The sequence below is a fragment of the Myotis yumanensis genome, unplaced genomic scaffold, assembly GCF_028538775.1.
Source record: "Myotis yumanensis isolate MYYU_CA2020_CCGP unplaced genomic scaffold, mMyoYum1.0.hap1 SCAF_4, whole genome shotgun sequence".
In the NCBI taxonomy this organism is placed as follows: domain Eukaryota; kingdom Metazoa; phylum Chordata; class Mammalia; order Chiroptera; family Vespertilionidae; genus Myotis; species Myotis yumanensis.
This window is the reverse complement of record NW_027223755.1, coordinates 39,441,111-39,687,915: the sequence shown is the minus strand read 5'-3', so window position 1 is coordinate 39,687,915 and position 246,805 is coordinate 39,441,111. Positions and strand designations below refer to the sequence as shown.

General features: G+C 41.8%; 2 protein-coding genes, 1 long non-coding RNA gene and 3 pseudogenes across 5 annotated transcripts; 2 read left to right on the top strand and 4 right to left on the bottom strand.

Moving 5' to 3' along the window:
* The first annotated feature begins 12,790 nt into the window (after window positions 1–12,790).
* ANKRD31 (ankyrin repeat domain 31) lies at window positions 12,791–152,405 on the top strand. The gene is made up of 26 exons (XM_070412195.1): window positions 12,791–12,894; window positions 19,437–19,510; window positions 23,858–23,967; window positions 30,229–30,269; window positions 35,614–35,619; window positions 36,113–36,183; window positions 40,569–40,612; window positions 44,951–45,598; window positions 52,947–53,215; window positions 58,397–58,506; window positions 62,974–63,129; window positions 77,136–77,278; window positions 85,082–85,226; window positions 87,886–87,938; window positions 88,881–90,387; window positions 90,889–91,029; window positions 103,040–103,177; window positions 103,996–104,138; window positions 108,550–108,712; window positions 110,610–110,725; window positions 115,399–115,486; window positions 117,671–117,767; window positions 124,080–125,076; window positions 129,148–129,288; window positions 138,223–138,325; window positions 152,260–152,405. Exons 1-26 carry the CDS (start codon window positions 12,791–12,793, stop codon window positions 152,403–152,405), a joined length of 5,754 nt encoding a protein of 1,917 aa, XP_070268296.1.
* LOC139008095 (RWD domain-containing protein 4 pseudogene) lies at window positions 83,422–83,991 on the bottom strand (annotated as a pseudogene).
* LOC139008094 (large ribosomal subunit protein uL23 pseudogene) lies at window positions 92,395–92,918 on the bottom strand (annotated as a pseudogene).
* LOC139008093 (small ribosomal subunit protein uS10-like) lies at window positions 135,589–135,958 on the bottom strand (annotated as a pseudogene).
* LOC139008679 (uncharacterized) lies at window positions 149,884–169,713 on the bottom strand. The gene is made up of 3 exons (XR_011471181.1): window positions 169,484–169,713; window positions 163,834–163,901; window positions 149,884–150,455 (listed from the first exon to the last, which is right to left on the bottom strand). It is a non-coding gene; the product is annotated as an uncharacterized lncRNA (long non-coding RNA).
* Window positions 167,799–195,070, top strand: GCNT4 (glucosaminyl (N-acetyl) transferase 4). 3 transcript variants are annotated; one of them, XM_070412198.1, is made up of 2 exons: window positions 167,799–167,856; window positions 192,418–195,070. In XM_070412198.1, exon 2 carries the CDS (start codon window positions 192,419–192,421, stop codon window positions 193,760–193,762), a length of 1,344 nt encoding a protein of 447 aa, XP_070268299.1. In that variant the 5' UTR covers window positions 167,799–167,856; window position 192,418; the 3' UTR covers window positions 193,763–195,070. The 3 variants fall into 3 exon arrangements, with proteins under 3 accessions (XP_070268299.1, XP_070268297.1, XP_070268298.1); XM_070412196.1 differs by lacking the exon at window positions 167,799–167,856 and adding an exon at window positions 169,861–170,019; XM_070412197.1 differs by lacking the exon at window positions 167,799–167,856 and adding an exon at window positions 170,968–171,010.
* Window positions 195,071–246,805: the final 51,735 nt, after the last annotated feature.

The following is a 246,805-nucleotide window of genomic DNA, read 5'->3' as shown; positions in this document are numbered from 1 at the left end:
ATATTGCAATCTTTGGTTAGTCCACCTCAGTCTTCTTCACTGTGAAAATGCCTTTCACTGTAATCAATTCAACATATATTTATTTATCATCTGTTCTGTGAAGAGATGTAAGGTTCATAAAGGTTTCAGGTCTGTTGCTATTATCTCAGCGTCAACTATGGTGCATTTCACATAATGGGCATTCCAAAAGGATCTGGTCAAGAGATATGAGTAAAGGTCTCATACTGAAGCAGTGGAGTATAGTAGAACCAGCATAAGCTTTAGATCTGAGTTCAAATCCTAGTTTTTTCAATTATTATCTATGTGATCTACAGCAAGTTGCTTAACCATTTTTTTAAAAGGAGATAATATCTATTTTTACAAGGATTATGAGAATTTAGCAGGATAATGGTTTATTAAAACTCCCACTGTGGCCCTGGCTGGTGTTGCACAAAGGTTAGAGTGCCGGTCCACCCACCAAAGGGTCATGGGTTCAATTCCCAGGCAAGGGCACGTACCTGAGTTTGCAGGTTCAATCTCCTGCCCTGGTTGGGTCTCATTTGGAAGACAGTCAACAAATGTGTTTCTCTCACATCAATGTTTCTCTCTCTCTCTCTCTCTCTCTCTCTCTCTCTCTCTCTTCCTCCCCTCCCCTCCCCCCCCCCTCCTTCCATCTCTCCCTTCCACCCTCTTTAAAAAGCAATGGGGAAAAAAACCAAAAAACTCCCACCATGTGAATAGGTAGTATTTTCTAGGGTCTGTGTTTCAAAATACATACAAGGCTTTAAACACTGAATGGGTTACAATTCCTGTTCTTAATAAATTTTCACAAATCACAGAATACCATGGAAATTTTTGGGTATTCACAGTAGGGAGAGATAAAGTGTGTTTGAGGGAATCAGGAAAGGAGGTGGCATATGAAATGGTCCTTAAAGGATAGTTAAGATTTCAACAGTTAAAATGCATAGTCATCTCTATATTCAACAAAGAATCATATGTAGGGAGGTAAAAAGGTACTGAGTGTGACTGAAAAAGGTACTGAGTGTGACTTGGCTGTAATGTAGGGATGGCACAGGGACGTAGTGAGAGATATGCAAGAAATGTGGGGTAGGGCAGTATTGGTGGTGTCAGGTTCTTTCACCCAGTAGTCTATGGGTAACTCTTGATGCTTTGGAGGCAGGCCTATGGAATACGTAATAGGATTGGAGGGTGGAAGCACCAGGTGTGGAGAGACCAGTTCGGAGAGGCTATTGCACTACTTCAGATAAGAGATAATAAAGGCTTGTACCAAAGGGAGGGCAGAGGAAATGCAGAGAAGACACTGGAGAGGCACATTTCAGAGAACTGCCCACACTGGCAGGGGACGGTGCAGTTGGAGGTGGGGGGGACAATGGAGGGACGATATCGATAGTATGCACCCAAACCGTGGATCAAACCCACCACCACTGGGTATGTGCCCTGCCAGGGAATGGAAACAGAAACCTTCTGATGTACAGGATGACACTCCAACCAACTGAGCCACACTGGCCAGGGCTGGTTTTATGTTCTTAAAACAACTTCTGTATGGTTTCCAAAGTGTATTTCAAAAGAATCTTTATTGCACTTAACTAATAATTTGTATTTAATAATAAATCACAAAATTTGTCCTGGACAGGACATAGAGGCGTGAGGGATGGGATCAATGGAATCTATGTGCCTTCTTGTGGGTTTACCCTCGGAGCAAAGAAATACAATTTTAAGAGCCTCTTTTAAAGTAATGAATGACCCACACTGCAACCTTAATTCCCATTGCACTTAGCATTTACTGTGTAAACCTGTTAGACCTCCCCTCTTCACTCTTCCTTCTTTTTGCTGTCATGGGTCTTGCTTTAAGATAGGGAATTACAACAACAACAATAATAAAGCTCGTTCTATGTACCAGCTCTTTTCTAAGTGCTTTATTTATATTTGCTTCTTTAATTCTCATAACAGTTCTATGAGGAAAGCATTAGTAGCATCTGTGTTTTACGAATGATGAAGCTACATAATAGGAGAAATTAAGTAACCTGCCTAAATTCCCATAGCTTAGAAGTGGCAGGGTGGGAATATGAATGCTGAAATCTGGCTTCTAAGCACATGCTCTAAAACACTCCACTTACTGTCTTTTCTATTAGCATAATATGCACTGCTTGATATTACCACATATTATGATTTTTTAAGCTCCTAATGCTCCATTGTAACAGACTTTCATAATATCAAGATTCACAGTTCCCAGCTGTGTTCAAATTTGTATCTTCCAGTGTTAGGCAATCTTCCTTCTTGTCTTGCACAATCTTTCTACTTTTTTAAAATTATTTTTACTAATAGCCCTGTGCATGAATCCGTGGCCAGTAGCTCTCTGCGGGGCCTGGCTGCTCCATGTCCACTGTCCAGAGGCTCTCCGAAGCCCAGAGGCCCATCCACAACTGGGCGCGGAAGGCTTGTTTTGTCCCCAGGGCGACGACGCAAATGTTCCCCCCCACCTCCCGCAGATCTGTGCCTACTGCCCAGAGGCCCTCTGCTTGCCTCATCGACATGGCGACAAAGCAAGCATTCCACCAGGCCGCTCACACTGCTCACTCTCAGTGGCCGCCCCCCTGGGGACTGGGGGACTCCAGTGGGGCTGAGAGGACTGGGCGTCGCCATCTTTTGTGATGGAGTGATGGTTAATTTGCATATTATCATTTTATTAGATAGGATTATTAATGACTTTAGAATGAGAGGAAGGGAGAGGGAGGAGAAAGAATAAAACATCGATGTGAGAGAGAAACATCGATCTGTTGCCTCCTGTACATGCCCCGACCAGGGATTGAACCCACAAACGGAGTATGTGCCATGACTGGGAATCAAACCTGTGACCCTTCGGTGCACAGGAGGATGCTCCAAACAACTGAGCTACACCAACAGAGCTCTATTTTTATTTTAATCTCAAGGATAATTTGTTTAGTACATTTTAAGTGATTAATTGGTCACTGGCTTTTGGCACATACTGTGATTATCAATCCCTGGTCAAGAAATATTCACTGAGGACCTACTCTATGCTAGGCAAAGGGCTAGGCATTAAGGTACAGAGCTGCATAAGAAAATTTACATGAATAGATCCTTTCCAGATAACATGGTAAATGTTCTGAGTGAGGGTCCAATGAAAAAAAAAAGGGCATGGAGTTTGGAGTGTGGTGTGTTTTGAACAAGGGGAGGAAGTGCTTTGAAAGAAGGCTATTCCAGCCAGTAGACCCAAGACTGTGAGCATGAGAATGAAGGTAACATAGATACTGGAGCAGAAAAATTAATTGGGCAAAAATCTTAAAGTACTGTAAAATATGAGAGATCTAAAAGTGAGGAACTCATGAGCAGGTTGGCAGGAGATCTCAAGTTTCTACTGGTGACATCTCACATGGGCTAAAAGTCTTCTTCACTAGTCCTCTTCATTTTGCACCTTACTTCACTACTTTACTTAAAACTTCTGCTTCTTCTTCATCCTAAAACTTTCTACACTGAAATAAGTAGCTGGAGTCTCTCTTAAAATTGGGAGCAAAGGTCTCTCCAGGAGACAGTACACACATGAAAGATTTCTTTTGTCCACTGAGACTGCTTTCAATGTTTAACCGTGTGTTTGTTTACTTCTTTACAGTTCCCCATTCCTCTCTTGAGGCCTTTCCCCGGCTTTGTAGAATCATTTGGGGAGTAGGTATGAGCTGTATTGGAATACTTTTTTTTTCTTTTAAAGGAATTTACTCTCCTTGGGGGAGGGAGAGGGGTAGAGGAAGATGCCCACACAACATAGAAACAGCCTATCTAGGAATTCTTGGCTAAGGTGACTGGTTCACAAAGGAGTCAGTGAAAGACCAAGAAAGGAGGTAAAGAAGAAAAAATTCTGACCCAAGTATGAGTACTACTTTTTTTCCTTCAATAACAAACCTTCTCCTGGTCTCAGTTGATAAGAGTGAAGTGAACCATTTTTTAAAAATGTTTTTATTGATTTTAGAGAGAGAGAGAGAGATAGAAACATCGAACAGCTGCCTTCTGCCTGCCCTCTACTGGTGACTGAACCGGAAACCCAGACACGTGCTCTGACAATAGAACCCATGACCTCCTGGTTCATAGGTCGACACTCAACCTTTGAGCCATGCTGGCCAGGTGGCCATCAACATTTTTAAGCTAGTAAGTGTTAGGTCCTCGAAGGAGGAACACATGAGGCCAGACTGGTGAGGGATTATGAATTTATTTGATCATCTGCACACCAGGTGGCTGAGCCTGGATGGCTGCAGCACCCAGTGACGGGAATCAGTGGCTTTTACTGGTAAAGGACTTTTGGCCGGCTTTTTGTTCTGGGCGGAGACTTCTTTATGTGTACCCAGATGGGAGATAATGGAATGTGGTCACCGAAAGTGAAATGTGGTCAAAGGGAATGTCCATAGTGAAATGACCTGAAAAGCCAGTTCCCGGGGAAGGAGTAGCAATTCAATTGCTTGGTCAAACCTAAGTACTCTAGCTTACACATGGGAAATGATCAACATATATTTGTTGATGATTCTAAAAATAGTGAAACCATGACTTATAAATACTGTTAGGTAAGAACTTGTCTAATCAAGTGAAATCAACAAACATTTCTTGAAAAAGTATTTCAAAGAAAGGACAAGAAAGCTAATGGGCAGTTAAATAGGAATTCAAGAAGCTGTACAGGTGGAGTTACAAATGTTTCTGATATCTAAAAATCTCATCTTTGTCAGACAGAAGAGGCATATTATTTGTGGAAGTTAGGGACTTTAAAATCAGTATAAAAAAGAAACTCCATCTGGATAGCAAGACTTTTTTTATTTTTAATCACGTGGAAGGAAAATTGTCAGAGTAAAAAATATTCTTAAAATCTCTTTATATGTCATAAAAATAGTGTGCATATTTTGTTTTAATATTGGTAGAAATTATTATGCCCACCACGTTTAAGACCTTGGACTATTGGAAGAACCTGTCAATAGACAGTTAAGCATTCCAAACTTTCTGCCCATAAGATCTAACTATTAAATCCTAAAAGGAATGAGAATTAGGTAGCGAATGCTAATGTGTTCCTGTTTGCCTACATGTTGCTCTAATCCAGCGATTTTCTCTCTTTTTTTCTTTTAATCTTTATTGTTGAAAGTACACATATGTCCCCTTTTCCACCCATTGACCCGCTCCAGCCTGTCCCTGCCCCCCATCCCAGGCCTTCACCGCCCTATTGTCTGTGTCCATGGGTTATGCATATATGCATACAAGTTCTTTGGTTGATCACCTCCCACCCACCCACCCACCCCACCCTCTGAGATTCCACACTCTGTTCCATGCTTCCATGTCTCTGGATTCACTCCATTCATCAGTTTATTTTGTTCATTAGATTCCACATATGAGTGACATCATGTGATACTTGAGGATAATAAAGGCCTGTAGCAAAGGGAGGGCAGAGGAAACTTAATCCAGCGATGTTCAACCAATGTGCTGCAAGAGGCACAATGGTGTGCCTCAAGAATTTTTAGAACATGTAATACCCAACTATTTAGTCAGAGGCACCTGAGCTCTTTTCCCTTAGATCAGTGGTTCTCAACCTTCCTAATGCCGTGACCCTTTAATACAGTTCCTCATGTTGTGGTGACCCCCAACTATAAAATTATTTTCATTGCTACTTCGTAACTGTAATTTTGCTACTGTTATGAATCGTAATGTAAATATCTGATATGCAGGATGTATTTTCATTGTTACAAATTGAACATAATTAAAGCATAGTGATTAATCACAAAAACAATATGTAATTATATATGTGTTTTCCGATGGTCTTAGGCGACCCCTGTGAAAGGGTTGTTCGACCCCCAAAGGGGTTGCAACACACAGGTTGAGAACTGCTGCCTTAGATTGTCAAATAAAAAAATGACAACAGCCAACACAATAGCTGTGAATGAATAAAAATCATACCTTTTTTTTTTTTTTTGTCGGACCAGCAAAAAATATATTTTTTGGTGTGCTGCAGAATTTTAGTAATTCATTTATGTGTGCCATGAGACGAAAAGGGTTGAAAATTGCTGCTCTAATCTATGTCACTGTTACTCCTCTCTTTGCTATTATAGTAGAGATGTGCTTCTTGTTATGACTATTAGCCCATTATTTGTGATATATTTTGCAAGTATTGTGTTCCAGTTTGTCTTTTGATTTTGCTTCTGGTGATTTTTGCTACATAAAGTTTTTGTAAAAAATGTAGTCTTTTATTACATTTGGATTTTGAATTATAGTTCAAAAGCCTTCCCCGCACCCAGGTTATAAAGGAATTCATCGGTGTTTTAGTACTTTTTTTGGTTTTGTTCTTTACATTAAGATCTCTGATTCCTTTGGATTCTATTTTTGGGTCTAGAGCAGCCGTGGGCAAACTACGGCCTGCGGGCCGGATCCGGCCCGTTTGAAATGAATAAAACTAAAAAAAAAAAAAAGACCGTACCCTTTTATGTAATGATGTTTACTTTGAATTTATATTAGTTCACACAAACACTCCATCCATGCTTTTATTCCGGCCCTCCGGTCCAGTTTAAGAACCCATTGTGGCCCTCGAGTCAAAAAGTTTGCCCACCCCTGGTCTAGAGTGAGGTATAGATCCAATTTAATCTTCTGACCAATGACTGTATTCTCTGCAACCACACATCTATAAGCTCTCCCTTAGGATGAGTCACTAAGTGAATCACATTAGTTTTTTTGTTTGGTTCCAAAGGATAGTGTTTTCTGAAAATGTATATAGATTCTGAGGGTGTAACTTATCTGGAGCTCTAGTGCCTCATATAAAGAATATTGCACTTACAAAGTACTTTTCTAATTGGCCAGACCTACTTAAGCAAGGATTGTGGAAATTTTAAATAAGGTGAAAGATATGGTTTCCATGATTAAGGATTTCAACTTGTGGAAGTACATGTGGAGTGATTAGAAAACAATTGAAGGCAGCATAACTACTAGACTTTCCATTTTGTGTTACTCCCTACATACAAGGAAGTATTTCTCTGCACTAGGGCAATCAATCTATGAAGGAGTTGCTTTTGAATTATTCATTTCATTTTTTTATTTTTATTAACATTTATTGGGATGACATTGGTTAATAAGATTATATAGGTTTCAAGTGTTCATTTTTATGATACATTTCAACTACAAGTAATGGAGAATTTAACTTACAAAGGCTTAAACATTTTTTTCCCCTCTTATATCAAGACAAGAAATCTGGAGGTAGGCGGTTACTAGCTTTGGTCCAACAGCACAACAGTGATAGGTATACCACCTCTATGGAATAGAAAAAGAAAATGAAAGAGGGGGATAAGGACACATACTAATACCTTAATCAATAAAGAAATTTAAAAGAAAAAGAAAATAGTTGAAAAAAATGAAAGAAAAATAATCATGATATTGTCTGATTCAGTTGCTAAACCTTATATATAAAGAACTCTTCAGATCCTAGGCACAAAATCATAAGAGAAAAAATATGTTTATCTCTGATTTTTCTATAGCAGCATTTAACACCAAAAGACAATGGAGTTGTATCTACAAGCTCTGAGAAAATGTATGACCCAAGAATATTATACTCAGCCAGGTTGAACTCAATTTTAAATGCTGCTAGCAGAAATTCTTAAACATGAAAATACTTAAGGAATATAACACTCATGAGCCATTTTTAAAAAATTTATAGATGGGTAAATCCAGCTAACAAAAAGATGATTTGGAATAGTGTTAAAAGGACAAAAGGGAGTCTAATGTTAGAAAGAAATGGAGGAATGTACACATTTTTGGAAGGAAAATGTATGTGATCCAAATCTCTGGAAAACCAGGCAAGTTATCCTTCAAGTATAAAGGCATATTAAAGATAAAGAAACTCAATGGGTACAATACCTATGAATGTTCTTGAAAATGTTACTTGTTGAAAAAATTCAGTGATTTAGGAAATGAATGAAAATCAAAAACTCAAGTATGGAGAAAATGTGGTGAAAAGACTGGCAAATTTATATCAATTTAAATATAAAACAAAAACTAAATTGACAGAAATTATTACAAAACTATGATTATATAACTATTATCGCATAACTACAAATATGTAAATGTATTTAACTATAAATATAACTTTTAAAAAAATAAATCTTTATTGTTCAGATTATTACAGTTGTTCCTCTTTCCACCCCCCCCCCCCCAATAGCTCCCGCCATCCGGTTCCCACCCCACCCCATGCCCTTACCCCCACACTGTCCTCCTCCATAGGTGTATGATTTTTGTCCAGTCTCTTTCCACATCCCCCACACCCCTTTTCCCTCGAGAATTGTCAGTCCACTCCTTTTCTATGCCCCTGATTCTATTATATTCACTAGTTTATTCTGTTCATCAGATTTTTTATTCACTTGATTTTTAGATTCACTTGTTGATAGATATGTATTTGTTGTCACTTTGTTGTTCATAATTTTTATCTTTACCTTTTTCTTCTTCTTCCTCTTCTTAAAGAATACCCTTCAGCATTTCATATAATACTGGTTTGGTGGTGATGAACTCCTTTAGCTTTTTCCTCTCTGTGAAGGTCTTTATCTGACCTTCAATTCTGAATGATAGCTTTGCTGGGTAAAGTAATCTTGGTTGTAGGTTCTTGCTATTCATCACTTTGAATATTTCTTGCCACTCCTTTCTGACCAGCATAGTTTCTGTTGAGAAATCAGCTGACAGTAGTATGGGTACTCCCTTGTAGGTAACTAACTGTTTTTCTCTTGCTGCTTTTAAGATTCTCTCTTTGTCTTTTGCCCTTGGCATTTTAATTATGATGTGTCTTGATGTGGTCCTCTTTGGATTCCTCTTGTTTGGGGTTCTCTGTGCTTCCTGGACTTATAAGTCGATTTCTTTCACCAGATAGGGGAAATTTTCTGTCATTATTTCTTCAAATAGGTTTTCAATATCTTGCTCTCTCTCTTCTTCTGGCACCCTCATAATTCAGATGTTGGTGTGCTTGGATTTGTCCCAGAGGCTCCTTACACTATCTTCATATTTTCGGATTCTTCTTTCTTTTTGCTTTTCCGTTTGGGTGTTTTTTGCTTCTTTGTATTTCAAATCTTTGATATGATTCTGGGATCCTCTAGTCTGCAGTTGGATCTCTGTATATTATTCTTTATTTCAGTCAGTGAATGCTTAATTTCTAATTGATCTTTTTTCATATCCTTGAGGGTCTCACTAAATTTCTCAGAGATTTCCAGAAGATTCTTGAGTAACCTTATAACCATGGTTTTGAACTCTATATCCAGTAGTTTGCTTTCCTCCATTTCTTTTGTTTGTGACATGTGTTTTTGTCTCCGAATTTTGGCTGCTTCTCTGTGTTGATAGAGTGGCTTTGTGTGCTAGGTGTCCTATAGGGCCCAGTGGCTTAGCCTCCCTAATAACATGAGGTGGACACTCTTGGTGCACCCCTTTGTGAGCTTTGTGCACAGTCTTGTTGTAGTTAAGCCTTGATTGTTGTAGGTATCACTAGGAGGAATTGACCTCCAGGCCAATTGGCTGTGAGGACCAGCTGTGTTTACATGGGAGAACTGCTGTGCTGGAGACACCCTTATGGGGCAGGACTTGCTTCAGTGGGGCTTTGGTGCTGAGTCTTCCCCTTGAGTGTGTTTCTTATGGATGTGAAGAGTTTTAATCCGGTATGGTCTCACTCTGACCCCTGGGTACACTGGCTCTTGGATATCCAAGGAGGTGCAAAGTCAGCCACTGCCTGAGGCCACCCAGCAGGAGCTACAGAGACATCTGCAGATTCCTTTTCTTTGTTTGGGGTTTGGAGGTGCCCAGATGAGGCCCAGCTGTGAAGCAATGCAGACTGCTGTCAAGCCTTTTGAAAGCTCTGGTGCTCTCTGACCTAGTTGCAGTTTGTTAGGTTTTAGGCGGTGAGTGCACAGGTCATTCATATGCAAAAGCTGCTGTGAACAGCTTGGATGGGGTTGTAAATTGGGTGGGGAGGGGGTCTCAGAGAATCACCAGGGCGAAGCAAACAGCAGTGGCTGCCAGTCAGCCCTGCATTGGAGAGGTCCCTGCATGTCCGTGTTTCGCCCCCCACCCCCTGCAGGAACAATGATCGCTGCGACCACTTCTGAGAGAAAGCTGCCCTCGTGTTCCTGCTTGATGCCAGACAGTCCAGTTTCTCCCCATATGAGTCTGGGTCCCCAGAGTCTTGCCCGGAACTGGAGTTCAGAGCAATCGGGAGCTTGTATCTCCCTCCGGATTGAAAAAGAGAACAGCGCACCCAGTTGCCAGCCTGTTTCGTGCATGCCTCTGTACCTCCACACTTCCACACCTCCACACCTCCTACCAGTCTCAAATGCGCTTTTCTCTTTCCTTCTTGTTGTAGAACTTCCATTCAGCCAGCCTTCCTGTGGTTCTGGATGATATCCATTTTGTCTTTTAGTTGTATTTTTGATGTGGTTGTGTGAGGCAGCAAGTATAGGTGTGTACCTATGCCGCCATCTTGGTTCCTCCTAAATAAAACTTTTGATAATGTAAAAATAATATAACTAAGAAATATTAGGTGATGGTTATAGAGTACAAAAAGAATATGTAATAAAAAATAAGACTGCTAATTTCTTTATCTTTCCTAGCAGTAAGTCAATCAACATTTGAATAGTCAGGTATTCTTTGACTATTGTGGAATTAAGATATAAATCACAAAAATAATGCCTCATACCTTGAAAATTAAATAATACACCGTCACATACCCTTGAGTCAAAGAAGAAATCACAAATTGAAAAATCTTTTGAGCTGAATGATAATAAAGATTCAACATACTCAAACTTGTGAAATATTATTCAAGTGGCATTTAGAGAGAAATCTGTGCTTTTAAGTGCATATATTAGAGATCAACTGAAGGACTTGTATGCATGCATATAAGCATAACCAATGGACACAAGACACTGGGGGGTGGGGGGCGTGAGGGCATGTGCCAGGGGGTAGGGGACGCTGGGGGAAGGTCAATGGGGGAAAAAAATAAAGGAGACATATATACTACTATCTGTAATACTTTAAACAATAAAATAAAATTAAAAAAATATTTTTAAAAAAGATGAAGGAAGTTGATAATCCCCTATTAAGATGGAAAAAAAGAGAACAAACACAAACTAACAATATTCAAAATAAAAAAGGAGGTCATTATTACATCGTGTTTATATTAAAAAGATATTGACATAATATTATAAACCATTTATGTCTCCCATTTAACATACTGCATTGTAATACTGGATTAACTTGTCTGTCACTGAACTCAGACTGAGACAAGGAGCTCAGACCAAGACAAGAAGTACTATCTGTACCTTCTCTGTTTAGTTCACATGAAGTGCTCAATAAATGCAGATTAATAACAGAGGAGAGGGAGCACCTATTACCCAGGATTGTAAACAAAGACTGCTTTCAATAGTTTTTATTACTCAACCAATAATTGATGGTTGGGTTACTTAAGACTTTTTTTTAGCTGTAAGTCTAAACAATAGCAATTTCAAAATCAAGATATTAAGGAAACACACACACCTATTTTTTTATTTAAGAGAAAGATAAAGTAACAAAATAAACAATATTATCCCAAAGCAATAGAGAGCTTTGAGCTAAATCCAATGTATCTTTCCTTTATTGTACACGGACCAATACTATATCTTCTTATGTAATTTTAAATTCCACCCAGGTTATTTCCTCATCTGTTAATTTTAAAAGAAAAATACAGGATTCTTTGGGGTTGCATATATTTCCCATAATGGACTTACAGTGTAAATTTTGGTTAACATTTTATAAACATCCATCAAGGCTGTACATGTTGGAGGGGACAGCTACAATGCATTCCAAAGAACCATAGAGGAACCATTTATAGTGCTGCAGAGTAGAAGTCAGGGGGGGCCATTTTCTATTAGATTTCCAAACAGTTTAAGAAAGCAACAGTGAGATTTGTATATGTGGTGGTGTTTTTGTTTTGTTGTAATATTTATGTGTTTTGGCAAAATCTTTTTAGGCAAGCTGGCAGGTGAACTGTTTCTTAATAACTTTACTGTTATGTAAAAGGAAACTTTAAAAAAATATCTTTTTTATTGATTTTAGAGAGAGAAAAGAAGGAAGAGGGAGAAACATCCATCAGTTGTCTCCCAGGGATCAAACCTGAAACCTGGGTATGTGGCCTGATCAGGAATCGGACTGGCAACCTTTCGGTGCATGTGAGGACGCCCAGAACGCCAGGCTGGGGCTGCTGGGTCCTGCAGGAGCTGACAGCTCGCTCCTCCGGGGTCTGGGTCGCACGAGCCTCAGGTGCCCTGCAGGTGATGCCACCCTGGACTCCCCCCCTGCCGATGGCATTAGCGAGCTCGGCCTGCGGGCTGCCTGCGGCGGCGCTGCTTTTCTGGCCTCACTGTCGCAACTTCAGCCCCCACACCGCCCAGCCAGCTAAGAGGACCGGAATCTAACCCGCAGGCGGCGCGGCAGCGGGCCACGCCCTACCCGGACGGGAAAGCCGGAGCTGGCGCGCGCCGGCGGCCACTTCCGGCCACGTGAGCGCGGGGGGGGGGGGCGGGGAGGGAGTAGAGCGCGTGCGACGCGCGGCTCCCCCTGCCGGCGGCGCGCGGCCCGACAGCCAAGCCGGACCGCCTTGCCACGACGACCCTCCTCAGCGCGCCGTGCAAGGCCAGGCTCCCGCCACGAATTTTGTTTTTAACTCGCAATGTAAAGAGACGCTCACAGAGCCTTCTTGTTGCGGGAAGGGGAGAACTGGATAGCGAGGATAAAAAAGGACTCCGAGTGCGAGGTGAAGATGGAGAAAGGCGCCCAGGCCCCAGACTGGGACAGCGATGAAACGGTGATAGACGGGTCGGTGACGGAGAGTGACCTGGAGGACGAGGAGCTGCCCTGGAGCAGGTGACCATCAGCCCCCGGTGCTGGGGCGGGTGGCCGCCCTGAGGCCCGCACCGGCGCCGGGTGGGCAGACATTACCAGACCCTCGTAGGTAGAAGCCTGTGAGGCCGCCAGGCCTGAGCTGAGAACCCGTAAATAAACAAGGCCACAACCCCCAACTTAAGACGAAAGGAGCTTTAGAGGAGCTGGCTTTATGGCATTAAAAAAATAAATAAAATAAAAATTAAAAAAGCCTTTACTCTTAGCCCGAGGCCGTAAGTCCTTTTAAACAGGCCCAAACGTAGTAGGTCTACACAGCTGCAGTGCGTTTTGCTTCCAGCAGCTTGTAGCTCGGGTCTAGGAGACGGTTAACATCATCTCTCGGGAGAAGAGTGTGTGATGGGAGAACCGGATACCCCCAAACTGGAAACCGGGAATTCTCTAAGAATCAAAGAAGGCAGCAGTGTAGTCCACCAACACCTTCTTGAACACACGTCGCTTTCAGTGCTAGATTCGGGGAAAGGAAAAGAGAGCTGGGGCCCCTGCCTTTGGAAGGACACGTGCACACAATCTCCCTGCAGTGTGGGCAGCCCCGGGTGGTTGAGGAGCTCGGAGAGTCTTTCATCGCAACCCAGGTGGCCGTCGGAGCTGGTTAGGGTTATTTCTGAGTCCAGGCTCGAGGACGGGGTAGGAGTTAGCCAGACGGAGAACAGGAGGTGTTCTAGGCCAGGGTGTGGCTGTGGGACATGGCATTGTGTTGTGTGTGTTGGAATGTACGGTTAGCGCTTACTGAAGTGCCGGATGCTGGGGTGGGGGGTGGTGGGCGGTGAGCCTGGTAGGGTGAGGTCGTCTAAGGCCTCAGATTTCCCTCATGTGTCCTTGTGAAATGTTAGGTGGAGGAGCAGCCTTTTCAGATTTTTGTTGACTCCAGCATGTCCTAGACCAGGGCCTTTTATTTCATTTATTTATTAATTTATTAATTTTTAAGACAGGGATGTCCACTTTCACCACTCCTTTTAAAAGATATATACTTTTATTGTTTTCGGAGAGGAAGAGAGAGAGAGAAACATCCATGATGAGACAATCGTTGATTGGCTGCCTCCTGCATCCCCCCCCCCCCCCCCCCCCCACTGGGCATTGAGCCGGAAACCTAGGCATGTGCCCTGACCAAGAGTCAAACCATGACCTCCTGGTTCATAGGTAGATGCTCAACCACTGAGCCACGCTGGCTGGGCTAGACTAGGGCTTTTAAAATTTTAATGCTCTTGTAAATCACTGTGGAATCCTGGTAAAATGTGGATTCTAATTCAGGAGTTATCTGGAGGGATCTGAGATTCTGCATTGCTAATAAGCTTCCAGATTAAAGTTCCTACTATTAGAGAAGGGATCACCTTTTATAAGAGCTTATCAAAGTAGTAACAGACTGGGATGATGAGAGCTCAACTAAGAAGAAACAATGGGAATGGAGGGAAAAGGGCAAATTTGAGAAATCTTTAGAGAGTAAATTTGGCAGGAGATGGTGGTTCATTAGAAGTGGAGGATGATACCCAGGTTTCTGGCTTGTTTATGTACTAGAGGCCTAGTGCACGAAATCATGCACTGGTGGGGTTCCCAGTGCCTGATGGCTGCTGGCCAGGGCCTTCCTCCCTTCCCCCAGCCAGCCCCGTCCCCTGGTCAAACTCCCAGAGAACTCCTGGTCCAGGGGACAATTTGCATACTATGCTTTTATTATATAGAATACACATACAGTAATATTCGCTCTTGTTGGTGTCCAGGAAACATTTTGACTAATCTTATAACAGCCACCACAATCAAGATCCACAACAGTTCCATCACTCCAGAAAAACTCCCTTTAGCTGCCCCTTTGTAGTTAAGCCCCTCTCCAATTTATTTATTTATATTTTAAAAAATATTTTTTATTGATTTTTCACAGAGAGGAAGGGAGAGGGATAGAGAGTTAGAAACATCAATGAGAGAGAAACATCGATCAGCTGCCTCCTGCACGCCCCCTACTGGGGATGTGCCCACAACCAAGGTACATGCCCTTGACCGGAATCGAATCCAGGACCCTCCAGTCTACAAGCCGACACTCTATCCACTGAGCCAAACCGGTTAGGGCAAGCCCCTCTCCAATTTAAATCACTATTCCTATATATGTAGTATATCATCTTTTTTGTATGTCTGCTTTCTTTCTTTCCTCCTCCCCTCATCTTTGGTTGTTAGCAGTTTGATTATGATGTGCCGAGGCATGATTTTGTGTTTTTTCCTGTTTTTGGTTCATTGATCTTGAATCTATAAATTTATGTCTTTCACCAGACTTGGGAAGTTTTCTGTTATAATTCATTCATATATATTTTTTTCTGTACCAATTTCTTCTTTTCTGGAACTTTAAATGACCATAAATGGTTTCCCAGCTGCCTGAAGCTTTATTAATTCTATGGTCTTTCCTCTGTGTGCATGCATACCTGGTGTATCCCTCTCTTCTAATTCGATTATTAGATACCAGTCATATTAGATTAGGGCCCCACCCTTATTGCCGGGGTCTAGCCTCAGCGGGCCAGGGGTTCCCAAAGGTGTGGATGGAGTCGGCGAAGAATGTTTTACGTGGGTCTTCCTGTGCCTGGCTGAGGCCACAGAGAAAGATCCCGAGGCAAGCTGAGCCTTTATTTTATAGTCAGAGGTAAACAAGGTAGTGGTTACCATAGTTACACTGTTCTTGTGAGTTTCACTTGTTTTTGTTCTTGCTGCACTTCCCTCAGCCCCTTAGCTTCCCAGATAAGATCTAGGGAGAGTCATAAGGTCAAGCCTAACTATGCTAAGAGGACTGTGCCCTCTAAGCTGGGACTTGTTTGTGACTTTGCCAACAGGTCAGTCCAAGGCTTAACCCTATAGCGGCTCCCACACCTTACAATCTCAATTGCCTTCTTTAAGGACTTGTTTCCAAATCTAGTCACATTGTGGGTTGATCTAAGTGGGTTCATGTCAAAAAACCCATGAGCCACTTTGAAGAAGCTATCACTAGCTAAAAATGGGACAGTTTGAACATTGAGAAGAACTATAACAGCAGTGGATTTAAATCAGTGAGTTTGTAATGGTCTTTAAAAACATATTTCAATATTATGAAAACTGATAAGGAAAGAGAAAGAAGCAGCCCTAGCTGGTTTGGATCAGTGGACAGAGTGTCAGCCTGTGGACTGAAGGGTCCTGGGTTCAATTTAGGTCAAGGGCGCATGCCCAGGTTGTGAGCTCCGTCCACAGTAGGGGGTGCAGGAGGCAGTTTTTGTTTCTATCTCTATCTCCCTCACCCTTTCTCTCTGAAATCAATAAAAAAAATTTTAAATAAAATACATAAAATAAAAAAGAAAGAAAGGAAGGAAGAAAGGAAGAAAGAAGCAGGCATTTATTTTGTCTTTCCTATGCAAACTGTAACTAAGTAACTTGGCTGAGTTAACATAGCTTGATGGAAAGTAATTGTATAGTTGATGAGTGAAAGTGTTTTTTAAAAAATATGTTTTTATTGACTTCAGAGAGAGAAAGGGAGAGGGAGAGAGAGACAGAAACATCAATGATGAGAGAGAATCATTCATCGGCTGCCTCTTACATGACCCCTGCATGTGTCCTGACTGGGAATCGAACCCTGACCTCCTGGTTCATGGGTTGATGCTCAACCACTGAACCACACCAGCTAGGCATGAGTGAAAGTTTTTAAAAATATGTATTTCAATTAGTAAATGAAGAAAGTAATAAAGTAGAGTATTGCCATTTTATATACTCCTAATAATTAATAGACCTAGGCAGGGTCATCAATGGTCACAAACATCACAAAATGAGTTACAACCATCATATTGAGCAAGTGGCATCTGTTGCCTATCACCAGAAGCAGAAATCCAGACACTTCTCCCCACTGTATCTTGGTATTAGAGTCACCGATGAAAACACAGTGCTGGAACAACACTTCACTCACATAGAGAAGAGACAGAGCAAGATTGGCTTCAATAGTGGGCACTGGTCCCCCATGGCCACTGGCATGCCCACACCCCTCTTGTGCCACAGAATGAGGAACTTCATCCTCTCCCCACAGAAGACATATATAGTGATGGGATTGGCCAGGTGCCATGTGACACACACTTAAACAAATCAAAGGAATGCACATTGAGTCTGAAACAAGGAAAGGTATTTTCACACAAGGTAATAGGTCCAGCACAGCCTGAGAGAACTCTTTGTCTCTTTGTAAGAAAGTGTTTCAAGCTCGAGGCCAAAAGGTAGTTGAAAGACTGCATGCACAAGACTGCCTTTCCCGACATATACTTCATTATCTTCTGTAGGAAGTACACATATGCTTCCCCAAATTGAACTTGAATTAGATCAAACCTCTAGGTCTAATAACCAGTTTACAGGAAATATACAAGATAGAGGAACATATTAAATAACATGCAGTCAGTAAATGCAAAATGTGGGAAACTCTTCAGTAAAAACAACCCAGTTTTTTCAACAAATAAATTGCAAAGGGGTGGGGGAGGTTGGGGGTAATATATAGATTTAAAAAGAGACTTACATAGCAACTAAATCTAATGTGTACCTTGTTTGGATCCTGATTTGGACAAAACAACTGTAAAAAGAGACACTTGGGGAAATGTAACTAAAATCTCTTTATTAGTTTTCCATTGCTGTATAACAACTTACTCCAAAACTTAGCATCTTAAAACAATAAACATTACTATCTTGTAGTTTTTGTGCTTCAGGAATCTGGGAGTTGCTTAACTAAATCATCCTACTCAGGGACTCCCAAGGCTGCATTCATCTCAAGGGTTCATGAGAAGGATCCGCTTTACACATGGTGGTTTTAAGAATTAGTTCCTCTCTGGCCTCAGTTCTTCTCTTACCTTCTTGCCACATAGGCTTCTCCACAGGGCATTTCACAACAAGGCGAACTGACTTCCATGAGCAGATAGAAGCAAGAGAGTAAGAGGAAGACAAGGTGGAAGCTAGTGAATTTTTGTAACCTAATCTCAGAAGTAACATCCCAACAAATTAATAGTGGTATAACTAAGAATGCTAGCAAGTTTAGGTATAAAAAAATGACAGTTACGGTTTCATTTTTTATGGCTGAGTAATATTCCATCTTATATCTGTACCACAACTTTTTTATCCACTCGTCTATTGATAGGTACTTGGTTTGCTTTCATATTTGGCTATTCCAAATAACACTGCAGTGAACATAGATAGGGATGCATATAATCTTTTGGGTTTCTTCTGATAAATCTCCAGAAGTGGAATTGGTGGGTCATAAAGTAGTTCCATTTTTAATTTTTTGAGGAAACTCCATACTGTTTTCCATAGTGGCTACCAATCTGCATTCCCACCAACAGTGCATGAGGGTTCCCTTTTCTCCACATCCTTGTCAACACTTATCACTTGTTGATGGTAGCCATTCTGACAGGTGTGAGGTGATATCTCATTTTGGTTTTAATTTTCATTTCTCTGATAGTGATGTTGAGCATCTTTTTATATGACTGTTGGCCATCTATATGTCCTCTTCAGAGAAGTGTCTACTTAGATCCTGTCCTAATTTTTTGTTAGTCCTCACCCGAGAATTTTTTTCCAATTGACATTTAGAGAGAGTGGAAGGGAGGGAGGGAGGGGGAAGATGAGAGAGAGAGAGAGAGAGAGAGAGAGAGAGAGAGAAACATCAGTATGAGAAAGACCGATTGGTTGCCTTCTGCATGTGACAATGCTGGTCAGGGATTGAACCTTCAACCCAGGTACGTGCCCTTGACTGGGAATCAAACCCTTGACCCTCTGGTGTGAGGGCCAACACTCTAATCACTTAGCCATACAGGCCAGGGTCTGTGCTCATTTTTTAAATTGGATTGTTTGTTGTTGCGACAGCCTGGATGGACCTAGAGGGGAGTATGCTCAGTGAAATAAGTCAGTCAGAGAAAGAAATACTATATAATTTCACTAATATGCGGAATCTAAAGAACAAAATAAACAAAACGGACTTATAGATGCAGATGGTTGCCAGAAGGGAGAAGGGGTTGGGGATTGGGTGAAAAAGGTGAAGGGATTAGGAAGAACAAATTGGCAGTTACAAAATAGTCACAGGTATGTAAAGGAAAGCATAGGGAATATAGTCAATAATATTGTATGGTGCCAGTTGGGAACTGGAAATATTGAGGGGAACACTTTGTAAAGTATATGATTGTCTAACGTCTAAGCTGTACACCCTAAACCAGTGTTTGGCAAACTGCGGCTCACGAGCCACATGCGGCTCTTTGGCCCCTTGAGTGTGGCTCTTTCTAAGCCTTAGGAGTACCCTAATTAAGTTAATAACAATGTACCTACCTATATAGTTTAAGTTTAAAAAATTTGGCTCTCAAAAGAAATTTCAATCGTTGTACTGTTGATATTTGGCTCTGTTGACTAATGAGTTTGCCGACCACTGCCCTAAACCAATACAAAATAAAATTGACAGTAAACTGTAGGAAAAAACCTGACAGTTAAATTGTTAGTCTTTGTTTAGGAAACATGATAACAGTCTGTACCTTCTTTTTGGTATTCGAAAGGTTGCTCTTTGATCAAGACACATCTCTTAGATCTGAGTTCAGTCTCCATCCTGATATAAGTGGAATATGCAAAGGTGAGAAATAATTCTTTTCACTAAGCAGTCCATTTAATTTCTCAGATGTTATTATTTCATTAATGTCTCCTTTTATATTTAGTCTTGTTCTTTAACTTTACACTGAGTTAGTTTCTTTGAGGCATCTGTAATAGACCCTGAGGTCTATTAAGGTCTGTTACTATGAGGACAGCAATGGGGATTATACTTCTGGAAGATGTTTACAACAGAGATATGGTAGTAGACTGAGATAGCTCTTCTCTGCCCCCCAACTCTATAGCTTAACCCTAGAAGCTGCAAAAGTAAATAATACTTTTTTCTTGTTAATCCTCTCCCAAGGATATTTTTCCCATTGATTTTTAGAGAGAGGAGGGAGGGGGAGAGAGATAGAGAAACATCAATGTGAGAGAGACACATTGACTGGTTGCCTCCTACACATACCCCAACAGGAGCTGAGGATCAAACCTGCAACCCGGGTACGTGCTCTTGACTGGGAATTGAACCTACGCCTCTGGTATACAGGCCAACACTCTAACTACTGAGCAACAACTGCCAGGGCAGTAAATAGTACTTTTTAATAACCAGTCTGATTCTTTCAGTCAAAATTAAGTTGCAGATATCCTTGGTATATATTTTTATTTATTTTCATTTTATTATTTTTTATTGAGGTATAAGTAACATATAACCTCATATTATTTTCAAGTGTAAAAAATAATGATTCAGTATCCTATATAATAAAACCCTTATATGCAAATAGACTGAATGGCAGAACGACCCGCAGAACAACCGGTCACTATGATGCACACTGACCACCAGTGGGCAGATGTTTAATGCAGGAGTTGCTCCTGCATTGAGCATCTGGCTCCCTTCCCCCCCCAGAGGGAGGTGACTGGCAGCAGCGATCAGGGGGTGAGGCTGGCCAGTGGGCGGCGCCAGGCTGCCAGCCAAGGTGGGTGCCAGCAGGCCCCCCCCCCGCCCCCCCCGCATTGCCGTGTCCGCTGGTTGCCCCACAGATGGCCCTGATCGCCAGCCAGGCCTAGGGACCATACCCTATATATTGGGAACAGTCTCTTAGATTTAAAAATTAAAACCTGGCAAGGCTACTTTAACACTGAAAAAACAGGATGATCCAGTGATGACATGCATGGACTCTGGCTTGCACGTTTTGTGGTCATCCCTGATTCTGACACTTACAACTGTGTGACAAAGCCAGTTACTTAACTTCTCTCTGCTTCAGTTTTTCCACCCGTAAGATAGGGAAAATGGTACTACTGCCTCAGAAGAATCATGTTATATACTACTTTTTATAATCAGGGCAAAAAAATGCAGCTGCCCATACAACAAACATCAAGATGCCTTGCACCTGTATGAAAAGTATGGTCACTGGTGCGTACAGTGTTCGGATTGCGAGAGGGATGTCTGACTGCTGGTTTAGACCCGACATCCCCTGAGGGGGTCCCGGATTGCAAGAGGATGCAGGTCAGGCTGAGGGACCCCCCTTCATGCACGGATTCATGTACTGGGCCTCTAGTTTCTCTATATTTTGAAATGATCACTACAGTTAAGTCTTGTTAACATAGTCTATTACATTAGTGCAGTTAACATTGTCACACAATAAGTGTAGTTATATATTTTTCAAAAGTGCCTGTCACCTGCCAATTCATACTTCCTGAGTCCACTTGTAGATCAATTTAAATGGTGTCTAGAAAAGCCTATCACTAATTGTTACTGTTTAAAAAGTTCAGTTCTGCAGTTGGTGTTTAAACGGTAGGTTATCTCCTTTTATTATTTCTTCTTGTGAGAATTTTCATTTTGGAGGATGTCTGGAAATGAGTATAGAAGAAAAATTTCCTAAACACCATGAAGATCTTTGTATAGTTTGCAATGTCTTTTCACTGTACATTACTTCACCTCATACCACAATGGCAAGTTACAGTTTCGTCTTGGAGTGGTTTTTCTTACTTGTAATTGGAAGGGACAGTGAGTAATATTGGTCTCCAGAATGTATTCTTTGATGTATAAAGTGCCAGCAGGAAAAAAGTTAGAGGTCTGCTTTAATATTCTATCCAAGTTTTTTCTTTTATTTCCTTTTCCAAATAGACTTTTATTATTTTTGCTAATTACTAAAAGTATAAAACATTTTAAAAATAAAAAATTATATTATGTAGAAAATTGAAGATCCTATCCCCTATTCTTTCCTACAGTTCCACTCCCAACAATTGCCAGCATTTAGTATTTGTATATCCTTCTAGACTTTTGTATGCCAACATAAATATCTCTTATCATAATTGCTATTGTACTACATGTTTCATATTTTGTTATATTTATCTACCTTAACCTTTTAAATTGCTACATATTATTTTGTATGAATGTACCCTTACTTAATAAATAGATGATATTTTTGATGTTTTTCAATACTATAACAAATATGAATATTCTAATGCTTACACCTTTGCCTACTTTTTAATTATTTATTTAGAATAAATAACTAGTTAAAATTAGATTAACTTTCAAATAATGTATTCTGATTTTAAAGGATCTGACATGTGTCAGATCTTGACATTATGGACCCCTAGAAAAATGGCTTTCCCCTCTAACCAACATAGGACATATTCAGTCTTTGCAAAACTAATAAATAAAAAGTATCTGATTATTTTAATTTTAAAGACTATTTAGGCATATATTAATATTGATCATTCATACTTTTTTTTGGTGTGAATTGCCTTATATATCTCCTAATCTTTATTATTGATTTATAAGAGCATTTTACATATTAAATATAACAAAAATTGTCATATGTATTGCAAATAGGTTTTCCCAGTTTCTTAGTTATGTTTTCATGTTATTCATGATATATTTTGTATTGTAGAAGTTTTAAGTTTTTATACAGTAAAAGTCGGTCTTTTTTTTTTTAACTTCTTTTTTTTTAATCCTCACCCGAGGATATTTTTCCATTGAATTTTAGAGAGAGTGGAAGAGAGTGAGGAAGAGAGAGAGAAATATCAATGTGAGAGAAACACATCAATTGGTTGTCTCCTGCATGCACCCCAACCAGGGCCCAGAGATGAGTCTGTAACCCAGGTATGTGCCCTTGACCGGAATGGAATCTGGGACTCTTTGGTCCACAGGCTGATGCTTTTATCCACTGAGCCAAACCGGCTAGGGCAGTCTCTTCTTCTTTTTTTTTTTTTTTTTTTAAGGTTTATTAGTTTTCAAATTTAGAAATAGTTTACCTATTTCAAGACTATAAAGTATTTTCTTCTCTCTTTATTTCCACTTATTATATTTACAGCTTTTACAAATAATCTCTTTGGAATATTTTGGCCTATGGGAAGGTAGTTCTATATTTATTTTTTTCTAAATGATTAACCAATTTTCCCAATATTATTTATTGAATAATTCTTCTTGGTGCCACTGTTTAAAATACCATATTGTTACATATTAAATTCCTAGATATATATGTCTGTTTCCCACTTTTTTTTTTGTTTTGTTTCATTGATCTTTTTGACTATTTCTACTTCTGTGCCATTATTACATTATTTTACCAGCCTTAGCTTTTAGTACATTTCTATATCTGGGCAGGAATATATCTTCCTACACAGAGTAGCTGGCTACAACATTCATCCTAAGCTTCTTGGATACAAACAGCAAGCTCAGTACCACTGTGAACTTCTAATCTACCCTCTTGCATCTTTGTTGGTGCGATTTCGGAGCTGGGTAGTTTTCGGGGATTCTGATGGAAAAAGTCCATATACTAGTAGTTACTTCTGAAGGAGCCCCTCCTTTTCTATGTTGAGTGACCAGCTGTTTACTACTATTTTCTATTTAATCTATTTTCATCTTCTAATCTATAGAGGGTATCTTCCCCCCACCCCCCACCCCCGCCTTTTTTTTTTTTTAAACCATTGCTGTTTTAGATTTTTAAAACCTAATCATTTCTTTGGATTCTTTTTAGGAATTGGGAAGGGAAGAAAGTTAAAATATGGGCTCAATTTGCCATCTTGAAACAGAAATTTGGACTTTTTTTGAATTATATACTAGCATGATGGGTTTTAAAAAGACCTAAAAATTTTTTTAAAAGGAAAGTATTCTTTCTAGTGGGATTTAAATCTATATAATTTTCTATTTATATCCTTTGCATCATTCATCCTGAAAAAAAGTAACTATCAAGTATTATTTTATTTACTGTAATGTGTATGTTTCTTCCTAATTAATAAGTTAAAAACCATAATTCATAAAAGTGACAATTAGGAAATTATAATTTACAAAATGACCTTTAATGACTTTTTTTTTACTATCTTTAAATCCTTGAGTCATTGTCAGAGCAATAAAACTGTTATGAATGACTATAATTATATTCCATTCTAGGCACATGCTCTCCTGAGATTCAACTTGGGTTGAAGCTCAGAGAGGATCCACAAAAGCAAATAAGTAAAAAGAAGACTATGCCTGTGCTTAATGAGGATGCAGTCTTACAGGTGTGTAAGCATATTGATTAAATACATACTTGTTAAAAATTGGAAATGCTACTTCAAAGAGTGACAAATTACTAATGATTAATTCTTTCTGTCTGTTATTTTGCTGCTTCTTTCTTTTATCAGTTCTTTTCTCCTTTCTTAGCTAATCATTCTGTTTCTCTGTTGCAAATTTATTGAAAGACAGTTGTTTTAGGAGGAGGTGTTAAAATATTTCCTTTTTCCTCTTTATTTTTCTCTTTCAGTAGAGATGTGGAAGTGGGAGGAACAGAATGTTCTAAGAGGTTAGAATTATATTAGAATATAATAATTAGAGTTTTCATCTCCATGATATGTCAGAGTCATCTTAAATTTGTGAAGAAGATACTAAGTCTGTGTGGTAGAATTTGAGGTATGGACCACTGAAAGGCTTTTCTGTTGTTCTGTGTGTGTGAATGCATGTGTGTGTACACACACTTATATACACACGTTTTTATTTGCTTTGTAATGTAATCACCTTGAGGTAAGGTAAGGGGTGATTTAGTTAGTACCTTGACCTTGGCATAAATAAATTAGCTAACCAGAGATACCTACAAAGTCTTAAGGAATGGAAGGGAAGATTTGACCATGAGGATCTATTTAATATTGTACCTAGGAAGGTGTCTCACTTGAATTATCTCTGATTAAAAGAAAATTTTAACATAAAATATTTTTTCTTGAAGCTGAAATGTCTATATTTAGTTTCTAATAATTTGCTTAAAATCATTTTGCAATTTCTGAGTTAAGGGAAAAACATTTTCCTCCTTAGTCTCAGTAATTGTGAAATGGGAAATAATAATTTTATCAGTTTATTTCAGAAGCATTTGCTATGAGAATATTGTACCAGGCTTTAGATTATACCTCAGAACAGTGATTTTGAAAGTTTGATTATCAGACTCATTTGGATAGCTTTTTAAAAATATAGACTCTTAACACCTGTACTTGAGTGGAACTTAGGAATCTCCATTTTTTAAAATATATATTTTATTGGTTTTTTACAGAGAGGAAGGGAGAGGGATAGAGAGTTAGAAACATCAGTCAGCTGCCTCCTGCACACCCCCTATTGAGGATGTGCCTGAAACCAAGGTACATGCCCTTGACCAGAATCGAACCCAGGACCCTTCAGTCCGCAGGCCAACGCTCTATCTACTGAGCCAAACCGGTTAGGGCAGGAATCTCCATTTTGAAAGACTCCCAGGTAATTTCTGATAATCAACCAGCTTGGAACAATTGCTTTACAGGACTTTAGGAGTTAATGATTATATCTTTGAAAGGTTGTACATCAGATAGTAAATCAGCCATCTGCTGTATGGGCTTGTTGTAAAATTAGAAGAAGAAGGATAAATGAAGTATTTGATATTTGTTCCTCTTTTTTTCACCTTCATGGGAATTCATTGGTAGTAAAATAGATACCTCCTTTAACTTTCCACTATCCCTCTTTTTTTTGCCTGCAGTAAAAGTTAGACCATATAACCAAAATGTTTAAACATCTGTAGTGAATTTTAATATTATTTTAAAAATTGATACATATTGTTCTCATTATTTTTATTTTTATTCTATGAAAATAAACCATTAGGGGAAGGGAAATATTCTTTCCCCACCTTAAAAAACAGACTCCAACACTTTCCCACAGTTATTCTTTCTTTATATTCCAACACTCAGAACCCTTGTGACATTAGCCAGTGGGGGCTTGTTGTGTGAACCATGGATGGAAATGCAAGTGGGCCTCAGCCAAGGAGACGGACAGACTTGGGTCTCTTTCCCTCAATCTTTACATTTGGTCAATTTGAAATAAAAAGTCACTCTAGGGCAGTGATTCTCAACCTTCCTAATGCCGAGACCCTTTAATACAGTTCCTCATGTTGTGGTGACCCCCAATTTCATTGTTACAAATTGAACATAATTAAAGCATAGTGATTAATCACAAAAACAATATGTAATTATATGTGTTTTCCGATGGTCTTATTAGGTGACCCTGTGAAAGGGTCGTTTAACCCCCAAAGGGGTCGCAACCCACAGGTTGAGAACCGCTGCTCTAGGGGGTGGGGGGAGAAAGAAAAGTCCACTGTGGCGGGGGGAGGGGAGAAGAAATTATATGAGAGAAATTGATTTTATCAAATAAAGAAATGGAGAGACCAGAAAAGATGCTTTCCCATAATTATTTTCTTTTTTTTGACTTATAAATAGCATATTTTTATTCATTAAATCATTTTTTTATTGCTTAAAGTATTACAAAGGGTATTACATATGTCTCCTTTTTTCCCCCCCGCCCTTGACAATCCCCTGGCCTCCCCTACCCCCCAGTGTCTTATGTCCATTGGTTATGCTTATATGCATGCATATAAGTCCTTCGGTTGAACTCTTACCCCTCTTCTGCCCCCCTACCCTCCCCAGCCTTCCCACTGCAGTTTGGCAGTCTGTTTGAGGCAGCTCTGCCTCTGTATCTATTTTTGTTCATAAGTTTATAATGGTCTTTATTATCCATGAGTGAGTGAGATCATGTGGTGTTTTTCCTTCATTGACTGGCTTATTTCACTTAGCATAATGCTCTCCAGTTCCATCCATGCCGTTGCAAATGGTAAGAGTTCCTTCTTTTTTACAGCAGCATAGTATTCCATCATGTAGATGTACCATAGTTGTTTAATCCATTCATCTACTGATGGGCACTTAGGCTGTTTCCAGATCTTAGCTATGGTGAATTGTGCTGCTATGAACATATGGGTGCATATATCCTTTCTCATTGGTGTTTCTGGTTTCTTGGGATATATTCCTAGAAGTGAGATCACAGGGTCAAATGGGAGTTCCATTTTTAGTTTTTTGAGGAAACTCCATACTGTCTTCCACAGTGGCTGCACCAGTCTGCATTCCCACCAGCAGTGCACGAGTGTTCCTTTTTCTCCACATCCTCTCCAGCACTTGTCGTTTGTGGATTTGTTGATGATAGCCATTCTGACAGGTGTGAGATGGTACCTCATTGTTGTTTTGATTTGCATCTCTCGGATGATTAGTGACTTTGAGCATGTTTTCATATGTCTCTTGGCTTTCTGAATGTCCTCTTTTGAAAGGTGTCTATTTAGATCCTTTGCCCATTTTTTGATTGGATTGTTTATCTTCCTTTTGTTAAGTTGTATGAGTTCCCTATAAATTTTGGAGATTAGGCCCTTATCAGATATGACATTGGCAAGTATGTTTTCCCACGCAGTGGGCTTTCTTGTTGTTTTGTTGATGGTTTCTTTTGCTGTGCAGAAGCTTTTTATTTTGATGAAGACCCATTTGTTCATTTTCTCTTTAGTTTCAAGTGCCCTAGGAGCTGTATCAGTGAAGAAATTGCTTCGGCATATGTCTGAGATTTTGTTGCCTTTAGATTCTTCTAGAATTTTTATGGTTTCCCGTTGTACATTTAAGTCCTTTATCCATTTTGAGTTTATTTTTGTGTATGGTGTAAGTTAGTGGTCTAGTTTCATTTTCTTGCATGTATCTGTCCAATTTTCCCAACACCATTTATTGAAGAGACTTCTTGACTCCATTGTATGTTCTTGCCTCCTTTGTCAAATATTAATTGAGCATATTGGTTTGGGCCGATTTCTGGGCTCTCTATTCTATTCCATTGATCTATATGTCTGTTCTTGTGCCAGTACCAGGCAGTTTTGAGAACAGTGGCTTTGTAATACAGCTTGATATCTGGTATTGAGATCCCACCTACTTTGTTCTTTCTCAGGATTACTGCAGCTATTCGAGGTCTTTTTTTATTCCAGATGAATTTTTGGAGAGTTCGTTCTAGATCTGTGAAATATGCCGTTGGTATTTTAATGGGAAGTGCGTTGAATTTATAGATTACTTTGGGTAGTATGGACATTTTGATGATGTTGATTCTAACCCATAATTATTTTCAAATAATAAAATATATTGCTTTATACCTTGAATTGATTTCTAAATAAATTCCAAAAAATTACTGTACATGGAAAATGTTTAGTATAGCAGTTTCTGAGAGGATGTTTTTGAATGATATTAACATTTAAATAATAGATTTTAGTAGAGTAGATTACCCTCCATAATGTAGGTGGCCCTCATCCAACCAGTTGAAGGTCTCAATAGAACAAAAAGACCAGCTGCCCTGAGCAAGACAGAATTTTCCAGCAGACAGCCTTTGGACTTCGTCTACATCATCAGTTTTCCTGAGTCTTGAGCCTCGTGACCCACACTGCAGATTGGACTTGCCAGTCCATGAAGCTAATTCCTTATGATACATCTCTTTCTATACATATGTACATATTCTATTGGTTTTGTTTCTCTGGAGAATGCTGATTAGTACAGGGGCATCACTGGTTTTATTATATTCCATTTTTGATCATATAGAAAATACTTGTTTAACAGGGAATAATGATTAATTCAATCTTACGGATATTACCTGTGGAACTCTTTATCTGAGCGGTGTGAATTCAGGTTGAATCTCACTTTCCTTCTCCATTCTGCAGCTTTCACCTTCCATCCTTACCCATATGTAAAGGTGAAATCAGTTTAAATCAGCGGTTCTCAACCTGTGGGTCTCGACCCCTTTGGGGGTCAAACGACCCTTTCACAGGGGTTGCCTAAGACCATCGGAAAACACATATATAATTACATATTGTTTTTGTGATTAATCACAGTGCTTTAATTATGTTCAATTTGTAACAATGAAAATACATCCTGCATATCAGATATTTACATTACGATTCATAACAGTAGCAAAATTACAGTTATGAAGTAGCAACGAAAATAATTTTATGATTGGGGGTCACCACAACATGAGGAACTGTATTAAAGGGTCGCAGCATTAGGAAGGTTGAGAACCACTGGTTTAAATGAACATTAATGAGAACCTTGAAGGAAATGAACAATCACAAGCTTGTTTGATGACCATGTAATAGAAGAAGGATCATGGTTGGCAAGGCCAGCACTCATAGAGAGATTTATATGTATATATAGTACCTGTTTTATTATATATGTAGCTGAAGCTGGTGTGTGTGTGTGTGTGTATCAGTATCAGTCTTTTTAAGCCCCAGTAGGGAGGTGACATTCTCTTTTTAAAATAATATATATTTTATTGATTTTTCAGAGAGGAAGGGAGAGGGATAGAGAGTGAGAAACATCGATGAGAGAGAAACATTGGTCAGCTGCCTCCTGCACACCCCCCGCTGGGGAAGTGCCCGCAACCAAGGTACATGCTCTTGACCGGAATCAAACCCAGGACCCCCCCAGTCTGTAGGCCGACACTCTATCCACTGAGCCAAACCAGCTAGGGCGCTATTCTCTCTTAATCAGAATTCTTACTCATTGCTTGTGGGAAATGTAGAATGGTTGCAGTCTCTGTGGAAAATGGTATAGTGATCCCACAAAATATTATACATAGGATCCAAAAATTCCACTTTTGCAATTATACCTAAAATAAGTGGATATAGAGACTCAGAAATATATTTGTTTACCCACATTCATAGAAACATTATTCACAATAGCCAAAAGGTGGAAGTAACCAAAGTGTCTACTAATAAATGAGTGGGTAAACAAAATATGGTACATACAATGGAATATTCTTCAGCCATGCTACAACATGGATAAACCTTGAAGACATTATACTAAGTGAAATAAACCACTCACAAGAGGACAAATATATGTAGTATTTCTTTTCTTTTTTTTTTAATCCTCATCGAGGATATTTTTCCATTATTTTTAGAGAGAGTGGAAGGGAGGGAGAGAGGCAGAGAGAAACATCGGACTGGTTGCTTCCCACACGTGCCCCCACTTGGGTCCAGGGATTGAGCCTACAACCGATGTACATGCCCTTGACCGGGAATTGAACCCATGACCCTTCAGCCCGCTGGCCAGCACTCTCTCCACTAGGCAAAACTGGTATTTTTTTATATGAGCTACTTAGAGTAGTCAAATTCATAGAGACAAAAAGTAAAAGGGTAGATACTGAGGGTTGGTGGGGTGGTGAATAGACAGTTAGTGTTTAATGGAGTTTTAGTAGGAGAGGATGAATAACTTCTGGAGATGGATGGTGGTGATGGTTGCACATCATTGTGAATATATATGTACCACAGAACTGTACATGGTTAAAATTGTAAATTTTATTTTATACGTATTTTACCACAATAAAAAAAGATGCTAAGAAAGAATAATATGAATCACCTTAAATGTTAAATTTTTAGTGTGTTGCATTGGGTTAGTATTCATCAGTTGGAAAACTACTGTATTTTTTTTCCCTAGCAACCTCAAGATGAAATGGAACAAAATCAAGCTCTGTTAGAGTAAGCATTCTAATTTTTGGCTTTATTATGTTATAGATACTTAGTCATTTTGTACATCAAAAATGTCTTCATTTCGTTTTAGAATTATGTTTTTGAATAATTGCCTCTTTAGCAGCATATATATATATATGTAATTTTACAAATACTCTCAAGTTTTATTTCTTTTTAAAATTTATTTTTTTTAAAGTATTCTTTTTAAAAAAATATGTTTTTATTGATTTTTAGAGAGAGAAGAAGGGAGAGGGATAGAGAGATAGAAACATTAATGATGAGAGAGGATCATTGATTGGCTGCGTCCTGCACGCCCCCTACTAGAGCCCGGACCTGCATCCTGGGCATGTGCCCTGACTGGGAATTGAACCAGTGACCTCTTGGTGCATGGGTCGATGCTCAACCACTGAACCACACTGTCTGGGCAGTAAGTTTTATTTCTTAAGAGAGGTTGAATCAGATTAAATGATTCTGTTTATTAATATTATTTTGAAAGGGAAGTTAAGGTGTAGCATGAAAGAAGAATTTGTAAAGTTTATTGAAATTAGACTTCATACAACTATTTACTTTAGGAGATTTTACCCTTTTAGTTCTTTTAAAACAATGATTCCCAAAGTATGGTCTGTGCACCATCTAGGAATCTTTGAGCCTCTTTCCAGAGAGTCTGTGAGGTCAAAATTATTTTCATAACAATACCAACACATTATTGCCTGTTGCATGGTATTTACGTTTGTACTTACAGTCCTAACGTAAATGGGTAAAATTCTGGAGCCCTAGGTAGGAATCAGGGCAGTGCCACCAAATAGCACTAATAATCACAGTATTTTTCACTACCATGTACTAGCAGTTAAAAACAAACAAACAAAAACCCCAGCCATTTTCACTTAATGAATTTGTTGAAGCAGAAAAATTATTAGTTTTATTAAATCGAATGAAGCGGGAAGTATGCTAATAGTACTGAAGTGCTCTAGTAGAGCACTTGTTTGAGTTGTAAGCATTGTAAGAAAACTAGCCTTACTTTTCTTTTTAATTTGAAAAAATAACTAACAAACAAACTAGTTATTCACACTTGTTTATATGTCAGACATTTTCTTAAAAATGAATGAAGTAACCCAGTCACTTCAAGGAAAATTGCTAATGGTATTTGTTGCAAAAGAAAAAATTCAAGCTTTCAAGAGAAAGTTAGAGTTTAGGAAAACTTCTGTCTACCACTTTGACATTGATGTCTTTCAATACTTAAAAGTTTTCTGGTGAGATCAGTGGTAATATTTACAAAGGTGATCTTTTTGATATTTTATAATGAAACACATATAATGAAGATTTGCATGATTCGCCCTGGCCAGGTGGCAAAGTTGGTTGGAGTGTCATCCCATATACCTAAAAAGGTTTCAGGTTCAATTCCCAGTCAAGGCACATACCTAGGTTTCTGGTTCAATCCCTGGTTGGAGTGTATACAGGACACAACAGATCGGTTTCTTTCTCACATCAATGTTTTTCTCTCTCTCCTTTCTTCTCTCTTTAAAAATCAATAAAAACATATCCTTGAGTGAGATTAAAAAAAAGATTTGCATAACTCAATATTTTCTAAAAGACCAATGCATGATGTCACAAAATCAGTAACAGATAAAAGATGTGTTCAAAGTGCAAGTAGACCAATCCTATATAATAAAAGCCTAATATGCAAATCGAGCAAACGGCAGAGCGACCTGTGGAATGACTGGTCCCTATGATGTGCACTGACCACCAGGGGGCAGATGCTCAATACAGGAGCTGCCCCCAGTCTGCAGGCCGCAGGCCAGCCAAGGTGGGTACCAGCGGGAGGGGGTGGGGGGTGATCACCCCGCCGGTTGCCCTACAGATGGGCCCTGATCACTGACCAGGTCTAGGGATCCTACCCATGCATGAATTTCGTGCATTGAGCCTCTATGTATTATAATGTAACACAATACAAAAAGTTCATTGAGTTTGATTCAATATCTACATTTTCAGTTACCTTTAAGGAAGTTATTGCTTTTAGCATTTTGGTGTGATATCAAAGAATAATAGCCACAGTTATCCAAAAAGGCTACTAAAATACTCCTTCCTTTTTCAACTGCATGTCTGTATAAGATCAGACTTTTGTTATATATGTCAAACAAAATATATGGCAAAAGAGTGAAAACAGTCTTGGCCTGTGTTTCTCAGTGGTTAGAGCGTCAGCCCATGCACTGAAGGATCACAGGTTCCATTTGTACCTGGGTTGCAAGTTCCATCCCCAGCCCTGGTCTGGGCGTGTGCAAGAGGAAACCAATCAATGTGTGTCTCTCTCACGTAGATCTCTCTCCCTCTCTCCCTCTCTCCCTCCCTCCCTCCCTCCCTCCCTCCCTCTCTCCCTCCCTCCCTCCCTCCCTCCCTCTCTTCCTCCCCCGCCCTCCCTCCCTCTCTCTCTTTCCCTTTCCCTGCGCTTCCCTCCTCCTCCTGGCTGGTGAGGCTCAGTGGTTGAATGTTGACCCATGAACCAGGAGGTCACAGTTCAATTCCCAGTCAGGGCACATGTCTGGGTTGTGTGTTTGGTCCCAAGTAAGGGGCATGCAGGAGGCAGTCAATTGATGATTCTCTCTCATCATTGATTTTTCTCCATCTCCCTTTCGCTTCCTCTCTTTGAAATCTATAAAAACATATTTTTAAAAATCAATGGATAAAATATCGAGTGAGGATTAGCAAAACAAAAAGATTAAAAGGAGTAGCAAATATGAGATAGTAGCTTACATTAAAGAGATTTTTTTTATTTTTTTAAAATATATTTTATTGATTTTTTACAGAGAGGAAGGAAGAGGGATAGAGAGCTAGAAACATCGATGAGAGAGAAACATCGATCAGCTGCCTCCTGCACGCCTCCTACTGGGGGTGTGCCCACAACCAAGGTACATGCCCTTGACCAGAATCGAACCTGGGACCCTTCAGTCCACAGGCTGACGCTCTATCCACTGAGCCAAACCAGTTACGGCATTAAAGAGATTTTTAAAAATGTGAAATTGTCACTTTTCTCACTAATTTTTTCTATTTTGAAAATATAATTTTCATAAAATATATTAACATAGTACTAGATTATTACTGTTACTTTTAAATTAATGGTTATTTTAAAATTTTCTCCATTGTAATTTCTAGCATGTAAATATAAATACAGTAGGTCCTCGGGTTACGTTGGAGATCCGTTCCTACGGCGCGACGTAACTCGATTTTCGCTATAAGTCGGAACCCACCTCCATAAGCGCCTACATTACTCACATGGAGCACATACACAGAGAAATGAAGTGAAACAGTGAAAATAATTAAAAGAAAGATAACAATTCCTGACCTTTACTTGTGGTAAATAAATAATAAAAAACGTAAAGCACATATGTACATATGTCGAAATGACGGAACTTTTTTCTTTATATAAATACTGTAAATGGGATATGGCAACGTAACCACGAAACAACGTACGTCGAGTCTGACTTAACTGGAGGACTGTCTGTAATTATAAATTGCATAAACAAAAACTCTTTGGGTTTCCCGATAATTTTTTAAGAGTGTAAAGGAGTCTAAAATCAAAAAGTTTGAGAATTGCTATTTTCAAAAATCCCTTTTACTGAATATATTAGCGATATAAGTTCAGAAACAGAAAAAAAGAAAAGACTAAAGAAGACTAACATAGCATCCATAATCTCACTGCCCCAAAAGAACCATTTGTAGATAGTTTTGTATCCTGTTTTTAAATTTTAATAGTTTATCATAATTATTTTCTCATTAATATGTTTTATAAACATGAATTTTAATGGTCTCAGTGGTTCACTCTATAACTTGACTGTACTATAATTTATTTAATCATTCCTCTACTATCAGAGATGTACATTGTTTGCCGTCTTGCCTAATATAAATAATTATTTTTTAATAATTTAGATGAAAGTTTGCTCTATTTTTGGACTTATGTCTTAAGTTCTCCTTAGTAATTAAGGAAAAAAATTCTGTTGTTGACTCAAACTATGGTTTTATTTTATTGTAAATCAGGTTGTTCTCAAAGAATAACGTTTTTTGGGGGGAATCAGCATTAAGTTCTATTTGCCTCATAGAATTATTTTATATGACCAGTTTCATTTCCATTTTCAAGATAGCATATATTGATTATTTCTCTTTTTAGACAGGAGAGAATGTTCAATTTATTATTCTTACATAGGATTAAAGTACATGTGTCTGGTGCGTAAAAACTACTCTTAAAACAGCTGAAAATAGAGGCTTTTCTCTTTCTTTAAAATATGTTTTTATTGATTTTAGAGAGAGAGAAACATGGATTGGTTGCTTTCCCATTTGGTTCAGGACCAAACCCACAACCTGTGCTGTGATAAGGAATCAAATCAGCAACCCACTGATCCTTATCGGCCACAGCCCAGGCTTTTCTTTTTCTTTTCTTTTTTAAGGAAGATATCTTGATTGGATTTGTGTAGTAAAGTAATTGAGAAAAAAAGGATTAACTGATTTCTTTTCTTCAGTGAACTTTTAATGATCCCAGGGCAGATGATCACAATTGCAGATTAAGAATGACTTATTTTAGCTATTGTAAATTGTGCTGCTATGAACATAGGGGTGCATATATCCTTTCTGATTGGGACACAGCCTAAGTGCCCATCAGCAGATGAGTGGATTAAAAAACTGTGGTATATCTACATAATGGAATACTACACTGCTATAAAAATGAAGGAATTCTTACCATTTGGATGGTAATTCTTACAGCATGGATGGAACTGGAGAGTATAATATTAAGCGAAATAAGCCAGTCAGAGGAAGGTAAATATCACATGATCTCACTCATATGTGGGATATAATGATCAACATAAACTGATGAACAAAAATGGATCCAGAGTCAAGGTGGCACTGAGCAGACCATCCAACCTCGAGAAGGCAGGGAAGGGGGTTAGAGATCAACCAAAGGACTTGTATACATTCATATTAGCATAATCAATGGACACAGACACTGGGGTGGTGGGTGGGGGCTTGCCTTCGAGGGTGAGAGTGGTGGGGGGGCGGAGGGAGGGTTAATCGGGGGGAAAAAGACATAATACTTAAAACAACAACAAAAAAGAATGACTTATTTTGCTTTCAACCTCTTCCCTTCAGTATTTCCTATCTTTTCTTTCCTATCTTTTTCTTTACTGTGAAATACAAGAATTATAAATCATGTCATTAGTCATTAGTGACTTTCATTTACATCTTAAAGTATAATGACAAACTTTCAGTGTATTAGATAGTCAAGCTACATAATTCAAGAGCAGGGTTTCTTTTTTCCTGACCCCATCACCTCTTTTTGGCAGACAGTCATCTCCAAAGTTACTTTCAGAACTAAGTGTAGTTTAACATGTTTATACCACTGAAGTTCGACCATTAAATTTTCAGCTCCCTCTATGCAAGCACTTGAAATATTTTATTTAAGTATATTTTTATTGATTTCAGAGAGAAAGGGAGAAGAAGAGAGAAATAGAAACATCAATGATGAGAGAGAATCATTGATTGGCTTCCTCCTGCATGCCCCCTACTGGGGATCGAGCCCGCAAACCAGGCGTGTGCCCTTGACCAGAATTGAATCCGGGACCCTTCAGTCGGCAGGCTGACACTCTATCTACTGAGCCAAACAAAATAGGGCAGCACTTGAAATATTAATGTTAACAAATTGATAGTAATTGTAAAAGTGATTGGAATAATGTAGCAATAAAAACATCCTATTTTGAAATTCCTTTAAATGAAGAAAATAATTTAAATTGTATTTGAATGAGAAAGTGTTCTTCTTTCCATTTAAAAATTTTTATTTCTTTATTAATTGATTTATGCTTTAAAACCAGAAAAAGTTGTCCAATGTTCACTGTGTCATTTCCTGAAGCTGAACTTTCACTGAACCACGAAAGCATTCAAGGTATGTTTTCATGGGTAGAGTCATATAAAGTAAATTTGTCTTAGTCTAATTAGATATATTTATTTACAACTGGGCTAGTCTAGTATATATTGCTACCATACATTTTAAAAAATATTGGTTTCAGAAAGGAAGGGAGAGGGAGAGATAGAAACATAAATGATGATAAATCTTTCATCGGCTGCCTCCTACACACCCCCTACTGGGGACCCAGTCCACAACCATTGAGCCACATCGGCCGGGTAAAAAATACTTTTTAAAAATGTTAATAGTGTACCAAATAGTCTCAATGCAAAAAGAAAAGCAACTATAGTAGAGTGTTTAAGACTTCTTAATGACTTTAAGAAATAGGAACCTGTTAATACATGTGCTTTTTGTTTTCTCTATTAAATACATAATGTTTATAAAGCATAGGATATTTTTGTTTGTCGCTGTGTAAGTAGAGAAGAAAGAAAACAGAATTGTAAGTCAAGTTGTCCTGGGATAAGAACTGTACCAAGAAAAGGGAAGACCACATAGCATCAGCAGCCACACATAAAAACATTTAATAAGTGGGGTCTAATTAAGTCCCAAGATGGCAGACTAACTTGATATTCAGTTAAGGAGACTTTTCTACACAGATTAGGTCCCTCATCTCTTAGGAAATTAAAGCCTTAGATGGTCCTGCTAGTCATGATAAGATATTAAAATTGCAGGCATAAATTTGCAGTGATGCTAACAGAATAGGTCAGTATATAATGATGATAGCACAAAAGCTTTTGTAACACTGGCCACGTAAAACTTAAAGGTAGCATTCTTGGGCAAAACATTAGATCATAAAAAATAACCTTTGTGAAGTTTAAGTTTATTAAAGTAAAGCTAGATAATTGGCTGTTCAGGTTTGAATTGTCTTGAGGGAAACGTCTCATGTGCCAAGAAAAAATCAGTCAATAACTTTAATCATAAGAAAGCATAGGAACAGATATAGAAATAATGTAGAAGGAATTATACCAATGTATTGTTATAGAATTAGGTTAAGAGTACTAATAAGTTTTATGGCCATTGTATTCCTGTGTGTTTTGTCTAATAGTTAATATGTTTGAAATAGCAAACATGTTACATTTGCAGTTTAAATTACTTAAGGGAATTTAAGTTTGTAATTAATGTTGAAATATTAAAGAAACAGTAGTTTTCAGATTAAACAGAAGTTTAATAAATTGACCATTAAACAGATATAAATACAAATAGTAATGGATGTTTCTCTCCAAGTATAAAAGCCTTTGTGGTTTTTCAGATGTCTAATCAATAGCAAATAACCTAATATAATTCAGATTATGCCAAACATGCCTTCCAAATGTGGTGAAAACCTATTTAGCATCTTTTACAAGATGCAATTTATAGATAAACTGGAACAATCATGAAGCTACAGAGGTACCATATTAGAGATTGAAGTTCTTTTTTATGTAAGTACTAGAGGCCCAGTGCACGAATTCATGCACCAGTGAGGTCCCCAGGCCGGTGGGATCGGGCCAAAACCGGCTCTCTGACATCCCCCGAGGGGTCCCGATTGCAAGAGAGTGCAGGCTAGGGAGAGGGACCCCACTTGTGCTCAATTGGGGCCAGGGAGGGATGTGGGAGGTTGGCCACCTGAGGAGGGACCACAGCAGCAAGCTAACCTACCGGTCAGAGTGTCTGCCCCCTGGTGGTCAGTGCACATCATAGCAACTGGTCAACTGTCTGCCCCCTGGTGGTCAGTGCATGTCATAGCGAGTGGTTGAACGGCCTTAGCATATCATTAGCATATTACTCTTTGATTGGTTGAATGGACAACTGGATGAACAGACACTTAGCATATTAGACTTTTATTATATAGAATGTCTTGAACAATTTGAGAGAGAGGTGACATGGATGATAGCATGCCTTGGGTATTCCTTTCTCTCCTTTGGATTTTGATCATGATAATGAGGATCAGCAATAGTTAGGCAAAAGATCTATTCTCATTTTTCTCATACTCGGTCCCAGAAAAACAGGGTTTTACTATGCCCTGCATTTCCCACACTTCCAACCTCCTACTCATTTGGCCTTCTGAGAGCCGTTATACCTTATGATGCTATTGGTATCTGCACTTTTGCCACACGAATAGCATCATAAGGCACTCATTGAACTTCTGAGTCGCAAGTATTTTACTGAATGTTCCTTTAAAAGTGCCATGGGCACCAGAATTATAACTTCATGGTGTTTCTTGATGCCATGAAGCTTCTGTGACTTGAGACTCGGAAATAATTCCCTTCCCTTCTGACACTTCATTGCAGCTCCCTCTTGTCTTTACTCTTCAGAGTGTTCAGAACAGGAAGCTCCTTTTGTTATCATCCTAGACTGTGGGTTAATTTACATATAAAGAAACGATTACATTGTTAGATAGTATAATTGACTCTGTTCTCATACAATTCTATCTTCTCTCTCCCGATTCAGAGTAATTCTAATCAAAATAAGTAAATGATCTTTAGTAAATATGATAACATTGGCCTTAAAATACTTGGTTTATAAGTTAAAATTCAGTTCCTCTGAGCATTTTCTTTTCATTTGGCACTTCAGAATTTATTTCCTATACAGTACATTTTATCTTTTCAAGTGATAACTAGAAAATCTTTTAATAATTTATTAAAGGAGAGACAAGAACTCAAGAAAAATACTTTTTTTATTTGTGAAAACTGTTTTAAGTAAATTTTGTTGCTGGAAAATGAGAATTCCTTCTATATGTGTTTTTAAATATAGTAATCAAATTATAATAATACACTTCATTACATTAATTTATCAAGTTTTAAGAATAGTAACTATTGGCATAAAAGAATGATCATTTTTATATTGAGGTGGTTAGAAACAACATAAAAGATGACTGAGATTCTTTCTTTACAATTCAGAGAAGGAGGAGGAGGATGAACTCTTTTTCTCTTTTTGAACTCTAACCCCAAAGGATTTGAGAGTTCATTAAAAACAAAAACCTCCTTGCAAAGATGATTGAAGATGTATCTATTGTTTTTAAAGTGTTCCTTTATTGGTATTACATTTTAAGCAACCAGAGTTATAAAATTTTAAACAAAGATATTGATAGTGTTATATATCATTATTGCTTGGCACAAAGGACTCTAATGCAAGGATAAGAAATGATTTATTCTTATGACTTTTTGCTCATCATTCTTCAAGGAACTGGAATACCATGATATTAATCTTCCTAGCTGATTTTCTTTCTTTCTTTTTTTAAAAAATATTTTATTGATTTTTTACAGAGAGGAAGGGAGAGGGATAGAGAGAAACATCGATGAGAGAGAAACATCGATCAGCTGCCTCCTGCACATCACAAACTGGGGATGTGCCCGCAACCAAGGCACATGCCCTTGACTGGAATCAAACCTGGGACCTTTCAGTCGGCAGGCCGACACTCTATCCACTGAGCCAAACCGGTTAGGGCCCTAGCTGATTTTCATAGCTTTCCTCTTCAAATGGCAAAGGTGAAGCAAATAATAATAATTATAGGTTTTTGCAGGCTGTAAAGCTCAGTAAGCATATAAGCTCAGTATGTTTATTTCCCCCCCCCGAAAAACCTGTCTTGCTTGTGAGGATGCATTCTGAGGTTTGGTGAATAATTACTTGCTTACACTCTAGGTCTAGATATTGCCTAATCAAAAGAAACCAAAGTAATGACTCAAACATATGCCAGTGAGCCCTGAATTCCTGCGTAAGTGTGTCAGAGTGGCAGGGCCTTGCTGGTGCAGGTTGGAGGCAAGAGGAATGGAGGAGGAGAAATAGCTCTTTTCCTGATTCTCCTTAACTTGGTGTGAATTGCTGTCAGCCAGCTCATCTCAGAGGCAGCAGGCCAGGTGAGGAGTTGATGGTGAGGGCACATTTAGGACAACCTCCTGACTCTACATGGGGCATTCCTTTTCATTCTTAACTTGACAGCATGAATTTCTTTAAATTATATTACCTATACTGGATAAGAACACTGAGAAAGTAGATGTGATTTTTTCCCTTGTAGTTATAAACAGTTAGAATAGCTCAGCCAAAATAGAAAGGTTGGCTTTTAGCTAAAATAATTCCAAATAATTATAATTTTACTTGACTTCATGTAAAATATTTTTAAAGAAATGGCAAAATTTTCTTTTATAAACTTTATTGGCAACATAATGATACTTTTATATCAAAGTGGTATAATATTTAGAAAATATTTGAAATGTTCCATATATTAAAAACTGAGGAAATCTGAAAAAAAAAAAAAAAAAAAAGAAATGTTACATATATTTCTGAGGGAGTCATTTCAAGTTATATGATTAAGAAATGCCAGGTGAGGGTACATATGGTTTTAGTACTTTAATAAAACTGGAATGTAAACATATATTTTTCTCTTCTAGGGCCTAAGGCTGAAAATCCTGAAGTTTTGCCATACCCAGCAAAGGTTGGTCTACATAACTGAGATGAAGCATGCAGATCATAGGTTTAGATTTTTTAAAAAAAATTATGTTGATTAAAGCCTCAAGCCCATTTAGACTCTCCCTTGGTCAATACTACTATACCTGTACCTTACTTCATCTCAGCTGTACCTTACACATTCCTGAGAACCCGGAAGCAAGAGAAAGAGCATAAAATTTGGAACCAGATAGGTGTGCATTCCAAGTGTGTTATTTATATGTGTAGAATTCCACTTCACAGTGGTATGTGTAGATACCCATTTCACAGGATTGTGAGGACAGAGCAATGATAGCTCATGGTGTCTGGACCTTAGCTGGTGCTTAATAATATGTGTTTCTCCCTTATTTCACTCCTTCACAAATTTTTTATTTCAGGCTCAAGTCCCTTTTCTTCTATGGCTCTTTCTCAGATAATTCTGTTGATCTTGACCAAATTGCTTCCTCTTTAGCATTCGTTATTCACTGACTATATCAGTATTTCTTAAGCACTTGCATCCTATAAAATTAATAGATCTTTTGAGAAAAAGGATTTTTTTGAACAAAGAAGTTTGGAGAACACTGTATCCTAAAGTCTCCTCAGATTTATAATGTGCATACTATGAAAATTCTTATGGTAAAGAAACCAAGCATTTTTAAAACAATCATGAAAGCTTGCTGCAGACTCCCTCCTCTTCCCTTCTCCAAAAAACTATCTTGTTTTTTTTTTTTTTTTTTTTTTTTTTTTTTTTTTTTTAATTAAATCTTTATTGTTCAGATTATTACATTAGTTACTCTTTTTTCCCACCATAACTCCCCTCCACCCAGTTCCAACCCCACCCTCTGCCCTCACTCCCCACCCACTGTGTTCATCCATAGGTGCACGATTGTTGTCTAATCTCTTCACTCACCCCCACACCCCTTTCTCCCCCCCCCCCCCCGCCCCAAGAATAGTCAGTCCATTCCCTTTCTATGTCCCTGATTCTATTACAATCCCCAGTTCATCAGATTATTTATTCACTTGATTTTTAGATTCACTTGTTGATAGATGTGTATTTGTTGTTCATAATTTGTATCTTTACCTTTTTCTTCTTCTTCCTCTTCTTACAGGATACCTTTCAGCATTTCATATAATACTGGTTTGGTGGTGATGAACTCCTTTAGCTTTTTCTTATCTGTGAAGCTCTTTATCTGGCCTTCACTTCTGAATGATAGCTTTGCTGGATAAAGTAGTCTTGGTTGTAGGTTCTTGGTATTCATCACTTTGAATATTTCTTGCCATTCCCTTCTGGCCTGCAAAGTTTCTGTTGAGAAATCAGCTGACAGTCGTATGGGTACTCCCTTGTAGGTAACTGATTTTCTTTCTCTTGCTGCTTTTAGGATTCTCTCTTTGTCTTTTGCTCTTGGCATTTTAATTATGATGTGTCTTGGTGTGGTCCTCTTTGGATTCCTTTTGTTTGGGGTTCTCTGCGCTTCCTGGACTTGGAAGTCTATTCCTTTCACCAGGTAGGGGAAGTTTTCTGTCATTATTTCTTCAAATAGGTTTTCAATATCTTGCTCTCTCTCATCTTCTGGCACCCCTATAATTCGGATGTTGGTACGCTTGAAGCTGTCCCAGAGGCTCCTTACACTATCTTCATATTTTCGGATTCTTTTTTCATTTTGCTTTTCCGGTTGGGTGTTTTTTGCTTCTTCGTATTTCAAATCTTTGACTTGATCCTTGCGACCCTCTGGTCTGCTGTTGGGAGTCTGTATAATATTCTTTATTTCAGTCAGTGTATGCTTAATTTCTAGTTGGTCCTTTATCACAACATCGAGGGTCTCATTAGATTTCTTGAGGATCTCACTACATTTATCGGCGGTCTTACCAGTCTTTTCGAGGGCTTCTAAACAGTTCTTTAAAGACCTTAAAAGTGTGGTTTTGAACTCTATATCCAACAGTTTTCTTTCCTCCAATTCTGTCGTTTGTGTCCTGTTTCTTTGTCTCGGCATTTTTTTATGCTTCGCTGTGTCGATAGAGTGCCTTTCTGTGCTAAGTGTCCCAATTACCTAAGGTAGACACTCTTGGTGCACCCCCTTGTGGGCTTTGTGCACAGTCTTGTTGTGGTTAAGCCTTGATTGTTGTAGTTATCACTGTGTGGAATTGACCTCCAGGTCAATTGGTTGTGAGAATCAGCTGTGTCTGCGGTGGGAGAACTTCTGTGCTGGAGACACCCCTCTGGGGCTAGACTTGCTTCGATGGGGCTTTGGTGCTCACTGAGTCTGCCTCCTGAGTGTGTCTTTTATGGTTCCACGGAGCTTAAAGCTGGATGGTCCCACTCTGACCTCTGGGCTTCCTGGCTCCTGGATCTCTAGGGAGGTGCTAATCTAGCCTTTGCCTGAGGCTATCCAGCAAAAGCCTCCCTGCAGGGCTTGGGCGGGGCGGGTCCCACGGGATCAACAGGGCGGGGTTAGCAATTATGGCTGCTCTCAGTCTTGCCCTCAGAGGCTCTGCTTCTCAGTGTCCCAGTAGTCACTGCAAGCCCCACGGAGAGAAAGCTGCGCTAGGGTTCTGAGCGATGCCAGACAGTCCCGCTTCTCCCGTATGAGTCTGGGTCCTTAGAGACTCGCCCGGAACTGGAGCTCAGAGCCTGAGACTCCCTCCCGATTGAAAACAACCGCGCCCTCAGCCTCCAGCCCGCTCCGCATGCACTCCGAACCTTAGTATTTTACTTCAGCACTGCGCCTCCTCTGAGCCTCGGTATGCTTTTCTCTTTCCTCCTAGTTGTAGAACATCCACTCAGCCAGCTTTCCTGTGGTTCTGGATGATGTCCGTTCCGTCTTTTAGTTGTATTTTTGAAGTGGTTGTTCGAGGCAGCAAACTCCCGTGTTTACCTATGCCGCCATCTTGGTTTTCTCCTTGGAAGAGGAAGAGACCAAAAAACTATCTTGTAATACATTAGGCCACTCTATGGTTTATGCCATTCATTTGAGTTCATACAGTATTTTCGACATTATTTATACTTTATTTAATGTCTTATGTACTTATGCTTTTAATCTTCAGTTAGAAATTAAATTCTTTTAGGGCAGTGTCCAGTATACAAGGTGTCCCAAAAAATGTATACAAGCTTTAACAGCTGATAGTTCAATTGATGTTTCTTTCTTTTTAGATTTAACGAACATTGCCTTTATAGTTATTCAAAGTGTGTATACTTTATTACATCTATGGCTTTGGATTTAATAGCTATAAAGATTTCAAATAGGAGGGAGACCTTGAACTGTGACTTTAAGAATGGATAGGATCTGGTTCTTGAATTCCTTCTAAATTCCTTTTATGTTTCAGAGAAAATTATAGTTTGCATTGCTGCTAAGTAAATATATCTTCTTAAGCTTTGTGTGTTATGTACGCAAGAAAATAAATGGTGGCAGGTAGAAAAGGAGAGAGGGAATAGTTTTCATTTTTCTTTTCAAATCAGAATAGAGGGCTTACAATTTACAGTTCATTTTATCAGAGTGGTGTGGCAATGGAAGGTGGATTTGATTTTTAGGAATAGTACATTATTGAAACCCATTCTTTTATTTAAGGACAAGCAAATAAATGGTTTTTAGTATTGACAAGAAGTTCAGTTCCTTTAAAATACTGAGAGTGGTTTACTTTAATGGCTTATAAAAAATTTGAAAGTACTTTCAAAAGAGGAAGTCTAATAACATTTTGAGCATTAGAAATACTTGAGAATGGGTGTAACCTATTAAGGTGATGTTTTTGAAAAATAGTCATTCAGAAATACAAGTTTTGTGTTTTTTTGTTTAAAAAATTCACAACTCAGAACCATTTATTTATAGGCAGGGCTCGTAATATTTACATAGAACTGTGACCTCATTTCTCCTCTTTGTTCCTCTGACCTGTCTTTTGGCTTTTTTACTTCACATTTATATACTCATAAAGAGGTGGGAAATAAAAAGAAGGTGAAGCTATATCAATTTTATTCCTGGTTAATAATTTTTTTAAAATTCAATGGGTTTATGACCAAGTTTTTGACAACCATTAACTGCAGTGAAATTTTGAGATAATCTGTTAACTATCCATGCCATCTCTGCTTCTTCTTTTAGCACAGTTAAACTTAGCTGAACAGATTATGGTCCAGCCAATTTTACCCTCGGTCTACTTTTGTTTGTTTAGCCATTTGTTCATTAGTGATTTGGTATAGGAAAGTAGTATAGACTATTTTTATTTATAGAAGGGGAGGAAATTTGTTAAAATTTTTTGGTGATAACTTACTGACATGATAAATTAGAAAACTATAAAGTTTTCACTTTAAACACTTCTTTGTATATGCTGTACTGATGGAATTTCTTTTTTGAATGCATAGGAGCTAAATGCAGACAGAGATTCTCCTGAAATTAGCCTTCTCTCAGGTACTGCTATTAAAGTATCTGATATGGTTGCTGTCAAGGAGAATTCGTTAATAGAGCCGCAGAAGATCTTAGCAGCACCAAATGTATTTTTTGAGTCTGGAAAGGAAGTCACATTAACCATCACTTCTGAAGAAACCAAAGATGAAGAAAGCTCTGTTGAAACTTTTGTTTCTGCCTTAGAAAAGTTAATAACATCACCAGCAAACACTCAGGAGGAGACATTGTTTGGAATAATGAATGATATTGAACCTAGAGAGTTGATGAGCCCATTGAGCAACTCTTTGAATTCGCTATCAATACCTTTGACATGTCACAGAGATTTACTAGAAAACACAAAGGATGATGCATTGCCAGCTGAGTTGTTAGCAGCCATAAACACATTGTCAGAAGCCACGGTGGGACCCATTTGTCACAGAAAAGAGGGAGGCAGCAGTCTCAGTGCTGGAAATGAATGTTTAGGAATAGAGCCCAACATGTCTCAGACTGATGAAGATTGTACACAAATAGCAGAGGTGAATTTTGAGTCTCTTTGTTCTACTCCACCATATGAACAAGATTCCAAGTTAGCCAAGCTGCAGGACAAGCATCCTTCAGTGCAGCAAGTAAGTGCAAGTATGAGTCTGATTTTGCCTTTTATAGTGCCTTTTAAGAAGTCTTCATTGCCCATATACTTTATTTTAAAATCAAGCTTTCTACACAAATATCAACACTCAGAAAAGACTTTTTGATTTTGAGGCATAGTGATCTATTTTTTTTTAATTTTAAATATATTTTTACTGATTCAGAGAGGAAGGGAGAGAGAGATAGAAACATCAATGATGAGAGAGAATCATTGATTGGCTGCCGCCTGCACAGCCTCCACTGGGGATCAAGCCCGCAACCCTGGCATGTGCCTTGACCGAGAATCAAACTGTGACCTGGTTCATAGGTCGACACTCAACCACTGAGCCACACCAGCTAGGCTAGTAATCTTTTTAGAGGTTCCTAGGGTTGAGTTTTCAAGGGGGCAAAAGTTAAAATAGATCAGTTTCTCCCCAGAAGACCTGCAAAGACATATCATTAGATTGCTTATATACAGGAAAGAGAGAATTCTTTACCAGAATTTTCGCTATTACCTAGGAAAGTCACTATGTCTACCTGGGTGCACAGTGGAGATGAGATACTTACCCCACATTAATCTCTAACAGGACATAAATATATGTAATTGGGCTGTTAAGAGAGGGAAAAAGTATGCCTGGCTTCAGGAGAACTTTGCATTCTGTGTCTGAGGATACTGCCAGGTGTCACAGTGCCTACAAGTATCATGCCTGGAGACCCTGCAGTGGCCTACCACTTGCCAAGTCCCTTTTCCTTGTTGACAATTTAAAAAAAATCATTACTGTTTTCCTGATTAAAATAGTAATATATCCTCATTATACAAAAATTAAGCATTACAGCAATACATAATAATATAGTCTCCCACAATTCCACTTTCCAGAGATAATCACTATTAACAGTTTAGTGTATCTCTAATTACTTCTATGCATAGTCTATATAATTTTATGTAAATGGGACTATAATACATATAATGTAAACATATTTGTTTTTTAAATTTAACAATAATCTTGGTTATCTTTCTGCCTCAGCAAATGTAGCACACAACTTAAATATTTTTATTTGCTGTATGTCATTCTACTGTATGATTTGTGTGTGTGTGGTTATGTGTGTATGTGTAATTTATTTGACCGATTCACTAATTATGGTTATTTGGATTATTGTTCTTTCTTTTATTTTGGCTATTATCAAAATGCTCCTGTGAACATCCCTGGGAAGATTTAAATAACATGATTCTAAGGTCATACTGCAACATACATACCTAGGATAAAAGACTACATGTAATTCTGGTAAAAAAAAATCTCAAAACAGACATAATAGGACTAAAAATTATTCAGAAAAAGAGAAACTAATCACAGGAATATGGCATGAAAATTAAAACATTTGAGTATTCTAATCTGAAATGAGGTAGTATGAGTAACGTGTAGAAATTATGATTGGTATTGTTAGAGTAGGCATGACCTTAGCAAGTCTTCAAGAAAAAAACTTTTTATTTATTTATTTATTTATTTTATTTATTTTTTAAAATATATTTTATTGATTTTTTACAGAGAGGAAGGGAGAAAGATAGAGAGTTAGAAACATCGATGAGAGAGAAACATCGATCAGCTGCCTCCTGCACATCTCCTACTGGGGATGTGCCCACAACCCAGGTACATGCCCTTGACCGGAATCGAACCTGGGACCTTTCAGTCCGCAGGCCAATGCTCTATCCATTGAGCCAAACCGGTTTTGGCGAAAAAAACTTTTTAAAAGTAGAAGAAATCTTTGAATAATTGCTTGAGTTTGCTAATTTTCTTTTTTGATTAAGGTATTACTTATGTGTCCTTATCTCCCCATTGCCCCCCTACCCCTACTCATGTCCTCACCCCCCTGGTGTCTGTGTCCATTGGTTATGCTTATATGCATGCATACAAGTCCTTTGGTTGATCTCTCCCCCTTAACCCCACCCTCCCCTATCTTCCCTCTGAGGTTTGACGGTCTGATCGATGCTTCTCTGTCTCTGGATCTATTTTTGTTCATTGGTGTATGTTGTTCATTATAGTCCACAAATGAGTGAGAACATGTGATATTTATCTTTGTCTGACCGGCTTATTTTGCTTAGCATAATACTCTCTAGTTCCATCCATGCTGTAGCCTGTTTGTGCAATGAGTTTTGTCCCAGTGACATTAAATAATCATTGTTGATTATTGGTTGTTTACTGAATATTATATTTATCTAGGGGCCCAGTGCACAAATTCATACACCTTGAAAGGAATTGTGGGCCGTGAGGTTGCTGTGGGCACAGGGGCGGGTCTCGGCCCATCCTCTGCGCCCCTGCCCAGCCCTTCCTGCCGCAGCCCCCAGTCCCCTGTCTGCCGGCAGCCTTGCTCCTGCCACTCCCATGTGCTGATGACGCTGGCCCCGCTCACACCCACTGATGGTGTGGAGTGATTTGGGCCAGCACCAGCAGTGGATGTGAGTAGGGCTGGTGTGGTCAGTGGGTGCAAGCGGCGGCTGCCGGCCCCGATCGCCCTGCAGGAGTCTGGGTGTGTGTGTGTGTGTGTGTGTGTGTGTGGAGAAGCCCTGAGGGGCGATTGGGGCCATCAGCTGCCGCTCACACTCGCTGATGGTGCCAAGCGATTGGGTCCAGTGCTGGGTGCTGGCAGAAGGTGCGAGTGGTGGCTCCAGTGCCGGCAGCGGGTGTGAGCGGGACCAGCACCAGCAGCAGGTGCAAGCGCTGGGCAGGACCGCGGTACACGGGAGCAAAGAATTTTCAGTAACCACCAAAGGCTCGCCCCGATGATAGCGATTGGCGCCCTGCCTTGGTCTGGCGCCCCCACTCACCTGTTTTACCATCCTACTGTGGCCAATGCCTACCATGTTTAGCACTCTGCAGCCTGCTGCCGATGCCTGTCATGTTCTGTGTGCGCCCCCTGGTGGTCAGGGCAAGTCACAGCGACTGGTTGTTCAGTTGTTCCGCTGTTCGGTCTATTTGCATATTAGGGCTTTATATATATAGATAATTGTAATCAATACATATAAACTATTACCAATGAAAATTATTAATTTAATGTTAAAAGAAACCATGATTAAATATATCACTCAAAAAATAAATAAAATTAGAAAGAAGATTGATTTAGAACAAAAAAATTAAATACTCTTACACAGCGGTAATAAAAATATGGATCTTGTTACCTTGAGAAGCTTTGCAATCTGGATATATAAATAATTCAGGAAAGCTTTACATGATATTTATAAAATTATATTTCATCATGAAAGTTAAATCTACAATGAATTATTAAGGAGGGAAGTTAGAGCTATTCATAATATACTGTTAACCTTTTAAAATCAGTATAATAATTATATATTATCTTATTCCACAAAATATCATTAACTACTGCTGTCAAATAACAAAATATCTAGGCTGAATAGAACATAGATCTAGCCTAGTGTGGTATCTCTTTTTGTATGTTTCTATGCTACCTATTTCCTGTGAAAAAGCACCCAGGTTTGCCACTAAATTTTAAGGATGAATATTGATAAAAATAACTTTTACTTATATTCTGCTTAACTTAGGCTTTTAAATATGCACTGTCTTTTATTATATAAACCAGAGGCCCGGTGCACAATTGTGCATGGGTAGGGTCTATAGGCCTGGCCAGTGATCAGGGCCTTCCAGCTGCCAGCCGAGGCCTTCGTTCCAGCTGCAGGTTGGGGCTTTCCTTCCCTGGCTGCTGGCTACCAGCCGGGACCTTCCTTCCCCAGCTGCCAGCTGCTGGCCAGGGCCTTCCTTTCCCACCTGCCGGCTGTTGGCTGGGGCCTTTATTCTGCACCACCACCTGGTGGTCAGTGCATGTCATAGAGAGCGATTGAACTCCCAGTCTCCTGGTTGAACTCCTGAGGGGACCCTTTGCGTATTAGCCTTTTATATATATACTAGAGGTCCGGTGCACAAAAATTTGTGCACTCGGGGGTAGGGGGCCCCTCAGCCCTGCCTGTGCCCTTTCACAATCTGGGGCCCCTCGGGGGTGACCACTTGCTGGCTTAGGCCTGCTCCCCGGGGGATTGGACCTAAGATGGCAATCAGACATCCCTCTGGCACCCCGGCAGCCCTCGGGGGATGTCCACTTGCCAGCGGGGAGCAGACCTAAGCTGCAGTCAGACATCCTTAGCGCTGCTTTGGAGGCAGGAGAGGCTCCCACCACAACTGCTGTACTGGCAGCCGTCAGCCTGGCTTGTGGCTGAGCAGAGCTCTCCCCTGTGAGGGCGCACTGACCACCAGAGGGCAGCTCCTGCATTGAGCATCTGCCCCCTGGTGGTCAGTGTGTGTCATAGTGACCAGTCATTCCCAGTCTTTCTGCTGTTAGGGTCAGTTTGCATATTACCCTTTTACTATATAGGATAGAGGCCTGGTGCACAGGAGGGGGCTGGCTGGTTTGCCTTGAAGGGTGTCCCGGATCAGGGTTGGGGTCCCGCTTGGGGGCCTGGCCAGCCTGGGTGAGGGGCTGATGGCTGTTTGCAGCTGGTCACACCCCCTAAAGGGTGGGGGTCCCCACTGGGGTGCCTGGCCAGTCTGGGTGAGGGGCTGAGGGCCGTTTTCAGGCTGGCGGGTGACTGAAGCTCCCAGCCTCGTTTTTTTTTCTTTTTTTTTTTTTTTAATTCTGGGATTTATTTACTTTCTATAGCTGTCACTGGAGCTGAGAGCCGGCTCCAGCTCTGAGGCTGTGGCTGGCTGAAAGCAGGTACCTGGGGTTTGTTTAGCTTCTATAATTGAAACTCTGTTGCCATCACTGACGCTCTAAGCTCTGAGCCCGCTGCCGGCTGAAAGCAGGTATCTGGGGTTTGTTTAGCTTCTATAATTGCAACATTGTTGCTTCTGGAGCTCAGAGCTGGGCCGCGGCAGGCGGGGAACCTTGGCTTCCTCCATCACTGGAGCAAGCAAGCCTCATGTTCACTTCAGCTGCATGGCTGCCGGCCACCATCTTTGTTGGCAGTTAATTTGCATATCCTGCTGATTAGCCAATGGGAAGCGTAGCGGAGGTATGGTTAATTACCATGTTTGTCTATTATTAGATAGGACTAGAGGCCCGGTGCACGAAATTCGTGCACTGGGGGGTGGGGTTCTCTCAGCCCAGCCTGCCCCTCAGTCTGGGAGCCCTCAGTGGATGTCCTACTGACAGCCACAGTCTGGCAGCAGAGGCTCGGAGCAGGAGTCCCGTGTGTGTGTGTGTGTGTGTGTGTGTGTGTATGTATGTATGTGTCTGCTGGGGACTGCCCCCAGCCGCGCCATGTAGGCTCGGAGCAGTTGCCGTGTGTGTGTGTGTGTGTGTGTGTGTGTGTGTGTGTGTGTATCCCTGCTGGGGGTCTGCCCCCAGCCACATTGGAGGCTCAGAGTAGGTGCTGTGTGTGTGTGTGTCTGCTGGGAGCCTGCCCCCAGCCACAATGTGGAGGCTTGGAGCAGGCGCCCCTCTCTGTTGATCTCTCAGGCTCCTGGCCTCCACTGCGTGTTGTACTCTCCCTTGAGCTGTGGCCAGGGTGGGGGGCTGCCTGCAAGCCGCCCTTTCCTGCTCTGGGATCGCCACGGTGACCCAGGAGCAGGCCCACATGGGGGCTGCCTGCAGGCCACCCTTTCCTGCTCTGGGATGCCACAGCGACCAAGGAGCAGGCCCACACGCGGGCTGCCTGCAGGCCACCCTTTCCTGCTCACCAATCACTGGATCGCCAGGGCACCCGGGGTCAGGTCCTGCTGGGTGCTGCCTGTGGGCAGCACTTTCCTGCTCTCTTATTGCTGTGGGGTCCCGGCTGGGGGCGGGGATTAGGCGGCACATGGGGGTCCTGGCTGGGGGCGGGGCTTAGGCAGCGTGGGGATTAGGCGGCACACGGGGATCCCGGCTGGGGGCAGGGCTGCACACAGGGCCCGGATGGTGGCTTGCGCCATCCCATCCTGCCTACAGTATGCAAATTTGCATATCACGCTGATTAGCCAATGAGAGGTGTAGCAAAGGTACGGTCAATTGCCATCTTTGTCTATTATTAGATAGGACTAGAGGCCCGGTGCACAAAAATCTGTGCACTTGGGGGGCTCCCTCAGCCCGGCCTGTGCCCTCTCGCAGTCTGGGACCCCTCGGGGGATGTCCATTTGTTGTCTTAGGCCCACTCCCCGGGGGATTGGGCCTAAGCTGGCAGTCAGACATCCCTCTGGCAGCCTGGGAGCTCTCAGGGGATGTCCACTTGCCAGCGGGGAGCAGGCCTAAGCTGCATTCAGACATCCTTAGTGCTGCTGAGGAGGCGGGAGAGGCTCCCGCCACCACCGCTGTGCTGGCAGCCATCAGCCTGGCTTGTGGCTTAGCAGAGCTCCCCCTGTGGGAGTGCACTGACCACCAGGGGGCAGCTTCTGCATTGAGCGTCTGCCCCCTGGTGTTCAGTGTGTGTCATAGTGGCCAGTCATTCTCAGTCGTTCTGCTGTTAGGGTCAATTTGCATATTACCCTTTTATTATATAGGATAGAGGCCTGGTGCACGGGTGGGGGCCGGCTGGTTTGCCTTGAAGGGTGTCCCGGATCAGGGTGGGGTTACCGCTTGGGTGCCTGGCCAGCCTGGGTGAGGGGCTGATGGCTGTTTGCAGGCTGGCCAAGCCCCCCAGCGGGGACCCTCACACCATGGGGATGTGGCCAGCCTGGTGAGGGGCTGAGGGCTGTTTTCAGGCTTTCCACAGCCCCTTCAGGGTGGGGGTTCCTGCTGGGATGCCTGGTCAGCCTGGGTGAGGAGCTGATGGCCATGCCCCCTGGAGACCCAAGCTCCTAGCCTCTCCTTTTTTTCTTTTTTCTTTTTTTTTCCTGGGATTTATTTATCTTCTATGTTTGAAACTTTGTAGCCTTGATTGAGCGGCAGGTCCGGCTGAGCCCAGGTCCCAGCCCCTCCTTGACCAGAGGCCACGGCCAGCTGGAAGCAGGCATCTGGGATTTATTTATCTTCTATAATTGAAACTTTGTAGCCTTGACAGAGCCAAGGGCCAGCCAGGGCAGGTGTGAAGCTTGGCTTCCTCCATCACCGGGGGCAGCCCAAGCCTCCTGCTCACTCCAGCTCCGTGGCTGCTGTCATCTTAGTTGGGTTAATTTGCCTACTCGCTCCTGATTGGCTTGTGGGCATGGCTTGAGTGTAGCAGAGGGATGGTTAATTTGCATGTTTCTCTTTTATTATGTAGGATTACATACATTTTCATTATATTCACATATGCCTGGGTTTTTATACTTCCAACTTGTAAGAGGCATTTTCATGTACTCAAAGGACAAGATAAAACTTATTTCTCCTAGTTTTAATATTTTTGTATCATTGTAATTATTTGAATATGTATTTATTTATATTTTATTACAGACTCTAGAAGATCCAAATCCATTTGTATTGCAGACATTGGTTGATCAAAATGTAATCTCTTGTGATCCACTAAATAATAAGAGAAATTCAAATCCAGTGGAAAATAGCTCTGACCAGGACCCTCCATCTGTGTTAAGGAGATCATCCAGAATTAAAGTAGGCAAATATACAAAGCACAAAGATGACAGGTATAAGATACCAGAAAAGATTTTACCCACAATACTTGACTGTGAGAGTCAAGCAAAAAACTCTTCAACTGAGACTTTCAGGTATGCTATGAAATTATATTTTTCTACCAGGTATGCTATAACCTTATAGATAAATCTATGCTTGGGACATTGAGTCAGTGTATAGTTACCCCAAGTAAAGAACTTTACTTTTTAGTATTGGTGAATTTTTATCTTGCAGTTGCTTTTTTTTAGAAAACTCTCTTACTTCTTTTTTTAAAATTTTATTTTATTGCTTAAAGCATTACAAAGAGTATTACATATGTCTCTCTCTCATTTGTTCATTTGTTGCTTTCAAAATTGATATACAAAAATCTATTGCATTCCTATATACTAACAATAAAATTTGAGAAAAAGAAATGGAAAAAACAGTTCCAATTGCAACAAAATTAAAACAGCTAGGAATAAAATTAACAAAAGGTGGAAAGACCTATACACTGAAAACTACAGGACATTATTAAATGAAATTAAAGAAGATACAAAGAAATGGACAGATATTCTATATGCGTGGATTAGAAGAATCAACATAGTTAAAATGGCCATATTACCCAAAGCAATATACAGATTAAATACAATCCCCATCAAAATCCCAATGGTATTTTTTATTTATTTTTTATTTTTATTTTTTATTAAATCTTTATTGTTCAGATTATTACATTTGTTCCTCTTTTTTCCCCATAACTCCCCTCCACCCAGTTTCCACCCCACCCTCCTCCCTCACTCCCCACCCACTGTCCTCATCCATAGGTGCACGATTTTTGTCCAGTCTCTTCCTGCATCCCCCACACCCCTTTCTCCCCCAAGAATAGTCAGTCCACTCCCTTTCTATGCCCCTGATTCTATTATAATCACCTGTTCATTTTGTTCATCAGATTATTCACTTGATTTTCAAATTCACTTGTTGATAGATGTGTATTTGTTGTTCAGAATTTGTATCTTTACCTTTTTCTTCTTCTTCCTCTTCTTAAAGGATACCTTTCAGCATTTCATATAATACTGGTTTGGTGGTGATGAACTCCTTAAGCTTTTTCTTATCTGTGAAGCTCTTTATCTGACCTTCAATTCTGAATGATAGCTTTGCTGGATAAAGTAATCTTGGTTGTAGGTTCTTGGTATTCAGCACTTTGAATATTTCTTGCCACTCCCTTCTGGCCTGCAAAGTTTCTGTTGAGAAATCAGCTGACAGTCGTATGGGTACTCCCTTTTAGGTAACTGACTTTCTTTCTCTTGCTGCTTTTAGGATTCTCTCTTTGTCTTTTGCTCTTGGCATTTTAATGATGATGTGTCTTGGTGTGGTCCTCTTTGGATTCCTCTTGTTTGGGCTTCTCTGTGCTTCCTGGACCTATAAGTCTATTTCTCTCACCAGGTAGAGGAAGTTTTCTTGTCATTATTTCTTCAAATAGGTTTTCAATATCTTGCTGTCTCTCATCTTCTGGCACCCCTATAATTCGGATGTTGGTACGCTTGAAGCTGTCCCAGAGGCTCCTTACACTGTCTTCGTATTTTTGGATACTTTTTTCATTTTGCTTTTCCGGTTGGGTGTGTTTTGCTTCTTCGTATTTCAAATCGTTGACTTGATTCTTGCAATCCTCTAGTCTGCTGTTGGGAGTCTGTATAATATTCTTTATTTCAGTCAGTGTATGCTTAATTTCTAGTTGGTCCTTTATCACAACAACGAGAGTCTCTTTAGATTTCTTGTAGATCTCATTAAGTTTATCGGCAGTTCCTAGAAAATTATTGAAAAACCTTAAAAGTGTGGTTTTGAACTCTATATCCAGTAGTTTGCTTTCCTCCATTACTGTCATTTGTGTCCTTTTTCTTTGTCTCCACATTTTTTATGCTTCCCTGTGTTGATACAGTGGTTTTCTGTGCTAAGTGTCCTCTAGGGCCCAGTGGTTCAGCCTCCCCAATTACCTGAGGAGGACACTCTTGGTGCTCCCCCTTGTGGTGTTTGTGCACAGTCTTGTTGTAGTTAAGCCTTGATTGTTGTAGGTATCACTAATTGGCCTCCAGGCCAATTGGCTGTGAGAATCAGCTGTGTCTGCAGTGGGGGAACTTCTGTGCTGGAGACAGGGGCAAGACTTGCTTCAATGGGGCTTTGGTGCTCACTGAGTCTGCCCCCTGAGTGTGTCCTTTATGTTTCCACAGAGCTGCAAACTGGATGGTCCCACTCTGACCTCTGGGCTTCCTGGCTCCTGGATCTCTAGGGAGGTGCTAATCTAGCCTTTTCCTGAGGCTATCCAGCAAAAGCCTCCCTGCAGGGCTTGGGCGGGGCGGGTCCCACGGGATCAACAGGGCTGGGCTAGCAGTTATGGCTGCTCTCAGTCCTGCCCTCAGAGGCTTTGCTTCTCAATGTCCTGGTAATCACTGCAAGCCCCTTGGAGAGAAAGCTGCCCCCGAGTTCCGACCGATGCCAGATAGTCCCGCTTCTCCTGTATGAGTCTGGGTCCCTAGAGACTCGCCCAGAACTGGAGCTCAGAGCCTGAGACTCCCTCCCGGTTGAAAACGACAACCACGCCCTCAGCTACCAGCCCACTCCATGTGCACCTCCGCACCTTAGTATTTTACTTCCGCACTGCGCCTCCTCTGAGTCTCGGTATGCTTTTCTCTTTCCTTCTAGTTGTAGAATTTCCACTCAGCCAGCCTTCCAATGTTATTTTTTAAAGAAATAGAACTAAAAAAAAAAATCACCATATTTGTATGGAACCACAAAAGACTCAAAATAGCCAAAGCAATTCTGAAAGAAAGAAAAAAAAGGATAAGGTGGGAGGTATCACACTCCCTAACTTCAAATTATACTACAATTAGTTTGAGACACTAATCAAAACAGCATGGTATTGGCAGAAAAACAGACACATAGACCAATGGAACAGAATTGAGAGCCCAGAAATAAATGTGAACAAATAATTTTTTACAAAGAAGCCAAAAACACAATGGAGAAAATGAAGCTTCTTCAATAAACAGTGCTGGGAAAATTGGAAACCACATACAAAAAAATGAAACTACACTACTATTTGTCACCATATACAAAGATCTATTTGTGTTATAACTAGAAGTGTAAACCTTGTGACCACCTTCACCCATTTTATCCACTGATCCTACAACCACCAATCTGTTCTCCGTATCTATGAGTTTGGGGTTTTTTTAGATTTCATATATAAGGAGATCATATGGTCTTTGTCTTTCTCTGTCTGACTTATTTCACTTAACAATACCCATAGGCTCCATCCATGTTGTAAAAAATGACAGGTTTTGCCCTAGCTGGTTTGGCTCAGTGGATAAAGCATTGGTCTGCAGACTGAAGAGTTCCAGGTTCGATTCCAGTCAAGGGCACATGCCTGGTTTGTGGGAGACAGCTGATCAATCAATGATTCTCTCTCATCATTGATCTCTCTCTCTCTCTCTCTCTCTTTCTTTTTCTCTCTCTCTCTCTTCCCCTCTCTCTCCCTCTCTTCTTCTCTCCCTCTCTCCCTTCCTCTCTGTAATCAATTTTTAAAAAAAGGCAGGGTGTTTTTTTTTTTCCTTTCTATGACTGAATGATATTCTGTTCTATATGTATACCACATTTTCTTTATCAAGTCATCCAACAATATAGATTGCTTTTCATGTCTTGGTTATTGTAAATAATGTTGCAATGAACATGAAGGTGCAGATACCTTTTCAAGATCGTGATTTTGTTTCCTTTGGATAAATACCTGGAAGCGGAATTGCTGGATCATGTGGTAGTTTCATTTTTAATTTTTTTTAGGAAACTCCATTCTGTTTCCTGTAGTGGCTGCACCAATTTATATTCCCAACAACAGTGCACAACCATTCCCTTTTCTATCTGCTCACCAATACTTGCTATTTCTTGTCTTTTGATAATAGCTACTCCATAGGTATAAGGTGCTATCTCATTGTGGTTTTGATTTGCATTTCCTTGATGGTTAGTAATGTTGAGTACCTTTGCATATAACTCATGTACATCCATTGGCCATTTGGATGTCTTTTTTTGAAAAAGGTCCTTTTAATTCCTCTCCCATTTAAAAAATATGTTTTGTTAATTGATTTTTCAAACAAGCAGCAGCCACCTCAGTACACCCCATACATCTTGCTAAGTGGTACCAGAGAGAGGAAGAGAGGAGGATAGAGAGATTGAAACATCAATGAGAAACATCATTGATCGGCTGCCTCCTACATGTCCCCTATTGGGGATCGAGCCCGCAACCTGGGCATGTGCCCTCACCGGGAATTGAACTGGTGACCTCTTGGTTCCTGGGTCAATGCTCAACCGCTTAGCTGCACTGGCCAGGACCTCTCCCATTTTTAAATCATATTTTATTGGCTATTGAGTTGTATGTTTATATATTTTGGATTTTAACCCCCTTATCAGATATATGATTTGCAGATATTTTCTTCCATTCAGTAGGTTGCCTTTTCATTTTATTGATGGTTTCCTTTGCTCTGCAGAAGGTTTGTGTAGTTCCACTTGCTTCTTTTTGTTGCCTTTGCTTTTGGTGTTAATTTCAAAAATAATTGCCAAGACTAATGTGAAAGTGCTTACCCCTATGTTTTTTCCTATGAGCTTTATGGTTTTAGGTCATACTTTCAAATCTTTAATCTATTTTGAGCTAATTTTTGGGTATGGTGTAGGATCATGATCCAGTTTTATTCTTTTGCATGTGGCGGTCCAGTTTTCCCAATACCATTTATTGAAGAGACTATCTTTTCTCCATTGCACATTCTTGGCTCCTTTATCATAAATTAATTGATGCATGATTAGGTTTATTTCCAGGCTTCCTATTATCTGCATGTCTGCTTTTATGCCAATATTTTGCAGCTTTTGATCAGTGCCATACCACATGGCAAGTTCTTTTTCTTGCAAAGAGCCTGCCTCTTTTTCCCTAGAAGGTAAATAGAGTGGATAGTCACATGTCAACTTGGAGAGAGAGGGGCAAGAGACTCAGAATACACTTGCAGGTGACTTCCCCTAAAGGAGAGAAGCACACAGGTGCCACAAAGAATAGGCTAGAAACTATAATGACTAGCATACCTGCCACAGATTTATCCGCTGTTTTCTCAGGAGCCATCTCCTTATTTAAAATTGCTGTGCTGCTTGGCAACAGCTCAGTAAAATACCTTTGAGTTTTAAAAATTTAGAATTTGATATGGGTTTCTGTGAATGGTTATAGAGGACATGAGAATAATTTTAAATAATAATTTTTTTTAAATTTATTTTTCAAGAATGCAGGGTACTGCTTTAATGATTGAAGGTAAAAGGAAGAATATGCATTCATCCAGACTGAAGAGTGAAGAACAAATCTGGAAAAATGGAAAAATTAAGAGACAGAAAGGTGAGGAATATTTTATTTCTTTAAGTAGTTACTTACAGAAACATAGAATTCTGGTACTAAAAAAGATTTAAAGATTATCTATCTCAACGTTTTCATTTTACTGATGAGGCAATTCAAGGAAGTAGGTTAAGGATTTTTCCCAGCTATACACAACTCATCAGTAGCATAATTAGGACTTGATCCTGAACTTTTGGCTCATAGGCTGGTATTTTTTCTATACTTATTGGAGAGAATAGTTTTAGAACCCTTTTAAAACTTAGATGTCTGACATGTTAATTACATAAAAGGGATATATTGGCTATAGAGGTCATCCCTGAAAAGTGAGCTGTCCCAGCACCATAACAGACCCCTAGTGCAGGGTTCCAGAGCTGGGAAGAGAAGTCCCCATACTTCAGGCTGTAAAAACCATCAGGGGTTGTGCCTGAGTGACATGGAAGCTGCTGGAGTCCCAGGCAGTTCCTCTTAAAGGGCCCACTCATTAACTTACTTGGACTTACTCCCTCTGAGCTACCTCATTGAGGCAGCAGCTTGAAAAGAACCAGGGACATAAGGGAGTAACTAATTATCTGGCATCAGTGCAAAAGCTTCTGGAGAAGCTTTCTTCCAGACAAAAGTGCTGGCAGAGCCACTGTTCCTTTGCTGAGCCCTTCCCCAACAGAACCGACAGGCGGTGACATATCTGAGTCTCCATCCTGGTGATTCCCTGAGATCCTACCCTACCCAACTTGGGGGCTCATTCAAGCCATTTCCAGTGGCTTTTCCATACAACTCTCCTCTCTACAGACTTTCCTAAAATCTTTCAAACAAGCAGCAGCCACCTCAGTACACCCCATACATCTTGCTAAGTGGTACAAGACCTGGCACTAGTAGCAGCCTGCCTTAGTTCAGAGCTTGGCCTCTCCTGAGTACCTCCAAACCCAAAACAAGTAGCAGCCTTCTGCAGATCACTCTGTAGCTTATGCCAGGTGGCCCCATGAAGGTACTGGCACCTCCTGGGAGGCCCCAGAGCCAGTGCACCCATTGGACAGCTTCAAACCATGTCATATTACAATGCTACCACCTCCATTAGTGACACACTCAAGGGGCAGACTCAGTGAGCACCAAAGCCCCACTGAAGCAAGTCCTGCTCTGTAGGGTCAACTTCTGCACAGCAGCTCTTCTGCTGTAGTCACAGCTGGTCCTCACAGCCAGTTGGCCTAGGGGTCAATTCCTCTCAGTGATGCCAACAGCAGTCAAGGCTCAACTACAACAGCACAGTGCACACAGCCCACACAGGGATGCACCTAAAGTGCCCAGCTCAGGTGACTGAGGAGATGAGCCATTGGACCCTCAGGACACCTAACACAAAGCCACTCTATTAAGACCGAGAGACATACCAACTCTACCTAATACATAGAAATAAACACAGAGAAGCAGCAAAATGTGTAGAAAAAGAAACATGTTGCAGTGAAAGAATGGGAGAAATCTCTAGAAAAAGAACTAAATGAAATGGAAGCAAGCAAACTACCAGATATGGAGTTTAAAACAATGGATATAAGGATGCTCAAGGAACTTAGGAAGAAATTCAAGTATCTTAGTGAAACTTAAAACACCATGACAAAGGACATTGGAATCATAGAAAAGAACCAGTCAGAAATGAAGGCTACACTAACTGAAATGAAGAATCAACAGTAGAATAGATGATGCCTAGAATCAAATCAATGATTTGGAATATGAGGAAGCCAAAAATGCCCAATCAGAACAACAAAAAGAAAAAAAGAATCCCAAAATAAGAAGATAGTGTAATTCCAACACCCATTTTTGATAAAAACTCTCAGCAAGTTGGGAATAGAAGAATCATACCTCAACATAATAAAAGCCATATATGACAGACCCACAGCCAACATCATACTCAATGGACAAAAACTAACACTTTTCCCCTAAGAACAGGAACAAGACAGGGATGCCCACTCTCACCACTCCTGTTCGATATAGTACTGGGAGTATTAGCCATTGCAATTAGACAAGAAGAAGAAATAAAAGGCATCCAAATTGGAAAAGAAGAAGTAAAACTGTCCTTATTTGCAGATGACATGATATTATACATAAAAAACCCTAAAGACTCCATCAAAAAACTATTAGACTTAATAAAAGAATTTGGCAATGTAGCAGGATACAAAATTAACGCCAAGAAATCTATGGCATTTCTATACACCAATAGTGAACTTACAGAAAGAGAGACTAAAAAAACAATCCCATTTACCATCGCACCAAAAAAATTAAGCTACCTAGGAATAAACTTAACTAAGGAGGTAAAAGACCTCTACTCAGAAAACTGCAGGACGTTGAAAAAAGAGATAGAGGAAGACATAAACAGATGGAAGAACATACCATGTTCTTGGATTGGTAGAATCAACATCATTAAAATGTCCATAGTACCCAAAGCAATCTATAGATTCAATGTAATCCCCATTAAATTACCAACAGCATATTTCACAGATCTACAACGAACATTTCAAAAATTCATCTGGAATAAAAAAAGACCTTGAATAGCTGCAGTGATCCTGAGAAAGAACAAAGTAGGTGGGATCTCAATACCAGATATCAAGCTGTATTACAAAGCCACTGTTCTCAAAACTGCCTGGTACTGGCACAAGAACAGACATATAGATCAATGGAATAGAATAGAGAGCCCAGAAATCGGTCCGAACCAATATGCTCAATTAATATTTGACAAAGGAGGCAAGAACATACAATGGAGTCAAGATAGTCTCTTCAGTAAATGGTGTTGGGAAAATTGGACAGATACATGCAAGAAAATGAAACTAGACCACCAACTTACACCATACACAAAAATAAACTCAAAATGGATAAAGGACTTAAATGTACGACGGGAAACCATAAAAATTCTAGAAGAATCTAAAGGCAACAAAATCTCAGACATATGCCGAAGCAATTTCTTCACTGATACAGCTCCTAGGGCACTTGAAACTAAAGAGAAAATGAACAAATGGGACTTCATCAAAATAAAAAGCTTTTGCACAGCAAAAGAAACCATCAACAAAACAACAAGAAAGCCCACTGCATGGGAAAACATACTTGCCAATGTCATATCTGATAAGGGCCTAATCTCCAAAATTTATAGGGAACTCATACAACTTAACAAAAGAAAGATAAACAATCCAATCAAAAAATGGGCAAAGGATCTAAATAGACACCTTTCAAAAGAGGACATTCAGAAAGCCAAGAGACATATGAAAACATGCTCAAAGTCACTAATCATCCAAGAGATGCAAATCAAAACAACAATGAGGTACCATCTCACACCTGTCAGAATGGCTATCATCAACAAATCCACAAATGACAAGTGCTGGAGAGGATGTGGAGAAAAAGGAACACTCGTGCACTGCTGGTGGGAATGCAGACTGGTGCAGCCACTGTGGAGAACAGTATGGAGCTTCCTCAAAAAACTAAAAATGGAACTCCCATTTGACCCTGTGATCCCACTTCTAGGAATATATCCCAAGAAACCAGAAACACCAATGAGAAAGGATATATGCACCCATATGTTCATAGCAGCACAATTCACCATAGCTAAGATCTGGAAACAGCCTAAGTGCCCATCAGTAGATGAATGGATTAGAAAACCGAGGTACATCTACACGATGGAATACTACGCTGCTGTAAAAAAGAAGGAACTCTTACCATTTGCAACGGCATGGATGGAACTGGAGAGCATTATGCTAAGTGAAATAAGCCAGTCAATGAAGGAAAAACACCACATGATCTCACTCACTCATGGATAATAAAGACCATTATAAACTTATGAACAAAAATAGATACAGAGGCAGAGCTGCCTCGAACAGACTGTCAAACTGCAGCAGGAAAGCCGGGTAGGGTTGAGGGGCGGGAGGGGAGGGTGGTAAGAGTTCAACCGAAGGACTTGTATGCATGCATATAAGCATAACCAATGGATATAAGACACGGGGGGGGGGGGGGGTGTAGGGGAGGCTGGGGAAATGTTAAGGGCGGGAAAAAAAGGAGACATATATAATACTCTTTGTAATACTTTAAGCAATAAAACAATTTAAAAAAAAGAGGATAGTGTAAGGAGCCTTAGATACAACTTCAAGTGTACCAACATGCACATCATGGTGGTGCCAGGAGAAGAGAGGGAGCAAGAAATTAAAAACTTATTCTCAACAATAAAGGTTTAAAAAAAAATCTGTTAATCTTCTCATATATGCACCTTTCATGGGTTTCAATCAACATAAACTGCTCAGATGATTTATAACTTCAAATTAATGTTTGTCTCCTTGCATCTTATTTCATGTAGATGTTATAGTTGGGTTAATCGATTAAATACTCTTTCATAGTACAGTGTACATCTATTCCAATGACTGGATTCACTGTGTCATCTGTATTCCTCCTGATTTTCAAATAAGGATTACTGTTTTTTGTTTTCTTTTGTTCCTTCCCTCTTTTTAGAAAAAATGAAGATGAATAACATACCTCTTTCTCTCATTAATCGGAGAAACATTTTTGGAGAGAATTTACTGTATAAGGCTGCTCTTCTCAATGACTTTCATCTTGTTCATCAGTGTATTGAAAAAGGAGGAAATCTTAATCAACCAAGTTATGCTGGTAAGTTGGGGTTACCACCCACAGTTATTTTGAAAGTGGTTTGTAGTTTTAGATTAGTTACTACTATGAAAGTATGGTAAAGTGAGCCTAAGGCAAGTCTCAAACAAAAAGCTTCCAGGTAATTTTCCTGCACAGGTACTGTTCAACATCATCTCCCAGGGAAGTGGGAAGTGGAGGGAGCAAGAGAAGAGCATTATATTTCATCTTCAGTGATTATGCCTGCCTGGGGCCCACCGGGTAGACTGTGTGCAGTGGCATTACGGAGAAGGATGGATCCTGAGGCTGGCTTGCTGCCTTTGCCTGGGCATTGTTCCTGTGCACCTCATCTCTGAGTGGAAAATGAGGTCAAAAGCTGAAAGAAGCTAATGGTACACTGAACTTGGGAGAGGCTGATGATAAAATGAAAGATGTACAGAAGTAGCAGTGGCCAGGGAAATGGGTCAAAAACTAAATATTAGAACAAAGTATTCTAGCACCCCTGTATACAATGGTTTTTGGAGCTCTGTGTCAGAAACCAGAAGATAGAGACCAATATTTCATATTATTTCACATTTACCCATCTAACAATCTCTTCGTTCATCAATCAATCCATCTTTATGTTGATATATTTCAAAGAAAGTTATAGATAGTATATTTTACCACTAAAGACCTCATCATAAATGTCATTAATTACAGTTCAATAGTTTTTTTCTTTGAGATAAAGTTTTATACAGTGAAATGTTAAATATTAAATATACCATTTGATGAATTTTGACATAGACATTCACCTGTGTAACCCAAACCTCTAAGAGAGAGAATATTACCATCATCCTATGCCGGAGGCCGATTTATCCTTGCTGCTTGACACAGTCGCTGCAGGGAAGAAACATCTGCACAGCATATGTTTCAAGGGACCTGGCGTATATGGCATACTGTTCTTAATATGTTTGCTCCCCTTCTTAGTGCTATGTGTTTTAACCAAGGTCACCTCTCCGAGAAAGGTTGTTTCCCCAGGTGGGGATTTTCCCCTGGAGTTAGGGATTAACAGGACTAAGGAAGGGAATAAAACCGCTTAACTAAGTGCTAGGCAGGTAATTAATCACTTTAACTATGAACAATCACGCTTAAGCTACATAATCTTTACTTAGGATAATCTCCTTCAGTTACTTCCTTGTTGCTTAACAGAACAGTAGAGTAGTGACCTTGGAATGGAGATAAGAAATGCCCTAACCTTTGGAATAGAATGGATAGGATTAAAATCAACTGGTGTAAATACAGATGTAACAGGAGAATAAAGACAGAACTAGGCTGGAGAACCTGGCTAGAGAACCTGACTAGGATGCTGATCAACTGAACGCTGTCTCCATGTCATTCCTTTTTGGCCGACTCCGTCCACACCTTTGAGAACTCCTGGACCTGCTGGGGCTGGACCCCAACAATCCTAGAAAGTTCCCTCATTCCTTTTCCCAGTTATTCCCCACCCCCAGTCTCTGGAAGCCACTACTGTTCTGATATTTTTCACCATAAGTTAATTTTGCCTCTTTAATCTACACTAATAAGAGAGAAACATGGTAATTAGTGTACGACCGCTACCCTTTCAATTGGCTAATCAGTGAGTATATGCAAATTAACTGACAACCAAGATTGCGGCTAATTTGCATATGTCGACTGCAAGCCACAGACAGAGGCTTTAGGCCTGGGTAAGGGAGGAGCCAGCCAGCGATCGTTGAGCCAGCGATGGTTGATGGTGGTAATGGCAGGGGGAACCGGGATGGAGCCAGCCAGCGATCATAGATGGTGGCGGCGGTGGCGCGCTGGGGGTGCCCCGGCCCAGGCCTAAAGCCTCCAGCAGAGGCTTTAGGCTTGGGCCGGGGAGGAGCCAGCCAGCGATCTTCCAAGGTGGTGGTGGCGGTGGCAGCGGCGGGGAGCTGGGGGTGCCCCAGCCTAGGCCTAAAGCCTCGGGCAGAGGCTTTAGGCTTATGCCGGGGAGGAGCCAGCCAACGATTGTTGATGGCGGCGGAGGCGGGCAACCAGGGCGGAGCCAGCCAGCGATCGTTGATGGCAGCGGCGGGGAGCTGGGGGTGCCCTGGCCCAGGCCTAATGCCTCGGCCAGAGGCTTTAGGCTTGGGCTGGGGAGGAGCCAGCCAGTGATCCTTGATGGTGGTGGTGGCCTGAACCGGGGCGCAGCCAGCCAGCGATCCTTGATGGCCACGGTGGCTTGGAGCTGAGGGTGCCCTGGCCCAGGGCTAATGACTCACCAGAGGCGTTAGGCCTGGGCAGGGGCCAAACCAGCAATTGGTGTGAACTACAGAGGAAACACCTTTTCTGACTGCCGATTGGTTAAGCTCCCTGTATGCCACTGGTAATATTCTTAGTAACTTGGGTAATGAGAGTCCAAAAAATGATCTAGGGTTTTTTTTACCACACTCCTGGAGAAAAAAATCAAGGTCTGCTGCTGGAGGGTTAAGAAATGTCATATCCTGTCCTAGCCAGTTTGGCTCAGTGGATAATGACTCGGCCTGCCCAACGCAGATTCTGGGTTCAATTCTGACCATGGGCATGTACCTAGGTTGCAGGTTCCTCCCTGGCTCCGGCCCAGGACAGGGCTCATGCAGGAGGCAACCAATCAAAGTGTTCCTCTCACTTTGATGTTTCTCTCTGTCTTTCCCTTTCTCTTCCACATTCTCTAAAAATCAATGGAAACATATCCCCAGGTGAGGATAAAGAAAGAAAGAAATGTCATATCCTATGAAAGACACTTCTTGAAAATGCTTAATGAAAGTTGTCATTTTTTCATGGTAAAGGGACTGGAGTCGGTGTTGATGAAAACACCTTGGTGGCTGCGGTGACTGGCAGTGGCTGCAACAGTGCGGTGATGGGGCTGGTGCCTTCCCCTGATCAGCCCGGTCACCTCCCACAAAGGGAGGCCAGACTGTGGCTTAGGCCCACTCCCCAAGGGGAGCAGGGAGCAGGTAGTAGGACATCCCCTAGGGCTCCCAGTATGTGATAGGGGGCAAGCTGGGCTGAGGGAACCCCCTCCCCAGTGCACAAATTTTTGTGCACCGGGCCCCTAGTATTTAATAATAAGCATAATGTTAGCTGTAGGTTTTTGTAGCTGATCCTTATCATATTGAGGAATCTATTCCCAATTTGCTGAGAGTTTTATGAGGAATAGATGTTTGGTCATGCTATAGTATTCATTTTATATATTGCTGGCTTCTATTTGCTAATACTGTGTTAAGGATTTTTTTGTATCAATGTTGATTATCTATACTAATAAAAGGGTAATATGCTAATTAGACCAGATGTCTTCCGGATGACCTCCTGGATGTCCTTTCTGACAAAGCCGGGCCCAGGTGAAGCCGGTCCTGGGCGCTTGTGGCTGCAGCTAGCCTGGGCGAAGCCGCCCCCAGTCCCGGGCGCCTGCAGCCGGCCCAGGTGAAGTCAGCCCGGGTCCCAGGTCCATGTGGCTGGCCAGAGGGAGGGAAGCCCGGGTCCTGGTTGCCTGTGGCCAGCCAGAGGAGGGAATCCTGGGTCCTGAGTGCAGGGGCTGAGGCCGAGGTGGTTAGGTGTAATCAGGCCGGCAGGGGAGCAGTTACAGGCTATCAGGATGGCAAAGGAGCAGTTGGGGGCAATCAGGCCAGAAGGGGGAGGTTGTTAGGGGCGATCAGGCAGGCAGGGGAGCAGTTAGGGGCGATCAGGCAGCCAGGCAGGCAAGTAGTTAGGAGCCAGCAGTCCTGGATTGTGAGAGGGATCAGGCTTAAACCAGCAGTCGGACATCACCCAAGGTGTCCCGGATTGGAGAGGGTGAAGGCCAGGCTGAGGGGCCCCCCCTCACCCCAGTGCATGAATTTCATGCACTGGGCCTCTAGTTGGTCAATCATTTTCTTTTTTTTAAATATGCTTTTATTGATTTTTAGAAAATGTCCCATGTGCACTTGAGAAGAATGTATATTCCATGGCTTTGGGGTGAAATGTTCTGAAGATGTCAATTAAGGCCATCTGATCTAGTGAGTCATTTAGGATTGCTGTTTCTTTGCTGATTTTTTTTTCTAGAGGGTTTATCCAGTGATGTCAGTGGTGTGTTTAAGTCCCCTACTATGATTGTGTTTTTGTTGATCTCTCCCTTGTTATTTTCCAGGAGGTTTTTTATGTATTTGGGTGCTCCTGCATTGAGTGCATATATGTTTATAAGGATTATATCCTCTTGTTGTATCGGTCCCTTTAGTATTATGAAGTGGCCTTCCTTATCTCTTGTTATGGCCTTCACTTTGAGGTCTATTTTGTCAGATATAAGTATTGCTACCCCAGCTTTTTTTTCATTTCCATTTGCCTGAAAGATATTTTTCCATCCCTTCACTTTCAGTCTGTGTGAGTCCCTTGTTTTGAGGTGGGTCTCTTGTAGACAGCATATATATGGGTCATGACTTTTTATCCATTCAGCCACTCGATGTCTTTTGATTGGAGCATTTAGTCCGTTTACATTTAAAGTTATTATTGAAAGGTACTTGCTTGTAGTCATTTCTATTTTTGTGCCTGTGTTCTTTCTTACCTTTATATTTCTTCTTTTTACAGCATTCCCTTTAGCATTTCTTGCATTGCTGGCTTGCATTGCTAAGGGTAGTGATAAACTCCCTTAGCCTTTTTTTTGTCTGCAAAGCTCCTGATTTCCCCTTCAATTTTGATTGATAATCTTGCTGGATAGAGTATTCTTGGATTTAGTCCTTTGTTTTGCAACACTTTGTATACCTCCTTCCATTCCCTTCTAGCTTGATGTGTTTCTGTTGAGAAATCGTTTGATAATCTGATGGGGGATCCTTTGTAGGTAACTCTCTGTTTCTCTCTTGCAGCCTTTAAGATTTTCTCTTTGTCTTGTACATTTGCCATCGTTATTATGACGTGTCTTGGTGTGGGTCTTTTGGGGTTCATCTTGCTTGGGACTCTCTGTACTTGCGTAACTTTTTTCTTCCCCATATCTGGGAAGTTTTCTGTCATTATTTCTTCAAATAGATTTTCTAATCCTTGCTGCTCTTCTTGTCCTTCTGGCAGCCCTATTATGCATATGTTACTTCGTTTCATGTTGTCCCAAAGCTCCCTTAGGCTCTCCTGCTTTTTAATTTTTCTCTCCAGTTGCTGTTCACATTGAGCTTGTTTCTCTACCTTATCTTCTAACTCACTGATTCGGTCCTCTGCTTCTTCTAGTCTACTGTTGAAACCTTCCATGGTGTTTTTGATTGTAGCTATATCACTTTTCATTTCTTCCTGATTCTTGCATAGGTTGTTGATTTTCTCATCCATCTGGTGAATAAATTGTACAACCATTACTCTGAATTCTTTTTCTGTCATGTTGCATGCTTCAATTTCATTAATTTCCTTTCTTGGTGACTCCTCATTTTCTTTCCTCTGGGGGTTGTGTCGTCTCCCCATTCTGATTATCTCCAGATGGTTCAAATGTTGAGTTCGTGGGCCTGGGCCATGTGCAGTGGGAGCCTCACCCCACCCTAGTGTCACTGAAGAGCTCTGACACTAACATGTGTGGTTGTAGTGGGTTGGTGGGAACCAGGCTCATTCAGAGTCAGTGTTACTAGCGCTCAATGTGGCCTCGTGTGCGCCCTTAGAATCAGGGACCCTGCCTGCACCGTGCTGAAACAGAGACCCCCCTGGAGTGTGTAGAAAATCAGAGCCCCCTAGTGTGCACCAGGAGTCAGAGTTCCCCAAGAATCCAGTATCAGAGTCTCTGTTGTTTTGCGCGGCCTCGCCTTGAGAATCAGGGTCCCTGTGTGCCCATGCACCAAGAATTGGAGTCACTGGCTCTTAGTATGAATGCACAGGGAATCAGGGATCCCAGGCGCAGGTGATAAGAAACACAGTCAAGTCACTGGTGCTTGGTGCTGCCTCCTGCCCGGAGAATTGGGGTCCCGGGGCCCGCGCTACGCGGGACCAGTTCCCGGTGTTCGCATGTTAGCTCCCAGGCCAGGGCACCTGTAGCCGGCACTGCGCAGGACCAGTTCCTGGTGTTCTCGCACTTCCAGGCTAAAGTTCCTGTAGCAGCCCTGAGGCCCAGGCAAGGGGTGGGTCTATCAGTTACTATGGCGCTGCCCGAGAGCCTGCGGGGAGGGGGATGGGCTCTGTTACTCATGGATCTGCCGCGGCGATTTCTGGACTCTGTGTCCGTGGGTCTATAGCTGTGGTCACAGGTCTCTGTCCCCAGTGGCTGCAGGGTCCTGGTTTGCGTCTGAGACCAGACTGGGTGGTGCTGAGACCAGGATCCTAGTCTCAAGCAGCTCTGTTTCTCAAGATGGCATGGTCTCTGTGCCCATGCTGGCCGCCCAGGAGTGTTCGCGCAGGGAGAGGGATTCCGCTGTCTAAGACTGCCCGGTTTAGCAGCCCCTTAGAAAACCTGCAGAATCTAACTGTCCCTAGCTCATACACACACACTCCACACACGTCCACACACTCTATCACTCCCTCACGCTCTCACACTCTCTCCTACACATAATATATTTTAAATACAACGACACAGACAGGCCCCAGTTTGTTTGCCTCAGTGAATAGAGCATCGGCCTGTGGACTGAAGGGTCCTGGGTTCGATTCTCAAGGGCACATGCCTGAATTGTGCAGTCTCAATTTCCAGTAGTGGGTGTGCAGGAGGCAGCTGATCAGTGATTCTCATCATTGATGTTTCTATCTCTCCCTCTCTCGATTAAGTCTACCAGACCTGAGGCCCTGAACCTAACTGTCCCCTATACCTGGGCTCCTGAGCATTAAAGAGAAGAAACCAACATGATATGGAAAAATGTTAGTTACATGCAAAAAGTGGTTAGAATAAGATGGAATGTGGAGACATTGTAGAAAATAGGTCTCCCTTTCATCTAGCGCCAATATTCCACCTTTGTGTGCCAATCCACCCAGTAGGATGAGCCTTGTTTCACACAGAGGTACTTCTTGCAATGTGAGCACCAGATGTTGCTCTTCACCTTCTTGCATGGATTGTCTTTGTAAGACACTCTAGGATTTTGCTTGTTGTACCTGGAGTGCTTTTCCATGCACACAGCACAGATATGATTAGACCATGTCCCAGGGGGAATCTCTGGAAAATGATTGCCTGGGGTCATCTGTTGAGGGCAGGGTTCCTTTTGTGGGTGGCGGTGGGCTGATGTCCTGTATCCACCAATAAGTTGCAGGCACAGTTTCTGAATATATCTGGTGAAATAAACTGGCTTTTTTGAAGTGGCTTGCTGCTTTGAAGCATACAAGATATAAGAATTATAACTGGCCCACTTAAAAAATTTTATGAAAAGCCGCCGGGGCCAGCGGTAATGACGATGAGACCAGTGAAGGCAGGTCATCTGGTCATTTTTGTCACAGCCACCCATATATTTATTATAGTCCTTCACCAGCTGTGGCATCTGTATTTCTTGCACACTGCTATCTTTATTTCTTCTGTTTATTACTACATTTTGGGCTGGATCGTGGTAGTTCGAAATAAATGTGATGGGCTTTCTATCCTGCCAAACTAAACATGTTACACTTTCTTGACATAGATAGCGACTGTCACCCCTAGCAAGTTTTTTTACACTTTTCAACAACTTAGGAACCTGCTGGTTCCCACATGGGCAGGGGACCCCCAGATCTCTGCGATCTCCCACTCTGCCCCTGCCCAGGCCTAACACCTGTGGCCCAGGCATTAGACCTGGACAGGGGACCCCCAGCTCCCCGTGATTGCTGGCTCCGCCCTTGCCCATGCCTAAGTAATTAGCCCTGGGCAGGGTTCCCACAATTCCTGTGTGTAATTCTGACAGTGCATATTTAGCAAGGGTTACAGAGTTGTAGAACCATTCCATGACAAGCACATGAGATTTATTTTCCATTGCACATGAGGTCAGGAGATGAACGACTGTATTTCCTACTGCGCCCAAGTCTTTTATAGGCATTGGTGCAGCACCAGTGTAGATTTCTGCAATCAAAATGTAGCCAGTCTCACCTTCACAGAGAAGGAAAGACTTGATGCCCCACTTTGTGGGCTTATCCTTGATATACTGCTTGATGGCCAAGTGGTTTTTTGTCGGGATCATCCCCTCATCTAGGCTCAAATGTTGCTTTGGCAGATACAAGTGGAGAAACTTGGGGAGCAGACTTTCCAAGAAAGGCCTAACTTTATATATTCTGTCTTACCGATATCTGTGTCTTCCTCATCAATTATGTGTAAAAAACTCCAAAGGGCCAAGAATCTGTCTCGAGTCAGAACATTTCAAAATCTGGGAGTAAACCCAACAAAGTCAGAGCCCTCATTTGTCCAATAATCCTGATAGCTGGGCTTTATACATAAGTATTCCATATAGATCCTCAGTCTAAGAAAAGCCTTCATTTCTTCCACTGTGGCATCCTTGAAATTTTTGGCATTGTAGGAGTTGGGCTTTGCTATATGCAATTGGTGGGCCCGGAGTTTGGTTTTCTCTGTCAAATTTTGCCAGAAAGTATCATCCAAAAACAAGGATAAAAAGTCAATTGGTTCACTCTCCTCTGTGATAGATCCAGGAATGTTCACTGGGCCTTTTCCATCCTCAGTGAAATTCAGATCTGTATTTGGTGATATAAAATTCCTTGTCCAACCTTCATCACCACCTAGATCTCCCCCATCAGCTGTTTGAGGGACACGCCCCCCTTCTCTTACTATCGATCTAGCTCTAGATCTATAAGGTTCAAGATTCTCCTCATCACTCAAGTTCTCACTGTCTGTGTCACTTGAACTGGAAACGTATTCTTGATGAAATTTTGACTCCTCAGAGTCTGAATCAACCAAAGTATCGATCACCTGTTGGACTGTGATAAGCCTAGACCTACTTTGCTTTTCTGTTGAAGTGCTTGGTTCATCAGCTGCTCGTTTCATTGTGAATTTTCAGAATTTTTTCACGTCAAACCACACAAAGTCAATTCAAACACATGGGGGCAGACATTTGTAATGGCTAACCATGAGGTTTGACCACGATTGGTTGGTTATTTTTAGTTTGCGATGCATTTTTTTCACGTAGTGGCAAAGTACCGAAAATTAGGTACAGAGGTATAGTGGCAGATTCGGAAATTACCGAAAAATCGGTACAGTGGTCTGGTAGGGTTAAATCAATAAAAATGTATTAAAAAAATAAAATGTATTTCGTGTAGACAGCATACACTTTTGCTATTTTATGTTAGTTAATTTTCACTTAATATAAGTAGTCAGATTTAGGTTACCATTTTGCTAATTGTCCCTTGTGAGCTTCATTTGTTTTTTTGTTTCCTTTTCTGCATTATTTTGTAGTGGATAGTATAGGGATTACAATATGCATCTTTAATATTCCACAGTCTTTTTAGAGTTAATATTGTAATACTTCATATAAAATATATGAACATTGAACATACTTCCCCTATCCTTTGTGTGATAACTGTCACATCCTATCTAATAATAGACAAACAGAGTAATTGACCGTACCTTTGCTACTCCTCCCATTGGCTAATCAGCAGGATATGCAAATTAACCGCCAACAAAGATGGCGGTTAATTTGCATACGTAGGCTCCCAGTGGCTATCAGCTATCAGAGCCTACAATCAGAGCTGAGAGGTCCCCTGCCCAGGCCTGATGCCTCGGTCAGAAGCGTAAGGCCTGGGCATGGGCAGAGCCATGATGGTGGGGAGCAGGGGGAGAGCCAGTGATGGTGGGGAGCAGGAGTGGAGCCCGCGATTGCGGGGAGCTGGGGGTCCCCTGCTCAGGCCTAACGCCTCAGTCAGAGGCGTTAGGCCTGGGCAGGGGCGGAGCAGGGTGGAGCCAGTGATGGCGGGGAGCTGGTGGTCCCCTTCCCAGGCCTAATGCCTCGGTGAGAGGCATTAGGCCTGGGCAGGGGCGGAGCCGGCAATCACAGGGAGCAGGGGCCAAGTTGGTAATCTTGGGGAGCTGGGGATTCCCTACCCAGGCCTAATGCCTCGGCCACAGGTGTTAGGCCTGGACAGGGGTGGAGCGGGAGATCATGGAGAGCTGGGGGTCCCCTGCCCAGAGGCCTTAGGCCTGGGCAGGGGCGGTGCCAGAGATCACAGGTAGCAGGGGCAGAGCCGGCGATGGTGGGGGGCTGTTGGTCCCCTGCCCAGGCCTAATGCCTCTGGCCAAGGTGTTAGGCCTGGGCAGGGGAGGAGCCTGCGATTGCAGGGAACAGGGGGTCCCCTGCCCATGGCATTAGTCCTGGGCAAGGGCGGAGCCAGCAATCACGGGGAGCTGGGGGTCCCCTGTCCAGGTCTAATGCCTGAGCCACAGGTGTTAGGCCTGGGCAGGGGCAGAGTGGGAGATTGCAGAGATCTGGGGGTCCCCTGCCCATGCCTAAGGCCTTGGCCAGAGGTGTTAGGCCTGTGCAGGGGCGGAGCCAGCGATTGCAGGGAGCAGGGAGGGAGTTGGCGATGGTGGGGAGCAGGGGCAGAGCCAGCGATCATGGGGAGCAGGGGCTGAGCCTACGATTGAGGGAGCTGGAGGTTCCCTGCCCAGGGCTAATTACTCGGCCAGAGGTGTTAGGCCTGGGCAGGGGCCAAGCCGGCAATTGGTGTGAACTACAGAGGAAACACCTTTTCTGACTGCTCATTGGCTAAGCTCCCTGTATGCCACTGGTAATATTCTTAGTAACTTGGGTAATAAGAATCCAAATAGGTGATCTAGGGTTTTTTACCACACTCCTGGAGAAAAAAAGGAAGGTCTGCTGCTGGAGGGTTAAGAACTGTCATATCCTGTCCTAGCTGGTTTTGCTCAGTGGATAATGCCTCGGCCTGCCCACTGCTGGGTTTGGGTTCAATTCTGACTAAGGGCATGTACCTAGGTTGCAGGCTCCTCCCTGGCCTGGGCCCAGGTCAGGGCTCATGCAGGAGGCAACCAATCAAAGTGTTCCTCTCACTTAGATGTTTCTCTCTGTCTTTCCCTTTCTCTTCCACATTCTCTAAAAATCAATGGAAACATATCCTCAGGTGAGGATAAAAAAAAAAAAAAGAAAGAAATGTCATATCCTATGGAAGACACTTCTTGAAAATGCCTAAAGAAAGTTGTCATTTTTTCATGGTAAAGGGACTGGAGTCGGTGTTGATGAAAACACCTTGGTGGCTGCGGTGACTGGCAGTGGCTGCAACAGCGAGGTGATGGGGCTGATGCCTTCCCCTGATCAGCCCGGTCACCTCCCACAAAGGGAGGCCAGACTGTGGCTTAGGTCCTATCCCCAAGGGGAGCAGGGAGCAGGGAGTAGGACCTTCCCTGAGGGCTCCCAGTATGTGATAGGGGGCAAGCTGGGCTGAGGGACCCATCCCCTCGAGTGCACAAATGTTTGTGCACTGGGCCTCTAGTCTATAGATATAAAAGGCTAATATGCTAAGTGTCTGATTGTCCAACTGGTCACTATGATGTGCACTGACCACCAGGGGGCAGACACTCAATGCAGGAGTTACCATGACACGCACTGGCCATTTACAAAGAAATGGCACCACAGACCTGGCACCCACAAAGCAACACTCGGCTTCCCCAAAGTGGGACACAGGCCCTGCCACCACCCCAGAGCGACAGCCCATGAAATCACAGCTGATGCTGCTGAGACCCCATGGTGCAAAATGCAGCCCACAACCCAGCCCAGCTTGGAAACGGTGGCTGTGGGCACCGGGTAATGACCTACGTAGCAATGCCTGGCTTCCTCTTCCTACCAACTAGCCTCCTTGAAGTTTCTTTAGCCCAGGAACACGACTTGCTTTATAGCCAGGTGGAAATATTTCACACTTTAACCAAATGTCTATGAAGTGTTTTCCCGTGCCTCATCTCATTTGATCCTCACAGAAGTCCTGGAGTAGGTAGATAGGAGACTCAGTGGAATCCTATTTTCTTTTCATTAGCCAGAAAACGGAGATTTAGAAAGCTTAGCAATTTGACCCGACTGAAAAGAAGAAATGGTGGACATTGAAAATGACTTCAGGTTTCACTGTGCAGAATATAGTCAAACACTGCTGCAGTTAAATATTTTACCCTTGGTTCTCCCTGTGTGATCTACAATAATAATCTGCTTCGTGTTGATATTTACTGCTGTGTTGCTGACAATTACCTGAAACAGAAGTTGGAGTGCCTCATTGGGCTGGAAAAAGTTTAGCTAAATCAGAAAGCAAGTCTAATTAAGCAAGTTTAGCCTATATAACAAAAGCCTAATATGCTAAGGATGTCTGACTGAGAGTGGGGAACGGGCCTAAGCCATCAGTTGGACACCCTCCAAGGGCTCCTGGACTGTGAAAGGGCGCTGGCCAGGCTGAGGAACCCTCCCTCCCCAGTGCACGAATTTCATGCACCGGGACTCTAGTAATGTTATAATTATAGACCAATATTACTTATTAATTGCTTTAAATAGCCATGTACATTGTTAAGGAAATTTATAGGAAAAAAACCTCTATTAACTATATGTTTTCCATTTTTGGTGTCCTTTATTTTTTACTCTAGGCTTTCTATTTAAGAGAAATTCCTCCTATAACTGGGGTGATTTTGGCTCTTGGGACATTTGGCAGTTTCTGGAAACATTTTTAGTTATTACAGCTGGGAAGGGGTTGGGTGCTACTGGCCTTTGGTAGAATGCTCAGAACGATAAAGAATTATCCAACCCAAAATGTTAGTGTCAAAACTAAGAAACCCTCGTTTATGGAGAAGGTTCTAAAACCCTCGTTTATGGAGAAGGTTCTAAAAAGAGTGAAATACACTTTGAAAAAAATTATATTTTATTTATTATTATTATTTTTGAAATCCTCACCTAAGGATATTCTTTCCATTGACATTGATTTCCAGAGAGAGTAGAAGGGGGGAGGAGGGAAGAGAGAGAGAGCGAGAGAGAGAGAGAGAGAGAGAGAGAGAAACATCGTGAGAGACATATCAATTGGTTGCCTCCCGCATGCACCCCTACAGGGGCTGGGGAACCTCCAACCAAGGTATGAGGTATGTGTCCTTGACCGGGAGTCCCAACTTGAGACCCTTTGATCTATGGGCTGATGTTCTAACCCCTAAGCAACCAGCCAGAGCTGAAATACATCTTTAACATGCAACTTTTAGATTTTCTTACATCAATCATATGGAATTTAATAAATCTCTATAACCTATACCATTGTCTCTGGCTAACAGAGAAAAAGAACATTCATCTGGATGAATGGTTTTCTTGGAGTAGTTTGTGGATTGTTAATTGAACTACCTTGAATAGCTTTTTGCAAATAAGGAGAAAAGAAACATATAATTTTAAACTGGCTCTATGTAGTCCTGCCAGTTGGGTTACTTTAATGGAAGTACCTTGAGCTAGAAATAAAGCTTTTCTCCCCTCTTTTTTGCAGAAAAGTAGCCTGCAGCCAACATTTTTTTTCTGAGCTAATAATGACACCCCACCCTCCTTACAGCCTGTTTATTTGAAGAAGGCAGGAGTAGTTTTAAATACTTTACTTCTTTTATATTTTTCTGCAACAAAGTTGGGGTAGAAATTTGATTTGTCCCTCAGATTTTTTGAATTCACCAAATAATACAGGTTATTTTCATGGTGAGATTATCTTATCTCGTACAATAAAAATATTTTTTAAAGAAACAGCTTATGCCGAAACCGGTTTGGCTCAGTGGATAGAGCGTCGGCCTGCGGACTGAAAGGTCCCGGGTTCGATTCCGGTCAAGGGCATGTACCTGGGTTGTGGGCACATCCCCAGTGGGGGATGTGCAGGAGGCAGCTGATCGATGTCTCTCTCATCGATGTTTCTAACTCTCTATCTCTCTCCCTTCCTCTCTGTAAAAAGTCAATAAAAATAAAAATAAAAAATTATTTAAAAAAAAAAAAAAAAAAAAAAAGAAACAGCTTAGAAAAAAGGAGACATATGTAATACTCTTTGTAATACTTTAAGCAAGAAAACAATAAAAAAAAGAAACAGCTTAGAATTTGAGTTTTTATTTTAAGGCTAAGCACAAAGCATTATTAAGATGTATTAAGATGCCAAATATAAACAAGTACCATTTTCTTTTTGTATAATAGGTTGGACAGCACTTCATGAAGCTAGTGCAAGGGGATTTTATGAGACAGCAAGTGAACTAGTAAAAGGTGGAGCAGATGTAAATGTCAAAGGAAAAGACCAAATCACTCCCCTACATGATGCTGTGATGAGTGGACATTATAAGGTACTGTGATGCTTGTGTTTGTGGAGCAAATGCTACATTCTGCAAATCTTAAAAAACTCTGGCACCAAGCAGTAGGAAAATAGGAATTATTTTAGATCATTCTGCTAATCAGTATTCAAAATTATTCTAAAGTTTTACTGTGTATAGATTTATTGTCCCTAATATGGTAGGTGACATTTTACATGTAACTTAAAAAAATTTTTTTTTATTGATTTCAGAGAAGAAGGGAGAAGGAAAGAGAGATGGAAACATCAATAATGAGAGAGAATCATTGATTGGCTGCTTCCTACACGCCCCATACTGGGAATCCAGCCCGAAACCCAGGCATGTGGCTTTGGGAATCGAACTGTGACCTCCTGGTTCATAGGTCAAAGCTCAACCACTAAGCCATGTCGGCTGGGCTATGTGTAATTCTGAATAACTTTAGAACATTTTTGGTTTATATATAATATTTTTTTAAACTTGTACTTCTTTTAGACTCTTTTAAAAAAATATATTTTTATTGATTTAAGAGAGGAAGGGACAGGGAGAGAGAGAGATAGACACATCAGTGATGAGAGAGAATCATTGATTGGCTGCCTCCTGCATGCCCCCCACTGGGGATCGAGCCTGTAACCCGGGCATGTGTCTTTAGGAATTGAACCATGACCTCCTGGTTCATAAGTCAATGCTCAACCACTAAGCCATGCCAGCTGGGCATTTTTAGACTCATTTTGTATGGTGCTTTATAAGCTTCAAGAGAATGTTTCCTTCTATAAAGTGTTACATGATGATGTCCAGTCCTGATAGGAGGCATATCGTTTTATGGAGTCTAGTATCAGTTTCAGAGTTGGCATAAGACATGAGAACCTCCATAGGTTTAGTGATCAGGCAATACACGCCAGCATAAGTGTACCTTGGTTAAATATCAAAATATTGTAATTCCATATGAGTTGATTAAAAGTAACTGTAATAATGGATAATATTAATAAAGATTATGATTTCTAGCACACATAGTTTATTTCAGAAATTGAATATGCTGTGAGCTTTCTTGACTTTTGTTGTTGTTGTTCAGGCACTGCATTACAGGGCTGAGGCACTTACTGAAAATATCTTGTTATTTATTTCAGTATTGAAATTCCCCCTGGCTTCAAAACTCCTAGGATAGGAAAGAGGGCTAACAACGGGGCTCAGAAAGATCTGTTCTGTATACCTTCAGAAGAAATGCCTAACAGAGCTGTGGAAGGCTGCTGGGAGCTATGGTCATAGATAGATAGGCCTATTTCTTCCAGTGTGAAACAGTGCTTTAGGTAGTTTTGCTTTTTTGGATAATGTATCACCTGCTAGTAAGTGATCATTTCTGAACATTGTGTAGAGGGCTGGGAGGAAAGAATTCTGCCTGGGACCTAATTTAATGGCTAGCAGAATACAGGTTTAGACAGGTAATGGTATGCACCCTCTCTCTGCCCTTTACCCCCTCTTCACAGCTGACCTCCAGCAGTGAAAACTTAATGCCAAAGCACTTCTTTCTTCTCCTCTAGCCAAGGCTGACATTTTCTGGTGAGGAATCTTTTCTCCTTTCGGGCAATGTGAGCTCTTTTCTTTCACAGTTCTTCCTTTGCTGTACCTGGTGATGAGTCTTCAGTTAATTTCCACATCACAAGCTAGAATTAGCTATCTCCCGCTAGCCTTTGCAGATATGTAACCTTCTCTTGTTCCCTCAGTGAAGTAGAAGGGACCAAAGACACAAGCTCACTACTTACCACTTTCCCTTTTGCCAACTCCTGTGTTCCATGACTCGTGTGTTCCTGGCACCATGTCATATCCTGATTGATGGCCAGATAAAAGAGAATGACAAGGAGTACAAATCTAGAGAAGGGTCATGAGAATTAAAAGCTAAAACCTAATAGGGTGGGGTGAAGTCACAGTCTGTCTGCTTTTTACCCTCCCCTTCAGTTTATCTGGGGTAAGCCAACAAGTTTCTTCACCCAGTCTCTCTTGGGTGAAGTATAAAACTCCAGCTTTGTTCTGGACTGACTTAAGAACCAAAGCCTTGAGAATCAAAGTGGGACAGGAAATTGTGTTGGAGGGTAGAGTAGGAATTGTGAGAGCATAAGATGAGGATCTAGGCTTACCTCGGGGAATCTCATAGGTGAGGCAAAGATGATTCGAAAAAAAATGGCACAGGCTCTAGGTATTGGATTGCTCATATATTTTAGATGTGACAGGACTAAAGATGTCAGATAGAGGATCCCTGGGAACCTGATTCTGGACCCAGAAGCTGGAGAGGGTGAGCTTCTTAAACATTCCAGAGTTGAAGAAACTTGAATGTATTGTCCCACAGGCATTGACTATATGTTGGAAAGATACTAAAAAAATATAGGAGATACTAGAAGATAATATTTTTAAAAAGTGAAAAAGCCATCAACACCTATTGTATGATTTAAAAAAATATCTATAATAGACCAACTGTATAGATACAGAAAGAAGATTAGGAATGGGAGGTAGACGGTGGGGAAAAGTGAATTGATAGATCATGGTTAAAGGCTTCTTTTAAGGGGAATGAAAATGTTCCAAAATAAGGTTATGGTTATGTTTACACAACCCTCTTAACATACTTAAAACATTGATTGTATTCTTTTTTTAAAAATAGATTTTTATTGAGTTCAGAGAGGAAGAGGGAGAGAAAGAGAGAAAAAAACATCAATGATGAGAGAGAATCATTGATCAGCTGCCTCTGGCATGCCCCCCACTGGGATCGAACCTGCAACCTGGGCATGTGCCCTTGACTGGAATCGAACCCAGGACCCCTCAGTCCCCAGGCAGATGCTCTGTCCATTGAGCCAAACCAGCCAGGGCTGATTGTATTCTTTACATGAATTGAGTGTCATGTGAATTCTATATCAATAAAATACATTCAAAAATACATTTTTTAAATGAGGAAAAGGTAAAATTTGAGAATTACAGATCAGTTCACTGTGGTTCCTTAGAAAAATCTGGAACAAATCATTTAACAGATGGTAGGAGACATTTAGACAAGAAGATAGTGGTCTTTGAAAATCTTAGGCATCACTAAGAACAAGTTATATCAGATAAACCTTGATTCTTCTTTCATTAGGCTTACTTTGTTAGTCGGTAAAAGAAATGGCATGGCGAGTGGATGTAAGCTGTCATGATTTTAACAAAGCTTTTATTTCATAAAGTGTCCTGAGGTATATGTGTGTATGAGATTGGTTGACAGTGGTATTGGGATTCACATATATTGAAAAGATATTCCTTACACATGATGATTATTCATTCCATGTGTGTCTGGAGTGAGCTCTCTTACAAAATTTAATGATCTATTCTATTACATTATGAAGTTTAAACCACTTCTTACAGACTATGGAGCAGATACAGAATCTCTGTAAATCACACAAAGACATTAGTAACTCCTTGATAAAACTGCACTAATAGTTTTCTCTATTAATCATTAAAAAATCAAGCATGTATTACAGTTTGGCATTTGAAATATTTCTGTCTATTATAAAGATGCTCAGATTGAGAAATACCTTTGGACATTTGAAAAGAAACAAAACTTGAAATATGTTTTTTATTTTAAATCATTTAGAAGACATCAGTTACCAAACAACTAAAAATACATAATAGCAGATAAGTTGAAATTTATTAAAACCATTGTTTTCTATAAGCCTGACCTTAATGCAAATTAATCCAGGGTGGGTTTTTGGGTTCTTTTTTTTTTCCAGATGGAAAAGTATTTGCAAATTTTCAAGATGATTAGCCAGAATAAGAGTACATTCTGTGAACATTATTAATAAAGTTCTGTTGTATGCAAAAAAAGGCTCCAACTGTACAAAAATTAAATGTTAAGGCATCTTTTACTCCCATCTTGGTGTGCAGTGAAGAGAAATGTTTTAAATAGGAATCAGCACTTCTATTCAGATGCTTTCTAATGTATTTGGCAGATTTGTTTTATATTCTCCTATTCTACATACCGTGGAAAGCTTTCATGATCAAACATTGTGACCCAAGCCAAGAGAAAATTATAAACAAGTATTCATTTATTAAAGAGAAGCAGTTCACCAATGGAAATTTAAAAGAAACTACAAATAATATTATGTGTAAAGCTCAAATACTAGTATTTAAATTTCTCTGAAGCAATTTGTGCCTCAGTAATTAAGAGAAAGAAGAGATGAACACTTTATTAAGACAAGAAGCCACCTAATATGGATTATGCTGTGGAATAATTGTCCACTCAGTATTCTATCCCACTGGGACAGTTTTTTTAAAAAGGTTTTCATACTTCTTTAAAAAATTATCACATCCACTAGAATAAGATGGTATAAATTAACATTAGTTACTCATTATCCTCCATATTTGTCCATTGACAAAGCTGAAAAGGCTTCCAAAGTATACTAAACAGTAACATTTTCACCTTTTATTACGGCAAGTTTGTGAAAATAATTTAATACAACCAAGTCTCTTCATGAATTTTCAGGTTAAAACATCTTTACGTAAGAGGCCAGGGGATTGTCAAGGGCGGGGAAAAAAAGGACACATATGTAATACCCTTTGTAATACTTTAAGCAATAAAAAAAAAAAAATATATATATATATATATATATATATATATACACACACACACACACACACACACACACACCTACACTAATAAAAGAGAAACATGGTAATTGGCGTACGACCGCTACCCTTTTCATTGGCTAATCAGTGAGTATATGCAAATTAACTGTCAGCCTAGATGGCGGCCGGCAGCCAGGCAGCTGGAAGCAAACATGAGGCTTGCTTGCTGCAGTGAAGGAGGACTCCAACATTCCCCGCTGCTGGTCTCTGAGCTGGCGGTTTGAAACTTTGTAACAAATATAGAAGCTAAACAAAACTCCAGGATCTCAGAGCTGGAGTTATACATTGTTTCGATTATAGAATGAAAACAAACCAGCGGAAGCCTCAGAGCTAGAGCCAGAGTTAAAGCTGGCCCAGAATAAAATTAAAAAAAGAGAAAAAAAAGGAGCGGTTGGGAGCATCAGTTAACAACCGCCAGCCTGAAAGCAGCCCTCAGCCCCTCACCCAGACTGGCCAGGCACCCCAGTGGGGACCCCCACCCTGAAGGGTGTGTGACCAGCTGCAAACAGCCATCATCCCCTCATCCAGGCTGGCCAGGCACCCCAGTGGGGACCCCACCCTGATCCAGGACACCCTTCAGGGCAAACCAGCCGGCCCCCAGGCCTCTATCCTATATAGTAAAAGGGTAATATGCCTCCCAGCACCGGGATCAGTGGAGCCGCGAGGCCTCCTGGCACCAGATCAGCGTGACAGGGGGCAGCGCCCAAACCCCCTGATCACCCTGCGAGACTGTGTGTGACAGGGTGCGGCGCCCCAACCCCCCCCCCCCCACAAGCCCTGCTCTGTGTGTGACGGGGTAGAGCCATAACCTCTCCATTGGCCCTGCCCTGAGTGTGACGGGGTGGCGCCCCAACCCCCTGATCCGCCCTGCTCTGTGTGTGACAGGGGGCGGTGCCCCAACTCCCCTATCGGCCCTACTCTGTGCGTGACAGGGGGGAGCTCCTCAACCCCCTGATCGGCCCTGCTCTGTGAGTGACAGGGGGGAGCTCCCCAATCCCCTGATGGGCCCTGCTCTGTGAGTGACAGGGGGCAGCACCGCAACCTCCCCATCGACCCTTCCTTGAGTGTGACAGGGGGCAATGCCCCAACCCCCCAATCGGCCCTACCCTGAGCGTGACTGAGGGTGGCATCGCAACCTCCCAATCCGCCCTGCTCTGTGCATGACAGGGGGCGGTGCCCCAACTCCCCAATCAGCCCTGCTCTGAGCCCGACCAGGGGCTGCACCTAGGGATTGGGCCTGCCCTCTGCCACCCGGGAGCAGGCCTAAGCCAGAAGGTCGTTACCTCCTGAGGGGTCCCAGACTGCGAGAAGGCACAGGCCGGGCTGAGGGAACCCCCTTCCCCCCCCCCCCCCCCGAGTGCACAAATTTTTGTGCACCGGGCCTCTAGTATATATATATAACAAAAACAAAAAAAGAAACATACAAAAATTGTTTTATAAAAGAGTAATGAGAGATTTTGAACCCAGTTTACTTTTTAAAGGATGTTCTTCCCTTGTGTCTAATTCCAAGTGCTGTTTTCACCTTAAGAGCCAGTTTTGCTTAAATGCTTCACCACATCAACTCATCCTGGAGATAGAATTTCCTGGAGGAAGTTCTCCTTTGTCATCTGTTTTATCTGCCAACTTACATTTCTGAGCTTTTGAAAGTTGTTCTCTTTTGTCTTTTTTCTTACTTGTTGGGAGTTTATTAGGAGTTTCAACTGAGGTGATATTGCTTATGGATGCTATAGAATTAACGGGATGGTGATTCTCCATGATTCTTTATTGTTCTTGGCATATTTGAACAACGTGCAGGTCATAGTGGTGCTGAGATTGACCTCCACTGCTTCCTGTAACTTGGCTAATATGCTCTGCTTTACAACTGAGGATATGGTGGTGGTAGAAAAAATCATTCATAGATATAATTGGAGGTGTTTGGGGTATGTATCTGTCCATGAAATCTCTATTAAGATCCAAAGCTTAAAAAGCTTTGGGATCACTATTTTCTCCCCATATTGAAATGAAACTGGACTTAATTCCCCAAAACTTTCATCTCCTTCATATATAGAATGTAATGTTTTCAGTTCCATCTGCTGATCCTTGTTGGCACTCATTGTGCAAGTCAGGACGACTATGAAGAGAAAGTGGGAGCAGTGGCCCCCAGGCCAGGGAGTCCCTGTTCTTTGCCCTTGGCTGCCGGAGGCACCCCTTTCACACAGCAGGTGACAGTCACATGCACCCCTGCCCTCCTCTGGCAACACGAAGCTGTTGGCTGAAGAACTATGGCTATGCTGCCTGGCATAATAAATTAATTTTAAAAGAAAAACATAGTCCCACCTTTTAAAAACTTAGACAGATATATAAGAAATAGCCCGGCCGGCGTGGCTCAGAGGTTGAGCGTCAACCTATAAACCAGGAGGTCACGGTTCTATTTCTGGTCCGGGCACAGGCCTGGGGTTGCGGGCTCAATCCCCAGTGGGGAGCGTGCAGGAGATAGCCCATCAATGATTCTTTCTCATCATTGATGCTTTTCTCTCTTCCTCTCCCTTCCTCTCTGAAGTCAATAAAAATATGTTTTTTAGAAAAGAAATAAGTATAATATAGAGTATATTGGGCACTAAGATAAAATATATACATGAAAGAAGGGAGAGCTTATTTTTCTCTAGGACAGCAGTGGAGAAGGAGGTCAGAAAGAGCTTCACAGAAGAGGTTCCTTAAGGATAGTAACAGATTAAGATTGACCAGTTAGTTTCTCCCTGACACACTGAGGAGAACAGCAGCATCACAGATATAGGTGGAAGACAACTATCTCCTGGAGCCTGTTACACTAACATTTACTGCTACAGAACCCAGTCCTCATTCTTGGTATATTCTAGCCCCATTTCAGGAGCAGCTGAAATGCAGATATTTCCCTTCCTCCCTCCCTTCTTTTTTTCTATTCTTCCCTTCTTTCTTTTTCTCCTTCCTCTCCTCTCCTCCCTCCCTTCCTCCCTAATTTTTTGTAAAAAAAGTGATATGCATATCAACAAATTATGGTTCAGTAGCAATTATATTAAATTTTTTATTGGGCAAGATATTATAGGTAAACCCAAACTTTGTATTGTTGGAAGAAATATTTGATGTTGCTTAGAGTTGTATGCTAGCACACATTTACAATAATGTACCTTTTGTACATGTTCCTTCATTTGAACAATCTTCCTCTAGGTGGCAGAGTTACTTCTTTTCAATGGAGCTGATCCATTATTTAGAAATGCCAATGGAAAGTGTGCTTTGGATGTGGCCCAAGGTATACGTATGAGGTATCTTCTTGAGAGATACGTTCCTAAACATCAAAAACATCTTACTTCAGGTAAGATTAAACTGCCTTGTTATATCTGTTCACCATGTCAGTAGAGAATTACAGAAATTTAATTTAAAATTATAGAAATTAAATTTATTTTCCTTATACATTTTGAGAAAATCCACCCAATGGTGTCCTTGCTCCATTCTTTTTAAAAAATATATATATATATAATCCTCACCCAAGGATATGTTTTTCATTGATTCTCGAGAGAGAGGAAGGAAGAGAGAGAAAAACATCGACGTGAGAGAGATACATGGATTGTTTGCCTTCTGGTACTCCCTGACCTGGGATTGAACCTGCAACCTGGGTATGTGCCCTGACTGGGAATTGAGCCCACGATCCTTTGGTGCACAAGATGATGCTCCAACCAACTGAGCCACACCACCTGAGGCCTGGCTCCATTCCTTTGATAAACTCACTTGTTTGCTAATGCATATAAATGAAGGACTCTAAAAAGACAAAGAATGATAATAGCAAATGTACTTTTCCCAAGATTGTACATTACAGACAGTTAAGAAAACTTCTATAAAATTCTGACACTCTCCATAATCCTTTGGCTAAATAGCATGATGTGATGTAAATTATATTTGGCTGTATCTTTATCAATGAATATAGCCAACATTGTTTATTTCCATTCCCTAAGAATCTTTTCTTATGACTATACTTTTGCCCTCTCATCCATTACACTTTTAAATTAAACTACAAAAAAAATGGTTCTGCAGTTGTCAATAACAAGATTATATATATGGCATATTCTTTTTTTTCCCTTAAGATATTCTGAATTTATTAGATTACTAAATACATACTTCTTTTTAAAATTTATTTAAAAAAAAAATCTTTATTGTTGAAAGTATTACATAGGCCCTCTTTCCCCCCCCCCAGTAACCTCTTCCAGTCCTTTCCCATTCTCCCCCCTCCCCCCAGGCCCTCACCACCCCATTGTCTGTGTCCACTGGTTATACATATATGCATACAAGTTCATTGGCTATTCTCTTCCCACCCACCCTCCCCTGCCTTCCCTCTGAGGTTCAACAGTATATGGCATATTCTTGATGTTCTCCTTAATACATCTGTCATATAATTTATTTATTTTTGTAAGAAAAATATATTCCAGGAGCCACCTAATAGGCACAGTTTCTAAGAGAATCTGGAAACAAGAAGGGGCTTTAATTTCCTCTCTCTTTTAAGACTCTATATGTAGCCCTAACTGGTTTGGCTCAGTAAATAGGGCGTCGGCCTGCGGACTGAAGGGTCCCAGGTTCGATTCCGGTCAAGGGCATGTACCTTGGTTGCGGCCACATACCCAGTGGGGAGTGTGCAGGAGGCAGCTGATCGATATTTCTAACTCTCTATCCCTTTCCCTTCCTCTCTGCAAAAAATCAATAAAATAAAAAAAAGTTCTCATGGATCCAGAACAGAAATAAATGAAGGTATTTGTTTTTTTAAAAAGACTCTATATGTAAAAACAAACAAATAAACAAACAAAAACTGGATTTTCCTGCCCTGGTTGTCAGCTGGTGCCTTCAGTTACTTGCCAATTGAGCTTTTCCAGGGCTGCTGATGACCTAAAAGCTGGCTCAGAGAAAGTACTATACTCCAGGAGAGAATGCACCCAAGACAAAAGCCATAGGCTTTTTACAACCTAATCTTGGAATTGGTATAGAATAACTTCTGCTATATTTACTTGTTAGAAGTGAGTCTCTTAAGTCTGGCTCACACTCAGGGGGAACAAAATTAAGCTCCACCTCTTGAATGGAAGGGTATCAAAAATTTTATGAACATGTTTTTAAAACTACCACATTTCAATCCCTCTTACCCTACTGTACTAATATTTATCCTTTTCTCCTGGTACTTAACACCATCTTACACATTGGCCAATTGCTTATTTTTTCTTTTTGGTCTTCCCCCATTAGAATCTAAGCTCCATGAAGGAAAGGATGTTTATTTTGTCTAGTAATGAATACTAAAGTGCCATATACATAGTAGGCATTCAGTAAATTTTTGTTGAATAATTAGTATCAGTCCTTTGAAAAAAACACAAAACAAATTCTTTCCACTCAAAAGATAATATGTGTATAATTTTCTCAAGAGCTAATGGTTGAATGTCATTGACTAAGGACTAAGATCTGGATCAAAGTACTCTATTTTTATAGTAAAGAAATAACTTCATTGATAAAAGCCACCTAGGGGCAATTAATAAGTTCTTTAGAGCAAAAGACTTCTTTCTGGTAGCCTAATCTCACTGGAAAACAAGAGAAACAGACTGAACTTTATTAAGCAAACATATCAGGAAATGGTAATTCAATTAATTATGAAATAATTTTTTGCTTTATAAGAGTAGGTTTTACACAGTTAAATATCTAGATATATCTTTGGAGAATATAAAAATACTGAGTTTAGTGTCTGTCTTTAGTTAATTTTTAAGGTCAATTTTGCTTTACCCACAGAAATTTTCTCAGCTCTCTCTCAAGATAGCTTTTGGTTTCTGATACATATGGAAATTATAGTAATATTATGTAAGATTATGCCAATCTTAATAGAAAATGTTTGCATAATTTTCCTTAATCTACCTAGTTTTCTCATAGCAAGGGACTTGTGTGTTTTAGGAGTCCTGAGTCTGGCCACTGGAGGCTGTTTTCTTTGATTTTCCTCTTTTTGTTTACAGCTCAAAAGGATAGCACTGATCCATTAGATGTAGAGGATGCACCCCAGCCAAAGGTATATCTCTGTTTAGCAAAAGACCATTTGTTTAGAATGCATCATCAAAGAGGAAAGAAAAGTTACTGAAGCATGCATCAGGAACAGTGACTTCACCTTTGCTTTTAAGATACTTTGGAATAATTATATGAGAATCAGGGGGTTCTAGGCTGTTAATTTGGGAAGCAGTAAATGTAGCATATCTGGGCACACTAATGTATTGGTAGACATTTCCTTTTACCTCCTCTTCATGGAGTCATTAGGGTTATCAACCATGTCAAATTTCCTCTGGCCTAAACACAGTACAAGAGTCAAAGGCGTCAATCCATCCCTTTGAACTTTACATGGTGGGCAGTTACTCTTCATCTGGTGCTTGGGTTGTGATGAGTGACAGGAAGCAGGAAGCATTGTTCCTGTTTTAATCTTAGCAGCCCACAATAATCTTTCCATGCAGACCAGTTTGGGAGCATATATGTCTTCTTGTTTTTAAAATCCTTCTGCTGCTGCCCTACCTACGGTCTCTCAGATACCAGAGGAAGAAACTCTCTTAATTCTAGCTCTATCTGTATAATAATTGGGAAAGAAGAGTGTTTCTAAAAAATTCTTAAGTTTCCTTTACAAGGAAACTTTTATCTGATTTATTTCGAGAGCCTATAAATATTAAGTAGATTAAGATTTTTAAATTATATTTAGTAAGATTGGTAGTGCTAAAATATTGGCAAAAATTGAAATGTACAGCAGAAAATAAAGATTAGTATACACACTGAGTCTATTATATTTGCCTTTCTTCCATTAGTCTACTTTTTCTGAAGAATGAGGTTTTATATATCTCAGCAGGCCCTGTGATTAGATCAAATTATAAAATTGAATGGAATAATAGTTTAATTTATGAACAATCCAGAATGAATCGAGTATAGAACTACAGCTGAAAATTAAAGCTAACTATATATTTTGTTTCTATAGAAACCAAAATTCAGTTCTAAAAATTGCATTGGGTTTGTTTGTGATGAAAATTCCAACAGACAGAAGCCAGAACATATAAAAGTTGATAAAGGAAGCAAAAAAGGTTTATTTATAAAGAAAGAAGATGTAAATGAACATTACCCAAGAAATTCCAAAAGCACGAAATTTGGCAACTTCAAGCATAAGCAATCAACTGTTAACCAAATATACTCTACAGGACTCAGAAAAAACAATCTCTATAATGTCAAGGATTCCAGCACAAATGCGTCTAAACATAAAGGAAGAAGAAATGAACAATGTAAAAGGACTCAGGTGCATAAGGCAATCCAAGAAAGAAACTCAAGAAAGACCGTAGCTGTGTCTTCTTCCAGAAGAAGTAGATTGGTTACTGATCAGCAGCATATTCTCCAAACCCTTTATGACCTTCCAGAAGAGTCATGTAAACCTTTTAGCCCAGCTCTGTCAAGCCTGGAAAATGGATTAAGTAACAATATTGACACTCATTCAGTTCCCAAAGAGACACATACCCAGAGCCTGGATTTATTAGAAAGTCAAGAAATAAAATCCTTGGAATTAGAATCCAGTGACCAAGCTAAAGCTGTTACTTTCTCAGGACTTTTTGTACATAAAGAAATCGAATTACCCATTGTTACTACAGATCAGCAGGCTCAAACTCAACAAGAACAACAGCACATTAGTCCTTATAAATCTCAAGAAAACAATAACTCAGATGAAAAAAAAGAGGACCTTAATAAGTGGGAAAATTTTAATAATGATATTCATGTTGAATGCTGTACCTCTGAAGAGACCGTAACGTCTAAAAAGATGATATGTTCTACAAGTTGCAAAAACCACTATAATGATAAAGAGACTATAACAAATAGAGAAGTAATGGATTTTGAACAGTCTTTACCTTCTAAAGACCATTTTTCACAGGACAATAAGTTAAAAGCAGGTGGCCTAAGCATACTTCCACAACAGGAGGCTGTTAATTTTTCTAATTCAGATAATACAGCCATTTCTGAACCACACGTTGCAAATTATGAACAATACATATATGGAACTTCTTTTGTTCACTCACAAGACAGTCCTGAGCATACTTCCTTGGCTTGTACAAGAACAATTTCAACACATGACGTTTTGCAGTTGACTAATGTGGAGCAATTCCAAAGGCCTCAGGATTGCAGTAGCCCCAGCGTACCAACTTCTTCAATGAATCAAACAAATACACATATTGTGGAAAAGGTGAATAAGAAAGAAGGCACTAAAAGGAATTACACTGACAAAGGCCAAAAACCAAATTTTTCAAATGGGCCTTTATCCACAGTTGTTCATTCTCAAGTAATAGAAACAACTAACGTTGAAAAAAGGAGACAAGACCTTGCAGAGAGTGAAATCATACATAATAGAGATTTTCATTCCATTGACAATATGAATAAAGAATTGACCAACATCTCACAAGTTAGTCAAAGAGAAGAGAAGGAAATTTCTCATAAACCAGGTATTAGTAGTATTGCTAGATTTGTACACATTTCCTATAGATTTACTTATTTTATAGAAGTTTCCAACTGAATTTCACTCAACCTATGCCCAAACTGACAAGAATGAGGACATGAGGGCTATAATTTGGGGGATGCTGCTAATTATTTAAGTAATCGTGTTTACTTTAAAAGTTCAACCATTATTATCAAAGATTGTTGCTAAATTGATATTGACAGAAGTAACAGTATTTATATCAATTGTTATATTCATTTTTAGTATATATAGACTTATCTTAGTATCAATAAACTTAACATTTTTACAGCAGGAAATTGTTAGCTCCAGTGATTTCAACAATTCACTGTATTCCCATCAGAATTGCATTTAGCAAACTAATTTACATTAGTTATATAAAACCATTTCTAAATTCTTCCAGCTAGGAATAGAAACTTGGAATAGTTATATGACTAGTCATTTAACCAGTAAGGAGAATTGCCACACTGATACTGCAAAAATGTTTGTTTTTCAGATGAGGAATTAACTAATAATATCAATGGAGATGAAAGCACTGTAAGAAATTGTGAGGAGAAAAAAGATAGAACAGATACAGAGATTCACATACCTGTTAACATCCAAGAACAAAATTTATCAAAAGCTACCTGCAGCCAAGGTTTGTATTCCTTTACTTGTATAAGTAAATGTTTACCTGGCCAGGCCCAGGAATCCACTGTATTTCAGAACAGTTCTAAACTTTCAGATTTACTTGTTTATTTTTTTGTCATTCACTATATTATAAGATTATTTCAAAGATATTTTAGATGGTTTTACTGTAAAGCAACACTTGAGAATTTATTAGTCTTCAGATATATTCTTATGATACTTCTGCCTCTGACTTCTAATTTGTTATTTTAGAGGAGATAAACAGCAAGAATATTGAGTGTGGACATTGTGGGTGAACTGTGTCTCATCTCTGATACTTCCACTGAGCCCTTTTAACATAACAAACATTAAAAAAGCATAGCCACTAGTTTTTTGGTGTCATATGAATGAACTGTATGTATTTGGAAGTATGGACAAGCTAACTATCCTTTGATAGTTCTTGGAGTTAGTTCTGTGATGAACAATGGGCTGGACCACTTCGAATTGAATACTAAGCGTTAAAAAGTTGATTTATTTTCTGTTTAGTATACTAGTGGTAGGATGAACACTGGATTAGGCATTTTCTGTAAACCTTCTCCCATTGTCCTGTCTCATGTAAACTGAAGCCCTTCTTATATATTCCTCCTGTAGTGAGTTAAATGGTGGCTCTGCAAAATTTGTCCATGCCCTAAGCCCTGGAATCTGTGCTATTACCTATCTATATTATAAAAGCCTAAATGACCGTTTGACCGGTAGCTATGATGCACACTGACCACCAGGGGGCAGACGCTCAACACACAGGCATGGAAACATGGAACAGACTGATGAATCTCAGTGGGAAGGGGGGAGGAGGGAGGGCAGGAAGAGATTAACCAAAGATCTTATATGCATACTAGAGGCCCGGTGCATGGATTTGTACCTCTTGTAATCTGGGACCCTTGGGAGATGTCAGACTGCTGGTTTCGGCCCAGTCCCCGCAGGCCAAGGCTGAGGGACCCCACCAGTGCACGCATCTGTGCACCAGGCCTCTAGTGTTATATAAAAGAGTGAATATTTAGAAAAAAACTTTGCAGATGTAATTAAGATCTTAAGATGAGGAGATCATCCTGGATTATTTGGTGGGTCCTGGATCTAATTACTACTGTGTCTTCATAAAAGAAAAACAGAAGGAGATTTGAGGCACACAGGAGAGAAGACAATGTGAAGATGGAGGTAGTGGAGCGATGTAGCCAAATCCAAGGAAGCCAAGAAATGCTGATTCTTTCTTAGAGAGTGTAGCCCTGCTGACACCTAGGTTTTAGACTTCTGATCTCCAGAACTTTGAAATAATACATTTCTTTTGTGTTTCATCTCTGGTGTTTTTTTTGTTTGTTTGGTTTTTTTGTGTGTGTTTTTTTTTCAGTGTAAAATTTTTATATTTAGAATTAGGCAGCTGGACTCAGTTTAGATGATTCCAATTTTGTTGGCAATATCCAAAGCATCATAGTCAGGAGCCAGTCGAACATATGCCTTCTTCTTGCCGTCAGGCCTGATCAGGGTGTTGACCTTGGCCACATCAATGTCATAGAGCTTCTTCACAGCCTGTTTGATCTGGTGCTTGTTGGCCTTGACATCCACAATGAACACTAGTGTATTACTGTCTTCTATCTTCTTCATGGCTGACTCGGTAGTCAGGGGGAATTTGATGATGGCATAGTGGTCAAGCTTGTTTCTCCTGGGTGCGCTCTTCCGAGGGTATTTAGGCTGCCTCCGGAGCCTTAGTGTCTTTGGCTGTCGGAAAGTGGGTGACGTGCGGATTTTCTTTTTCTTGTGGCTGTGGACGCCTTTCAACACTGCTTTCTTTGCCTTCAAAGTCTTTGCTTTGGCTTCGGCTTTGGGAGGGGCAGGGGCTTCCTTCTTAGCTTTCGGCACAATCTTCATAAAAAGCTGTTTGTTTTGTTTTTTAACACAGTGCCTGAGTAAGTATCTTTAAACTAATAAATTGAACTGCCCAAGAGGAGATAATTCCAAATACATCTGGCAATTCCCTAACACAAAGGCCAGCTTACTTCTCGATCACCAAGGGTGAATTCAACCAAGCCCTGAGCTCTGCTATACTCCCATTACCCTTCACAGATTTCCAGTCAGCATTTTCGTTTCTCTCACTTAAATAAGAACAGATACCCAAAAATCAACAAGTGTTTGTAGAAAACCCCAATACTCCAATATAAAAGAGACATCAAAGTGATCTAAACATACTAAAGGAACCCAGAAGAAACAGAAATAATTCAAGAATCAGGATATATTAAACTTGCTTATAAAGGCATAGAAACAAAGGAATGAAGAACAATACCGAGAGCCCTTAGATATTAAAAATATAATAGCAGGATTTTTAAGTATATATATATGTGGATATAGCAGAGTTGGGAGGTAAAGCTTTCCAAGTCTCCTATAAAAAATAAAAATAGAAAAAATAAAGAGAATAAAATTAGATCACTCTAGGATATCCAGAGAGAACAGTGAAAATAGAAAAGAAATCAAAGAAATAAGATAAGAAATAAAGCACAGAAGTTTCCATATTGAAAGGGCCCACAAAGTGTCCAGTACCATAAGCAAGACATCTCACTGTGAAATTTCCGAACAAAAATGAGAAGATCCAAAAATCTAGAGAGGAAAGACAGGTCACATAAAAAGGTAGATAGCTGAGTATTTCATTTTCTTTTTTTTTGTTCTCATCCGAGGATATGTTTTTTATTGATTCTAGAGAGAAAGGAAGGGCAGATGAAAGAGAGAGAAACATTGGTATGAAAGAGAAACATTGATCAGTTGTTCTCTGTACACACTCCGACTGGGAATTGAACCTCTAACCTGAATATGTGCCCTGACTGGGAATCGAAGCTGAGATCCTTCGGTGCACGTGACGATGCTCTAAACCACTGAGCCACACGGGCCAGGACCAGCTGAGTATTTCTTTTTCTTTTTTTTTTCTATTGTGGTTGTTCTTTCATTTTTTATTTTTTTAAGTTAATAAATCTTTATTCAGATTATTACAGATGTTCCTCTTTTTTCCGCATATCTCCCCTCCACCTGGTTCCCATCCCACCCCATGCTCTTACCCCCTGCCACTGTCCTCATCCATAGGTGTATGATTTTTGTCCAGTCTCTTCCCGCACCCCCCACACCCCTTTCCCCCCAAGAATAGTCAGTCCACTCCCTTTCTATGCCCCTGCTTCTATTATATTCACCAGTTTATTCTGACTTATTTTTTAGGTTCACTTGTTGATAGGTATTTATTTGTTGTCACTTTGTTGTTCATAATTTTTATCTTTACCTTTTTCTTCTTCTTCCTCTTCTTAAAGAATATCCTTTAGCATTTCATATATTCCTGGTTTGATGGTGATGATCTCCTTAAGCTTTTTCTTGTCTGTGAAGCTCTTTATCTGACCTTCAATTCTACATGATAGCTTTGCTGGGTAGAGTAATCTTGGTTGTAGGTTCTTGCTATTCATCACTTTGAATATTTCTTGCCACTCCCTTCTGGCCTGCATGGTTTCTGTTGAGAAATCAGCTGACAGTCATATGGGTACTCCCTTGTAGGTAACTAACTGTTTTTCTCTTGCTGCTTTTAAGATTCTCTCTTTGTCCTTAGCTCTTGGCATTTTAATTATGATGTGTCTTGGTGTGGTCCTCTTTGGATTCCTTTTGTTTGGGGTTCTCTGTGCTTCCTGGACTTGTAAGTCTATTTCTTTCATCAGGTAGGGGAAGTTTCCTGTCATGATTTCTTCTAATATGCTTTCAGTATCTTGCTCTCTCTCTTCTTCTGGCACCCCGATAATTCAGATGTTGGTATGTTTGAAGTTGTCCCAGAGGCTCCTTACACTATCTTCATATTTTTGGATTCTTTTTTCGTTTTGCTTTTCGGGATGGGTGTTTTTATCTTCTTCATATTTCAAATCTTTGACTTGATTCTTGGGATCCTCTAGTCTGCTGTTGGATCTCTGTATTTTATTTTTAATGTCAGTCAGTGTATGTTTAATTTCTGACTGGTCCTTTTCCATTTTTTGGCATTCTCATTAAGATCCTTGAAGGTCTCACTAAGTTCCTCGGAGGTCTCACTAAGTTTCTCGGAGGTTTGTAGAAGATTCTCAAGTAACCTTATAACTGTGGTTTTGAACTCTATGTCCTTCATTAGTTTGCTTTCCTCCATTTCTTTCATTTGTGACATGTTTCTTTGTCTCCACATTTTTGGCTGACTGTGAGGACCCGTTGTGTCTATAGTGGAAGAACTGCTGTGCTGGAGACACCCTTATGGAGCAGGACTTGCTTCAGTGGGGTTTTGGTGCTCACTGAGTCTGCTTTTTGAGTGTGTCCCTTATGGATGTGAGGAGTTGAAATCTGGTATCTGACCAGGGGTACCCTGGCTCCTGGATCTCCAAGTCAACCACTGTGTGGGTCCATCCAGCAGGAGCTACAGCGATATCAACAGATTTCTCCTCTTTGTTTGGAATTTGGAAGTTTTGGAGCTCTCTGACCCAGCTGCAGTTTGTTGGGTTAGGCTGCAAAAGCGCAGGTGGTTCCTTTGCGCCACTGGCACAGCTTGGGTGGGGATGTAAATTGAGTGGGGCGGGGTCTCAGAGAATCACCAGGGCGGAGCAAACAGCAATGGTTGTCGCCAGTGTCTCCGCAACTCCTCGAGTCTCCGCGACTCCGACTCTGCGTCTCTGCGTCCTCGAGTGCCGCGCCCCCACAGCAACAGTGATCCCTGCGAGCAGCTCTGTGAGAAAGCCACCCTCACTTTCCGACCCACTGCAAGACAGTCCAGTTTCTCCCTGTAGGAGTCTGGGACCTCAGAATCTCACCTTAAACGAGCTCAGTGCATTCGAGAGCTTGTATCCCCTTCTGATTGAAAAAAACCACGCATCCAGTTGCAGCCTGCCTTCGTACCTCTGTTCTTGGTGCCTTTGCACCTCCTACTCAGTCTCAGTGCGCTTCTTTCTTTCCTTCTAGTTGTAGAACTTCCACTCGGCCAGCTTTCCCATGGTTCTGGATGATAGCTGTTTTGTCTTATAGTTGTAGTAGTTTCAGTGTTGTTGTGGGAGGCAGCACACACAGGTTTATACCTTAAGCCTCCATCTTGGTTCTTCCTAAGTATTTCTTAATGACATTATATTTTATTAATAAACTAGAGGCTCAGTGCACAAAATTCATGCACGGGTGGGGGTCCCTCAACCCAGCCTTCACCCTCTCCAATCCGGGACCCCTCGGGGGATGTCCGACTGCCAGTTTAGGCCCAATCTCTGCACATCCCCCTCACAATCCGGGACCGCTGGCTCCTAACTGCCTCTGCCTGCTGGCCTAATGCCCCTAACTGCTCTCCTGCCGGCCTAATCGCTCCTAACTGTCCATCCCTGCCGGCCTCATCACCCCTAACCATCTCTGCCTTGGCCCCCGCCACTGGCTTTGTCCAGAAGGATGTCTGAAAGATGTCCAGTCTAATTAGCATATTACCCTATGATTAGTATAGACAACTAATACTCAATGCTTTAATTAAATATAAAGCTGTTAAGAAATACTCAGCTTTAACTACAGTGTACTTTATAAAGAATTTTAGTGTAAGTCCCCTTTGTTTCCTTTCCATTTTCTCCCAGATTTTGTTATTTTCAAATTTCTTTTTTTAAAAATATATTTTATTGATTTTTTACAGAGTGGAAGGGAGAGGGACAGAAGTTAGAAACATCATGAGAAAGAAACATCGATCAGCCACCCCCTCCACACCCCCCACTGGGGATGTGCCAGCAACCAAGGCACATGCCCCTGACGGGAATCGAACCTGGGACCTTTCAGTCCGCAGGCCAATGCTCCATCCACTGAGCCAAACTGGTTACGGCTATTTTCAAATTTCAGTTAAATGCTGGGGAAATTTACGATGACAGTAACATTGGGCAATTTTTGAGTTTTTGCACCAAAATGTTTATCACATGCCTACCTTCTTTGCTATGAACATACTAGGAACAATGTGAGATTTATATTATTCACAGTAACAGTTACTGAGAGAGATTTTTTCCATTCAAACTTGTAAACTACATTTTAAAAAATATACATATAACACATGAAATATATGAAATAAGTCTTTTTCTTCCAATAAAAAATTTCCGAGTGCAAATTTCTAAAGAAATTTAGAAATTTTACCTGGATGTCAATGGAAGATGAACATGAAACTACTAATCTTCCATGTGACTCTCATAGCCAAAGGATCCATCCATTAGAGACTTTTTTTTCTCTTGCTCTGAAATTTATGTCTGGTTGCTGACATTTAGGAAACAGGACTGGGTAAGGATCTGATGATTTAATGCGGTGCTTTTCAAACCTTACATTGCATCAGAGTCACCTGGAAAGCCATTAAAGCATTGCTGGGGTCTACCATCAGGAATTCTAATTCAGTAGGTGTGTTAGTTATATATTAGTGCATGAAAAGTGATCACAAATTATTTTAAAACAACACACCTTTATTATCTTATAGTTTCTGTAGGTCAGGAAATAGGGCATGGCTTAGCCAGGTCTTTTGCTCAGGATCTTTCCTGGGCTGCAATTAAGGTGTTGGCCAGGACTGGGGTCTCATCTGAAGGCTCAACTAGGGAAGAATCCACTTTTAAGCCCATGTGATTGTTGGCAGAATTCAGTTCCTTTAGGGTTGTGCCCATCCTGTTTCTTGTTTCATGGGCTCTTTCAAGGTGGCCACTTGTTTCATTAAAACATACAAGCTGAAGGTGGTAGAGGAAGTCAACTAGCAAGACAGAATATGTTATAATCTTTTATAACCTAACTAGAGGCCTGGTGCACAAATTCGTGCACAGGTGAGGTCCCTTGACCTGTCCAGTGATTGGGCCGATCAGGGCCGTCTCATGGGAAGTTGGCCGGCTGGGGGGAGGGACCATGGGAGGGACCACTGGAGGTTGGCTGTGGGAGCCCACTGACCACCGGGGGACAGCTCCCGCATTGAGTGTCTGCCCCCTTGTGGTCATTGCGTGTCATAGCTACCAGCCAGTTATCCAGTCATAACGGTCGCTTAGGCTTTTATATATATAGACTAGAAACCCAGCGCGCGAAATTGCATGGCCCCAGCCACCTGTGTGCACCTCTCTGTACTCGCAGCCCCGCCTGCCTGCACTTGCCCCGCCACACTTGCAGCCCCGCCCACCCATGCGCATCTCGCAGCGCACTGATCGTTATGGCGTTACGACCACGGGATTTATATATATACTAGAGGCCCGGTGCACAAAAATTTGTGCACTCGGGGGGGAGGGGGGAGTCCCTCAGCCCGGCCTGTGCCCTCTCGAAGTCTGGGACCCCTCGGGAGATAACGACCTGCTGGCTTAGGCCTGCTTCCAGGTGGCAGAAGGCAGGCCCAATCCCTAGGTGCAGCCCCTGGTCAGGCTCAGAGCAGGGCCGATTGGGGAGTTGGGGCGCCGCCCTGTCATGCACAGAGCAGGGCGGATCGGGAGGTTGCGATGCCACCCTCAGTCATGCTCAGGGTAGGGCCAATTGGGGGGTTGGGGCACCGCCCCCTGTCACACTCAAGGCAGGGTCGATGGGGAGGTTGCGGTGTCACCCCCTGTCACGCACAGAGCAGGGCCGATCAGGGGGTTGGGGCGCTGCCCCCTGTCACGCACAGAGCAGGGCCCATCAGGGGTGTTGGGGCTCCGTACCCTGTCACGAACAGAGCAGGGCCGATCAGGGGGTTGAGGAACTCCCCCCTGTCACTCACAGAGTAGGGCCGATAGGGGAGTTGGGGCACCGCCCCCTGTCACACACAGAGCAGGGCGGATAAGGGGGTTGGGGCACTGCACCCTGTCACACTCAGGGCAGGGCCAATGGGGAGGTTATGGCTCTACCCCGTCACACACAGAGCAAGGCCCATGGAGGGGGGTTGGGGCGCCACCCTCTTATCACCCACAGAGCAGGGCCGATCAGGGGGGTTGGTGCGCTGCACCCTGTCAAACACAGAGCTGCAGGGCAATCAGGGGGTTGGGGAGCTCCCCCCTATCAGGCACAGAGCAGGGCAGATAAGGAGGTTGTGGCCCCGCCCCCTGTCACACACAGAGCCGCAGGGCGATCAGGGGGTTTGGGCGCTGCCCCCTGTCATGCTGATCCTGGTGCCGGGAGCCTCGCTGCTCTGCTGATCCCGGTGCTGGGAGGCATATTACCCTTTTACTATATAGGATAGAGGCCTGGTGCCCGGGTGGGGGCCGGCTGGTTTGCCCTGAAGGGTGTCCTGGATCAGGGTGGGGGTCCCCACTGGGGTGCCTGGCCAGTCTGGGTGAGGGGCTGAGGGCTGTTTTCCGGAAGCGAGTGACTGAAGCTTCCAACCGCTCCTTGTTTTCTTTTTTTTTTATTTTATTCTGGGCCAGCTTTAGCTCTGAGGCCTCGCTGCTGAAAACATCGATACAAAGTTTCGGTCCGCTGGCTTTCAGTCCGGCTGGTTTCTAGTGTTTTGTTTAGGTTCTTATTTGCAACATAGTACATAGTTGCTTAGAGTTGCAGCTGAGAGGCCGGCAAGTGAGGCAGGGAACGTTGGAGTCCGCAGCAAGCAAGCCTCATGCTCACTTCAGTGCCTGGCTGCCGGCCGCCACCTTGGCTGACAGTTAATTTGCATATACTCACTGATTAGCCAATGAAAAGGGTAGCGGTTGTACGCTAATTACCATGTTTCTCTTTTATTAGTGTAGATATAGATAAGGAAATTAAGTACCCTTAATGTTAAGTTATTCTATTGATTAGAAGCAAGTTTCTCAAGGAGGGGTTGTTAGAAGACTATAAATATGAGGAAGTAAGGATCATTAGGAGCCATCTTAAAGTCTGCCCTCCAGAATAGGCTTAGGATGGCTGAAGAATTTGCATTTCTAACACATTTCCCAAGTGAAACTGATACTGTTGATCTGGGATTCCACTTTGAGTACTACTGTTTAATCAGCCCAACTCTCTGCTTTGCCTTGTGTCTTAGTCTGAAGCTTCTTTGATGTAGTTTCTATAGAAAGTGAACCTCCAGATGGGGGCCTGGGCTAAGAGGAATGGTTGCCAGGCACTTTGGGGTTGGGAAAGGCAACTTGGAGTCTTAACTTTTCTATATACATACTTTTACAGTCAGTGTTGCTTTTCCAGCCCTGTTCTATACGTACTGCCTTTCATGGTACCTGATGCCCCCAAGTGCTGAGTGCCTGGTTCAGATTGGCTCCCTTCCTCTGCAAATTCCTTTCGCAGGCACTTGGGTTGGAGCATTTTCCACTCTGCCATGTCAGTCAACTCTTCTCCATCAGTGACTTTCCAGTTCCCCTAAATTTGTCGAAGTCTTCTATTTATTGTTTCCTCTTTTATTGTTCTTGTATGACATTTTTCAAAATATCTTTTACTATCATTTTTGCATGGTTTGGGGAGAAATGTGGTTAGTTTGCCATTTTTTTTCCTTTTTTTCTTTTTAAATATATATTGATTTTTTACAGAGAGGAAGGGAGAAGGATAGAGAGTTAGAAACATCGACGAGAGAGAAACATCGATTCAGCTGCCTCTTGCACGCTCCCTACTGGGGATGTGCCCGCAACCCAGGTACATGCCCTTGACCGAATCGAACCCGGGACCCTCCAGTCCGCAGGCCGATGCTCTATCCGCTGAGCCAAACCAGCCAGGGCTAGTTTGCCATTTTTAGCTTCAACCTATAAGTCTGTCTAACTTGTGTTGCAAAGAAAAGATTTAAAAAAGAATCTTTATTTTTATTTTTATTTTTTTTATAAATTGCTAAGTTATTGCAAAATGAATGACAACTTTAAAATTAGATTTTCCTTTATTTATTTATTTATTTTTCGCTTAAAGTATTACAAAGGGTATTACATAAGTGTCCTTTTTTCCCCCCCGCCCTTGACAAGCCCCTGCCCTCCCTTACCCCCCAGTGTCTTATGTCCATTAGTTATGGTTATATGGGTGCATACAAGTCCTTCGGTTGATCTCTTACTCCCCTCCCTCCTGTCCCCCAACCCTCCCTGGCCTTCCCACTGCAGTCCGACAATCAGTTTGAGGCAGCTCTGCCACTGTATTTATTATTGTTCAAAAGTTTGTAATGGTCTTAATTATCCATGAATGAGTGAGATCATGTGGTATTTTTCCTTCATTGACTGGCTTGTTTCACTTAGCATAATGCTCTCCAGTTCCATCCATGCTGTTGCAAATGGTAGGAGTTCCTTCTTTTTGACAGCAGCATAGTATTCCATCGTGTAGATGTACCACAGTTTTCTAATCCATTCATCTACTGATGGGCACTTAGGCTGTTTCCAGATCTTAGCTATGGTGAATTGTGCTGCTATGAACATCGGGGTGCATATATCCTTTCTGATTGGTGTTTCTGGTTTCTTGGGATATATTCCTAGAAGTGGGATCACAGGGTCAAATGGGAGTTCCGTTTCCAATTTTTTGAGGAACCTCCATACTGCCTTCCATAGTGGCTGCACCAGTCTGCATTCCCACCAGCAGTGCACGTGTTCCTTTTTCTCCACATCCTCTCCAGCACTTGTCGTTTGTTGATTTGTTGATGATGGCCATTCTGACAGGTGTGAGATGGTACCTCATTGTTGTTTTGATTTGCATCTCTCGGATGATTAGTGACTTTGAGCATGTTTTCATATGTCTCTTGGCTTTCTGAATGTCCTCTTTTGAAAGGTGTCTATTTAGATCCTTTGCCCATTTTTTGATTGGATTGTTTATCTTCTTTTTGTTAAGTTGTATGAGTTCCCTATAAATTTTGGAGATTAAGCCCTTATCAGATATGACGTTGGCAAATATGTTTTCCCACGAGGTGGGTTTTCTTGTTGTTTTGTTGATGGTTTCTTTTGCTGTGCAGAAGCTTTTTATTTTGATGTAGTCCCATTTGTTCAGTTTCTCTTTAGTTTCAACTGCCCTAGGAGCTGTATCAGTGAAGAAATTGTTTTGGCATAAGTCTGAGATTTTGTTGCCTTTGTATTCTTCTAGAATTTTTATGGTTTCCTGTCGTACATTTAAGTCCTTTATCCATTTTGAGTTTATTCTTGTGTATGGTGTAAGTTGGTGGTCTAGTTTCATTTTCTTGCATATATCTGTCCAATTTTCCCAACACCATTTATTGAAGAGACTATCTTGGCTCCATTGTATGTTCATGCCTCCTTTGTCAAAAATTAATTGAGCATATTGGTTCGGGCTAATTTCTGGACTCTCTATTCTATTCCACTGATCTATATGTCTGTTCTTGTGCCAGTACCAGGCAGTTTTGAGAACAGTGGCTTTGTAATACAGCTTGATATCTGGCATTGAGATCCCACCTACTTTGTTCTTTCTCAGGATCGCTGCAGCTATTCGGGGTCTTTTTTTATTCCAGATGAATTTTTGGAGAGTTCGTTCTAGATCTTTGAAGAAGGCCATTGGTATTTTAATGGGAAGTGCGTTGAATTTATAGATTGCTTTGGGTAGTATGGACATTTTAATGATGTTGATTCTACCAATCCAAGAACATGGTATGTTCTTCCATCTGTTTATGTAAAAAAGAATCTTTAAATAATAATACTGTACTTTATTTTTTATGAAAGAAAAATTAAAAAAACCAATAGGCCATAGTTTGGTTCTTGGCATCTTATATGATCAGAAATAGACCCATTGAGATAGAGAGAATAGCTGTAGAACAAAGAGAATTTTTATAAAATCACAATTTGTTTTAAGAAAAAAATTATTGCTAAAGGACTACTGAGGGTAAAATGAGTATAGAACTGAAACAGGTTTATTTGTTTTAATCAAACATAATAGAGTGACTAAAGAATTGCTAGAATGACTTTGAAGTAATGCTTAAGTGCACTATAATTTCTTCAGAAGTTGAAGAACTGTGTTACAGTTATATTTTAAAATAGTAACAGTTATATTAATAGATGTATGTTTCTGTGTGGTACATCCTACTTAGGATGTTTTGAGGAAGTTGGTATGTATTTTTTAAGCTCCTTTATAATCAGCATTTGGCAGAAAAGAAGCCTCAGTTTTACTTGGCAAATTTACAGAAATGAAAACAGCTGGGATCAATAAGAGGAATACCAGGGGGGAAAGCCCACTTCATTTGGCTGTCAGAAGAGGAGATTTGTCTCTGATGAAAGTTCTAATAGAATCTGGAGCAGATGTGAATCTAAAAGATAATGCAGGTTTGGATTCTTTTAATTGTATTTAAAATTTGAACTCACATTTCACAGCTCCTAACCCCAGTTTTGAATCTGACTACTATGTAATAATTAACTTTGAATAATTTTCTTTAGTGACATATAAGTTGAATAGTAAGACTTATCTTGGTTCTCACCAATTGCTAAAATAACTTCCTTCTTCAACATGCATTTGGGAGCATTCAGCAAGAGTATATAGAATGGGGAGTAAGGGAAACTTTATTTAGGCCTTTTCTTTGTAGGCCCTAATTCTATTCCATAACTTTGGAGAGAATGCAAAATTTTTCCTACTTTCTTGTTCCTTCTTTCCTTTCCTCCTGTCTTTCTACTATTCCTTTCTTCTCCCCTCCCTTATTTTTTATTTTAAACCTCCAATTTTAAATTGATCTAACATTTTGCTCAGCATGAAAGAATCTTGTGTGAGGAATTCTAGAGGGAAAAACTCAAAAATTGATGGAATGACATGTCATTTTAAAGAAAAATGTGACAATGAAAGGATACAAGTAGAAAAGTCAGAGATGATCTTTTAATATCTGAGTTGAAACAAATTGACATGATTAATATTTACTTTGGTCCCATTTATGATTATGCTTCTGTTTTGGCACCTCTATCAAATATTTTTTTATGAGATCAATTTGTTTTTAAAAATGAAACACATTTTAAGGCCACAGTTTTCAATATTTTTTCCACTAATATGTACATTTGAATCAATGTAGATGTTAATGTCATTAATGCAAGCAAACTTAATAATGATTATATGTCAGCAGCAGCTTGTTTTAATTTTTCCTCTTTTCCATTTTTAGGTTGGACACCACTACATAAGGCATCTAGTGAGGGAGCTGATGATATAATTGTGGAGTTATTAAGAGCTGGTGCTAATGTTAACTGTGAAGATCTAGATGGAATTCTGCCCTTACATGATGCTGTTGCAAATAATCATTTAAAGGTACAGTGCACATCAGATTTGGCTCCTATTACTCTTTTTTAGAAAAATGAGTGAAGAAAATGAAGATATTTTAAATTGAGAACTAAAGTGATTCCTTAAAACAAATTATTTTTAAAAGACATTGTGTAATGATTGAAAAATCAATCTATTTGCTAATGACTCATTTTTCTATTGTCTCTTCATCACATAATTCATATAAATCAGAATAAAATGAAATGGTTCAGAGTAAACACAGGCTATCAATCTAATACATTCTATTTTTAATGGTTTTAAATGATTTGCTATTGTGCATAAAAACTCTAATTATAGTGATGATACATGTGACAGCTAGACTTTATTTAACTCAGAATTACACAGTGGATTTGAGGTTTCAAAGAAATGACTAAAAACACAATAGCTTGTTACTTGGAGGTTTGTTATATATTTTTCTCCTTTGTTTTTCTTAATTGGGCAGTGTGGTAAAAATATCATAAGAGAAAATTACCAGGGTTATTCTTTTAGTAACACTGAATTTCAAATCTAGACTTTAAAATTCTTCATAGTTTTTAAATTAAATCTTTATTGTTGAAAGTATTACATATCCCCTTTTTTCTCCCATTGGCCCCCTTCTATCCTGACCCTGTTCCCTCACCCCCAAGGCCTTCACCACCCTATTGTCTTGTACATGGGTTATGCATATATGCATACAAGTTCTTTGGTTGATTTCTTCCCACCCACCCTCCTACCCCTGCCTTCTAAGATTCCACGTCTGTTCCATGCTTCTATGTTTCTGGATCTATTTTTTCCATCAGTTTATTTTGTTCATTAGATTCCACATATGAGATCATGTGGTACTTGTCTTTCTCTGACTGGTTTTTTTCACTTAGCATAATACTCTCCAGGTCCCTCCATGCTGTCTCAAAGGGTAAGAGATTCTTCTTTTTTACTGCTACATAGTATTCCATGGTGTAAATGTACCATAACTTTTAAAAAATATATATTTTTATTGATTTCAGAGAGGAAGGAAGAGGGACAGAGAGAGAGAAACATCAATGATGAGAGAGAATCATTGATTGGCTGCCTCCTGCACGCCCCACACTGGGGATCGAGCCCACAACCCGGGCATGTGCCCTTGACCAGAATCGAACCTGGGACCCTTCAGTTCGCAGGCCGACGCTCTATCCACTGAGCCAAACTGGCTAGGACCCACAACTTTTTTTTTTTAAGTATATTTTTATATATTTCAGTGAGGAAAGGATAGGGAGAGAGAGATAGAAACATCATTGATGAGAGAGAATCATTGATCAGCTGCCTTCTACATGCACCCCACTGGGGATCAAGCCTGCAATCCAGGTATATGCCCTGACCAGGAATTGAACCAGTGGCCTTCTGGTTTCTGGGTCAACATTCAACCGCTGAGCCACACCCAGCTTGGCTACCACAACTTTTTTATCCATTCACCTACTGATGGGCACTTGGTCTGTTTCTAGATCTTAGCTATTATAAATTGTGCTGCTATGAACATAGGATACATTCTTTCTGATTGGTGTTTCGGGTCTCTTAGGGTATTTTCCTATAAGTAGGATCACTGGGTCAAATGGCAATTCCATATTTAAATTTTCGAGGAAACTCCATACTATTTTCCATAATGGCTGCACCAGTCTGCATTCCCACCAGCAGTGCACTAAGGTTCCCTTTTCTCCACATCCTCACCAGCACTTGTCAAGTTTGTTGATTTGTTGATGGTAGCCATTCTGACAGGTGTGAGGTGACACCTCAGTGGAATCTAATGAACATAAACTGATGAACAAAAAATAGACCCAGAGACATAGAAACATGGACAGACTGTCAAACCTCAGAGGGAAGGCAGCGGGGGGCGGGGGGTGGGGGGGGGCGTGGGGGAGGAAGGGATCAACCAATAGGAAGTAGCAGAAGGGGAGCTTGGTTTAGTGGATAAAGCACCAAGTTTGATAATAGAAAATGTGAATTCTAGGCCTAGTTCAGCTGCTTGAGAAAGAGATAATATCTTTACCTTTGAAATCAGGAATTTCATGTAGAGCGTGCTATTTTATGCTGTAGCCACTAGCCAACATGTGTTTATTTAATTACTTAAAATTAAATTTAAAATCAATTCTTCAGTTGCACTAGTCACATTTCAAGTACTCAGTACTCAGTACTCAGTACATGTGGCGAGTAGCTACCATATTGAATTTCGCAGATCAGAACATTTCTGTCATCACAGAAAATCCTGCTAGATAGTGCTGTGGTCTAGAGCAGGGGTTGTTAAGTATTTCCTATAAAGGACTAGATAATAAACAGTTTAGGTTTTCTAGGCCACTCAGTCTTTGTTGCAACTAATCAACTGCTGTTATATTGCAAAAGCAACCATAGACAATATGTAAATGACTGGTTATAGCTGCTCCAATAAAACTTTTTTTACAAATACAGGCAGCAGACTGGATTTGGCCAGTGAGGGCTATAGTGTGCTGTTGTTTGATCTATTGTTATATCACCTAAGTGGTGATATAGACAGTTCGCTTTTGGAGGAAACTCCAATAAATCTATTTGCATTTATTTTAAGAGAAATGTTCTATTTGAAAAGAAGATGGTATTTTTCATATTTTAGTTCCCCTGACATGGATATATTATTAACACCTTTCCTCATATTTTCATGAACTTTCTCTCTGTGTGACCTTTCTCCTATCATTGGCTCATTTTATTTCTGACTGACTTTGTCCCTTTTATCTTTATTTCTTTATCTTGAGATAGGCTATTAATAGGTAAACTAGAAAGATAAAAAAGAGAGCAAGAGAGATAAATGTGGTATTGTTATTGGTGGGGAGCTCTCAGGTGAGGGGCAGGTGTGGGATAGAAGGGGAGACCTCTGTAATACTTTAAACCAGTGGTTCTCAACCTTCTGGCCCTTTAAATACAGTTCCTCATGTTGTGACCCAACCATAAAATTATTTTCGTTGCTACTTCATAACTGTAATGTTGCTACTGTTATGAAACGTAATGTAAATATCTGATATGCAGGATAGTCTTAGGCGACCCCTGTGAAAGGGTTGTTCGGCCGCCTAAGGGGTCGCGACCCACAGGTTGAGAACCGCTGCTTTAAACAATAAAGATTTTAAAAAATAAAAATAAGTGTGTTTTCTTTATGCTGTGCTATCTCTAGGCTGATGGAACAAATAAGGGCCATTTTTAGCTGGCCATTTGCTCCTCAGTTTCTCTGCATCTTCATCCATGAACACAAGCAGAAAGAGAAAAGCTCCTAGCACATAGCATATCTCTGTTTAAACAAAACCTTACCATCTTTTCCTAATTAGAAAGTTTTTCAGTGGTTGGATTCACTTGCTTGCCTCATGCAAGTGGAATCACTGGCTGTTTTTTACTAATTGACTTATACCATAAACTAATTAGTAACCATTTTTAACTTTGACTGATTGCAAACTGACTTCTAATACATAATTTTGATTTATTTAGAGAAATCTTATTTATATTCGAAGATTATTTTGCCCCTAAAATGTCACAATCTCTGACTTCAGTTTTCTCGTCTATAAAATGATAGGGTTGGAATAAATTATATCTACATTCCCTTTTATCTTTAACATTTTGTGAATATGAATCAGTTATTTAGGACATATATTTGCATAGACATTATTAGATTGGATATTAAGTTTCCTGAAATATAGTCCAAATAGAACTTTATTCAACTATGTCTAATGGCAATATATAATAAAGTTTATAATATAATATAGTCCTGAAGTGACTCTTTCTCCCTTCTCTACCCCTTCCTTCATCAGCTTGGAGGAGGGTGAACAGGGCACTCTGTTAAAGAGATCAAATAGACCTAGCTGGTTTTGCTCAGTGGATAGAACGTCGGCCTGCGGACTGAAGGGTCCCAGATTTGATTCCAGTTCAGGACACATGCCTGGGTTGGGGGCTTGATCCTCAGTAGGGGGCGTGCAAGAGGCAGCCAATCAATGATTCTCTCTCATCATTGATGTTTCTGTCTCTCTCCCTCTCTCTTCGTCTCTGAATTCAATAAAAATATTATTCATATACACACACACACACACACACACATATATATATATATATACATATATATATATATATATATATATATATAGAGAGAGAGAGAGAGAGAGAGAGAGAGAGATATCAAATAAAACCTGTCTGCCTCTTACTAGATTCAAGGCTGCATATCTGGTACTTCTATGTCATCATGTTTGGTTTTCCTGTGGGAACAAATCAGGTAAAATTAGTGGGTCCACTTGCAGTTGTCATATCAAATTTAATAAGTGGCCAGAGTTTGAAAGCTTTTTAAAAAATAACTTTTAATGCTTGGTAATGGTGTCTTATAATAAAAGCAGAAATTATTAATCTAAGATGTTAATAGAGATAATTTTTGAAAAATGTCTTCTAGGCAGCTGAGATTCTACTACAACATGGAGCAAACACTAATAAAAAGAATAAAAAACAGAAGACTGCTTTAGATGAAGCAGATGATGAAAAAATGAGAGAGCTGCTAAAATCTTATGGTGCTATTGAGATTGGTAATAAAGATGAGAGTAAAGCTAGAGTCACTGGTATGTATGTCAGTATTGCTTACCTTTTTATATAGGTGTATACCTCTGCTTAGAAAAATAAAATCTTTATATTTGTAGTGTAAGTTGTTTTATAACTGGGGATAGATGTTTTGTATGTTTATTAAACTCTTGAGAAACCATTTATTTTTAGAAAGTAGCATTTCCAAACTTGGTTTAATTTATAAATAACATAATCCTATTTGATTTTGAGTTACAATTGAAATAAAACCTATACCATTCATTAAATAAACATGAATCTCCTTAACATTGGGTATGACATAGAGATGTAACTAAAGCAATGCACATTGGTTTACTTGTAGTGGGGCTGGAAAACAATATTATACTACTAAACTATTTGCAACTAAAGATTTCATTACTTCACAATTTGTAATGATTCATATAAAAGTTGGACTAATGCCAGCTTTTAAAGAATCTAATATTCTAATGCTATAATATGAATTTGTTAAGCAAACATATTATATGGGTATGTGTGTAATAAATAGTGAAAAAATATTTCAAGGGAATGTATAGTCAGGCAAAATTTTATGAACCATTTTAATGCAGTTGTTTGAGTTGAAATACTATAACATAATGGATTGTCTATAAGAAATAGGCATTTAGTAAACACTAATTTAGAAAACATATTTGTTGAGTACCTACTATGCAAACCAGGCACTTGCCCATGAGGAGCTTTCAGTCTTGTGGAGAGACCATTCAGAGAATAAGCAATTCAACACAATTTATTAAGTATTGAGGAGAAGGAATTGTTCTACCCTTTCCCTTATGCTTGAGTCTTGACTCATAGAAGGAGAAACCACGAACATAATCTGCCCTCTCTCTTTATGAAGGAGAATATTAGGAAGAGTCTGACACACATTTCTCCCCAGCCTACCGGTATTCTTACCAACTATTGATTTTCAAGGGAGGAATCATATAATTGATATGATTGGTTAGAGCCAAGAATAATCATTGTGTCATATTTACTAGTATACTAGTAAGCTAGTATACTAAATCATATATAAAGTTCCTCTTTCATAGGCCCGGTTAGGGCCTTTTTTAGAGCCACATCCATGTCTCTGTCCCAGTGATGGTGAACCTATGACACGCGTGTCAGAGGTGATACGCGAACTCATTTTTTGGTTGATTTTTCTTTGTTAAATGGCATTTAAATATATAAAATAAATGTCAAAAATATAAATCTTTGTTTTACTATGGTTGCAAATATCAAAAAATTTCTATATGTGACACAGCACCAGAGTTAAGTTAGGGTTTTTCAAAATGCTGACACACCGAGCTCAAAAGGTTTGGCATCACTGCTCTATCCCTTTCCACAGCTCTATCTGAAGGTTTGGATCCCATGAATTATATCAGCTCAACTTAAGAGAAGCCTTTCATTTGGCGTTATCAGGCACTCTGTTATAAAGTGCTATATCTGTTCCCACTTGTTTATATGGTTATATGGAGAAAGGGAATCCAGAATGGGAGAACAGTCAGAGAGAACTATACAGAGACAATAAATCATAGTCATAGCGATTAAGAGCATGGACTTTGAAGTCAGATCTGGTTTCAGTACTAGCTATGTGACAATTAGACAACTTCCTGAATCCCTCTAAGCTTCACTTTCCTCTTCTGTAAAATAGATATAATAAACTGCCTATCACACAGAGTTCATGTGAAGATTAAATATGATTCAGGGAAAGAGTATGATATCCACCATGTGGTAAGTATTCAGTAAATGTTAGCTATAATTAGTCAATTGATAATAAACATTAAGGTGTTGACCAACATTAATATAATTGTAGGCTTAATTTAGCCATTCCTTTCACCATTACAACTGATAAAATTAAGCTAAATTTTTGCACATTCTTATTATATTTTCTAATTTTACTTTTTAAAGTAAAAATTTCTACTGTCCAGTCCAAAAGACACAAACCGTGTTTTTGTGATGGCTTAAAAACTGTTGATCCACCTTCTCTTTCACACCAAGAAAAAACAAGAGAAAGCCTTCATATGGTGAGTAAAGTTGAAGTCCTTTGTTCTTCACCTAGAAAATGCCATTCTTTGGGCCAGCCAAACTTAGGCTATTGCAGCACTCCTTCTATTTTAAGGACACACAGGTTGAAAATGTTTTCTGTCATAAGAAAATGTAGCATAATTGAACAAAAGCCAAGAAGGTATGTTATATGGTTAATTCTCAGTTATCTGCACTGATAAAGAACTATAGGTTAGCTGCTGTCTTTTACACCTAGGTTTGGTTCTTTGGCTACTTCTTGTCCCATAGACACTTCCGCAGTCATAGTGTATATTTAGGGAACATGCTAGAAAAGACCCCGAATCTCAGATAGAGAAGAGGAAAGCAATCTGGTCTAACCAGTCTGGATCCCACATGGTTAATAGTGATCGATAGTGTTTGCCATATCTGAAACCTTTCATATAAAGGTATATTTTTGCAAAAATAACACACTAGTTTCTCAATAAAATATATATTAATTGATAAGATATATATCCTTACTTTGACAAAAAAACCAAAGCATACTAGATCCTAACTTACTTCTTAAGCAAAGTAGTATCCTCAGTGAAATAACATTTTGAATAAGACTATGTTGATCGGGCTTCTCTTACATACTTTCTATTAGTGTAGAGAGGGAAAATGTCATTCATTGAACCCAAATTATGATTAATCATCTAATTTATACCTTAAATATATTATTAATATGTTTTTATTGATTTCAGAGAGGAAGGGAGAGGGAGAGAGAGATAGAAACATCAATGATGAGAGAATCATTGATTGACTGCCTCCTGCATACCCCTACTGGGGATCGAGCCCACAACCTGGGCATGTGCCCTTGACTGGAATTGAACTGGGGACCCTTCAGTCCACAGGCCAACGCTCTATCTACTGAGCCAAACTGGCAGAGGCTACTCCTTAAATATTTTAAGTCGATTTCAAAGCTAAATTGTATTTGCCTTAGCACTTTGAAATATTTTGCATTGTTTCCTGGTATCTGTTGCAATAAATGAAAAGTCAACTTTTCATTTCTTTGTAGATAATCTATTTTTTAATCTTGCAGTTTTTAAAATTTTTCTCTTATTCTTTTACATTCTAAATATGGATGTGTTTTTATTAATTATAGTCAGGACTAGGCATGCTCCTTTATCTGAAGACATTTCTCATTTATATTCCTCTCAGCCTTTATATCATTGAATATTGCCTCTCCTCCAGCCTCAGTATTCTCTTTTTTTTGAAACTCTTATTTAGATGTCTGTTAGGCCCATCTCTGTATCTCCTAATATGTTTTTTTTTTTTCTATATCTTGAACTCTTTGTATTATATTCTGGGTGATTTCCTTTGATTTCTCTTTCAATTCATTATTTTTCTCCTCAAATATTTATAATTTATTCAACCTATATATTGAGTCTTTAATTTTAATGACTTTTTTATTTCTAGAAATTGTTTCCTTTTCAAATATTTAAAAAAAATAAAACAAAGACTTTTCTGCTCTTGCCTTACAATATTGATATTATTTTATAAAATATTTTCAAACATTTTTAAAGGAATTTTAAACTCTCTTCCTGACTCTTTTTCATGACAACATGATTTTTCATGTGGTTTGTAATTTTTTTTATTCTAATCTCACTTCAGTGATGGTTGTTTACTGTGGGAATTTTGGTGAGTGTAGGCTTCCTATTTAAAATTTGCTTTTGAAAGGGCCCTAGAGGTTTGTCAGTTGCACACCAATTTTTATGCTAATTTCCCTTTTTGGTTTTCTAACCACACATTGTATAAATATAGTTCTCATATACATGTGTGACAAAAGTAGGTCTCTACTTTTCTACCTAAAGCCTGTATGGGTGACAAGTTTTTCTAATCCTTAATCTAACCTAAAACGTACCCACTCTGGGCCACTAACTTTATGCAGGAACTGCATTATAATTCCCTCCTCAAATGGGCTTGAGCTTATCTCCTATTCCTGCATGGGCATTAAAAACCTAACCCCTAATACCTGTGTTCCAAATCCCACATGGACCATTGCTAGCTTAATTTCTGGCACCAGGGAATTTTCCTTTCCTTTTCCATTTTTAGGGGTGTGTGTGTGTGTGTGTGTGTGTGTGTGTGTGTGTTTAAAGCTTGTATTTTGTCCAGCATTTACATGATAATGTGACTTAAAGGTATATTTTCATGTCAAGATTAGAACATTATGAAAAAACACTATTGTTACTAACTATGGGTAGGGTATTTGCTTCAGGAAAAATGTATATAGTTTTAGATGCCACACCTCAGAAAATGGAGATATAGCAGTCTAAAGAAAACCAACTTCACAAAAAAGAAAAACTCAAAAGAAATATGAGGACTTTAAATTGGTTTTAAATATTGAAAATTGCAAAATTTCCAATGAGGGGTAACTCTGTGGCCACAAAGGAAATGAGATCATTTTACCTTGGTACTACCTTCAGATCATAGCATGTAGGCAGCCTCCTCCTCTGTCATAAAATAAATACAGAAATAATAATAATAATAATAATAATAATAATAATAACAACAACAACTGACATTCACTGAGTACCTATCATATGGCAAGCTGTCCTGTAAGTACTTTATTAACACATTTAGTCATCATAATAACCCTTCTAGGTAGGTTCTGTTATTGTCATTACTTTCTTCCTTATAGACGAGGAAGCTAAAGTAAGAGAGGTTAAGTAACTTAATCCAAAATTACATTTCTAGCCTGGCTGGTGTGGCTCAGTGGTTGAGGGTGAACCCTGATTTAGGAGGTCTTGGTTTGATTCCCTGTCAGGGTGCATGTCCAGGTTGTGGGCTCAATCCCCAATCCGGGGCGCGCAGGAGGCAGCCGATCAATGATTCTCTCTAATCCTTGATATTTCTATCTCTCTCTCCCTCTCCCTTCCTCTCTCTGAAACTAATAAGAACATTTTTTTAAAATTACATTTCTATTAAGTAGCTATGCCAGAATTAAACTTCGGTAGTCTGGCTCCAGAGCCTATCATATGCCACTGTGCTATGTTATACAAAATTTAAAAGAGGTGTCAGAGGCAAAGATGATCCTGCCACAGTAAAAATCGCAAGTCTGGAATAAAATCATAGTGAAGCTTTATAGTAAGCAGGATATAAACTGTAAAGCTGTTTGTTCCAAAGACAAGTCCTAGGTTAGGTTTTTTTGTTTTGTTGTGTGTGTGTTTTAATATAAGCAATAATGAAGGACAAAGAAGGGGGTCTTGAAGGGAAGATTGTGCTGGATCCTCCAGGGTGGAATATGGAACTAGTGTGGAGTGAAAGCTTATGGCCAAGGGTGGCTGAGACTACGTGCATGAACAATATACGGCAAACAAAGGAAAGACAGCATCAGAAGTTGTTTTATTTGAATCTGTAGGTAGAGGCTTAGCCTGGACACAAATTCAGTCCTTCAGTTTTATTACCATAGCCATTCAATGTACAAAGAAGTAAATCTCATTGTTTGTTTGTTTTGCATGTTTATATTTTGTAGTTTAGTTTTGATTCATTTTATAAAGGACAGCAATGAGATTGTTTTTCCACATAGTTGGATGGTTTTATTATGTGCATTTTCCATATCCCTTCTGGACACCAAAGTAAAATTTCAGAGCGACATACTTCAGAAGGCTTTGAGAACCTACACATTGTAAAAATTAATGTGTATTGAGAATATATTAAAGGATGGGTAATATGAGCCAGTCCTTCAGTTGTTATCTATTGAGCAACAACTTCACATCCAATAGTGTGGAAACCACATGTAAATATAAAAACTATGCTCCTGATGACAAGATCTCATTATCTTGATGGAGAAATAGAATTTGTAAGACATGCATACTAAATTCTGTAGCACTAAAATTGTTAAGTAATTCTGAGAAAGGAAAAATCACTGTGGATTGAGAGGTTTTGTGTATGAGGTGGGTTTTATATAATAATAATAATAAGCAGTATTTATTGAGCTCTTTCTTACTTTGTGCTGGCACTGTCCTAACCACTTCACGTATGTTACTCATTTCAAGCAGGAAGGATAAATGACCTGCTGGAGTCGCCAGCCAGGAAGAGATGGAGTCAGAATTCACAGCCAGACAGTTTGGTTCAAGAGTTCACTTTTATTACTCCATCTTTCATAAGAAGGGAGGGATCTGGGCAGAATAAATTGAAGACATTCCAGGAAGGAAGATTAATACTAACGAGGATATAAAGATGTGGTCTTAAATCCCCTTTCTGAGTTTTTGAAAGTAATGTTTTGTATTTCTAATATCACATGTGATATTTTAATGGGGTGCAATGATAGTCATAAGGCTTTAAAGTGAACTTGTTGATATATGTTATCTTTAAATATTATGTGCTAAGTTATTGTTTTTTCTCCTACACCTATAATTATGACAGAAGTCAATGAAAAATTATGATTCTTTAAATGGTTGCTACTCTTACATTCTATTTTCCAGGAATAGAACTACTGCTTAAATCAAGATATATTTGAGTTTATTTTTTCCCTCAAATATGCAGTATTTATACACTTAAGGTTAAACAAAGCATGACTACATTTTGAATATAAAGGGAAATGAGTATTTTTAATAACACTTTCTTTGGCACTCTTATTTTGCATTTGTCAGTTGCATATCAGAGAGAAATATCTACTTTCTTATAATGAAGTTTTAATATTTTTATTTGATAGCATCAGACCATAAGTGCCATTCTAGAAGATATAGAGGAAAAACAGGAAATTTTATTGGAGTTTGAAATAAGAACCCCCGAAGATGCAGGTAAATATAATCATGTGGTACTTGTCTTTCTCTGACTGGCTTTTTTCACTTAGCATAATACTCTCCAGGTCCCTCCATGCTGTCTCAAAGGGTAAGAGATTCTTCTTTTTTACTGCTACATAGTATTCCATGGTGTAAATGTACCACAGCTTTTTAAAAAATATAGTTTTATTGATTTCAGAGAGGAAGGGAGAGGGAGAGAGAGTTAGATAGAAACATCAATGATGAGAGAGAATCATTGATCAGCTGCCTCCTGCATGCCCCTACTCGGGAACTAGCCCACAACGGTGGCATGTGCCCTGACTGGGAATTGAACCATGACCTCCTGGTTCATAGGTCAACGCTCAACCACTGAGCCACGCTGGCCAGGCTAAATTCTTAATGATCATAGACATTCCCCCCTTTGTTAGCACATGCATCACATTGTGACACTAACCCTTTTGAGGAATCAAAAACTACTCTGGAAACACTTATTCTATACTTTTCAAATCATTTGTCTAATTTGCAAAGGCAGGTTCTGGAACTAATTCCAACCATGAACTTCATGTTATTTCTCACTACTGATTTTCTCTAGTTAAATTATATAGAAAATATGCATTGGTCTAAAGAATTAGTCAAAAACATAAGGGAACAGTACCAAAAGTGAAATGAATAGCAGATGATCTTAAAAGATGATCTTAAAAGAAATCAAATCTAAGTTTCAATTTCCTACTTGGGACTCTGTATTTGGAAATAATTGGTATTTATGTGTACATCCTGTGGGTTTATGATGGGGCTGGGGGAGTGCATGATACCTTTACTTAGGAGGCAATAGAAGAAAGTAGGAAAATTTTAATTATTACAAAACTTACTTTATATAGATCTATAAGTGACCTTTAATTTTATATAGCCCTCTCTAAGTGTTAAGAATAAAGAGCAAGAACTGACAGCACAATTATTATTATTATTTTTTTGATTTTTTGATTTTTTTTATTTCAGTATATATTTTATTGATTTTTACAGAGAGAAAGGGAGAGGGATAGAGAGTCAGAAACATCGATGAGAGAGAAAATTGATTAGCTGCCTTCTGCACAACCCCCACTGGGGATGTGCCCGCAACCAAGGTACATGCCCCTGACTAGAATCGAACCTGGGACCCTTCAGTCCCCAGGCCGACACTCTATCCACTGAGCCAAACCAATCAGGACACACAATTATTATTTTTAAACACACATATGTAGTTTTATAGTATAAATATATATATAACAATACATTACATAAATATATTTAACTAGAGGCCTGTTGCACAAAGAGATTCGTGCATTAGGCCTTCCCTTCCCTTGGCTGCTGGCACCAGTTTTCCTCTGGCACCTGGGACCCAGGCCTTCGCTCTGGCTGGGCTCCAGCCAGAGCCGCCCCCCCCCCCCCCTCCTGTGAGGCCTCGCGCCTCCGCTGATCCTGGGGCCGTGAGGCCTCGCTGCTTGGCCACCTTCGGGGCCGTTTGGCTTGGCTCCACCGCTTGGAGCCTATGTATGCAAATTACCCGCCATCTTTATTGGCGGTTAATTTGCATATCACCCTGATTAGCCAATGCGAAGCATAGCGAAGGTACGGTCAATTACCCTTTTTGTCTTTTATTAGATAGGATATGTACACACAAATATATACACTACTACAAAGCATTTACAGCAGTCTCTTTTATAAAGTAAAATAGAGGTGAAGCAGGGGGGTGAGTGGGATACTCTTACTTTTCCTCTGGGTAAACATTCATATTGTTTGAAATTATTTTTTACAACGGTAATGTATTTTATTTTGCATTTAAAAAGTAAATATTTTAATAGGCAAAATACTTACCTTCCTATTTTATCTTCCTTTACCCCCCTCATTTCACAGATAAGGAAGCTGACCATAGAGGTCATGTGACTTGCCCCGTTTCAGATTAGTCAATAGGGTAGCAGGATTAGAACTCAAGCTGGCTGGCTCTTTCTTGGTACAGTGTTCTTACCTATAGATGTTAGGGTACTTCCATATGGTGATGTAAGTCATTAAGCCTTGATTTATATATCTGGACCACTGATATTGGGGAAAAGGGTAAGGAAATAATAACCTTTTAAAATTAACAGCAAGGCTGAGTCCTATGTGACCAAATTCAACATTTGCTATCCCTCAGTTAACTGACTTTTTACTTTATTACTGTGTTTCTAGAACAATACACTGAAAAGATGTTAGAGATAAAAGAGATTATGGATAATGTGCTTGCCAAACAGAAGGCAGAAAGGGATGATCTGGCTAAAAAATACAGGTGAGTGGAAAAAATAGGAGTGTGTTAGAGTTATTAGAATTTATACATTTTTAGCTATAATAGTTAGGCCTAGAATTTCTTAGGATACAAATTCTTAAGACTGTTGCTTAGGACCAAAAAACAACTTTATCTAATCTATTACCTCCACAGGGAATTGTACTTCCCAGAAAGATATTTTTCTTCATTACTAGAAATATTCAGGAAACCAAAAGTTGTAGAAAACTTGTCTACAGCCAAGAATTTTATGAAAGCCTTTCTGGTCATGAATCCCCAAAATAAATTGTTTCCCTTAGTAAACTCAATTTTTTTACATTAAACTTTTTTTTTTTTTTTGCTATTACAGATGTTGTTCCCCTAAGCAGTTTAATTATGTATATTTATTTGTTTTATGTACTTCTAAGTTCTCAGGGTTCTTAAGGAGTTTTATTCTGATTATATGGGTTATATACCTCTTTTCATCCTTTTTTTTTTTTTTTAAATCTTCACCTGAGGATATTTTTCCATTGATTTTTAGAAATAGTATAAGAAAGAGGGAAAGACAGAGAAATACCCATGTGAAAGAAACACATTGATTGGTTGCCTCCTGCACATGCCCTTACCAGTGCATGAGCCCTTACCAGGCCTGGGGCCTGCAACCGAGGTATTTGCCCTTGACCAGAATTGAACCCGGGACCCTTCAGTCCATAAGCCAACACTCTATACATTTAGCGGAAGCGGCTAAGGCTTCTCATCCTTGGTTGAGAAAGATGTTATACTAGAGGCCCAGTGCATGAATTTGTGCACCAGTGGGGTCACTCAGCCTGGCCTGCAGGATTGGGCCAAAACCAGCTCTCTGACATCCCCTGAGGGGTCCTGGATTGCAAGAGGGCGCAGGCCAGGCCAAGGGACCCCACCGGTGCACGATCAGGGCCGGGGAGGGACACGGGAGGTTGGCCAGCCAAGGAGGGACTGTGGGAGAGCTGCAGGGCGTGTCCTGCCCATCTCGCTCAGTCCTGATCTGCTGGACCCCAGCAGCAAGCTAACCTACTGGTCAGAGTGCCACCTGGTGGTCAGTGCATGACATAGCAACTGGTCGACCGGTTGACTGTCTGCCCCCTTGTGGTCAGTGCATGTCATAGAGAGCAGTTGAGTGGCCTTAGCATATCATTAGCATATAATGCTTTGATTGGTTGAACAGACGACCGGATGACTGGACACTTATCATATTAGGCTTTTATTATATAGGACTAGAGGCCTGTTGCAGGAAGATTCCTGCAAGAATAGGGCTTCCTGAAACCATAGTGAAGCAGAGAAGGGAGCGAAGCCCATCGAGGCGGGCTTCGCTCCCTTCTCCGCTGCCTCGCTCCTTCCCTTCGCTGCTTTGCCCTCGGCTCCCTCCCGTCTCCACCGCTTCGCTCCCTCCCTTCTCCGCTGCCTCGCTCCCTTCCTTCTCCACTGCCTCGCTTCCTCCCTTCTCCGCTGCCTCGCTCCCTTCTCCACTACCTCGCTTCCTCCCTTCTCCACTGCCTCGCTCCGTTCCTTTTCCACTGCCTCGCTTCCTCCCATGTCCACCGCCTCGGCTCCCTCCCTTCTCCACCACTTCGCTCCCTCTCGTGTCCGCTACCTCACCTCTGCTCCTATCTCTGCTACCTCCGATCCGTTCCCTTCTCTGCCTCTTGGCTCCCTTCTGCAGTGCTTGGCTTCCTTCTACACCAGCCGTGGGCAAACTATGGCCCGGGGCTGGATCCGGCCCGTTTGAAATGAATAAAACTAAAAAAAAAAAAAGACTGTACCCTTTTATGTAATGATGTTTACTTTGAATTTATATTAGTTCACACAAACACTCCATCCATGCTTTTGTTCCGGCCCTCTGGTCCAGTTTAAGAACCCATTGTGGCCCTCAAGTCAAAAAGTTTGCCCACCCCTGTTCTACACTGTCTTCAGTCTTCGCTGGGCACCTGTGTATGCAAATTAGCCGCCATCTTTGTTGGGTTAATTTGCGTACTCTTCTGATTGGCTGGTGAGTGTAGTGAAGGTACAGTCAATTAGCATCTTTGTCTTTAATTAGTGTAGATATTTTCTTGTTTGGGCATTATCTATTTTTTTTCTTGTGATGAGAACTTTTAAGATCTGTTCTCTTAGGAACTTTCAAATATACAATACAGCATTATTAACTGTAACCACCATGCTGTATATTACATCCCCATGACTTATTTATTTTATAACTGGATGTTTGTACTTGTTGACCACCTTCACTTATATCAGCCACCTCCTGCCCCCCACCTCTTGTTCTCGGAATATCTATATATCTATATATCTGTATATCTATATATATCATATATAGGTGAGATCACAGGGTATTTGTTTTTTTGTTTGACTTTCACTTAGCATAATGCCCTCAAAGTCCATCCATGTTATCACAAATGGCAGGATTTCCTTCTTTTTGTGGCTAAATAATATTCCACTGTATGTGTGTTACATTTTCTTTATTCATTGATGGACACTTAAGTTGTTTCCATGTCTTAACTGTTGTGAATAATGCTGCAATGAATATGCAGATATATTTTTGACCCTATTCTTTATTCACATGTAATATTTCTTTTCCTTTATATTCTTGTCTTATAATCCTTTGGCATCCATTGCATATTCAGATTTTTTTCTGAACTTATTTTAAAATCAGTTTTTATTTTTATTATAAATCTATCTTTATCCCCATTTTTCTTTACTCTTCAGTGAATAAGTATCATAAATTCCTTTCTATAAAGCCAATGAGCTTATAAGACCTACAGATGTGGAATTGAATAAAGGAAGCTGTCCACTGAGTGCAATGACTCTGGGGCCTTCAGGGAGGTTCCGGTGCCTTGCCTGGGCCCACCTGGCATTTTCTAGGGGACTTTGGAGAAGGCTAGCTTCAATTTTTCTTACATCCTCTGATTAACAAGATACTTAGAATTTTGTAAATTCCTGATCAGTTAGGGTTTCAAGTGTAAATCCTTATTAAAATTGCTGTAAGACTTAAAATCTTACAAACTAAAGAGCACGTTTATTTTGTGCCTGAACTCTTTGTTTCACATAGTTTTATTTTTTAATTTATTTTTACTTTTAATCATTTTTTATTTTTCAATTACAGTTGACATACAATATTAGATTAGTTTCAGGTGTACACATCAATGATTAGACATTATAAAACTTACTATGTAATCTTCCTGAAAAATCTCATACCCATCTGATACTATATATAGTTATTAGAATGTTATTGACTATATTCCCTGTGCTGTACTTTACATCCCCATGAATATACTATAACTACTACTTTATACTTCTAAATCCCTTCACCTTTCTCATCCATCTCATCAATCCCCTTCCCATCTGGCAACCATCAAAATGTTCTCTGTATCTATGAGTCTGTTTCTGTTCTGCTTGCTCATTTATCTTTATTTTTTGATTCAATTGTTGATAGATATGTATTTATTGCCATTATGTTGGTCATATTTTTTATCTTTTTTGTTCTTCTTCTTCTTAAAGAAGACCCTTTAACATTTCATGTAATACTGGTTTGGTGGCAGTGAACTCCTTTGACTTTTCTTGTCTGGGAAGCTCTTTATCTGACCTTTAATTCTAAATGATAACCTTACTGGGTAGAGTAATCTTGGTTGTAGGTCCTTGCTTTTCATTGTTTTGAGTATTTCTTGACACTCTCTTCTGGCCTGCAAAGTTTCTGTTAAGAAATCACCTGACAGTCTTATGGGAGCTTCCTTGAGTGTATCACTCATGGAGGTGATAGCAGTGTAATTCAGTATGGTCTGAAGCTGTCCACTGAGTGCACTGACTCTGGGGCCTCCAGGGAGGTTCTGGTACCTTGCCTGGGCCCACCTGGCATGAGCTACAGAGTTATCTGCAGATGGCTGCTACTTGGGGTTTGGAGGTACCCAGGAGAGGCCAAGCTCTGAGCCAAGGCAGGCTGCAGCTAGTGCCAGGCCTGGGGCTACTTAGCAAGAGATATGAGGTACACTGAGGCCAGTGGCTGCTTGTTTGAGAGATTTTAGGAAAGCCTGTCCTCTGAGGCAAGAGAGGACAGTTGTATGGAAAAGCCACTGGAAATGGCTTGGATAAGCCCCCAAGTTGGGTAGGGCAGGGTCACAGGGAATCACCAGAATGGAGTGAAAAATGTGATCCAAATTGATGGAGACTCAGACTTGGCACCCGTCTGTCGGCTCTGTTGGGGAAGGGCTCAGCAAAGGAACAGTGGCCTCTGCCAGCACTTTTATCTGGGAGAAAGCTTCTCCCCCAGCTCTTGCACTGATGCCAGACAATTTAGTTACTCCCTGTATGTCCCTGGTTCCTTTCAAGCTGCTGCCCCAATGAGATAGCTCAGAGGGAATAAGTCCAAATAAGTTAATATGTGGGCCCTTTAAGAGTAACTGCCCATGACTCCAGCAGCCTCCATGTCACTCAGTCATAATCATCGCTGGTTTTTACAACCCAAAGCTATAGAGACTTCTTCTCTCAGCTCTGGAACCCTAGGCTAGAGGTCTGATATGGGGCTGGCATCCCTCACACTTCAGGGGGGATCTCTGTAGCCAAGATATCCCTCCCAATTAAAAACTGCCACACCAGCCTGTTCCATGCCTCCACCCCTCCTACCGGTCTCTATGGGCTTCTTTAATTCCCTAGTTGTGGAACTTCCATTCAGCTAAATTTCAGGCAGTTCTGAATGATGGTTGTTCTAAAGATTAGTTGTATTTTTTATTTTATTTTACTATTTTTTAAAAATATATATTTTCATTGATTTCAGAGAGGAAGGGAAAGGGAGAGAGACCTAGAAACATCAATGATGAGAGAATCATTGTTCGGCCACCTCCTACACGCCCCTCACTGGGGATAGAGCCCGCAACCCGGGCATATGCCCTTGGCCAGAATCGAACCTGGGACCCTTCAGTCTGCAGGCCAACGCTCTATCCACTGAGCCAAACCGGCCAGGGCTAGTTGTATTTTTTATATGATTGTGGAAAGATTTGAGTACCGCATTTACCTATGCTGCCGTTTTGTCCGAAGCCTCTGTTTCACATAGTTTACAATGTGATATTGTTAAATAAATTCTTTTTTCTTTATTTTCTTGCATTTTATGCTATCAGTTGTTTGTTAATCTGATTTATTCTTTCTGTTTCTTACACTTACATCTACTTTAATACCCAGTATACTTGGAGTTTAGCAGCAACAACTCTAAACTGTGACAGAAAAAACAGATACCTATTTTACTGCTTTCCTTAGAACAGCTGCTCTTAATGGGTGGTTCCTAAGGATCCCTGACACTATTTCAAGGGGTCTATGAAGTCAGAACTATTTTTTAAGAATACTAAAATGTTATTTGCCCTTTTTTGCTCTCATTCTCTCATGAGTGTATAATGGAATTTTATTTAGGCCACATAGTGTGTGATGACATCATCACTCTAATAACTAATGGAATGTGTGCTTGGGTATTCTTGTGTTTTTAAATTTTTTCAGTTTTATTTTCCAAACAGTGAATATTGATAGATATAACCCATATAAACAAAAGCTCTTTGGGTTTCTCAATAATTTTTAGGAGTATAAAATAGTCCTGAGAACAAAAAGGTTGAGAACGACTGGAAACAAGGTGTCACAGGATGTCCAGAAGGTGGTAACTGTGGAATATAACCAAAAAACAGAGGTGTGGGCGAGCCATTTTCTCCCACTTAGTCCTCCACCCCTGAGAGATTGGGTTTGGGGGAGGCATATGGGTTAATGCTTGTCTGAGTAGTCCCTCTGGACTTGAAAATGCTCAGTACAATTACAGTAATTCTTGTTGAACTGAATTTCTCAGATTAGCTCAGGCATAATTATTCACAAAACAATCTCACTCTTCTAAAATTAAGGGAACTTGAGTGAAACTTCCAAATTTTACTTCTTTATACACTTTTCCACTGTAAACAGGTAACCAAACTTGAAACGTAAAGAATGGTGTTCCTCCTCGGCCACCAATTGCTAGCTTCCAAGTAAAAGACTAGTAGATATCCGGATAGATTACCCAAGTTTTGTTTCTCTGTTAGGGTTGACTCACAACTGCTAAATAATGATCTGAATATAAACGTGGGTATAAATGTGGATAACCACACTGCTACCTCCTTAGAAAGGCAGACTCACTTACCTTAAGAGTCAGTTTCCTCTCAAAGAAAATGCATTTACAAAGACAGAACCTTGTGTACTTTGTGGTGGTCAAATTTAAATCGAAAGAAAGTATTTTTAAAGTGCAAATGACTGCTTTTAAAAAAGCTTTTTACTTTGTATTTTTGTTTCTTCTGTTTCTTACTATAGGGTTTCCATAGAATCATTTAAGCATGGTGTCCTGAGAGAACAACTGGCTAACTTGGCCATGAGACAGAAGAGCCTTTTAGTTGTGGCAAAAAAACAGAAAAAAATAAGCCAGAAAATTCAAAACTATAAGAATGTTACATCTGTGTCTGGTCTTAGTTTGAGGAAACTGCCATCCAGCTCAGAGATCTCTTGTGAAAAGGACAGCCAAGAGCTTACCAGCCTGGAAAATTCAGTGCAGCCCCAGGCGGGTTCATTTTCTCCCGCCAGCTCTGTTTGTGAAAGCATACAGGAATCACAGTTGTCTCTGGAAACGTGGAACGACAGCCAAAATATCAACACTTGTCTAAATTTAGAGACAGTGAGAGGGGAAGAATTTTCTGAAATTAAGCTGAATTCTAGACGAAATGTCAGTGACTTTTCCTTGGATGAGTTTTCAAAATCCAGACCTTCAGATGGCACTAAGAAGATTAAATTACCATCCCAACCTGTTGCTTTTATTGCTCAAGCAGAGTATTTACAAAAAGAAAATGATCTTACAGCACATACAACCAAAGGTCATGAATCCTATTGTCCTTTAGCACTAACTGGCCCATTAAATACATCAGAAACCACAAGTGTACCTGTCCCAAATGCCCATTCATCCACTGGTATTTGTGGTCAGACTCTTTCCAATTATGATCCAAAAAGAGGAAACAAGAGAACAGCTTCCCAGCAACCACCTAGGGGGGCATCAGAAACCCTGACACATCAAGATATTGATGACTTAGGCAGTGATATGGGGCATCAGATGAAACCATATCTTAAAAATTCAGCTTTTGCTCTTCCATATGCAAATGACAGTCAGAGCACCTCCTCCTCTGGGTCTGGCCCTCAGCATACCGCAAAAAAGCCTTTAAACTACAGCAAAGCTCCTAAAAAGAAGCGCATGCAGATAAAGGATCTGATAGCACTAGGAAGAATTAATCCAGGAAATAACATTTTGGAATTCAAAACACAGGTATCTTTTTTTTCTCTAAAATGATCTAAATTTTAAAAGTGAATAAACTTTGCTGTTGCATAGTGTAGGCATTTACCTCCAACTAGTGAAATGGGGTTTGGCTGGGCTTCTTGAATGGAGGGACCACAACCATTGTATTCTTAGCAATTGAAATCATGCTTCTAGAATTTCCCTATACATTTTAGTCACAAGTATCTGTGGGCTCTCAGACCGAAATTATATTGCACCAGGAAGGATTTAAGAGCAACATAAAAATAGTAAGCTGGAGCTGGCTTTGATTCCAAAATTTTGGAAACTACCAGTGTACTGCTGAAGCTTCCCCTGATAAGAGATAAGTATAAATTCATCTTCCATAGAAACTGTTGTTTTTCTGTGTGTGTGTTTTTTTAATCCTTGCCCCAAGATATTTTTTCCATTGTTTGTTTGTTTGATTTTAGAGAGAGAGAGTGGAAAGGAGGGAGGAAGGGGGAGAGAGAGAGAGAGAGAGACAGACAGACAGACAGACAGACATCGATTGGTTGCCTCCTGCACTCCCTGACTGGGGCTGGATATTGAACCTGTAACTGAGGTACGTGCCCTTGACTGGGAATCAAATCTGCGACTCTTTGGTCAGAGGGCGGGCGCTCTAACCACTGAGAAAATTAGCCAGGGCTGAGTTTGTTTTTACAAAAAAAAGTGACTTGGAGTTTGCATAAATGTGACCCACTAAAAACAATATCACATATGCATAAAAGTAAAGGAAAGGAAAAAAGGTTCTGCTAGAAATGCTGACAAAAGAGGCTTCCTCTCCTCCCTCCCCACTTTCACTTTTTGAAAGAGGAATTCAGAGTGGCAAAGATTGCAGAGTCCAGGAATGCTTTCTTTCTTATGACCATCCAACAGATATCAATCCAGGCTAACTGGAATTTAATCTGAATGACCTATGTTTTCAACCCTTTCCATCTCTGGGTAATTGGGATTTTCCTAGTTAGCAAGCTTTACTTATAAATTAGGAACAAAAAAACACACAAACATTTAAAGCTTCAAACTATAATTTAAAGACCAAATTAGTAGCTTGATCTCAGATTCCTTAATGTTCCTGTTTGCTTGCCTGTCAACCAGTTTATTGCTAAGTAGTACCTACCTCAGATTAGCCAGAGCAAATTACATTTTATTTAGTAAATTAGTTTCATTAACTCATATTTTGACAGTTGTGGTTAATTCTCTGGATTAGCTATAATTAAATTTTAATACAACTTTTCATATTAACAGTTTTATTAAGATGTAATTGACGTACAATACAATACACATATTTAAAGTATACAGTTTGACAGTTTTGACATATGTTTACACCTATGTAGCCATGACCACAAACAATATACATCAACCCCCAAAGCTTCTTTGTGTCCTTTTGTACACCTCCTTCATCTGCTCCCTTCCCATGCCAATGTCTAGACAATTGTTGGTATGCTTTCTGTTCATATACATTAGTTTGCATATCCAAAAATTCTATATAAGTGGAATTATACCATATGTATTTATTTTTGTCTGGCTTCTTTCTCTGAGCATAATTATTTGAAATTCATCCTTATTGTAGCATGTATCAGTAGTTTGTTTATTTTTATTGCTGAGTATTAGTTCATTATATGTATACTAGAGGCCCGGTGCACGAAATTCGTGCACTGGGGGGGGGGGGGCCCTCAGCCTGGCCTGCACCCTCTCGCAGTCTGGGAGCCCTGAGGACATGTCCGACTGACAGCTTAGGCCCACTAAGCCATCAGTCAGATGTCCTTAGATTGCCACGGAGGCGGGAGAGGCTTGAGAGGCTCCCACCACTGCCTCTGTGCTTGCCAGCCATGAGCCCAGCTTCTGGCTGAACGGCACTCCCCCTGTGGGAGCACACTGACAACCAGGGGGCAGCTCCTGCATTGAGTGTCTGCCCCCTGGTGGTCAGTGTGCATCATAGTGACCAGTCATTCCATCATTCGGTCATTTGCATATTAGCCTTTTATTATGTAGGATACGCTGTAGATGAGGCCCCCTAGAACCATAAGAAATGCAGAAAATTCACTGTTAACTCATTCTCAAATTGCCCCCACTTAAAAATCAAATTGCCCCCCTGTGGGGTGTGTGCTGCACCTTGGGAACCACTGGGCTTGACACTTTTCCTCTCTGAGCTTCATTTCTGAATACATATGCATATACCATGGAATTGTAATCTCTTCTCTGCCTACCTCACTGGGTTGTCATGAGGAGGTTCTGAGCTAATAAACCTAGAAATGTTTCATCAAGTAAGTGATGTCTAAATGGGAAAGGATTGTTATTTTTAAGCTCACGGGTATGCTTGCAGGTAGCAGGTGCTGATTAGGGGAGGAGGGCATGATTGTTTCCTGGGACTGTAGCTATCAAAGCTTTGCAGAGGGTTCCTCAGGCCTCAGGCAGGCTCTGGCCAGCAGCTCTGTAGTGGTGGTCGTCCCTGGAGATGCTGGCTGGGAGGGCGGTAAGGGGACACTAAGGGGGCGGCGAGGCCGAAGTGGGAGTAACTGTCAAACCTCCCCACTTGGTGCCATTCTTTAAATTGTATGTGGCTGTTTCACAGCTGTAGGTGCTCAGGGCAGGGCTCCAATCTCCTGGAGTGGGGTGGGGGCCAGGCCAGGGCAGAGCCAGGTGGGTTAGGAGGGCAGGTTTAACCGCAGCGCCTGGTGAGGTTCAGTGCGCTTCTGCTGCAGAGATGGAGCCACTGCTATCAGGGGGAATGGGTCTGACCCTGGGGGGCCACTGGGGCCTGCCTCCACCCGGGTCTGGAGTTGTAGGGAGGAGAGGCATACCCGGTCCCAGCAGAGGGGACCCAGCAGTGGTGGGCTGCGGGTCCCGGGTGTTTCAGGGGTGCTGATGGGTCGTCGCCATTGTTGTGGGCACCCCTGGCAGGGGTGGCAGGGGAAGAGATTGGGAGTCGGAGGTGTGGGCTGAGGCTACTCCCAAGGCTGGGTCTTCTCCCTGTCCAGTCAGCCTCCCTGTTCCCCCTGGAGGTGCAGGGGCTGGGGTAGGGTGTCCGTGCAGGGGGATTGGAAGAGCTCCCCGTGGCCGCTTCCTCTTCCTTCTTTGCAGTCTGGGCTTCTGTCAGGTGCTCTCCTCAGACCCCCGGGAACTTGGCTCCAGCCGCCCCACCCCTCCGTGGCTCCCTGCCGCCCCACCCCTGCCGGCGGGCCCTGCTGCAGGCAGCGCGGTCCTGGGATGGGGTGGGGGTGTGGGGAGAAGCTCCAGTGAAGTTTAGTAAACCCCAGGTCTGCGTGGGGATTTGGCTGCGGGGCACAGGGGAATCTGCCTGGGTGGGATGAAATCACGCAAGACCCGGAGTCCCGCCCCGCAGCCCCGCAGCCCCACAACCCCGCCCACCCTGCTGAACGATCATGATGCGAGGGCGTCCCGGATAATTTGCATATTCCTCGATTATTATATATGATACTATAGTTTATTAATTCATCTGTGGTAGACATTTAGATTGTTTCCAATTGTTGGTTGTTACAAAAAAGGCTACTATGAACATTGATATACAGTTTTGGTCTGACACAGACTTTCATAATTTCTTGGGCAAGTACTTGAGAGTGGAGAGGCAAAATTATATATGGTAAATGTATACTTAACTTTTTAAGAAATTGCCAAAGTTTGTAACATTTTACATTCCCACCAGCTATCAATGAGAGTTATAGTTCCTTAGCCAACACTTAGTATGATCAGTCTTTTAACTTTAGCCATGCTAACATATAGTGTAAATATGTATATGTACTATAGTATATGTGTTGTGGTTTTAATTTACATTTCTTAATGATTAATTATGGTGAGTATCTTTTCATGTGCTATTTGCCTTCATATTTATTCTTTTGTGAAATGTCTGTTCAAATCTTTTGTTCCCTTTTATTGTTTTCTTGTTTTTTTATTAAGTTTTAAGGATTTTTAAACCATTGTTTTCATATATTTTGTTTTTTGGTTGCGTTAGGTGCTAGGGTAAATCTGGTCCCTGTTACTTCATGGCCAGAAACAAGTTCACATATTTCATCTATTTTTTAATATTAACATTTTTTTTTTCTTCAGGAGACTACCCACAAAGCCAGTGTTTTATTGAGTGGTAAAATTAAGGTAGAAAATGGTCAGATTTATCAAAATCCAGTCACCTGGCTCAAGGATCTTCTAGGAGGCGACCGACATGTGACCTGGAATTATGCTTGGAGTAAGGTGGGTCATCTTTCACTTCATGCTCAAATGGAGAGATACATTTTTAAAATATATTTTATTGATTTTTTACAGAGAGGAAGGGAGAGGGATACAGAGTTAGAAACATCGATGAGAGAGAAACATCGATCAGCTGCCTCCTGTACACCTCCTACTGGGGATGTGCCCACAACCAAGGCACATGCCCTTGACCGGAATTGAACCTGGGACCCTTCAGTCCACAGGCCAACGCTCTATCCACTGAGCCAAACCGGTTAGGGTGGAAAGATACATTTTTAAAAAATGATAAAACTACTTATTTTTCTTTTAAAGAAATATGCAAGTTCTCCAAGCTCATTTTTGTCCCCAGGTGTCCCTTCTGCAATATGCTACATGCTTTCTCCCACAACTCCTATTTGCCAGAATTCCCTGGGGGCAAGGGCTTCCTTCCTTGCTCCTTACTTCGTCTCAGAAATTTGAATGCCCCAATTTTCTTGACCCCAAGTGATTTCAGGTCCTTGTGACTCCATGTAGAAAATTTGGAACCACTGTTGACTTTAATAATTTATTAATATGTTATCACCATTCTGACAGAATCTTCTCCTAAAGACAGAAGGAACCAGCAAGGGCCTTAAGACCCACAGAAGTTATGGTTCATTTTTATGTTTGAACATAGTTTTATCTATGAATTGCTAGCTCCCCCCAAAAGAAATATTTCTTTTCATTCATACTTCCCAGACTTAGTAGCCTCCCCCTCAGTTCTGTCTTCTGACTTACAAGCCCAGTCTGACCACCAATTTGAAGACTATTAATGACTGACACCCTTGAGGTCCAATGACCAGCCACCTGATGTCTATGGCACCACTTAAGGGACAGTCTTGCAATGATTTACCCAGGAAAGTGTGAAAATTGGACATCCACCATTACTGTTTCACAGAACTGCAGATGTCTTCAGCCTCCACTCACTATTACAGTAAGCCTCAGTCCAGCACTAATAAGAGGCATAGTTTCCTCTTTTTTTGTCCAAGCCCTGCTCACCCTTTCTCATAATCCCTGCTCTTGATCTGTGTCCCTAACTACAGCATTCTGGTCTCCTAGACCTTTGTGGCAGGTGCTTCCAGAACTCTTTCAATTCCTTATATCAGTGCATTTTAAATGGTCTCTGTATTATATTTTCTCTGTCCTTTTTTTTTTTTTTAACTTTCAACCCCTGAGTCAACTGGCCATCTGCTTTCAATTCACCCTGCCCAGTCCTTTCCATGGATTCATAAATCATATTTGCATATTAGTAATTAACACTTAACCCATGGAAATTCCTTTTTTTACATTTCTTAAACTTATGACAGATTATATTATTTTGCTGAAACTGAGTCTATGCTCAGTATAAATATGGTACTGATTGCTATAGTTTAGGTTCTTTTGAGCTTGACATACCTCTGTTACAGTGTGCCTACTGATGACTCAAGACTCCTACTCTTTTTCTCTACTAGAACTATTGCATTCTCGCTTTTGAATAACTAACTGTGACATCATTTAGCCCTCACTCTGTACTTCACTTACATATCACATTGCTTCTGATCTTTTCTTATTAGTCATGTAAATTAGGGTTGTGTTGTTTAACATCTATGTGATAGTGAAGCCAAATGCAAATGTGGACATCAATATTAGTGCAAATCTTGGATATAAGATATTCATACAGATTATCTGAAAAGGATTATATTTTTAAAAAATTGTTCTAAAAACAGGAACAGTTTTTAAAATTTCTATAGGCCATGCATATACTTCTAGTAAATACTCCAGGCCAGTGGTCGGCAAACTGCGGCTCTCAAGCCACATGCGGCTCTTTGGCCCCTTGAGTGTGGCTCTTCCACAAAATACCGACTTCTGCGCATGGGCCATGAAGTTTCAATCACACTGTACGTGCGTGCCCTCGCGTGGTATTTTGTGGAAGAGCCACACTCAAGGGGCCGCAGTTTGCTGACCACTGCTCTAGACTAAGAAACTCTACTCCAGCCGAAACCGGTTTGGCTCAGTGGATGGAGCATCGGCCTGCGGACTGAAGGGTCCCAGGTTCGATTCCGGTCGAGGGCATGTACCTCGGTTGTGGGCACATCCCCAGTGGGAGGTGTGCGGGAGGCAGCTGATCGATGTTTCTCTCTCTATCGATGTTTCTGGCTATCTGTCTCTCTCCCTTCCTCTCTGTAAAAAATCAATAAAATATATTAAAAAAAAAAAAAAAAAAGAAAGAAACTCTACTCCAGTGAGTTGCTTTATTTAAATAGTTTATTTTAAAAGCCTCTTTTAAAATGTACCACAGAAATTGCCTCTACCTCCTCTTGTCTTGAAGTAACTCCTGAATTCACAGTCACTTCTTGATGAAGGGAACTTTTGTTACATTGGTAAATATGAACATTTTAACTGACTAGTCTTAAGAATGTTGCTGAGGCTATGGGACCAGGAATGGTTGGTTGTCAGGCAAGAAATGCCATAAAACTAGGTCTTGTCCTGCATCAGACAGAATGACAGAGCCACAAGACCAAGAGATGACTCATACTTCCTACCCAAGCAGCTGCGGGAATCCTGCTTACTCCCATTGGGCATCACGACTTGCTATCACTGACAGTCTCCTGGCTGTTAGCTATCACCCTGATATGGCAGAGTGATCTCTCTCTCTGTGGGAGACAGGAGACCATGCTTGTTCCTGATACCACCCTTGATAAGTTATATGATGTGGGCAACAGTTTTCAATCCTGCCTACACATTAGAATCACTTGGGGAGCTTTTAAATCTACCAGTGCCTAGTGGACTCCAGGCCCTTAGCTTCTGACCTAATAGTCTGAGTTAAAGGCCAAGTGGTAATATTTTTTAAAAGGTTTCCAGGCGATGCTAATGTGCAGCCTGGAGTGAGAATCACTGATCTAGGTCAAATCATTTAACCTTTCTGAACCTGTTTTCTTATGTATAAAATAAATAATAATGCCAATGGTCTCTAAAGATTTTTCCAACATGGAGATGCTAGGACTTGCATAGCACTGTGTGTAAAACACTTTTATGTATATTCTTTCACAAAACTCCTAAGAAGTCAGAAGATCACCTATTATCTTTATTCGTGGATGTGAAACAGTATTGCTTGTGGTTAGTGACTTGATTAGCCTCAAGGCCAGTAAGTGCCAGAACTGGACTAGAACCTGATCTGATTCCCTATGCACTGTTTTCTACATTTACAACAATATCACACACAAGGGAGGCCCACTTCCTTTTCCTGGAAACAGCTTGCCCTGAATTCAGAATCATTCAGCTGCCTTTATGAATTTCTGCAAAGACGTATTCTTGTGCAGCAAAAATGGCCCACTTCCACAGGGAAAATGCCTTTCTGTGATACAGGTGCAATATGAACATCATAGGAATGGCAATGACAGTTCAAGCCCTGGACAAGACTTATGCAGATAAAAAGTAAGCTGCCGTTTGGGCAGTGCCTCAAGGAGCACTGACAGATCTCTTTTGCAAACACACTTCCCATCGTGACGCTTCCCTGTCTGAATTCTACCCTCATAAATGTACTCCTTTGGATATAGCATTGCCTTTTCTCTATGGTTTCCCCCTCACCCTACACTCTTTCTAAAAAAATTTCTCACACCCTATGATTAGGAATATCAAGATACGGAGAAGTTGGGGTAGGAATACAGAAAGTGATGGAGATTGTTTATCTGGACAGACAGCCTCATTCAGTCCATTAATTACACTCCCAATGTGTCATAACTTAAACCTCCTGTGAGTCCAGCTTCTACTCAGGAGGAGATGGTTAGAAATGTGGGCCCCTTTAAAATACAGATATCTAGCCCTGGTGGGTGTGGCTCCGTTGGTTGAAGCATTGTCATATACACCAAAAGGTCTCGGGTTTGATTCCCAGTCAGGGCACATACCTAGATTGCAGGTTCGATCCCCAGTCTGGGCACATACAGCACGCAACCAATGGATATTTTACTCTCTTCCTCTCTCTAAATCAGTGGTTCTCAACCTGTGGGTCGCGACCCCTTTGGGGGTTGAACGACCCTTTCACAGGGGTCGCCTAAGACCATCGGAAAACACATATATAATTACATATTGTTTTTGTGATTAATCACTATGCTTTAATTATGTTCAATTTGTAACAATGAAAATACATCCTGCATAACAGATATTTACATTACGATTCATAGCAGTAGCAAAATTACAGTTATGAAGTAGCAACGAAAATAATTTTATGATTGGGGGTCACCACAACATGAGGAACTGTATTAAAGGGTTGCAGCATTAGGAAGGTTGAGAACTACTGCTCTAAATAAACATATCCTCCAGTGAGGATTAAAATACAAATATCTGAGGTATGAATCCTAACGACATAAATAATGTGAAAGGCCTGCTGCTCTTCTCTTGCCTCTAACTGCATCGGGTATCTGGGGGAAGTGGAAAGAGAGGCTTCAGGATGGTGAGTAGGTGAGGAAGATATCTGTCGTCATTTCCCCAGGATCAGCTCTTCCAAAGCAGTTACTACAATTACACTTTGATACTCTTTTCTGTCTTGTCTTTTGAATTCCTTAGAAATATTTTAATATTCTTAGCCCAAATGTGTTTTTATCTTGCAACGAACTTAAAGAAATGAATTTTGCCTTTTTACTCCCAAGATGGAAAATAATTTTTCTTTTCTCTTTCATCCTCTTGGAGTAGTGAAAGTTGTTAAGACTTGCTTCTTAAAACTTAAAATGAAATTACAATAGTCATTTGATCATCCATGAACAGATTCTCAGTAGTCAATACTAATAACTGTTTTTCCTGAAGATCTGTGAAAAATGGGCTGGTACTTTCAAATAAAATGCAGTCCCAGCAGGGAAACAAATTCTTGAACACTTCTTTAATATTCAAAGGCAGGTTATGTTTTATATTCTTTTATTGATGCATGTTAATACATAAGGTATAGAGAAACATTTGTTACTGCAATTAATGACAGTTGATACCATACTTTATTTTCAGAGACCTAACCAAAATAAAGTTAATTGATCATTTCACTTGGCTCATTCACTACGTTTTCAGAATAGTGGCTGCCTGAATTGTCCAACCACCCCAAACACCTACATGCACACTTCCCACACCCCACTTCTTTCCTAAATATGATATTAGGGCATCAGCATAGACTGGTTTCTGAGGAATAATGGATCTCTGCTCTACCTGTGGCCTCAGGGTGAAGCACCCTTTTAGCTCTACCTTTTAGAAAAGTAAGAACACAACAACTTACAGAATATACCTTACCCTGAGCTACAACTCTCTTACCTGTCCTCATCTGGGGGAAGGTTGCATCCCATCAGGTACCCTTCATCAAAATGGGCTTTGGATGGTAAAGTTGCTGAGATTGCTAGAGGTTATGTAGCCCAAAACCCTATGAACCCAGCCTCTGTCAGGGCAGGCATATGAGCTAGATTTGCATCTAATGAGATTAGTCCAGGAATTAGTTTGTCATAGACAGATGTACTTTATTATTTTTCTACTAGAAGCCCGGTACACAAAATTCATGCACTTGGGGGCCGGGGGGAGGGGGGGTGTCCCTCAGCCCAGATTGCAAGAGGGTACAGGCCAGGCTGAGGGACCTCACTGGTACACACTTGGGGACGGGGGGGGGGGGGCCAGCTGGGGAGGGATGGCAGGAGGGCTCCAGGGCGTGTCCAGCCTGTCTCACTCAGTCCCGATTGGCTGGACCCCAGCAGCAAGCTAACTTACCGGTCAGAGCATCTCCCCCTCTGGTGGTCAGTGCACGTCATAGGAACTGGTCAACCAGTCCACTGTCTTCCCCATGGTGGTCAGTGCACGTCATAGCGAGCAGTTGAGCAGCCTTAGCATATCATTAGCATATTGTGCTTTGATTGGTTGAATGGCCAACCAGACACTTAGCATATTAGGCTTTTATTATATAAGATAGTACAGTAAATACACAAACCAGTAGCATAGTCATTTATTATCATTATTAAATAGTATGTACTGTACATAATTGTATGTGCTGTACTTTTACACTGCTGACAGGACAGTAGATTTGTTTACACCAGCATCACTACAAACACATGAGCAGTATGTTGCACTGTGACATTAGGATGAGGTGGCTTTAGCCAACTGGAGCACAGGTACTAATGTGAGATGGACAGATTCCAGAAGTGACCTAGTGCCTGCTCATTTAGAGATCTATTTATTACTATCCTTGTTCAACAAATCACTCTATCTTGTGGAAAATAGATTTTAAACTCAGTGGATTTGTTGTTGCTGTTAACAACTGATAGTCAATTTATTTAAACAGTTGATTTAAGCATCTGCAATGGTGACTGCAGCCTCCAACTCCTGGCTCAGTATGATGGAAGGAATCTGTTTAACAATCTCAGAAGAGCTGTGCAGGTCAATGAAGTCACTGTAGATCCTTGTCTGAAACTGATCCCAAGTTTTAGAACCCTCCCCACTGGGAGTTTTTTGTAGTGATTCTCTGGGTTTTGGTAGGCATCTGAACTGGTCCTTTCACTTTGAGATTCTTTTTTTTTTTTTGCACCTCTGGTCAAGTCAGCATACAGCTTCTCCAACCGTTTTACATTGTGGCTGGCTAGAGTAATTATAATTCGGTGAATTGCCACCTCTGGTTCCATGGTTCCACGGGTGTCTTTCTGGTACCTTTAAAAGCCATGGCTGTGGCTCAGCTTCCTGACCGACTTGTTTCTCGGTGAGTCAGGAGCAGGAGCGATTGGTCAGACAGTTGGAGGGACACTTAGCATATTAGCCTTTTATATATATAGATTACCTAGCACCAATGATAAAAATGTACTTTAAATCTGAGATATAGGTGAAAACATACTGAGCCTCCACATTGATGAATGTATAAGGTGTATTGTATATTGTCAGGGCATAATATGAACAAAATCCATTGTTTCTAATTTTGGTTATTTGGAGAACTGACAGATGACATTTGGTGCCTTGCCCTTCTCCAATGCAAGTGAGAAGGGGTTAGCACACTCAATAGCCAGGTCTGTTTCATTTCCGTTACCAGGCTTCTTTTGGTCATGGGACTGAGCCCAAAGGGTGCCTAACCCTGCCAGATTCCCTAGGTCCTCCTCACTCTGTTCAGTAACAAGCATTTATTGAAGATGTGGTAGACAGTATGCCAAATGATTTTCATATGTTATCTCTTGTAATCCTCACAACAATTTAATAAGCCAAAGATGCTTATTTTATAAATGTACAAACAGACTTAGAATTTAAGAATCTTGCTTAAGATCTAGGACTTCAGAGTCCCCTCCTCCCCCCAGTTTTGCCAGGAACAGTGTGAAGTAGAGTATGACACAGACTCTGTCTTCAAGGAGCTTATAGTTTAATGCAGACAGATACATTAACCCATAATTTCATTTAAATGTGTTAGGTGCCTTGACAGAAATATGAGCACAGAAGGTATGGGAGCCTAGAGGAGGGTCATTACTTGAGTTAAAGGTTTAGGAAGGCATCTTGGAGGAAGTGGTGTTCAAGTTAAGACGATGTAAGTTTAGCTACAGTGAACCTAGCTTCTGGGGTATATTATCAGACTATCCTAGAACTAAGAGTGGAAGACCCAAAGACAGTCAGGCCCAGAATATTTCTGGTAGGTGTTTGCCAGTTTGCCCCAGCTCAGCCCATTCATTGTAGATATTTCTAAGCTCTAACCTTTCAGAGTGATAAACAATAGCTGAGTTCACAAACAAACTTGGATGTATAGACCCACATGTTGTTAATCTAATCAGTTAAGTATCTGATTTCTTGAAAAGTACCATTACTTTTGTGGCTAAACTTTATTAATGCTACATAATTTTTTAAAAAGTTTTAAAGTATCAAGTGCCAAATAAATGGTTGTTAAATAAGTGAATGAATAAGAGAAATAATCATATACAACAGAGGTCAACAAATATTTTCTGTGAAGGACCAGATAATAAATGTTTTATCCTTCATGAACATATAGTTTCTGTTGCAACTACTTGATCCTGTTGTAGCACAAAAGCAACCATGGATGTTAAGTGAACAAATGGGTGTCACTGTGCTCTAATAAAACTTTATTTACATAAGTAAGGTGACAGCTTGAATTTGGTTGTGGGCTGCAGTTTACCGATTCATAATATATAACAGTCAATACTTTACCAAAGTTACAATTTGCTCCTTATAAAATGTACTAGGGGCCCAGTGCATGAATTCATGCACGTTGAAAGGAACTGTGGGCTGTGAGGTGCCGCAGGCACAGGGGCAGGTCTCAGCCCATCCTCCACGCCCCTGCCCGGCCCCTCCTGCCACGGCCCCTTGTCCCCTGTCTGCCCTCCTGACGCCACTGCTCCCATGTGCTGACGGCACCGGCCCTCTCGCACCCGCCAATGGCGTGGAGTGATTGGGGCCAGTGCCAGCAGCAGGTGCAAATGGGGCCAGGGCCGTCAGTGGGTTCAAGCAGAGGCTGCTGCCCCAACCACCCCTCAGGAGCAGGGGGAGGTGGAGAAGCCCTCAGGGGCGATCAGGGCCATCAGCCGTCGCTTGCACCCACTGATGGCACTAAGTGATTGGGACCGGCACCGGCAGCGGGTGCAAGTGGCAACTCTGGTGCCAGCTGCAGGCGTGAGCAGGGCCAGCACCGGCAGTAGGTGTGAGTGCCGGGCAGGACCGTGGCACATGGGAGCAAACAATTTTCAGTAACCACCAGAGGCTTGCCCCAATGACAGCAGCCGGCGCCCCACCTTGGTCTAGCTCCCCTGCTCACCTGCTCCACCATCCTGCCGTGGGTAACGCCCGCCATGTTCCGCCATGTGTGCCCCCTGGTGGTCAGCACACATCATAGTGACCGGTTGTTCAGTTGTTTTGGTTCCAGTTGTTCCACCATTCGGTCTATTTGCATATTAGCCTTTTATTATATAGTTTTTAAATTCTGTGCTTAATTATATACAGGTAACATATCTGGGGAAGGAGCTTTTAAAGTGTGTTTCTGAAGAAGTACCCATACCTCCAGAACCAAACTTGGTATCTCAGCAACATCAACCTTGTCTTCCAGGTATGTGCAGACCCACACCCATTTCTTAGTTATGGGAACAACACACACAAACCTACTGGGAAAGCATTCCTTTTTTTTATTTTTGTCGTCTTTTTCTTTCGGGTGAAATTCACATAACATTCAAATGACCATTTTTAAATGAACAAGTCATACACAGTGCATTTAGTACATACACAATGTTGTACAGTTGCCACCTCTGTGTAGTTCCAACACTTTCATCACCCCAAAAAGAAACCCCATACCATGCAGCAGTTACTCCCCATTCTCCAGTCCCCATCCCTGGGGTCTACCGGTCTGCTTTCTATCTATGTGGATTTGCCTATTCTGAATGTATCATAGAGAGAGAAGGAGGGGTAGGGGGAGGAGAGAGAGAGAGAGAGAAAGAGAGGGAGAGGAGAGAGAGAGAGAAACATCAACGTGAGAGACATATCAATTGGTTGCCTCCTGCACACACCTGGATTGGGGTGGGGATAGAACCTGCAAACCAGGCACATGCCCCTGACAGGGACGGGCCGACACTCTAGCTACTGAGCCATGCTATATCTTTTTGTGGAACAGCCACACTGTTTTCTACAGCAGCGGAACCATTTTACATTCCCAACTGCAATGTACAAGGCTCCCAATTTCTCCATACCCTCACCAACACTTGCTGTTTTCTGTTTGTTTATAGCACTTCATTTTTAACTACAGATGATTCTAGGATAATTAAGGAAATGATACCCTCTGCTCACAATTTCTTTTTTTTTTTTTTTTTTTTTTTTTTATTTTCCTCTTAAAGTATTACAAAGGGTATTACATAAGTATCCTTTCCCCCCCCCCCCCGCCCTTGACAAACCACTACCCTCCCTTACCCCCCAGTGTCTTATGTCCATTAGTTATGCTTATATGCATGCATACAAGTCCTTCGGTTGATCTCTTACTCCCCTCCCTCCTGCCCCCCAACTCTCTCTGGCCTTCCCACTGCAGTTTGACAATCAGTTTGAGGCAGCTCTGCCTCTGTATCTATTATTGTTCAAAAGTTTGTAATGGTCTTTATTATCCATGAAAGTGTGAGATCATGTGGTATTTTTCCTTCATTGACTGGCTTGTTTCACTTAGCATAATGCTCTCCAGTTCCATCCATGATGTTGCAAATGGTAGGAGTTCCTTCTTTTTAACAGCAGCATAGTATTCCATCGTGTAGATGTACCACAGTTTTCTAATCCATTCATCTACTGATGGGCACTTAGGCTGTTTCCAGATCTTAGCTATGGTGAATTGTGCTGCTATGAACATCTGGGTGCATATATCCTTTCTGATAGGTGTTTCTGGTTTCTTGGGATATATTCCTAGTAGTGGGATCACAGGGTCAAATGGGAGTTCCATTTCCAATTTTTTGAGGAACCTCCATACTGCCTTCCATAGTGGCTGCACCAGTCTGCATTCCCACCAGCAGTGCACAAGTGTTCCTTTTTCTCCACATCCTCTCCAGCACTTGTCGTTTGTTGATTTGTTGATGATGGCCATTCTGACAGGTGTGAGATGGTACCTCATTGTTGTTTTGATTTGCATCTCTCGGATGATTAGTGACTTTGAGCATGTTTTCATATGTCTCTTGGCTTTCTGAATGTCCTCTTTTGAAAGGTGTCTATTTAGATCCTTTGCCCATTTTTTGATTGGATTGTTTATCTTCTTTTTGTTAAGTTGTATGAGTTCCCTATAAATTTTGGAGATTAAGCCCTTATCCGATATGACGTTGGCAAATATGTTTTCCCACGAGGTGGGTTTTCTTGTTGTTTTGTTGATGGTTTCTTTTGCTGTGCAGAAGCTTTTTATTTTGATGTAGTCCCATTTGTTCAGTTTCTCTTTAGTTTCAACTGCCCTAGGAGCTGTATCAGTGAAGAAATTGTTTTGGCATATGTCTGAGATTTTGTTGCCTTTGTATTCTTCTAGAATTTTTATGGTTTCCTGTCGTACATTTAAGTCCTTTATCCATTTTGAGTTTATTCTTGTGTATGGTGTAAGTTGGTGGTCTAGTTTCATTTTCTTGCATATGTCTGTCCAATTTTCCCAACACCATTTATTGAAGAGACTATCTTGGCTCCATTGTATGTTCATGCCTCCTTTGTCAAAAATTAATTGAGCATATTGGTTCGGGCTAATTTCTGGACTCTCTATTCTATTCCACTGATCTATATGTCTGTTCTTGTGCCAGTACCAGGCAGTTTTGAGAACAGTGGCTTTGTAATACAGCTTGATATCTGGCATTGAGATCCCACCTACTTTGTTCTTTCTCAGGATCGTTGCAGCTATTCGGGGTCTTTTTTTATTCCAGATGAATTTTTGGAGAGTTCGTTCTAGATCTTTGAAGAAGGCCATTGGTATTTTAATGGGAAGTGCGTTGAATGTATAGATTGCTTTGGGTAGTATGGACATTTTAATGATGTTGATTCTACCAATCCAAGAACATGGTATGTTCTTCCATCTGTTTATGTCTTCCTCTATCTCTTTTTTCAACGTCCTGTAGTTTTCTGAGTAGAGGTCTTTAACCTCTTTAGTTAAGTTTATTCCTAGGTATCTTAATTTTTTTGGTGCGATGGTAAATGGGATTGTTTTTCTGATCTCCCTTTCTGAAAGTTCACTGTTGGTGTATAGAAATGCCTCAGATTTCTTGGGGTTAATTTTGTATCCTGCTACATTGCCAAATTCGTGTATTAAGTCTAGTAGCTTTTTGATGGAGTCTCTAGGGTTTTGTATGTATAATATCATGTCATCTGCAAATAAGGACAGTTTTACTTCCTCTTTTCCAATTTGGATGCCTTTTATTCCTTCTTCTTGCCTAATTGCAATGGCTAATACTTCCAGTACTATGTTGAACAGGAGTGGTGAGAGTGGGCATCCCTGTCTTGTTCCTGTTCTTAGGGGAAATGGTGTTAGTTTTTGTCCATTGAGTATGATGTTGGCAGTGGGCCTGTCATATATGGCTTTTATTATGTTGAGGTATGATCCTTCTATTCCCACCTTTCTGAGAGTTTTTATCAAAAATGGGTGTTGGATTTTGTCGAATGCTTTTTCTGCATCAATTGATATGACCATGTGGTTTTTTTCTTTCAATTTGTTTATGTGATGTATCACATTTATTGATTTACGGATGTTGTACCATCCTTGCATCTCTGGGATGAATCCTACTTGGTCATGGTGTATGATCCTTCTGATGTACTGCTGGATCCGATTTGCTAAGATTTTGTTGAGGATTTTGGCATCTATGTTCATGAGGGATATTGGCCTGTAATTCTCTTTCATTGTGATGTCTTTACCTGGTTTTGGTATTAGGGTGATGCTGGCTTCATAGAATGAGCTTGGAAGCGTTCCTTCCTCTTGAATTTTTTGTAGTAGTCTGAGGAGGGTAGGTTTTAGTTCTTCCTTGAATGTTTGGTAGAACTCCCCTGTGAAGCCGTCTGGCCCTGGGCTTTTGTTTGCTGGAAGCTTTCTGATGACTGCTTCAATTTCTTACATAGTTATTGGCCTATTGAGGTTTTTAGATTCTTCCTGATTGAGTTTTGGAATGTTGTATTTTTCTAGGAATTTGTCCATTTCCTCCAGGTTGTCCAGTTTGTTGGAGTAGAGTTGCTCGTAGTATTGTTTAACAATCATTTGTATTTCTGTGGGGTCTGTTGTTATTTCGCCTCTATCATTTCTGATTTGGTTTATTTGGGACCTCTCTCTTTGCTTCTTGGTGAGCCTGGCTAGGGGTTTGTCAATCTTGTTTATCCTTTCAAAGAACCAGCTCTTGGTTTCATTGATTTTCTGTATTGTTTTTTTGGTCTCTATTTCATTGATTTCTGCTCTAATCTTTATTATCTCCTTCCTTCTGCTCACTCTGGGCTTTTCTTGTTGCTCTCTTTCTAATTCTTTGAGTTGTAGAGTTAGATGATTGACTACCATTTTTTCTTGTTTTTTGAGATAGGCCTGTAGAGCTATAAACTTCCCTCTCAGGACTGCTTTCATTGTGTCCCAGAGGTTTTGGATTGTTGTGTTTTCATTGTCATTAGTGTCCAGGATGTTTTTAATTTCTTCTTTGATGTCATCGGTAACCCAATCAATATTTAATAACATGCTATTCAGCTTCCAAGTGTTTGAGTATTTTGGGTTGTTTTTATTGTAGTTTATTTCTAACATTATGCCATCGTGGTCTGTGAAGAAGCTTTTTATGATTTCAATCTTCTTGAATTTGTGGAGACTTTGCTTGTGACCCAATATGTGGTCTATTTTTGAATATGTCCCATGAGCACCTGAGAGGAATGTATATTCCGCAGCTGTGGGGTGAAGTGTTCTGAAGATGTCAATTAAGTCCATCTGATCTAGTGAGTCATTTAGGATTGCTGTTTCTTTGCTGAGTTTTTGTCTAGCGGATTTATCCAGTGATGTCAGTGGTGTATTAAAGTCCCCTACTATGATTGTATTGTTGTCGATCTCTCCCCTGATATCTTCCAGAAGTTTTCTTATGTATGTGGGTGCTCCTGCATTGGGTGCATATATGTTTACCAGGGTTATATCTTCTTGTTGTATTGATCCCTTTAGTATTATGAAGTGGCCTTCCTTATCTCTGGTTATGGCCTTCACTTTGAGATGTACTTTGTCAGATATAAGTATTGCTACCCCAGCTTTCTTTTCCTTTCCATTTGCGTGAAAGATATTTTTCCATCCCTTCACTTTCAGTCTGTGTGAGTCCCTTCTAATGAGGTGGGTCTCTTGTAGACAGCAGATGTATGGGTCATGTTTTTTTATCCATTCAGCCACTCGATGTCTTTTGGTTGGAGCATTTAGTCCATTTACATTTAAAGTTATTATTGAAAGGTATTTGTTTGTAGCCATTTCTTTTTGTGTGTGTGTGTGTGGCTGTTTTCTTTCTGAGCTTGATATTTCTTCTTTTTACACCAGTCCCTTTAGCATTTCTTGCATGGCTGGCTTGGTGGTGATAAACTCCCTTAGCCCTTTTTTGTCTGTGAAGCTTCTTATTTCCCCTTCAATTTTGAATGATAGCCTTGCTGGATAGAGTATTCTTGGATTCAGTCCTTTGCTTTGCATCACTTTGTAGATTTCCGTCCATTCTTTTCTGGCCTGATGTGTTTCTGTTGAGAAATCATTTGATAATCTAATGGGAGATCCCTTGTATGTTACTTTCCGTCTCTCTCTTGCAGCCTGTAAGATTCTCTCTTTATCCTGAACATTTGCCATGGTAATTATGATGTGTCTTGGTGTGGGTCTTTTCGGGTTCACCTTGTTTGGGACTCTCTGGGCTTGTGTGACTTTTTTCTTCCCCACCTCAGGGAAGTTTTCTGATATTATTTCTTCGAATAGGTTTTCTAATCCATGTTCATCTTTCTGTTGTTCTGGCACCCCTATTATTCGTATGTTGTTTCGTTTCATGTTGTCCCAAAGCTCCCTTAGGCTCTCCTCCTGTCTTTTAATTTTTTTCTCCATTTGCCGTACAGTTTGAGTGTGTTTTGCTTCCTTGTCTTCTAATTCACTAATTCGGTCCTCCGCTTCTCCCAGTCTACTGTTGATACTTTCAATGGAGTTTTTTATTGAAGCTATGTCACTCTTCATTTCTTCTTGGGACTTACTTAAGTTGTTGATTTTTTCATCTGTTTCTTCTAGCTTCTTGCATAAGTAGTTGAGTTTTTCATCTGTTTCTTCTTGCTTCTTGAACATGTGGTGCATGTACTCTAGGAACCTTATTCTGAATTCTTTTTCCGTCATGTTGCATATCTCTGTCTCACTTAGCTGCTTTTCTGGCGAGTCCTCCTTTTCTTTCCTTTGGGGGTTTCTTTGCCTACCCATGTTTGATCTCGCTGACATATGTAGATGTTGAGGTGTTCAGTGGCTGCTCCCTGGGTGGCAGGGGCTCCTTGGGTTGTGGTTGCTGCTCAGACGGTTGCGGTAGCAGCTGCTTTCCAGTTGGCAGCAGCTCCTCTGGTGGGTGTTGTTCACAGCTGTGTTGGCTCTTCTGGCTGGTGGGGGGAGGCTTCACGTACAGTTGCTGTTCCACAGACAGAGGGTGTGGTGATCAGGAGGCTGTGGTGATCAGGAGGCTGCGGTGATCAGGGGGCTGCTGTTGCTTGGATCTGCTGCGTTGATTTAAAGGCACAAAATACAACAGAGCAAGGCACAACGTACCAGGCACTGAACACAAGTATATTCACAATATTAATAACTCCAAATAAAGGTGACCAACCGAATTAAGAGAATTAGGGGATAAGGGAGAAAGAAGAGAAGAAGATAAAAGAGAGAACAGAAAAGAAAAATAAGAAAAAAACAAACAAAAAAGGAGTGCAAAAATAGAATTGGGAAAAAAGAGGGGGGAAAAAAGAGAGCGAAAAAAGAGAATGAAGTAGAAGTGGGGAAGAGACTCCCCGTATGAGGAGCAAACTCCAATAGAACTGCCACTAATCTCAACAAATTCCAGCAACAGATCCCTGGAGATGAATGCAAACTACAAACCACCAATAATATCCAGAGGGGTAAGGGAAAACAGAAGCACAAAAATAGCTGGGGTGGGGTGGGGGAGAGAAGGGAAAAACCAGCAGAAAAAAAAAAGAAAAAGAAAAAGAAAAAGAAAAACAACCTCACAACCAGTCCTAAAAAAGAAGAAAAAACACAAAACAAAACAAACAAACAAATTTAAAAAAAAAAAAAAAAAAAAAAAAAAAAAGCCCAATATATTCAACAATCAAGAAAACAATAGAAAGATAAGAGAGAAAAAAAAATGTTTGGAAAGTGAAGAAGGATAAAGAATAGGTGTATAAGGATTTAGAGCAGTAGATTGGAAATAGGATATATAAGTAGGGTGGAATTAGACAGGGGGTAAAAAGAGGGAATTGGGAAGGTCTGGAGCAGGAATAGGGTAAGAGAAACAGGACACCAAAAGGGGAAAAGTAAGGAAGAGGGTTTTAGCAAAGAGGTGGAATTGAGATAGGGAAAATTAATGCTAAAGGAACGATGAAAATAGAATGGAGAACACTAATCCCAAAAGAAAATAAAGAGAAAATAAAATGGCACTTTAAAAAATGGTAAAATGGTAGGAGTAATAATACTGGTTAAAAATAAAAATGTGGTAATTGAAAGGGTAAAATCAGGTGATGGAAAAAGAAGAAAAAGAGAAAAAAAAATTGGTTTCTTAGTAAAAAGGTGAAAAAATTAAAAAGAAAAAGAAAAAGAAAAAATTTGCAGTAGTGATGGTCTTTCGGTTCTTCTACTCTTCAGCCTGGTTCGCCTTGGTCCTGCCAGGTATTTAGGAGAGTGTTGCCTGCATTACACTGTTCCTCCGTGTTGTAAATCACAGTCCTGATTTTAAAGCAGGCCGTATTTGTGATCCAGTCTGCCTTAATTTGTATTCCCCTAAGAGTCAGTTTGTGGCTCAACCTCTGGGTGGCAGTGTTTTTGGGTTGGCCTCTGAGGCTATACAGCTTCTCTATCCTTTTTTAATCCTTACCCTGCTCTGTGTTGTTGGTGGGACTGAAAATCCCTCTATAGGCCAGACCCTGGTAACTCCCAGGGACTAATCAGCTTGTTTTAGTCCTTTATCTCATACAGGGTGGAATCTGGGTGTGGCTGTGCTCCTTGCCTGGGGGGCTGGGGGGAGGAATTCCACCCTCTGGAGGAATGGCTGCCCCAGTCCTGGGCCCAGGGGGGTCTCAGCACTCAATTCGCTGCCACCTCCTCCGGCTCCCCCTCTTTCCTCAGCCTCTCCCCAGATTCCCCTCGTCTGCACCTTCACCCTCTCTTCAGCACAGGTGAGTGTCTGTATCCGAACTGTCCTATGAGCAGGGTTCAGTGAAAACAAAGAAACAGACAAACGCCGGCCGGCCGCGGAAACGCTCCTCTTACCGGTCTGGGAAACGCTCCTCTTACCAGCACTGCATGGTCTGGGAAACGCTCCTCTCTTATGGGCACTGCACGGTCTGATCAGTTCCTCAGGATGCCCCCTTTAGTCTCAGTTCTCCGCAATCACAAAATCCAAATCTCAAATCTCCTGGCGCCAGCAAACCCGCGGAACTCCTTACCCTGGTCAGGGTCTGTGTCTGTCCCAAGAGACGCGGCTGTCTGCCATGCGGTCTCCCTCCGACCCTCTGGGCTCAGGTCTGGCAAACTTTCCTGCCCAGATCCCTGGTTTTTAACCTTTCCAGGGGAGGTCTGCCCTTCCAGGCTGCAAGCCGTCTCACCAGCTGAGTAAATTTGCCAATTCGGGGTGGGTGTTATTAGTTTCAGCTGCTTACTCCGTTTGCTCCGGGACAAGACCTGGGACGCGTCTGCCTATATCGCCGCCATCTTGCTTCCTCCTCCACAATTTCTTTCTCTTTACTTTGGGTAGATTTTTTAATGTCATTATTTGGTTAGTTTTTCATATTTTCTAAAAATATACTAAAATAAATCTTTGCTTATTAGTGTAAACAAATACGATTTATCTGATGAAATAAACCTTAGCCTGAGAAAACTGAAAAGAATGTAGTATTCACCAATTAGCTGCAGATTTTGAAATGATCTTAAAGTGGCAGCACACATTTTTGGAAAACTTAACTAATGTTAAGTTACCCTTCTCTGCTGTAGTATTCCCTCTTTTTTCTCCTTGTCCTTGCCCCAGACTAGTTGGGGACAATGTAGACCAGTGATGGCGAACCTATGACACGCGAACTCATTTTTTTGGTTATTTTTCTTTGTTAAATGGCATTTAAATATATAAAATAAATATCAAAAATATAAGTCTTTGTTTTACTATGGTTGCAAATATAAAAAAGTTTCTATATGTGACACAGCACCAGAGTTAAGTTAGGGTTTTTCAAAATGCTGACACAGCGAGCTCAAAAGGTTCGCCATCACTGATGTAGACTGAGAAGAGGTACAGATCAGAAGATAATAATACTGAGATAACCAGTCATGAACCAAACAGGGATTACTATCACCACGCCCCTAACCAGGGCACTCTAGGGATTTTCCCTTCCTTACAACAAACCCCAATAATTCAAAGTACTTTCCTCTCCTAACTTGATACCTAATCCACCCTAACTTCTGAGGGTCCTCCTTTGTCTCCAAAACTGGCTCCAGAATAGGATGCATTTCCCCTTATTTTCTGAAGACAGCTTCAAAAGTGCTTTTTATCATTTGGGAGAAACAGATTTGGTAAAACAGCAATTGTGGTGAAATTAAAAGCCTTAAGAAATGAAAAGGAGTTTGTGTAGTAATTTATGGTATTTGATTCCTGACCCTGACTGCAGATCTATCTAATTCAGGTTCCTGGCGTAGGGTCCAGGAACCTGAATTTTAAAAAGTGATTCTTATGCAGTCAGCCTGACCTATTACTCTAAACCTATTACTTTGAATGACTAGTAGTATCTGACTTCTTATGCAGATAATAATTGGAAAACTTGATACATTCAGTCCTTTATTTTGATTTAAAAGTACACCCGCTCTAGTGCTCACAGGCACTTCTCTCTCTCTCTCTCTCTCTCTCTCTCTCTCTCTCTCTCACACACACACACACACACACACACACACACTCTTGAAGGAAAGCCAAGTAAACTCTTTCTTCTCGTAGATTCTAATCTCAAAGCAGAACTGTAGGTCTTCTTTATACACAAAGGTTATCTGCTCTTCAGATTTTCTAGTGATATGTGATAGGTACATGCCAACAGGAGCCAGGCCAAGAGGCGTGAGAGTTTAAGAAATTTTATTATATTCTCTCACAGCGGGCTGAGACTATTTTGTCAGTGTCAGTGTTACAGAATTTACCAAGCGACCGAAAAATACACTGGGTGTACTCAGAGATCCAGGATAAACCCATTTATTTTCAGATGTACTAGAATAGTGACTCAGGAGGTCAGTTCTCCAAATCCTGAGTGAGTGAATATGGAAGAAGCTTTTCCCTTATACCCTTCGGTTTGTTTGTTTTCTGTCTGTTTCCTAACTACCAGGCTTTTGTGGTGGGCTTCCACAGCCCCTCCTCAGTCAGTAGATGGGGAAGTTTGACTGTATCTAAATGCCTGGTCTGGGTGGTGTCAGTGACCTCCCCTGGAGCTAAGCTGTTACATTCTTTGTTTATGGCCCCTTTGTAAATTGTGAGTAATTAGGAAAACAGGTCTTGCTAGACCAGATTGTGAAGAAAGGGACAGTGACTTAATGTAGGCTATCAAGAATGTACATTAGGTTACTGGCACAGATTCAGATTGCTTGTCCTCCCAAAATGTCTTATATTCCCCATCATCATCATCTCTTATATATGGACTGGGTCAGGGTTGCACCAGTCAGCTCGATAGCTGCCTGAACAACAGGATGTCCTTGGAAGATAGCACAACTCAGGCAAAGGGGAGCGCCTGAGTCAGCTGGGGAGTGTATCTTATCTTCTGCAGGTGCAGCTGGGGAGTGTATCTTATCTTCTGCAGGTGCAGGGCGTTTGCTTCAAGCTATGGGGAAAAATTTATAACAATATATTTCAGAAAACATGTCCAAACAGGATAGGCCATGGGTAGTGCATCCTAACAATAGGCATGCATTTCCACCCCCAGCCATGCATCTCCTTCCTCAGAGGGACCACAATTCCCTGCTAAGTGAGCATGAAATAAAAAAATGGTTTCTCAACTGCTGTTTCTGTTGCTGGCAATGTAAACAGTTTCTTGTTACTAAATTCTGAACTATCTTTCCTTTAGATAATTTTTAAAATATTAATGCTAATTTGAGAATGGTGGAAGTGCCAGAACCCACTTCTTACTACCTTGATCTGGGACTAGGAATCTACAGGCAGGTCCCTGCTGACATTCTGTAGGCTGCTATTAGAGTTTTGTTTGAACCTTCTTGATTTAGGATTCTTTTGTACTTATTTTTGTGGTACCTTACAAAAATCCAAAGACATGGCAAGTTAGAAAAGTGCTAACTCTTTCATGGGGGCTTAATATCATTTGTTCATTTGAAAATAGAACATGCTTTTTCAGGAAAAAATAGACTCTTTTTGCAATGATAACCATGAACATCTACTTCTAGCTTTGTGACAAAGAATTTTTCCATCAGGGGCACTTAAAAACATAAAATGGTCCTTGACTTACTGATAATCTGTTGTAAATAAGTGACTTTAAAGAGTTTTCATCATTTCGGTGCTGTTATTGTGCTTCATTTCTCTGTAAAAGTATAAGTAATAGAGCACAGACATCCACAGGTGCTTCTGTTTTATGTGGTTAAGAACTTCTTAAACCGTAAACACCTGAGGAAGATGGGTGTTTGATAACAGCAGAGTGTTTATTTCAGCTCCTATTTACAACTCTTAATTCTTTTTCATTATTTTCATCATGTTTTTCATACTGGTTTTATGTTTGTTTTAATTAATTTATTTTTTAAACTTATCTTTATTGTTGGAAGTATTACAGATGTCCCCCTCTTTTCCCCATTGAACCCCTCCACCCTGCACCTGCCCCCACCCCCAGGCCTTTACCACCCTATTGTCTGTGTCCATGAGTTATGCATACACATTTTTCGGTTAATCTCTTCCTACCCATGCCCCCACCCCCCCACCACCCTTCCCTCTGAGATTGGGCAGTATGTTCTATGTCTCCATGTTTCTAGATCTATTTTGTTCATCAGTTTATTTTGTTCTTTAGATTCCACATATGAGTGAGATCATATGATACTTGTCTTTTTCTGACTGGCTTATTTTGCTTAGCATAATACTCTCCACGTCCCTCCATGCTGTCTCAAAGGGCAAGAGATCCTTCTTCTTTACTGCTGCATAGTATTCCATGGTATAAATGTACCATAGTTTTTTTATCCACTCACCCACTGATGGGCACTTGGGCTGTTTCCAGGTTTTAGCTATTGTAAATTGTGCTGCTATGAATAGAGGGAGTAGAATGGTTTCTTAGCTCTGCAGTTCTTGTTGGAGATGAGGGACAAGAAAAAGAACCAAATGTCCACATCAGTGGCTATTTTCCTAGTTGTTGGGCTGCTGAATATGCGACTGTTCAGAAATTTTGTTTGCAGATCTCAGAGGCATTTTGCCTAGGGAATCTACCTCAAGTGAAAATGAACATGGGAAGAACTTCTGCACTTCAGTGTGGTAGATTGGTTGTCTTCACAGCTCCCGATGGAAAAATCCTTTGTCGCAAATCTGCAGGTAGAGTAGATGATCATGGTTATCATTGCAAAGAAGATGATAATTACTTGACCAGTGAAGGGATTTAATTACCACTTCTCAGGATTCTCATTCACAAGAATTCTTTCAGTGATAGAGCTTCCTTCAGGCTCTAGAGGCAGGCGAATCTGGTCCTTAAGCAGAACTAGGAATCCAAGCACTGCTCCACTTAATCCTCCCCAAAGTGAGGACTGGAAGAAATAAACAGCAGGTATTGTCAGGCTGCTTCAGTCTATACGTGTGTGCATGTTCCTGGTATCACAGTGTTTCACCTGTCAGTTCCTATTTCTGCAGATCACAACAGCTTAGGTTTTCTAGGATCTTTCCATGGAATGGTGACAATTACTAATGTACCCCAAATAAAATCCTCTCCTATTAAAAAATATTCAATTTAAACATTTTATATGCAATATTTGAATTATGCTGCTTTATTCCTTTTTTCAACTTCCTACCCTTACTGTGACTGTCATGGCCAGAATGGAAGCAAAACTTCAGTGTTTGGGATTTCTGTGTGAACACCATGGTGATGACTTCTTGTTACAGATAAGGTGAAGGTCATCAGGTGCTCCTGGCCCTCTCACACTAGTCCCTTTATTTAGGTCTGTGGCTTTTGGGGAAAGGCCACTCTGGAAAGACAGGTTTTTTTGTGCAAAAGACCTATTCTTCATCTGATGAAGCTAAGCTAACCTTAAGGAATTTAATTTAAGTAATATTTAAAGCAGTGGGGTTTTTTGAAAGAAGTATTCCCCTCACCCCCAACCTTTGTGGGATGCCTTGTTTCAGAAAGTCTACAAAACAAGGCTGCTATAAGGGAATTATTATGTTTTAGATATGGACCATGTGTAAAAAAAGTTAAAATTCTTTGTGTTGTGACAGTTTAAAACCCAAATTAAATTCACTTAACCCTCTTCCTCTGAAAAAAGGAATTTTATGGACTCATGTATATGAAAGTCCAGGAAGAGGTCTTCAGCTTAAGCCAGGGTTCAAACAGCATGACTAGCACCAGTTTCTCTGCTTTCCGTTTCTCAGCTCCATCCTAACAGTCTCCCCTTTCATTATCCCAGAGCTACATGCTTCCAGATTCAAGTTCAGAGGGGAAGAATATGGAACTCTTTCCCAGAAGAACCAACAAAGATCTCTTGCATCTCACTTCACTCTGAATGGGTCATGTTTTCATCCTTAAGTCAATGCCTATTCACTGGTTGGCTTAGATCTAAATAAATTCCACTAGAAGCACATGGTTAGGTGAAGGGAAAAGGATGATTCTTCAGAAGCAAATTAGAGTGAGGTCAGCATTAGATGGATTAATGGCTACTGGGCATCACAAGAACCCAATGCCCACACAGGTGTGTAACTATGAAAACACTTGGGCATTGCTTAGAATTACAAACAGAGCTCTTGGACTACATGGTCTGTCTAACTGAAATTGCCTGGCAAAGGTCACACCCATATTGGTGCTGTCTGTGGACTAAGATTCAATTTGCTGAGTTATATAGAGCTCATATAGCCCTCTGAGAAAGGACTTTCTGAGACTGTCAGTGAGGATGAAGAAGCCAGTTTCAGGATGAATGACTCTCAGACTGCAAACAGGCTTCTTTCCCCAAGATCAGCCAACGCTGATTTACAGCTTATCTTGGGTATAGAAAATGGGGTGAAGAGTGATGTGGTCAGAAAGCCTATTATGTGTGCTCATAGACTTGACGAGGGTCTAGGATTTGCAATAAATTTAAATCTTATTTTTAAAAGGCAGATTTTAATTTGTTGACACTTATTTAAACAGGAACTTCCAGCAAGTCAATGCAAAGCATCCCACATTATCTACAAATAAATGAAATACTATTAATCAGTGATCAAGAATATCTCCCATGCCATATAATGGATCAGCATTGGAAGTTCTATGTGGAGTGTGAAGAGCTAACATTCTAAAGCCTTGTTTTCTTAATAATGTATTAGGTATTCATATTATTAACTAACGTTCATATTTCATCTTTGTGGTCTGGTGGGCCTATTTTAATACACACTTAAGATGTGTGTTTACTGTTGTAAGAAAAAACATAACTTCAACTACTGAAGTAAGATTAATACATTTTTACCATTCAAATAAAGGCATTTTGAAAAATCTTTATTGTTGAAAATATTACATAGGTCCCCCTCATCCCCCATTAACCTCTTCTAGCCCGCTCCTGTCCCCCCGCCCCCCAAGCCCTCACTATCCCATTATCTGTGCCCATAGGTTATGCATATATGCGTACAAGTTTACTGGTTGATCTCTTCCCATCTACCCTCCCCTGCCTTCCCTCTGAGGTTCAACAGTCTGTTCATGCTTCTATGTCTCCGGGTCTATTTTTGTTCATCAATTCAAATAAAGGCATTTTTGAAGTAAACCATATTGACGCTCTGGCTTTCTTTTTACCAACATAACTTTAAAACGAATCTTTTGATCAACACCTCTACCTTTGTATAAATAACAGTTATTCCTTAAGGGAAGTAAGGATACAAGCAAGAGTAGTCATTGGTCAAAAAAAAAAAAAAAAAAGGGGCCTGGCTAAAGTGAATCTACTTCAAATAAGAAGTCAAGTCCCAATACCTTTCCCCATTTACTTTGAAATTTATCTCGAAATAAAAATTTGAAATTATTAAAGAGATTTACTCTAAGTTTTGTAAAATTTAGCGTAGATAGGATTGTAACTGTGCTGAGTCTGAGAACAAAAACATGAATCAAGTGTTGATTTGGGGCTGATTATTTTAACTAGGATGTAATTCATCTTTGACTTTTGCTACATTTTCATGAAGGTTTTTTTAAATAGATATATTCAAGAGCATTATAAGTTTTCTCAAGGGTCTGTCTAATCCTTTGATAACCATATTCTTCTTCATTTATTCATCATCATCCCAGACTCCCAAATAAACTTCTTAATTGCAATTGAAATTACTCTAGCAGTGCTAGAATTTTGAGGGGAGGTGGAGAGGAGATATGATGGTGGTGTTTTTATATTTATTTTAAGTGTATAGAATTTTAAATATCATTAACAGTTACCTGTGAGGAGAAAAGTTATGGGGCTGGGGATCTAAGGGGAAAGAAAGAGTTTTTAACTACATGGACCTTTTGGCAAATTTTGAATGGGTTCTATGTGTGTGTTCTTTCTATTCAGATACAAATTTTAAGTTTCTGAAAAGAAAGTACCTGAAAGATTTACCTATTAATAAAAGTAAAAAGACAGATCATTTTATTTTTCTTCCTTTGAGAGTCCATTGAAAATGTTCAGGATAGAATAACCCTTCAAGTTATAATGCTTGAGAACTGAAAAGAGTTTCATTATTCTATATAATAAAAGGCTAATATGCAAATCGATTGAACAGCAGAATGACTGGTCGCTATGATGCGCACTAACCACCAGGTCAACACAGGAGCTGCCCCCTGGTGGTCAGTGAACTCCCACAGGGGGTGCACCACTCAGCCAGAAGCTGGGCTCATGGCTGGCAAGCGCAGCGGTGGTGGCAAGAGCCTTTCCCACCTCCGAGGCAGCACTAAGGACCCCTCGGGGGATGTCTGACTGCCTGCGGAGAGCAGGCCTAAGCCAGCAGGTGGACATCCCCCGAGAGGTCCTGGACTGTGAGAGGGCACAGGCCGGGCTGAGGGACCTCCCCCCGCCCCCGACCCCTAGTGCATAAGTGTTGTGCACCAGGCCTCTAGTTCCATCATAATTTTCTTAGATTATTCTATTATTCTAATTCTTGAATAGTCTACATGATGTGGTCTATTTGGCTTTTATTACTTAAGGATATATTTAAAACATGGGTCCTTTGGGAATATATGTACTAACATGGAACTTGTACATATAAGTAAATGAAAGATGCAAATTGTTAGGAAATGTTTAAAACAAATACTGGTTTTAAATGAATAAAAATTATATGCCTTTGAATGCATGTATAAAAATAACCATATAGAAAAAAAAAATGGCGGAGGCTTAGACGGACGTGTTGGTCCTTCGTCCCGGAGCAGATAGGGGCGAGCAGCTGAAACGGGTAACAACCAGCCCGATCAAGCTGGGGAGGTTCAGCTGAGAGACAGTCTGCAGCCAGGAAAGACAGAGAACTCCTGAAAAATGCGGATGGTTAGAGATTGAGGCTGAAACTTCCCCCTGGGCGCCAGCGCAGCGGCGAGACCACGCCATCTTGGGAAGCGGTTACCTACCGGCATCCAGAGATCGGCTACTAACCCAGCGGCTACTAACCCGGAGGCGGCGACTTGCGGGCGGCGCGACTGCGGGAGCCCAGAGGAGGCCTGCGCCCCTCCACGGAGGGGCGGACACTCCTGGGCGGCCAGCAGAGGCACAGCGACCACGCCATCTTGGGAAACAGAGCTGCTTGAGACTAGGATCCTGGCCTCAGCACCACCCAGTCTGATCTCAGACGCATACCAGGACCCTGCAGCCACTGGGGACAGAGACCTGTGACCACAGCTACAGACCTGCAGACACGGAAAGTTCGGAGATCCCTGCTGCAGATCCGTGAGTAGCAGAGCCCATCCCCCCTTCCCCCAGGATCGCGGGCAGTGCCAGAGTAACTAACTGATAGACCTACCCCTTGCCGGGGCCTCAGCGCTGCAGAAACTTTGGCCTGAAAGTGCGCGAGCACCTTAGAACTGATCCTATGCGCACTTCGGGCTTCAGAGCCCTGGGCTGGGAGCAAAAACGCGCACAGCACCAGGAACTAATCCTGTGCGCACTGCTGGCATCAGAGCCCTGGGCTGGGAGCAAAAACGCGCACAGCACCAGGAACTAATCCTGTGCGCACTGCTGGCATCAGAGCCCTGGGCTGTGAGCAAAAACGCGCACAGCACCAGGAACTAATCCTGTGCGCACTGCTGGCATCAGAGCCCTGGGCTGGGAGCAATCGCGCGAACGGGAGTTTGTCCGCCTAGCACAGGCCCAGAAACCCCGTTTCTCAGGGCAGGAGGCAGCACCAAGCACCAGTGACTTGACTGTGTTTCTTATCACCTGCGCCTGAGATCCTGATTTCCTGTGCATTCATACTAAGAGCCAGTGAATCCAATTCCTGGTGCAAGGGCACACAGGGACCCTGATTCTCAAGGTGAGGTTGCGCGAAGCAACAGAGACTCTGATACTGAACTCTTGGGGAACTCTGACTCCTGGCGCAAGCTAGGGGGCTCTGCTCTGGTGCTAAACACGCGTCAGGGGGGCCTCTATTTCAGCACAGTGCAGGCAGGGTCCCTAATTCTAAGGGCACGCGCGAGGCCACATTGAGTGTTGGCAACACTGACACAGAGCGAGCCTGGTTCCCACCAACCAACAACAACCACACATCTTAGTGTCAGAGCTCTTCAGTGACACTAGGGTGGTGGGAGCCTCCCACTGCGCACGGCCCAGGCCCACGCAACTCAACCTTTGAACCATCAGGAGATAATCAGAATGAAGAGACGACACAATACCCAGAGGAAAGACAATGAAGAATCACCAAGAAAGGAAATTAATGAAGCTGAAGCGTGCAACATGACAGAAAAAGAATTCAGAATGATGGTTGTACAATTCATTCACCGGATGGATGAGAAAATCAACAACCTATGCAAGAATCAGGAAGAAATGAAAAGTGATATAGCTACAATCAAAAACACCATGGAAAGTTTCAACAGCAGACTAGAAGAAGCAGAAGACCGAATTAGTGAGTTAGAAGATAAGGCAGAGAAACAAGCTCAATCTGAACAGCAACTGGAGAAAAGAATTAAAAAACAGGAGGAGAGCCTAAGGGAGCTTCAGGACAACATGAAACGAAGTAACATACGCATAATAGGGCTGCAAGAAGGACAAGAAGAGCAGCAAGGATTAGAAAATCTATTTGAAGAAATAATGACAGAAAACTTCCCAGATATGGGGAAGAAAAAAGTTACACAAATACAGAGAGTCCCAGGCAAGATGAACCCCAAAAGACCGACACCAAGACACGTCATAATAACGATGGCAAATGTACAAGACAAAGAGAGAATCTTAAAGGCTGCAAGAGAGAAACAGAGAGTTACCTACAAAGGGTCCCCCATCAGATTATCAAACGATTTCTCAACAGAAACACATCAGGCCAGAAAAGAATGGACGGAAATCTACAAAGTGATGCAAAGCAAAGGACTGAATCCAAGAATACTCTATCCAGCAAGGCTATCATTCAAAATTGAAGGGGAAATAAGAAGCTTCACAGACAAAAAAAGGCTAAGGGAGTTCATCACCACCAAGCCAGCAATGCAAGAAATGCTAAAGGGACTGGTGTAAAAAGAAGAAATAAAAAGCCCAGAAAGAAAGCAGCCACAAAAAAATAGAAATGGCTACAAACAAGTACCTTTCAATAATAACTTTAAATGTAAATGGACTAAATGGTCCAATCAAAAGATATCGAGTGGCTGAATGGATAAAAAAACATGACCCATACATTTGCTGTCTACAAGAGACCCACCTCATTAGAAGGGACTCACACAGACTGAAAGTGAAGGGATGGAAAAATATCTTTCAGGCAAATGGAAATGAAAAAAAAGCTGGGGTAGCAATACTTATATCCGACAAAATAGACCTCAAAGTGAAGGCCATAACCAGAGATAAGGAAGGCCACTTCATAATACTAAAGGGATCAATACAACAAGAGGATATAACCCTGATAAACATATATGCACCCAATGCAGGAGCACCCACATACATAAGAAAACTCCTGGAAGGTATCAGGGGAGAGATCGACAACAATACAATCATAGTAGGGGACTTTAATACACCACTAACATCACTGGATAAATCCGCTAGACAAAAACTCAGCAAAGAAACAGCAATCCTAAATGACTCACTAGATCAGATGGACTTAATTGACATCTTCAGAACACTTCACCCCACAGCTGCGGAATATACATTCCTCTCAGGTGCCCATGGGACATATTCAAAAATAGACCACATATTGGGTCACAAGCAAAGTCTCCACAAATTCAAGAAGATTGAAATCATAAAAAGCATCTTCTCAGACCACGATGGCATAATGTTAGAAATAAACCACAATAAAAACAACCCAAAATACTCAAACACTTGGAAGCTGAATAGCATGTTATTAAATATTGATTGGGTTACCGATGACATCAAAGAAGAAATTAAAAACATCCTGGACACTAATGACAATGAAAACACAACAATCCAAAACCTCTGGGACACAATGAAAGCAGTCCTGAGAGGGAAGTTTATAGCTCTACAGGCCTACCTCAAAAAACAAGAAAAAATGGTAGTTAATCATCTAACTCTACAACTCAAAGAATTAGAAAGAGAGCAACAAGAAAAGCCCAGAGTGAGCAGAAGGAAGGAGATAATAAAGATTAGAGCAGAAATCAATGAAATAGAGACCAAAAAAACAATACAGAAAATCAATGAAACCAAGAGCTGGTTCTTTGAAAGGATAAACAAGATTGACAAACCCCTAGCCAGGCTCACCAAGAAGCAAAGAGAGAGGTCCCAAATAAACCAAATCAGAAATGATAGAGGCGAAATAACAACAGACCCCAAAGAAATACAAATGATTGTTAAACAATACTACGGACAACTCTACTCCAACAAACTAGACAACCTGGAGGAAATGGACAAATTCCTAGAAAAATACAACATTCCAAAACTCAATCAGGAAGAATCTAAAAATCTCAATAGGCCAATAACGATGGAAGAAATTGAAGCAGTCATCAAAAAGCTTCCAGCAAACAAAAGCCCAGGACCAGACGGCTTCTCAGGGGAGTTTTACCAAACTTTTAAGGAAGAACTGAAACCTATCCTCCTCAGATTACTACAAAAAGTCCAAGAGGATGGAACACTTCCAAACACATTTTATGAAGCTAGCATCACCCTAATACCAAAACCAGGTAAAGACAACACAATGAAAGAGAATTACAGGCCAATATCCCTCATGAACATAGATGCCAAAATCCTCAACAAAATCTTAGCAAATCGGATCCAGCAGTACATCAGAAGGATCATACACCATGACCAAGTAGGATTTATCCCAGGGATGCAAGGATGGTACAACATCCGTAAATCAATAAACGTGATACATCACATAAACAAATTGAAAGAAAAAAACCACATGGTCATATCAATTGATGCAGAAAAAGCATTTGACAAAATCCAACACCCATTTTTGATAAAAACTCTCAGCAAGGTGGGAATAGAAGGATCATACCTCAACATAATAAAAGCCATATATGACAGGCCCACAGCCAACATCATACTCAATGGACAAAAACTAACACCATTTCCCCTAAGAACAGGAACAAGACAGGGATGTCCACTCTCTCCACTCCTGTTCAACATAGTCCTGGAAGTATTAGCCATTGCAATTAGACAAGAAGAAGAAATAAAAGGCATCCAAATTGGAAAAGAGGAAGTAAAACTGTCCTTATTTGCAGATGACATGATATTATACATACAGAACCCTAGAGACTCCATCAAAAAACTACTAGACTTAATACATGAATTTGGCAATGTAGCAGGATACAAAATTAACCCCAAGAAATCCGAGGCATTTCTATATACCAATAGTGAACTTTCAGAAAGAGAGATTATAAAAACAATCCCATTTACCATCGCACCCCAAAAATTAAGATACCTAGGAATAAACTTAACTAAAGAGGTAAAAGACCTCTACTCAGAAAACTATAGGACGTTGAAAAAAGAGATAGAGGAAGACATAAACAGATGGAAGAACATACCATGTTCTTGGATTGGTAGAATCAACATCATTAAAATGTCCATATTACCCAAAGCAATCTATACATTCAACGCACTTCCCATTAAAATACCAATGGCCTTCTTCAAGGATCTAGAACGAACTCTCCAAAAATTCATCTGGAATAAAAAAAGACCCCGAATAGCTGCAGCGATCCTGAGAAAAAACAAAGTAGGTGGGATCTCAATGCCAGATATCAAGCTGTATTACAAAGCCACTGTTCTCAAAACTGCCTGGTACTGGCACAAGAACAGACATATAGATCAGTGGAATAGAATAGAGAGTCCAGAAATTAGCCCGAACCAATATGCTCAATTAATTTTTGACAAAGGAGGCATGAACATACAATGGAGCCAAGATAGTCTCTTCAATAAATGGTGTTGGGAAAATTGGACAGATATATGCAAGAAAATGAAACTAGACCACCAACTTACACCATACACAAGAATAAACTCAAAATGGATAAAGGACTTAAATATACGACAGGAAACCATAAAAATTCTAGAAGAATACAAAGGCAGCAAAATCTCAGACATATGCCAAAACAATTTCTTCACTGATACAGCTCCTAGGGCAGTTGAAACTAAAGAGAAACTGAACAAATGGGACTACATCAAAATAAAAAGCTTCTGCACAGCAAAAGAAACCATCAACAAAACAACAAGAAAACCCACCTCGTGGGAAAACATATTTGCCAACGTCATATCTGATAAGGGCTTAATCTCCAAAATTTATAGGGAACTCATACAACTTAACAAAAAGAAGATAAACAATCCAATCAAAAAATGGGCCAAGGATCTAAATAGACACCTTTCAAAAGAGGACATTCAGAAAGCCAAGAGACATATGAAAACATGCTCAAAGTCACTAATCATCCGAGAGATGCAAATCAAAACAACAATGAGGTACCATCTCACACCTGTCAGAATGGCCATCATCAACAAATCAACAAACGACAAGTGCTGGAGAGGATGTGGAGAAAAAGGAACACTTGTGCACTGCTGGTGGGAATGCAGACTGGTGCAGCCACTATGGAAGGCAGTATGGAGGTTCCTCAAAAAATTGGAAATGGAACTCCCATTTGACCCTGTGATCCCACTTCTAGGAATATATCCCAAGAAACCAGAAACACCAATCAGAAAGGATATATGCACCCCGATGTTCATAGCAGCACAATTCACCATAGCTAAGATCTGGAAACAGCCCAAGTGCCCATCAGTAGATGAATGGATTAGAAAGCTGTGGTACATCTACACGATGGAATACTATGCTGCTGTAAAAAAGAAGGAATTCTTACCATTTGCAACAGCATGGATGGAACTGGAGAGCATTATGCTAAGTGAAATAAGCCAGTCAATGAAGGAAAAATACCACATGATCTCACTCATTCATGGATAATAAAGACCATTACAAACTTTTGAACAATAATAGATACAGAGGCAGAGCTGCCTCAAACTGATTGTCAAACTGCAGTGGGAAGGCCAGGGAGGGTTGGGGGGCAGGAGGGAGGGGATTAAGAGATCAACCGAAGGACTGGTATGCATCCATTTAACCATAACTAATGGACATAAGACACTGGGGGGTAAGGGAGGGCAGGGGTCTGTCAAGGGCGGGGTGGAAAAAAGGACACTTATGTAATACACTTTGTAATACTTTTAGCGAAAAAAAAATAAAATAAAATAATTTTCTTAATTTAAAAAAAAAAAAATAACCATATAAATCTATAATAATAAAAGTGTAATATACTAATTAGACTGGACGTCAACCGGACAACCTTCCAGACCACCTTCTGGACAAAGCCGGGGCTATGAGGGAAGCCCAGGTCCCGGGTGCCAGAGGGAAGTCAGTGCCAGCAGCCGGGGGAAGGAAGGCCTACTCTTGCATGAATTTCATGCATTGGGGACTCTAGTATACATATACTTATATTATGTATGGTATATGTACTTTATAAGCTATGAAATGTGAATTTGTATGTATAAGTGTGTAGGCGGGTAGAGTATGCTGAGTAAAAGGTCTGGAATGCTGCAAATAAAACTATGCAATGATGGTCCCTAAGGATATTTTTGTAATTTTATTTTTCAATTACAGTTGACATTCAATATTATATTAGTTTTAGGTGTACAACATAGTGATTAGACATTTATATAACTTACAAAGTGATGACCCCATAAGTCTGGTACACCCTGGCACCATACATAATTATTACAATATTATTGACTGTATTCCCTGTGCTGTATTTTACATCCCCACGACTATTTTATAATTGCCAATTTGTGCTTCTTAATCCCTGGTGAAAGCATACTTTTGCAGTTTACTTTCAACTTAAAAAACACACACCACATTTCTTTTGTAATTTAAAAATATATTTTTAAGAACAACTTTAAAAGCAGGTATTTTATTTAGTGATTATAATTTACATAAGTCATACATTCTAAATTTATACTACAAGAAATCTTGCAATTCTAAGTTTTCATTTTAATGATCAAATTCTTACACTTAATTTTCTAAGCCCCCTTTTTAAATTTTATATACCAACTGGAAACTGACATAATACCTAGTGCCCTGAGGCACACTGAGTATTGCCCAAACTAAACAGCAAAAGGGTCTACTCCCATTAGGGTTCAGGTATGAGAGCTACCTGAACCCAGATCATGCAGGAGAGAAGACGGGCAATTTGGGGATTTGCTAGATGTTTTGCCTATTCTGGGTCCTAAATGAAACCCTCAAGCTTCTGACCCTAAGCCTTATAAGGGACTTCCGGGAATATCTAAAAATCCAGTCTTCTGCCTGATACTTGCATCCTTCCCATAAAACTCACTTCTTGAACACCTCAACAAGGAAGCCTATTCCTTACTATCACTTCGTAAGGTAGTCCTTGGTCTTAGAAAGCTGGAACCCAATGTCACAATCTTGTTATAAAAATTATAAAATAAAACTTCTTTTTAAGGCTTGAATTACAATGATACAGGCTTCCACTGGCCTGATGGCTGATATCCAAGCATACGTCTTATCCTTTTCTCAGTTTCTTTCATTCAGTCCCTCCCACTTCCCCTCCTGGTTTCAGTCCTTTATCAGTGCATGTTTAGACGATGTGCATCAGCAATCCTAACCCACCCCCATTTTTCCTACTGAAAACCTGTGGCACACTGTGCCAAATTCTTCTTCTTAAAGATCTATTTTACTCCCCTACTGCTTCAAGAGGAAAATCTAGGTCCAACATTCAAGGTCTCCTATTCTGTGATCCTATATAACCTTCCAGCTTCATGTCCCAATCATCTTTAAGTTTGACTCGTAAATTTTTTTCATCCCTGTTATGGGATGAATTGTGTCCCCTCAAAAGTCATATGTTGAGCCCAGCCTGTGTGGTTCAGTGGTTGAGCATTGACCTATGAAACAGGAGGTCACGGTTCAATTCCTGATCAGGGCACATGCCTAGGTTACAGGCTCAGTCCCCATTAGGGGGCGTGCAGGAGGCAGCCGGTCAATGATTCTCTCTTATCATTGATGTTTCTATCTCTCCCTCTCCCTTCCTCTCTAAAATCAATTATATATATGTGTGTGTGTGTGTGTGTGTGTGTGTGTGTGTGTGTGTGTTTAAATTCAAATATTAAAGTTCTAATCCCCAGCACCTCAAAATGTGGCTGTATTTGGAAATAGGGCCTTTAAAGGGGTGATTAAGTTAGAATAAGGCTGCGCCTAATTCAATTTGACTGTTGTCCTTATATGAAGAAACTTAGTCACACAAAAAGACCTCAGGGATGCACCTGCAAGGCTAGAAGACTCTGTGAGGACACAGTGAAAAGGTAGTCATCTGCAAACCAGGGAGAGAGGCCTTAGAATGAAATCAGCTCTGCTGTGACTCCTTGATCTTGGACTTCTACCCTCTGGAACTGTGAGAATAACTTTTGTTTAAGCCCCCAACCCTAGCAAACTAATAGAATCTCCAAGTATCCCTTACATTTGTTTATGCTATCTAGAATGTTCCTTCTCCTCCTGCTCATAGATGTTTTCCTTATTCTTTGAGCCTTCTCTTCATGTATGAACTCTTGTGTTGCTTTCTCAGACCACCCAAATCCAAGCACTTAATATATACTGCTTGGTAGTTATTAGTTTTCTCTTCATGGCATATCTTCCCCAAGTAGCTGGAAAACTTGTCATGATCACGTTTAGGGTTATACACTCTGTGTTTCCTATAAAATATCTCACACATACTAGAGAAATATCAATCAGTTAGGGTGTTTTCAAGTACAATAACAAAACCCTACTCAAAATGACTTAAGCAATAAGGTAAATACATTATTTTACACAAGTCCAGAGGTAGGAACTTCAGGATTGGTTAATTCTTCCACTCAACAATGTGATTACGTTTCTGTCTTTCTTCCAGCTCCCTTCCCAGTGCCAAGATGGCTCTGCTGTTACAGGCAGGTGTACATGCAGGAATTGCATCATTACAAGAAGAAAGGAAACATTTTCTTTCAATGCACATCCTTTGGGAATAAACCTTTCCTGAATGTCACCACCACCCGAGAAAATTGGCCAGTGTCTCAGAATTGTACCATCTGCGTGCTCCTTAATCAGTCACTAACCAGGGAAGCGGGTTTACCTTGATTGGCTGAGAGAAGTAAGTACATCCCCATGTGCAAGAGAGTAGTCAGCTGTACAGACTCCAGGCTGCCAGAACACAAAAAAACAAAACAAAACAACATGTGTGTGAGGGGGAAGGGTTGGGGTGAGAACTAATATTTATTGAACACTTAATATATACTAGTCATTGGTATAGGCACTTTCAAGGTTTTAACCCATTTAATTCTCACCACACCCTATGAAGTAAGAAATAGTATTCCTATTTTATAGATGAGGAAATGGAGATACAGGATCAAGTAACTTGGCCCAAAGTCACACAGCTTCCAAGTGGTGGAGCTAGGACTTAAACCTGGTAATCTGGCTTCAGGCTCACACTGTTATGCATCATATATTTCTCTCAACCAATGTATCTGCCTGAAAATATATGTTAAATGTTGAAAACGGTGTCAACATCATTCTGAGTGATGATGACTCTATTGGCTCCTTCCACCTACACATTCTGAGGGAGTCAGTGTTTGCTCATTTTGGTGAATGGCAGGCACTCAGGGAAGATGGCGATGCTCATTGATGGGTAATGGAATGTAGACGTTTTACTGGACAAGTTTCAGGGTGAACACATCGATGTCTGCTCGTGGGCTCCCTTTTTCAATCTAGGGAGTTCCAGGTATAAAGAATGAGTAAAGCTTATTCATTTGAGATATTGCCTAAACTCAATTTTCCTGGAGACTATCCTGTTTGGTTTTTGTTTGTTTGTTTGTTTGTTTGTTAATCCTCACCTGAGGATTTTTTTCCATTGATTTTTAAGGGAGTCGAAGAGAGAGGGAAAGACAGAGAAACTTCTATGTGAGAGAAACATTGATTGGTTGCCTCCTGCTTGAGCCCTGACCAGGGCCTGGGCCTGGGCCAGGGAGGAGTCTGCAACTAAGGTACGTGCCCTTTGACCAGAATTGAACCCGGGATCCTTTGGTCTGCAGGCTGACGCTCTATCCACTGAGCCAAACCAGCTTGGGCAATCCTGTTGTTTTTAAGTTAATGCATGTGCCTGTAGGACCTGGGTTTCAAGTCTCTTTGGGTTTTCAGTACTCAGCACATGACCTCCACATTTGTTTCTCTGGACTCCCTTTCCTTCTATTTTCCTCATCTCCTTGTTGTTGAAGTCGATTTTACAGGAAACCAGAAAAATATCTTTCTTAAATACATAAAGGCCAAGAAATGTGGTAAGTTTCTGCTTAAGCTCGATCATCATCTTCTCACATCCCCTTTTCCTTTCCCACCTAAATAAGAGCAACAGAACTTGAGGCCATGTCAGATCAACTCAGCCTGTCAGCACAGGCTGCATGGTTGACCTCTAAATTCCTGGGGCAAATTTTAAGTTCACATTCCTTCATTTTGGCTGCTTTGACAGGGGCTTTAAAATAGAAACAATGGGTGCAGACATTTGAGGCTGTAATGTGAATAGTGGTACTTGTAAAGGTAAAGGCAGTTGACATTTCTGTACACAAGACCCCTGGATGAGATATGAAGTTGGGTCCTGTCCCTTCAAAGCTGGAGGCAAGGAAGTGGTAAGGCGAGTTTCCTAGCTGAGGTTGTGAGCCTCACCCATCACCCAACACCTGCATCTCAGCACAGCCTCTTTGTTCTGTTCATTACAGCCTACACATTATCTGTCATGAAGAGATTAAACAGAACAAAACAAAAACTGTTTCTTTGTGTTAAAATGGCCCCAAAAGGTATGCTGGTGATGGAAATGAAGAGGTTTAAGAAAATGTTGGTTCTTAGTGCTCCGACCCCAAAAGAGAGATATTTAGAATGTATTAAGGGGCAGGCAGTTAAATTTGGAAGAGCCCAGCTCTGTGCCACAAATGATTTTATGTGCAGTAATGCATGCCTGGGAGCCCTTAGCTCCCTGGGATTGTAGCCCTCCTTTTCTTCCAGAGGCCAAGTGGGGTGACTTGAGCCCTTTCGTCAACATACAGGGCAAAAGCCACTAACCTCCCCCACTTTAGGTACCCTGGTTTCTCTACATAGAATAGACTTATGCTCTATTCTTTCTCCCAAGAATAGACTTATGCTCTCCCATTGTAGCTGCTTTTCTCTGAGAAAAATCCATCAGCCTGCTGGTCAGCTCGGTCCCTGGTCATTGCTCTCAGCTCTCAGCTCTCAGCTCTCAGCACAGCCAATGTGTGGTCACCACCTCCCACATGCCCCTGCCTCATGCTGATCCCACCCCACCTGGGCCTTTCCGGAAGCACCATGCACCCCAGCTGTTGCGGAGCAGGAGCAGGCTTCCCCGGAGGCTTGGTGGTAAAGGGGAAGGAGTTACAGCACAGCACACGACTTAGAAATGACTGAACGCGGCCTCTCCCGCAGAGACTCAATCCTTGATGATGTTCCCTTCAGACCTGGCCTTGGTTGAGGTATATAGGACAGTGGATATGAGTGCAGGCTCTAGGTCAGTGATGGCGAACCTATGACACGCGTGTCAGAGGTGACACGCGAACTCATTTTTTTGATTGATTTTTCTTTGTTAAATGACATTTAAATATATAAAATAAATATCAAAAATATAAGTCTTTGTTTTACTATGGTTGCAAATATCAAAAAATTTCTGTATGTGACACAGCACCAGAGTTAAGTTAAGGTTCTTCAAAATGCTGACACGCCGAGCTCTAGGCCCACATCCTGGCTCCCCCACTCACTAGTTATTTAACCTTGTTACCCTCCTTAGGTCTCATTCCATGTCTAAACGTGTACCTTCCTCTTAAGATATTTGTGAGGATTTAATAAGATAACCCGTGTAAAGTGAGCAGCCCACTGGCTGGCACATAGTGGTTACTCAATAAATCATATATGTTGTTATTATGAGAAGTTGCTCAGTCTCCCCTAGTTCTCTCTAAACCACTGATTAACAATCCTGCTCCATCACTCACACATACATCCCTGTACCCATTACAGCAGAATCTTTCAGAGTAAGTTTGTGCAGCCAGGCTAAAAACCACTTCTATAGATTCTTTCCACATCTTCCCCCTTCTCTCTCCTGGGCCACCCATCACCTTTCTCTAGGCCTGCCACAGGAAGTCAAAATTCTCCTATGTTTCCCCCTATTTTATTATAAGCATAGCATTTGGCTCTCTGTGACTCACCCCTGCCCATCTAGGCTTTGCCCAGGGGGCCTCAGCTTTCTCATTATTAAAATATTCGTGTAGTGTTTTCTGCTCTAGCCATGAAGTATAAGAGATTACATTCAGTTGCTTTAAATAACACTTTTTTTCACAATAGAGAAAGTGATTATAGTTCTCCCCAAATTGAGTTATCGTATATAACTCAATAACTGCACATGTCCCTTTCAGACTAGGGATCAAGGATCCCAGCCCTGGGACACGAGAAGCTGGAAGCCACTGGAGCACAGCCTAGCAGCACTCAGAGTTCTCCAAAGCAGTGCTGTGCGTCTCAGCGGGCTTACAGCCTTGGCTCACATTAGAATTCCCTGAGGAGCTTTCAAACCTGGCCCATGAATTGTCTTTTGTCCCAGTCAGTTGGCTCTTAGCATCCCCTATCTTGTTGGTTAGTTATGTTCTGGGTGCAGGGACTACCTCTGTAGCTACAGTGTCTTTCTTTGAGGGCAGGGACTGTGACTTATATCTCTTTGCATCCTCAACTCAAGCAACACATTTTCATTAACAGTGAATGACTTTTGGCCATTGTACTGGGTTGAAAAAGGTCCCTCCAAAATTCATGTATATGCATATGTAATCAAGTTAAGTGAGGCCGTACTGGGTTAGAGTGGCCGTAAATCCAATGTCTTGTATTCTTTATAGAAGAGAGAAGTTTGGACACAGAGAAGACACAGGAAAAGAAGGCCAAGCAATGGTGGAGGCAGAGATGGGAATGATGCAGCTGCAAGCAGGAACACCAAGGACGGCAGCAACCACCATAAGCTCAGAGGCAGAGGAGTCTTCCCTGCAGAAGGATCATAGCCCTGCCCACACCTTGGTTTCGGCTTCTGGCCTCCACAACCATGAAAGAACACATTTCTGCTGTTGTAAGTCACCCAGTTTGGGGTGTTTGCTACAGCAGCCCTGGGAGACTCCCCTGGGAATGCTGAGCATGCTGTGGCACTAGCAGAGGCCTTCTGGGGCCACCATCCAGCCTTGGGCAACTGCTTTCTGAAGACCCAGGCACTGATCGCTGATTGGGAGCGCGGTTTCAAGGGAAGGAAGGGGCTAAGATGAAGGCAGTGGGTGGACAGGACAGGGAGAGCGCTGGGTATGGTCTGAGTGTAGAATAATCTAACACAAAGTTCACAGAATTCATGTTAATGGTGTTTTTAGAGTCCCATCATAGAAACAGTTCTCTTTATGACAAAAAGGTTGGTCTGGGAGTTGGAGATAGTAGAGCAAGTGAATTAAATGGATAACCACTTTATGATATAATATATTAAAATAATAACATGGACCTGTTTGGGAGTGTGTGTGCGGATTTCATGGCGGCCTTCCTGAGGTGACTGGAGGCCCCTGTGAGCTGGGCTGCTGGTGGCTGGTGAACCATTTGGATTCCAGTCCTGGAGGTCTCAGTTTCCTCAGTTGTTAACAGCATGGACACCAGGATAGACCTCCTGCTTCTGGGTTCTGGCCTGCCACTTACTGGCAAATTATTTCACCTCACTTGCCTCCCTCTTCTCATCTGTAAAATCAGAATAGAAATGGCACCTCCCTCCTAACGCTGTAAGGATTGAAAGAGTTAATCTGCATAAGTTGCTTAGAATTAGCACCTTTGATGGATAATAGAAGCCTTGTGGTTTTTGTCATCACCATCACCATCACCATAGCCATCACCGTAGCCATCATCACCCTGATGTGCAAATGAGGGAGACCAGAGGGGTGAATTGGTGACTTTTAATGACTTGTCCAGAGAGGGGAGTTCCCACTGGGAAAAAAGATGAGTGCAAAACTAGCCATTTGCTTGAAAACAAGCCTGTAAAATGGATATTACTTGCTCCCCCTGAGAACAGGGAACTTTTTAAAGGGCAGGGTCTCTATTACTGTGGACAGACTCTAGATCCTGGGAGTAAAGACGATGGGATCCCTTTCGGGACTCCTAGCCGATTTACCAGGTCCTTTCCAGCTCCCCACCACCCAGCCAGGCACACAGCAGGCCCTCAGTCACCTTAGACCTCGGAGGAAGGAGTAAAGAAACCAGTTGGGAATGGCTCTCCGGGTGCGCTCCCTGCCCCACCAGGCAGACCACAGACCCTAGGAGCTCTGGCCCGCGAAGTGGGGGAGCTCCGCGGGGGCGCCTGCGAGTGCAGGAATGAATTCCGAGCACAGCGCAGAGCAGAGCGCCCGCTTAATAAAGTCAGCCTATGCACAGGAACCCGCCACACGGGCCCAGTGGTGGGTATTGCCCAATTGGCTAAGTAGGCGTGTGCTTGGATTCATTTAACATGAATCCAAGTTTTGGGGTGAGCAGGATTGGTACCGGATACCGCGCCCGCGCGGCCCGCCACCCTCACCCCGCTTGCGGGTCAAGAGGAAGCCGCGGTGTCTATTTGGCAGGTAGGCACTGATTGAAAAAACAACTTTGTAGTCTATTTATTGGGCATAAAGCTCCCCCTTCCCACGCTGCTCCTCGGTGACACTTCTCCGGGCTGCGTGGGACAGTTATCTTACCAATGTAAGCGGGCGAGTCCCGCAAAGCCGAGCCTCGAGGAGCCCAGCCTTCGGCGGCGGGGAAGCAAGAAGACGCAGATGTGAGTTTGCGTTATGACCGCTCCGAGCAACTTGGGGCAAGTCGCTTAGCTCTTCAGGCCGCGGGTTTCTGGTCTGTTTAACGCGGGGAGGGAGCCGAACCTGGAGGACGCTCGGGGCAGCGGCGGCTCGACCCGAGCGGAGCGCGCCGCGCGCGCCTGGGAACTTTGCCCGGAGCGCGGGGCCGGGACCCCGGAGCGCGGGCCGGGAGCTCCCTCTGCGGGAGCGCAGCGGCGGCGCCCCTCCTTTCCCCTCCACGTCACGGGGGCCGCTCGGCACTCTCCCACCCCTGGCGGAGGGAGAGCAAGTCCTTGGCAGGGCGCGCCGCCGAGGTGGCGGAGGAGGCGGGAGCCAGCGGCGGCAGCAGAGGGGCCGGGAGCCGGAGCGCAGCCGAGGCCCCCTCCGGGACGACCTCTGCAGCCGAGGGGACCCCGCTTCGGGGCTGCCCGCTCTCTTTCGTAAGTCGACTAGGTCTCGCCGGCCGGCGAGGTGTGGGGCTGCCCCGCGGCGGCGGGTGCGGGGCCCCTGTCCCAGCCGCTGGGAGGCCGGGACGTCCGGACCCTCTCTTCCTCGGGACTTTCACTTTGCCTCCGGGGGAAACCTGGGCGCCCGTCCCTCTCGAGGGATGGGGGCGGGGATCGGCCGGGAAAGTCGCCCGGATCCTGATTGAGCCTGCGGGTGTCCCAGGCCCGTGCGGGCACCGGACGGCAGAGACCTAGTCCGGGGCCGGGGCGGCTCCGCCGGGCGCAGCAACGTCAGGGCCCCGGGCGGAGGCCGGACGCTGGAAGTTCCCTGGGGACGAGGGCGGAGGGTGCGGGCGGCCGGCGCGTGTAGGGCGAGGGCGTCCTGGAAGATGGGGTCCGCGGGTCCACACCCCGGCCTCCGGGCATGCGGAGCGGGATGGCCGAGTAGCGGCGCGGGTCCCAGGGTTTCCCTACCTCCCCGCCCCTCCCAGGGTGCGGACAAGGCTGCCGGGATGCGCCCTTCCCGGGGCCGGGGCCCGCCGTCTTGGTCCTCTTGCCGGAGGGCCACCTAGACCCGCCCAGGTGAGGGGAGCCCAAGGACGCCCCCCCCCCGCCCGTGTGTGCGGACCCGCCTGCCAGCCTCTCCTCGGACCTGGACCTGCGGGGCCCGGCCACGCTGCCCCCAGGCGGCGGGAGGCGAATGGGTGGGAGAGGGAGGCGGCGCCCGCGGGAACGGGCTGCTTCCCCGGCTTCCCCAATAGGACAAGGTGTGTGGGTTGGGGGTGGGGATGTCTCCTCCTAGTTCGGGCACCGGAGGCTGCGGGACTGACCTCCCGCGGCGCCCTGGGCTGGGACAATCTTCTGCGCTTCTCTGGTAGGCGCGGCGCGGCGCGGCGCGGCAGAGCGGGCCGGGCGTCCTCCATCCCCCGGCGAAGTGGCGGCGCCCTCCCGGCGGGCTGGGAGCTCCGGGGACCCGAGCCAAGAGGTGTGCATTCGAGTCGGCTTACGGTCTTCACTTAGGCTAACGGTCCTCGCGGGTGGTGGTGTTTTGTTCATCGCAGAACTGCGCTGTCCCGCTTGCGGGAGGTTTTTTCGCGGGGTTGTAGCCCAGGAAACTTGTGTATTGTAGCCCGGCTGGGCGGGTGGAGAGCTGGCGTTAGCCTTGAGGCACTTGTCTTTTCGCGTCCTCAAAATGAAAAAGCAGCAAACTAGAATCTCAAGGGAGTTGGGGATAGATAATATAAGTGTCCACGTTGTTTGGGAGACATGAAAGCCACCCGTTTGACCTTATCTTACATGCACACACACGCCCTTTCTATGAAGCCACCTATCAAAGACGTTCTAGAGGCCGTCCTTTGCACCGATCTTGTTGGTAGTTTCATGAGGAAGTAAAGTCCTTAAAGGTAAGCGAATCGTTGAGAGAGCAGTTTCTATATCACACTTTCTAAGGATCCATTTTGCTGTGAGAAATGACCGGTTAATATGCTGTTAAATCATTGTTTAACTTGCATTTGCAGAGAAACACTTAGTTGAAGAATCACAGAATCGGGTTGTGTGGCACTGAATGTTTCTGGGAAAGACTGAAGAGTTCCTTTGGGAGTGGGGGAGAAGTGTTCCCACCTGGTTATTATTTGAACCCATTCCTTTGAGAGGTAAAGTTTACAGCTATTTGCTAAATGCCACACAGTCTGTAGAGAGGTGGTTTGTGGGGGTGAATGGTGTAATTGGGCAATGAGTCCGAATTCACACCTGAAGGCACCAGGTTAAGTACCCTCAGGATAGGGCAGTAAATCGTTATGGAACTAACTGGGCATGAACTTGGGTCATGGAGGCAGGGGCAGGTAGAGACATAAGACTACACAGACAGTGCCCAGCTTCTGCTCCCACTCCCTTGAGAATCACCAGCCAGTGGGGCCGCTGGTGTTGGGGACCTGGGGCTTATTAGCGCCAGGGACTGGAAGTAAAACTATGTCAGCTTCAAAAGCAGGAAGAAAGCAGGAAGACAGGATTATGTACTGCAAGGTTGAAAAGTCATTTCATCAACCCAAATGTATTGAGCACGTACTGTGTGCTTGGCAGTCCTGGGTGCTGGGGAAGCACAGGTGTGCTGGGGTGAAGGCAAGAGGCCTTCTTGGGGAGATTGAAGTTAGAACCTGAAGGATGAGTAGGAGCTGCATAAACCAAGTGGAAGGAGGAAGAGGATTAAAGGGGGAGTGTGCTTGCCCAGGGAAGGGTGTGCCCTGAGACTGAGGAGGGGAGAGCAGGGACTGAACCTGGCTAGTGTGACCTGGGGGAGAATGGCACCAGCTGAGGTCAGCAGGTACCAGGGCTAGATGGTGCTAGATCTTTGACTGTTTCACATCTGAAAGTATCTGGTGAGAGTTAAATTTAAAGCTGCAGTGGCTGTGTGGAAATTGGACTCGACAGCCCTTCAAGTAGACAGGGCTGGTTCCAGGCTGTGAGAGGCCTGGTGGCCTAGGCTAAGGTCATGGCAGCAGGGATGACACAGTGGGTGGATTGAAGGCAGACTTGGGAGTGACCTGGTGACTAGTTTTGTGTAGGGTGTGAGAGTGCAAGGTGACGCCGCTGAGTTTAAGCTTGAGCACTTGGGTATATGGTGCTGCCATGTACACAAGAGGGAACAGTGGAGGAGGGGCGGATTTGGGGAGGAAAAACAAGTTTGGTTTTGTTAAGACTGAGCTGCTTTCTAGGCTTCGAGAGTAGAAATACTTCAATGTCTGGATAGAGCAGGCTGCAGATTACCCTCCAAAGAGCTGGGGGTCACCTGTTGTTTTAAGCCTGCGGTGGGTGGGGGAGGGGTGTGGACCTGGAAAAAAGCCCCTGCCTTCGTTGGAAGAGGTGGAGGAAAACCAGGCGGTGCTGCATCTCCACCTCATCTGCAGTGGGAGTGAGCATCATGGGATGTGTGTGTGTGTGTGTGTGTGTGTGGTGGGGGTTGGGGGGCTACACTTACCTCCCTAGAAATTGCCCTTTGAATGAGAGGTGGGACAGAGACCTGGCTTTTAAAAGATATATATTTATTGATTTCAGAGAGGAAGGGAGAGGGAGAGAGAGAAACATCAATGAGAGAGAATCATTTATTGGCTGCGTCTTGCACACCCCTTAATGGTGATTGAGCCCACAATCTGGGCATGTGCCCTGATCAGGAATTGAACTCGTGACCTCCTTGTTCATAGGTCAATGCAGAACCACTGAGACACACTAGCTGGGCAAGTGCTGGCTTTTTTAAGATGAGAGAGCCACACACATTGATCTGTGAATGGAATGAACGAGTGGGAAGAAGGGGTGAACATACAGGATGTCTGCAGCCCCTTCCACTCTGGGAGCGTTTGGTAAAAACAGCCTGGTCATGCTGGCATTTTGATATCAAACTCATAACAAATTTCAACTTATTACTAAGACAAATTTTGAAGCACTTATGTCTATGAAGTTTGAAGTTTTACTTCGTAGATATGCAAATTTAATGATTAGGAGAAACATCGATGGAAATCACACAACAGAGCTGCAGAGTGGCTGAGAGTGGTCCCGGAGTGACCCCACCACTCTCTAGCTCATGACCTTGCACAAGCTCCCTGACCTTTCTGCCTGGTCTCCTGGCCTCTGAAATGGCACCACACCTAAGGGGTACATGCTCTATCGTGACTTCTTGCAGGCTGTTGTGAGGATTGCATGTGTGCATTATGTATGTGCAATGTCTGTACAATGTATGAATGTGCATATGATGTATGCACAAGGTAGGCACATGTGCATCATGAATGCCCAATGTGTGTGTGTGTGTGGTGCATGTACAATGTGTGTGTGTGTGTGTGTGTGTGTGCATTGTGCCTGGTACATAGTGAGCGCTCAGTAAGCCTTAGTGCTGGTGGATGTATTATGATGATGTCGTTTCCATCATTTCCAGATGTAGAATCTGAGACCTAGAGAATTTTGAGAACCTGTCCAAGCCCTTCAGAGCCAAACAGTAGCAAATTAAGGCCAGGATCCCATTTGCCTAACTCACAGGCAGGGGCATCTTTCACTTAGCATGTCAACAAGTATCAGGTGCCGGATGCTCTTTAACATTAGCTGTAACAAACAAAATAAATAAGACAAAATTAAGTTAATTGTAATAAAAGGGTCCCGTGACGCTCACCAGAGTGCAGAGGAGCAAAGCAGATATCAGACTTTTCCTAAGCAATGTAGAGATACATGTTTTGTATTAATTTGCATTGCTTTACATGTCACTTTATATGCATTTCCATCTGCTGGTAATTTTCCTTGTGAGATTTAAAGGCTGAAGCTTCAAGCACATAAGATCAAACAAAATTAATGAGGAATTAAATGCAGCTGCTTCAAACCCTAATGGGCCCCTGGGAATGGTGAGCTTGGTGTGGGCTTTGGGGAAAGGAGTGGATCAATATTTACTATTCTAGAAGATGTGGGACAGCCAGATACCATTTGATAAAAGCAGGTCACATCTTAATGTGTTTTGAAGCTTGTTCTGCTGAGCATACTAGAAAAATAAGGAAAAGTGGAAGAAGACCAGAAAGAAATGGCCTGTTATATAAAATGCCAGAAAATGAAGCAGCAACAGAAGTCTGCTTTATGAAGCTGAACTAATAAGAAACGCTAAGGGTCAGAAAGTAAAGATGGAACTTTTAAGCATAATTTTAAATTCCAATGTGTGGAGTTTTAAAACCAATAAAGTTTCCCTAAATAGGGCTTACTAAGAAATAGGCCATTGTGTCTCAGTAAAAAAAAAAAAAAAAAAAAAAAAATATATATATATATATATATATATATATATATATGTTTGGGTCCCATTTCTGTCATATATATATATATATTTCTGTCATATATATATATATATATATATATATATATATATAGTTAGTTAGAGCAGTGGTTCTCAAAGTATGGTCCCTGGACCAGCTGTATCAGCATCATCTGGGAACTTATTAATTTGCACCTGGAAAATACAAATTCTGAGCATAGACTGCTGAATTGGAACCTCTGGGCCCAGCAACCTGCATTTTAATATTTAGAGCCAAGCCCAGCGATGTGTCTCAGTGGTTAAGTATCAACCTATGAACCCAGGAGGTCACGGTTCCATTCCCGGGCAGGCCACAGGTCTGGTTGCGGGCTTGATCCCCAGTAGGGGGTATGTAGGAGGCAGCCAATCAATGATTCTCATCATTGATGTTTCCATCTCTCTCTCCCTCTCCCTTCCTCTCTGAAATCAATAAAAAATATATTTTAAAAAATATTTGGAGCCAGCTTTCATTCCTCTTGAATTTTTACCCCTTTGGTCTTAACCTTTCATTTCCCTCTTGTGGTCACTAGCTTCTCACTATGCTGCTTGACTTGTAGAAGATTGTGTCCAGACACAAACCCATCCCTTCCTCTGTCCCAAGGTTCTAAACTGGTGGAAGATTCTTTCTAAGATCCCTTTAGGGTTCTGCAGCTCTGTGATCCTCACTCTGGGAGAACCACATTGATTTGGTTTTAGATTTGGTTTTGCTGCCTTTAAAAGGAAAACTCGTCTGGCAGTCTTACGCTTAACAGAGACTCTTCCAAATGATGGCGTCAGCCAAAACACAGCTGTTCTCCGTAGATGCTCCTGTCGCACCGCATTTCTCCATCTGGGACGGGTGCAGTTAATTTCTTGGACCTCGGTGTTAGTCTTTATCTCTGTTAGGTTTCCTCTTACTAGATCCAAGTCTGTCCAGATCTGTTTGGGTCCGATTTCTGTCCTTTTTCGTAGAAACCTTCATGTCCTCTGCCAGTTTGGCCGCTGATGCCCTGGCCTGAGGAGTTAACAATATGAGTATTTTTGTTAGAGGCCTTCCCCACAGTTAATGAGGCTTGAAAACTTGGCATCTTTGGCCGTCCTTGTGGCCCTAACGTCAGAGTAGTGGTCATCAGTCCCATGGTGGTTTGCATTGAAATTACTGCTGTTCTCAAGTGCTCTCTCGCAGTCTCTCCAGGGAGAGCTGTTCTCACCCCAGCCCAGGTGGGCGGGCCTCATCCGAGCACTTCCTCAGGAGCTGTTTGACTGTGATGAAGGCTTTCTTCTCCCTCCTATGTTTATACCACCCACTGAGATTTTTTTTGTAGGTGACACAGAAGTAATTTTCAACTTATTTACAGTCAGATGAAGCTGAATTCAGAAATTTCAAAATAATAGGAAGTAAAGATTGTGCCTCATTTGTCCTCTCTGCTTCACTGCACACTCCCTTCTCCCAAGCTCTAGAACTCAAGTCCACATTTAGCCAAGAGATTCAGTTATTTTATAATGTACAATTTTGCTCACACATGATTCTTTTTTATTTTTAGGATTTTTAAAATTAAATGTATTGGGGCGAGATGAGTTAATAAAGACATATGTATGTTGCATTGTATGCTCACCACCCAGAGTCTAGTCTCCTTCCATCACCATATATTTGACCCTCTTCACTTTTTCCTTCTTCCTTCTCCCTCCACCCCCTGCCCCTCTGGTAACCACCATACTGTTATCTGTGTCAATGAGTTTGTTCATTTGTTTGTTGACTTCTGTTTTGTATACCCCATATGAGTGAAATCATATGGTTCTCGTCTTTTTTCCATCTGACTTACTTCACTTAGCATGATACTCTCAAGATACAGCCATGTTGTCTGTCGCAAATGGAAATTTTCATCATTTTTATGGCTGAGTAGTATTCCATTGTATGTATGAACCACGTCCCCTTTTTCCAGTCATCCACTGAAGGACACTTGGGTTGTTTCCATGTCCTACATATTGTAAACAGTGCTGCAATGAACATAGGGCACATATATCTTTATGAATAAGTGTTTTCAAATTTTGGGGGTAGATAACTGAATCTCTTGGCTAAATGTGGACTTGAGTTCTAGAGCTTGGGAGAAGGGAGTGTGCAGTGAAGCAGAGAGGACAAATGAGGCACAATCTTTACTTCCTATTATTTTGAAATTTCTGAATTCGGCTTCATCTGACTGTAAATAAGTTGAAAATTACTTCTGTGTCACCTATTGCTGGGTCATACAGTAGCTCTTAATTTTTTGAGGAACCGCCATACTGTTTTCCATGGAGGTTGCTCCAATTTACATTCCCACCAGCAGGTGTGACGGTTCCATTTTCTCCACATCCTCTCCAACACTTGTTGCTTCCTGTTTTGTTGATAATATCCATTCTAACTGGTGTGAGGTGGTATCTCATTGTGGTTTTGGCTTGCATTTACTTTTTTTTTTTTTTTTTCCGCTCAAAGTATTACAAAGGGTATTACATAAGTGTCCTTTTTTCCCCCCCGCCCTTGACAAGCCCCTGCCCTCCCTTACCCCCCAGTGTCTTATGTCCATTAGTTATGGTTATATGGGTGCATACAAGTCCTTCGGTTGATCTCTTACTCCTCTCCCTCCTGTCTCCCAACCCTCCCTGGCCTTCCCACTGCAGTCCGACAATCAGTTTGAGGCAGCTCTGCCACTGTATTTATTATTGTTCAAAAGTTTGTAATGGTCTTAATTATCCATGAAAGAGTGAGATCATGTATTTTTCCTTCATTGACTGGCTTGTTTCACTTAGCATAATGCTCTCCAGTTCCATCCATGCTGTTGCAAATGGTAGGAGTTCCTTCTTTTTAACAGCAGCATAGTATTCCATCGTGTAGATGTACCACAGTTTTCTAACCCATTCATCTACTGATGGGCACTTAGGCTGTTTCCAGATCTTAGCTATGGTGAATTGTGCTGCTATGAACATCTGGGTGCATATATCCTTTCTGATAGGTGTTTCTGGTTTGCATTTACTTTATAGCGAGTGAGGGTGAGCATCTTTTCATATATCTGTCGGCAATCTGTCATACATGATTCTTAAAGGAGTACAACCAGATGATGTAATTGCACAAAAAAATGCTTTAAAAGGCAAAAGCAAAACAACTTTATGGCAAGAATGCTTTTAGCCATGGTTGCTAGAGCATGAAGCAGTGCCTGGAATTCTACACTGTTATTCATGACCCTCATCTAATCCTGCTGGAGCCCTCTCCTCCCTCCCTCCCCCTGCATGGAAAGAGGAGCCTTAAACCAAACAGCAAAAATCTCCCAAAAAATCCAAGACGACTCTCTTCTTCCAAGATGCTACCCAACCCCTTCCGATGGGCTCCCCCTTGCTGCGGCAAACAGAAAACATGTCTGGTGCCAGTGGAGCACTTTGTCACCTCAAGTAAACATCCATGAACACTCACTTCTAGCTCTTTGCTTTCATCCCTCCTCTGTCTGTCCCCTTTGTTGTGTTCTGATCTAGTTAAGGGAGAAATAGACCAGGTAGTCCTTTTGGAGGAGGGCTTCCTATGCTCAGCCTGGACAGGCGGCCTGTCTGCTTTTGGATAGGTTGTTTCCAGAGGCTCTGTGAACCCTGGCGTTTCTCACGGTCATCTGCCAGATCTGGACAGCCTGTGACAAAGCCGCTCGTTCAGATTGCAACAGAGGTGGGCACTGGTGCCCAGACCAGGAAGAACAGTCTCAGCACAGGTTCTTGCTTGCACAGGTTTCTTTTCTCTTCCTTCTACCCCTCTGCATCTCTGCAGCATACAGTGGGGCCTTGACTTACGAGTGTCTCGACTAACGAGTTTTTTGAGATACCAGCTGTCTCTCGGCTGATTTTTTGCATTGAGTTGACAGAGTAATTTGAGTTAACGAGCTCCTTAACGAGGTCGGTCTCGGAATGATTTTAACTCGTAAGTCAAGGCCCCACGGTATTTGGAATATTTAAACTGTTGCATCCTTTTTCCACCCCTCTCCCACTCCCCCACATTCCACCTTGATGCGACAAGGAGAGGCTCTCTCTGCCAGTCATCATCTTCCACCAGGTTCTCCCTTTGGCCTTTCTGGCACCCACCCTGCCCTACTCTGAGGCAGGCAAAGGCAGATGGATGTGGCGTCTGATGGGTCAGGAGAGAGAGGTGGGATGACACACAGGTAGACACAAATTAAAGTGTGAAGACTAGATCATGAGAACATACTAGTAGAATGATATGGAGCCCTGGCCAGTGTTGCTCAGTAGGCTGAGCATCATCCCATGCACCAAAAGGTCACCAGTTCAATTCCGGGTCGGGGCACATGCCCAGGTTGCGGGCTTGATCTCCAGTAGGGGATGAGCAGGAGACAGCTGATCAATGTTTCTCTCTGTCTCTCCCTCTACTTTCTTCTCTCTAAAATCAATGAAAAAATATTTTTGAAAAGAATCATATGGAGATTCTGGAGCTGAAGAAAGGGATGGGGGCCAGGGGAGGGATCCTAAGACAGGAGGAACATAAAGTCAACATTGTGGCAGGAAAATCCCTGAATAAAAGAAGCATTTCCAACTGCTAGCTAGTGGCCTTCTCTGGGGAACTACCGCTGCAATGAAATTTAAATGTCACAAAATGACTGGGGTTTCTCGAGATTGTGTTCAAGTCGCCCAGGACCTCACTGTTCCTTTCTGTATTCTCTTGGGCAGCGCGGTTTCTAGTTGTATCTCCCCAGCATCTAGCATAGTGCCTGCCTAGCACATGGTGGGGCCACAGTAGATGTTTGCTGGATGGGCAACCAATTGAAGGGGGATAGAAGTAGGCTATGTGAGCATAAAGGCATGTATATAAGATATGTATCCAAATGAAGCAAAAGCAGGGGCATGACAGATGTTTGAACATCCATGTTCATAGCAGCATTATTCGTAAGAGCCAAAAGATGGGAGCAATCAATGCACGTGCCCATGGACAGACAAATGGATAAACAAAATGTGGTCTATACATACAATGGAATATTACCCAGCCTTAAAAGGAAGAATATGAATGAAACTTGAAGACATTGTGTTAAGTAAAATGAGCCAGTCACAAAAAGGCAAATATTGTCTGATTCCTCCTCTATGAGGTTCCCAGGGTAGTCAAGCTCATAGAAAGAGAAAGTAGAGTGGTGGTTGCCAGGGGCTGGGAGGAGGAGAGAAATGGAAGTTTGAGTGGAATGGGTACTGAGCCTCAGTTGGGCAAGAAGAAGAAGTTCTGTGGATGGATGGTGGTAATGGCTGCAAAGCAGTGAATGCACTTAATGCCACAGAACTGTACACATAAAACTGGTTAAAATTGTAAACTTGATGTTATATATTTTATGACAATAAAATAGTAGAAACATGCATATATGATCAACTAATTCATAAATATGGAACAACAAAAGTTATTTTATAACAAAGACGTTAAGCAGGTAATACTCAGGAAGTTTATATTGCAGAGAGGCCAGCAGTGACACCAGGCTTGTAAAGATGTGTAAGTCGGTGCTGCTCAGAATGCAGAATGGACGTCTGAATCCTCATACAAGGCGGGACGTTCAAAGGCATTTAGTCCCCGTTATCCCCACACACAAAATAACAAGCAAACAAAAAGAAAGCTGTTTTATTTTGAAAAATTGTAAACCTACAGAAAAGTCGTAAGAATAGCACAGTGGGCAGCCAGCTGATCCCCCTTGACGGTGAGAATGCTGAAGGCTTTGATGGGGGTCTGCACCATCCTGCGGGGGGCAGACCCACCCCCACCTCCCGCGGCTGCCTCTGGGAGGCCATCTCTGCGTGCAGACGCGGGGGTGGATGTTGAGGATGGAGTCCAGTCCCCGTTGGAACAGCCCCCGCTCTGTGACACTTGGTGCTCCTCCTCCAGCTGTTGTTTAAATGCTTTCCACCCCTTACCCTCATGCAGCCCGTGTGCCAGTCTGCCCTCCTGCCGGGGAATGTGCCCACGTGTGAGCTCTGTCCCCACAGTGTCCATGTGAGTCAGCCCCTGGGCCCTCTCTCAGATGAGGAAGCAGGGGGCGGTAACAGGATTAGTGACGGCTGGTTAGGGCAGTCAGGACTGAAATTCAGAACTGTCGACTTTACATTCCAAACCCATTATGTTGTACACACAGGTAGAGCAGGAGGGTCAGATGGGGGGCGGGGGGGACGGGTCAAGTGTGTGGCAGGGAGGAGAGGAATGGGGTCAGGCAGGCAGGGGAGGAACGAGAGTGACTCACAACTACTCAATGTGGTTCACCCTACACCACAAGGATATCTTTTCTTTGTAACAAGCTTGTTACAACAAGCTCTGCAGAAGGCTGCTCCCCTGTAAGGTGACTTTCAGAAACCATGTGGTCTGCCCCCTGCCTATGGCCAGAACCAGACCGAAGGAGGGCTGCCATAAGCTGAGTCGTGCTTACCTGAGGTTTGGTGAGCAGGCTGCACCGTTCAGGCCAACATTAGAGTTAGTTTGGTAAATCTTGGAGTCTGCTTTCCTCCCAGTGTTTACCCAGAGCCTCCATCTGCCTCCACGTACAGATGGGTGAGACACGTTCAGCATCATCCGAGACACATAATTTTGCACTTGGCTATATATGGGATTGGACTGTTGTATAAGCTGACACGTTAGCCTGGTTTAAATTTAAGCTTGTGTGTGTGTGTGAAGCATTACTCTTTTCGTATGGTCATCTTAAACATAGACGGGTGCTGTTTTTCTCATATGACAAGAATGCAGAGTGGGCCTTTGCTGCTGCTGGCTCAGTGGTTTGAGGTTTGGGGGCTGAGGTCTCTGATATTCGCTTGACCTGGTGATTCGTGGTCCTGAGATGGCAGCTACAATGCTAGCTGTCACGTTGGAGTTTTTGCAGAAAAATGGATGAAGGGGAATAGATAACAACATGGCACACTTGCCCCCAGATTAGGTTTTTTAAAGAACTTTCCCAAATACTGGCATTATATTTCACTGACTGGTCCTCTATACTGGACTTTTTTTTTTCCCCCAGAAGGAATTTAGGACTTTATTTAGTCTTTTTTTTTTTTAAGTTTATTTTATTGTTTAAAGTATTACAAATTGTAGTACATATATCTCCTTTTGGGGAAAAGCTTTTAGAGGGGCACATTTCTGCTACAACAATATAGGGGTTCTCTTATTACAGAAGAAAGGAAGGATGGGCTTGCAAGGTAACTGGCCGTCTCTTCCACAGCCATAGATAAAAGCGTTACCTCCCAGATCTGTTTCCGAATTTCATCTCATTGATCTCTCTATTCTAGCACAGCACCACACTGTTCTGATGATTGTAACATTATAATTTGTGTGACAATCTGAAGCATCTGCTTTTACTGTTCTATACAGTTGGCTAAGTTTGCTTAGATTTTTGTTGTTGTTGGTTTTGGTTTGTTAATCCTCCCTGGAAGATATTTTTCCATTGATTTTTATAGAGAGTGGGAGAGAGGGAGGGAGGAGGAGGAGAGAGAGAGAAACATCAATGTGAGAGAGACACATCGATTGGTTGCCTCGCCCACATGCTGGATTGGGCTGGGGGGACTGAACCTGCAACCCAGGTATGTGCCCTTGACCTGGAATCGAACCTGTGACCTTTCAGTGTGTAGGCCAACACTCTAACCACTGAGCCACCGGCCAGAGCAGGATGTTTAGTTTTTAACTAAACAGTCTTTTCACTTCTTTATTATATTAACCTAAAATAAAACCTGCATGTTGAGAAAACAGACAAAGGCCTGTCCCAGGAGACAGAAGTAAACAGGTTAACAAAGTAACTGCCACTGTGATAAGTGCTTAGAAGAAAACAAGGACTTGAGCGATTCGAGAAGGGTGATCAGAGAGGACCCCAGGAAAGGACATTCCTCTTACATTGAGGGATAGGAGGGGCCGTCAGGCCAGGGCCCGAGGGAAAGCGGTCTGAACATGGGGACAGCGGCACAAGGTCCTGAGGCAGGGAAGAAGCTGTGTCCTAGGAAATTGTAGAGGCTGGTGTTGCTTAGAGTGTAATGAGCAGAATGAGATGAAGCCGGAGAGGAGGGCAGGGACAGGAACCTGGGCCTTGAGGCCGTGGGAACAATTTCTGATTTTATTCTAAGTGCAATGAAACCCCAGTGGAGGGTTGTAAGTGTAGGGAGTGAGACTAGGGAGAGGGAGTGATCTGACTTATGTGTTTAAAAGATCTTCTTGGCTACTGTACAGAGAATGGATTAGAGGGAAGCAAAGGAGGCTAGTGAGGTTATTTCATATGTAGGCAGATGCTGCCTTGGATTAGAGAGGTTCTGATGGAGTGGAAAGGGGTGAGTGGATTCACAATACTTTCTGGATGGGTTTTGCTACTGTCCAGAGCTTGGAGAGGCAGCCTCGCATTGTGGTTAAAAGTATAGGCTCTGTGCCTGGCTGGTGTGGCTCAGTGGTTGAGCATTGACCTACGAACCAGGAGGTCACCGTTCAATTCCTGGTCAGGGCACATGCCTGGGTTAGGGGCTCAATCCCCAGTAGGGAGCGTGCAGGAGGCAGCCAATCAATGATTCTCACTCATCATTCATGTTTCTATCTCTCTCTCTCCCTTTCTGAAATCAATAAAAAAAAAATGTATTTTTTAAAGTGTAGGCTCTAAAATTGGGCCATAGTTGAGAATACTGGCTCCTCCACATATATCCTCTGTGACTCAATTTCCTGATCTGAAAAATGAAGATAATGATAGTACCTACCTCATAGGTGTATTGAGTGGAATAAACAAGAAAATGTAGATAGTTCTAGTGATCAGTATAGACCAATAGGAGGGGACAGGCGTGTGCCCAGTGACTCGGGCAGCATGGAGACTTGTGTTGACTTTGGCCAGAACCCTCTAAGTCAGTGATGGCAAACCTATGACACGCGTGTCAGAGGTGACATGCGAACACATTTTTTGGTTGATTTTTTCTTTGTTAAATGGCATTTAAATATATAAAATAAATATCAAAAATATGTCTTTGTTTTACTATGGTTGCAAATATTAAAAAATTTCTATATGTGACATGGCACCAGAGTTAAGATTTTTCAAAATGCTGACACGCCAAGCTCAAAAGGTTCGCCATCACTGCTCTAAGTGGAGGGGGCTGTGGAGCCCGGCTGGACAGAACGCTACCCTGAGGGGCCTGAATATGGGGCCTAGAGGTCGCTGCTCTGTCCAATCCCTTGAGGGGCTCAGGTGGATGTACAACCATGTATGTAATGGGGAAAACATGTTCCCAGCATCCTAAGAATGGAATGGTGTTAGGTGATGGCTTGACCTGTTTCCTCATTTAGAGGAGGAATTTGGACTCGATCACCATTAAAGTCCTTGTCAGTTTTAAAATTTTGCTCCCAGGCTTATCGGAAAGTGTGGATTAATCAATTAAGCCTTGGTGGAGAAGGCTCAGAAAGTAAATGCTGTTCTTTAAATGTTTTTTTTCCTATAGAGAAGTATGTTGACCTCTGTTCGAAATCACTTTCTAACAATTTAAAGTCCCAGTTTAGGTTAGGACTCGTTCACAGTATACCGTGAAATGAAAGAAACATAAGACGGTGCTATATAGCGAGACTTCTTATTAAAAAGCAAGATCCCCATCCCACCCCCCCCCCCAAAAACACAAAAAAACCACCCAACAAGGTGTATTGAAAACAGTCTGGAAGGACACACCACCCATAGAGTGTCCTTACGCAGGGGAGGTGGATTACTAAGGAGTTGTATTTTCCTCTGAGACTTTCCTGACTTTTATTTATTTAATGAAAATGTTGACTTTCATAAACAGAGAGTGGAAAGCCTTTTCCTTTTGCTTTCTGAAACTACCCTCTCTTATTATTTAGGGCTGTTCGTTCTCAGTTTGTATGATCTTATGTTTTGCCTCCTTATAGTTTCGTGCTCACAGTCGGATAATTATTTGCTGTTGCAATCTTTCCTCTAACAATGAGAACGTAAGGTCACCTGGGCAAGAGACCTGCCTTCCTGCTCCTTTGCAGACTCTCTGGGTGCTGCTGGAGGTGGGGGGCGGGGAAGGGGGGAGGAAATTCATCTTGGCTGGGTCATCCTGGCACTAGTGGTCCTGCTCCAAAACTTTCTGTGAGTTCGGTGATGTGCATGTCATCAAAGAGAACCAGTGGCTTTGTTGAAATCAAGGAGCTACGTTCAGTAGAAGGACCTTAGCTCATTCAACTGGATGAGGGGTTTTTCTTTGTTTGGTTGGTTTTTGTTTTTTTTTAATATATTTTATTGATTTTTTACAGAGAGGAAGGGAGAGGGATAGAGAGTCAGAAACATCGATGAGAGAGAAACATCGACCAGCTGCCTCCTGCACACCCCCCACTGGGGATGTGCCTGCAACCAAGGTACATGCCCTTGACCGGAATCGAACCTGGGACCTTTCAGTCCGCAGGCCGACGCTCTATCCACTGAACCAAACGGTTACGGCTGTTTGTTTGGTTTTTGTTTGTTTGTTTGTTTAGTGAGCTCATCTTTATGTTAGTGTTCTTAAGTGATGATTCTTCTTTGTATGACTTCAGCAAGAAACAAAATCTTAACACTTCTAAGTCAATAAACTCTTCCAATCTTATTTTCACACTGACATAATGATACAAAGTTTAAGAAGTTGAAGGTGGCCCACAAAGGGAATACAGTCTCCACACAGAGGGAGTTCATCCAGAAGTTTTCTGAAATAATTAGTGATTCTCAGAGCCCAAATGGTGTCACTGCCCCTGCAAAAACAGGTGAGTCAGTAAGTAAACAGACAGGACATGAGACAGGAATTTCTTAGGACAAGCTAGCTTTCTTTTCCTTCAGTGGCTTCCTGGGCTGGGAGATGGACTCATCTCTCCCTTCCCACAGGGATTGGCCCAGCCTCCTGCACCATGTAAATAAACAAGCCCTAAATGGGTGGAAGGCTCAGGACTTCAAACATGGTAAACATGGTTTGCTATTCATTTCTGTTCCAGCTTTAGGACGGTTAGATGAGACATAGTAATGAAAGAGTTTAGTCAGGGACCAAAACTGTTGTGGAAAACAGAGTTTTTCTTTAGATGCCAAGAGACAGTATTAGCTAAAGGGTTAAGAGTGCATCTCTGGAACAAGACTCTCTGGGTTCAAGTTCCAGCTAAAGTACGTTCTAGCCCTGTAGCCTTGGGCAGCTTCTTAATCTCCTTGTGCCTCAGTTTACTGTCTTGTAGGAAGCATAAAGGTGGTGCCTACCTCAATGATCTGTTGAGAGGGTTGAATTCTTACATGCAGAGCACTTAGAACAGTGTCCTGAGTAACAACTCTACTGAATGAGTTTACATTAATAATAGCGATATTATTAAATTAATAAAAAGCATTACATGGAGGCATTCTGGCATTATTCATTCCAAAATATTGAATTTATGTTGAGACTTTTAGGGGGAATAGAAAGTAGGTTGAAAAATAAGAAAAGATGCCAAAAGTCTAGGGGAAAAATCTAAAAAAAAAAAAAAAAAAGTGCTTACCACTGAGAAACAGTAGTGTCTGGGCTTGAGGGTGGAGGTGATGGGGAGGAGGGGACGGAACCACGGCTGGCATTTACCAGGCGGTCACGATCTGTTCTAGACCGTGCTGCAGCACTGCGCATGCATCCCCTCATTCAGCCCCAAACTCCTCAGGTGTTACTGCTGTTATTACACCATTCCTACACCAATGAAGACGCAGAGGTCGAGGGACTTGTCCCGGGTCCCGGTGCTCAATGGGCCATTCCTGAGCGGTGCAGGGGCCTCTCCTGAGCTGAACCCAGTGGTTTCAGGATCCCATGTGGATTCCTCTTCTCCCACCCCGCCCCCAAGCAAGCTCTTAGCTCTCCTCAGCTTTCTCCTTCCCTAAAACATTCCCACCTCTCACTTTGATCAGAAAAGTAAAAGTCAGATATCGTCATATACATAACGTTGTCTACATAAAATTACCTAGTGAATTCTTTTCGTTAAAAAAACCCGCAAAGTCAGCACAGCCTCCCAGATTCAGAGTCTGGCAAGCTGGGCATGGGAAAATAAGAGAGGCCTGATCACCTGTGCTTGTGGGGTGACCCCTGTCACAGGGTCTCCTGAACCCTCACAGCAGCTGGGGGAGGGGTGCTAATCCCCACTCTGAGGTCAGAAAACCGGGCTTCTGCGGTTGGTTTGATCAGTCTTGCAGCTACTAAGTGTTTCTCCAGGGACCAAGCCCAGGTCTGTGGCATCCTGCAGCCCACACAGGCACTTTCTTTCCTCTCTCCCATGGGCCCCCCTCCAACCTGTAGGAGTTTCTGGAAGGAATTGCAGGTGTGCACGGAGGCAGCAGGAAAGGGAGGGGCCTGGAGGGGGCTGAGGCCACCTAATCTGCAAATATGGCCTGTGGGTCCCTCATTATTGGTGCCCAGGCTAAACCTTATTCAGTACCTTTCTTCCAGTCTCCTCCTCCCATTCATGACTTACCACCCCTTTCCTTCCCTGGGAAAGGAAGCATGCACTTCTGTGATGTGTCTGGATTTTGAAATCACTGACTTAAGGAGAGTGCATTGAGGAGCTGCTAATGGCTGTGCCATTTAGCCCTGAGTGCAATTATAACTACTTAGCTGGGTGTACCTTTGTGCCTGCTATTTCCCTTAAGGCTGTAAACAGCACCTGGAAGGGCTGGGGGAAATGATGATTTGGGGAAAAAGCTTCATTCAACATCCTGTTGGGTTTTATTGAATCATCCAATAGCCTTTATTTCAGCTGTGCTCTGGTGATCAGACCTCACTATCATTTCCTTCTCAGTTCTGCTGTCATCACCAGGAACTGAACCCATGTGGGGATAGGCTCCATGCTGGGTCAGGCTTCCTTCTCTGCCTGGGCGGGTGGGAGGGGAAATACCCTTCTCCCATGGGTGGGAGATTACTTGTAATCTATGTAATAAAAGCCTAAGTGACTGGTACAGCAGAATGACCAGAACGACCGGTCACCATGATGTGCACTGACCACCAGGGGACAGATGCTCAATGCAGGACATCCCCTGAGGGATCCTGGACTGTGAGAAGGCGCAGGCTGGGCTGAGGAACCTCCCCCGCCCAAGTGCATGAAATTTGTGCACCAGGCCTCTAGTGTAATTATAAGACGGCTTCTGGGCAGCAAAACACCTGCCTGCTTCCTGCTCACGAGCTTTTCAGTGTTTGCAGAAGGTGGCTTTGCTGCCCTGGTCTCCTAGGAACCAGGGGCCAGCATAGCTGCCAGCCTGCGACCAACCAACTCAAGTCAGACCTGGGGCAGGCCTAGGCGCTCCCTTTCTTCCCTCCAGACCTGGCACCTTGGGGTTTTCGCAGGCCTGGGCTGCAGTTGGCAGGGAAGGGAGGCGGTGCCACATGGGCTGGAGCCTACTCCCAGCTTACCTCCAGCTTCTGGCCCCTGACTCTGCTGCTGCTGAGTGTTCCTTAAGCAAATCGCAGACCCAGCTGGGAGGGGCCCTGGTGTCCAAAAGTGGAGCCTTGATTGGGCACTTTGGTCTGGAACTTCCTGCAGGCTTGAGAGCCCGAGATAAGCTGCTGACTTCTCACCACGGGGAAGAGGCCAGCGGCCCCTTTCAGCATTTGACAGAAGCTCATCTTGTACCATCACATCTTCTAACTTGGGGAAAGGAATGCTTTCAGTCAAGGAATTTCTGTAAAGGGGTTTTGCTTTGGGGACAGGGTGGTATTATTTTAGGGCTGATTCTTTCCCCTGATGTCAAAGCCTGGCCCACAGACAGACAAGGTGTTCCCCTTAAAGACACCTGGTTGGAAGGATCAAAAGCCAGGTGCCTGGGCTGTCCAACTCCCGCTCCTTCTTCCTTTAAAATGGACTCTGGTCCCTCACTGCTGAAGCTCAGACATGGGACCCAGGGCATGCCTGCCGCCTCTCCCTCCCGGGTGCCCTGTGACCTTCCCTCTCTGGGCAGGCAGCCAGGTCTCCTCGCCCCACTCAGCCTCCCCAGGCAGCAGGTTGGAGTCAGAAGTGTGTGCTCCAGGCATTCGTTCTCAGGAAGACGCAGGGGAAGGTGGTGCAGAGGGGGCCCTGGGAAAGGGTGGTGGGACCGGGAGCCAGCCTTTGCCTTTTTACGTAAGTGTGAAGCTGGTAATTAAATGATATGTCATAAATGACATGACAGCTCTGGAAGCTTTTGTAAACCTCTTTAGAAATGTGAGGGCTTTTCATTTTAATCACTGTGGTATCAGTGGGAACTATTAACTAATGCTAATTCGAGATTTCATGGACCAATAAAGTAAGAAAAGAAAAAGCAAAAAATTCATTTGGGTAAGATTCCTTCTAATTCTAGCCATTTGTGTAAGTTGCTTTCTATTTATGCCTAATTACCATGAATTAGGACAATGATGAGACAGATTCATTGATTTGGGATTGATTAATCTAAGTTTATCACAACACCCAATTCTGACGAGATCGAGTGCATTCAGGGTGGTCTGGCCATAGACACAACACCCAATTCTGAACGTGTGCTCGGGCTTCTGGGATTGTAGGTTGTGTCGCCTTGTTCACTGGGAGTCAGCTTTCCCACACTTTCCAACAACTGGCAGGAGCTGTGGCCTTGAGACTGAGTGGATGGAACCCTACTCAGTTCACTGTGGAGGAGCAGAAGGCAAGGGACTCTGAGCCATGCGTCTGATTGGGGTTCCTTCGACTTGGGTTCTGAGTCAGCAAAGGTGTTGTCCGGACGTGGTAACAGGATGGAGAAGAAAGACTGAGTTTGAGGCGTGTTAATGAGGTCATTTGTTAATGTGGGTATGGGAAACTGGAAGAGTCAGATGGCTCTTGAGTTTCAAGCTTGGCTCACTGAGTGGATGGTCTCACTATAAATTGAGACAGAAAACACAGAAGAGATGAAATGTCAGGTTCAATTCTGGACTCCTTGAGGTTGAGTGCCTTAGACATCTTAATGGACATGTCTCTCAAACAATTGGCTGTTCACTTTGGAGGCTTGGGCAAGAGGTGGGGGTTAGAGATAAGGTGTTGACATTGTGTATGTGCAAGTTGAAATCCAGAGACCCAGGAAGAGTATGGGTGAGAAGAGCAGTGAGTTGAAACAGGACCCCGGGGAAACCCACAGGGAGACACTGAGATGTGGCCGGAGAGGACACAGATTCTGCAGGGCAGCTCCCTGTCCATAGGTGTTCTTTAAGGGAGAGTGAGTCAAGCGGATGTAAATGAGTAAACGTTATTCTCAGCAAAACTTTTTTCAGTCCAGCTATACAATCTTCAAAAATAAACCAGGTTAAAAAATTTCTTGCTAATTCTAAGGAAATCGGTAGAAGTTTACATTCTCATTTAAGATTTATTGAGATGCATTAGGAAATTACATTGGGCTCCTCAAACCTTGGGTAGTACTCCCTGGATCCTGCTGCTTCCCAAATAGCATATCTGTGCCCTCCCCTTCATTAGGCTGCTTTGACCTAGTAAAGTGATATAATCATCTTTTAAGTTCAAGTAGTACGAAAGGCTACTCAGTGATAAGTAAATCCCCCTCCTACCCTAGCCTACCCTGCCCTACAAAGCAACTCCTGTTCCCAGCAGTGTTGTATCTATACATCTTCCTGGAAATACTGGCCCATGGGCCAGAGTCAGCCAGCTCTCTGTTTTTGTAAATAAAGTTTTATTGGAACACAGCCAGGCCCGCTCTCACATTGTCTGGAGGCTGCATTTTCACTCCAACGGCAGAGCCGAATAGTTGTGACAGAGAAAGGAAAGTTTTGTCAACATGTGCTCTTTGTGTGTAGACACCTGTGTGTATGGTCTTTTTTTGATACACATGTGAGCACACTACACACAGTTCTGACTTTTGCTTATTTCTTTTTCATACTACATGCTGGAAATTGTTCCACAGGGGCACGTGCAGATTTGTCTTTTTCCCAGAGTGTGCATATAATGAATCAGTCCCTGTTGAGGGATGTTGTAGTGCTTTTCGGTCTTTAGCCTGAACAAGGAACACTGCAGGGAACCTGCTTGTGCGCACACCTTCCTTGCACACGTGAGCTCTTCTGGGTGGGTACATTTAAAACAGTTATTGCCTAACTGCCCCCCCCAAGTAGTTTTTATCCCCCACACTCAATGAGAGTCATGTTCTTTTCACCATAAGGGAGGGCTAAATTGCTAAACCCTGTGAGGAAATGGAGGCTAACAAAATAAAAAAATAAAGAAATGTGCAGGATTACCAAATTTGTATAATTTGTACAACATTTTACAGTCCTAATACCTACTATAGCTCCTTCGGGTGGCTGCCCACTGCTCTTATTTTTTAAGGTCGTCTTAGTCCATGCAGGTTTCTATAACAAATACCATGGATAGGGTGGCTGGTAAACAATAGAAATTTCTTTCTCACAGTTTTGGAAGCTGGAAGGCCAAGATCAGCATGATGGGTTCTGGGAAGGCCCTCTCCCAGGTGCACATGCTGACTTCTTGCTATGTCTTAACTGGGGTCTCTCCTCATGAGGGCACTAATCCCATTCATGAGGGCTCCACCCTCATGACCCAATCACCTTCATGACCCAAAAGCCCCACCCCCAAATACCATCACAGTTATGGATTAGGTTTCAACCTATGAATTTTGGAGGAGACGCATTCAGTCTATAGCAGTGGGATTCACAGGGTCTCTCCCATCTGACTTCAGACGTCCATCTAATCAGGATCTGAAGGTAAAATCAAGAAAGATATTCCTTTTAGCCTCAGGTGGGCCATTTGCCGCTCCAAAGATTTCTTAATGACATCCATTTCTCTAGACCTCTGCCCAGAGTACTCCTTCCCCAAATATGCTAAGCAGAAATGCAGACAATATAAAATGACGTAGTACCTATATATATATTTTAAAAAACATATTTTTATTGATTTCAGAGAGGAAGGGATGGGGAGAGAGAGATAGAAACATCAGTGACAAGAGAAAATCATTGATTGGCTGCCTCCTGCACACCCCACACTGGGGATTGAGCCCACAACCCGGGCATATGCCCTGACTGGGAATCAAACTGGTGACCTCCTGGTCCCTGGGTCAATGCTCAACTGCTGAGCCACACCTGGCTGGGCTATATTTGAATAGTTGACATTATTTTCTTTTTTTTTTTTAATATATTTTATTGATTTTTTACAGAGAGGAAGGGAGAGAGATAGAGAGCTAGAAACATCGATGAGAGAGAAACATCGATCAGCCGCCTCCTGCACATCTCCTACTGGGGATGTGTCCGCAACCCAGGTACATGCCCTTGACCGGAATCGAACCTAGGACCCTTCAGTCCGCAGGCCGACGCTCTATCCACTGAGCCAAACCGGTCTCGGCTAGTTGACATTATTTTCCATTCTACTTGGTAAGCAACATCTCTCAAAATTAGATATAGTTAGTACAGAATACCACAAAATACCACCGTTCTACATAGTTCCATTTCCTTATTTCTGGATTCTCTCAAGGCAAGAATCTTGTTTTAATCTTTATTGTTGAAAGTATTACATATGTCCCCTTCCCCCGTACCCCTCTTCACCTCTTCCAGCCCGCCCCCCGCCCTCCACCCCAGGCCTTCACCACCCTATTGTCTGTGTCTGTTGAAGTAATTTTATCTGAATGTTTCCACTGAATTATTCCTTTTGCCTCTTACAGAATGAAGATATTCAGATGTTGTATTAAATACCCCCTACAGCAGAAAGTCTTTATCCTGTTTTTAACCCTGTGGCTGTTCTCCTTGTTGAAGCTTCTAAATGTAGGAAGACTCCTCTTCCCTCAGAGAGGCATTTACTTGGTGGAGCACTTCCTCAGCACCTCCCCTTTTGTAAGGAACAGATACACCCATGTTAACAACGAAGTCCGGTATAAAGTTAACTGTTCGGGTGTCTATGAACAGGAGCCTTTGGAAATTGGCAAGACTCTGGAAATTAGAAGAAGAGACATCATCGACTTGGATGATGATGACGTTGTGGCAATGACCAGCAATTGTGACGTTTACCAGATCCTAAGAAGGTACCATCAAAAGCTCGTTTCAGGGGAAGAGAGAAGCTTCCCAATAGCCTATTCTTTGGTGGTTCACAAAGATGCAATTATGGTTGAAAGGCTAATCCATGCTATATACAACCAGCACAATATTTACTGCATCCATTATGACCGTAAGTCACCCGACACCTTCAAAGTCGCCATGAACAATTTAGCTAAGTGCTTCTCCAATATTTTCATTGCTTCCAAATTAGAGACTGTGCATTATGCCCACATTTCCAGACTCCAAGCTGATTTAAATTGCTTGTCAGACCTTCTCAAGTCTTCAGTTCAATGGAAATATGTTATCAACCTGTGTGGGCAAGACTTTCCTTTGAAGTCAAACTTTGAATTAGTGTCAGAGTTGAAGAAACTCAATGGAGCAAATATGTTAGAGACAGTGAAACCCCCTAACAGTAAAACGGAAAGATTCACTTATCACCATGAGCTCAGACAGCTGCCTTATGAATATGTGAAGCTACCAGTAAGGACAAACATCTCCAAAGAGGCACCCCCTCATAACATTGAGATATTTGTTGGCAGTGCTTACTTTGTTTTAAGTCGAGCATTTGTTAAATATGTTTTCAACAACTCCCTCGTTAAAGACTTCTTTGCCTGGTCTGAAGACACCTACTCGCCTGATGAGCATTTTTGGGCTACCTTAATTCGGGTGCCAGGAATCCCTGGGGAGATTTCTCGGTCAGCCGAGGATGTGTCTGACCTACAGAGTAAGACCCGCCTTGTCAAATGGAATTATCACGAAGGCCTTTTCTATCCCAGTTGTACTGGCTCTCACCGCCGAAGTGTGTGTATCTATGGAGCAGCAGAATTGAGGTGGCTTATCAAAGATGGACATTGGTTTGCTAATAAATTTGATTCTAAGGTGGACCCTGTCTTGATTAAATGCTTGGCAGAAAAGCTTGAAGAACAACAGAGAGAGTGGATCAATTTGTCTTCAGAAAAGTTATTTATGGATTAAAAATCCCACAATCTCATCATGATAAAATCATGATGGAAATAAGGCACCTGATAAATGGAGTTAATATGGAGTTGTATACTATCCCAAATCCAGTACCATATGAGCTTAACTGTCTCATTGTTTGAAAGGGATCAAAAATTCCATGCACAAGGGAAAGTGACTTAGCCTTTGGTGACAACTAGCCTGCAGTTGGTTGAGTACTTTTGTTTGTTTCTTTAAAAAAACAAAGTTTTTTTTTGTTGATTTCAGAGAGGAAGGGAAAGGGAGAGAAACATCAGTGATGAGAGAGAATCATTGATTGGCTGCCTCCTGCATGCCCCCTACTGGGGATCGAGCCTGCAACCCGGGCATGTGCCCTGACCAGGAATGGAATCATGACCTCCTGGTTCATAGGTCAACTCTCAACCACTGAGCCACACCAGCTGGGCCTGTTTGTTTCTGCCTGTAATTTCACTGAGATAAATCAGAGTTCTTAAACAGCCATCAGATATTTATTGATCTCCTACTGTATGCCAGACAATTTTTTAGAAATGTGTAGCAATTAAGTCCAAGTTTTAATGACTTATACAATGCTCTCAAGGGAATATGCCTTTCCCTACTCACACAGCAACCTTAATATCTTAAGTTCACCACATAACAACCTGGATCCTGCTGAGTAAGTTTTAGAGTGTGGTGATCACCCATATAAACTTCCCATTTCAGAATAGCATTTAAGTACAGTGACCAATATTCCACTTGTCTCTTAATTCAACTCATTCAACTTTTTCTAACATTAGAATATTAGAAGGAGAGACTTCACTACCTCAGAAGAGCTCAAAAAATCGTCCAATTTCCTGCTTGCCAAAGCATAATTTACCTTTTCTTGCCTCACTCATTCAATTCAGGGTTGGGAGACTCTGTGGGTGTGGCATTTATAGTGTCTGAATGTTGGGGAGGTGTTTGGGGTAAGTAGGGGGATTGAGACATGTGGTATCTGAAGAGGAACAAAGGGATTTATATGACTTTTGCATCGTGTCACACATGGTGTCATGACGGCCTCCTTTTTAATTCAACTGTTTCTGTAAAGCACATTTCCTGATTAAAAATGAGAACTGATTAATACTCAAAGTGTTATATTCCAGAACATTGAACGTAAGTCTTCCAGTTCATAAATTATCATTACATGTAAGTTTCTTTATAATGAAATTAGTATGCTTTTGTTTTATGGAACTACCAAACTGAGAATCACTGAATTTTCTTTCTTTTTTAAATATTTTATTGATTTTTTACAGAGAGGAAGGGAGAGGGACAGAGAGTTAGAAACATCAATGAGAGAGAAACATTGATCAGCTGCCTCCTGCACACCCCCTACTGGGGATGTGCCCGTAACCAAGGTACATGCCCTTGAGACCGGAATCGAACCCGGGACCCTTCAGTCCGCAGGCCGATGCTCTATCCACTAAGCCAAACCGGTTAGGGCAAGAATCACTGAATTTTCTTGAAAAGACTATATGAAATATGACAGCTTTCTAAATTAATTATTATGGCCATTAAAATAAATTTCTTCTCCAGCAACTGTCCAAGTGGAACCCAAACTTAGAATTAGGAAAGTTCATTGCAGTCTTCTTAGCTTAGATCTGGAGAGAGCAAGCTAATTTTCCTAAGGATATAGCAAGAATATTGATTAAAGATATTTTGTAAAACCTACACCTTAGACAACTACCAAATGAGTCAAATATACATCTACTGAAATGTAACTGTGTGGTGCTGGAGGTGAAATGAGATAGGACAGGGGTCCTCAAACTACGGCCCGCGGGCCACATGCAAATACAAATATTGTATTTGTTCCCGTTTTGTTTTTTTACTTCAAAATAAGATATGTGCAGTGTGCATAGGAATTTGTTCATAGTTTTTTTTTTAAAACTATAGTCCGGCCCTCCAACGGTCTGAGGGACAGTGAACTGGCCCCCTGTTTAAAAAGTTTGAGCACCCCTGGGATAGGAGCAGGGTTTTTATGTCTTGGGAAATCAAGGGACTGGTAAAAATTTCTGGGTGGCCCTAACCGGTTTGGCTCAGTGGATAGAGCTTCGGCCTGCGGACTGAAGGGTCCCAGGTTCGATTCAGGTCAAGGGCATGTACCTTGGTTGCGGGCACACCCCCAGTAGGGGGCGTGCAGGAGGCAGTTGATCGATGTTTCTCTCTCATTGATGTTTCTAACTCTCTGTCCCTCTCCCTTCCTCTCTCTAAAAAAAATCCATAAAATATATTTAAAAAAATTTCTGGGTGATCTTATGTTTCAGTGTCAGCCTCAGGGACTATATAAAGATGTAGTAATCAATGCCAGTGTGAGACTCTTTGGAAGTTTGAAGTATTTACTTTTTAAAATGTCTGTGAAATGAACTTTGCTTGTTTTCAAGTTTATGATACTAATTGCCAAGTGGCACCATTGTCTCCTTTGGACTCACTTTTCTTCCTTTCTTCCCCCTGCCTGCTTCAAATTACTTTCTTCTTCAGAAAACAATGACCAAGTCCTTGTTCTTAAAGATAAGTAACTGTTGGGTAGAGCTGAGTTGTGCAGAACATCCTTATCAGGTCATTAGTGTGAGTGACTGTGATAAGCTGTCACTTTGGTCTTTGAAGTGAGCACTGGATTGCCTATCCTGGCTTTGCCTACCTCCACCCAGCCCCCTCACCACACTGCTGTCTGTGTCCATGGGCTATCTATAAATGTTCTTTGGCTAATCTCTTCACCTTCTTTCATCCTGTTCCCTCATTCCCTCCACTCTGAACTCTTGTCAGTCTGTCTCATGTATCCATGCCTCTGGTTCTATTTTGTTCATCGGTTTATTTTATTTATTAGAGTCAACATATAAGTGAGATCATATGGTATTTGCCTTTGTCTGGCTTATTTCACTTATCATAATAATCTCCAGGTCCATCCATGCTGTAACAAAAGGTAGGCGTTCCTTTTTTATAGCTGCATAGTATTCCGTTGTGTAAATGTACCACAGCTTTATTATCCACTCATCTACTGATGGGCACTTGGCCTGTTTCCAGATCTTGGCTATTGTAAATAATACAGCTATGAAGTGTTTTGAATATAAGGACACATTATTGAAGTGTCAGAGAACAGCAGCCTATAATAAAGCTAACATAGATCCAACACCATTGTTAGACTTAACCATTTGCCTTTTCAGAAAAAAAAAACGTTTGAAATATAAAAAGAAGCCACAATTGCAGGGGCAATGCCTGGAACCAAATCCAGGTATGCAGAAACTCCAGTCACTCCACGTGGGGCTTCTTTCTAAGCCAATAGGATTAGCAAGTTGGTCCCGTGGCTTAGACTGGGACGATGAATTGAAGTACTTTTCCTTTCATCCAGGCTTAAGTACACAAGGCCCTGATGCAGTCTTGGTTTTTATGCCTTGGGTCATCAGAATAAATGCAAATACTGAAAAACAAATGTCGACCTCCTGGCCCAGTGTCTTGCCTCTCAGGAGGAATGATTCTAGTTCTTGTTCCTTGGGAAATGGGCAAGTTTTTAATCAGCCTAATTCCATGTTCAGATGAAACACGGAACCATGAAAAGGTGGCAGTGCCTTTTGTTCCACAGACACTTTTCTCAGGATTCACGATCTAACCTTCAGGGAGCCGGTCAGAACATGCTCTGGCCTCAGGGACCCTGCAGAATCCCTACACGCCTCCCAGCCTGACCTTCCCTACAGCCTTTCGGCGCGATCCCCTCTGGTCCGGAGGATGTCCTGCAGTCCGTGCTTTATCATTATTCTTTGCATCGTATTTACTGAATCTACACTAAGTTATTTGGTGATGAGACCAGGACCTTGGGGTTTGTAAAGTGTATCAAATAATATTAATAATGAAAGATCTACTAAATTATATATATATCACATAGAACAAACTACTGTAATATTATAATAAAGACCCATGCTGCTGCTATTCTTAATATTTTGGTTGTTTTAAGTGAAATATTTATATAAATGTTTAAATTTGTAGAGTTAAGCCTGAAGATTTATCTTGCCTTCCAGAATGTGATGATTTGATATATATTCGATGAAATGACAATCTTCTTTGCGAATGTAAAGTGGATGAATGTACCCGATGAATGTTACAGCTGTTTTTGTGGTTGTTGATGATGAGGGAATGAGAGTTTTGATTTTTTTAAACATTTTTATCAGCTGACCTCTAAGTCTCCTACTGTGCGAGTGTTACCATTTTCAAAACACATATTTCCCATGACATTAGTTTTAAATAGATCGGCATTGCATTGTGTGTTTGCTGCTACCAGATGTTAATGCTCCAGGATTGTAAAATAAAATGTTCTCCAAACATTTTATGGTGTTGTCTTTCTCTTGTTGTGCTATTTCCCCACAAAGACTCTTTCAGTTTCTGACACTTGCCCAGTACGTGAAGACCACAGTCAGTTTCACTTCGGAGTAGAAGAAACTCAGTGTGTGTACTATTATATACAGAACATAGGCACACAAACATGAATAGTTTAATTTGGCAAAGTCTAAAAGGATCTTCCAGGATTTCCCTGTCTTCATCCTCTTTCAGGTTGGTTTCTCTAAGATTAATTATCTAGATAAATATTCGTGTATGCTGGATTACTTTGTGGAAGTTCTTAATAAGGCAGTGTGAGCCCTTTATCCCTGGAAAAGCCAGACTTCTGTCTGCATCAAGACTCCTACCAGGTGTGAGCCCTGTGGACATGAGGACCCTGGCTCCACGGGTGTCCTCAGGCCTGGTTGGCAGGTAATTCCTGATGAGCTTCCCTCTGTCCTTCTAACATGACCTTCTCCAGCTCTACTAGGTCCGAGGGATATTTGGCATTGCTCATCCACACGCCCCTGCCCTTGCTCTGAAAACCCCCTCATCTGTTTTCCTTTTTCACCTTTTCTAAAGCAATGACGGCCACCAGCCTTCCTAGCTGGCAAGGAGCATGCGTATCACACTCATAAATTATCCATCTCAAGGAGTAAGCCCATTGTAGGAATCTTCAACATAAGAAATTTACACCTACTCTTCACCAGGGGTTAGTTCTAGCTCTTGCCAAGCTGGACAATCATACAAATCATAGTAATCTCACAGAAGAATTTGGATGTTTTTAGTAGTGGTGGGGAGGGTGAGTAAGTCTCTCCAGCATTGTATTAAAGACCCATAGGCTTGGCTTAACTCCTAGGTAATCAGTTTCATCTTTTTAAAATTTCCTTTGGTATCTACCAAGCTACATCTAAACTAGAACTACTGGCTTCTAGCTTCATGAAACTGATTATGGCCCTGGCAAGAGAACAGGTGACTGCAAATTCATGCCTATTGCTGGAAAACTATTCCTATGATGATGCATAACAAACAGCTGGAGCATCACTTCAGAGACAGGTGTTCAGTGGGTCAACTTACGTGGATGTGCAAAACCCACAGGAAGACTATTCCCCGGATGGCAGGGGTGCTTTTCACACAGAGCCGCAGCGCCTTCCTTCCTGGGAGCACCTCGCCTGAATCATGCAGAGGACACATGGCATCAGAAAAACCATGGTCAGCCATCGGGGTAAGTTTATTTTACTTTCGTTGTTGTGGCTGTTGTTTCTCAGAGAACAATCAAGGAAATTTAAACAGAAACCCTTTGTATTCACAATTCTAACAGCCTGACAAAAGCACTGTAATTCTCTGACTGCTCTTCTAATCTTATCCATATCCACATGCATCTTCTTATCTCCCTTCCCACTGCCTACATAGTTGCACCACTTCCCCATATTAATACATGATATTTATGGCTATAATTCACTCAGTCTTTCCTTTATTGTAGAATATTTGAATTTTAAGCTACTTACCTTTTTCTTCTTGGCTGTCATAAATAATGATGCTGTGAACAGCTTTATACATAAAGTTTCTCATTTCCTTGATGCAATTCCTTAGGAGGCATTTTTAAGAGTGGGATTACAATCCTGAAGAGAATGCATTGTTTTCTATATTATTACTATTTTTTTTTACTGATTGTTTTTAATATATGTTGCAAATCACCCAAAGAATTATATAGGACACTTGGTTGGTGTAAATCAACAGCCTCAACCTATGTGAAATAAATTGTATTTATTTATTCTGATATATGGCTGTTTTGATTCTCAAAGTGAGCAAAGACTTTGCCTAAAGCAAGGTTATAGCCATTCCTCTAACAGATCAAACAATATATTTTTTTTGTTTTTAAACATTTTTATTGATTTCAGAGAAGAAGGGAGAGGGAGAGAGAGATAAATTTGTAGAGTTAAATGAGAAAATTGATGAGAATCATTGATTGGCTGCCTCCGGCACGCCCCCCTACTGGGGATCGAGCCTGCAACCCAGGCGTGTGCCCTTGACAGGAATTGAACTTGGGACCCTTCAGTCTGCAGGTTGATGCTTTACCCACTGAGCAAAAACAGTCCAGGGCAAACAATATGTTTTAATGTATGGTTAGTGAAGAGCTCTTTCAGAATGATATTCTCAATGGTGTAACTTGGATCACTGACTCCGTTCAAGGAAGGACCGAAAGGCTGCTAGTTCCTTCTAGTACCTATTCTCCCTGGCTTCTGTGGTTTTATTCTGAACAATATGACCAGCTGTTCAGTTCCAGCCTTCCTTTTAACTAGGTGTGGCAAAGAGAAAAAGTCACTGAGTGGGGCATCTGATAAATGCACTTAAATGGCTTACGTAGCTTGTCTTCCACCCTCTCCCTTACTTTTGTCCTGCTGCCTGGAATGTGTTTATATAGCTGGAATTTCAGCAGCCATTTTGAAACCACGAGGATGCAAGGGATAAGAATAGAATAAAAATGTGACATTTGAACCATCCAAAACTACCTTCTTCCAGTCTTCTTTTATGGGAGAAAAAACTGACATGTACATTACTGTTACCTCAGATCTCTGTTACTAACAGCAGATCTCTATAATCCCTAACTTATACAATGTTTTTCTAGGACAGTGGTATCCAAACATTAGTTTGCATCAAAATCCCTGAGTGGGCTTGTTAACACAGAGATTGCTCCCTTACCACCACCACCCCTGCTTTCTCATGAAGTGGGATGAGTCGAGGGAGAGGAGAATTTGCATCTCTAATAAGTTCCCGGATTCGGCTAATGCTGTTCTGGACACACTTTGAGAATTACTGTTAGGATATCTTTCCTGAAAATCATTTCTTCAACATTGTAAACATTAGGTCAAGTTAGTATTTAAAAGGCATCAAATATTGCAACAGGCATACATACCTTCAGACAGTGTAATGCTGTCATCAGAAGTTCAGAAATATTGTATATGCCTTGCTTTATATACCTTTCTACATTATTGGCTAACTCTATTTTCTGAAAAATTACTAAAGTTGATACATTTCCATTACTATAAGTCCCCCAAACTTATTCTTTACCAAATCGCTGCCTTATTTGGAACTATGTTATAAAATGTAATAAAAACAAATGTATTTTGGGGGTGCAGTTAACCTGAAATTACAGTGGTGAAGTCTCAAGTTGAGATCCATGTGTTAATTTTGTTAAGCAAAAATGTATGCTGGTGAGACAGACTCTACCCAGATGGAATATTTCATGAGCATTTCAATGTGATAGTCCTAAAAAAAATGTTTGAAAAGATAAATCAGAGAGCCATATCATTCTAACTCTTCACTATTTCAAGCCATTACAGGAATGCCAGTGTGAAACAGATACAGAATTATGTGTCATCTCATACTTTCAAGTTCTTACTTCAACCGTGGGTAGATACTGAAAAAAAAAAATTGGACCAAGAAAATTTAACAAATGTATCTGCCTAAAGGGTATTAGTTCCCATTTTTTATAGTATTTTTAATTACTTTGTTTTAAATAGCTACATGGAACAGGTGAGTTTCATTGCAATAACTTCACCCATGATTTAATAGAGTCTTAATGATTACTAGTTATTTTTATTCAGGGTTATTATTAACCCAGCTTTATAGGTAGTTTCACTAATTGTCATTAGTAATACCAATTCTGCAGGAAATAAGGAAAGAGGACCCTAGGGTGGTGGTGAAGGGATACCCCAGGATGGGACCTGGGTACTGGCAGGGGTGGCGACCAGTTCAGATTGGGTCAGACAGCTTCAGAGACCTCATAAATCTGAATGTGCCTTTTTAGAGGAAAATTGGACCATTGGACAATTAGGGACTGAATGTCAATGGGAAAAACTTATGAACTCAAAGGAGAACAAAAAGTTGTAGAGCTGTGGCTCAGCTGGAGATAATGTTTGCACAGTCATAATCCTGTAATGATATCATGTAAAATCTAGCATGTAAATGTTAAATATTGATCTTCTCAATATGATACTATTGGGAACTTGGAAAGGGGGGGTAGAAAGGACAAATAAGTGGGGTGGGGAGTGTGGGTGTGTGTGAAAGACCTCAGGATCATCTCCCATAGTGGGAATCAGTGGATAATGCCTCAAATTGCAAAACCAAGTATAGCAATATAAGGATGCCATTTATATATGTGGAAGTAAGACCAAAAGATCCAGTTCAGAGAGTTGAAAATATTTGCCTCCAAGGAAGGAAAATGGGGGAAGAGGTGGAAACTGCTAATTATTTTTTGCACAAGCCTTGGGGCCAGGTCTATAAAACGTTAAAGTAAAAACTGGAGAGAAAACAATCAACTGGGAAGGAAAAAGTCATGATCTGTGATCAAAGACTGCTTGTAATCTAATAGCTAGAGCCAATAACTGGAAACCTTATAAGGGTGGCTATTGTTTCTGTCTGCTCAGCCCTTCTCCCTCTCCCGAGTCTTCAGAAAACAGCCTTTCCGGCTGCAGAGGTGGTCAGGTGACCGGGGTGGGCCAATGACAGACCCTCACTGCCACAGACACAGGGACTGGTCTATGGAGTGGGCACAGGTTGGGATAAGAACTGCTTGTTCCTCTCTTATTACAAAGCCCAAGGATATGGGCCTACTAGCTGTGGGCAGCTCTACCACACCACCTGGACAAGTTTGTATCAGCCGAGGAAGTTAATGCACCAAGAACTAGAGAAGGACAGAAGACGTCAAGGTATTCGGGCAGTGAATCCAGTCTTTCTTGAGACCAGCTCCACCCTGCCCTCTGGTCAATTACACAGCCCAATTAAATCCCTCCTTTGGCTTAAGCAAGATTGAATTGGGTTTCTGCCACAGTCGTAAATACTGATACACAGTCAAAAAGCATCAAACAAAACTTTAAAATAATTTTTTTTTATTATGGAAAGTTTCAAACAAACACAAAAGTAGAGAGGATGGTATGATGAAACCCCACATTCTCACCACCCAGCCTCACCATTATTAATATTTTGACGATCTTGTTTTGTCTGTTTATACCTCCTCCCTTTTGTTCCTCAGGAATATCCTATATAATAAAAGCATAGTATGCAAACTGTCCCCTTGACCAGGCTGTCAGGGAGTTCAACCAGTGGGCGGGGCCAGCTGAGGGAAGGGAGGGAATACCTGGCCAGCAGCTGGGAGCCATTAGGGTCTCTAGCAGTGCACAGATTTCATGCACTGGGACTCTAGTTTTAAAAGAAGATCCCAGCATTGACCTATAAACCAGAAGGTCACAGTTCAATTCCCAGTCAGGGCACATGCCCTGGTTGCAAGCTTGATTCCCAGTGTGGGGTGTGCAGGGGGCAGCTGACCAATGATTCTTTCTCATCATTGATGTTTCTCTCCCCCTCCCTTCCTCTCTGAAATCAATAAAAATATATATATTTTTTAAAAATCCCAGACATCACATTATTTCACTTAGTCCCTGTACTCTATCTGTGCTTTATGTTCTGGTCTGGGTGAGCAAGAAAGTGCTGGACAGGTGCCTGTTTTGTTCATATTTGAGCCACATGGAATTACTGTTTCTGCAGGTCAAAATGGTCAAATATTTTTCACATACCATCATACCATTATCACACCTAATATGTCTTTGTATCCACGATTTCTTGAAATCAGGACCCAACAAGGTCTGCACAATGATTTGGTTAAGATCACTTTCTAAGTGTTCTCACTCTCATTGAGTGCTCTTGAAGGAACCGAGACAGGTAACATGGAATGGGGGACAACCCTCAAACAGAAAGAGTCAGGAGAATCAGGCCCCAGCTCCTGTGTATATTGTCCAGCATACACTTGTACTATGCTCAATAATATACCATGTATATGTGTGCGTACATGTGTGTGTGTATGTATCTCACTGTGCCAGGCTTGGTGCTCTTTGCTTCACATCCTTTCTGCATTTACATTATGAGGTGGTTGCCAGTATCATTCTTATTTTGTAGATGAGGAAGGACTCCAAGGAGGTCAGCTGACTTGCACAAAGTTACTAGCTAGTAAGTGGCGGAGCTGAGATCGGAATTCAGGCTATGTGGCTCCACAGCCCAAGTTCTTACCGCTGCACTTCACCTGTGCTTTATGCACCTGTCCCGGTGAGCAGTCAAGTGCTTGACGTAAACTTGTTATTTATTCCACAAAGTATGTAGATCTTGTAGGGAAGGTGGCAACCAGAGCTTATGTAACAGTAAGCCAGGGTTGAGTGACTGCATCCATGTGGTTCAGGGGGAGTTAGTATTTGGGACTATTCATCGCATTTCCTCTACAGTGCCCACTTTGGCATTCCTGCGTGAGTCCACCAGCTTCACTGTGGGCTCCTCCTCCCCAGTGAACTGCCGGCATCTGGTCTTCCTCCCCTCACTCGCTTACCCGCAGTAGTCATTCCTCTTGGCCCTGTACTTTATGTGCTTTTCCACTTTAAGTCTCTTTTGCCTGCTTCCAACCCCAGCCTCTAAGTTAACCCTAACTCTTAGATGATAATTTATTCAATTAGAGTGTTTTACTCTTGTGAATCCTGAAGTTAATGAACCCAGTATTGGTGTTTCAGACTAAAGGGCCCCTACCCCCGTTGAAAGATCAAATTCTCTCCATTTCAAATATATTGTCCTTGGGAAATCACAGCAGGCACACCAACTACGCTGGCTGCTTTGGACTTCTCCATTGTCATCATGTGGTCAACAGGATGCCTGGCTCACATCGCACTGTCCAGGGAGCTGCCTTCTTCATGAGTACCAGCGGGTATAGGAAGAGCGTCTCATAGAAATCACACGAGGATCTTATTAAAATGCAAATAAGGTCTGGTAGATCTGGGCGAGGGCCTGAGAGCTGCCTTTCTAATAAGCCCCGGTGGTGCCAGCGCTGCTAGCCCGTGTATCACCCTCTGATTAGCAACCGTCAGATCACTGGTTCTCAACAGCAATTGCACGTTGGAGCCCCCTCAGGTGCTCCTAATTAAGGAGACGTGCAGGGAGTTACAAAAGCTCCCAGGAGATCCTAATGAACAATTAGAGTTGAAACCGCCATTGTGGAGGCTGAAGGGCAACAGGAACTGGGTGGCCGGATGGAAGTGGGTGGCTGTAGGAAGGTGGAGCTCCTGTGTTTCCTGCCTCTCCTGGCTGTTCCTCACCTTTTCTCTCTCTTTTGAGCCCCCCCCCCCCCCCAATTTATCGCTTTCCTTCATCACTGTATCAATAAGAAAAAAGTTGAACAAACTGAAAATCAACAACTCAGAGAACTGAGGTCACAAGGCAACCGTTACCCTGAGAATCGGAGAGACGGGCAAATACAGAGGATCACCTTACCCGGAGCAGGAGTCCACAGCTGGGGCCAGTACGGTTGCAACACTTCAACTGTAAGTGACAAATTGCTGGCGGCTCAGGGTAAAGGAGCTTGAGAATTAGAAGTTCCAGGGGTGGGGATGCGGAGTGTCTACGGGGCTCCTACACTTTTGTTCATCTCCAGGCGCCCCACCAGATTCTCGGGATGGAGACTGGAGAAAAGTCCCCTCATGCTCCCAGCAAGTGGAGGGGAAGAGAGGGTGTGGCTTCTAGGAAATAAATCTTCCTGGAAAAAAAAGTGTTGGAATTAAAAACAACCTTACACTTGAGCAAGCATGCAAGTCAGCACATCATCAGTGATAAGTTATTATATGCTAGGTGCTGGGGATCTAAGATATAAGACTGGCCCCTCTCCTGCAGGAACTCAGGGTCTAGTGGGAAATGCTTAAGTGCACATGATAATGACAGAGATTGATAGTTGCTGCCCCTCATAGCTCATCTTGGCTTCCTCCATAGTAATAGAACCCTCCTTTTTAGCTGAGCACATGCTTCCCAGAATAAAGATCATATTTCCCAGCCTCCCTTGCAGGGTAGATGTGGCCATATGACAAAGTTATGGCCAATAAGATGTACTAGAAGTTTAATGTGTAACTTTCTGAGACATGTCTTTAAATTGAGTGGATGTCCAAGCCCTCACCCCATAACTGAATATGATCTATTTCAGGGGTGGGCAAACTTTTTGACTCGAGGGCCACAATGGGTTCTTAAACTGAACCGGAGGACCGGAACAAAAGCATGGATGGAGTGTTTGTGTGAACTAATATAAATTCAAAGTAAACATCATTACATAAAAGGGTACAGTCTTTTTTTTTTTTTTAGTTTTATTCATTTCAAACGGGCCGGATCCGGCCCTCGGGCCGTAGTTTGCCCACGGCTGATTGGAGATTGCTTTTGCAGATGTAATTAGGTTAAGGATCTGGAGGTGAGGTCATCCTGGATGTGAGGGGCAACAGCTCTCCATCTCCCCATTTCTCCCTTCTACTAGCTGCAAAGCAGATACAATAGCTGGACCAAAGCAGACATCTTAGATAATAAGGTAGAAACCTCAACCAAGATCCTGGGTTTCTGATTATTGTAGAGTCACCATAGCAGCCTGCATTCATGTAAACAGAGAGAAATAGATTTCTAATTTGGTTAAACCTTCGTTATTTTTGGATTCTGTCTCTTATAGCAAACCTTTTACTAACAAATATACCAACAAACCACAATAAATTTGTTTCTTTTCAGTCCTCTCACCAATATCCAAAATACAAAACAACATATTAGGCACGTTCTAGCTCACTTAGAAAAAAATACAAACTCCTTTAAATATTCAGTAAGGTCTTGTGTGAGCAGTTTCATTTTATGCCACTCTTCTCTAGTTCAGCACATGAGTGCTTGAAATGTAGCTCCTGTGTCTGAGGAACTGAATTTCTCATTTTATTTCATCTTAGGTGCATTTACATTTAAGTAGCACAGGACACGTGGCTGCCAGCATGGACAGTACAGGTTGTGACCACTCTACTCCCTGCTACAAGTGGCCAATGCCTTGAGGTGTTTCAGAACCTGGTCACAAACTCTTTGACACACCTCTGACTGAGACACGAGGTCTATACCCCTTCTCCTTGAATCTGATTGTGATGGAGGTGATTTTAACATGTCTTCTACAGCTTCTGCTGGTCTCTTGACAGTCATGCTCTTGGTCACCACACTGTGAGAAGCTGAAACCACATCAGGAGGCCACAGGGAGCTGCTTCATCCTCTGAGTCCTCTCAGCCTAGATGCCTATATTAGTTTCCTGTGGCTGCCGTCATAAATTACCACAAACTTGATGGCTTAAAACAACAGAAATTCATCCTCTTGCAGCTCTGAAGTCTGCCAGAAGTCTGAAATCAAGGGGTTGGCAGTGCTGCTTCCTCCTGGTCTTGGAGGGAGAATCCGTTCCACTCCTCTCTCCTAGTTTCTGGTGGTAGCCAGTAATCCTTGGTGCTCCCCAGCGTGTAGACACCCCAGTCTCTGCCTCCATCTTCACATCACCGTCCCTGTGATTCTCCTCTCCCTAACTCTCCTCTCTCTCACAAGGACACAGGTTATTGGTGTTAGGACCCTCCCTAAATTCAGGATGATCTCACCTCAGGATCTCTAACTTGATCACATCTACAAAGACCCTTTTTGCAAATAAGGTCATATTCACAGGTGCTGGGGATTAGGACTTGACACAGCTCTTTGGAGCCACTATTCAGCCCAATACAGCACCAGCCATGTGCGTGAGGAATCTAGAAATGATTCCAGCCCGAGCTGTTTGAGTTATTCCCAGATATGCATGCACATTTTCTTAGCTGAGACCCTAAACACTGTGGAGCGGAAATAGGCCATTGCCACCAGGCCTGGTTTGAAATCCTGACCTACAGAATGTTTTAGCATAATGAAATGGAATTCTATGCCACTGACTTGGACATTCCTGTCTATCTTTTAAGTCCCTGGTCAAATAACCTGTCCTCAAAGAGGCCTCCTTAGATACCTCCTCCACAGTCTAAATCATATTCCACTCTCCTTACTTTTCCTTTATGGCATGTATCACAACTTATAATTATATATGTAATAGGTGTTTTTCATTTTTCTTTTTATTTATTTTATATATATATATATATATATATATATATATATATATATGATTTCAGAGAGGAAGTTTAGAAGGAGAGAGAGAGATAGAAACACAATGATGAGAGAGAGAGTCATTGATTGGCTGCCTCCTGCACACCCCCCTACTGGGTATCAAGCCTGCAACCCAGACATGTGTCCTTGACCAGAATTGAACCCGGGACTCTTCAATCCACAGGCCGATGCTCTATCCACTGAGCCAAACCGACTAGGGCAGGTGTTTTTCTTTTTTAGACGTCTGTCTCCCCAGTAGACTTAAATTCCATGAGAGCAGGGACCAAGTTTGTTTCATTTAGTGCTATGCTCTCTTTGTGTGCAAAGGCCCATTAATTATTTGCCAAACGAATGAAATTCTGAGCTTTCTGTGACTGAATCTACAACTGACTTTTCTTGGTCACCTGAGCTGAGGCAGCTCTTGGAAAACATAATTTATGTTGCCTTATAGCTCTCAGCAGGTTATATAAGCTGGAATACAGCAAGTGGAAAGCAAAATGTTTATTTTCCAAGATTCAAACATTAGTCTTGCCAGTTCAGTTTTTTGCATATTTGGATAATTGCTGTGGTTTTTAATTGCAGTGAAAACAAATAAACACAAAAGACAGAGCCGGTCAGAGAGTCAGGCTGTGAGATAACCTCTTCAATTTTTAAAAAAGCATCTGTAAGTTCACAGAATGGATCTTAGATTGTCCTTGTATGTGAGCAATAACCTCAGGAAGCATTCTTCCATGAAATGAATGCTTAATGACAAATCAAGATGAACAGACCGCCTGGCATCTGGGCCATCGTCCATCTTGCTCTAGGAAGCCCATTGGTACAAATTCTGCTGTTACTTTCTTGGAACAGAAAAAATCAGACTTGAATGAAAAATCAACACATACCAAATAACACCAGGAGTCATCAGATAAGACTTGTAACCAGCTGCACAAATTAGCCTAAAAGAAATCAGGAAATAGGTGGGAATCTTACCTGAAAAATGGAGTATGAGCAGTTGGTGCTCACCTTGGTGACTGTCACCATAGCCACTGTGGTTAGTGGACCCATCTGTGGTGAGTGGAAGGATTCCTGCCACTCCCGGGTACACCCAGCTTGTGCACTCTAGGAATTTTAACCTGATCTGCAAGGCCCTACACGATCATGTTCTGTGTTTTTTTAGAGCCTGTATTTGTCTGTTTGGCATCTACTCATCATAGAGCCAAACTAACACTCAAAGTTGCTTACATCTCCCCCTGAGAACTGCAGCCATGGTCTGAACCACCTCCTTATCTTACTCACATACCCAGCCAGTATGTCCCCTGCCCTCAACTAGCCCAGGGCCAGGTACCAAGCCACTAGAGGTCACCTTTGTAGCCACAGCCACCAGTATTATTCAAACTAGCCAGTCAGCTGTTTCTTCTGCCCTGCCTCCCTTTCCTTTGGAAACCTGTCAAGGCTCTGGGCTGGGCATCCCTTCTCTCCACTTCTGCTTCCTGACCAAATCTGTTTCTTCCCCACCTGGCCCACTGTCCTCAGGAACTGTAAGCAGTAACTTCTTCCAAAGGCACCTGCATTTCCGCATCATCGCTCCGTGGCCTTTGTAAATTATATCCCATGGCTACAGTTGAGAATGATCACCCCCCGCCCCCCTTCCCCACCCGCCTGGGCCTTTGCAGTCCCTGTTCCCTTTGCCTGCAACACTCCTCCCTCTGTATCCACATGTCTGTATCCACATGGCTTCCTCTCTCACAGTTAAGTCTTTGCTCAAATATCACTGCTTCCAAGAAGGCTTCCCTGGCCATCCCACCTCACCAACATACCAATCCCTCCCAAACCTGGAAGTCTCTATCCCTTTGTTCTACATTATTTTTCTTAATAGCTCTTATCGCCTCCTGACTCATTGTCTATTTGTTTCTTTTGTGTGTTCCCTCACTGTGTCCCAGATGATTTACATTCCATTAGAGTGAGGCATGGATTTTGTGTTAACAACAAAGTTCCTACCACTTAGAACAATGCCTAGCACACAGTGAGTACAAAATAGATATTTCTTAAATAAACACATTTTCTTTTCGCAGAGCACCTGGCTGGTTAGTGAGTACGTGAATGGTCTAAATCCCTTCAGGTTTACAAGTCCCAATGGGCCCAGAGAGCCGTGAGAAGCTAGTCCTCTGGGCCAATAGAATACGAATTCCTAAAAGGGAGTCACTGGTTCAAAACACAGCCTGGGTAACCCCAGGATAACATCCCAGGCAAAGGTTTGTGCAATTAATACTGGGGATTAGGAAAAGTGAGCAATTCCCATTCCTGAATTACCTGGCCCCGTGCCATTTCTCTACGTTTTGGACTCTATGACTCTGAGGGGATAAGGAAAATGGCTTTGATAATCGGTATAGTAATAGCACCGCACCCTCTCCTGAGGCCACGGCTGAGTGTAGGAAGCATCTTAGCAAGTGTTGGCCCCGACACCCTTCAGTGTGCGCAGGGCTCTTTCCCCGCAGACAGAGCCCAGGTCGCTCCTCTCTGTGAATGCAGTTCATCAGTTGTACGTTTTGTATGTTCCAGCTCAACACTAGTTCACACTGGATGCAGGCAGCCTTTTTCTCCCAATGATCACAAACACAGCCAATACTTTTCAGAGGAAAGCTGCATGTCCACAGGGTGCTTATAATGCTGTATCTCAAATGGATACCATTTAAGTCTAGACAAAGAGGATGTAACAATAATGACCAAAACCACAGAGGCTCGGGGAGGAAGACAGGAATTTCTGCTCTCTCTGAAAGGCCCAAGAACATACATTCCTCGTTGGTGTGCCCCACGGCCTCTATGAAAAATACCACCCCTCCCCCCCCCCCCAATGTTTTGAATGCAGGCTGACTTGGGAGCTGATCAGCTGTTGGCTTTATGATGTTTCCATTTACCTAATGCAGGTGCTATCATCTAGGACTAACATCAGGTCAGTTTTTCTCTCTCAGAGTTTAAAGACATTATAAAAAACTAGAGGCCTGATGCACAAAAATTTGTGCACTCACGGGGGAGTGGGGTCCCTCAGCCCGGCCTGTGCCCTCTCACAGTCTGGGACCCCTCAGGGAATGACCACCTGCTGGCTTAGGCCCGCTCCCCGGGGGATTGGGCCGAAGATGGCAATCAGACATCCCTCTGGCAGCCCGGCAGCCCTCGGGGGATGTCCACTTGCCAGCGGGGAGCAGGCCTAAACTGCAGTCAGACATTCTTAGCGCTGCTGAGGAGGCAGGAGAGGCTCCCACCACCACTGCTGTACTGGCAGCCATCAGCCTGGCTTGTGGCTGAGCAGAGCTCCTCCCATGTGAGAGCGCCCTGACCACCAGAGGGCAGCTTCTGCATTGAGCGTCTGCCCCCTGGTGGTCATTGTGTGGCATAGTGACCAGTCATTCCCAGTCCTTTTGCTGTTAGGGTCAGTTTGCATATTACCCTTTTACTATATAGGATAGAGGCCTGGTGCACGGGTGGGGGCCGGCTGGTTTGCCCTGAATGGTGTACCGGATCAGGGTGGGGGGTCCCACTTGGGTGCCTGGCCAGCCTGGATGAGGGGATGATGGCTGTTTGCAGCTGGTCACACCCCCTTCAGGATGGGGGTCCCCACTGGGGTGCCTGGCCAGCCTGGATGAGGGGATGATGGCTGTTTGCAGCTGGTCACATCCCCTTCAGGGTGAGAGTCCCCACTGGGGTGCCTGGCCTGTCTGGGTGAGGGGCTGAGGGCTGTTTTCAGGCTGGTGGGTGACTGAAGCTCCCAACCTCTCCTTTTTTTCTTTTTTCTTTTTTCTATTTTTTATTCTGGGATTTATTTACCTTCTATGGCTGTCACTGGAGCTGAGAGCCGGCTTTAGCTCTGAGGCTCGGCTCCAGCTCTGAGACCTCGGCTGCTGATCTGGGTTTGTTTGGCTTCTATAATTGAAACAGTGTTTCAGCTCCAGCTCTGAGGCCGGCTGGCTGAAAGCAGGTTTCTGGGGATTGTTTAGCTTCTATAATTGCAACATAGTTGCTTAGAGTGCAGCTCAGAGCTGGGCGGCAGCAGGCGGGGAACCTTGGCTTCCTCCATCACTGGAGCAAGCAAGCCTCCTGTTCGCTTCAGCTGCCTGACTGCCGGCTGCCATCTTGGTTGGCAGTTAATTTGCATATCTCGCTGATTAGCCAATGGGAAGGGTAGCGAAGTTACGGTTAATTACCATGTTTCTCTATTATTAGATAGGATTACTGAAATGGAGAAAGTTAGAGAAAGGAGAGTTGGTACTTGTCAGCCTCCCAGCCTGTCTGGCAGGCAGTGCTGGCTTAGCCCTTGTCTGCAGGTATCCAGGTAAAGTTCTGCAGCTCACTTACATGCCACCCAGGCAGCTCTGTGACAGCCGAGTTGACTCATTGCAACAGAAGTGGCCTGCAAAGCTGAGGACATTGCGTATCTTGCCCTTTACAGAAAGAGCTTGCTGGTCTCTGGTAGCTATTAAAGGAGCAGGGTGAGTCACCCGGCTATCGTGGTCTGACTGAAACATTTCTGAGGCCTATATAAGGCCCTTCATTGGATTCCCTCTTTATCAAGCAACCCTCTGAATGTAATGAGACTTCTCGATGTAATAAGTCTCCTCTAGTATGTTTCTCTATTAAGAAGACAAGGTGCCTGCTTGCTAACATAGTTTCCAATCATCCTTGACAGTTATCTTTCTCAGGGTAACTATAACTGACCTCTGGCACAGTCTCTCTCATATATTGCATGGGGCGCTCTAGTTTTCAGGGGGTGGGCATCCCTTGATGTCAGGTCCAGACCCACAAGGTTGGCAGGCCATGCTCTGGACCTGAGTGCCCCTCTGACCTCCTACAGCAGTCACGCTCTTACCCCTTGCGGGAACAGGGAAGAATGTGGACCAGGGATGTGTTTGGTGTTTGTAAACTTTGTAGGCCATGTAATACATGAATAAAGTTTAAAAAAATCAAATAGAAGTACAGGGTTAAAACAAAAAAATATCAGTCACCTCCCCAACACCTTCCTGATGGAAGAATTTCCACTCCCCAGAAACAATCATCTTCAAATCTTTTCACTGTATTTTTTATATTTGCCTTCATAATTCTAAATACCATGCTAAATGACACTCTTTGAAGTACAGTATAACAAGGAAATCATGAGGTCCTCTGCCCCTTTGTCCACTCTCTATAGTCCTCCTTTAGATTTTTTTTTTTAAATCCTCAGCAGAGGATGTTTTTATTGATTTTAAGAGAGAGAGGAAGGTGGGGGATGGAGAAAGAGAAACATCAATGTGAGAGAGAAACATTGATTGGTTGCCGCCCATATACAGACCAGAGATCGAACTCCCAACCTGGGTGTGTGCCCTGACTGGGAATCAAACCTGTGACCTTTTGGTGTACGGGACCATGCTCCAACGAACTGAGCCACACCAGCCAGGGCCACTCTTGGCCTCGGGTTTGAACCTTTAGTTTGAACAGAGGGAAGATCTGGTCATTGCAGCCCTGGACCTCATGCTGCTGGCAGAGCCCGGGCCTGAGCACCCAACCAGGAGGGAGCCCACACTCCTGGTTTTATAAAATAAAAGTGGTTCAAATAACTTATGTGGATCTTTCTAGCTCTACAATCACTAAATCTATATCGATGCTTACTGAAGGCAAATATCCCCGGAGGGATGTAGAAACACAATATGCTTCTGTAGAGAAATGCCTTTTGGGAGAGCTGGGCCTCGCTCTCCCCGACTCCTGTGTCACTCACTGGTGGTGTCCTGAGGGTTGTGATCACTGTCGGTGTTTCCATGCTTCCGTAGGGTCGGTACAGATATCACTCCCTCTTCTCAGATATCCCAGCCGAGAGCTGCGGAGTGCGCCTGTGTGCCTTGATGCCGGCTCCCAGTCCCTGGCAGTTAAGTCCTGGGGTTGTTTTCTTTAAATCCTCAAACAAAAAAAGCATAATGATTGTATTTGGGCTTGGGGTCATGTTGAGGTCCTGGGGACTCCTTCCTCTGAGAGCGAAGGCAAGTTTTGGAGGAAGAGGAAGCAAAGAGCCTGCCCCATAGACTGATCCCATGAAGCTGCATAGACCAGCTGCAACCTGCTGGGTCCAGTTGGTTGTAACGCACTGGACATGCACTGTGTGAAACGGGAAACGTGTGCAGGATGTTATGGGTTGGATTGTGTCTCCAAAAAAGACATGTTAAGGTCCTAACCCCCAGTACCTCAGAGTGTGACCTTGTTTGGAAATAGGGTCATTGTTCATACGAGTTAGATGAGGTCATACTGGAGCAGGGTGGGCCCTTAATCAAATATGACCGAGGGCCTTAAAAAAAGACCAGTGAGAAAATACAAGGGAGAACGAACACTGTGTGGAGACGGGGCAGAGGTCGGAGCTACGCACTGCAAACCCACATTAGGAAACCGGTACGCAGGGTTTGCCTGTACAGAGAGCCAAGGTGAAAATCGCCTTTGGCCATCCCTTGATTGAAAAGGCATTAAAGAAAGGTTTAAGCCTGGTAAACTTTATAACATAATTAAATGATCATCAATATTTAATTCCTCAAGATAGCCCAGTCAGTGAAATGGAAAATTCCATACTCTCCTAGAATCCCTGCCATCAATCCATCTATATTTAAAACGTTGGAGGTTGTTTCTTGGGCCTTGTTGACAATCTGGCAACAAAATTACTAGGAATTTATCATGTGCTAAGAGCTACGCTGGGTGCTGGGACTACAGAGATCAATAGGGAGCAACAAGTACCCCAGTGCCTCCCTCATAAATTTCACTTTCTTGTGAGAAACACAGACATTAAACACTATTTCAAATAGTAAAAGATTACAAGCATGGGAAACACAAACCGAAAAGTGCTGGGTGCTGAGCCAGCAGGAAATGGGAGACGAGATGGTGGTGTGCTGGTAAATGGTAACACCTGCTCAAAAAAAAAAAAAAAAAAAAAAAAAATCCTGTAGCCTTCGCTCAGCGCTCCACCATGGCTGATTGCATCTCTGTCAGCAGAGCAAGAGCTGCACCGAGATGCACCGTAGCAGACCAGTACACTGTACTCACACATGGCCTCGGGAGCATGGGTAATTGTGCAATGTAATAAAATAATTAGGATGCAATGAGTGTCAGTGTTAATTACATTTGTTTTCGTATACTGCCTTTAATTGTGTTTTTATAATTTAATTTCTAATAATGGCTGTTTAACATCCAGCTTGTAAAAGTCCACCTCTCACAAGCTGGAACAAGTTCGGGACCAGGGGTTAAGGAAGGCTCCTAAGGAGGTGACACTTAACCTAAAGGATGAATCAAAATGAGCTAAACACAGAGGAGGTGAGGGCGGCCCTTCCAGGCAGGAACCGTGACGTGTAAGAAGGTCCTCGGATTAATGAGAGCCGGCCATGCTTGAGAAACTGAGAACAAAGAAAGTGAGGGAAGTGAGACTAAAGAGAAAGACAGGGGCCACATTATGCAGAGCCTTGTAGTCCGTGGAGAGGATTTTAGATTTTATTTTAAGTGCAATGGGAAAGCATTGAAGGTGTTAAGCAGGGGAGTGATGATCAGGTATAAGTATTTAAATTATTCTGCTCTGCAAATTAATTAAACATGAATGCATGATGTCAAAAGTATATGCAACAAAAGGAAAAATAGATAAATGGGATTTCCTCAAAATGAAAGATTTTGTGCATCAAAGGACACTACCAAGAGAACAAAAAGATAACCCACAGAAGGGAGAAAATATTTGCAAATAATATATCTGATATAAGAGTCTAATATCCAGAACACATAAAGAACTATTCCAGCTCAGCAACAAGAAACGAATCAGTTAAACAATGGACAAAGTATACGATTATTTCTCCAAAGAAGGTATAAAAATGAACAAGCTCTTGAAAATGGGCTCAATGTCATTAGTCACTAGGGAAACATAAGTCAGAAGCAGTGAGATACCACTTCACACTCATGAGGATGGCTATAATTAAAACAAAACAAAATCACAAGTGTGATGAGGATGTAGAAAAATTCAAACCCTCTAATTTTTGGTGGGAATATAACATTGTATAGTTGCTGTTGTAAATGTTGGGCAATTCCTCAATAAGTTAAATGTAGACTACCATATAACCCAGCAATTCCACACACTCATAAGTACCCCCCCCCCCAAAAAAACAACAACACTAAAAAAAGGTTCAAACAAAAACTTGTACACAAATGTTCATAGCAGCACTATTCCCAATAGCCAAAAGGTAGATACAACTCAAATATCTCTCAACTGATCAATAGATAAACTAAATATGGAATATCCACATAATGGAATATTATCCAGCCACAAAAGGGAATGAAGTACTAGTACATGCTACAACACGGATAAACCTTGAAAATATCATGTTATGAGAAAGAAGCCTGACAGAAAAAGCCACATATTGTATGAATTTGTTTATGTGAAGTAGCCAGAACAGACAAAATTCATAGAGACAGACAACAAATAGTGGTTACCTGGAGGCAGGAGTAGAGAAGAACAGTAAATACTGCTTAATAGGCATCAGGCCTTTTTTCGGGGTGATAAAAGTATTTTAGAACAAGATAGTGGAGATGTCTGTACACATTATGAGTGTTCTGTCACCAAATTTACACATTAAAATGGTAAGTTTTGTCATGTGTATTTTGCTACAATAAGAAAAAAGGTGAAAAACGGGAAGGCAAGGGGTCTGTAAGGAAATATTTGGTTGGGAACTTGGGAGTGAGGGCATAGCTTCCAAGTTTTTGTGCCATTCACCACAATAGAATATTCTTAAGGTAGAAATGGAAAGATCCTGAGTTCCCTTCTGGACATGTGTGACAGAGATGCCTGAGAAACAGCAGAATTTCAGGAAGGTAGTTGGCTGCTTGGTATGTCTTCCTCGTACTTGTTACCTATGTTCCAGGTGGGTGTTGCACCTCCAGGCCTCCTGTCCACGTGACAGAAGAGAAGAAGGTGTGGAGGAGGGGTGCAGAAAGACAGGGGGGAAAGCTTTCCCAGAAACTCTTAGCTTATGGCCCATCCATCAGATGAGTGCCGGTGGCCACCCTTTGCCGCGGGGAATGAGGAGAAGGAATTTTGCTGGACACACTGGCCCTCGTAAATAAAACTGTGATCCTGCTTGTGGGGAAGAAACTGGACTGGCTATTGGAGAGGCAAATACCACTGTCTGCCATGTGAGGTAATGAATGTCATGAACGATTCTAGCAGAACCTGGACAGGAAGGCTGGAAAATAATATCCTTTTAACTTGTCAGTGAGGCTGAGCGATTTCAGTTCCTTTCATCTTCCCTCATAGTTCATTCACATTTCTCAAAATTTCATCACATCCGTAGCTTTTCCCTAAGTTGCTTTGACTTTCCCACATCCCCCGTGACCCCTGCAAAGGAAGAATAGTAGACATCGGCCTCCTTCATCTGAAAGTTCCGTGAGGTATACGTGCTGGTGCCACGCTCTAGAAAAATAAAGTTAAACACCACCCAGATGGAAGCTGCATCCTCACTGTTGTTTGACACGTAGGTGTGGGGGCCAGCGAGGGCTGCAGTCACCCACGGCCTGGTGAGGTATTCATTTTCTCATTTTACCACAGGTGGAATTTTCATTGGCCTTTGCTCAAAGATATGAACCTTTACAGAATAAAATAAACTTCCAGCTCTTCATGACTAAGCCCAACCTAAAATAAATGTAGTTTTGTCCCACACACAAAAAGACATGCCATTTAAAAAAATGTCAGCTAGCACAAGTGACTGCATTTTTACCCTTCAGTGTTAAGTCATAATTTAAGGACTGACATGGCTGATGCTATGCCAGGCACGTGCGCTGGCAGGAGCAGCGGACAGAGGCGGAGGCTGACTCCTAGAAGTGAGTCCGTGTTGGAGAATTATTTAGGGCAGGAGGTATCGCTTTCCTGTGCTCGGCCCAAGAGACCAGTGTTTAATGTTTACTTTGTGACTCCAGGGGAAAATATCACCTTTCTCTCCTGCACTACAAGGCTCTGTTGCCTCATTTATAAAACATGCAATTGCTCCTCTCGGTAATTACCCTTGTTGGCATAAAATTCCACTCTGCATGGTTTCTCTTGGTTGGCTTAAGGAAATATTTGACATTGAACATTGAAATGGCAGAGTGCAGTAGCCACTCTGGGAGGAGCCTTGCTCTGGAGTCACTCACTGTGGGTTCTGAGCTGTGTCTCCTCACAGACTGGGGATCCCTCCACTTGTCTGGGTTTGTTTCCTTATCTGTTAAGAAGAAGAAGAAGGAAGTGGTAGGTGGGTGGAGGAGCTTTTGAACAGCTAATCCCCAAGGTTCCCTCCTGCTTAAATTTTCTGTGATTTTATTGTGTAAGCCAAGGCATTGGATAGAGGTAGCAGGAAATTTTGTTTCCAGCTGCAAATATGGGGGAAAATAACTTCCTGTGGTGTAATTATTGGATTTTCCCCCCCATAATCAAGTATTTGACGATAGAAAGCTAGCCCACTGGTTAAGTGGTTCAACAATGTGTTAACGTAACAAACCATTGAAACCTGTAAAGAATTTTTGTGAATTTGAGCCAAACTGTCGATATATGCCGGGAAGCAGAACCTCAATGAATTGAGATAATGCTCCGGAGAATGGCGGGTTACATCTGTATTTATACATTGCAATCAAAGGAAAGGGCCATAGGTGGGTTACATGAAATTCATTGGTGATAGATTAAGGAGGAGGGATAAAGCAAAGCAGGGAAACCCCTGGGTTTGGATATAAAGTAAAATGATGGACACATACTTAGGTGGGTGCAGGAACAATTAACATGATGATGAAGGAATTTGTGGTATCTGTCCTGGGACCCAGCACACCTGGTTGTGCCCCAGGGGCTCCAGATAAAGGAAAGTCAGAAGTTACCCAGACATTTCAAGGGTATGTTATAGATGCAAAAAGACAGATAGGCTCAGTTAAGGTAAAGGTTGACCTTGTCAGTGAAGATACTGGCCTAGGACATAACTGCCCACCATAACTGCTTTTAGTTAAAGTTTAATTTCAGACCATCCTTTGTGGTTACTTTAGGTCTCTGAGTTTGCAAGAATGCCATGCAGGCCTCTCCTGAGCTTGTCAGGTCAGCGTGTGGCCCCTTTCGTCCACAAATATGAGAGAGAGCACTTTTTATTTTTTACAGATTTATAGAGGTATAATGGACACCAAATAAACTTCACATAATTAAAGTGTACAGCGTGATGAGTTTTGACATTTGCACATACCCGTGAAACCATCACAACCCTCAAGACAGTGAACATGTCCATCACCCTCCAAGGCTCTCTCATTCCCCTTTACAATCCCTCCCTCCCGTCTCTCTCCACGCTCCTCAGGCAACCACTGGCCTGCTTCCTGTCACTATAGTTCGCGTTTGCCAGGTTTTTGTACAAATAGAATCAGTAGTATATACTCATTTTGTCTCATTTTTTTTCACTCAGTATAATTATTTTGAGATTCACCCATGATGTGGCATGTGTCAATAGTTTATTCCCTTTTATTACTACGTAGCATTCCACTGTCTGGCTGTCTCACAGGTTACCCATCCACATATTGAAGGCATTGGGGTTGTTTCCAGTTTGTTACTATTATGACTAAAGTTGCTATAAACATTTGTGTGTAAAATGTTTGGACATATATTTCCAAACATTTGTATGGACATATATTTCCTTTTCTCTTTGGTACATATCGTGGGGATGGAATAGCTTGAGCATATGGTAGATAAAAGGGTGTGGCTTTTTTGTTTTTTTTTTTAAGGAAACTGCCAAACTGTTTCCAACATGGTTGCACCATTTTGCATTCCCACCAGCAGCCTCGGAGCGTTCCAGTTTCTCTGCATTCCTGTCAACAGTTGGTATGTCATTTTTTCCCTTTAGTCATTCTAATACAGTGATGGCGAACCTTTTGAGCTTGGCGTGTCAGCATTTTGAAAAACCCTAACAACTCTGGTGCTGTGTCACATATAGAAATTTTTTTATATTTGCAACCATAGTAAAACAAAGACTTATATTTTTGATATTTATTTTATATGTTTAAATGCCATTTAACAAAGAAAAATCAACCAAAAAAAATGAGTTCGCGTGTCACCTCTGACACGCATGTCATAGGTTCGCCATCACTGTTCTAATAGGTCTATAGTGGCATCATATTGTTTTAATTTGTGCTTCCTGATGATTTTTCTTTATGTGCTTATTTACATACATTTTCTTGGTGAAGTGTCTGTCCAAAATTTTGTCCATTGCTTTACTGGGTTGTTTGTTTCCCCATTATCAAGTTTAGACAATTCTTTATGTACCCTGGAAATACCTGATCAGATACATTGTTTGCAAATATTTTCTTCCGGTAGGTGGCTTGTCTACTCATTCTCTTGACTGTGTCTTTCAAACAGCAGACGTTTTTTATTTTGATAAAATTCAACTTGTCAGTTATTTGATGGGTTATGCTTTTAGTATTGTGTCTAAGAAATCTGGTGTAGCCTAAAGTCACAAAGGTTTCTTACATTTTCTTCTAGAAGCTTTAAAAAAATTTGTTAAAGGCTGGCCAGTGGCTCAGCTGGTTGGAACATTGTTCCGTGAACCGAAGGGTTGGGGGTTTGATCCCTAGTCAGGGTGCGTGTGTGAGGCAACTGATTGATGTTTCTCTCTCACATTGATGTTCCTCTCTCTTGCTCTTTCCTTTCTTCTCTCTCAAATCAATAAAAATATATCCTCTGTGAGGATTTAAAAAATGTTTTAGATTTTACATTTAGGTCTATGACCCATTTTGAGTTAAATTTTGTATATGGTGTCAAGTATAAACCACTTTTTTTTGTATATGGATATTCAGTTGTTCAAATATCATTTGTTGAAAAGACTATCTCTACTAAATTACTTTGGTAATTTTATGAAAAATAAGTTGTCAATATATGTATGGGTTTATTTCTGGTCTTCCCATCTGTTCCATTTACCTATTTGTCTAGCTTTGTGTCACTCTGTCTTGATTATTTTAACTTTATGAGATTTGAAATTGGGTAATATAAATCCTATAATTTTTTTTTCAAAGACGGTTGGCTATTTGGGGGTGGTGAGTGGCATTACGAGCCTTATGGGGTTTTAGTTGAGATTCATCAAATCTATAGATTGGGGAGGAATGGTGTTGCAACTATATTGAATCGAGTCTTCAGACCCATGAACACAGTTTCTGTCCATTTATTTCACGTCTCTTAATTTTTCTTTCAATAATGTTTGCAGTATATAGATGTTGAACATTTTTGTTAGATTTATCCTTAAATATTTCATATATTTTATGTTATTGTAATTGGTATTGTTTTTAAATTGTTAAATATCTGATTGCACATTGCTAGTATATAGAAATACAATTGATTTTTTATATGTTGTGCATGTCTTCTGCAACCTTGCCAAACTCACTTATTACTTAAATAGCTTTTTTATAGATTTCATTGAACTTTCCACAGATCATATTGTCAGTGAATGGATATTTTAATTTATTTCTTTCCAATCTGGATGCTTTTTATATTTGTTTGTTTGTTTGTTCCCTGATTGCACTGGCTGGAACTTTAGAAGCAATATTGAATAGAGGTGTTGAGAATGGTCATCCTCATCTTGTTCCTGATCTTATGAGGAAAGCACTCAGTCTTTCATCATTATGATGTTAGCTGCACATTCTTATAAATGACTTTTATCAAGTTAAGGAAAAGTCCTTCTAGTCCTAGTTTGCTGGGAGTTTATGAGGACGAGATGGTGAATTTTGTTAAGTGTTTTTTTCTGCATTTATTGAGATGATTATATACAGTTGTTTTGTTTTTAGTTTGTTTACACAGTGAATTACCTTGATAGATTTTTCAGATATTAAGCCAATCTCATGTCTATTATCTGTTTAGATTTTAGCACCTATATTTGTGAGGGATCATGTGCTATAGTTCTCTTTCCTTGCAATGTCTTGGTCTGGCTTTTGTCTCAGGATAATGATGGCCGTAGAGAATGAGTTAGGAAGGGTTTTCCTCATCTTCACATTTTGGGGGAAGCATTTCTGTAGGATTGGAATTATTTCTTTCTTAAATATTGTGTAGAATTTGTGAGTAAAGCTATCTGGACTGAAGTTTTATTTATTGGGACATGTTTAACTTCAAATTAATTTCTTCAATAGACAAAGAGCTACAAGCGTTACCTACTTTTTTTTTTTTTTTTTAGTGAGCTTTGGCAATTTGTGTTTTTGAAATAATTTTTATTTCATCTAAGCTATCAAATTTATTGTATAAAAGTATTAATAATATTCCATTATTATCTTAGAATCCATAGTGATATTACTTCTATTATTTCTGGTTTTAATAATGTGTCTTCTTTCTTTTTCTCCCTAATAGGATTTATCAATTATCTTATTTTTCCCAAAGAGCTGGCTTTTGGTTTCATTGATCTTCTCTATTTTTTTTTTCTGTTTTCTATTTCATTGAGTTCTGCTTAGATGTTTATTATTATTTCATTTCTTCTGTTTACTTTGGGTTTCATTGGCTCTTTTCCTAGTTTTTTAAGATGAAAGCTTATACCAAAGATCTCTCATCTTTGCTATTATAGATGTTTAGTGCTATGATTTTCCCCCTAAGCATTGCCTTTGTGGCATCCCATAACATTTAATATGTTGTAATTTTTTAAAATTCAGTTCAAACTACGTACTTTCTAATGTCCTTTTCTTGGCCCTAAGTAATTTTCATAAATGCATGTGCTGACCGGTACTTGGCTGAAACTCAAGGAGGACCTCTGCAGATCTCTGAATTTCTCTGTGTGTGTAGCTCTCTCTCCTGTGGTACTCTGTTCTACAAACTCTAGCTGTGTGGTCTCCTCAGACACTTGGCTCTATCACCTCAACTCAGAGAGCGCTGGGCTCTGCCTAGATTCCCCTCCCTGCTTCACAGCCCGGGAACTCTGTCCAGGAAGTAATCTGGAGTCATCATAGGACTCCCTTTTTTTTTTTCAAGCCTCTTATATATCACTATTTTTCATTACCTGATGTTCTAGTGCCGGGAGCCGGTCCATCCTTGCTGCTTGACACAGTCGCTGCAGAGAAGAAACGTCTGCACAGCATATGTTTCAAGGGACGTGGCATATATAGCATACTGTTCTTAATATGTTTGCTCCCCTTAGCGCTATGTGTTTTAATCAAGGTCACCTCTCTGAGAAAGGTTGTTTCCCCAGGTAGGGATTTTTCCCTGAAGTTAGGGAGGAGATAAAACCCCTTAACTAAGTGCCAGGCGGGTAGTTAGTCACTTTAACTACAAACAATCACACTTAAGCTACATAATCTTTACTCCCTGGAATGGAGATAAGAAACACCCTAACCTTTGGAATAGAAATTGATAGGATTAAAATTAACTGGTATAAATACAGGTGTAACAAGACAACAGAAAACAGAACGTAGAGACAGGACTTGGCTGGAGATCCTAGACAGAACCTAGAGACAGAACCTAGCAAGAAAACATGGCAAGAGAACCTGACTAGAACTTGGCAACAGAACCTGACTGGAGATCCAGGCTAGAACCTGGCTGGAGAACCTAGTGAGAGAACATGGTCATAGAACCTGGCTGGAGAACTTGAACAGAACCTGACTACAGAACTTGGCAAGAGAACCTAGAGCCAGAACTTCGCTGGAGATCCTGACCAGAACTAGGCTGGAGATCCTGACCAGAACTAGGCTGGAGATCCTGGCTAGGCTGCTGATTCTTATTTTATGATGTTCATTTCAAGTTAAAGGATAAATCTGGTCCCTGTTACTCCATATGGCCAGAAGTCCCGGGGTGAGGGAGGATGTCCCTAGCATCTTAATCTTTCTCTTGAAACTTTCCCTCATGGTGCTGAATGATCACAAAATCGCTACTATGTCACTAAGCGTTATCTTTACACTTAATGCAGAATTTAATCCCAGCCATGTTTGTCCATTTCATTACAAATGCAAAATATTTTCCCTAAAGTTCCCCTAGCAAACGCCCCTCTATCTCTCATTGGCCATAATGAGGCCATTCTTTTCTGCAAGTGAGTCTAAGAAAGCAGGAAACAGTATTTCATGATTGGCTTATATTTAGGTAGGATTTAGCACCAAACATTGCTACCCCAAAAGGTTTGAAGAAGGGAAGGGAATGGAACATAGGATACTGGATAGGTAACCAATAGGGTATGCCGCTCAGGCACGTTTCCTATAGAAGGTAAGATCAGCTTTGTGTCTGCCCTGGCACCTCTTCGCCTGCACACAATCCACAGAGGCTTTTCTGACATTAGCTGCTTTCCAACCTCTCTATAGCTGTTAAAGACACTTGTGTACCCAGGGCAAGGGTGGGGGGGAAACATTCTGGTGCTTTCTAAGGGCTACTTTACACCTCAGGGCGGTCTTTGAAGCTCTAACATATTTAGCCAAGGAGGTTTTCTGTTATTTCCTTCTAATTAAGTTAAAATAACAAGTGGACATGGCATCCAAGTAACAGCTACTTCACTAACTTCAAAAGTCACCTTGTTAGGTTTTTGAAAGCACATCTAAGGATCCATTGTTTTGCTTATCTTGTTGGGCTCAGCTCAGAGGTAATTAGAGAGAACTGAAGATCCAGCTAGTTCCTAGCATTCTTCCCAGCAGTGGTGGCCTGGGAGTGGAAGTTTCGGACAGACTGATAGAGCAGGCCTGGCTTCTAGGCCAAGGAGACATTTTATTTGGCCATTGCTGTGCAAATGCTTGGCAGGACAAGTTTGGCTCAGTAGCAGAGCCTCTGGGTACTTAGACGTTAACTTTGCAGAAAAAGAAAAGGCAACCATGAGTTTTACACCAACATTTTTAGCCCTAAGATTGACTTTTAGGTGTCAGGGAAAAGGGGAGAGTAGTTCTTATCTTCCCCTAGTAAAAATAGACTTGCCCTACTTCACAATTGAGCCAGGTACAGATATCTATTCAGTGAAGAGAGTCAAAAATTCCCTCTTCTCTTGGGAATAAAACTGTTAATGTAAAAACATTGAAACCTGTAAAGAATTTTTGTGAGTTTATTTGAGCCAAACTGTCGACAGTTGCCAGGAAGCAGTATCTCAACGGATTGGGATAGTGCTCCTGAAAAAGGCGGTTTCTCATCTATTTTTATACATTGCAATCAAAGGAAGGGACGTAGGTGGGTTACATGAAATCCATTGGTGATAGCATTATCTCAATCCGTTGAGGTTCTGTTTCCCGGCATATGTCGACAGTTTGGCTCAAATAAACTCACAAAAATTCTTTACAGGTTTGAATGTTTTTATGTGAACACCCAGACATTTCAAGGATGTTATCATAGATGCAAAAAGACAGATAGGCTCAGTTAAGGTAAAGGTTGACCTGTCAGTGAAGATACCAGCCTAGGAGGTGACTACCCACCATAACTGCTTTTAGTTAAAGTTTCATTTCAGACCATCCTTTGTGGTTACTTTAGGTCTTTGAGTTTGCAAGACTGCCATTCAGGCCTCCTCTGAGCTTGTCAGGTCAGCATGTGGCCCCTTTCGTCCACAAAACTAATTCTCCATGGGGCTTAAAATTTTTTGTTTCATGTAAATCTCCATCAGAATTTCCTGTTTAGGCTAATGTGGCAGAGAAAGTTTCTTGGGCAGTGTTTCTCAAACTTGGCTGCACATTAGAATCACCTGGGAATCTTTTTAAAATCCTGATTTCTGGGCCTCATCCTCCGGAAATTCTGTTTCTTTGTTACTAATGTTGTGGCCCCACCCCATAACAAAGAAACAGAATTTCCGGAGGATGAGGCCCAGAAATCAGGATTTTAAAAAGATTCCCAGGTGATTCTAATGTGCAGCCAAGGTTGAGAACCACTGTTCTTGGGTCTGCAGTGTCCTCAGGTTTGAGTGGTTAAGCATGAACTCTACACTGAACAGGGTCTAAGCATGGTTTGACTGTGGAAGAAAGGCTTGGACTGGACAGAACAGGAAGAGAGAGGTGTAGCTTGGAAGATAGTATTTGACTAAAAGAGAAGAAGGATGGGATCAGAAGAAAATTAAGTCGCTCTGTGGAACATTACTTCTTATATTAGTAAGGATGGGCTAAGTTATGCTGCAGTAACAAACAACCCCCAAAATCTTAGAGGCTGAACATAACAAAAGTTTATTTCTCTCTCATGCAAAGTCCTTTGTGGGCCCAGGTACCTCTCTAGAGCAGTTGTCCTCTGCGTGGTAACCGAGTTATCCAGGCTGCTTCAGTTTTGTGGGCCTTCCATCTCAGCATAAGGCTTTCTCCACAACTGCCTCACTGGAACAAGAGTCTGGGCATTTCACTGTCTCAGCCTGGAAATGAAGTTAGTCATTACATTGGCCAGCACAACTAGTAACTCTGCCCTGTCCAACTGCAAGGAGACTGGGAAATGCAGTGTTTTACTAGTATATGCCTACAATAGGAAAAAATCAGATATTGGTATATACATTGATGCCAACATACCATGCTGGTTCATAAGACTTCTCTTGGGGAAGAATGCTATGTCAGTTTGCCACCTGATTCAGGATTTCGTTCCAGAAAGTATTTAGGGGCAGCCTTATGGTTGGAAGAGGTGTTGAGGGATTTATTTGAAGCCACATTTACATAGCAAGAAACAAGTATTTATAGAAATTGAATTTTTGTTCCAGGAAGATTTGGAGGATGCTGGTGGAGACCATGAGTGAGCAATCCCACCTCTCTTCCTCTCCCCTGCCTTGTCACTTCTTTAAGTGCTTCAGGCGTGATGCAGTAAGCAATGCACATTTGGTAGTAGCCCAAACCCAAAATGGGCAGGCTACCGAGGGCAGGAAGGCTGGGGAAGTGGTGGCAGGCACCTAGGAGACACTGCTCCCCACAACATGGTACCTCACTCTGGGCGGATATCTTTTTTTAAAAATATATTTTATTGATTTTTTACAGAGACGAAGGGAGAGGGATAGAGAGCTAGAAACATTGATGAGAGAGAAACATTGATCAGCTGCCTCCTGCACACCTCCCCTGGGGATGTGCCCGCAACCAAGGTACATGCCCTTGACCGGAATCGAACCTGGGACCCTTCGGTCCGCAGGCCGACGCTCTATCCACTGAGCCAAACCGGCTAGGGCTGGGCAGATATCTTATTGAAATTTCTGTTTCCTACAATGATCAGCAGCTTCCACACCTTGCAGCACAGTAACATGTCTTCTCAGAAAAGGTAATCAGAAAATCATGATCAATAGACTAGATCAGTGATTTTCAACGGGTGTGCTGCAAGAATTTTGAAAACATGCAATAGCTGATTATTTAGTCAGGGACACTGACCTCTTTTCCCTTAGATTGTCAAATAAAAAAAATGACAACAGCAACACAAAAGTAGCTGTCCAGTGTGAATGAATCAAAATTATACTTTTTTTTTTGGTCAGATCAACAAAAAATATATTTATTGGTGTGGTACAGAATTTTGGTAATTAGTTCATGTGTGCCATGAAATGAAAAAGGTTAAAAATCGCTGGAGTAGATTAATGTTATGACTCTTGGAGCTCATCTTTTATTTATTTTTTTAAAATTGATTTCAGAGAGGAAGGGAGAAGGAAAGAGAGAGAGAGAAACATCAAAGATGAGAGAGAATCATTGACTGGCGGCCTCCTGCACACCCCTACTGGGGATCGAGCCCACAACCCGGGCCTGTGCCCTGACTGGGAATCAGACCATGGTCTCCTAGTTCGTAGGTTGATACTCAACCACTGAGCCATGCCGGTTGGACGGAGCTTATCTTTTAGAACTGAGCGAGTGCCACTTGTGTCTGAAAGAGCAGGAGAGTAAAGAGCAGCCCTTACACAGTCGTCTCAGTGGGAATATCAGGCTAAGCACTCAGGCCAATCAATGAACTGGGAAGAGGGTAGACAGGAAGCTGTGCAGCCAAATGATTCACAGCCCTCCATCCTGGGAGGCTCTTCTCAGGCGAGGGAATCAGAGATCAAGTCATAGAGGGGCCAGGGGTGGTGAGCGTTTTATCGTCTGAAGCAGCCACATTGGCCCTTCAGCTGACATCCAAGTATGGTAACCAGATGCTGGTGTTGTGTTTTGTGTCTTCTCAAGGCTCAGTCCATTTTGCACACAAAACCGTAATACTTTCCAGGTCTGCCTAAGGGAAACTAAGGGGAAATAAACGCTTCTTCTAAATTTCCCTTTGCTAAAGGCTCCCTTTGTGCTAGTCCCCAAATAGGCAGGTCTTCCTTCCTCCTCTGGGCTAAATCTCCCAGGACACCTCTTACAATTCTTCTTTAAATGTTCCTGCCTTAGTTTCATTTCCTTAAATGATTCTCTGCTATTCTGAAAATGATTCTAACAAGTGGATAATCAACACATTTTCTGCATTATCAATTAATGAATTAATTATTCAAATCAATGAATTACTTTTAACTTTTCAAGTGTATCACTCCAGCCACTTATCTATGTTCTCCTTCTATGTAATAAATATCCTTTGACTGGGGAACGATGGCGGTGCCCACTTTGCCATGTTGTTACCTGGGCACCTGGGCCACAGAGCCTTCTTGACGAGTTCCAGCCCTCTGCTGTGGATGCCCTCGAGGGGTAGTGGCCAAGGGGTGGTGGACACTCACGGGAGTGGAAATATGCCTGGAAGTAGGGTCAGAGCTGGAGTCTAGCCACAGTCCTAGCCTCTACCATAGGTCCTCAAGCTTAGTGCATGGGCACTGATATGAACTCTAGGCAGCAGTGTGTATCCCAACAACGTTCACATACAAACCCGTAATTTCAGATTTGGTCAAAGTCTTGCTACCAAGATTGAAGGGAAATGGTGATCTTCTGGTGTTTAAGCCCCCTGTGTAGTGACTCCATCCAAAGAGGCAGGAAGTCACGGGACGGAAGCAGCTTGAGCTGGTGGCAGGAATGGGCGTGAAGTCATGCACAGGTGCTTCCACCAAGAGGGTTATTCTATTTAGTTATCATGAAAGAAAACAACCCGGAAGAAAATTTGAAAACAATAAAGATGGAAAATCTACAAGGGACTACTGCAATTTCCAGGCACAGGAGTCTCAGGGATGGTGGAAAACTGCCAAGCAGACAAAAGGAAAGGGTGTGATCACCTCCAAGACCCAGAGCTTCAAAGGAGCATAGTATCCGAAGAATAACATAGGGTTGAGTGTACTCGGAGCACTCGATGGAGTCATGACATACGGAGAAAAGAAAAGCAAGTATGAGTAAGAAGGCAGGGAGGTGGGCACAGGCTAGATTATAAAGGAACTTAGGTAACAAATTGAAGAGTTTTAAGTTTTTCCAGCAGGCCACAGAAAGGCATGGAAAAGTCTATCCAGGACAGGGAACTGGTCTGATTCGCACTTTAGAAGTCTGGTAGCCACGGCATGAAGGATGAATTGGAGGTGGGAGCCTGGGTAGGGAGGCCGTTCTAGGTTATTATCATGAGCAAGGAACACTCAATGGAGCTAAGGAGTTTAGGATAGACCTTGTCTAATGATTTGCTGAAATCAGTTTACTCTGGGTTGGACTCAAACCAGAGAATTATTTTTGCAAAATATTCACCAAACCTTATTAAAATTGTCACAACTTCCCAAGTTTTGTAAGAACATATTTCCTTTCGATGATACAGGAGCCACCAAACTCAATCAGAGGGGCTGTGCCACTGCAGAAGAGTAGCCGGCTGAGAACCAAGGGGTCAAGGGACCGTAGCTCCTTCTGTGCACGAATTTTGACACATAAACAGCAGTGCACCTTCTCTTGACTAATAAAGACCCTGTACTTCTTTATCCTCTGCCTAGGTGCATTCTTCCAGTTATTTTCTCCTATTTAATTTTTGTTTTTAAATGTTACACTTCTAAACAGATCAATCTTAGCATCACTAAGAGTGGCACAAGTAGACATTATGTGTGTCCTAACCTGATGCAATAGGAAACCCAGGCACCACCCATGACGGTTCTTATCTGAATCACTCTGGATCTAACCAGCAGTTTACGGGATATACGGGAACTACAGGTAACCATAAGGGACCAGTCAGCCAAATCTAGAATGTAGGACATTTTACAGGACAGATTATCAGCTTCGTCAATGAATTGCTGACACGAAAGAGATAGGATAGTGGTTATGGAATAAAAGACATTTAAAAGAATAACAATCCAATTCTGTGTCTGAACCTTGATTCAAGGAAGCTATTAAAGACATCTTTCCCAATTGGGGACATCTGATATGGACTGAATATTAGATGATATTAAACATAATAGACATGATAATGGTGTGTTGTTTCTGTGGGTTTTTTTTTAAATGTCCTATGTATTATATTGTCATATTTGGGGTAAAATGGCATGACCTTTGGGATAAATGGAGTGAAAGAAATTTTATTCAATTAAAATGAAAAAAGATGGGCAAACCATTGATAATTATTGATAAGTTATACTATTGTGTATGTTTTGTGTTTTCCATAACAGAAAGGTGTGTGTGTGTGTGTGTGTGTGTTTAATTAGTTTTACTTTAAAATTTCCACTATAAAAATAACATAAACACTTTAAGGAGAACAAAAAATATGTAAAAGAAATTAATTACATTCCCACCATTCTTAACACCATCAGTATTTATTGTATTTCGTGGCATCTTTTTCTTTGCACACACTTGATTTTTACATAGTTAGTACTCATTTGTATTTCTAATTTCATTCTTATTTTTCACATAATACCTACATCATAGCATCTTTCATGTTATTACCTGGGCTTCATAACCCAAGATGTGCAGGTTCTTGAGAGCTATCAGCACTTCTTCCTAACTCTTTGTTCTTAAAATCAGCCATGGTGGGAATATTTAAACCATGGTAATCAGCAAACATTACAAATCCTAGGTTTGTCCCCATAGAGTGGTTTGTTAAATATTTACCAGCAATCACTGTTTATAACCATGATTTTTAATGGTCCTCTAATAGCCCTTTGAGTAAATGCCTGATAGTAAACAGTTAATGATACTCATTACATGCAAGGTACTAAGTATATCACCCATCTCAGCTCATTTAGTCCTAACAATGGCCCCTATGAGGTAGGTGCTATTATCATCCACATTTTGCAGATGAAGAAACTGAGGCAGAAGCAGTGAAGTAAATTTCTCAATGTCCCACAGGTAATAAGTGATAGAAGCTGGAGAGCTGGGATTTGAACTCAGGAAATCTCACTGCAGCATCTTAGCCTCTATCCCACTCCACTGCTTTGTACCTCCATGCCAGCTAACACCTGGGCGGCCATCTTCTGAGGCCAGTGCTACTGCTCTGTGGATCATTCAGCGAGTGGGCCAGCATCTGTCACCTTCTTCCTGCAGCCTGAGTGCATGCCGTGGGGGCCCAGCCCCACCCCCGGTTTAGATTACTCTCCTGGAACACCACTCTGCTCTCGGACAGAGCAAATGCTGCTTAGCAGGCACTTCCTTCTTGGGTCACTTTTGGAGCTGAGATGGGTTTGAGGAGGAGGATGGCATACCCCAAGTTGCAAGGACCGTTATGACTCCAGGGGCCAGGTGAGCTTTCATATCTTATCAGGGGCAAGGACTCCATGGGTGACTCTTTCCCTGCCCCAGGGGTCTGCAGTGTTTTATGCTCCTGCAGGGCAGTCGGGAGTACTGGGCAGAAGTCTATTTCTGGGGTAGCCACTGAGTTGTTGAGTGATAACAAGGCCAGTCATCTGACCTTGGCAATGATCCTTTTGCAGAATAGAGGCATCATAAGACTAGAGTGTTGTCAGCGAACTCAGGAGCTCTTGCAGGCGACATGCTGTGTGTGCAATTTAGTTGCCAGCACTGCTCACTGAGGGCCCAGCAATTACCTTCACAGGGGCTGAGAGCCCCAGGGTTCCTGGATCTGAGTTCTCATATCAGTGTGATAAGTGGGAGATGGAGCAACGGGTTGGTTACTTACATGCCCCTGAAGCCTGTCAGCCCAGCTTTCGATAAGGAGCTCGCATGAAGCCAAGCATAAACCATTTCATCAAGAAGAGGGAGAGAAGAAATATTGCCTTACAGTGTGGGGTTTAATTATCATACAACAAAAATCATCATTGAAACAGAAGAAGTTTATGTTCTCTACATGCAAAGCCTTGCAACACCATAGGGACTCAACCAATATTGACTTAATAAATGTCTCTGTCATTCTAAGACCAAGCAAGAGGGGTCTTATAAGCATCTCAGTTCTGTCTGGTTTAGGATTTTCCCCTGATCTTTCAAATGCTCTAACCCAGGGGTGGGGAAATGTCTGGCCCGCGGGCCCTATAAGGCCCACGAAATCATTTGGTCTGGCCCTGCCAAGTTAATTAAATGTTTGACCAAATATAGCAGGCTACTAGTAATTTTTAAGTTGATAGTTTTGTATGGCCTGAGAATGATGTTATAAATATCCAAATGGCCCTTGGCAGAAAAAAGGTTCCCCACCCTGGCCTAACCAGTAAGTACCAAGTAGGGATCCAACCAGAATTAGAACGCAGCAGATGTCTGTCCATTTTCTGGCAGTGCTTCTGAGGAAGGAGTTCAGGCGGTGTAAATGTATGAGAGAGAGAGAGAGAGAGAGAGAGAGAGAAAGGGAAAGAAAGACAATCTGTAAAGGACTTGAAGGAATCATTTACATTTAGGATTCCCTCACCTCTGCATACCCTGATTCTCTTGAGTGCCTTTGATATAGGCACAGGACGCTTCTGCAATGCCAGATTACTCCCAGATGTGAAGGTACAGTGGAGGACTAAGACCTGGGTCCCTACACAGGTAGTTGAGAACAGAGCCTCTGAGGAGGAAGAGGCAGCTGTCTTAGCTTCCCTGTGGCAACCATCAACCAATAGAAAGAAGATGTGCATGGACAAGAGCCACACAACTAAGGTCTATATTGCCATGATTTGTTCTGTAGATGTTGAAAATCATGTGTGATCTCTCCAGTCAGATGCACTTTCTATTCTTTCATATCCCTTGTAGGGCTAATAGCACATGCAAGCACTTAAAAAAATTTTTTATTAAAACATAGCTGACATACAATGTTATATTAGTTTCAGGTGTACGACATCATGATTCTACATTTATATATATCATTCTAGAGGCCCGGTGCACAAAATACATGCATGGGGTCAGGACCCCTCAGCCTGGCCTGCACCCTCTCTCAATCTGGGACCACTTAAGGGATGTTCAACTGTCGGTTTGTTGAACATTGGGGGATGTTCAACTGCCTAAACTGGCAGTCGGACATCCCTCTCGCAATCTGGGACCGCTGGCTCCTAACTGCTCACCTGCCTGCCTGCCTAATTGCCCCTAACCACTGCCTGCCTGCCTGATCACCCCTAACCACCTCTGCCTTGGCCCCTGCCGCTGCAGCTTCGTCCGGAAGGACATCCAGAATGATGTCCAGAAGGACATCCAGAATGATGTCCGGAAGGTCATTTGGCTGTCTGGTCTAATTAGCATATTATGCTTTTATTATGATAGATGATGTGATCACCATGATATGTCTAGTAAGCATCTGTCACCATACAAATTTATTACAATATTTTTGACTATGTTTTCTGTGCTGTACATTATATTTCCGTGACTTATTTATTTTTGTAACTGGATGTTTTTACTTCTTAATCCTTCACCTTTTTTACTTACCACATACCCCATCCCCTCTGGCAACCATCAGTTTTTCCTCTGTATCTATTAGTCTGTTTCTGCTTTGTTTGTTCATTTGTTTTGATTTTTTTTTTTAGATTCCAACATAGAAGTGAAATCATACAGTATTTCTCTTTTTCTGTCTGATTTATTTCACTTAGCATAGTACCCTCTAGGTCCATCCAAGATTTTATTATTTTTTTATTGCTAAATAATATTCCATTGTATATATAAATATACCACATCATCTTTTTGAGGCTCATTTTTCCTTCCTGTGCTTTCACATGAAGAGGAAAAATTATGAAGACAATGACTTTGTATTTTCTCTTTCCTAATGCATAACTTAAAATAAAAATTGTATTGAGCTCCCCTGTAATGCAGTGCTGAATTTCACAATGTATGTGTGAACTCTGCCATTTGTTCCTCTCACATGGGCCCAGGCATTCAGTCCTCTCAACAGGCCCACCAAATGATCCTTAGCGCAGAAGGATGGCTACCCATGGCCGAGGCCTGGGTCATCAATGAGTAGCAATTAGCAGGGCTGACATTTGACTACAGCAAATAGCCCAAGGTCTCCAGGACTCAATGACTCATACCCTGACCCCTGCCCTTCTTTGTCTTTGATGGCAGTGCTTCTACCACTCACCCAGGCAGCACATTGTACTTGCTCCCTGTGCATTTTGATAACACACTGGGTTATGTTCCAACTGGGGACAGTCTTCTCCCTCCCCAGCATTGCAGATCTTGCTCTGATTTCATTTAACTGAGAACCACTGACTCCAGGAGTGGAGCATTCAACCCCTTAAACCTGATAAAAAAAAAACCCACCTCTGCCGTGGCCCCTGCCGCTGGCAGCTTCGTCTGGAAGGACATCCAGAATGATGTCCAGAAGGTCATTTGACTGTCTGGTCTAATTAGCATATTATGCTTTTATTATGATAGATGATGTGATCACCAAGGGAATTTTCAGTCAAGGCTGCAAGGTGTAGGCACACCAGCCAGAGGAAGCATAATCTTTCAAGTGCTACAGGAGCAGGGAGTGAAGCATCCAACGCATCCAGGAGTGCAGTTCTTTCATGTGAGGAGCCTCTAAAGTATTAATGGTGCATCCTGCAGGTCAGCAGGTCAATCCATCTCCATTAGCTGGGCCCCATCAGTTTGGCGTCAGAACACAAGTTTCTGATTGGATCCAGTGATTTTCTCCTTTCTTATTCCCCTTTGGACTGGAGAGGATTATCATCTGGAGGTGGAATTCCTTCTCCACTTGCTCTTTGTTCTATAAGGTTTCAGCCTAACACTGTGACATGTAAACATTTTTTACCTTAACTCAGAATAGGAAGTGCATCATTCATGTCAACTCAGAGTGTATACACACATACACATGAGATAAACGTTTCAAAGCTGCATTGTGATGCCTCCAGTTTTATTCTATTTTCTTCCTCCTCCTTTTAAATACTGGCCACGACCACTTAATTGCTTTTGTGACTTGCAAGTGGATCACCACGCATGTCATGAAAAGCACTGGTCACGTTCACATGTGAACCATTCACCGCCCCCCCCACCCACTGTTCTCTGTGATGCTTTCATTGTCCTCTAGGTTTTACTATTTTTTTCTGCAAGTTTTTTACATTTGTCAATTATCTGAAAACAATTTAGCTTGTCAATTATATATATATATATATATATATATATATATATATATATATATATATTCCTTGAACCATTCTCAAACCACCTCAATATTTTCTTTCATCTCTGCTGCTTCATTTTTTTTCTCTCTGTCCCAAAGGCTATGACTATATAGGAAACGCTCTGAAAACAATACCCCAAAATGCTAACAGATTCTCCCTGGGCGGTGACATTACAAGCAATTTTTTGAAAAACTCTATTTTGTAATACCTGTATGTTATTTGTATAAAAATAGTGCAAGTAGCCCTGACAAGTTTGGCTCAGTGGATAGAGCACTGATGGCGAACCTTTTGAGCTCGGCGTGTCAGCATTTTGAAAAACCCTAATTTAACTCTGGTGCCGTGTCACATATAGAAATTTTTTGATATTTGCAACCATAGTAAAACAAAGACTTATATTTTTGATATTTATTTTATATATTTAAATGCCATTTAACAAAGAAAAATCAACCAAAAAAATGAGTTTGCGTGTCACCTCAGACACGCGTGTCATAGGTTTGCCATCACTGGGATAGAGTGTCGGCCTGCGGACTGAAGGGTCCCAGGTTCGATTCCGGTCAAGGGCATGTACCTTGGTTGCGGGCACATCCCCAGTAGTGGGTGTTCAGGAGGCAACTCATTGATGTTTCTCTCTCATCCATGTTTCTAATTCTCTATGCCTCTCCCTTCCTCTCTGTAAAAAATCAATAAAATATATATATATTTTTTAAAATAGTGCAAGTAGTTAAGATGATCATTGCTATCTTTAATTAGCAGATAAGCTGCTGGAGCTTTTAAAAATGCTAGTAAATTCTCAGAGTCTTGTTCATTTTTTACTCACTATTATTAATTCAAAATGAATTTTGCAAATAGAACCCAATCAACAGCCTTTGAATAATATCACTGTTTGTAGCAGTTGTTTCCTTTATCATCCTTTTCATCTACTCTCTTGTCTTTCAATTCTCTTAGAATATTTATGTAAATATGTTTGTTTGTTTTTATCAGTTTGCTAGTGTCAGTCATCAAGAATGGTAGGAAACTACAGCTCATAAGTTTTATATTTAGGTCACATCATTTCTGCCTTCTCTGGGATTCATAATTCAGCAAAGTTGTTCAGTTTCAAATGTAATATATTGTGTTTGCATTTATTCTTTGTCTGACCTAGACTAATTTCCTGATTCTTGGTTAGAGATTAGCAGTAATGTTTTTTAATTGGTTCGAAGCTATGTGGACTTTACTCATTTCAGTTGTAGATAACAGTTGATTATTATATGTGTATTTCTTTATAGTTTGAGGAAGTGACATTTACTCAGGGCCTCTGTCAAAATAAAGGCATGAACTACAACCTCTGGGGTATTAGTTAGAGCAGATTAAATTGCCAGCCTGCAAATATACCTGCTTTCTATCATTTCTGACCCTGCCTTGGAGACCTCCTCGGGAAGCAAGAATATCGACGTAGGAAGGAAAAGAATAGGACAATGCAAGTAATCCTTTCAGAGAGGGAAGGCCATTTTTAGTCAAGGTGCAAGGTGCAGGCACAGCAGCCAGAGGAAGCATGATCTTTCAGGTGTTTTCTCATTCGCTCCCTTTCATGTTGAGCACACTCATGTTACCTTCTAACCGTATGAAGTTCTTGTTTGCCAAGGCAGTTCATGGAGTCTGCTCAGAACCAGCCAACCAAAACCATCTTACACCCATCTTTGCCAACATCAGAATTTGTCAACTGAAATATTAATTAAACTAAATAATAAACTGAATTTGGTAATGGAAGTAGAATATGAATGGAGATCTCCCCATGTAGAATTATAAAATAGATAGGATTCGCCAGTTTTTTATTAGAATCCCTCCCTCTTTGGCGCGGCTCCTCTCTGTGGCTAGGCACACAGCACCATAGTGCTCTTTGCTGTGCCTCATCTCAGTGTATTTTTCTCTCCTTTAGTTCTCAAGCTTTCAGGGGCTACTTCTTCACCCCACAGCCAGAGATCCTATTAAAGCCTCTGACCTAAAGATCAGATGATGTCACTCCTGCACTCAGAATCTTCCATTGGCTCCCATCTCATTTAGAATAGAAGCCAAAGTACTGACCATGACCTACAAGACCATATTTAGCATGACTGTTAACTCTCTGAACTTATATCCTACTCTACTCCCTCTTCCTCTCCACCTCCTCTCCATTTCAGCTCTACTTGCCACCTTTCTGTTCCTTGAACATATAAGTCATTGTCTTACATCAGGGCCTTTGCACATGTGGTTCTCTCTACCTATTCCCTTCCCCCAAATAGTTACATGGCTCACTCCTTACTTCCTTAAGGTCTTTACTTAAAACTCACCTTCTCAATGAGACCTCCTTGGCCATCCTACCTAAAATGTCATATAATTCACCTCCTCTGACCCTGCTATATAACATTTGCTATCTCCCTTTCTTTTTTTTTTTTTTTTTTAAATATATTTTATTGATTTTTTACAGAGAGGAAGGGAGAGGGATAGAGAGTTAGAAACATCGATGAGAGAGAAACATCAATCAGCTGCCTCCTGCACACCCCCCACTGGGGATGTGCCCGCAACCAAGGTACATGCCCTTGACCGGAATCGAACCTGGGACCCTCTAGTCCGCAGGCCGACGCTCTATCCACTGAGCCAAACCGGCTTTGGCTATCTCCCTTTCTTATTTTTGTCTTTTTCCTTTTTGGCACAATTCATTCTAATTTACTTTTTTGTTGTGTTCATTGTCTGTCTTCCACACGGGAATGTAAGATCCGGAAAGGCAGAAATTTCTGTTAATTTTAGTTTCTACTGTCACAAGGGTCTTGGACACTGCTTGGGGGTACTCAATAGATACCCGTTGAATGAATAAATGAATCCTGCACAAAAGGGAAGCCAAGCGTAAATGAATTTTACAGAAAATGTTTTGAAAACTAAGCTGAGATAATAATGACCAAGCAAAGCTTATTGTGTGCCCTACTCAGGTTTTTACAACATAATGGACTGATCTTTAAGGAGAGTGAGTGGTAAAACTTAAAGAACTCTAAAGGCCAGTGGAAGACTTCTTTTAGAATAAATAACACAGCATTGGAGCATCTATACCTTCATTGCCCTACTTACTAAAACACATATGCTTAAATTGATGTAATTAAGCACATTTAGTTATTGTTTTTCACACACCTATTCTGTGCCCAGTACTGATTATCACCTAGTTTGTTTTCTCTGTTAGAAGCCCTAGGCAGCAAATCTCCATTAGTCTGGTTAGAGAGGTTTTGGAACATTATGGATAAAGCTGCTTACTAGGTATATAATCTTAGCCAAATTACTTAAAGTCTCCATGTTTTAGTTTTCTGTGAAATAAGCATATGAAGGATATGTCAACCAGAATAGGCCACTTTGTCATTAAGATTATTTTGAGCCAAAGGCACCTGGAAAACAGCAGATGCGAGAAGGGCATTCTAATCTCCCCCTTTGTTTCTGAAAACAGGAGATTAAAAACTCCCCCGAGAAAATGCCCTCCCTGTACGGAAGGAAAGTAGCATTCTTATCCTCAAGGACAAGCGGTGACTAAGAGGATACAAATGGGCCTTGTTAATAATGTTAGCCTCCCCACATAGTCACTTCTCCACAATTACCCTCTTCGTGCACCCTAATATGAAAACATACAGGTTTCAGCCTTTCCCTGGGTCTTCATTTCCTTCTGGGGGCTCCCGGTCACTTAAAACTCTAGAGCAGCGGTTCTCAACTTGTGGGTTGCGACCCCTTTGGCGGTCGAACGACCCTTTCACAGGGGTCGCCTAAGACCATCCTGCATATCAGATATTTACATTACAATTCATAACAGTAGCAACATTACAGTTATGAAATAGCAACGAAAATAATTTTATGGTTGGGTCACAACATGAGGAACTGTATTTAAAGGGCCAGAAGGTTGAGAACCACTGCTCTAGAGGCTAGAGGTAAATGTCGCCTCCCTACTAGGAACAGCAGTGCCTCCCCTCGGAGAGTTGTGCCACTTAGGAGGTGCCGCTCAGACCCCCTTCAAGAAAGGACTTGCTCCTCAGCCATGAAGGGCACAGAGAGATGAGACCTCCAGCTCCAGGGACCTACCACATCGTTTGAGATAAGGCCAGGCTCCTCCTATGTAGAGCTCAGCCAGTGACCAAACACAGCAGAGCACTAGAGCCTGGCCATGTCTGTCCAAAGTCTCCTGAGCCCGCCCACCCCCCCACCCCCGCTGGGTTGGCCTAGAAGTTATCAGCTCTGTGCTATGGCCTGGGCCTCTCTCCCTGCCAGTCCATTCCCGCCGCGCCCCCCCCCCCCCCCCCCCCCCCCCCCGCCCACACACACACTTTTTTTATGGTTCACAGATGTTACTCCCTGATAAACCAGCATCTGGTTATCAGAAGACCCAAACTCAGTTATTCTGTAGATTAAATAAGACATCTGGCAGAATGCCTACCCAGAGTTCAGTTTTCATTAAAGTTCATTTTGCAATCTTTCTACCGATGAAATATTAGAAATGTAAATAATCCCGAACAGTGCATAATCTGGGAAACTACTGAGGTACAGCTCTAGGGTCCCCATTGCACACAGTCACATTAGGATAGTTCGCTTCCTGAAAGCATGCCAGCACATTGGAGGGGCTCAGAGAATATGCTGAAAGGAAAGCAGATCCAGTCCTGTCAGTAAAATGGAAATGCCAAAATCTCTCTAATATCTTCTTCTGGTGACTTGATTGACTAATTTGATGTGAAATTCTGAAATTCTAACAAGCATTAGCAAATCACTTTCAGTGCTTGAAGCAGGAATGCCTTCTTTGGGACTTTGCCGTAATGTGGGGCATTGCATAAACACCCATTAAGAGAAATGAAATGCAGCCTTTAATGAATGAATGGAAGTGCCCCCACTGGTGTTCATGGAGGAGACAGCCCAGAGCACAGAGGGGAGCAAGAGTCTGGAAGTGGCCTGAAACCTGCACCAGAGCCACAAGGATTGAGGGGGACCTGGCCCCCAGAAGCGCTGGCAAATTGCAGCCCTCCTGAGGATCCCCGTTTAACCAGCTAGCACCGGTGGGCTCTTTCCGACTTTCACAGAGAATGTTCCGGAGGAGTGGGCAGAAATCAATTGAATTTGTTTTGTGGTCTAGGTTTCTACCAGGAAATGACTGCTTTGGGTTCCACCAGCTGCAGTAGGAAGGTTCATTAAATTGTTATCCTGCTGGCTGGCATTTAGCCGGTTGATGCCTTTAACCAGCAGGGCACTTTCAAAAGTGTTCCGCTGAAAGCAGAGTTCAGATGCTCTTTGCCCCACTGGTGTCCCAACCCAGGGTCATGAACCGGCCACACCTACAGACGGCATCAGCTTTGAGGAGCTTGCCTTCGCTGCACGGTTTCCTTCCGAGCCTGCTGAGAAGTCATTGACTTTTTGCACCTTGGTTCCTGTAGCATTGGAAGAGTTCCCTCAGTCATAGCTGACTCAGGAGCGGGGGGGAGAGGGTGTCCCAGTGGTGATAGGGCGTGCTTTGTTTTCCAAGAGCACAAGCAGGACATGGACATGTGACATCTGTTAGTTACATTGCCACTGTTTGTACTTATTATACCTCAGAGTAAGAAAGAGGATATGCAGGCGTCTTGGTGGTCTCCCCGAAATGGTTTTGATCTATAAAGACTTCTTGTCTTATCAGTATGGACAAGATTATTACGAAATAGTCACTGGGATGTAAAGTACAGCATAGGGATTATAGCCAATAATATTGCAATAACTTTATATGGTGCCAGAGGGGTCCTGGAAATATCAGGGGAAACACTTTGTGAAGTACATGATTGTCTAACCACTATGCTGTACACCTGAAAGCAATGCAAAATAATATTGGAAGTAAAATGTAATTAAAAGAGAAAAAATATGGAACAGGATTTGTTAAGCTCATTTTCCCAAGAGACTGTTACAATAATAAAATGCTACACCAGACATCATATGCCATCCTGCCTCTTGTGTGAGAAAAGTTTAAATGGCTGGGTCACCAGTTGGCACAGAGTTTCTGACAGGACGCTTAATGGCCAACTGCATAAATGCTTAAGCCAAGAAATGTAGAGAGTATCCCATTGTATTAGTTTCCTATTGCTACTGCAGTAAATTATCGCAAGCTTAGTGCCTTCACGCAACACAAATGTATTCTCTTACAGTTCTGGAGGTCAGAAGTCTGAAATGAGTCTTTCTGGGCCAACATGCAGGTGTCGGCAGAGCTTTGTTGCGTCTGGGGGCTCTAAAGAAGCATCTGCTGCCTTGTTATTTCCACCTTCTGAAGGCTTCTTACAGCCCTTGGCTCCTAGCCCCCAGCAAGCAGTCCCATCACTCAGCCTCTGCTTCTGTTGTCAAATCTCTGACCCTCTGCCTCCCTCTTTCCCTGGGAAGGACCCAGTGATGACATAGGGCCACCAGATAATCCAGGATAATCTCCTGTGCTGCAACATCCTTAATTTCATCCCATCTGAGAACTCCCTTTGCCGTGTAAGCTCAGTGGTCGGCAAACTGCGGCTCGCAAGCCACATGCGGCTCTTTGGCCCCTTGAGTGTGGCTCTTCCACAAAATACCAACTTATTCGCATGGGCCACGAAGTTTCAATTGCACTGTACGTGCACGCCCGCACATGGTATTTTGTGGAAGAGCCACACTCAAGGGGCCAAAGAGCCGCAGGTGGCTCGCGAGCCGCAGTTTGCCGACCACTGGTAAGGTAACATATTCACAAGTTTCAGGAAGAAGAACATGGACGTCTTTGGGGAAGCATTGTTCTGCCTACTACATCTATTAAGGGAATTGCTGCTTTCCCTCTCAATGTTAGAGTTGTTTTCAACTCCTTTTGCCATAGAAAGACAAAATAGCAACGTAGATACGGTCCCTCCGAGACCCAGAATCCCATCTTCCATTATCAAATTCAATTTCTATTGCTCAGGCAATGGCCATTTTAAAGAACCATAAAGATAATGGCACCTCCTGGTTGAACAGATGGCCGCTTGGCACAGAGATAGGTACAGTAACAGTTTCATAGCTTGGTTGGGTGTTTGGGGGGCGGGGGGCAGGCGGGGGTGGAAGGGTAAACCTCCAAGTAGAATTCTTAACCTACATTGCCCTGAATTTCTAGGTTATTTGTGAACCATCCTGCCCTTGGAGGAGTCAGTCAGCCTTGGAAACAAGAACCTCCTATTCCTTAACTGCCCTCCCCACCCCCAAAAAGCTGAGACAGGGCAGGTCCTCAAAGATATATAACAAACTAGGAGGAGCATGAGCTTTGGAGTCAGACAGATGGGGGTCCAGTCTTGTTCTGTGTGACTTGGACCACATTTCTTAATCTCTCTGAACTTTACTATTGTCAACTGTAAAACAAAAATAGTATCTATATCATAGGACTGATGTAAAGATCAGAAACAATGCATGTAAAGCTTATGGTTCAATGGTTGGCTCAAAAATAGCAAGTGCTGCCCAGCCAGTGTGGCTCGGTGGTTGAGTGTCGACCATGAACCAGGAGGTCATGGTTTGATTCCTGGTCAGGGCACATGCCCAGGTTGCGGGCTCCATCCCCAGTAGGGAGAGTGTAGGAAATAGCTGGTCAATGATTCTCTCTCATCATTGATGTTTCTGTCTCTTTCTCTTTCTCCCTTTCTCTCTCTGAAACCCATAAAAATATGTTTAAAAAAATAGTAATTGTTACTACTACTACTACTACTACTAGAGGAAGTAGAGATTGAGGTCCGCAAGTCTGCAAGAAAAATTTTAATTAGTTGGTGTTTCTCACATTGTTACATCCACTAGGCATTTGCCAAACCAAGTGAGAGGACTTGAGGGTAAGAATAATGAAGAAAAATGACTCTTTCCCACTCCCTGGGCCTTCCCTACTGAGACCCTGCTCTGGAAGAAGCCTGAGGCTCTAAGGAAAAGAATTGAGCACAGTAACACCCTAAGCCTTGAGGGTGTTAACATTTAGCCAGCAGAGAAGCAATTTAGTGCATCAAATAACTGGTTGAAATACTCTAATTTTATTCTTTTCCAGCAAATTTTGAGGCTAAAAGAGGCCCTATCTTCCCCTCCAGCGCTCAGAAGTAGGCAATATGATAGTCATGTCGATGGCGCTCACAATATCACTGAAGTGCTGATGGGAGATCATGACTTCACATCCACAGCCATGTGGGCTTACTATCAATTCGCCCCAATGAGATGGCCTTACCCACCCAGTCGCTGGCATAGCTGGACAAGTCAAGGACTTCCCAGAGAGCTGGCCCTCTACTCTTGGCCAAAAACAGATTAGAATGCCTGCACCCTGGGAAAATGATTGCTCCAAAATAAAACAACTCCAAAGAAACCGACTCGAAATTCACCAACTGGAAACTCCTTTTCCTCCCATGGGCAAGAGTGAGTGGGAAATAGGCCAGGAGAATTGCTGTAGCAGGAACTCCTTTCATTGCATCAAAACCTGAGGCTCAGATCACTTGCTCCGGGGGAAGCCATTGAGCCGGAGGGAGAGATCCTTGCGGTGGGGAACTGAGGACTCCTGCCAACAACCAGCACTAACTTGCCAGGCTTGTGTGTGAGCCACTTTGGAAGTGGATCCTTCCCCCAGTCAAGCCTTCAAATGCAGGAGCCTGTAGTGAATGACAGGGTTTGTCAGTTAAATCAGATCCTACTTGATGAGAGCCAATCAGTGAAACAGATACTTACACTATTGAAAATGGAGGAAGAAGGTACATTGATCTGTTGGGCAGCAACAGAGGGGTCTGCTAAAAAAGAGTACTTTCTTCTTGACCCCAGAACTCAGATGCACAAACAAGGATACATTCTCAGTTAGAAAATAAGAATTTGTTCCCACCATATCCAAATAATCAGCGTTTTGTTTTCTCTAGTCTTTAATTTTCTCTTTCCCATTCCTTTATGTGTCTGTGTACCAGTATATTGCATTTGTGTTTTGTTTTTTAATTTTTTTGTACTAAATGGCCAGTGATATATTTTGATCAGCATCAAATGGAGATGGGGTGGGAGAAAGCTGTTTTTTGTCAAAACACCTCTTTCTCTATTAATAGCATTCTAATTCAACTTTTATCTCCCCCATCTTCATTCAAGTTTCTGCCCAAATGTCACCATCTCAAAGGCCTCCCCTGACTAGCCCATCTCAAATAGGAAAATCCCTGTGCACTATCTCCTTTGCTTGCTTGCTTTTTTTTTTCTTTTCTCTGCATCCATGGTTAACCATTGGCTTGTTCTCTGCATCTATGGGTATTTTGTTTATTTATTTCCGTGTGTGTGTTTTTAAGATTCCACATATAAGTAAAATCATACAGTATTTGTCTTTCTCTGTCTGACTTATTTCACTTAGCATAATGCCCTCTAGGTCCATCCATGTTGTAGGAAATGGCAAGATGTCATTCTTTTTTATGGCTGAGTAATATTCCATTATCTATATTCCATTATCTATATGTCATGTCTTCTTAATCCATTCATATATCAATGGACACCTAATTTGCTTTCATATCTTTGTGATGTGTCTTTTTTCCAGATAAATACACAGAAGTGGAATTGCTGGGTTTTATGGCAGCTCCATTTTTAATTTTTTGAGAAATCTTCATACTGTTTTCCGTAGCAGCTGCACCAATTTACAATCCAACCAGCAGTGCATTTGGGTTCCCTTTTCTCTACATCCTCGCCTGCACTTGTTATTTGTTGACTTTTTTTATGACAGCCATTCCAACAGGTGTAAAGTGTTATCTCATTTTGGTTTTGATTTGCATTTTCCTAATTACTAGTAGTGTCTACATCTTTTCCTGTCTGTTGTCCACCCGAGTGTCCTCTTGGGAAATGTCTGTTCAAGTCCTCTGCCCATTTTTTTAAAAACCCCAAGCAACCACTTTTCATTTTGTTGCATGTATCTATCCAGTTTTTCCAACACCACTTATTGAAGGGATTGTTTTTACCCCATTGTACATTCTCACCTCCTTTGTCATGATTAATTGATCATATAAGCAAGGGTTTGTTTCTGGGTTCTCTGTTTATTCCATTGATTTATATATCTGTTTTTATGCCAGTACCATATTGTTTTGGTCATTATAGTTTTGTAGTCCAGATGAAATCAGGGGTAGTGATACCTCACACTTTGTTCTTTCTCAAGATTGCTTTGGCTATTTGGGTCTTTTATGGTTCCATATAAAGTTTAGGATTATTTCTAGTTCTGAGGAGAATAGGGGTTGCATTAAATCTGTATATTGCTTTGCATAGTAAGGATATTTAACAGTATTAATCCTTCCAATCTATTAGCATGTTATTTCCTTTCATTTATTTTTATCCTCTTCAATTTCTTTCCTCAGTGTCTTATGATTTTCAGAGTACAGGTTTTCACCTATTTGGTTAAAATTATTTCTAGGTATTTTATGCTTCTGATGCAACTGCAAATGAGATTGTTAATTTCTCCTTCTGTTTTTTTTTTGTAATTGATGTATGAAATGCAACAGATTTCTCATTTTCCTGATATGCCAAGGTTGCAGGTTTTTTTTTTTTAATATATTTTATTGATTCCTTACAGAGAGGAAGGGAGAGAGATAGAGAGTTAGAAACATCGATGAGAGAGAAACATCGATCAGCTGCCTCCTGCACAACTCCCACTGGGGATGTGCCCACAACCAAGGTACATGCCCTTGACCAGAATCGAACCTGGGACCCTTCAGTCCGCAGGCCGACGCTCTATCCACTGAGCCAAACCGGTTTCGGCTAGGTTGCAGGTTTGATCTCTGATCAGGGCACATACAAGAAGCAACCAATGAATGCATCAACAAGTGGAACAATAAATCAATGTTTCTCTCCCTCTCTCTCTGAAATCAATAAATTAAAAAATAAATAAATAAAATAAGATGCAACAAATTTCTGTATACTGATTTTGTATCCTGAAATTTTACTCAATTCATTTATTAGTTCGAGTAGTTTGGGGTGGAATTGTTAGGGTTCTCTATATATAGCATCATGTTATCTGCAAATAATGAGAGTTTTACTTCTGTCTTTTGACTTGAATACCTTTTATTTCTTTTTCTTGTCTTATTCCTGTGGCTGGGACTTCCAATAGTAAATTGAATAGAAGTGGTGATAGTGGGTGTCCTTGTCTTGTTCCTGGTTTTAGACAAAACGTTTCAGCTTTTCACCATGAGTATATTAGCTGGGGGATTGTCATATGTGGCCTTTATTATGTTGAGGCATGTGCCTTCTGTTTGAGTTTTTATCATAAAAGGATGTTCAATTTTGCCAAATGCTTTCCTGAATCTATTGAAATGATAATATAATTTTTATCCTATTTTTAATGTGATGTATCATGTTCATTAATTTACAATTGTAATTAGTAAAATAGCCCTCCTCTTCATTAACGAGGCATGCTAATTCACCTTTATTTTTACATTACTTGCATTTTTACCAAAGAAAGTGAGGATTTAGGATAAGCTCTGACCCCTGCAGAACTACAGTGCCTTAAGTCCCAAAGATTACAATTCAAAGAGAAAAA

Coding starts and splice junctions, on each gene's coding strand:
- ANKRD31 (XM_070412195.1), top strand. CDS start 12,791: ATGGAGAAAGGCGCCCAGGCCCCAGACTGGGACAGCGATGAAACGGTG. Junction 87,939..88,880: donor AGGATGCACCCCAGCCAAAG/GTATATCTCTGT, acceptor TTGTTTCTATAG/AAACCAAAATTCAGTTCTAA. Junction 125,077..129,147: donor TTTTGGAATTCAAAACACAG/GTATCTTTTTTT, acceptor TTTTTTCTTCAG/GAGACTACCCACAAAGCCAG.
- GCNT4 (XM_070412198.1), top strand. CDS start 192,419: ATGAAGATATTCAGATGTTGTATTAAATACCCCCTACAGCAGAAAGTC.